Source organism: Eretmochelys imbricata, chromosome 3 (genome assembly GCF_965152235.1).
Source record: "Eretmochelys imbricata isolate rEreImb1 chromosome 3, rEreImb1.hap1, whole genome shotgun sequence".
In the NCBI taxonomy this organism is placed as follows: Eukaryota; Metazoa; Chordata; order Testudines; family Cheloniidae; genus Eretmochelys; species Eretmochelys imbricata.
In genome coordinates this window covers 206,724,976-207,013,333 of record NC_135574.1, presented here as the reverse complement: position 1 = coordinate 207,013,333, position 288,358 = coordinate 206,724,976, and the positions used below count along the sequence as shown (strand labels likewise).

At 42.7% G+C, this 288,358-nt stretch overlaps 3 protein-coding genes across 8 annotated transcripts; 1 reads left to right on the top strand and 2 right to left on the bottom strand.

The window, feature by feature from the left end:
- Nucleotides 1-76,094: 76,094 nt before the first annotated feature.
- Nucleotides 76,095-77,897, top strand: NKX2-4 (NK2 homeobox 4). Its single transcript, XM_077812073.1, has 3 exons — nucleotides 76,095-76,479; nucleotides 77,242-77,690; nucleotides 77,757-77,897. Exons 1-3 carry the CDS (start codon nucleotides 76,095-76,097, stop codon nucleotides 77,895-77,897), a joined length of 975 nt encoding a protein of 324 aa, XP_077668199.1.
- A 7,260-nt stretch (nucleotides 77,898-85,157) lies between these two features.
- On the bottom strand, nucleotides 85,158-171,004 carry XRN2 (5'-3' exoribonuclease 2). The gene is made up of 30 exons (XM_077814162.1): nucleotides 170,848-171,004; nucleotides 158,771-158,898; nucleotides 158,577-158,688; nucleotides 155,228-155,339; nucleotides 154,088-154,146; nucleotides 153,919-154,008; nucleotides 152,688-152,760; nucleotides 152,521-152,571; nucleotides 151,988-152,145; nucleotides 151,487-151,561; nucleotides 151,257-151,390; nucleotides 151,071-151,128; nucleotides 150,866-150,973; nucleotides 147,169-147,213; nucleotides 145,581-145,718; nucleotides 140,489-140,607; nucleotides 136,930-137,065; nucleotides 131,552-131,659; nucleotides 131,381-131,470; nucleotides 130,832-130,904; nucleotides 120,165-120,248; nucleotides 117,793-117,890; nucleotides 117,625-117,704; nucleotides 116,339-116,395; nucleotides 108,726-108,794; nucleotides 108,509-108,643; nucleotides 106,832-106,965; nucleotides 96,536-96,605; nucleotides 89,830-89,974; nucleotides 85,158-85,740 (listed from the first exon to the last, which is right to left on the bottom strand). The coding sequence occupies exons 1-30, from the start codon at nucleotides 170,920-170,922 to the stop codon at nucleotides 85,678-85,680; spliced, it is 2,877 nt and encodes a 958-aa protein (XP_077670288.1). The 5' UTR covers nucleotides 170,923-171,004; the 3' UTR covers nucleotides 85,158-85,677.
- A 16,991-nt stretch (nucleotides 171,005-187,995) lies between these two features.
- KIZ (kizuna centrosomal protein) lies at nucleotides 187,996-287,270 on the bottom strand. Of its 6 annotated transcripts, none has more exons than XM_077814157.1 (16): nucleotides 287,115-287,270; nucleotides 269,890-269,952; nucleotides 265,176-265,335; nucleotides 257,841-257,927; nucleotides 246,087-246,714; nucleotides 240,697-240,988; nucleotides 240,281-240,374; nucleotides 232,573-232,601; nucleotides 232,104-232,238; nucleotides 228,313-228,477; nucleotides 224,312-224,462; nucleotides 216,582-216,747; nucleotides 215,460-215,525; nucleotides 200,931-201,030; nucleotides 191,966-192,006; nucleotides 187,996-188,302 (listed from the first exon to the last, which is right to left on the bottom strand). In XM_077814157.1, the coding sequence occupies exons 1-16, from the start codon at nucleotides 287,216-287,218 to the stop codon at nucleotides 188,199-188,201; spliced, it is 2,385 nt and encodes a 794-aa protein (XP_077670283.1). In that variant the 5' UTR covers nucleotides 287,219-287,270; the 3' UTR covers nucleotides 187,996-188,198. The 6 variants fall into 6 exon arrangements, with proteins under 6 accessions (XP_077670283.1, XP_077670282.1, XP_077670284.1 ...); XM_077814156.1 differs by lacking the exon at nucleotides 287,115-287,270 and adding an exon at nucleotides 271,406-271,569; XM_077814158.1 differs by lacking the exons at nucleotides 215,460-215,525; nucleotides 287,115-287,270 and adding an exon at nucleotides 271,406-271,569.
- Nucleotides 287,271-288,358: the final 1,088 nt, after the last annotated feature.

Below are 288,358 nucleotides of genomic sequence, written 5' to 3'. Positions count from 1 at the left end.
AACATGGGACTTTGCTGCTGTATAATCCCTGGGGTGGGCAGGCGGGGGAATGGGACAAGTCCACTCTTGGCCTGGAAGCCTCCCAAGGAAGGACAGCTAAGGGTCAATAAGGCAGCAAGAACTGTAGAGTCCATGAGGCACCTAGCTTCTTTCTGTGAGGCCTTTAAGCCACTGGCAGGAGAACTGTGAATCTTTCACCATTGTGAATTCTTATTCCATTTCACTACATCCCTGAGATGGCAGGGTTGCTTCAAGGGCTGTGTTCAAATATCTAGAGGAGCCTCTTCAAATTAACACACACAATGGCTCCAACCCCAAGAATTCCGGGCAAAATTGACAACCTTCCCTGGACACCTTTAACTGACAATACTCCCTGCTCACAAGCACCAAAGCTGTGTATAATGCAAGGAAAAACTTTATCAGGGGACAAGGGGACACAGCAGTGACTTGGGAAAGCACAGCAACGGTAAAGTAACACCATATGGATAGGAAAAATACATTAAACACCCACCCCCATATTACCCTTGGCCTTAGTTCTTAACCTCAGTTCCCCATCCCCTGGGGTGAACGTCTGATAAACAAATGCCCCTTTGACATGTCATTAATGCCTATTATTAATTATTATTATTTATTTGTACTATTGCAGCACCTAGGAGCCGCAGTCCTAGACCAGGACCACAGTGCTAGGCGCTGTACAAACGCAGCTTCATATCCCAAAGAGTTTATAATCGGTATACACGTGACTTTCCCCCTCCCCATGCTGTGTTTGGTATCGGTGGGTAGAGTAGTCCAGGAGTTGGGAAGTGCAGGAGAGCTGGCCTGTCTCCAGCGCCCCCCATTGTCCCCCCCCCCCCCGCCCAGATAAGTCCTGTCTGTTCTTGATGCCCCATCACCTACAGTGATGTCAGCTGGACTGGTGCTGGGTAGCAGGGTCTTCTCCTGCCTCAGCCCTGCATCCCCCCTCCAGCCATGGCGTTAGCTCTGCATCATCTTGCATCGTGGAGTCTCCAGGGGCACATGGCTCAGTGGCATAAAGGACCTTTGATTAGAGCCCACGCCACCGGCGCCCACCGCGGGGCTGGAGCTGGAGCTGCGGGGGGTGCTGAAGCCCCGATCCCCGGCGCCCACCGTGGGGCTGGAGCTGGAGCTGCGGCGGGGGGAGGGGGAGGAATGAAGCCCTGATTGGGGGGGGGGGTTACCCCTCGCCATGTGAAACCTTAAGCAGAGGTTCTCAGTTGGGGTCTGCAAGCGCTTTGGGGGGGGGGGGGGTCACTGGGCGACGATGCTGATACCTAGAGCCTGAGCCCCAGCGCCCCTCCTGGGGCTGCAACCCCGATCCCCGGCACCCTCCGCGGGGCTGGAGCTGGAGTCGCAGGGGGGCTGAAGCCCCAATTCCCAGCGCCCGCCACGGGGCTGAAGCCGGAGCTATGGGGGGGGGGGGGTTAAAACCCCGATTCCCAGCGCCCGCCGTAGGGCTGAAACCGGAGCCGCGGAGCTAAATCTTGCCTTCCCAGTGCTCTCCATGGGGCAGAAGCCCCCTGAGCCCATGGGCGGAGTTGGGGGGCACCAGGAATGCTGCCAACCCAAATTGCAGTGCACATGAAGGGGTATCCCGGGGGCAGCCCCCCCCACGCTGCTCTCTCTGCCTTCTCGCCAGTTCAGAGGGGGAAGCTGGAGCCGGGCAGTGCGGGGCAGCCATGGTGACCCCTCCTCTCCCCCTGGCTGCTCCTCAGCCCCCAGCTACCCCCTCCCTGCACCCTGAGCTACCCCCCTGCCCCCACTCGGCCCCAGCTACCCCCTCCCTGCACCCTGAGCTACCCCCCGCCCCCACTCGGCCCCCAGCCACCCCCATCCCTGCACCCTGAGCTACGCCCCGCCCCCACTCGGCCCCCAGCTACGCCCCTCCCTGCACCCTGAGCTACGCCCCGCCCCCACTCGGCCCCCAGCTACGCCCCTCCCTGCACCCTGAGCTACCCCCCTGCCCCCACTCGGCCCCCAGCTACGCCCCTCCCTGCACCCTGAGCTACCCCCCGCCCCCACTCGGCCCCCAGCCACCCCCATCCCTGCACCCTGAGCTACACCCCGCCCCCACTCGGGCCCCAGCTACGCCCCTCCCTGCACCCTGAGCTACCCCCCGCCCCCACACGGCCCCAGCTACCCCCTCCCTGCACCCTGAGCTACGCCCCGCCCCCACTCGGCCCCCAGCTACGCCCCTCCCTGCACCCTGAGCTACCCCCCTGCCCCCACTCGGCCCCCAGCTACGCCCCTCCCTGCACCCTGAGCTACCCCCCGCCCCCACTCGGCCCCCAGCCACCCCCATCCCTGCACCCTGAGCTACACCCCGCCCCCACTCGGGCCCCAGCTACGCCCCTCCCTGCACCCTGAGCTACCCCCCGCCCCCACACGGCCCCAGCTACCCCCTCCCTGCACCCTGAGCTACGCCCCGCCCCCACTCGGCCCCAGCTACCCCCTCCCTGCACCCTGAGCTACCCCCCTGCCCCCACTCGGCCCCCAGCCACGCCCATCCCTGCACCCTGAGCTACGCCCCGCCCCCACTCGGCCCCCAGCCACCCCCATCCCTGCACCCTGAGCTACACCCCGCCCCCACTCGGCCCCCAGCTACGCCCCTCCCTGCACCCTGAGCTACCCCCCGCCCCCACTCGGCCCCAGCTACCCCCTCCCTGCACCCTGAGCTACGCCCCGCCCCCACTCGGCCCCAGCTACCCCCTCCCTGCACCCTGAGCTACCCCCCTGCCCCCACTCGGCCCCCAGCCACGACCATCCCTGCACCCTGAGCTACCCCCCGCCCCCACTCGGCCCCCAGCCACCCCCATCCCTGCACCCTGAGCTACGCCCCGCCCCCACTCGGCCCCCAGCCACCCCCATCCCTGCACCCTGAGCTACGCCCCGCCCCCACTCGGCCCCAGCTACCCCCTCCCTGCACTCTGAGCTACGCCCCGCCCCCACTCGGCCTCCAGCCACCCCCCTCCCTGCACCCTGAGCTACGCCCCGCCCCCACTCGGCCCCAGCTACCCCCTCCCTGCACCCTGAGCTACCCCCCTGCCCCCACTCGGCCCCCAGCCACGCCCATCCCTGCACCCTGAGCTACCCCCCGCCCCCACTCGGCCCCCAGCCACCCCCATCCCTGCACCCTGAGCTACGCCCCGCCCCCACTCGGCCCCAGCTACCCCCTCCCTGCACCCTGAGCTACCCCCCTGCCCCCACTCGGCCCCAGCTACCCCCATCCCTGCACCCTGAGCTACCCCCCTGCCCCCACTCGGCCCCAGCTACCCCCCTCCCTGCACCCTGAGCTACCCCCCTGCCCCCACTCGGCCCCAGCTACCCCCATCCCTGCACCCTGAGCTACCCCCCTGCCCCCACTCGGCCCCAGCTACCCCCATCCCTGCACCCTGAGCTACCCCCCTGCCCCCACTCGGCCCCAGCTACCCCCTCCCTGCACCCTGAGCTACCCCCCCCCAAACGCGGCCCCCAACTACCCCCCTCCCTGCACCCTGAGCTACCCCCCGACCGCACTCGGCCCCCCAGCTACCCCCTCCCTGCACCCTGAGCTACCCCCCTCCCCCACTCGGCCCCAGCTACCCCCATCCCTGCACCCTGAGCTACCCCCCGCCCCCACTCGGCCCCCAGCAACCCCCTCCCTGCACCCTGAGCTACCCCCCGCCCCCACTCGGCCCCAGCTACCCCCTCCCTACACCCTGAGCTACCCCCCGCCCGCACGCAGCCCCAGCTACCCCCTCCCTGCACCCTGAGCTACCCCCCCCGCCTGCACGCGGCCCCCAGCTACCCGTCCCTGCACCCTGAGCTACCCCCCTCCCCCACTCGGCCCCAGCTACCCCCATCCCTGCACCCTGAGCTACCCCCCGCCCCCACTCGGCCCCCAGCAACCCCCTCCCTGCACCCTGAGCTACCCCCCGCCCCCACTCGGCCCCAGCTACCCCCTCCCTACACCCTGAGCTACCCCCCGCCCGCACGCAGCCCCAGCTACCCCCTCCCTGCACCCTGAGCTACCCCCCCCCGCCTGCACGCGGCCCCCAGCTACCCGTCCCTGCACCCTGAGCTACCCCCCGCCCGCACGCGGCCCCAGCTACCCCCTCCCTGCACCCTGAGCTACCCCCCCCGCCTGCACGCGGCCCCCAGCTACCCGTCCCTGCACCCTGAGCTACCCCCCGCCCCCACTCGGCCCCCAGCTACCCCTCCCTGCACCCTGAGCTACCCCCCTGCCCCCACTCGGCCCCCAGCTACCCCCTCCCTGCACCCTGAGCTACCCCCCTGCCCCCACTCGGCCCCCAGCTACCCCCTCCCTGCACCCTGAGCTACCCCCCTGCCCTCACTCGGCCCCCAGCTACCCCCATCCCTGCACCCTGAGCTACACCCCGCCCGCACTCGGCCCCCAGCCACCCCCATCCCTGCACCCTGAGCTACTCCCCGCCCCCACTCGGCCCCAGCTACCCCCTCCCTGCACCCTGAGCTACCCCCCTGCCCCCACTCGGCCCCCAGCTACTCCTCTCCACACCCTGAGCTACCCCCCGCCCGCACTCAGCCCCCAGCTACCCCTCTCCACACCCTGAGCTACCCCCCGCCCCCACTCGGCCCCCAGCTACTCCTCTCCACACCCTGAGCTACCCCCCGCCCGCACTCAGCCCCCAGCTACCCCTCTCCACACCCTGAGCTACCCCCCGCCCCCACTCGGCCCTCAGCCACCCCCATCCCTGCACCCTGAGCTACCCCCCGCCCCCACTCGGCCCCAGCTACCCCCTCCCTGCACCCTGAGCTACTCCCCGCTCCCACTCAGCCCCCAGCCACCCCCATCCCTGCACCCTGAGCTACCCCCCGCCCCCACTCGGCCCCAGCTACCCCCTCCCTGCACCCTGAGCTACCCCCCGCCCCCACTCGGCCCCCAGCTATCTCTCCCTGCACCCTGAGCTACCCCCCGCCCGCACGCGGCCCCAGCTACCCCCTCCCTGCACCCTGAGCTACCCCCCGCCCCCACTCGGCCCCAGCTACCCCCTCCCTACACCCTGAGCTACCCCCCGCCCGCACGCGGCCCCAGCTACCCCCTCCCTGCACCCTGAGCTACCCCCCGCCCCCACTCGGCCCCCAGCTACCCCCTCCCTGCACCCTGAGCTACCCCGCGCCCGCACGCGGCCCCAGCTACCCCCTCCCTGCACCCTGAGCTACCCCCCGCCCCCACTCGGCCCCAGCTACCCCCTCCCTACACCCTGAGCTACCCCCCGCCCGCACGCAGCCCCAGCTACCCCCTCCCTGCACCCTGAGCTACCCCCCCCGCCTGCACGCGGCCCCCAGCTACCCGTCCCTGCACCCTGAGCTACCCCCCTGCCCCCACTCGGCCCCCAGCTACCCCCTCCCTGCACCCTGAGCTACCCCCCTGCCCCCACTCGGCCCCCAGCTACCCCCTCCCTGCACCCTGAGCTACCCCCCTGCCCTCACTCGGCCCCCAGCTACCCCCATCCCTGCACCCTGAGCTACACCCCGCCCGCACTCGGCCCCCAGCCACCCCCATCCCTGCACCCTGAGCTACTCCCCGCCCCCACTCGGCCCCAGCTACCCCCTCCCTGCACCCTGAGCTACCCCCCGCCCCCACTCGGCCCCCAGCTACTCCTCTCCACACCCTGAGCTACCCCCCGCCCGCACTCAGCCCCCAGCTACCCCTCTCCACACCCTGAGCTACCCCCCGCCCCCACTCGGCCCTCAGCCACCCCCATCCCTGCACCCTGAGCTACCCCCCGCCCCCACTCGGCCCCAGCTACCCCCTCCCTGCACCCTGAGCTACTCCCCGCTCCCACTCAGCCCCCAGCCACCCCCATCCCTGCACCCTGAGCTACCCCCCGCCCCCACTCGGCCCCAGCTACCCCCTCCCTGCACCCTGAGCTACCCCCCGCCCCCACTCGGCCCCCAGCTATCTCTCCCTGCACCCTGAGCTACCCCCCGCCCGCACGCGGCCCCAGCTACCCCCTCCCTGCACCCTGAGCTACCCCCCGCCCCCACTCGGCCCCAGCTACCCCCTCCCTACACCCTGAGCTACCCCCCGCCCGCACGCGGCCCCAGCTACCCCCTCCCTGCACCCTGAGCTACCCCCCGCCCCCACTCGGCCCCCAGCTACCCCCTCCCTGCACCCTGAGCTACCCCGCGCCCGCACGCGGCCCCAGCTACCCCCTCCCTGCACCCTGAGCTACCCCCCGCCCCCACTCGGCCCCAGCTACCCCCTCCCTACACCCTGAGCTACCCCCCGCCCGCACGCAGCCCCAGCTACCCCCTCCCTGCACCCTGAGCTACCCCCCCCGCCTGCACGCGGCCCCCAGCTACCCGTCCCTGCACCCTGAGCTACCCCCCGCCCGCGCGCGGCCCCAGCTACCCCCTCCCTGCACCCTGAGCTACCCCCCCGCCTGCACGCGGCCCCCAGCTACCCGTCCCTGCACCCTGAGCTACCCCCCTGCCCCCACTCGGCCCCCAGCTACCCCCCTCCCTGCACCCTGAGCTACCCCCCGCCCCCACTCGGCCCCCAGCAACCTCCTCCCTGCACCCTGACCTACCCCCCCCGCCTGCACGCAGCCCCAGCTACCCCCTCCCTGCACCCTGACCTACCCCCCGCCACCACTCGGCTCCCAGCTACCCCCTTCCCTGCACCCTGAGCTGTTTTCAAATTTTTTGAGCTGAACCCTCCCCCACACCTTTGAGTTATAGTTTTTGGTTGTGCCTCCCTCCTGTCACAACCAAGATGGGCTGGGTGGCCTCCTGAGGTGAGTCGGGGTGTGAAGGTGGCACTCCTTCCCTGGACCCACCATGTGGAGCTGACTTGAGCCCTGCTGGCTCCTGCCCCCCAAAATAGAAGTCATACTAGGCCTCTGCCCCAGGTTGCCTCCCCCCAAGACCCGTGAGGCCCCCCCCTTTCCCTGCTGGGCTCTGGAGCTTTTATAGCATGTGGGGGTGGGGGCTGCTGCATAGTTCTGATTGATTGCTGTTGAATATGAGCAATTTTACAAGGTATCCCATATTCAGCATAGGGAAATATGGTCACCTTAATTCCACCTCAGTGCCTCATGAGAGTTGTAGTTTGCGTGCATCCTGCTCTAATTTTTTTCCATCAGTCAGGCTTCCTGTTCAGACTACATGTCCCATGATGCACCCTGGTCTTCCCTCTTGAAGAGAGCAGGCAATGCATTATGGGAGTCCCTAGCCATGATGCATCATGGGACATGAAGTCCAGGTGAGGCGCCTGGCCCATAGTGGAGAATGGAAGCATGAGCCAGTGAACTACAATTCAGATGAGGCGCTGTGGCAGCACATTCTAACTGAAATATTTCCTTTTTCAGGTGTTCGATTTTTTGGATGAAAAATCAAACATTTCAGTGGAAAGAAAATTTAATCAAAATCACACTTTTCTGTCAAAAATAATATTAATGGACAATTCTCCACTGGTCCCAGTTTTAAATATAAATGAGGCTAAAACATCAAGCAGCTTTGCACTAGGTTGGGTTGAGTTAAGATGCCCTGATCCTGCAAACAATTATGCACATGTGTACCTTTATTTATAGGAATCATCCCATTGAAGTACATGTGACGAACTCAAAATTAAATTTGAAAAGCTCAAATCGGTGTTCATTAGAAAATGGCCTGACACTGCCTAGACACCTGCCGTAGTTCATGGGGGTTTGAGCGGAAGCAGAGAGACAGATATCTTTAAAATAAAAATTGCAAGTAAACTAGCCAAAATAAACGGTGTAAAATTAAACTTCAAACACAGTAGCTCAGGGTGTTCTAATCAATACGGTTTTGAGGCTGATAATAATTGAAAGAAAGACCAATCTGTATTCTCTGCCTTTTTACCCAATACTTTATTCTTTTAGCTACGTGGAATACAATACAAACACACGAACGAGTAACGATTCATCTGTAACTTTCAGCCAAAAAACCAAAACAAAAACCCAACAACAAAGAATTCATACATCATAAACATGCCAAATAAATCAATGTGGCCATATAAAGAATGTGGAATAAGGAGGAAATCAGTGATGTAGGCAATTCAAAGGACACTTTGACACAGGTTTCAGAGTGGCAGCCGTGTTAGTCTGTATTCGCAAAAAGAAAAGGAGTACTTGTGGCACCTTAGAGACTAACCAATTTGTTTGAGCATAAGCTTTCGTGAGCTACAGCTTCACTTCTGAATGCATCCGATGAAGTGGGCTGTAGCTCAGGAAAGCTTATGCTCAAACAAATTGGTTAGTCTCTAAGGTGCCACAAGTCCTCCTTTTCTTTTTGACTCCAATGTCTTTTTCATTTCTAGTTTAATGTGAATCTAACATATACCAAGAATTCACCAGTAATTGTAATGGGAATATTCACATATTTTCTGGGAAGGTCAAAAAATAACTCCAGTCATCCCCATCTTAACTTCAACACACATTTTCAACACCGATTGTGCCTTGGTTTTGATGGCCAAGCAGGGGCACAAGTAGGGAATAAAGTACATCCCACATGCACTGCCTTGCTGAATCTCCAAGGGAGGTGATAGGGGTAAGGTCAGGGCTGTACACTCCATACTTCCTACAGTGTAGGTTGGTGAGGAGGGGTGGAGACCAGGCTTGGCTCCGCCTCCACACTGCACCAACCATCACAGCTGAGCCAGAGAAGGTTAGGGGGTAGTAATCTGCAGTAGGTAGGGCCTTAGTACATTAGTGCTCCCCTCATCCCGCACCAGAAGCGAGAAGGGGACAGAAAAGGATCTTTGCCTCTCAGAGGTGTAATTCTTTTCTTAGGCAAGTCCTGGGGCAACCCAGCTGTGTGCCATGCCTCACTCTGGACTAGAGGTCCCAGGCTGTCAAGCCCTTAGTGAAAAATAAATCGCCTCCCAAAGATGTCAGATGCAATTGACTCTTTGCCCCCATGAAATCCCCATAAGTGGAAAAAAGGTCCATGGGAAAAGTCCTGTGGGCATCCTTGCTGGGAAGTCCTGACTGACCTTTAAGTTGCCTTATTCCCTATTTGGAGTAGTTCATGAAGCTTCACATCGTGGCAGTAAGGGCTGAACTCGGCCCTCACACGCACAGCTGGAACAGCCATTGACTGTAGTGGGAGCAGCCCACATCCGAGAGTACAATTTGGCACTTAAACCATCTCTAAAGAATGCCCTACAAAAGCAGCCGTAGTTGCCCTCTTTCCCCGAACTCTACAAAGAGCACGGAATGGACAGAGCCCTATGCCCAGGTAGACTTCTGTGGAGCTCCGTGCAGTGCAAGGGTCTGTTTGCATCATTCTCGTTTCACTTAATTCTCAACATTACAATTCACCAGGCACCATTTTATGCTGTAAACAAGGCCTAATTTAAAGCATTATGACTATAGCAAACCTTATTTTCATATCTCTCATCTATTTTGAACAGATTTTCCAGCCAATTGACCAGTTTCTATTTATTACTCCGGTGTAAGATACCAAAGTTAATAATATTCACTATCCAAACCTACTGAAGCCCATCACCACCCTCTTAACCTCCAGTCCTAGGGGGATTTCAAAACTTGGCCTGCATAGAAGTCTCTCATTGCTGAGTTGAGAAGCTGGTGATTGTGATGGTGGTCCATACACGTAGGGTCTGATCCAAAGCCTGGTAAAGTCAATGAAGAACATCCCCCACTGACTTCAGTGGACTTAGATCAGGCCCTAACTTTGCAAATAATAACATGAAGCCATTTCCTCAACTGGTGATTAGAGATAATTGCACTGCAAGAACAATAAATAATTTGTCCATTTCTAGATAAGTGCCAGGATCCAAAGCACTCTACAAATTTTAATTAAGCCTCAGAAAACCATGGTCAAATAGATAAGTGCCAAATGTTCCATAGATGAGAAAAGTACTGGTTCATGATTGGCTAAAAACAGTCATGTGACCAATCAGCAGGCATCTATTTCTGTCTTTTGAGAACTCAATTTTACTGAGGTCTGGAATAATGTTACCCAATTAGTTCCCACATGCAGAAGAATCCACCCCATTGGTGTTTCTCTTTGTGAAAACTCGTATTTGCTTCTGATGAATCTACTCAGCTACTATAATCAAATCCCTGCTTCCTGACTAGCTCATCAGAGGTTAGTTTTTATCAGAGCTTAGTTAATAGTCTAGAGCTACAGTCTGGTCTTCCGGTCAGACGGCTAGTTTGAAAAAAATGCCATTACAGGTACAATAACGAAATTAATAGGCATCCTCGAGAGAGTTCCAGATAGCCCCCCAATCATGCCATTCAGCGTGTAGGTAGCAATACATATAACAATGCCTTGTTTTAATAAACCTCCAGAGTTATTGTCCCATGAGAGGAAAAATTCATGGTCATGCATTCATAGATTCCAAGGCCAGAAAGGATCTTTGTTCTAATCTAGTCTGACCTCCTATATAACATAGGCCATAGAACTTCCCCCCAGAATTCCTAGAGCAGGTCTCTTAGAAGAACATCTAATCTTGATTTCAAAGTTGTGGAGAATCCACCACGACCCTGGGTAAAATGTTCCAATGGTTCATTACTCGCGCTGTTTAAAATGTACTCCTACTTTCTAGTCTGAATTTGTCTAGTTTTAACTTTCAGCTACTGAATCATGTTATATCTTTCCCTGCTAGACTGAAGAGCCCATGAGCAAATATTTATTCTCCATCCAGGTACTTCTAGACTGTAATCCAGCCACCCCTTAACGTTCTCGTTGTAAAGCTCAATAGAGTTAGGTTTCAGATTAGCAGCCGTGTTAGTCTGTATTCGCAAAAAGAAAAGGAGGACTTGTGGCACCTTAGAGACTAACCAATTTATTTGAGCATAAGCTTTCGTGAGCTACAGCTCACTTCATCAGATGGATTCAGAATGCATCCGATGAAGTGAGCTGTAGCTCACGAAAGCTTATGCTCAGATAAATTGGTTAGTCTCTAAGGTGCCACTAGTACTCCTTTTCTTTTTTCAATAGAGTTAGTTACTTGAGTCTCTCACTATAAATCATGTTTTCTAATCCTTTAATCTTTCTCATGGCTCTTCCCCAAACCCGCTCCAGTTTATCAACATCCTTCTTGAATTATCAACACCAGAAATGGACACAGGATTCCAGCAGCGGACGCACCCAGTGCTAAATAAAAAAGTGAAATAACTTCTCTTCTTCTACTCGAGATCTCCCTGTTTATGCAGCCCAGGATCGCATTAGCCGTATAGGCCACAGTGTCACACTGAGAGTACAGGTTCAGCTGATTATTCACCGCAACCCCCAAATCTTTTTTAGAGTCCCTCCTTCCCAGGACAGAATCCCCCATCCTGTAAGTGTGGCCTATATTCTTTGTCCCTAGATGTATAAATTTACATTTAGCCATGTTAAAACGCATATTGTTTGCATGTGCCCAGTTTACCAAGCAGTCCAGATTGCTCTGCATCAATGACTTGTCCTCTACATTATTTACTACTCCTCAATTATTGTGTCAACTGCAAACTGCAGACAGTATCAGTGAGGAACCAAGTCCTGCCAGACCCCCCTAGAAACACACTCGCTCAAGGTAGGTTTGGCTTGAGTCACTATTAGCCACTCAGATCATTTATGCCATCCCAGGCCACTTGGCACACATAGCAGCAGATCTTCTGATCCCGCCTGCCCCACTCCTAAGCATCAATACAGCGGGTACCCTTGCAGCACTGGGTTCCCCACCATGCAGAGGGGGTAAACTATCTTTGCAGCCTACCCAAAATTTGCTCACTCCATCCCTTTGAATGGCAGAACTACTGGCCCCACTGCAATAGGGCATTACTTGTGGTGGGGATTTACCCCTATGAAGATACTGCCTAATTTTTTTCCCATTCACTCTCTCCCGAAATCTAGGTCAAAGTAGATGCGGGAGGACCCAGATCCTCAGTCAATATAAAGCGGTGTCCCTTCATTGACTTCAGTGGAGGTGTACCAATTTATACCAGCTCAGGATCTGGCCCAATGTCTGTAAAGTACTAGAAATAACTCTTTGGCTCAAGGATTGAGTGGATGTGAACTGAAATTCAGAGTCTCTAAGAAGGCCATGAAAATTTTTTTGTAACTTGCAGAATTCATGGCTAGACACATACCTTATTTTTTTCCAGCTGTTTAATTCTTATTTTGACCTGTGCAAATACTTGACAAGTTTTTATGTTTCTCTCGTGATAAAATAAAAGCAGCGACAAATAAATCTGACTTTCTAATACTAAGAAAATGAGAAATGCATTTGCATGTTTCGCTTTTTTCCTTCACACGGATTTCTTTTCTAGTTGAGGTTAAGGACACTCCATCATAATGGAAGAGGTTTTTATTTGAAATGTCGTGTAACCTGTTTTACACTGGGGCTCCATTAAATGAATCCTCACATGGCAATGCAACTCATCTACCAGATGACAGCCAATAAGCCAAAGGACAAACTATTGTCAACCAACTGCCTGCATTCTGCTCTCAGTAACATGGCTATAAATCTGTGGTGCCATGGAGTTACTCCGTTGTGTTATACAGCACCTGGCATCTAGTAGTCAGGGATGCTGGTTCATAAGTCCGAGATGCTTCAGTAATAATACTAATTAATTAATTCCCATGTGGCAGCAATGAGGACACAGGTAGACTGGGATTTCTGGACAGGCAGAAAGTAGGAGATCACATGTGTTTATAATGCCTAGCACCAATGGAACGCTGATGATCTCTGATGGGAGCATTTAGATATAATAATGAATCACCATCATAAATAATAATACAATTTATTTCCCTAGATTTACACAATAGTAAAAACACACACACAAAAAACTTGCAGTAATTGTTATGTAACAATTAATTAGCCTTACAGCCATAAATGACAGAGAGACAAGGTGGGAAAGGTAATACCGGTTACTGGACCAACTTCCATTGGTGAATGGTAACCACCCAGCAGCAAAAAAAAAAAAAAAAAAAGCACACACAAATAACGAATGAGCCTAGCCAGCCAATGAATCAAAGCAGCAAAACAACCCCTGTAATCTCCCCAAGAATGCATCATCAGCTTCCCCCTTTCCCCCTCCTGACTCTAGCAAACAAATGTTTTTTTTGCAGAATTTCCAGGATGCCAGGTTTTGACTGTTTCAAACCAAGGTCAGGGGAGTTCTGACAATTACATCAGTAAGAGAAAAACAGGGACAGCTACCAGAACTTCCAAAGGCACTAACTATGACTTAGATGAGGTGTTAGGTGGTGTGACATATATTGTCCTTGATCCATACACACCAATGTCAGCGTTGACTTGAGTTTGTTTCCTGGTCCTGATGGTATTTAAACATATTTTTTAAATTAATTTACTTTGGTGTTTTACAGAGAAAATATTTCTGGATGATTTTAGCCATTTCCAGTCTTTTTTTTTTTTAATCTGTGCCGATTACGTGGTGTTTTTTGCAGTCATAAAAGTCGGGCGTACAAAAAGCATTTTCAAAAATATGGACACTTGTCAAGTGACATTTGTGCTCCTGTGCAGGGCCAGACTGACAGCCCTGAAGACGAAAGCCCTCCAGTTGACAACAGAACAGCTGCAACGCTAGCAGTCAGAACTGTAGGATGGTCTTTTGGGTATGCTGGTGACCTAGGACCCAGGATGTCTGTGTTCAGATCCTGGCTCTGCCACAGACTCCACTTAACCTGTGTCTTAGTTCTCCTTTGTCTATTGTGATTGGAAACGCTTTTGGGTTTACACTACGGTGCAGCGAGAATGCTGCAGTGTAAACGCTTCCTGCGTTACCAGAAGTGGTTTTTCCAATGGTGCGGTTAATCCACCTCTCCACAAGGCAGGGGCAAGGTCAACAGAGGAATCCTTCCGCCAACCTCGCCCAGGTCTATCCCGGGGGGTTACGTCAACCTCACTACATCACACAGGCCATTTTTCACATCCCTGAATGACATAGCCGGATCAATGTACGGTTGAGGTGCAGATCAGGCCTAACACAATGGGGCCCCAATCTCAGCTGAGCTATTCGGCATGACTGTGATACAAAGCACAATAATGCCACCTACCCACATCAACAGGTGGAAAACTTGATGGGCCCAGCAGCAATTGGGACAACTCCAGTAGAAAGGCAGAAGAGAGCACTTGCTGGGGGATTGAGAGTTGGCTCCTCCCCCTCCAGAGGCTCTATCCACCCATTGGCTAGCCTGGGGAGCAGGAAAGTTGATTTGTTCCTCACACCCACCCACCCCCCTTCATTAATTTGAGCCTTAGCTTGAGCCATGCAAAGCCTCCTTTTACTCTGTTTCAGCCCCTCATCCCTGGAATGATAGTTTGGAGCCACGTCATTTTGACATTTTTCAAAATAAAACATTTCTACTTTTCCATTCAAAATGACTCTTCATTTCTGAAATTACCTTTCGTTTAATTTTGTTTCATTTTAAAAAGGAAAGGGGAAAAAATCTCACAACCTAAACAAAATGTTTCATTTGACCTGAAACTATCTTTTTTTTGACTTTTCAATTTGCCAAAAAAATTGAAGATATTTCATTTTGAAGTCAACCCAAAAAGTTTCTTTTTAATTATTTATTGGCATTGACAGCAAACCAAAAATATCCATTATTCACACAGCGCTACCAATAAGTGCTATTAACAGCTACCTTTGTTCTTTATTTAGCTTTTTTGCTATACTTCAATAAAAGAGTGTCCATCCAACGTTCTGCTGTTATTGATTATATTTCAAAAGCTAGACCATATGTTACCCCCAAGATCAAATAAAATAACCCAGTAACCCACAAAGACATCGCTGGGTGAGGACACAACGGTGTGGGTTCAGAGAGACCCTTGGTTGGGACATACACAAAAGGAGATCCAAGGAAATTTTGGATGTAGACACAGAAATAAAAAAGACATTGGGGAGACAGAGACAGGGAGGACAGAAGGGAACATACAGGGTGAGAAGATCTTGGAAGCAAAAGAGAGAGATGGGGGATCTCAGAGGGGTGTAATTCAGGAGGGGAAAAGAGAGAGAAGGTTGAGATACCCCATGAAGATGTCAGCGGGCAGAGAAGACACCATTGGCAATGGAGCAGGGCTCCCCTCTCATGGAGCTCAGTGCAGGATCAAGCCAAGAGCTGGTTGAACATTTTCAACTCAATTTAAGTTACTCGTAGCTTGCAATTTCCCCACATGTACTGTGTATAGATAACACAAGTATAACTAGACCAAGTGAAGATCAGATACTGCATGAAAAAATGGAGCTAAATTCTCAGATTCACCATGAAGTCTCTGAAAATAAGAATAAAGTAGACAGGGCATGGATGTGCCTTCAGCTAGGCATGCCAAAGAAGATCAGCATGTGTTCCTCTACACTATGTGAAATTTGCAGTTCCTGGCAGCTGTATGCGAGGATACACACTCCAGCAACAAAGGGCAGTTGAGTCAAAGTAGGTATTATACTTCCAATAATTCAATATCATTGCATGCAACTATTCAAAACAAGTGTGACTCTACTGAATCCAGAGAGACAAGGTGGGTGAGGTGATATCTTTTATTGGACCAGCTTGATGAGAGAGACAAGCTTTCAAGCTTACACAGAGCTCTTCCTCGGGTCTAGGAAACTTTACACCACATGTACTGAATCCACTGAGTTATGATCAGGTATTGCATGCAAAATGAGAACTATTAGGGCTCAGCCTTATTCCTACATGCCAAACGTATCTCAAAGGTTATACAGACTCACACAGTGTGAATCTAGAGCCTGATCCAAAGCTCACTGAAATCAATGGAAAGACTCCCATTGACTTGAATGGACGTTGGGGCAGGGTCATGGATGGGGATTAATTCAGGAAGTTAGAACTTTGATTACCAAACTGATGAACATCTACAAAGTGACAGGTTTCAGAGTGCTAGCCGTGTTAGTCTGTATCAGCAAAAACAACGAGGAGTCCTTGTGGCACCTTAAAGACTAACACATTTATTTGGGCATAAGCTTTCATGGGCTAGAACCCACTTCATCAGATGCATGGAGTGGAAAATACCGGAGCAGGTATAAATACATGAAAAGATGTGAATTGCCTTACCAAGTGTGAGGTCAGTCTAATGAGACAATTCAATTGACAGCAGGATACCAAGGGAAGAAAAATAACTTTTGAAGTGGTAATGAGAGCGACCTATTTCAGACTGTTGACAAGAAGGTGTGAGTAACAGTAGGGGGAAGTTAGTATTGGGGAAATTAGGTTTGGTTGGCTCTCAGACATTAACTGATACATGTGCTACTTGGTGCAGATAGGTAGTGTGGCTGGAGCTGAGGGGCAATTTTTGAAATGGTAGCCAGACATATCCTGTTTTCATTGGAATATGTGGGGGTGGAGGCAAGATGGGAATTGAAATGATGTGATTTAAAGATCTGATATCTCTTGATTCCTCATGGCCGGGACAAACAACTACACAGGGTAGTCGATGTGTTCACTCTTTTATTTCACTTGCTAGAATGTTGGCTCATATAGTGGCTTTGCTTGTACTCTGAACATAGTTTGTTTTGATGAGAAGGCCTCTGCTCTTTTACCCAATAAGGGAGACTGAATACCCAAGCATGTAATCCTTCCCCAATTCAATTAGAGTAAGCCCTTCTTCACTCAAGCCATCTATCACAATTAATTCTGGGACATGGCAAGCAAGCAGGCAAACAGAGAAGGAGGAAAACAAAGAGAAAAAGTACAACCAGAAACAATTAGATGAGCTCCTATCTCCTCCTGGTTCCTTCATTTATCCCCCTTCCTCTCCTCTGGGGTACCCATTTTGGTAACAACTCTCCCAGAGCTTGAGAAGTCCAATTTTCTCTCCAATGTCCATCTTTCTTTAGCAACAATCCCAAACAACGATGTATAAACAATTGTAAGAGAGGTCAGTTCATAAAAAGTTCCAGGGATTAGCTGTAAATACAAGCTTTCAATTAAAGCACAAGGCAAGCACTTGCGAGAGTACTGTAAGTCCTTAGCTACAAGCCAGTGTTGTGAAAATCACTCTGCTACAAACCTGGCTGTTTTTTCCAAGATGAAAATTAGGGGGAAAAAAGAGTCCCAGAGATTGGGAAGAAAGTTGACAGAAAGATGAAACTTTAGGTAATGATCGCTGATAATTGTTCCATGTAGTGGTTTTTCATTGGAAAATGCCAGTTTGTCAAAATCATACTTTGCATGGGAAAGGGTCAGTTTTGACAAATTTTTCATCAGGAAAATTTTTTGAAATTTAAAGTTCTGAAATTGTCAAAATATGTCATTTTCAAAACAAGTGCCTGGTGAGTGGTAACTGACAGCCACATTGACAAACACCAGGTGGAACATCTTGCATTCAGTTCAGTAAGTTCACTCATGGTGGTTACTTACATTCACATTGTTTTACCTCTGATTAATATCTAATAAACTCTACAATATCACCATCTGAATCACCATCCCAGTATTTCTAGAATCAGTTTGATCTTGTCTTTGCTAATAGAAACACAGAGTACAGTGTACATATAATATATTTAATATTTTTTCCAGTTCACATTCAACTTCTCCCTGGGGAGAGGTAGGAAGAAATTAATAATTACATATTACAGATGTTAGTCAAGTCACTTAATGCACTTCTTGAAGGCTCTCAAATACTATTTTGATGAGGGTGGAATAAAATAGAAAATTGGCCTTTTTTCACCTCATGTTTTGTGTAGTGACAAATTATCGGAATATTTCACTAATCCTCCCCTAGCTAAGGACTTTTCTATTATACAAGTTTCTCATTCACTAGGGCTTTCAGCTGACATACCTGTTGTTTCAGAGTCTTCCACTATGCAAACCTAAACTGAGCTAGCATTTTAAACAAATTTACTTTTAACTCTCTGCTGAGGCTGCAAAAGACAAATAATCTTCCTGAAACTGGTAGAGCTGAAGATTAAATTGCTCTGAGCAATTAAGCATATCCCAAGGTTCAGCTGGCAAGACATATTGTCCATTAATTACAGTAGTTCAGTGAGATTCTATGGCAACTAGCATTCGTACGTTTACATCCCTCCTCTGAATGAGTATTTGCATACTTCACTAGTATGCTAGTATCAGGCTATAACATTATTACATACCACAATCAAACCATGCTAACACATGAAGAGATTAGGGTTGCATATTTCACTCTTCCTCCACTAGTGGAACCCTTAACTGTGCTTTCCATTAGCTGTACCTCCATGCAAGCTGTTGGCAATTTTTGAAGTGCAAGGTGGGAAGAAGACCAAAAAAAAAAAAAAGTGTAAATCCTCCCAGTTGACAGGATTTCCGCTTTAACAATAGATTTACATCATCAGTCTCGAGAAAGAGATTTCAGTTCCTCCAGCCTGGAATGCCAGAGATAAATATTAGAACTTGCTGGTGCACTATGTTTAAAGAAATATGGCTCTTGTGAAGCAGCAAAAAAAAACTGAGTTTTTACACTGTGATAGCTTTATTTGAGGGGGGTAGGGGAGGAGAGATGGGGGAGCTATTAAGTCAGGAACCTTGGTACTAGTCTGAATGCACCAAGACATGTGTATCCAAACATAATGTAACTGAAGCAAGGGTCATTAATGTAAAGTAAAGATTAGAAAGATGCCATCCTACTAGTTAAACTAGATGTTTGACAGACTGGTTGAAAGTTTCTTTTATTGAGATGCAGAGTATTCAACCATTCCAACGTAAATATTACGTCAGTACTGACCTGTTAAACTAAAATATTTCCAGGTTCATTGAATATGATTATTTTTAAATGCATATTTCATGAAAAGTAGTATTCAGTGCATGTATTGTACCTATAGGATTCAAATTATACCAGGGTGGAACTGAGCAATACTCTATTATTCTGACAGCCAGCTGATTACGGATCTTTTCACCCAAAAAGTGATCTGAGAAAAGACCTAATGTTCAGGGGTTTAATGTCTGAACCATTTATTAATCATTATTATTAATCAATAATAATGTAGTGCTTAGAGTCCCTAACAAGCTATGGGGTTCCCACTATGCTAGGCACCGTATAGACATAGTAAGGATGGTCTCTGCTCTGAAAAGTTTACAATCTAAAAAGATAAAACAGAGGTAGGATTACTACTCTATATTTTACAGATAGAGACAATAAGGGCCAGATCCTCAAAGGCATTTAGGTACCTAACTACTATTGAAATCAAGGAGAATTAGGTGCTTAGCTACCTCTAAGGCTCTTGATAAAACTGGAGTACTATTAGCTCTCGAGTGATTTACCCTGTGTTCACACTGCAAAGTGGGCAGGTTCCAGTTCAAGTTAAAATGTTACCTATGCTCTAAAACACATGCCCAGCCGCAGAAGTCAACCTGAGCTTAGAGCACATCCATACCCAAGTCAGAGGGTTTTCTGCATAGCTAGTGGGGAAAGGGGTTGGGCTGTAAATTGGGTAGGAGCTTGGGGGGTATCTGTGCAGTCAAGACATATCCTCAGTCTGACGCATCCTATCCAAACTGATTTGGGTGCTCCCCATGAGCGATATTGGGTATGTCTACACTGCAGCTGGGAGGTATGATTATTGATTACCAGCATGGGTAAACTGACTTGCCCTGGCTCTGCTTGAGCTAGCATGCTAAAAAGAGCAGTGTGGATGTTGCAGCATAGGTGGTAGCTAAGGCCCACCCAAGCTTGGACCCCCTGGGCTGGGTGGGCATGGCCTTGGGTGACATGTCACACTACTACTTTTTAACACACCAGCTCAAGCAGAAGCTCATAGGAGCTGGGTCTGGGGACAGACTCTGTCTTGATGATGCTAGTATCCAATTGCAATGAAAATGTATTCAATACAATAGAATATCCAAGGTAACACTTTATAATGTTTGCAATTAATTCTGCAAAATGCTAAACCAAAATAAGGCTCGTCACATCAAACCACTAAGAGCAGTCCAAACAACTACAATTATAGCTTTTTGCACATTAATACTTGGAAGTTAACAAAGAGCTGCCCAATCCAAGGTTTATTAAATCAGTGGAAAGACCTTTGACCTCAGTGGGCTTTGAATCAGGCCCTTAAAAAGAAAATTTGTGAGAACAATATTAATCCATATCGTAAGAATATATTGTAAATCCTTTTCAGTATGTATGAGTTTTCTATCTTTGTACCGATTGATACATTTCTCTCTCCAGATGAATATGTCACGATTTATATCTTACCTGGTCCACATACATTATATATATGTTCTCAAGGAGTGTTGTACCTAATAGGTTTAGATCATCCTTCTAATTTATCTCAGGTATAGCACATCTGTTTTAAGTTAGCCAAAGGGCTAATTTTACACAATTCTTACCAATGATTTGCAGAGTTTATGATTTTGAAGGTCAAAAGAAAAATTCCCTTGTGCTCTAGGGATGCTTTTTGAAATGATTCTGAATGGACAGGAAAATGTGCAGGCCTCCTTTGATGGTCCCTTTCATAGTTAGGTGCAACTGGATGAAAATCTATCACAAAAGAGACTTCAATGTTATCATTAACGGTGACTTTGTACAGCAGAGGGTTTCTGCATATTACAGAAGACCATTTAATTTATGAATCTCTAAAGTGAAACCACTTAAAATTCCACATTATCTACCAAACAGTGTCTGAAAAATTCCAAGCTTTTTATATTTTGGTCCTCTTTTAGGGAGGAAGCGTTTTAGAATAGAGAGAAAAGAAAACTAAGGTGACAGAATCCACACATAACAATGAACCTAATTATGATTATGGTATTGGAAAAAAATTCCAAGAAAGGTGTTCTGAGCCCATTCTTTCTTGACTTCAGTAAGTGGTTTTGTGTACTGCATTACCAAAGTAAAATAACTACATTAGAAACCAGAATAAAATCATAAGAACCTGGGGAAGTAATGACCTAATGAGAAAAGAATATGAAATGGTTTATAAATCTAATCTAAAATAACAGAGAAATTAATATTATTAGCATTGCCTTTTATAGCCCAGTAAGTTTCATTTGTATTTTTTCATCCCCTATAAATCAAGTGGCTTTGTATTACCCCATGATCCAAAGTTCACTGAAGTCATGGGAAAATGTCTATTGATTTCATTGGGCTTTGGATTAGCCTCTAAGAACAATGAAATGATGCTTTTTTCTTTGGAACCATTGAAAATGAAGCTGAAGTATGTACAGTGTACACATGGTGAACTGCTGCCTTTCTAGATTGTCCACAGTACATGAAAATATAGAAAGCTCAGCAACGTACTCTGGGCTACCAGCTTTAACAGTATATAGTCAAATGTTACCATTAGAAAACAGAATTTATCTTGACTTTTCATTTATGGTCTAGGTTTATTATTTAAAAACCTGTTATAATACTGTAATACCTTCTCTCCCTCCTCTGTAAACGTAAATCATAGGCATGGCTTTGAATAGGTTGTAAAAGTATTTTCCTGTAATCAGTCAGTTCTCTTTGATTGAGAATAAAGTTCTAATGCTTCCTTTTCACATGATACTCATGCTTTGTATCTAAGTTAAGGGATTTAAAGACTAGTGGATAAAGGGTTTTATTCTCTTTCTTCTTGCTTCTACTTTTAAATATTACTAGGGTTAGATCTCTAATTGCGAAAATCAGCATCATTCCACTAAAGCCCATTGGGCTATAGATGTACTACTCCAGCTGAGGATAAGATGTTAGAATGTGCTCCTGTTCTTACCAACTCTTCACAGATCACCAGATGTAGAGGGGCTCCTGTATAATTCATGACTGTTTCCTCAGGTAAATAATGTACGCTGCATTTATTGTGTGTCTTCAAATGTTGTGCTTCTTCAAAAGTCCAGTAAAAAGAGAAAAAAATAAAAAACCCAAATGTATGTTAGCCTGTCTTTCTCCCCCAACCATCCTTATTTTGTTTGCCATATTTTACAATAGCAAGAAGTCACGTCATGGTAACATCATGCATTTTAGAAGTGCATCTTTTGAGCAGGCAAAGGCATTCAGACTTTGTTCTCCATCCTCTTGATGCACTTGAGTGATGACATTTTACCATTATAAAAGCATAGCATGCTTTCTTCTGTTCCTCAAGTAAAATGATGAGCTTGCTTTTCACATACCTACAAATTGCACTGAATCTGTGATGCCCTCTTATCCCTAAATCTCCTTCACGCTAAGAGATAGATTGTGACTCAGATTACATGCCCACACACCGGAGTAAGAACCCCTTCACACGCCTGCCGCACTGAAGTGAGGAAAGATGTCCATTCGCTAAAATGGGTGCAAGAGAGAATAATATAATATTGCACTCCTTTTCAGGAAAGATGAGCTCAAACCATATTTTCTAAGTACTGTTATTAGATAAAGCCACACAACACTATCAAATGCCTTTTCTGCATCTAACAATAAGGCAATTGTATATGTGTTTGATAACTGAGTTCAGTGGACCATATGAAAGCATTTCTTTGTATTATTGGGAGGGTGCATGCCCTGTATAAATTCCACTCCATCTTGTATTGTTGTCAGTAGGGTTAATATGATGTGATTTAAACCTGTTGCTGGAATTTAGGCTATTTAGTTTATATTCAATATTTAAAAGAGATATAGCAGCAGATCCTAGGCTGGTATAAACTAACAAAGTTCCATTGACTCCAGTAGGGATACACCAATTTACACTTGCTGAGCATATGGCCCATATAGTGTAAAAATCTCATTTTTGCCTTTTTTTGCAAACTTGAAGTAATGAGACCTCTCTTCACGTAACAAGATGTCGCTCCTTTTTTGGGACACTGCCGTAATGAATTTGCAAGAATAAATTATCCATAAAAAAGATTGCTGGGTAACCATCCATCTTGCATGGGCTTAAGTTATATATAGCCTATTCTGTTTTTGCTTTGCTTAGAAATTGCTTCTTTCTTATGTGATCCTTGCTGTATCGTACAGCTGGTCAGAAAGCATCCTTTCTGTTCCTTGGGACATTCTGACTTTGAAAAAAAATGTTCTAAATTGGAGCAAAAAATTCAAAATTTCCCACAAAACAAAAATTCCAAAAAGTTTACATGCAGGGCCATCAAATGTTTCATTGCAATAATGTCAACACATTTCATTTTACTAAAGTAAAACCATTTCATTTCAGTAAGTTAAAAGTTTCATTTTGACTTTATGATTATGATTAATTTACCTTATCAAATCAAAACATTGCATCATCAACTTGATATGCTTCATTGTTGAAATTAAATGAGAAAGTCAAAACAATTCAATCTGGTTTTTTACTCATTGAAAATTTTGTCAAGGTTGACATGTTCCCATGAAGCGTTTAGATTTCAATGAAACTGGTTGCTGTTGTTGTTTTTTCCAAATAAAAGTATGCTACAGAATTTTTTTTTACCAGCTCTAATTTGGAGGTAGGCTATTGAAGGGGAGCTGCTTCAATAAAGCCTTCAAATCTTACCTTGGCCCAAGACATTTTCAGCTATAATGTGTGCAGAGACGGAAAGCATTGTTTAAATAGATCAATTCCATCTTGCTGAGCTATTGAAGAAAGAAAGAGTGTTAGCTTGCTCTGTTACTTCTACTTAGTAGTCTAGCACCTGTCCCCAATCCGGCAAGATATTGATCACGTATGGAACTCTGTATCCCAAGCAGAATCCCATTGGTGCAGGGGTCTGGACAGATGAATAAGCTTACATAATCAGGTCTTTAGCTTTCCTCTCTCACATTAATAATATTTTTGCTTTACCCGGTAAAACATGAATTCACTTGGCCTGGATATGCATAAATTTTACTTATGTTTGCTGTGAATTGGGGATTGTAGATTAGCTTCATTATTTTGGTTACATAGCATAGATTGTGTCTAGCCTAAGGCAGAGACAGTGCAGAGCTCCACTTCCCCAGTGGTTTATTAGTATCAGTACCAGGAGCCAAAGTGAGTGTCCTAGCCCAATTTCAGAGCATCCCTGGGTTCTTGGAGATGATTTGGTGCTTCCTCATTTGCATTCAGGGGGTATGATGTCATCAGACCTAGCTCCCACTTCCCTAGTTAGAATCATAGAATATCAGAGTTGGAAGGGACCTCAGGAGGTCATCTAGTCCAACCCCCTGCTCAAAGCAGGACCAGTCCCCAATTTTTGCCCCAGATCCCTAAATGGCCCCCTCAAGGATTGAACTCACAACCCTGGGTTTAGCAGGCCAATGCTCAAACCACTAAGCTATCCCTCCCCCCAAAAGACACCGAATTTGCTGACTTCTTAAAATCACAGAGGAAGTTGTAGGGTTGTGTTGCGACTTCTTACTGTGGCTCCTGAATAGACTGTGATGGCTGAAAGCGAACAGGAATCTCTCTTCCTTCACTTTGTTAGTCCACACTGGAACTTCCCCCAAATTAGTGGTAGGAAGTTCTACTGCGTTTCATTTTTTATCCATCTGAGAAGCTAAAATTGTATCTCCCAGATGCTGTCTTCTTCAGAGTTCTAATTTTATGCTCAAATTGTCAGTTACTGGTATAGAAAATCATACCAGAAGCATGTATGTTTGTTGACCACAGAGAATTAATTTTGGGGGACGTGCAAAATAATTTTTCGGTAATTTGATCATTTCAAAGATTGAGGTGCAGTAAGATTTTTATTTTATTTTTGCACAAATGTTATCCAAAACACGTGATTGGACTGAAATAGAATAAATGTTCCCACATTTTTAATTTGCGTTGTTGCTGGAGCAATACGTTAGCTAAATGTTCAATTTCTACTTATTGAGTTTCATTTCAAAAGCCAAGAGATAGTCCTCTTACTTTAAAGTGACAGGTTTCAGAGTAGCAGCCGTGCTAGTCTGTATTCGCAAAAAGAAAAGGAGGACTTGTGGCACCTTAGAGACTAACCAATTTGAGCATAAGCTTTCGTGAGCATCCGATGAAGCAAATAAATTTGTTAGTCTCTAAGGTGCCACAAGTACTCCTTTTCTTTTAAACTGGTTATTCTAATTCATTGTCTTATAAAATCATTGAATACAAAATGGCATTCAGTTTATTTTGTGTATTCTTTTTCAATGTAGGTTTCCTTTTTTTAGTTGCAGAGTTCCGTATAATCTTTTTGATGCCGTTTGAATCATTATGTATATATTTGTTTTGGCATGGTTTTGTGTACTGCATTACCAAAGTAAAATAACTACATTAGAAAGCAGAATAAAATCATAAGAACCACGGTTTTGTATAGGCTGAGATGTATCCCATTCCATCTGCTGCCTGTTGTTTGAGGCGTCAGAGAATAAAAGTTCCCCATAGCACCAGAGTTCATGTGAAAGAATAATTGTACATTACCAAGTGGCATTCTGAAGACATGAAAATAAACACCACGTGTGTATAAATGGCACAGCCACATGATAAACTTAGTGATCATACCCCCTTGAAGGCCTTATCTCCCTTTGCTCACTAATACTTTTCCCTGGGATTTAATCTAACAGCCTTCAAACCGCACCTCCTCATCCCCCTAAATGTGGAATTTTTTTTATCTCAAACTCACACTCACAAATTAGACTTGTCTGATACCAAGGAGAGGTAAAATTCATTCCTGGAGCAATCATAGCTAAGGCTGCATGTCTGTCAGGGATTCCGTGACCTCCGTGACTTCTGCAATGGCTGGTGCCAGCTCAGGGGCTGCCCGATCCAGGCAGCCCCTGGGCCAGCAGCAGCAGTTTGGGTGTGGGAGGGGGCTCGGGGCTAGGGCTAGGGCAAGGGTTGGGGTGCAGAAAGGCGCTTAGCTGGGGGGGTCTCCGGCTCCCTCTGGCATGTCCCCGCAGCTCTTAGGGGCGCTTACCAGGGGCTCTGCGCACTGCCCGTGCCCGCAGGCACTGCCTCCACAGCTCCCATTGGCTGCAGTTCCTGGCCAATGGGAGCTGCGCCTGTGGAGCCAGGGCTCGTGGCGGGAGCAGCACGTGGAGATCCCCTGGCTGCCCCTTCCCCTAGGAGCTGCGGGGACATGCCAGTCACAGCTGGGTAGGGAGCCTGCCAGCGCCACCAATCACCCCCCCCCCCCGCACCAGTGGGGGTCCCAGGTCATGTGCTGCTGTCTGTTCCCTCCCCCCCGCACCAGCAAGAGTCCGAGGCTGCACGCTGCCACCCACCACCCCAGCACCAGCGGTGTTCCTGGGCCACACCCCAGCACTTGCAGAGCCCCCCGGACTGCCCCCCCCCCAGAGTACCCCCGGCCCTCTGGCCCAAGTTTTAGTTACAGGTATACAGTAAAAGTCATGGACAGGTCACAGGCCATAAATTTTTGTTTGCTGCCCATGACCTGTCCATGACTTTTACTAAAAATACCTGGCTAAAATGTAGCCTTAGTCATAGCTTTTCTAGACATAAAAATGTTACAGCTTTAAAGTCTAATATTTTGTGTTCACACAGAGCTAGAAATGGGAATTTTGACCCTGATTCTGCTAAGTACTTAAGCATGTGTGTAAATTAAAGAATGTGAATAATCTCACTGAAGTCAAGGGGACTATTAACATACTTTAAGGTACACACATACTTGAACGCCTAGCTGAATCAGGGCTAAGGCACCAGGTTTCACAATGAGATGAATATAAATATAATTCAAATTAAAAACATTAAACAAACGTCTCTAAAATATGCCTAACATAGACTGTGTTACACACATGGCAAATACAAAATACATGTTGGTGTGGTGTGGCATAAAGGTTTCACCACCATTAATTTAGGATGACTTATTATTTATTGTTATTACAGTAAAGCCTGGGGGTCCCAACCCGGATAAAGGACCTACTCTGCTAGATTTTGTATGCAGCCCTGAAGAGTTCACTAGCTAAGATCCTAATCCAGTATTCACCGAAATCAGCAGAAAGATTCCCAAGGACTTCAACGGACATTGAAACAGGTCCTAATTAAACAACGTGATACAACCAGTGAACGATAAGTATGTAGATATAGATTAGTTCTATAGACAGCACTGTATTTTTAGAGTCATTGGCACCTAGCGATGTAACAAGTTATTCTCCCAAGTCAGAAGGGTAAACTCAACAATAGAACACAACAACAGGATATAAAATCAAGTGGCGCAAACAACAGCTGCAGCACAGGGTACTTCCAGTGACACTTACTATATAACCACATCGATGAGTTAGGGTTGAAAGGGACAAGAACAGAGTTACACTGGACTCTATGGTTAGATCTGTGATGATTCCACCTTTGGGACAGCTGGGGGCACTGCCCCACACAGGAAAAAGGGAAAATAAAATCAGAGTAAAATAGATGTACCTTCAGCCCAATCTCATTTGCCATTCAGTGTTCATTTCTTACAGCCAGATAGCTCTTCCATTGGGAGGATCCATCTACCCTAAATGGGCACATCCCAGTACAGGATTCTAAAACCTGGCATTCACGGTCCAGAACGGGAGGCAGGAGGGAGGGGGTTCAAAATGAAGCTACTTGAAGCCAATGTGAGTGAGGGTGGGTAGCACCTCACAGGAGCAGCCTCCCAAATATGCATAGATACAGCTAAGTTGTGCCCCATCCCAAATTCTGACCGAGAGTGACCGAGAGTGAATTTAACAGCACAGTCAGGTGGACTGAAATAGATCCTCGATTGATCATGTCCAAGAAGTTATTCATGATACACATGACTCTTTTGAGGCTGGGGGAGAAGTCTTAGCAGTGGGGAACTCAATATCCATAGAGTCATCTTCTTTGTCCAATCTTTTTCATGCCATTTTCCACATATTGCTATTTTTAGCATTGGGTCAGTCCCAGTTTCCACAGTAGGTGAATGGGGCTGGCCTGGCCGATTTTAGCACAGTGCCCTTTTGAACTGATCCTTTCTGCATATTGATAATGTTTGGGGATGGTAAATAATGAATAGCTAAGAGTTATATAGCACCTTTCCAACCTGGCCACCGAACCCCACTCCACTATTATCATTCCACTGTTTCCTACTTGCTGTGACAGGTCTTCTGTAAAACTCAGAAGACCTGTTGGATGTAGTCATCTTCCAGTATCTTTAGCATTATCTGGTTCTCTGTTCTATCATCATTAGCAACAGTCTGGTCATCTCTTCCCTCAAGCATCTTCTAAGGTGGACTTATAGGTCAACTCCCCCAGACAGCAAATATGAGGTAGCCTGGTGAATTTGTTTCTTCCTCAAACAGTGTCCTCAGTGAGCAGCCCAGTGAATTCATTTTCCTAATCCATTTTATCATTATCATTGCGCAATGATTTACTCCCCTATCCTGCACCAGCAGGACCCGCTACCACAGCTGTTTGGAAACAGAGATTTCCGTTCTGCAGGAAATGCCTACTTTCAAATTCGGGTGTGTGTTCTGAATCAGAACGAAAAGCTGAAATTTCAAAACTTCTTGTGAAATGAACATTCCAAATCACCGCCACGATCCTCATTTTTTTTCGTTTTGCTAAGGTAAAATGTGTCATTTTGATTTTATCATTTCAATTCCTTTCAGTTTTACTTTTACATCATATGAATATAGAGAATATTTAATATGCTATAAATGACTAAATTCATCAAAACGATAAAGTCAAAACAATGGTTTTACCTCACTGGAATGAAACAGTGACATCATCAAACCAAAATGAGAGACAGTTTGCGTCAACTTTTTCCCATAAAAAGTTTCAGCAAAATCGGTACGGTCCTGTGAAATGTTTTGATTTCAACAAAATTGCAGGTTTTGACAGAAAGCTGTTCCAGTGAACAAGAAATTGGCCCAGCGTTAGCTGCTAATAATGCCTTTTACACGTTCTGGTGCTTCAAAAGAAAAATGACATTCTGGATCTTGGTTTGTGAGTTTCTTACAAGCTCTGTCCCTCCAGTATACTGACAGCAGAGCACTGGAAATACAAATATAAGTTTTAGCTCCTTCAACACTTCATACAGAATGTTTAACTATAGATTACAGTGCACATGTCAGAAACCAGCCTCTAACTGAAGGGGGTTAAGCAGAGGGCTGGGGCAGGTAACCCCATAACTGCCTACTCCTGTTTCTGAAACCTTTCTCCAAGGCACCTGGCACAAGCCACTTTTGGAGACAGAATACTGAACTAGATGAGCCCACTGATCTGATCCAGCCTGACAGTTCCTATGTTCCTGTGAATATCATTCATTCTTTGCTGTGTTGTGTAAATACTTCTGCCTTATTTCCATACGCTGGGGGCAGGGAACAATATTTTAAAACTGTAGTGATTAAAATAGATAATATCAGAAACTGACTCCCAGAGATGGCTAATAACAGTGCTTCTATATCCTGGGAAATTTCCCCAAATCTTGGAATTTTTAACAGCATGTGGCCTGCAGTTTCCCAATTTGCCCTGCAATTTCCCAAGGTGAAACATTTTACTCAAAAATTCCCAGATTTTGGGAAATTTCCCAGGATATAGAAGCACTGGCTAGTGCCAAAAATTTCTCAAACTGGTAAAAAATTCCCAGAGTCTGGAAATTTTTCACCAGATTTGGGAAATTTTTAGCACTAGGTTGGGAAAAGTTGGCATCACAATATAGAAGCACGGGCTAATAGGTGAATGGGAGAAGCTGTTTCATTTATTGAGCGGCATTTCAGGCACAATGGTTTACATATTGGATAATCCAGCATATCACCTGTGCAACAAAAGGAGTTCAACAATGCCATTGATAATCTTTGAGCAGAATGGATCTTAATTGCCACAGAGGCATTTTGCCTTCGTATCTCTGGATCTGCACTTCTTGATTTCATTCTTTGAGCCTCTGAAAATTGCAGCTGCTTCCTGATTAAGTGCTTAATTGTGGTCAGTGCTTTTCAAAGTCTTTCAGCACTTAGTTTAAGTTCCACTTCAGACACACCGCTATCAATGTCTTTTATCAACTCGCACAATTTCCCTGCATCAAATGTTTTCTGAAGGATACTTGGTGGGCCTTGATCACATCACTGTTTCATAGAGACTTGAGTGGAGAGGCACATGACCAAAGTGCTGGACAGTGCTTGATGGGCAGGTTTCCAGTGATACATTTTTCTATTAGACGACACAGAAATTCCTTTAAGGCCTTCCTCACCCTCCTTCTTAAGTGGCAGAGTTACACTTCACCTTGTAAATAATTGATAGGCAGCTCCCTAACGAGGCTGAAATTCCAGCGTGCCAATCCATACAATTTAAATGTCCATTAACTGGTTTTCTGCACTCTTGGGAAACACAATACAATAGAAATTATCTCCTCACTGGCCTTTCCCATCCATTTAACATGGGGAAGCCCCTGTTTTCCACTTAACACCTGCTGTAATTTATGATGCTTTTCATCATGAGACTTGTCCTAATGCACTGTTTTCTCTGAAGCCGAGAGGAAGACAGGTCTTATGGTTAAAGCACTGGAGTGGGACTCAGTAGCCCTGAGAACTTCTTGGGTCTGCCTAGACTTCCTGTGTGATCTTGGTCAAGTTACTTAACCCTGTCTTTGTCCCTAAACTCCCAATCTGTTAAATTGAGCTATTAACACTCCATTTCTGTTCTCCCCACCACTTCGTTCAGATTAGATAGTCTTTGGGGAGTGGGGACTGTCTTTTCCTATGAGTATGTACAGAACCTAGCACAATGGCACACTGATCTTCACTGGGAGCATGTATCTGCTACTGTAATATAACTAATCATAAGGGCCTGTTACTATAAGGGTTTCTGAGAGGGGATAAGCTAACTTCAGTGGGCATTGAGGACACTCTTATTAGATCAGGCCTGTAGTGGAACACAGAGCCTTTCCCTTTTCCCGACCTTCTAAATGCTCCCAGATCTTTAGTAGGATATTGAAATAGCAAAGATCTTTAGATATTGTACCTGCTAGAGGCCTCTCTCCAACAAAGAGCACACGTGCATGTTGTTAAGAGCTGATGTAAAGCCATACACAAAGGAAGCCAGTTGCTATGCTCAATGAGTTTTATTGGTCCTACAAAACCCCAGAAACTATGCTATGTGCTTTTGAGCACCATCTGCTGGCACCTTCTCTATTCTCTATTTACGTAGACGTAGACATCTGTCATAACAAGGAGATCCTTCAAAGCTCCTAAAGTTTCTTCCGCTAAGTAGGGGGGGAAGGGAAGGGGGGGAATTATGAAATGCAAGCCTCTGAGCTGCCCCGCAATTAATGTTTCTACACTGAGTGGATTCAAAAGAGTTCCTAAAATAAAAATCAAGTATGTGTGTTTTAGTGGGGAGTGAAGCATGGCTTACGGTAACAATTTCAAAAGAGCCTAAGGCTGACATTTTTCAAGGTCTTTTAAGAGTTGCTTCCTGCAGCGTTACAAGGCCCAACTGACTAAGGAGCCACAGTCTCAATGTCAAGAGTGACTTGGGCACTTGGGTTGAGTTTCACAGGGGGGAGGAGGGGGGGCTTAGGCTCAGTACCCTGCACCCAATGGAATTCACACCCCTGAATTAGGCACTCAGGCTCCCTGCCCAATACATGGGAAGACTAAGAATTGGATTCACAAAAGACAGCAACCTGAAGGGGGAGCCACCTAAACTAGCTACTAGGAAATGCCAAGGAGATGGGTGTTGGCTTAAACTCCACCCTTCAGGGGGACTATGGTGCCTAATTCCAGGCTGGAGGGAGGTGCCTAACTCTGCTCAGGATTCCCAGCCAGGGTTCCTCTCCTGGAGTTGGCTGCTTAAGCCAGGTCAGCCATTTTTCAAGAAATATTGAGGAGATTCTTCCCACCCCCGTTATAACTTTCTGTGGCTAGAGAATTCACCCAGGAGGTGGAAACACAGGTTTGCATCTCGCCCCACTCACCTGATGTGGAGCAGGGATTCAAACCCAGGTCTCCCATTATTATGACCACTGGACTACAGGGTACTCTGGAGAAAGGAGGTGGGTCTCTCTCAGTCTTTCCTGTTGCAGGTGTTCCACTCTGTAGAAAATAAATAGTCATCGGAGCAAGAACTTGCGTCTTCTGCACCCCAGACGAGTGCTCCAAGCACTGGTTATAGAGTTAATCTCTCTTGTTCCTCCTGCCTAACCCAAGCAGACATAGGTCCCATTCTGGAAGGCACTTCAGCATGGGGCTAAATGTAAGCACACAAATAGTCCTTTTGATTTCAATAGGATTACTCGTATACTTAAAGTTAGGCCCATGCTTAAGTACCTTGCTGAGTCAGTGCCTTAGTCAAGGAGACCTTTAGCAGGGGTCTATTGTCACTGGTGGATTAAATGTACATGCTGTTGATCCAGAGCAACACGGTTGCCTGTCCTACTTATAATTCCAGTTACCAGGGCCACCAGAGAAATCCCTGTTGACCCCATTTCATCCCAAAGACCTTCACGATTATTTTTTTCTGGGTTTATTGTCAAATGCCTGATTGTGCTTGTAACTATAAAGCTGAACATAAAGCACATAGCCTAGAAGCGGGGATGAGGAGGAACAATGCTACCAGGTTCTTAAGAATTTGCTAAATTCAATGCTAAAAGATAAAGTTTTATAGCTAAGACTTCTTAAGATTTTCTACCTATATAGAAGTACATATAGATGCTTTCTAAAGAAGAATCAAGTTTGTTATTTGCAGATGCTGTGGCTGGCTCTGACCTATGTTCCAAACAGAAATATCTTTGTCAACAAGTACAAAACGGCCTGCATAGACGAAGCCTAACGGAAAGGGACTCTTCTGATTGGTAGAAGCTGCAGCATGCTAACATGTTTTTTTCCCCCCTGCAGATATATTGAACAAGAAAACTGGGCATGGATTAACCCCCTGGCCACTGGCTTCTCTATGCCTGCAGCTGGGCTGCCAGTCATGTTCTGTTGATGTTCCATTGAATTCCATCGAATTCCATCATGGCAGGCCTCGTGCAAAGGCGGCCCTGAGGGTGAACTTTGCCTGATATGCCTGGAACAATGGCTAATGCAACCTTTGGGCATTGTGGGCTAGATTGCGATTTGAGCTGCACATCCTCACAGGGGAAGAAGAACCTCCTTCTCACCCCTACACAGGGCATAGGTTCACAGTAAATAGATTCGGTGTAGCCACTTCCTCCGTCCATGGAGCCGGTGGGTGAGGAGAAGGCAGGAAGTGGGTGGAGTCTTGGCTGCAGACACCCCTATCAGCTGTCCTGTGCAGCTGCACTAGGGCTGGAACTGTTGTAATCTACCGTTGCCCAAAAATGACCACCTTCCCCTCACTTCTCCACTGCCCTGGAAACAAAGGGGAAGCCAGGCGGGAGCCGATCCTCAGTGGTCTGCCCGAGTCACCTTGCCTCCTGGGGTGTGACAGAGCAACTTCTGCAGCCCTGTGCCCAATCGAGCCCATAACATGTTACCAGGAATTTCAGCCACAGACGGATGGCTTTAAAAAGGAAAAATAATAATAATGAGGGCAGTCATTTGCCTCTGTCTAGATAAAAACCCGTGTATTCCTGAGAATGACATGTTACCTACCAAGAATTTGCACTTAGCACCATGCAAATACCATTTTTCTCCTACAATAGACTGAAGCTGTCCTTTATCTAATTTATTTCATGCAGTAACTGTAAAAGAGGACAACATACAACCAGCTCCACAAGTATAGCTGTCCAGATAGCAAAGAATGATTAATATCAGCCTTTTCCAGAAATGAGAGCTAGACATTAATGACTGGCTGATCACTCATTTGACATAGACCCCCATTATTCCAGTCTTTTGACCCTGACCTTATGGCAGTCTTTTTACATGGCAAATACATATCACGGCTGCATAATGAATGACACCTGGATTCAGAATAGCACCATTCAATCAAATACTGAGTCTTGATTCACTAGCCAAGAGGTATGCGTGATTATTTGTTAGCACAGCAGACACTGAAGAAGGATTCATAATTGTATTCAGGTCTCTTAAAAGATAATAGGAACATTTTGCTGAAGGGCAAGAATGTCTGATGTTTGAATCTCCACAAGTTGACAAAAAATAGGACACATGAAAATGTTATGGTTTGAAATATTTTCCTGTAGCTTTCAGTTAATACCTTTGTTTCATTAAAGCTTTCATTGATCCCTGTGCTACATTTTGAAAACAGTATTTCATGTTATGACATTGTCTAGTTGTTGAGGGTGGACTTGTGTGCATAATATCAATAGAGAGGTCGTTGGGCAGGGTCTGTCAAGATTTCTGCTACAAAACACTGATTTTCTGGGAATTACAACTATATGACAATTCCCATTGGTTGAAAAAACAACATCTATGATCTTAAAAGAGAGAGAACTGTTTGGCAAAGTTTAAAAATAATTAGGTTTGGGCAAGCAGTGTTGTAAGAACACCAAAATAATGTTTTAGGTCCCCCTCCCACAAACACACATAAATAATCCTGTTGGATTCAAAGTGACAAATGGCTCTCTTTGTTACACTAATGTAAGTGAAAAATGGCTTTTTTACCAATCAAATTGTGCACGCTATATAAAGACCTCTGGTCTGTTTTAATATCAAGTAGCTTTATTTAAAAAAATATTGTACCATTTTTGATCAGTTCATAACAATTTTGAATAGTCAGTAACACGAATCGTGCATAATGCTGGCTGAACTTACAGATCACATTTTTTTTAAATACACACTTGAATGCATAGAATTGTGCCCATAACTGGATGCCTCCATATGTGTGCATAATGTTACGACTGTTGGTGCAAGCTGGTTATAAATACATGCAAATGGTCATTTTGGGGCCAATGGGAGTCTTTCCATAGACTTCAGTGGGCTTTGGATCAGGTCCTGAACTCTCTAAAACACCATTAATAGGTGCAAATATAATAGCCACTATCTTACCTGAGAGAACCAGGTTGAAAGTGGGCCCTCCAGAGCTCAAAGTATGAGCTCGCTCTGAAGAGTCATGGCTCTCCAACTGCGGTGGGACAGACATATCTTCTGTGGATCCAGCACAGTGGAGACCTGTAACACATGCTCACCAGTGGGATACACAAATACCTGTTTTGTGCATAAAATGCTGCATTCTGTTTTGTGCATGAAAACTGGCAAAAAAAGTTGGAAATGGGACTCTTAATGTCACAAACTTGATGAACCGAAACTCTTCTCTTTGCTCCCTAATTACATGGTAGTACGGTTTAAGACCCTGATCTAGACTGGTACTGGTTATCCGCACACCCCATTGGCTTCACACAACATTCTGGGAACTTACCGCTTCCCTAAGTTATGTGCAAAACTATCTTGTTAGTGTTCATGGTACTGAAAGCAAGATCACATGTACCTGATTTAGTTCAGTTACACAGTTCTGAAAAGTTTTTCATAAATTAGATGTCTGGGATCAGTTAAATAGACCTCAGTTACACATTTGACCATGGAGTCTTGAAGAGGATCAACAGGAATGAATGCTACTTGAGTGAAATCATCACTTTCTGGTAGGAGTTCAGTGTCTTGCATGAATGGCTTTGCGGATACAAAGGCACTTTGCTACATATGTGAAACAAGCGCCGGTCCACATTCTCTCTTTGTAAAGGCTAGGATCTTTCTAGCTACAAGAGAGCTCGGTTCAGAAAAAGTACATTTGGCTTCTGACAGCACCTCAGCAAACTCTGCAGAGTGAAAATACTTTTGCGGGTTCCACTGTTTCCTTGAGTTTCACTATAAAAATAGCAGACCTGGCTTTGCTGAGTGCCTACAAATCATGCAACATAACTCAGATGGAAAGATCCGATGGCTTAGTCTGTGTGTAAACAGACATGAACACCTCATTATTGAATAGCTAAATGTTGCAAAAATCCTTTGTGGTCTAATGAAACATCCACTCATCATAGAGTTTAAGGCCAGACGGGACCACTAGATCATCTACTCTGACCTCCTGTAACCACCACCCACCATCCACACACTAAACCCAACCATTGAAATTAGACCAAAGTATTATAGCCTACAGGAGACTAGACTATTATGTGCCACAGGCAAAGAATAGGAGGGATCGAGATACACCAAAGCTCAAGGCCTCTGCACTGGCAGGGAACTGATTAATGGAGATATTCCTAGGTGATCTCACCACGCAACCTGTTCCTCATACCACAGAAAAAGGCAAAAACAAAACACACACAAAATGCAGGGTCACTGCCAATCTGCGCAGGGGAAAAGTTCCTTACTAATACCAGATATGACAATCAGTTAGACTGTGAACATGTGAGCAAGGCCTCCGCCATGCACATGAGAGAGAAAATTCTCAGTACCAGCTCAGAGCACCTGCCCAGTGTCCAGCCTCCAGCTGTGGCCATCTCTGCAAAGGAAGGAGGAAAAAACAAAAGAGAACACTTGGAGGGAGGAAATCCTTTCCTGACGCACTGCAGGAAGGGATTGTACTGTCTACCAGATCTGGAATTCTTTTCCCTCCGTTGCAAGACAAATGGTTAGATTTTCAAAAAAGCACCTAACTGAAAGAGCTGGATACTCAAAAGTACTCAGCAACCAGCAGCTTCTTCTGATCCCATTTGCCCATGCCACAAAACCGAAAAACAAAAACCAACCCCCTCACCACCTCTATTGAAACGTGTTCAGCATTGCATTACAATCCACAAGCTTCAGTCTAGGTTTCCAAAAGAGCTCAGCTCCCACATAGGCAATGAAATTAAGTGGCCCAGGGCAACAGCTGCACGCAGAGCACTTTTGACCATCTGGCCCTAAAGCATGTTGACTGCAATGCTGACCCTGAGTTTCAACGGAGCTTTTTCCTTTTAGTTGCAACCTCTCCTTTTGCTGGGCATATGCCCATTCCATCTGAAGCAAAGCAGCCATACCCAACAGTTGTCTGATGTGAAATCTCAATGTTGTCGGTCATTTTCGCTTGCTGTGTAGTGCCATCTGAAAGAAGGCTATCTACACCATTTCCTGAAAGATGTACTAGTCCCTCCAATATGACACATATGCAATTTCCCCTCCATGGGGTGGGGCACGCAGCCCCAAAAGTGGGTATCACTGGGTAGAGATTGGCCCTAGCCAGGACACATGGAGGGATACATTGATTCAGCATATCTCAGCAGGACTCGTACTTCAATCTGCTCTCCCTCTGGTGGAAGTCAGGAGGGACAAACACCCCCTTGCCCTCTGCCAATGGTGCATCCCCAATGCACATTAGATTCTGCAGGGAGAAAGCACTCCAACATGCTACTGCAATTTACAAGTTATGTAAAAGGTTTTGCAATTCTGGTATGGCCTGATCTTACTGGGAAACTGCACTTTGAGACTGGCAGGAGTCTCATGTCACACCTCATTTGTGTAGAATCCATGTCACCGCTCATTACTCCTGTTAAACAAACCTTACTGGGTCAAATGCACCTGCGGTTGCAAGTGTGTAGCTGAGGGTAGAATCTAGTCCTTTGCTTTTAGCAATATCCTTGTAAATCAAACAGCTGAAACAAATGAAAATCATGAGTGCTAAGAGGAGGGTCATGTGAGATTTCCCTAGAAGTTTCTGGCTACAGGGAATTTTTAGAGTCATGATCTAAGTTCCTGAAAACAGCAGATAAGGTTAGAAGTGATGACACAGCCTAGTATTCACACGATAGATTTGCTAACTGTTAATATGATAATATTTTCATTTCATTGTGCAGCAAAGATAATTACTTTCAGGGTTTAAGAACTGAATGTGTTGATCCAAAATGTAATCTCTATATTTTAGCATTTGAGCATTACGTTAGAAATATAAATGTCAATGGACTAAGTTATCATAAGAAGAAAGAAGATGTGCTATTTAAATTAAAGGAGATAAGAAGAAGGAAAGAAACCAATAAGGGGCTTGTAACTTTTTTTATCATGGTTAGGTTTGAGAAGCGTTTCAGATGCTGAGATCCTCATTTATTTCCTCGAACAATTCTTTTGTTATCTAAAGGCTTGTCTACACAGTTGGGTAATGCGCTGTACATCATGTGCATCAGTAAGGTCCAATTAATGCACAACACATTAGTTAGCGCATTTTAGACATCACACCCCTATAGAGCACGTTACCCTACCGTGTAGACAAGCCCTTAGACTTAGAGAAACCAGTCAAGAAAGGAGGACATAGCTGTAGTCTTCTTAAAAATGTATTCAGTTTAAAAAGCACTGTGTTATTCATTATTATATTTATTACTGCTGCTGTTATTGTGGTAATGCCGAGGAACCCCAGTCATGGACCACGACCCCACTGCGTCACGCGCTGTACAAAGAACAAAGACAATCACCATAGTAACTACAGCTCTGATTCTGCAATAAGCCATGTGCGAGCAGACCCCTGCATCCATTCTGAGCCCTACTGATGTCAACAGGGTTCTACACGAGCACCCAGTCCACCACCACAGATGTGATTGCAGGGTCAAGGCACAAGCCTTTTCGGTAAGTCTGTTCTTCTGCAATGACAGGCAGCCAGGTTAGTTATTACCAAAAGAAATATAAAACATCTCGATTCTAAATCCAAACCCCCACACACTATGCACAGAAAAGAGAGGGGGGCACACGACTCTATCAGCTCTACCTACTGTGCACTCAAGGAAAGCCACAGAAGAGAGGTCAAAAAACACAGCGAGAAAGCAATCAGATAAAGGATATTGATGGTAGAGAAAATCCTTGCCTCTCATTGGTGATGTAAATTGCAGTACTGTCAACCCAGAGCAAAAGAGAGAGCAGAAATTAAAAAGCAATAAAAGTACAATGTAATGAGGGTATGCAGAGTGCCACACGAAGGGTCAGCTGGTACCTTTATGCGTGCCGTGGACGTGAATTTCAGTGCTGATGATGGGAGCATCAAACGACGAAGCAGTGACAAGACAAAGCAGGGACACAGTTGCTCTTGCTCAAAGACCTTTTTCCTCCTACTGCTAAACACAAAGTTTTTTTCTACCTTGATACAGAAATTGTCTTCAAGGCATCAAGTGATTCCTTAACTAGGAGACAAGTTGATCAGTTCCCCTGAGGCACACTTTGGTCCTTGCTCTGTTCCTGGAGCATCTCAGCTACACGCATCTCAGGACGGCTCGAAAGGTTCCAACTCAGTCCTCAGCTTGACACTGATGAAATTGTCTGATCCAGCGTCTCTGCTGATAGAAACGGGTGAAACGCCACAGCAGCAGAGAATTTGGTCCTATCTATTTGAATCCTAGACTGGTGCATTTATAAAGTATTACTGCAAAAGGCTTCCCATGAAACATGCTGTCCAGCATTATTAAAATGACATTTTTGGACGATATTTCAGATGAAAACATTTACTCACCTGCACTTAATTGTTTTGAATTCATAGAGGGTAAATTTAATTTTCTTAATATGAAATAGCTTTCAATTTGTCAGCTCAGTTAAATACATTTATATTGAGCTTTGCATTTGTCCGTGATTCCTTTTTCAGCTGAGTTACCTCTCTACAGTCAAAACAGTGCTTCACACTGGACCTATAACTTTCAAGTTTATGAACAGGCCATAAACTTCTGACACATGAGGAGGTCAGAACACCATCTGAGAAGACAGATGGGACTTTGGACTAGACTACATCACAGGAAACAGCCCCCAGTAAGGGGACGTATGTAGCAGCACCCCAATGAAGACCGTGGGACTCTGGGAGCCCCAGCTCCTTCCCTACTGCTCCCTGGCTCCCAAGGAGACAGTAATTTACGGCCGACTTATACTGACACTAAATTGCTACATTCTGTTCCCGCCCCCACACTAGCCAATGAGCGTAGGAGTGAAGCCCCCTCTCTGCCCATCTGTTCTGGCATGCACAAGCACCCTACTTACTGCAGTATGACTGAACCCAGGACCCAGAGCAATAGGATGGGACATTAGCTTGGAAAAGAGGGCTTCATTTCCCAGCTCTGCCTCTGGGTTTCTTGTATGATTTTGGACCAGATTTTTGAAGGAATTTAGGCACTTACGGATGCAGATAGGTGCCTAGTGGAATTTTCAGAAGTGCCTAGGGCTCAGGTCCTCAAAAGATATTGAAGCACCTCACTCCCATTGATTCCAATGGGAACTAGAACCTGAAGACCTCTGAGGATCTAGGTCTTCATTCCTAATGGGAGTTAGGCACCTAGGAACTTTTGAAAATGACTGGGTGCCTAGATGTATCTTTAGGCACTTACATACCTTTAAAAATATGACCCTTAGTCTTTCTGGGCTAGATCCACAAAGGCATTTAAGCACCTTGCTGCCACTTTTGGCACCTACATCTAAAATGTAGATCCTTAAAACCAGTGCTTAATTTGTAATGAAAGAGGTGCCGGGGCTCAAACAATTAGTTACTGTGGCTCAAGTAATTTTTTTTACATTCATAACTGATGCAGCAAGCTCAGAGGTGCTGGGTAAAGTCCTCTTGATGCCTAAATTTCTGTTTATAGGCATATGCAAAGCCACCCAAGTCCCCATAACCAGCACCTAGCTCATGCCTAACCCCTGTCAGGTTCCTCCAACTAGACATTCCCTAACTTATCATGCCTTAAGGACCCATGGTAGGTTTTCCTAGAACAAGGGTTCTCAAACTTCATTGCTCCGCAACCCCCCTCTGACAACAAAAATTACTACATGACCCCAAGAGGGAGGACCAAAACCTGAGCCTGCCCAAGCCCCACTGCTCTGGGGGCCACAGCTGAAGCCCAAGGGCTTCAGGCCCAGGCAAGGGGCCTGTAACCTGAGCCCCACCACCCAGGGCTGAAGCCCTCTGGCTTTGGCCCCGGGCCCCAACAAGTCTAATGCCCTGACAATCCCATTAAAAAGGAGTCATGACCCACTTTGGGGTCCCGACCCACAGGTTGAGAACCACTGTCCTAGAACATTCCCATAGTATCAAGCCCCACACAGAACACAGCCAGAGGTGAAGATCATGCCACTGAATACCCAATATCCGAGTGATGGGAACCCTCTTGTAGGATATGAGAGACCCATGTGCAAATCCTCAATCTACTTGCTGTGGAGCAGGGACTGGAACATCTGTAAAATGCGGATAATCGCACTTCCCTGCCTCACAGGATGTTGTGAAGTTACAGTGGGAGATGGTTGGGCATTATGGTAACGGGGCCCTATATGTTCCTTAGATAACTAAATAGGTAGCTTGTAGAAGGAACAGTTTTTATTCCTCTGCATAGAGGCAGAGTCCAGCTTGTATTCTAGCCCTTGGAGATTAGGTTTACTACATGTTTGTTCTGTTCAAAACTTAGTAATAACTGTTGAAAATAATATATTCTAATTTTGTATTTACATATCATTAAAACTAATTCTGGGCCTCTCCCAAATCAAAGACAGCCACACCAGATTCTGCAGTGATATTGTAATTATGGCTGATACCAAACTCCATTTCACCTTTTACATCAATCAGTCAGAGATGAAGTGAGGTCACTGCCGCTGAAGGTGTAACGAATACAGCTAGGCTCCAAAGCAAGATCCCCAGTTTGTCTCAGGCATTTACATCTCACCTTATAGCATATGCTCACTGGTATGTCTATGAATAACTCCAAAGATGAAATGATCATTTCATATCCATTGCTTGCTTTAATCTAATTCTGCTTTTGCCTCACAGGATGGGTACCAACCCATCTGGGGAAGAGTCTCCCTTTACTCTTAGGTCCAGTTCTTCTGTTTGTTTGTCTGCTTGTGCACTTCTACCGTCTTCCCAGTTAATGACCATCACATTAGTTTTACTATTATTTATTTATATTACCTTAGCACCTGGGAGCCCTATCATGGCCCAGAATCCCATTGTGCTTGGCCCTGTATAAACACAGAACGAGAAGATGCTCCTTGCCCCAAGATACTATATCACATTGTCTATCCTTTGAGGAGGCTAGCAGGAGACTGCAGTAATGCCAACCCCAAATGTTCCAAAATCAGAGAATCCTAGAACTGGAAGGGACCTCGAGAGGTCGTCTAGTCCAGTCCCCTGCATCCGTGGCAGGACTAATTATCTAGCTCATTCCTGACAGGTGTTTGTCCAACCTGCTCTTAAAAATCCCCAATGATGGAGATTCAGCAACCTCCCTAGGCAATTTATTCCAGTGCTTAACCACCCTGACAGTTAGGAAGTTTTTCCTAATGTCCAACCTAAACCTCCCTTGCTTCAATTTAAGCCCATTGCTTCTTGTCCTATCCCCAGAGGTTAAGAAGAACAATTTTTCTCCCTCCTCCTTGTAACAACCTTTTATGTACTTGAAAACTGTCATCATGTCCCCTCTCAGTCTTCTCTTCTCCAGACTAAACAAACCCTTTCTTTTTTCCCAATCTTCCCTCATAGGTCATGTTTTCTAAACCTTTAATCATTTTTGTTGCTCTTCTCTAGACTTTCTCCAATTTGTCCACATCCTTCCTGAAATGTGGTGCCCAGAACTGGACAATACACTCCAGCTGAGGTCTAATCAGCACGGAGTAGAGTGGAAGAATTACTTCTCGTGTCTTGCTTACAATACTCCTGCTAATACACCCCAGATTCTTTTCTCTGTCTGTTGTGATCGGGTGGTTATTTCGTTCAAGGGAATATTGACATTTTAATTTCCTTTTCCCTATGATCATATTGGTGTGCTTTTCCCCTCTGTGCTAAAATTCTCTTCCTTATTAGTGAATTGTGTGTCAAAAGAGTTCTTTTCTTCTGCCTGAGCCTATTCAAAGCAAGATATGCAATTTCACATGTATAACTGGAGGGCAAAAGTTGGTGAAGAGCATCTATAAATGGATTAGTAAATGGTGTATTGTCCTGTATGAAAGCACTCCCTATCCTGGATTTATTGCTAAAAGCATCCAATCTGAACTAGAATCCAAGACTCTGCATATAATAGTCAAAAATGTGCCATGGCCAAGGATTGATTAAATGTTATGTTTTACCATGGAACAAGCTATTACCTTAAATTTCTCAACAAAGTTCACATCTATAGCTGACTGATTTTTTTCCCCCAGAGAGAACAACATAATATCCTTTATTGGACCAACTTCCGTTGGTGAGAGAGGTATATTTTCGAGCTACACAAAGCTTTTCTTCACTCCCACTAACTTTCCTTGAGCTTCTGTAGTTGTATGAAATTTTATTATGTTGATGACCTCAACAGCTATTCAAAGCTTTTGTGCCTTAGTATCACTGATGAAAGGGAAACCAAAAAACCTCCCCCTTTCTGTTAGTTTTTTTCAATAAAATGTCAACTCTATTATATGGCTGTCACCTCTATTACTGTAATGCCGGCTCTGGAATAGGTTTCATTTGTAACCATTTTTTAACACGTTTGAAAAACCTTGCTTATGACAAATTAACCCATGGGAGCGAGTGGTCTGTCTGCTGAAGAAAGTGTCTGCTTAGCCTCTTTTGTGTTATTATTTTATTTGACTGGTGACCCAAAATGTCCTAGCATCTCACACATACAGAAGGAAGACACTACTACTAAGAGCTCTCTGAGGCAAGAGATGTATTTATCATTTCTATTATGTTAGTGCTTCGAGCCCCCTCTTGAAGAGATCAGGGCCCCATGATGCTAAATTCAGTACACATCTAGATGGAAAAGATGGTCCTTGCCCCAAAGACTTTACAATCTAAGGCCTTGAACCTGCAAATACTTCTGAACATCAGTAACTTGAAGCACATGGCTATTCCTACTGAAGCCAAGGGAACTACTGATGTGTTTAAAGTTAATCATGATCTAAGTTTATGAAAAGAGGCAATAGGTGTATTTAAAAAAAAAAGGGCAATATGAAGACCAGTTAACAAGTCCCCTCTCAGAAATCTTCTATCTTTAAATCGAAATATACACTAACAAAGCTCTTTCCCATCTGATTGGGATACCAAGTATGGAAGATGACTAATTGCATCCTCTAATCCACAATTTGGTGGTATATGTCAGTGCTGGAGAAAGATTTATAAAGACAAAGGGGAGTGCATATTTAAAAACAGAAGGAAAAATCCTTCCAGGATGGGAGTTGTTTAGATACTTGATTTCCCTTGGATTCACAAGCTCTAAACACCACCCATTCAACAATGTCACTAAAAAACCTTTTCCCTCAAACCTCTCTTCCAAGGTGTTGCCCTTTGACAAAAGCATCTTTCAAAGTACAAATCTAGCAAGACAAACCAGCTCACAGGTAAGACCTTTCTGAATGAACAGAATGAGAATTCCTCAAGAAAATATTTTCCTTACTATCCTTTGCATAGTGACAGCTAATTAACTGCTTGCCAGGTTTTACAGCTTCACAGTCAAAAATGACAATTATAAAATGTCATAATTAATTAGAAGTTTAATGCTAGAACAAGCACAGTAAAGGTCCTATAAATATTCAAGCAACAGAAGCATGTCTACCCACCAATAGACCTCATTCTGCAGGGCAAAAAACCCCAAAATACTCATAGATGTCAGTAGGGATTTAGGCCCAGATCCTCAAAGGTATTTATACCTCTAAATACCATTGAGGTTACGGGTCTACGTGTGTCTAGGCTGCAGAGAGAGGCCCCAAAACATTGAATATCATCCATATGTTAGGTAAGATAAGGGCTCAGAAGCCCTTATTTCTCATGTTAATTTTAAAGCTGAACGTTATGGCCAACAGGTCAGCTCCCCAGCTGGTAGAAATTGGTGCAGCTCCACTGAATGGCGAAATGTCGAGTTACATGCACTGGGGATCTGGCCCACTCAGTTCAATGAAGCTTCACTGATTTATTCCTGCTGGGAATACGACCCTCAATTTCCCTCTGAACAGCGGCTTGGCCTCTCTTCAATTTGTACCCATAAAATACTAAACTGTGTGGGTGCCAATCAGCATTCTTGTTCCTCTAACTAGGTGATTCGTAGTCTATGAAGCAGCTGCAAATATTCAGCTCTGCACCCATAATTCAAACATAGGGCCAGGGTCTCAGCTGGTGGAAAATTGCAGAGCTTCACTGAGGTGAATGGACCTATGCCAATTTATACCACATGAGGATTTACCCCATAGCATGCAAGTTAACAGGAGCAAATTTCATGATGGCAAATTGCCCCACGGGACTGTGGAAGACAGGAATTTTTAGACCCTGATCCAGCAAAAACACTTAACTCTGAAAATACAGATTTTCCCCCTGAAGTCAATGCTTAAAGTTTAGCCCTTGCTTAAGTTCTTTGCTGGATAAGGGCCTAGAGAAGCCCTTTTTTTGGCTCCCAGCAGCCTTAGAATCAAGGAAACGGCAAAATCATTTAGAGCAACCTTCCCCTTCCCAGCTCCCCTTCTTCAGCTGTGTCAAGAATGTGTTCAGCATAGCTGAGAACCCAGCCCTGTGTATCTGATCTACAACAGGCTCCTAGAGGTAAAAGACGCTATCTCATTGATCCCTGAATTGTTTGGCCCCATTGTGTCTTTGTTGAGGTTTTTTCTGTTTTCTTCTCCTAGCTCAAGGTAGCGATTTTTTTCCCCCAACGCTGAGATAACTTTGCAGAAAGCACTTCCATGGTGATGACCGAGCTGAGAAACCTTGTGACACTTCTGTGTCAGATTCATCCTCACATGCACATTGGAGCAGAAAGAACTCCGTTCATTAGCATGATGATCAAATCCAGGAGAGAGAGAAAAAAAAGCCTTGAATATGGGGAAAAATAAATACCAGAGAAGTAAAGGTGCTCAATTTTTTTTAAAGAATGAAACTTATCTTATGAAGTCTTAACACCAGCCAGAAGAGGCCTGGACCTCTTAGCCATCTGATTGTTGTTTTGATGAAACTTCAGAAATCCCCACATATTTTAACCTGCATAAGTGTCACTGGAACAAATAATTGCATTTTTTTAAAATGACCTTCATGTTTGTTTCAAGGCTTTGCATCCTGTGAATTGTTGCATGCTATTGACTCACATTCTGAACAGCTTCCTCAGTGAAAACAAAAACAAAAAACCCACAACAAATAAACTTCTTGGCTTGGCTTGTTAGAACTACCCTTTGGCACTCAATAGCATTCCTCAGTGCTCTTGGGGCTTTTCACGGGTTTCAGTTACATTTTAGGGTGACATTTCTAATAACTATTTCACGTTTCAGAGTAGCAGCCATGTTAGTCTGTATTCACAAAAAGAAAAGGAGTACTTGTGGCACCTTAGAAACTAACAAATTTATTTGAGCATAAGCTTTCGTGAGCTACAGCTCAGTTCATTGGATGCATTCAGTTTTTTTCCACAGTATGCATCCGATGAAGTGAGCTGTACCTCACAAAAGCTTATGCTCAAATACATTTGTTAGTCTCTAAGGTGCCACAAGTCCTCCTTTTCTTTTTTTAATAAATATTTGTCGACCTTGGCAAAATGTGAAGCTCTCTGGTCCAGATCTTAAAAGATAGATACTTAGGAACCTAACTAGCATGACCATATGTCCCATTTTGGCCAGGCCAGTCCCCTTTTTAAGCTCTGTCCTGGACATCCCGACTTTTTGTCAAAAAAAAAAACCCAGGCATTTGTCCTGATCAGTTGGCAAGACCAAACGAACAAATGGCCAATTTACCAAAAGAAAGGGGAGGAATTGGGGTGGGGGGCGGCAATGCAAAGTGCTGCACACTGAGGCTCGGGGAGGGGGTCAGCCCCAGCCAACATGGGACTTGGGCACTCAGCCCCAGTCCCAGCCTTGGGCAGCATGGAGCTCAGGGGGGGTCAGCGCCATCACTGGGCAGTGTGGGAGGGCAGTTCTGGTGAGCCCCAGGCCATCCTGTCTTTACTTTATGAAATATGGTCACCTTACACCAGGGGTTCCCAAACTTGGTTCATGGCTTGTTCAGGGTAAGCCCCTGGTGGGTCGCAAGATGCTTTGTTTACCTGAACGTCCACAGGTATGGCCACTCGCAGCCCCTAGTGGCCTCGGTTCACCTTTCCTGGCCAACGGGAGCTGCGGGAAGTGGTGCAGACTGGGTCAAGCCACAAACCAAGTTTGGGAACCCCTGCTCTACACCTACCTCCAAGTTCAACTGGAGTTAGACACTGCCCCACACTGGCCTGTTAGGAGTTAAGAGAACTCTAGGGAGGCTGCACAAAAAGCAGCCAATAGGAAAGCAGCTGTGAGGAGCAGCCAATCAGGGCCAGGCAAGCCCATATAAGAAGAGCAGCAGGGAGAGGAAGCCCAGTACTGACTGGAGCTTGAGGAGGGAAGGTCAGGCTCCTGGCCAGGAAGAAGGGAACTAGCACCCTGGACAGAGAAGTGCTGCTCGCAGTGACTGAGGGTGCAGCAGAAAGCTAAAGATGGCTCCTGGTTGGCTGCAGGGATTTGCAGGCTGAGGTACTGAGGCAAGGGCAAAGAGGTTGCTGGGGGCCATGGGGCCCAGGGAAATGAACTGAGGAGTCAGAGGGGATGTAGCAAGTGGCAGCCATCTACAGGGTCCCTGGGCTGGGACCCGGAGTAGTGGGTGTGCCTGGGTCCCACCCCCCTCACCACTGAGGAAGTGGCCAGACAGTTGGCTGCAGTTGCCACTGAGGGAAGTGGGTGGATAGCGGACTGCAGTTCTCCCAGAAGAAGGGAGAACAGAACCAGATACGGCCAGAGGGCTGTGTCATGAAGAGGAAGCCGTGGTCATGGGAGTGATGGGGGTCCTGGAGCAGTAGTGATGACGGTGAGACACCACCAGAGCTAATCCCTGGGACAGCCAGAAGGAGGCACTGCAGTGATGAGTGAATCCTGTCACAGACACCTAAAATACCTCAGAGGATCTGGGCCACTGCGTCTAGAGTTGAGTGTAATTTGTCTGCAAGCCTCTCTGGTTGATATACTACTATGCAAGGTGCCATGCAAGCGTGTCTCTCATCCCTGCGTTACTTCTGAGCCTGAACCTGCTTAGCCTAATGAGTCATCCTAGAGCCAGAGAGAGTGATGAGTCAGAGGCAATTACCTGCTAGTCTTGTTATAGGCCCTACACCATTCAACCAGGGTTCAGCCAATCCACAGGTCAGGACCCACCCAGGGGATCCCAAGGCAGGTAAATAGGCTCCTAAGGACAGCAGTCTCTTCAGGCTGCTTAATGTCACAACCTGGCTGGGAGCATGGACGTGGGCTTGATGTTCTGATCACATTGGTGCTTCTGCCCCAGCTGGCCCCATGCTCCTGCTCCAGCCTCAGCCAGGCACCTGGTGCTCTTGCCACAGATTAAGCCTAGTATTGATTTATTTTATACCAGTTTCCCACCCAGTGTAACTCACTGAAATCAATGAAATTACTTCTGACCAGTGCGAATGTAACTGAGGTTGGAACCTGGTCCCTATTATTCCTTATTTGCATTGCTCATGCAATGCCAGTCTTTTCTCTTGAGCAGAGATTTCCCAGATGTCAGATTATATGATACATTCATTATCTAGTTTAAAATCCATGAGAATCTAGATTAACAGTGGGATACCACCTTTTATTTTACTTGAGACCTAAACCACATTTGATCCCAGGTCTAGAATCTGAGATTAATGGTTTATGCATGAAGTAATTGCACCATCCAGACTTCAAAGCACTTATGCTATTAATGAGAATGAGACGGTAGGATTTTTCAAAAGGGCCTAGGTGCCTCAATGGGGGAGTTAAGACCCAGGGGGCTTTTGACAGTGACTAGGCACCTATCTGCATCATTAGGCACCTAAATGTTTTTTGTAAATCTGGCCTTACGTGACTTGGGAACAACTCCCATTGATTTTCCATGGGATTAATGGTCCTAAATTACTTATCGGCTTTTGAAAATCCCATTTGTATTTCTTAGAGATGTTCTGAAAGATTGTTTAAATACATATGTCTAGAAATTGTCAAACTATTGAATTAACTTATAGATTTTTGCTAACAGTTATTGATTACTGTGTCACACTCCTTTTCCTCAACTGAGCAGGCACCTAGACATGAGAGAGAATTCATAAGTGTGAATATGTATCTAAGGGGCCAGATTCTGAGTTAGTGCAAATCAGCGTCGCGCCATTGACTTGGCTGAGTTAGGCCAACACTGAACTCCTTTGAAAATACCACCCTACCTACACAAAACCCACATAGGCAAATGAGTCAGTCTTCCTAATGCAGGGGAAATCCAACAAGTTCCAGGCACTGATATCTGAGTTGTCATGGAACCAAGCTACCACCATCCATTTTTACCTGCAGCTCTTAAGTCTACTGGTCTCATACACAGTGATTACTCCACGGGAAAGACTACACATGAGAGCATCAGAGATTCATCTCAGGGACTTTGACCCCTCCTTAACAAAAGATGCAGAAAAATGAAGCGATACCATTCAGCATGAGCCAGCCTCTCTGCTGGTGCAAACAGGAGGTCCATGCAATGAAAGGCTCTTTCTACAGTTAGGATCCCAAAGTCCTGTATGCAGGTGCTAGCTTTAGGATGGGGAGCTCACCTGTTACTCCATTGTCACGCTGTCCTGCAGTGGCTCCAGAGCATGTGTACCAACTTCAGGGCAGACTGTTAAGAAACAGGACACAACCCCCAAATTGTCTGTGAGTTCTGTACTTAGATCCTGGTGTCCTGCAGCAACATCAGATGTTCTTCCATCTCAGTCTTGCCAAGAACGCATTGCATGCAAGTAGCCTTCCCAGCCTTCTTACCGAAAAAGGGGACATCACATGTCTTCCACATTGGGCTGCTTTAACTTTAATGGTGCTCATTTCACCTCCTCACTGATGATGCTTCTTCTGGTGATGGTCTCTTCCCTCACTGGAGCCTGTCCAGGTCAATGGCATATCTCCTAAGCCATAAGGTCTCCTTACTGATGTAAATAGGTACTTTTGCTGCATAAAGAAACTGCATCACATTTGCATCCTATGAAAAATGTTGGCAAGGGGGCCTTATGTTAGTGCTGTACATGTGTATTTCTCCTTACTGCATTATTTAGAAACAAAATAACTACTAGCTACATGGTGAGCACATCCCATAGACTTGCGGGGGCTGACTGAGATGTCAAAGGGCATGTTTGGAGTGGAGCTTGAAGGTGTAATTTCCTGCTGTCGGAGACAGACCCGTGCTAGCTCTGATCAAGCTAGTGCACTAAAAATAGAAGGGTAGTGGCTGCAGTGGGAGGGCTGGGAGGGACCAGCCGCCCCATGTACAATCTCATCCAAACCCCTAGATACCGTCTCAGGGTGGTTAGCCCCTCCCACAGCTGGCGACCCTTCTATTTTTAGCAGACAGGCTCAGTTATAGCTAGCCAGGGTATGTCTACTTGGTCTGGAATTTACACCTTGCAGCTCCACTGAGCACACACCCATAAACTCTTTTGACATGTCCAAGGCCATCAGCGGGTCAGCCAGAACAATACGTGGGTCTACATTCCAGTGCCATAATCACAACCCATCCTTCTGTCTCAGTGTCTATCCAGCCCTCGGCAAATCACTCATACCTTGCCAGCATCTGATTGTATTAGTCAAAACAAGCAATGTCACCTCTCGTGAAAACATTCCACTAACGCCACTCAGGCCCTGGTCTGTATTTCCATTCCAAAGCCCCTACTACTCAATTCTCCCACTCGCTTCCAATTCCCTTTTCAGCATCTCTTCCTTCCTCCCTCTGTTGGCACCTCATTCCTTTTGGCCTCTGAGCTCAAGATCCAAGTAACGATGGTTACTTTTAATTTTATATAGAATATTATACTCAGTTTAAAGCCAAAGGCAAGGATTCTTCAATGAATCTACTTTATGACATCCTCTTAGATATTGTATCTAAACCTGAACCAAAGCATCCCCTTGACCATACATGGACATTGGTACAATAAAGGAAATCGGTAGCGATCATTAACTCGGAATTCTTTTCTGCGGTTTTTGTTTTTCCCAAAGAACGAACACATGATTGTTTCAGTCCTATCGGAGTTGTACATGTGAACAGGTCTAGATTTCCCTGTGTCTCTGATAGACCTCAGAGGGAAAATTTTCATCCACAACACTTTCCAAGAAAAAACAGATACCAAAACGTCTGTTTCACCAAATTGTTTGCATTGTGGGGAGGGAGAAATCAGAAAAAGTTGAACCATTTCATTTTGACCTTTCCTAAATGAAACGTTTTGATTTTTCATTTCAAAATTGTCTTACATTTTTTAAAAAGCCCCAAACTGAAATAAAATATTTAGTTTTCGGTTGAACAAGAACATTAGTTCAACAAGACATTAATTTTTTGTAACCTTTCTATTTGCCAAAACTTTCAGAAAATTTCATTCAACCCCAGATCAGTTTTTGTCAGACTTGACAGTGAACTGAAAGATTGGTTATTCACACAACTCTGCTCTCCGGTGACTGGGTGAGTAGTTTCCTAGCCTATGACAGCAAGGTCTGGAGCTTTGTGGGTATATACCTTATGGGAGCTTTCTGTCGTCTGTACAACTCATTGTGTGGTATGATTGAGTGAATCTGATATGACTGGAGTATGAAAGTATCTTTCCCCACTCCCTTTCTTCCCTCTGCTTTATGGCCATCTATGCTACAATGCATTTTTGTCTGCATTCCTTTCCCTGGGCCGGCAGGAGTGTCCCATGACCTCTGGAAGGAGGGTCCCAATTAATGGGGTCTTTTCCCTCCACTCCAGCCTGATGTTCTCCTTCCCTGAGACTTTTATGCTCCTCAACAGCACAGAGTCTGCCAGACTGGGAGTGAGACCTCTCTACTGTGTCCCTGAAAGTCTCATCTATGTACCTCTCCTCTCACGAGCACCCACCTCTCCGTCTCCACCTTAGCTCCTCCCGTTCAGCCCCTCTGGTGTCCAGAGCCCGTGCTGGGTCTCTGGAGGACATGAGTTGCTTGCACCAAATGTACACATACGCCACCTGCCCCCAAGGCAGATAATCCTACATGCTGCATTCAGTGCAATAAACTGGACAGTCCCCACGCTGCTGCTGGACTTCTGCCTGCATTCTTGCAAGGTTTTTTGTGAGGAGGGTTGTTGGCTTAAGTTTAGAGGATGTTTGTTAGGTGTATCTGCCTCTCATGTGCCCTCTCTAAACTCCCCCGCAAAACTCCCCCCGGTCGCTAGCTCCTCCGGTCGCTTAGAAGCTGCCTTTTTAATCCCCTGTTCTCCCTGAGTTAGCTCTGCCCCCTTGTCAAGGGCTTTTAAAGGGGTCAGGGACCGAAGCATGGCAGGCTAGAGCCTCGTTAGGAAGCTCTCAGCCTGGCCTAGTGAACTGCTAGGCTCAGCACACAGCCCCCTGAAACAGACCACAGGATCATCTTTAATCCAGCAAGCACAGGGCAAGCAAGCAATGAACAACCTAGCAGACTCACCCCAAGGGTCATGTAATCGCTCCTCCGCTACCTGGAGAACTCCCTCACAAAACTCCTCCGGTGGCTGCTCCTTTTCACTGGCTTGTGGGTGGAATGTTTAAACTTCTGGCTACAGCCCTGTTTGTTAAAGACAGAGTGGGTAGAAGGGTCGGAGTTGGCTGTCTGCATCAGGCATGCCATCACCTGCTTTGGAGTTTGACAATTCAGAAGCACAGGACCTGGAATGATTATGGATCAGTGCTGTGACAGTTAAATCACAAGTTGGGTTACAGGTGGCATATGATATACTGACTCAGACAAGAGCAGGAAGAACTGCTCCTTAAGCGTCTACCTAGAATGTGTAGAAAGAAAAATTGTGTTATCATGGGAGATTTCAATCTGGGGGGCATGTTTGAGGATCCTCATGTTGCCACTAGTAAAACATCCTTGGAAGATTATAGATAATTTTCTAACACAAAAAAGTATTACACCTACAAAAGGTCCCCCCCGCTGGTATTAGCTCATCTTAAGTGATCACTCTCCTTACAGTGTGTATGGCAACACCCATTGTTTCATGTTCTCTGTGTATATAAATCTCCCCACTGTATTTTTCACTGAATGCATCCAATGCGTGAGCTGTAGCTGACGAAAGCTTATGCTCAAATAAATCTGTTAGTCTCTAAGGTGCCACAAGTCCTCCTGTTCTTTTTGCGAATACAGACTAACGCGGCTGCTACTCTGAAACCCAACTCAGAGTAATTCTACATTTAGACCTCTTTCTGAAAAGATGAATTGATCACTGAACTCAGTTTTAGTGGCTGCCATGGTACAAGTGATTGGGATCTAATTACTTTCATTATGTGCAAACAGAATGCAGTTCAGATCAGAATGTGTGTTTGTGCACACACAGAGACCAATTTTCAATAATTGTTTTCAGCTATGAACAAAATTACTTGGTTGGGTAGAAAATTTTAAACAAAAAACATCAATGATAATTGGAAGTTCTTTAAGAAAACTTTTAGCTGCCCAGAAAAACCCCTCACAATTCCATAATCATGAAAGAAGACTTCTTCATTTAAAAATACCATCCTGACCAAGAATGGAAATGAAAGCTGCAATTAAAAAAAAGTAAAAGAACTATATAGAACAAATGGAAGAAGGGTAACTTAATAGCAATGACCATAAATTAGGAGTGAAGAGCTATAGACAATTGATAAGATTAGCTGAAGGTCTCAATGAAAAATCTCCAGCCAGTAAGGTTAAGAACAGCGTAATGGAGTCGGCACCCATCTCTTGCGAGTGCCCCCTTTTGTTGGCCGATGTACATGCAATCACAGTTCTTTTCAGGGGCTGCACCCACCTCTCACAGGCGGCCCCCTTTGGTTGCTTCGGTGTGAGCTTGCTTTTCATTTTAGTTCTTATCTCAGGGTGGCACCCACCTCTCACGAGCACCCGATGGTTCTCTTGGTGGGTCTTCAGTGACTCAGCCCTCCGGCCAAGCTACATAAGCAGTCTCCCCTTCCAGGGTATACAGTCCTGAATTCTTATCACTGCCCTGATATGGGGCTGTAGCTTTTAGGCTTCCTAGAGGCACTGTCTTCTTCAACCACCCAGCCAGGGCCCATCTCAGTACCCACAACTAGTGTCCTTTTCAGCAGCCCTCCCTGGGCTCAGTCTACAACCAGACCAGCAGGACCCATCTTGGTACCCTCATCTGGTCTGGCCAGGTTCTGTGCTTGGTCCCCCCCAGCCTCAGCCTTCCCATGCTGACCTTTTCATGGTCCTGCTGCTATTCTATCCAGCCAGCCAGGCACCTGGTCTTTGGTAGCCTTCATTGGGCTCTGTTCAGCCTGATGAGTTCTGTGCAGTGAGCTGTCCATGGTCCTGCTGTTCATCTAGCCAGCCAAGCACCCAGTCCTCCCTCATCAAGCTCCACACAGCAACTGAAGGCCCTGCTCTGCTGCCTGCCTTTTATCTAGCCCTTTATTGGCCACTCCAGCAGTCCCTCTGATTGGCTGCTCCTCTGCAGCCACTCTAGGTTGCCTGGAGGACTCCTCACTGCTCTACTCTGGGGCAGAGTGATGCAGGGGCACAAGGGCTCCAGCAGGGCACCTCCGGACCTAGTCCACCCTGTCATAGACAGTAAAAAGGAATCCTTACAATGGGATAGGTCAGTTAGGTCAACTAGATATGGATGGTATAATCTTCAATAAAGATGCAGAAAACAAGTAAAAGGCAGAAGTGCTTAACAGATATTTCTGTTGTGTATTTACAAAGACACTGAATGAGGTAGTCTACCTTGGGATGTACTTTTTATTCCATCAGTAACCAGAGAGGATGTTAAAACAGCAACTATTAAACATTTTTAAATCATCAGGCCCAGGTAACTTTCACCCAGAGGTGGCTAAGTTGCTCTCTAAATCATTGGTGCGGCCTTTTTAGCAAACCTTGAAACAGTGGGGAAGTTCCATATTACTGAGAAACAATCCAAAGTTCTGCCAATATTTGAAAACTGCGAACAGAATGGCCTCAGTCTGACATCAGTTCCAGGCAAACCCATAGAAAGGCTGATGGGGATGCAATTAATAAAGAAATAAAAGATGATAGCATAATTAATGCCAATTAACATGGCTTTATGGGAAATAAGTCTTATCAAACAAACTTGATGTCATACGATGAGATTATAATTTGTTTAATAAAGGTAACAGTGTTGATATAATGTACTCAGACTTCTGTAAAGCATGGCATTCTGACTACAAAACTAGTACTATCTAAAATCCATGTAACCTATAGTACATGGATTAAAAATTGATCTCACCAAGTAATTGTAAATGGGGAGTCATCAGCCCATGGCTTGTTTCTAGAGGGGTTCCAGAGAGAGTTGTTCTTGGCCCAGTACTAAATGTCTTTATTGATGATGTGGAAGGAAACAAAGTCATTGCTGGTAATGCTTTGAGATTGGTCAAAAATTGATCAAATGGTAAATAATTACAAGGACAGGTCAATTATACAGAGCTTGGTAAGGTGGGCTCATTTGAACATGTATTTTCATGAAGCCATATGCTAGATCTCTACTTCTAGAGATAAAGAGTATAGGTTATGCTTGTAAGATGGGGGACTGCATCCTGGAAAGTGCTCTGAAAAGGACTTAGGTGAAATAGTGGATAACCAAGTGACCACGCGCTCCCAGGGCCTTGAAGTGGTTAAGAGGGCTAATGTGAGCCTGGGATGTATAACCAAGAGCAAGCAGGAATAAGGCAGTAATATTGCCTCTGTATACAGCAGTTGCTGGAATACTGGCTCTGGTGTTCACGCCTCCCAGAAGATGTAAAAATTTACTTTAGTGGGTTTTGTACCAGGCCTTAAAAAAGCAGCAGATAGACCCCCCCCAGAGAAACTACCAGAAGAAAGCTAATGCCACTTTATTAAGGCAAGAAAAGGGTAATTCTATTTGTGAATTTAAGAATGCTTTCCTGTTGGTCCAGAAAGGCCTTTCTTTGGGTGGTATATGGTTTCCTAGAGCAAATGTGCAATCAATAAATACCTGCCTGCTGCTAAGTACTTGATTTCTCCTTTTGATATGGGCTTGCAGTACACACTGACTCAGACATTAAATATCTGTGACCCAAAAGAGGAATGTCTTTATGACAACATTTTGTCTTTCATGAACAGGGTCATTAAGTAACACTTGTAACTACTAAATCTGGGTTGTGTGTGAAAATGATTTCAGTGAACACAGAAAACCCCAGGTTTCTTTTCAATCTACTGATGTCTTTTGAAAGCAGTTCCTAAGCCTCCATTTCAAAGCCTCTTTCAATCTCTGCAAATTGTTGGTAACAGCTAAATCGAGGCAAACAGCTCATAACACTGTAACTCAACAATAAGCACTATCACTTTTCAGATCACTGCCACAGGAAGAAATCATCATATATACTGGAATATTTAAAAAAGAATTCAGCTTTTATCCATATGTCAATTGCATCTTGCAAGGTCAGTAGCTTTACTGTAATAGACAAAGGCAAAAATAGCAAGAACAACCATAATCCACCACTGTGATCAGAAGGCCAAGCTGATGGGTGAAATAAATGTCCTCCCAAACATATCTTTAATTCAAAGTGATCTTTCACATGACATGTGCAATACTTAAAGATGCAATGATAATTCAGAGAATTCAAATCTAGTAGTTGACTTGCTGTTTGGTTGTTTAGTGTTCCTATTCTTTGGAATCACATTTCACAATTCAGTCTTTATGAACTTCAAAAGAAACAATCTATTTGTGTGCATTTAATGTCATAAAACCTTATGAATTCTGATTACGAGAATGATTCAGATTTTGTGAAACTTCTGCCACACTAGTCAAATGATTTTTATTAGAGGAGGTCAAAATTTTCAGACAAAACATTTTTCCCTCAGAAAATGTTGATTTGACTAAAAATTCAGCTATTTCATGGGAATGTATTGATTTTGTCTAAATGGTTGATGAAAAATCAAAAATACTCATTCTGATAAAATGAAGCCTTTCAATCTTAATATATAATACAAATGACAGTCAAAATGAAGCCTTTCAATCTTATCCTAACACATTGTGTTGACCTTATCAAAACTCAAAAAAGGCCAAAATGGAATATTTTTACAATATTTCCTTGATTTTTCATCTCAATTCTGGATTAAACAAAATTTCAAGATCTTGGATTTCCCCCCTGGACAGAATTTCCATTTTTTGGCCAGCTCTAATTTTTATTCAGTTGTTTGGATTTATATTAATACCTACAAAAAGGTGTGTAGTAGGATCCTCGGTGGGTTGGGTGGCCTAATGGTTAGCGTCCACTCAGTCATGGGGTAGTGGTAAAGGAACCCAGGCTGCCCACTCCACCAGGCTCTGACCCAGGGCCCCTAGGAGGGTCAGCAATGTTGACCCCTGGAGGGAGAAGGGGTCGGACCCCGTGAGTTACCCTCCGTGGGTCACTCCCTCCACTTCTGGTCCCAGAAAAAGGAAACCAAACCATCAGCCACAGCTGGGCTCAGCATACAGTCATAGAATCATAGAATATCAGGGTTGGAAGGGACCCCTGGAGGTCATCTAGTCCAACCCCCTGCTCGAAGCAGGACCAATCCCCAACTAAATCATCCCAGCCAGGGCTTCGTCAAGCCTGACCTTAAAAACTTCTAAGGAAGGAGATTCTACCATCTCCCTAGGCAACGCATTCCAGTGTTTCACCACCCTCCTAGTGAAAAAGTTTTTTCCTAATATCCAACCTAAACCTCCCCCACTGCAACTTGAGACCATTACTCCCTGTCCTGTCCTCTTCTACCACTGAGAACAGTCTAGAGCCATCCTCTTTGGAACCCCCTTTCAGGCAGTTGAAAGCAGCTATCAAATCCCCCCTCATTCTTCTCTTCTGCAGGCTAAACAATCCCAGCTCCCTCAGCCTCTCCTCATAAGTCATGTGTTCCAGACCCCTAATCATTTTTGTTGCCCTTCGCTGGACTCTCTCCAATTTATCCACATCCTTCTTGTAGTGTGGGGCCCAAAACTGGACACAGTACTCCAGATGAGGCCTCCCAATGTCGAATAGAGGGGGACGATCACGTCCCTCGATCTGCTCGCTATGCCCCTACTTATACATCCCAAAATGCCATTGGCCTTCTTGGCAACAAGGGCACACTGCTGACTCATATCCAGCTTCTCGTCCACTGTCACCCCTAGGTCCTTTTCCGCAGAACTGCTGCCTAGCCATTCGGTCCCTAGTCTGTAGCGGTGCATTGGATTCTTTCGTCCTAAGTGCAGGACCCTGCACTTATCCTTATTGAACCTCATCAGATTTCTTTTGGCCCAATCCTCCAATTTGTCTAGGTCCTTCTGTATCCTATCCCTCCCCTCCAGCGTATCTACCACTCCTCCCAGTTTAGTATCATCCGCAAATTTGCTGAGAGTGCAATCCACACCATCCTCCAGATCATTTATGAAGATATTGAACAAAACCGGCCCCAGGACCGACCCTTGGGGCACTCCACTTGATACCGGCTGCCAACTAGACATGGAGCCATTGATCACTACCCGTTGAGCCCGACAATCTAGCCAGCTTTCTACCCACCTTATAGAGCATTCATCCAGCCCGTACTTCCTTAACTTGCTGACAAGAATACTGTGGGAGACTGTGTCAAAAGCTTTGCTAAAGTCAAGAAACAATACATCCACTGCTTTCCCTTCATCCACAAAACCAGTAATCTCATCATAAAAGGCAATTAGATTAGTCAGGCATGACCTTCCCTTGGTGAATCCATGCTGGCTGTTCCTGATCACTTTCCTCTCATTCAAGTGCATCAGGATTGATTCTTTGAGGACCTGCTCCAGTCCTGGTACTTCTGGGAGGCACCCTTCACCTCTTTTGGCAGGAGCCTGCAGGGGAGGTCTGTCCTCTCCAGCCTTCTCCCTTCTGAGCTGGGTTGCTCCCTTTTCAACCTTGTCTCCAGCTGGAGCATGCTCCGCAGGGATGGAGGGGCAGGGCTAGCTGGACCCAGTACTGCCCTTTAACCCCTTCCATCCCAGTGTGGGGTTTGTATCACACAGTGCCTATCTAAAACTCCAATTAACTTGAACACAAATGAAAAAAGAAAAGGAGTACTTGTGGCAGCTTAGAGACTACCAATTTATTTGAGCATGAGCTTTCGTGAGCTACAGCTCACTTCATCGGATGCATACCGTGGAAAATACAGAAGATGTTCTTATACATACAAACCATGAAAAAATGGGTGTTTACCACTGCAAAAGGTTTTCTCTCCCCCCACCCCACTCTCCTGCTGGTAATAGTTTATCTAAAGTGATCACTCTCCTTACAATGTGTATGATACATACAAACCATGAAAAAATGGGTGTTTATCATGCACATTGTAAGGAGAGTGATCACTTTAGATAAGCTATTACCAGCAGGAGAGTGGGGTGGGGGGAGAGAAAACCTTTTGCAGTGGTAAACACCCATTTTTTCATGGTTTGTATGTATAAGAACATCTTCTGTATTTTCCACGGTATGCATCCGATAAAGTTAGCTGTAGCTCACGAAAGCTTATGCTCAAATAAATTGGTTAGTCTCTAAGCTGCCACAAGTCCTCCTTTTCTTTTTGTGAATACAGACTAACACGGCTGTTACTCTGAAACAAATGAAAAATGCACTTAGTCAAGCAAAAAACAGCAGCTAACCCACTTCTATAAAACTAAGGGCTTGTCTCCACGGTAAGTTTGTGTGAATCTACAGTGCACCCGCTTGCCACACAGTAACGTCCCGTGTGGCCGCCTGTAACAGGGTCCCCGCAGGGGCCACCTGGCTCCTGCCCCCGCTGGGCTGAGAAAGTCACACCAAGAGAGACCTTGGTGCAGTGCTCATCTGGTGCTTTTATTTACCGGTTGTGTTCCCACCACCTTTCCACCATACATAGTCCCCTTCTTACAGTCCACCAGCAGGGGAGATGGGGCAAGCTCGCTCTCTTCACTTCCCCTCACTGCCTTTCCTCTAGTGCAGCTTTCCTCTTTTCAGCTTCTTCCCCCTGGCTTCCTTCCCTTGGGGCTCTTATCCAGCCCCAGCTTGTTCCAGCTTCCCCAATCAGGGCCAGATGACCCACGCAGCTCCAATTCACCTCCCTTAATTAGAGCTGGAGTGACAGAGGGTTGGCTAAGCAGTTTTTTGCTTAGCACCCTGTCACACCACCGCTATGGCACAGTGACAGTCCCAGAATGCAGCTTGGTGCCACGCACTTGGAAGCAGTAATATGCTAAGCTGTGCCCTGTGTTGTCCCCGTGGGACATTCGTGCATGGCAAACTGGTGCACTGTAGTTTCAGCCTCCAGCTTGCAGTACTGTAAGTTGCCATGTAGACGAGTCACACACTTAGCAGAGCACCTCTCCCCCACAAACCTCTTCCCTCCCTGGCACCCAGGATCAACATTATCAAAGCTGCATCCATCTTTAGGCATCTAAATTCAAGCAGCCTGCTTTATAAAGATGCTTAGCACATGCCAGTCCTGTTAACTGTTATGGCCTTTTTATTTAGATGCCTAAACATGGTTGCAGGAGCCTAATGTTATGCCCCCAAGATCAAAAATGTGAGCCTAAGCACTTAGGCTTTGCAGCATGCCTGGAAGATTCAGCAAATGGCCAAGCAAGGAAAGGAATTCCAAAGCTCAGAGTCTTTCCCAGGTCTACTCTACTGCCAGCCACCCCTTTTTTTAAATTGGGGAGGACACCAGCTCTAGGATCCCGGCTGGGATGTCACCCAAGGAGTTAGGCACCCATCTCCCATTGAAAGTGAAAGCATTTGGGCAGCTACCTCTGGCAGGATCCTTTTCCAAGTAAGCAAAAAGACACCTTAACTACCACCCAGATAAGCAGCCAGTGCAGATCCCAGAGCACTGGGGTTATGTGCCCCGGCCTAGATATACTACTTTATAAGGGGGTTGCTGAATTCTGGAGCAACTTAAGTTTTCCATGCTGCCTTGAGTGACCCTGCAACCCCATGTGCAAGGTGCCAATGCCACTCACTCCAATTTGGCCCAGCGGCCCTTCTGTCATGATGGAAGGGTAGCTGGGCCAAATTTGAGCAGCATTCTGACCCCATGAGACTGCTTGGCACCCCACCACCACCTTGGCAGTCCTTCCAGTGCCCATGGGCACCGGCCACCCTCAGAACCCTGGGAGAAGTGAAGCTGGAACCCCCAGTACCCAGGCAGTGGGCAGACTGGCTCTGCTTCCTGGGGATGCAGAGGGAGGATGGGGTCTGAGGCTCCCAGCACTGCCTGGCCCCTGCTGGGGATACTGCCCTTCAGCCTGACACCTCTCCAGGTAAGAGCTTGGGGCTGGGTAGGGGGCAGCAGGCAGACAGTGTATGTGGAGCTGGGGCCAAGGGGAAAAAGAGTGCAGGGCTGGGTGCAGAGTCAGCAGAGTGGGAGCACAAAAGGGAAAATGTGTGGGACTGGGGGCAGTGCAGGGGAGGCCTGTGTCTGGGCTCCCTCAGGAAAATTCAGGTTGCCCCCCTGCTTCAGAGCAGGGCGTGTCTCTGTGTTTGCACCATGCTGAGCATAACAGAGCTCTGATCTTGGGCGAGGGCTCTGGGCAGTACTGTAATCCAAACAAATATTTAATGCTGCCACGTGGCAGCAACGGGATCCCTGATTCCAGCAGTGTTCTTCCACAGATGAGCTTGACCCAGGTTGTTCAGAACTCGGTGGTCGGGGAGTGAACGTGCATGGGCCCTCTGAAGACATCAGACAGTTCTTAGGCCTTGATGCTTCCCAGCACAATACGCTGCCAAAATAAACGATCTGCCCTGGCCTGCTTCCCAGCATGTGGCAAGGCCGTGTGAAGGGCTTGTTACCCTGTAAGTAGGAGCAGCTTTCCTAAGAGGACAGACGGCACTGGGCCATTGCCTCGTCTCCTCTGGTGTAAAGCAGCACAACCCCACAGCCAGCCATGCAGTCGTGCTGATCGACACCAGTCCCATTGTGGTTTTATATAGTCGTTACCTCAAGTAGTTTTCAATGCCACACTCGTTCAAAGGCTTTGCAAATGCTTCTTTTCAATCAACCATTGAGGGCTTTTGCCTACGGAATATGCAACTCTCTCCTTTCCATTCAAATGCTATCACCTGGCTATATTGACCATATCATGTAGGCCCAGCCCAGCAGTCTATGGACGCAATTCTCATTGAAAGCTGCCATACCAAAGCACTTGCCATCCATGGCCTAAGGTCTTGCCTTCTTCTGAGGATGTCACTACTGGGGGCTATTATTGTTTTTAAATTATTATGTGTAGGGTTTGCAGCATGCCTAAATGCCATTCACTTTGACTCCCTCAGGGAACTGATGGACAGGATCCCTTGGGAGAATAACATGAGGGGGAAAGGAGTCCAGGAGAGCTGGCTGTATTTTAAAGAATCCTTATTGAGGTTAAAGGGACAAACCATCCCGATGTGTAGAAAGAATAGTAAATATGGCAGGCAACCAGTTTGGCTTAACAGTGAAATCCTTGCTGATCTTAAAACACAAAAAAGAAGCTTACAGGAAGTCGAAGATTGGACAAATGACCAGGGAAGAGTATAAAAATATTGCTCGGGCATGCAGGAGTGAAATCAGGAAGGCCAAGCAATGGTAAGAGTAACAAGAAGGGTTTCTTCAGGTATGTTAGCAACAAGAAGGAAGTCAAGGAAAGTGTGGGCCCCTTACTGAATGGGGGAGACAACCTAGTGACTGATGATGTGGAAAAAGCTAATGTACTCAATGCTTTTTTTGCCTCTGTCTTCACAAACAAGGTCAGCTCCCAGACTGCTGCACTGGGCAGCACAGCATGGGGAGGAGGTGACCAGCCCTCTGTGGAGAAAGAAGTGGTTCCGGACTATTTAGAAAAGCTGGATGAGCACAAGTCCATGGGGCCGGATGCGCTGCATCTGAGAGTGCTAAAGGAGTTGGCGGCTGTGATTGCAGAGCCATTGGCCATTATCTTTGAAAACTCATGGCGAGCCGGGGAAGTCCCGGACGACTGGAAAAAGGTTAATGTAGTGCCCATCTTTACAAAGGGAAGGAGGAGGATCCTGGGAACTACAGGCCAGTCAGCCTCACCTCAGTCCCTGGAAAAATCATGGAGCAGGTCCTCAAGGAATCAATTCTGAAGCACTTAAAGGAGAGGAAAGTGATCAGGAACAGTCAGCATGGATTCACCAAGGGCAAGTCATGCCTGACTAATCTAATTGCCTTCTATAAAGAGATAACTGGCTCTGTGGATGAGGGGAAAGCGGTGGACGTGTTGTTCCTTGACTTTAGCAAAGCTTTTGACACGGTCTCCCACAGCATTCTTGCCAGCAAGTTCAAGTAGAATGGGCTGGATGAATGGACGATAAGGTGGATAGAAAGCTGGCTAGATTGTCGGGCTCAACAGGTAGTGACTGATGGCTCCATGTCTAGCTGGCAGCCGGTATCCAGTGGAGTGCCCCAAGGGTCGGTCCTGGGGCTGGTTTTGTTCAATATCTTCATTAATGATCTGGAGGATGGTGTGGATTGCACCCTCAGCAAGTTTGCAGATGACACTAAACTGGGAGGAGAGGTAGATATGTTGGAGGGCCCTAGACAAATTAGAGGATTAGGCCAAAAGAAATCTGATGAGGTTCAACAAGGACAAGTGCAGAGTCCTGCACTTAGGACGGAAGAATCCCATGTACTGCTACAGACTAGGGATCGAATGGCTAGGCAGCAGTTCTGCAGAAAAGGACCTAGGGGTGACAGTGGACGAGAAGCTGGATATGAGTCAACAGTGTGCCCTTGTTGCCAAGAAGGCCAATGGCATTTTGGGATGTATAAGTGGGGGCATTGCCAGCAGATTGAGGGACGTGATCATTCCCCTCTATTTGACATTGGTGAGGCCTCATCTGGAGTACTGTGTCCAGTCATGGGCCCCACACTACAAGAAGGATGTGAAAAAAATTGGAAGGCATCCAGTGGAGGGCAACAAAAATGATTAGGGGACTGGAACACATGACTTATGAGGAGAGGCTGAGGGACCTGGGATTGTTTAATCTGCGGAAAAGAAGAATGAGGGGGATTTGATAGCTGCTTTCAAGTACCTGAAAGGGGGTTCCAAAGAGGATGGATCTAGACTGTTCTCAGTGGTAGAAGAGAACAGGACAGGGAGTAATGGTCTCAAGTTGCAGTGGGGGAGGTTTAGGTTGGATATTAGGAAAAAACTTTTTCACTAGGAGGGTGGTGAAACACTGGAATGCGTTGCCTAGGGAGATGGTAGAATCTCCTTCCTTAGAAGTTTTTAAGGTCAGGCTTGACGAAGCCCTGGCTGGGATGATTTAGTTGGGGATTGGTCCTGCTTTGAGAAGGGGGTTGGACTAGATGACCTTCAGGGGTCCCTTCCAACCCTGATATTCTATGATAGTACCATAGTACTTAGGAACTGCAGTCATGGGCCGGGACTTCACTGTGCTAGGTGCTGTACATAAACAGAACAAAAAACAGTCCCTGCCCTCAGGGGATTACAGTCAAAATTTAAGAGACAATGGATAGACAGAAGAGGGAGTACGAGCACAGCCTTCAGAGACGACATCACAGCTGGTGGGGCTACAGAGACCACTGAGGCAATGGCCTGATTTTCATCTAGGTGATGAGCACCGATGTCAGTGGGAACCATGAGCACTCAGATGAGGCCATGCACTTTTAATGACTTGAAAAAGGGGGTGGGGGAGGGATAGCTCAGTGGTTTGAGCATTGGCCTGCTAAACCCAGGGTTGTGAGTTCAATCCTTGAGGGGGCCATTTAGGGATGGGGCAAAAATTGGGGATTGGTCCTGCTTCGAGCAGGGGGTTGGACTAGATGACCTCCTGAGGTCCCTTCCAGCCCTGAGATTCTATGAATCTAATGAAACCAAAGCTGGATTGTGATTCCTGGGGATACAGCATCCCAAGATCACTGAAGTAAAAGAGTCTTTCCATTGACTTTGATGGGCTTTGGATCAGGCCCATAGTCTGACTAGCTTAGATTTTCATTGCATATGTTAACATCTGAGGGCGTGTTTCTGTTTTGTGGTTTCCATGTTGCTAAATAGCTTTACTTCTCCTGTGCAATTGATGGTGCCTAAAAAGCACAAATTGCCAGCAAAGCATCACCCGTGAAAAGCCGACTGGCTAGGGTGGGGTGGAGATAAGAAAGTGGCCTAAAATATCTGTGTGCCCTCTGAAGGCTCTGTCGCCAGCTAGTGACAAGTACAACACTGGTTTAAATCCAGAGCACGGAGAAAATACCTTAGCAACTTTATACAGTTTAATCCCCCCCATCATAAATATAAAGGGAAGGGTAAACATCTTTAAATCCCTCCTGGCCAGAGGAAAAACCCTTGCACCTGTAAAGGGTTAAGAAGCTAGGATAACCTCGCTGGCACCTGAACAAAATGACCAATGAGGAGACAAGATACTTTCAAAGCTGGGCGGGGGGGACAAAGGTTCTCTGTGTGTTGCTTTTGCCGGGACCAGAGCAGGAATGCAGGTCAGAACTCCTGTAAAGGGTTAATAAGCAATCTAGTTAGATATGCATTAGATTCTGTTTTGTTTAAATGGCTGATAAAAATAAGCTGTGCTGCATGGAATATATATTCCTGTTTTTGTGTCTCTTTGTAACTTAAGGTTTTGCCTAGAGGGATTCTTTATGTTTGGAATCTAATTACCCTTCAAAGTATTTTCCATCCTGATTTTACAGAGGTGATTCTTTTACCTTTTCTTTAATTAAATTTCTTCTTTTAAGAACCTGATTGCTTTTTCATTGTTCTTAAGATCAAAGGGTTTGGGTCTGTGTTCACCTATGCAAATTGGTGAGGATTTTTATCAAGCCTTCCCCAGGAAAGGGAGTGTAAGGCCTGGAGGGAAAGACATTTCCAAGTGGGCTCTTTCCCTGTTATTTTTGTTAGACGCTTGATGGTGGCAGCAATAAGGTCCAGGGACAAAAGGTAAAATAGTTTGTACCTTGGGGAAGTTTTAACCTAAGCTGGTAAAAATAAGCTTAGGGGGTTTTTCATGCAGGTCCCCACATCTGTACCTTAGAGTTCAGAGTGGAGAAGGAACCTTGGCACCCCGTAAAAATGTGATGAAATGAGACACCCTCCGACTGCAATGAGAGTTTCCTCAGGCCTCTTATGTATCCTACAAGCAACGTGAGAGACTAAATCTAGAACCGTCAGTCTGCAAGGCTGATAGCTTTAGAGGGTATGAACATGGGTAGTTCTTTACCAAGAGCTCAGCCATGTGACCCTTACTCACAACCGGTACCTGACTACACGTGCAGTTCTATTAGATACCATTCACGTTACAGCTGGCAGAACTGGACACCAAGTCTTTTGGGAGAATATTGGACCATATCTTTGCTCTGCCAGTCCCTGCTGTGCATCCATATCACCTTCCAGGTGCCTGAGCTCTGGCAGATGTTTATAGCCAATGGGAAAGGAATTGTATCGTGCCCTTTCCACGTGCTTTGCCACCTGTTGGTGATGGCGGTTTTAAAAATAGACTATCAGAAGGGGAAAAGGGATCTTTCAGGGGAAGTTAACATTCAGGATTCTTTAGGGGGCAAGATGGATGCAAGCACAGGTTCTTAAATTTAAGTTTTTGAAACATTACAGTCAAATTAAGTGCTCCAGTTGCAATTTGTTTCTGCTAAAGTTCAACGCTCACTAGTACCCCAATCCTGCTAAAATTTAAGCCCACCGTTAACTTGAAGCATGTGAGCCTTCCCATTGAAGCCAGCAGGATCATTTGGGGTATTTAAAGTTATATATTTGCTTAACTGCTTTGCTGCATTGGGGCTTAGACGAGCAGAAATACTTATTTTTAGATTTTAAAAATACAAAAATAATTGTGTCATCATGGTCAAGATGACACAATCGCTGAGACTGAGGAGGATTCTGAGTTGACAGAATTGTTAATTTGACACTTCCCCTTTCATCCTAAAGGACTAACTGGTCTTTAAAGTGAACTGGAAACTTTTATATTCTGAAATATCTTTGGTAATAACATACTGTAGAAATCATACTGTAGAAGCCGATCAAGCCCTCACCTCTGCAGCACCTCCTGCTTGTCATCCAGGAATTAGCACTTTCCAGCCTCAGAGCACCTCCTGCTGGCTGGTGTCTCATCTGCCTCAGGCCCCCGTGTCCCTCCTGGACCGTGGTGCCCCTTTCCTTGGGGTGCCTGCCCACAGCAGTACCCCCACACTCTGGGTCTCCCCCTCCCAGGAGAACCTCCAACTCTCTAAGCCCACCTCGCCTCAGTGGCTACTGCCAGTCATCTAGCCCCCTTTCTCTGGGGCAGACTGCAGTCTGTAATGGCCACTCATCATTGGCAAGGGGGTTGGACTTGCTGCCTTTGCCTATCCCAGGGCTGCGCCTCTGCAGCCCCAATACCTCCTTAGGCCTTTACCGAGGCCTCAGCCTGTGAAGTTGCCAGGCTGGAGCTCCCTATCTCCTTTTGCCCTTTCCCAGCTCTGCTCAGCTTCAAGTACCCTTGCTCCTTCAGACAGCTAGGTCCTTCCCACTCCCAGGCTGGAGTGAGACTCCATTTGCCTCCTGGCCCGGCAGCTCTTTTATAGGGCCCAGCCTGGCCCTGATTGGCTGCCTCCCAGCCTCTGCTTATTGGCTCTGCCCCAGCCCTCTCCAAGGGCTGGCCTTTTAACCCTTTCAGAGCCGGAGCTGGGTGACTGCCCTGCTACACACTGGTTTAAATTTTATTTTATGGTAGGTTTCAGAGTAACAGCCGTGTTAGTCTGTATTCGCAAAAAGAAAAGGAGTACTTGTGGCACCTTAGAGACTAACCAATTTATTTGAGCATGAGCTTTCGTGAGCTACAGCTCACTTCATCGGATGCCACGAGCTCACGAAAGCTCATGCTCAAATAAATTGGTTAGTCTCTAAGATGCCACAAGTACTCCTTTTCTTTTTATTTTATGGTAGTTATCTTTGTAGTTCTATTATTAAAATGACCTGCTCTTCAAGACTGTATGTAGCATGTCACTCATGTAAATACATCAATACAATTTTGGTCTGTTTTGTTTTTTAAAAAAGGAACCTGCAACTTAAATCCACTCTGGTTTTGCTTTAGTAAAGCTTGAAAGCTCAGGCCCTCTGGAATTAATGTTCCAAGATGTATTTTCATACATAATATCTAGTTCCTCAAACTTTTGCAGAGTCTGTTGCAAACAATGAGCATCTTTCTGTCGACTTCAAAGGGTTTTGGATCAAGCCCTTACAGTCTGCACTGGTACAAGCTTAGTATTAAATATTGTCAAAGATTTTCTTTGGTTGGTTTTGATTTTGATTTTTTTGTTTTTAGCGGATAATAAAAGGTTCCAAAGACGCTCCCATATCATATTGTTAACCTAGCCCTTCAGCTCTGATTCAGCAATTCAGGGCAATCCAAACTCTTCATCCAAACATGGTTGATGGCTTTTCCCTGTCTTCATGAAAACAGCTGCACCCCAAGTCAGTGTGGGCTAGCAGCTAGGGCACTAGCCTGGCTGTCGGAAAGCTAGGTTCTAATCCCAGCTTTGCCGCCGACCTCTGCGTGGTCCCCGAGGTAAGTCTCCCTTTCCGCTTTTGTGTCTTTAGATTGTAGGCTCTTGGAGGCAGGGCATCCACTCATGCTGTGTGTTTATGCAGTGCCTAGTACAAAGGGGCCCTGAGCTTAGCAGAATGCTGTGGATGCTAATATAATACGTACAATAAAGAAATGCTACATGAACCCTATTACGGACATCCCGATATTATCTGAGAGTAGATTATTATCATTGTAAGCTCTTTGGGGCAGGGGTTGTCTTTTTTGTACAACACTTAGCACAATAGTTCCAGGTCTGTGACTCAGGCTACTAGGTGCGATGGTGACGATGATTAACAATATATTGTTCATGCTGTTACTCTAAATAAACGCAAAATCACCAGTCAGAATCTATCACTGAGATCTACAGGTGAACTATTGTATCCATCGATAAGATATAGCTTGATCCTGAAATCCTTACTCTCAATCCAGTGGGCCTTTGGCCTGAGTAAGAACTGCAACTCTGGTCCAAGGCATAAGAACATGAGAACAGCCATATTGGATCAGACCAAAGGTCCATCTAGCCCAGTGTCCTGTCTGCTGACAGTGGACAGTAGCAGGTGCCCCAGAGGGAATGAACAGAACAGGTCATCATCACGTGATCCATCCCCTGTCGCCCATTCCCAGCTTCTGGCAAACAGAGGCTAGGGACACCATCCCAGCTAATAGCCATTGAAGGATCTATCCTCCATGAACATATCTAGTTCTTTTTAGCACTACAATGCTAATACAACTTGCAATGAACAAGATCTTATTTATTTATTTATTTGGTGCATGCAATCTGACCAAGCCAACCCACAGCATTCTTATCAACTATGTTCAAGGCACGAAGACCTCTAGGGTAATTTTGCAGTCCTCCACAATTTGTGTCATGGTTTATGGCTGCCCACATTGACATAAATGGACTGTCTTTAAAACACCACTGAAATTCCACTGCAGCACAAATTCCATGTGTAACTGTGCCTCAGTGGGTCACAACTGAGGATGCCAAATTCAGGACAAACTGCTGAGAAATATGGCAGATACACCCCAAGACTGGTGGCTAATCCCCCATAGGATATATGAAACCAGCAACAAAAGTAAACTTCTGTTTCACCACACTGGCTAACAAAAAGTCATAAAAGCAGTTTCCTCTGGCATTCCGGTCCTTGTATTACCACCGAAAACACCGGATTTAAAGGTGAGTGGTTCTTTACAACCAGTCTCATCAACTGAAAGGTTCTTCTGATCCCAAAGGACCAGCCACACACCCAGGTCAATATATAACTTAGATCTTACCCAAAAATCACGCTGATGCCAGTCCTTTAGTATCTAAAATCTAAAAGTTTATTGAAAGAAAGAAAGAAAGAAAGAAAGAAAGAAAGAAAGAAAGAAAGAAAGAAAGAAAGAAAGATGAGAGTTAAAATTGGTTAAAGGACTCAAATACACACAGTAATTGTGAAGTTCTTGGTCCAGGCTTATAGCAGTGATGGACTAAACTTCTGGCTTAAGTCAAGTCTCTGGCTGTTTCCAAATCATTGGAAGGCCCTCAGTCCATTGGTTAGAATGCTCCCATTAGTATAAATTCATAGTCCAGAGGCTTCGGCAGGATAGAGGCAAAATGGACGGGTTTCCAGGGCCATTATGTCCTCTGCCATGTGGCGGGAACCCATTGTTCCAAACAAAAACCTCAGCCCAGCTAGTGAAGAATCACAGGTGAGGAGATGGTATTTGGAGTTACATGGGCAAGTCACATGTTCATGCCCAATTTCACTCAGTCATTGCAGGAAGCCATTACCTGCACCCCAAACAGCACGTTTACAGGACAGTCCACTCAGTGCAGAGGGGCTTCTCAATTTGAATAGTCCCTCCAAGGTGTGCTGGCTAACTACTTTGTGGGTGTACCCCGGGAGCAAACATTTGAAATCCAGGTATAGAGCCAATATTCATAACTTCAAATACAAAAGTGATACATGCATACAGTTGGCATAATCACACTCAGTGAATCATAAACTTTTCAGAGACATCTTACATGCCACATTGTGTACAAGATTTGTTGCAACAAGGAGCCACATGGTCATATTTTAATCAGATACGGTCACACCATGTCCTGTAGGAAACCAGTTCAGAAGGCTCCATTGCCTTAAGGGTACATCAAACCCGCGTTGACATTGAGTGGGGTCCAAGACAAGTTAATTATTTGTCACTTTCTCTGCAGACCATAAAGCTCATCATGTGGCCTCTACCATCAATCCCTCACCCGGTAAACTCATCCACAAGGGGCATGAGGGCAGACGACCATGCGTGTCCCCCGGACATACCCATAGGGTCTGGAGAAACGGACTATCCAACTAGCTCCCCAGCTGGCTAGGAGAGGGTTCACCGACCCCTGAACCTTTGATTCTACCCACGTTCACACGGGGATGGGCTGCCCCTGGGGCACATGGCAGGGGCAGGATATTAAGGACAAAATTCAAGGGTTACCACGAATCTTGGTCAACCTGTCAAACCGGTTCCGGGCGATGATCTTCTAGTCATAGGTCCGGCACTTAAGGTCCTCCAGCTGACCAAGGCCTTCTGCCTGCATAGCACAGCTGGGCATGAGTCCAAAAGCCCAATAATGTAGCTGTGGTGAATTGTTTTTAAATCATTTTATAAGCTAACAGCATTCGAGAATGACTCTGTTTTACCCCACAGAGGTTCAAAGAAGCCCGGCCCCTCCTGCGGGGAGTGTGACCGGTTAGGCAGGGGGTGTGTGGGAGTAAGAAGGGAGGAGGGTGGTTGTGGAAATACGGGCACACGCTGCCCTAGGGCCCTGATCCTGCAACGCGTCTGACTCGCTTCATCGGCCAGCGCCGGCGCTGTCGGCTGCCTGCTGCACACGCGGGTGTGCGTGGCTCTGAGCAGGGCAGACAAGGGGACTCCCCAGGAGAGCATCTGCCCGGATCCTGCACAAGGAACTTTACTCAAGGGAGTAGCCCCGTTCAGATCAATGAGAGGATCCACCTAAGGCGGGGCGTGCGTTTGCAGCTCAGCCCTGCCGCGTGCTCGCTGGCTTCTCCTGGCTGTGCTGGGGGGGGGCAGAGGGGGGGCAGAGGGGTGTGACCATACGGGGCGGGGGGTTTCTTAGTAGGTTTAAGGGACAACCTGCTGAGGCGGGTTTGGGGGAGGGCCGCTGAAGACGGGTAAGGCGCTGGCAGCTCTCCCCAGCTCTAGTCATGCCCTTGATGTGAAACGCCCCCCACAACCGCCTCCCGGGCTGGGAATCCAGGGCAGGTGCCCTGCGCAGGGACCGAGCCCTGCTGCCTTCGGGTGACATTTTTCTCTTTTTTTCAGGAACTTGGAAGCACCCTTGAACCTGGCCCCGGCTCCATTGAACTCCTTGGGGCCCGATCCCTCTGCTTCCCCTCCGCAGGACTGACCCCAGAGCTCACCCTGCTGCTTCTGCCCTAAAATGGGGCATTTTAAGGCCTTTGGTGCCATCAGGTCCCATTGGACTATGACAGTCTGTCTCCGACCACCGGCCATCACCTGACCCGCCCAGAGGGCTAGGAGAGGGAATGTTCCCCCCCCCCCGAACCTTTGATTCTACCCGCGTCCACACGGGTGATGGGCTGCCATTGGGACACGTGGCACCAGCAGGTTATTAAGGGAAACATCCCCGAGCTCTGCTTCAAACTTGAAACTGGTTTTATCTCCAGATTTCAGTGGCACTCATCTCTTCACTCCCTGCCCCCCCACCCCCCTTCCCCAGTTGTTCAGGCTATTAGTATCACTCAGCCCAAGGGAAATTGTGTTGCCAGATTGCTTGGGTGTGTCCTGGCTGGGAAGCCCACCGTGTGGACTTCAGGTTCCTCTGTTGCAAAGTCAAACTGGCTGTCAGATCGGTTCCCTTTCCTGCTTTCGAGCAGCAGTTAGGAGGCCCCGGTTTCCTAGTTAGCTGGAATCCCTCCTGGGATGGTGCAGCTCATTAGAAAAGGAGGAAACCGGGGAGCGTTTTTGAGTGGGAAAGTAAACACCGATCTGTAGAGGGGAAAGACATTTAGAACAGCAGGGGACTGGGAACGCACTGGAGGCAAGACATCAGGTGTGGGGAACAACCAGCTCCAGCTGGTGGGCCCGATCCTGCAGATGTTGCTCAATGGGAATTGTACCTGGAGGATCCAGCCCATTCCCAGTGTCTCTGTCCCTTGCATTTTTTTATGCCGTTGCTGATTTGTACCTAAGTGGCATTAAATGCCAAATTGGGCCCGACTGGATGTCCCACATCCACAGCCCACACGCACCGATTTCTCTGCGGCTTCTCTCTGCGGCTCCCCTCAAAGAAAGGTTTCCTCGGCTTTCTGTGAACCCAGCTCCTGCTTCCCTTTCGCACACGAAGTCCCCACTTGGAGACGGTGGGAGTTTGGGGTGGGGGCAGGACTGCAGGATCGGGCCCTGCGAGCTTTGCCAAGGCAGTGATTTGTTTGCAAGAGGAGAGCCGACCAGGATCCGCCCAGGGGAAAGGAGCGGCGGGCTCACCAAATGGGACAGGAGAGGAACCCGGACGAACCCTGCTCTAGCCGGGGGATAAGGGCTCCCATAGGTAGGACGTAGGTCTGGGGAAGGCGGCCTGCCTGCAGCCAGCAACCCTACTGCAGATTGCTCCTGCAAAATACGGCACGTGCATGGACACCCTGGGAAACGTCTTGTGCCCCCTTAATGACCAGAGGAGGCAGGCGAAAAGCTCCTGGGGGGATGAATGCATTACACCTGGGGCTCCTTGCTCTCTCGCGCCTGAACACCGCCGCCTGCAACCACGCTGAGCACAGCCTGGCGGGGCGATCCGGACGAAATGTGACCTTGTGTCGCCCGCAACCGCTTCTGCACTGAGCCGGTGCAGTGTGTGAGCTCGGTGCCCGCTCCTCGCAGAGCAGAGCGGGCCGCAAACTGGGCCTGAAGGGGGCGTGAAGGGGGGGGGGGGAAACGGTGTCAAATAATCGATCTGCTTCAAAAACCCCGGTGCAGGTCGGTAGCGCTGATATGTGCCTTATAGAAAGCGTATACATGGAATAGAGACCACACACCCCCCCAGAGTCTCTGTTAAATGCATACTTGTTCTATAAATTATACACTACACAGACCTGTGCGCAATAAACAGAGTCTTGCATCCACTTTCTAGACATCACATAGCAATATTCTCTGTGCATATACAGGTAAATACCATTTGATCATTCTCATGTAAACACCATTTGATAGTTACCATATACACAGAAACCAGACCCTTCGTCGAGACAGACCCAGCACAGAGCCTTGCTGTGGGATGCATGTCCTGGGCGGGATTTGTCTAGTCCGCACCGAAATGACAGAAAGTCTCTGCTGGCCTGAGAGGGTTGTAAAAGCTGCCCGAGCTAGGGCTGCAATTTAGGCAATTCGTTAAGAGCCGTTTGGGGATTGCTTTAGCCGCAGTCCGCCCTGATCCCTAGCGTTTTTGGAGGCTTGCCTGGCTCTCCTAGGTGCATCGAGCAGCCTTCCCACCGGGAGAATTATGTAATTAACCAAGTTTCCGAGAGTCTGGAGCCGCAAAAAAGACCAGGAGGACTTGTGGCACCTTAGAGACTAGCCCATTTGTTTGGGCATAAGCTTCCGTGGGCTACAGCCCGGTGAAGTGAATTCCAGGGCCTTGGGTGACAGGGCTTTTCCGGCACAGTCCTTGACAAGCTTCATTGAGAGGGTGACTCTCTGCAGCGCTGAGCGGACCCCAAGCAAGAACCGCTTGTTGCTGAGTCGGTGGGATCCTGATCCAGGGGCGAACAGTCTGGGCTAGGGGGTTGTTTTATTTCCTAGCCGTGGGTTAGACTTCCTGCAGGTGGCGTTAGGACGAGGGGCAACCCCACGCCCGTCAAGCCAGGCAAGTGGGCTGAGCCGACAGCTCCCGTCCGAAAGTTCATTTCGTCCGCAACGCAAAACTTTTCCGGCGACCTGTCCCTGTTCGCGTTAAATGGGGGGGGAGGAGGGAAGGGCATTGCTTCGCCTGCAGAAAGCCAACCCCCGACCCACCCCCCGGAGTTTTCAACTCCCAGAGATGAAAGTCACTCGCTCCTCAAAGAATCAGCCCGGGGTGGCACCGAATTAGCCCGCACCGCACGTTTGTCCCGCAGCAGCTGCGGACTGAAAGCGGGGGCGTCCTTGTCCGTTTCCACAGGGGCTAATCAGTGTTCGGGTTCTGGAAAGTGACCCCGGGTCACTGTTTCCACCACCCGCCAGGCAGATTTCGTTATAACACACGCTGGGAGGGTTACGGCCTGGGGATCTCAAGTTGGGACCCGAGGAAGTATCAGAGGCCGGGGGATATGAGGGAAAGCCCTATCTTCAGACGGGATACTGCGGGTAGGAGGCTACCCTTGTTGGCCTCTCTTTTCTTGAGTAAAACCAAAGCGTACGTGAAGGTAACACAGACGCGGAAGAAACACTAAAAAATAGCTGAGCCCGGAGAGAAACGAACAATGTTGGTCTTTATACAGCGCCTGGCGATCTATCCCCCTGGGACCTGCGGGCACCCTGGGTAAAGCGTTGTAATCTTTCAAGTGTTTACGGTCAAGTCGGTTCGAGGGATTTTCTCTTTTGAAGACCAATACGCACCCAGACAGACATCTGGTTCAAGCCAGAGGGAAATCCCGCTGGGTGAACCTTTGGAGAGCTGCTGGTTTAATATCACTCCTGAGAGCTTGGATTTGGATGGGCAGAGGAGTATCTGATACCTTCTTGTTCCTACACTTACATCGCGGCTTGTCCCTTGGAGTGAGGGCTCTGGTCTCTATTTTCCTCCGCAGTCTTGTTCCGACGCGGCATTGTTACTCATCTCTCAGAGCACTCCTCCCAGAAAAACAATCTTGGCTTCAAATCTAATCTCTGCGGTTTTTCTGAGAGTTATTTCTAAGCCAGGAGCGTTTGGGGCTTGTTGTGGTGGTGGCTGGCCATATTCTTGCTCTTAAGTCCTAACTCTGTAGATTTGGCTTGAGTTCCCAAATCCGATGCTTATTATCCATCGCTTGGAGGCTTCTCAGTGACTTTTGGGGTGTTTCTTTTCTTACGGCTTCAACAAAACTAAAATGCTTTAGTCACCTTGGTGAGAGACGCTGGTCGGGAAAGCCGGGGGAGATCTGGTTTAGTCAGAGAGAGGAGGGGGTGGGGTTTACACGCCTCGGAGAAGGCCGGCTCTCCGTTATAACGCCTAGCGGCGTAGAAGTGAAACTGAGCCTTTCCCACAACGCGCCCTGGCACCCGCAGATCGTGGGCTCCGAGAAAGGAGGAAACCGGGGGGCCCTAGGCAGAAATGCGCCTCCCCCTCCCCAGTAAAAGCAGAATACTTACAGGAGAGGGTCTCGGGGTAGGGTTTAGTCTCGCTGGCCTCTGGATTTTGATACTTTGAGCTAATTGGGAAGTGCCCCGCCGCTGCCACCAAACGATGCGTAAGAGCCCCAAGGACGCATAAATTAGGTGTCTCTACAGTGGCAGAGGACGGTCCTTGTAACCTCGTCTCCTAAGCTCCTTTTGGTGCTTGTGGAAGGGAGACCGGGGGGGTGGGACCAACCAACGGGCTCTTTCCCGGGGCGGGGGAAGGCAGCGGGCTGGGGGTTCCCCCTCGCCCTCGGCCCGCCCCGCCGCAGCCCAGCGCTGCGCGGGGACCTGTCCGGGCGCGCAGGGGCTGGAGCGGGGCGCAAGGTGAGGGGCGCAGTGGGGAGCGAACTGGATTTCCGCCCCTGGGCACTGCCGGTTGTTGGCTCCTTGGGGCTGTCGCTCCGCCCCCCAGTGTCTGTCGTAAACCTGGCGCCGGACTAAAATAAACCCAAGATAAGAGAGCTCAGGGCTCGCCTCCCTCCTCCTGCCTCCTGCGCGGCGAGCGCTCGGCTCCCCGGCGCGCTCCGGAGCCCCCCTCTCTTGGCGCAGCCAGCCGGCCGGAGGGGAGCCGGCAGCCGCCCGGGGCTGAGCCCCCGCCAGCTCCCCCGCTGCCCGGCGGCCGAGCCATGTCGCTGAGCCCCAAGCACACGACGCCCTTCTCCGTCACCGACATCCTGAGCCCCATGGAGGAGAGCTACAAGAAGTTCGGGGCGCTGGAGGGCGCCGGGCACCTGGGCTCCCCGCTGGGGGCTTATCGCCAGGCGCAGGGCGCGCAGGCGGCCCCGGCCATGCAGCAACACGCCATGGGCGGCCACAACGGGGCGGCGGCCGGCGCCTACCACATGCCGCACGGCGTCTCCCAGTTCCCCCACAGCGCCGTGGGGGGCTACTGCAACGGGGGGCTCAGCAACATGGGCGAGCTGCCCGCCTACCCCGACAGCATGCGGAACAGCGCGGCGGCAGCCGCCAGCGGCTGGTACGGGGCCAACCCGGACCCCAGGTACTCCACAAGTAAGTGGGGCGCAGGCGGGGAGCCGGGGACACTGGGCTGGGGGGGGGGCTCTGCCGGGAGGCAGGAAAGGCAGAAGGTTGGAGGCTCTGGGTACTCCACAGCCCCCGGGCTGAGACTTTCTTGTCTTGGGGAAGCCACAGGTCCTTACCCCAGATCACGCGAGGTAGGCATTGACCAGAGAAGCGGGACATAAATAGATAGATGGAGTGTGTGGAGATAGATAGATATGGAGATGGATGGGTGGAGTGTGTGTGGGGATAGATAGATAGATAGATAGATAGATAGATAGATAGATAGATAGATAGATAGATGTGTCTAGGGGTGGATAGATGGACGGATGGAGTGTGTGGAGACAGATGTTTTATGGGGATGGATAGATGGATGGATGAAGTGAGTGTGGGGATAGACAGATAGATAGATGTGTATGGGGATGGATAGATGGGGTGTAAGAGGCTAGCATTTAGATCATTAGAGGGGTCTGGGGCTAGACAGACAGGGGTCTGTGGGACAGACAGACAGCGCCCTATGGGGATTAGATACAGCTGTTTCCCTTGCCCTGATGCACCCCACGCCCTTGCGATCCAGCCGAGGTTTCAGACCCGGTGGCTGGGGGGCAGGTCCTCCCGCCAGCCCTGCCCCAGGCCCAGCTGGCCCTGCGCCCGCATGTGGTTGCCCTGTCCGTCCTGCTCCCTGCCAAGCGCAGAGCCAGGGCTCGCGGCTCCCGTCGGGCCGGCCTAGCTCTCAGCCTCCCCTCTGCTCAGTCTCTAGGTTCATGGGCCCCTCGGCCGGGATGAACATGGCCGGCATGGGCACCCTGAGCGGGATCGCCGAGGCGGCCAAGACCATGGCCCCTCTCCACGCGGCGCCCCGGCGGAAGAGGAGGGTGCTGTTCTCCCAGGCTCAGGTCTACGAGCTGGAGAGGCGGTTTAAGCAGCAGAAGTACCTGTCGGCGCCGGAGCGGGAGCACCTGGCCAGCCTGATCCACCTCACCCCGACGCAGGTCAAGATCTGGTTCCAGAACCACCGCTACAAGATGAAGCGGCAGGCGAAGGATAAGGCCACGCCGCAGCTCCAGCAGGAGACCAGCCTGTGCCAGCAGCCGCCCTCCCCGCGGCGGGTACCCGTGCCGGTGCTGGTGAAGGACGGGAAACCCTGCCAGGGCAACCCCAGCAGCACCCCGGCGGCGCCCAACCAGCCGGCGCCCCAGGGCGCCTCCAGCGGGGGGCTCCCGGCGTCCAGCAGCGCCGCGCACCAGCAGGTCAGCTCGCTGAGCCAGGCCCCGGAGCTGGAGGAGATGTCGCCCAGCCCCCCCTCCCTCCACAGCCAGGTCGGCGGCATGGCCCAGATGGACACAGCCAACCTCGATTACAGCAGCAGCCTGGTCAACCCCAACCTGCTCTACAGCAGGACGTGGTAACGCGCGGGGGGGGCTGCCTGGGACTGCCTGGGGAGCGGGCTGCAAACACCCCCCCCCCAGCCACCCACCCCAACAGTGATCGCGCCTGCGGCTTTCTTCCCCGTGAGTCCGTCCCTGGAGGGAAATATCTGCGCGCCTTCCTCCTCTCTCGTTGTCGTGGTTGATTTTATTTTATATGATTCGTGAATTAGGATGATGATGATTGTCTGGGATTGCAACGAAGTGCATCGCTCAGAGTGGCCAAAGCTGCCGCGGACGGGGCGCGCCGGTGTGGACTTCTGCGGGGGTAGCTGAAAAGGCGGATGGAAAGTCTTGCACATTTGGGGGGGTGGGAGGAGGGGGAGCGGGAGGGGGAGGGGAAGGGGAGAAAGAACAAATCAAAGGGGCAAGGAAGCAAACAAGCAAAAAACTCTCCTTGCTTCAGGATATCTGAGGCCACTGCCGGGTACAGGTGAGGGCTTCCCTGATGACCGCCTGACTTCGGAGTCTGGGCTGTCGCTCTTGTTTAATGTGCGATTAGCCAAATTAAAAGGCGACGCAGCAGAGTGACAAGACTTCGTGTTTACCGCCATCAAGTCTCGAATTTTTATTTATTTATTTTTCTTTTTTTAGGCTAGTTAAAAACACAAAACCCCCAGTTGGTTGGTGTCTCTATCTTATAAACCAATTGAACGCGAACAATAAAGCTTTTGAAGTGCAACTTATCTGGCAGAATTAATTTTATCAGGGTGCCCCTTAAGTGCAATTTCATTATTATTTGATTGCAAGTAAATTGAATTGTAACTCAAGGTCGATGAGGCACATAGCAGTGCTAGCTGAGAACAGTTACTGCCATTTATGTGACAGGGAAAGTAACAATCAGATGGAGGAAAAAAGACTTGTATCATACCAGCTGAGGATATTTTTACAGAAGAGCTTTTGAACTTAGATGCTCAGATTTAAAAAAAAAACAAACAAAAAAAGCATTGTTGTTGTTATTATTAATTATGATTATTTAGTAAGTACGTGGATGTATGTTGACAAACCAACCACCCCTCTCACTGCCTGTAAAATGTGACCCGTCCCACCCATGAAAGATTGCCGGTTAAGTTAAACCAGACCGGATCAAATAAAGAAACCCAGAAAAAGTCCCCCAAAGTGTATTCCCTGCTCTTGGTATCCCAGTATAATGTCACCCGAAGCTAAATATTGTTGGTAGAAAGCCTTTAATCATTGCCAGCCGCGCCCCTACAGCTACGACCGAGGGGGAAATGAAGGAAGGTCCAGAACCTGCCACGGACAGCGGCCGACCCCCGAAAGGGACACCCGAGAGGCAGAAAGCCACGTACTAGGCTGAGTCTTTAAAAAATTAAAAATCAAGGAAATTAACAAGGAAAATAAATTACAGCAACGTGTTTTCTTCCTCCCGCCTCTTCCCGAATACAAAAAAAAAAATACAGAGAAACTCAATAAACCGTTGACTTTTTCAGCAATTTTTCATAATATAAGAAATCGCGGTCGCTCACAAAAAAATTCTGCTTCCGTTTTCATTGTACAAAAGAGGGTTTTTGCCTCTTCATAAAGCAATTTTTGTTCCAAGCTGATCTTTACCTGTCACTTCAGAGAACCATAAATATTTTCTTCTCTCGAAGAAGTGAGGGTGATTCGGTTCCATTATATGACGTAGGTCTATTTAGGGGGTTTTATTTGATCTTTTATTTATTTAGACACTAGTATGTTTTGGGTGTTCGATACGGAAACTCAAGGTACAGAATGATTTAATTAAATAAATCGCGACTGGAGTTAAATGCACTCAAAGCAATTTGTGTTATTTAATTAATGCAAATAAATGGAATATCAGTAACCAGGTGTGCTTCATAAATTATCAGAACAAATAAGTGGAATCTATGCTCCACTAAAGACATATAACCTCAACATGAGAGATTTTGGAGTTTATGATGTTTTTACTGAATGTTTTGGGTCTATTTTTAATCGAACTATTTCTATACCTCCTTGGATGTTTGGGGGGGGGGGGCGGAGGGGAGTGGGTGGTTTGGCTTACATATTTTTGATCTAATATTTTAACTGAATTTTTTATCATCTGCTTTTTTTCCTTCAATATTTTTGGTCTACATTTATAGCCAAGAGATTTTATAATCTGCTTCGCGCTCCCTTCCCTTTTAAATAATTTGGGTATAACATCCTCCATGAGTGTTCGGCCAAAGGGATACTTTTAAATATTTAGGAAAAGTTATTTTGTGATTTGATCGCGAGTATTTCAAAAAGAAGTAATTTTCGGATTCCTCCGGAGGTACGCAAACAATCAAACTGTCTGAGGAATAAATGGCCGGTACTATCGACCCGTAGAATGGTCTCTGGGGGGGAAATATACATATAACTGGAAGGATTTGCAAATAACATAAAGGTGTCTGCTTGTGAACGCAGTGAAAGGATATGGAAAATTCTTGTTATTTTGGTCAATGTACGAATTCGTTTCCGAGACTGAAAATTGGTTTAAGAGTTTATCGTTTAATATAGGAGGGTACTATTTCAATTTAAGATACTCATGATTTATTTGAGAAGGAAGATACATGTTTAAACAACATCTGGGGAAACAGATTCGATAGATACAGATCTATATAATCAGTAACATTTTGCAAGCCTGAGTTTTTCCTCTTGGAACAAAAAAGCTTTGTTGACATCAAGCAATGCTGTAGAGAAAGGGAGCAGATTGAAACCTTTAGGAGAATGTGACCTTCTTCAACATTTCCCGGTTAAAATAGAGATGTCAGGACTTTATTATAATGGAGAAAAGAGACGACAGAAAGAAACAATCCGTTGTCACCGTGCTATAGGGCTGACTACGCATAATGTTTCGCTTGCAGCTTCCAGTGAAATGAGAAGGAAATATAAAGCGATTACCTTTTCTCGACATGTAACAGAGGGGAAATAGGTTTATGTAAAAAAAAAAATCAATTCTGGGTCGGGGTGTGTGTGTGTTCATACATCCAAACACACACCGAGCATATTCGGATTCGGTGATGAGACAGATGGAGCAGACTACTTGTCCATCATCCCTGAAATGTAGATGATTGAATCCGATTCCTGAGTGTGTGTGTGTTTCGGGGGGCGGGGGGGGGGCTTTCTAGCAGAGACAAAGGTGGGCGAGGTAATATGTTTATTGGCCCAACTTCTGCTGGCGAAAGGGAGAAGCTTTCGAGCTCCCACCCAGGGCTCTTCTGCAGAGCCCGGAGAAGTTGGCCCGGCGATTGACCTCCCCCACCTTGTACCATACGGGGAACGCGTGAGCCGGACTCAAAGTTAGCAGCCTCCACGCTGCAGCCTTCCCCCGCCCTTGAGCTGCATTTTCTGGTCAGTCGCCATCGGGGTTCCTTTGGCAACTGGGGCTTCCCAGGCCTGTAGTCCGAATGCCAAGGCGCGGACGAGGTGCAGCTCATTAACTGGAGAGGAGGAGAAGGCTCTTCACCGAGAGCCAAGCGGGAAAGGGTCTCAGAGGAACAAAGCCCCCTCCCTCCCCCGCCCCGGAAGTTTAGGGTGGCCCAGTGGCGACTGAAAGGCTTCCTTGGGCTACCCCCGCCGGTCCGGCCGGCTCCGAGCTCTGGGAAGAGCCTTGAAGTCGACGCGGCTAAGGCGGCCAGCGGGCAGGTAGGAGTGAAACAAACCAAAAAAACCATCCCACCCCCCTTCTTCGTCCCAGAGCGTGCCCTGCGCGTTTGGGGCCAGGGCAGAGCTACAGACCTGGCTCTTTGCTTTGAGTCTCTCCTCGCGCCGGATTAGGGTGTTTTAACCTTTTTTTTTTTTTTTTTTTTTGGGCGAGGCAATCCCCAGCCACGCCGGGCAGAAATTCAGCTTGCTTTGGTAGCACGCGAAGCCCCAGGTGGAGCGGACTAGAGGGGAGTTGGGAGTGAAAAGCCAAGCGCTGGATTTGGAGATCTGGACGTTCCGCTCCATTGCTAATTACTGCCCCCGTCTCTGTTTTCCTTTCAGAAAGAGAGACGCAGCCGGCTCTTACGCCCCGTGCTTGCTACCGCTCCTGTAAGGAAGTCACGGGGAGATTTGGGTCCATCCTGGCTCTGGCCTTACCCCCCACGCGGTATAGCCTAGCGCGCGTGGGTGCCCCGAGGCAACACGTAGGTTAGTTGGTACGTGCTGTGCCCAGCCAGGCGAGGGGGACCCGGGCTGCTGCCAGGCCTGGCCAAGGGGTTACAAACGATCGCGAGCAGCCGGCTGCAGAGAAAAGGAAAGTCCCCCCTCCCCCCACTCTCGGCCTCCAGGGACTGGTCCTGCCTAGTGTCCCCACTTTAAAGGACTTTTTTTTTAGCCACAGACGCGCCAGACCCTGGCATCAGGTGGAATCCAGAGGCCTGTGAGCTCAGTGGCAGGGCTCCCACTGGCTGCCATGGGGGCCTGCATGCGGGCTGGGCGAGGAGAGGATGCGATTTCGAGCCCGCCGCAGGCACCGGGAGTTTTCATCCGGCAAGGGCGATCGGCGCTGGCTCACCGAGGGGGGGTTCCCAGCGAGAATTTCCTCCAGGCTGCGCTCGCAGAGAGGTTCCCCCAGAACAGGTCGTTTGCGGAAATAATTAAATGGCAGCAAACGCTGTTTTTAGAGGAGCGAGGCAGGAACTGGGCGCCCTGCAGTGGAGTCTTTCCCCGCCCGGTGTGAACGGTCAAGCTCCGTCTAAATCACAACGCCGGTTTACACCAGCCCGATCCTGCCCCGCTGGCAGTGCCGTTGCGCTTTCCCGGTTGATTTCAGGGGCTCTGGGGTCATTGTGTTTTATGAAGGCGGCTTTGCACAGGGCTGCTCCCCCCGCGCGTTTCTTGTGAGGACCCGACAGAGAAATCGGTAGATAAGGGTCACCTGCCTGTCAACCCACCAGTGCCCCAAGCCCCTGCAGCCGCTGGCCCCCTTGGCCGACCGACAGCCCGGTTGAGAACCATTCCCTCCAGCAAGGCAAAGATGGGCTGGGAAAGGCCAAGCCCTGGGGCACGGACCTGCTCCCTTTGTTTCAGTGAATCCATGGAAGGGGGGTGAGAAAGGGGCCTGAGGAGCATTGAGGGAGGGAAGTTGACCGGCAGCCCTCGGCCACACTGGACCCTGCACCAGCGTCCCCACTACAGATCCAGGGGCTGTTCGAAGGAGGGAGCAAGAGCAGCCCTTTGTTCCTCCAAAGCCCAGCTCCCCTCCCTCCTGAGTCCCCTCCGCCTCTCATTTCCCCTCCCTGCTGCTGGCTCCCTCAAGATCCACCCCAGGGGCTCCATCAATGTCTTTCTCCCCACCCCCGAGGCTGGGAGCAGAAAGTTTAGAAACTAGACCAACTCAACGAAATGCAGGGAGAAAGGTGCGGTTTTAATGATGCCAGGACTGGCCCAGGGTTATGAGCGATTATAAGCAACCGCTTGCAGAGAAAAGGAAAGTCTTTCCCACCGCCTCCCAAGGACTTTTTTGTTTTTTAAGCCACAGACACACCAGACCCTGGTTGGAGTCTGTGTAAACATGTTCCTATCTGTTCTCAACATCCCCTCAGGAGCAAGTAATCCTGAAAGATTCCAGCCCTGAAATGGTGCTAAAACCAGTTCTCCAAACCCCTCTTCCTCCACCAAAGTTGGTACGGCTAACACGTTAGCCTATTTCTTTAAGCATCACGAGGATGCCAGAGCAGAATGGGCGATGTGGATTCTAGGACCTCGTGCACTATACAGCTAGTATATGGAATCTCACCCAGTAATTCCTGCAATGGAGGGAATTATTCTTCCCTAAGTCAAGCTGATTTTGGCAGGAATAAATCTGAGTTACATCCCTCCCCTGAAATCCTTATTAAAGAATGCACTCTTCCTTTGCCAAACCCAGACATGCAATTGCACACAGGCTAACTGCCCGCACAATAACTGCACTCACAATTTTGATGCTTGCAGACAACTGGCCATTTGCACTCACCCCACACACTAACCCTATGTGTTCATGCAATTGTAAGGACATGCCAAATAAATGACTTTCTGAAAGTCACACCAATACTCCAACTGCACTATCAAATTATATATTTGAATAATTATGCTTGGCAGGAAATAAAGACACTTTTCTGAAGGGGTTAGAGAGAAGCTGCAATGCACAGAACAAACAACAGAAAGTAAGTATACACACAACTGCAATAATTTGCTACAAACACCAGAAATTCCTGACCTACACTAGGTGTGAAAAATGCAAAGCCCAGGTAGAAAGGTGCATTCAGTTTCCATTTGCAGGATGTTTATTCTAGGGCATTTGATTTTAGCTGTCAGTCACATTTGAAAAGGATAAACAAAGGACACATTTTGTTTAGATTTGATGTTAAAAACACCCATACACAGGGGGAGTGCTTTGAGAATGCCTGTATGTATGAAAATTCAGTTTCACTGCTGCTCCTGTTCCGTTCAACACACCATTTTAACGTAATGCACTATAGGCCACTGCAATCTGATGGCATACATCCGTTTCTAACAGTAGGACTACTTTTCGAATCACAATGAAGTATTCTGCTCCATCCCCAATCACTTGCAAATGAATCGAGGTTCATGATTTCTTCCTCTCAAGGTTACGTGGGTCTGGTCTTTTTTCCTGATATTTGAGTATTAACATTTGTGCCCTTGAAGGAGGACGCCGCTTAACTGTCTATATCAGATGGTCCAGGAGAGACAATTTCTTATAACCTTGTGTAAGAGTTAAAAAATACTTACATAGCAAAAGGCTACAGTTACGCACACATACATGTGCATATTAAAGAAAAATATAAAATGAGATACTTAGAGATATTGCATCCATTTTTCAATAGTTTACTTAACCTGATGCATGGTGTATATTAGGAGCAGAGAACTGTTTACTTTTTTAAGGGCAAACTAAAAGGTTTAGAGTCTTTTAAAAATACAGATGTTTATAAAGGAGGATTTTCCAAGCTATTAATTAATACCAAACAAAGAAAGATGTGCATATGCATTTAGATAAAAACTACACAAATATTCCAGAAGAGAGAGTCATAAGCCACTTAATACTAGTGCACATTTTCAAAAGCCACTTCATAGGGCAGTCAAGTAAAAACAGAATATTTCAATATTCAATACACTGAATACAAACCCCTTTGAAAATTACTAAGAAATACACCCATATACTAGCCAGCTAATGGTTGGTTAACCTTTGTATGAAAACGTGATTTTCTGTAAAATATCTGTTAATTTCATATTCTACCAGGTAAAAGGCATAAAAGAGCAAGAACACACCAGACAAAAGTTGAAACATTTTTACTTACAAGTCCAGAAATCAAACTCAAGAGACAAATACATCAATGAAGTGTTATTAAAAAGAATACGGACAAAAGCGTGTCTTTAAACATTGTGTTTTTTAGATTACCTGCTGTGCCTAATTTCAGAGCTAATAAAACCCTATTTCTAGGCATTCTTTAAAAATCAGTATCTATTTTTGGGCTCTTATGTTGTGAACTAAAGGATGTTTTGATTTGCAATTGACAGGCATATGCAATTTATGCTTAGCTAGTAAGAAAGGCAGAACAGTACTCCTACTTCATGAAATGTCTCTCTCAAGCACATAAGTGCTTTACGTCTTCTCCAGTATAGTTTCAAAGCAACATAAAAACCCTCCCCCCCTCCCAAAAAAATCTTATCAGTAAGAAATATACACAGTTAAAACACATATTGCAGTTTAAAAACTACTAGTACATTTCTTAAAGATGCCTTATTTCCACAGCTATTGTAAAAACAGGTTTTGATGACAGAAGACTTCAAGAGTCTAATTCCAGTTGTATCTTCCAGAGGGAGGTGGCAAAGGGTAGGGCCTCCCGGGGCCATATCCCTGCAAACAAACAAAAGCAAGGGTTTATTTTCTGGATTACTGTCACAATAAACAAGTTAGCCTAGCTTCAGACTCCATGCAAAACTGAAACAATACAGCCTTTACACAGAAAGATACCAAAGAAAGAGCTAAACATCTCTTAATAGTGTTTACAAATGCTCTCCTGGATACACACACTTCAGCTTCTACACAAGGAGTGAGTTCTGTTCAACACCAACCTCACACTTCCATGTGTGTTGGAAAAGATTTAATAATCCTAAACGAGAAAGCAAAAAGTCAAAAGGCAGCACTGAGGGTGATTTGAGCTGCAGAAGTAACTGCTAACCTTTTGCTTTCAGTAATAGTGGAATTTAAAAGGTGCAAAATGAAAACAAGGACAGGATTTGAAAAGCAAACTTTGTAAATCCATGAAGTAAACGAGGCTCTGCCATTATGTATATATAGACACTCACGTGTGCGCACACATTTTACACTAATAGTGGAAAGTAGAATACCTTCAGTATGCACAGTAAGGGTATGCTTTGACACCTAGGATACTTCTATCCTAGTTAGGCTTCATCTTAACCTATCCATTATGATTAACTTATACAGTGTTTTGTCTTTATTTCGATTTCATTTACATAAAAGTACAAGTCTGTATATTTTAGCTGTAGACAACTGATCTTCTGCCAAAGCAAAAACCAGATACATGAGACTTTTCTTGTTAGATGCATTTCTGTTGTGCTGGCTTCTTGCAGGCATCAGTTCTGTTTTAAAGAGCATTTTAAATACTAGGTGACATGATAGCAATGCATGTCAACTGACTGAGTACTGAGAGTACAAAAGACTTCAAGTAAAGTGGTTACCGCTTTAGATATAAATTTGTATTTAATTTAGTTGCCACACCCAATATATCAGATTCATGGTGATAAGCTTATCTGAGGGGAATTTAGAGAAGTCAACTTGAATCTCCCTCCAAACTGAAAATGTGGTGCCTACCATTGTTACCAATAATCCCAAACTTTACCATAGGAGGTCAAAGGAAAGTTGCAGAGGGAGGATGAGTATCCAATTTTCCAGCCTGATTTCAATGCTCTCCCCTCCCCCAAGCCCTGAGAATACCTCATTCCTTTTTTATTTATCATCACAACTGCTCATATTGTGGACTGGTGCAATTATGCATATATTCTTTGCTTTCAAGCTTCTTGGAGAAGATGCATTTTAAGTAATTCTATTAGAGATTTCCAGAACTGACCCTGTCAATACACATCTTTTCGCAAAGTTCAGCCATTATACTTAAAAAGTGTGGTGTAGATGAAGAAGGTTCTGGTATGGTTTAACAAACCAGTGTAGACAGAATCACACTATGTTAAAAGATGTGACAGCCCAGTCAGTGCCCCAGGCTAGAACCCACACAATCTGATCTCCTCTACACAGGCCAAATAGTGTTAAAACATGGCTTGTCTACAGCAGAGTTTCACAGCCATTCCTGAGCATTTTAAACTTTGCTAACAGGCCTATACCTGATAAGCCCACTTCTTTCCTACCATACTCCAAACCAGAGAAGCAGCTTGAGCTAAAGACATTACCAGACTGATCTTTAAAGCTTTGTGACAAGGTCCTTAGTTCAAGGAAAGATCCCACTGTTGCTAATACAGGTTCAGCTGAACTAGTGTAGAGTTAGATCACCTGCTGGCTGCAGGTGTTTCAGCATCATGTAATCCTGCAAAACTAAGAGACATGAGGATGGAAACGGTGTTGGCCTCCCTGGGGCTCCTATCACTGATTCAGCTGAATCAGCCTTGGCTAGAGTGGGAATTTTATCAAGAATTTCCCTAGGGCAGAGATGGCCAAAGCAGCTTCGTTGTTGTCACACACTTTGGTTGATGCCACATTTGAAATGTTCATTACAAAAATTACATCTTCTTGAAATGGGGCTATTTAAACATGCTTACCAGAGGCTCCCACAAATGTATATTATGCTGGTATGTGTCTGTGTGTGTGTATATATGTTATGAGTTGCTTTAAAGAATAGCCACAGTACAAGTCATCAACTCATTTATAGATCATTCAAGTAAAAATGACCCACTGTAATAGAGAAGGGAAACATGATGCGGCGAAAAAGCCATAGCAGGAAATTCACACTAGCAAGCACTAAATGACAACTGTCCAATGATCTTAATAGGTTTATTAGAGAGACAAGGTGGGTAAGATAATATCTTTTATTGGACCAACTTCTGTTGGTGAGAGAGACAAACTTCTGAGCCTCAGAGCTCTTCTTCAGGTCTGGGGAAGCTACTTAGAGAGTCATGGCTAAATACAGGATCAAACAGATGTTTAGCATAAGTGGTTAGCACATACTAGTTGATCCAATAAAAGATATTACCTCACCCACCTTGTCTCTCTAATAACCTGGGATTGACACCACTCCAACAATATTGCATATTGAATAGACTTGTAGGTTAACAAAATGGAATTTTCAGAATTAAGTGCATAATTTTATCATTAGACACTGAAATGTAAGTTTGTATCCAAGCAATTATCCCAGCAAAGCAGATATGGATATTGACTCATCGTTGTATTACTCGTTTTACACTGGCATAACACTGAATCCAATGAAGTTACTTCAATTTTACTGTGGTGTAAGGCAGATTTAATGCAACTGATTCATCAGTATCAGGTTCCCAATTAAATGGGTTTTATTTTATATTTATAAAATGGGAAGAACAAGAAGATTGGGTAGTTATCCAGCATGTGGGGTACAGGCCAGAACTTATCCTTCTGATAATAACCATATCCTACAGCTGGGAGCAGGGGAGTATGAGAAACTACTTTAAAAATTAACAAAAATAAGGAGAAAAGTATCTTCAAGTTTCATAGCTTTCAGCCACATTGCGGGGGGGGACGGGGACGGACACAACTGTGCATCCTGGTGCGTTACCCATTTATTGGGAAAATGGAGAACGTGTGCATGTGTGGGGAGAAGGGGTTCAATATGCTGTCGTTTTTGGTTGTTTATTAAATTTATGTTGTACTTTTTAAATGATGGCAAGACCACCTCAGGTTTGAATATGAACTCTCTAATGTTTGCTAACTTAAATCTAAATAAGTAACTTTAGTGTGTGTGCATGACTGTGCGTGTGTAGGGGAGAGAGGCTTGGCAGAATTCAATTTGCTTTTTTATAATTTCAACAGATAACACTGACGATATTTAAGCTTTTTTCCCCCTCTTTATCAATTTAAATGTTCACAGTTGAATGAAATTATGGGGCACTCATACAACTTAATGACAGAGTTTATATTCAAAAAATTAAAGTTTTATAACTTAATATAAATCAGGGGTTCTCAAACTGGGGGTCGGGACCCCTCAGAGGGTCGCAAGGTTATTACATGGGGGATCACGAGCTGTCAGCCTCCACCCCAAACCCCACTTTGCCCCCAGCATTTATAATGGGGTTAAATATATAAAAATGTGTTTTTAATTTATAAGGGGGGGGGGGTCGCACTCAGAGGCTTGCTATGTGAAAGGGGTCACCAGTACAAAAGTTTGAGAACCAGTGATATAAATTGTCGTCACTACGTGTCAAAAATATACAAAGTAAATATCCTTTAAATCCAACTCCAGAAAGCTCTCCAGCAGCATTTTTTATTTTGCCTCGCTGTAAGTTTTGATCATCACTGATGGAAATATTTTATTCATCTGTTTGTGTGTCTACAGTGAAATGAACCGTTACCGACAGTTACCAATGAAAACTGAATCCTTCCAAGACTAGCTAGCTACACACATGCGTACACGTGTGCACTTTTGGCTATTAGGGTCTAGTAGCCCAATAGTTTCCAGTCTAAGTCAAATCAGTATCTTTCAGCAAAAAGAAAAAAATTCTAACTATAGATATTCTAAATTTAGGGGTTTGATATGTCCTTCAATTCACCTATGAGGATGTGTTAAAGACAAACCCCTAAAACAGAACCACGTTAAGATTCAAAACAAAACAGAAGATTCTACTTGGCAGAAACATTTGCTGTGAGTATTTTCCCTTTTCCCATAACACAGATACTGCACAAGTGACCCAGAAGAAAACAACGTACAATCACACAGTGCTTTATTACCTGTCTTCCTCTATCCATTCGATCATCAGGTCTGTGGGGGTAATTCATTGGTCCACCTAGTCCTTGGTACTGATTTTGCTGGAATGCTGCACCCTGGGATTGTAGCATGCGGTTCCAAGATAGAAGAGGGGCAGCCCCAGAATTTCTGTGTAAAGAACATGTGTATTATAGCATGTTATTAATGTATATATAACGCCATATTACAAAACCCAACTTCTTATAGACGTATAATAAATGGTTCGATTTGCTTAAGCACAGATCTATTGTGTTAATTGCATAGCCATATTACAATCTACGGGAGCTACAAGTGCCTCTAAATGATTTGGCCCACACTCTGTAAGGAAGAAGCCCTGCACAATTTTAACTATCAGACCATGTTTACACACTGCTTCACTCTCAAACATACTAAGGTGAAGAAACAGATGCTTTTGAAAGAATGAAAATTTAATTTTGCAGAGTCAGGGATTTTTTGAACTCCCTAGAAGGATTTTGCTCATCCTGTATTTTAGAGACAGGTTTGCCAGTCTGTTTGAAGTGACTGCCAATGTAGATTTGAAACAAAACGTCACTGCGTTAGCTAAATGTAACACACTATCCAAAGAGTAAACATGTGCAACACAGGAGAATGAAGCTTTATTTTCTAAATGTCCAGACTTTGTGGGAGTCCATTCTTTCTAGTTAATTGCAGGTTGTAAATGAATTCTTACTGCCGAGTATTTTGAATCTAGGGTAGGGGCCTTGGCTGTTTTTTCCCATCCATTATTCTGCTCAATATGTCAGAAGGTCTGATCGGGAAGAAACCTTTTCAAGTTCTATTGATGCAGTTTTCAATTGACCATGGTGACCTAGCAACATAAGCACTAATTGGCATGGACTGACTGACATTTGCTGTACAGTTTATATGGGAACACAAATTCAACATCTATTTTAACCTAGTTTCTCATCCTAGATTACTAGCAGCAAGAAATATTTTATTGCCTTTAAGTAGCTAGTCTAAAATTACAAATATAAAACAGGCAGATCCAATCCTTGTTTTATTACAAATATTAATAAAAATAATATAGCCATGTACTGCTTAGGACATGATCTCTCCAATGCTAGAGAATTAAAAATCATATTTTCTGCAGAGAACACACCACAGTGTGTTGAGGGGAAAGAGAATTAATTAGAAAATTAGATATTATTCACCACAATTCATACACAAATCCTGTAAATTTAAATCTGTTTTGGTTACTGTTCAACATGTGTACATTGATATTCTATTATGATCTCTGAGCAAAGGAGGAAAGTAATTAGCCTAAAATATCAAAATATTGGACAACTGATGTATGGGGTAACCGTTTAATTTTAAAATTGATTGTAATGACACTAACTTCAGTATTACTTCCCTTGTCTTTGAAAAACCCGGGGCTGGATCCATTTGATTAAAGATACTAAAAGTCATCCCTGCCAGAACTCTACCAAAGTCAATGAAGTGACACCGAGGCTGAATTTGGCCTACTCTATTCAAGCAAGCACTCAGGGTTTTAAATAAGGTGATCACATTCTCCTTCTTGAAGTTTATACAAGCATATTACACATAGCCACCTGTAAGACAGCTGAAAGATCAGTGTAGGGCTTACTGAGGGAAGGACTGGTGGGGGTAGGGAACGTTTTAATGTGGTTTAATGTGAACTTCACTGATAGGAATGGGGACATAAGTCTATATTAAGCCAATGCACTGATCATGGCAAGCTGTTTCTGAGAACCCAAAACACAAAAAGGTAAATATAACAAGATGGGGGAAAGTACATATTTAAAGAGGGGCTTTCATGTTTAAATTCCTATTCCCATTCATTTTAGGTTTACATTGTAAAAACTGCATTATGTTTACTTTGTCTGGCCAGATTTTAAGAACAGTTATGATGTCCAAAGCCTAGGCAATGAGAACTCTTACTGTCCACAGAGAAAAAAGGACAAGATTCCTAGTATGAAGTATGACTCTTTCATGCTGAATGCATAGTTGGCACTTACAAGCAATATGCAAAACGATATTTACTGAAACAGAACTAAATGTTGTACAGAAGCAAAACCTTAATTACTGCTGAATTATACACCCCTTTTACCTATTTTTTGTCTCAAACAACAGACAATGCATTCATAAAACGTTATCTGAAACATTTACTAGTCAGGCCAATACTGTAATTATTTAAAATCAATGGCAGGATGAATTAAGCACTCCAGATTACCTAACACTCGTGCGGAAATATTCCTTTTGCTTAAATACATGTTCAGCAATATTTTTATTTCAAGGAAATAATATCCTCCTCTTAAGGCAAAACACTGGATTCAAAATATGTCTTGATATTTTGTCAGATAAATTATAGTGGCGACAGCAGAAAATTCCATCAAAGCACTATGAACATTAAGTAGCATGAGCTTTGGTTTTCATTAACTAACAATCCCTTGATTTCAGTAAGTTTGTCAACATTTCCATTATAAAGTCACTACGCCACAAAAGTCTATGTAAGCATAGGCTTCTGTAAGGTCTCTCCTAATAAAATTGTCAAAACAGATTCCATTTAAATGAATTTTTAAATTCTATACAAATGCCAAGGGACTGTGGTTAAAATGCATTTGTGCTTTTGTAACTCAAGGTGATCTTAAATAAGGAGTTAAAATTATTCAGGCAGTCAGTGCATAACATGAATTTGGAGTATTTAACTCCCCCCAAAACCATCCCAAGCAGTGATTAAATAGTCAATATGTTGATTTTTAATAAGACAATATGCATGTGCAGCAACAATTATTCATAAAGGATTTTGGCAATTCACAGTTATTGCACACAGGGCAAAATTTACACAATATATTTTTGTATTAGGCAAAACATACATTAACTTCAGCAGTGTAATTTTGTAAGTCTGCAGATTAGGAGTGTTTACTAAGATGGATCGACAATGTACTATGAGTGTTCCTTAGATTTAAAAGCTTGTTAGACACTTCTGTTGTTTTCAAGCCACTGTAAAAATGAAACAGCTATGTAGTATGATTGGAAGATTTTAGCTAAACCTGTTAAGTTACTGAATATTTATATAGCATCTAACATGTTCAAAATGCTGTGCAAGTACTATGTAGTATTAGAAGTAACCAAACCAGCATCCAGACTTCTATTCTGTTCTTCACTCACTAGGTTATGTACCTTATTTATATGCCAAAACCGTATTAATGCAAGATTACAGTTGACATTTTAATCTGACAAATCAGGAAATTAAAAGTTACAGTTCCCACAGGAATAAATTCTGTGCTATTGTGCATATGTATTACTATAGGATCTAGGCTCTGTCTTAATATACAGCTTGACCCCTTAATATACATGCAGTTATACAAAGTCACAGACAGAAGGGCAGTGCCCTTTGTGCTGTATTTGAATTAGGACAAAACATGATATATTACCCAGTATTGTATGATTGTGTAATGAAACCGTAACATGCATGGTAAGTGACAGTTATGGTTGCTTTAGGAAGGTGTTTCATAGTAAGAAAATGTTAATATGTTTCAGACCTGATTTTCATTGGAGATTTCATCCAAGCACAGACTAAAACGATCCTAGCTTAGTTTAGATTTTCCAGTTATGCCATTAATACCCATAGTGAAATGATGGTGTTCTCTTCCCTGAAATGCGAGGGTCCAACCCAGATCTCTCAAGGTTTCTAGTGTTATGATCAACATCGCTCACAAACAATATTAAAAATATATAAGGCTTCTAAATTAAGTCCAGCCACTGCCATTGGAAAAAACAAGCCTAGAACACAAAGCATTCTCACACAGCAGTACTGGAACAATTTTTATAGTGGGGGCACTGAGACCCATTGAACCAAAACTGTCATCTCTGTATATAATGGAAACCACTTCAAGCCAGTGGGTGCAGCAGCACGCCCAGCATCTCTAGTTCCAGCACCTATGTTTTCACATGCTTATTCAGTATTAATTAGGCCTTAAATGCTTTAGATTTTAGATGGACTGTATCAGAACTTCTCAGATCAGTAAGACTCTTTGCAAGTACGCAGCAGCTGCTCTGTTCAACAGTAACTTCCTGCGGTTTTAATAATTTATTTCCCCTACATATACTTTGAGACTCTCACACCACTGGTTCTAAAAACGTAAACACTCCTGTACAGACAACATGCTCATTTTGATTCTGAGAGAAGCATTTCATAAGCACCAAGTTTCCCTCCAGCAAGCCAAAAATCTGACCACCTTCAATCCAGCCTTCCAGACATCTTTGAACCGGCTTCACTGAGCCCTCAAGATTCATTGTCAGGGATGGGACCACATCCACATTCCCTGCTGGCTGTTGTAAGTGGAGGAGGTTCCATTCTCCCAGTCCTGCCTCCTTTAGGTGAAGAGTTTCTTCCTGATTGTGTTGCTCCCGCCCTCTGTTATGATTTCAATGCCCACTTGCTTCCCAGTTTGCCCCAACCCAGGCAGAACAAGAGGAGGAACCATCAGCAGCAGCGGACAGTGGCAAAACAGCACATGGACAGCAGCCTCACAATGCCACAAAAACTTGGTGGCCACTTCCCTCCTGCTGGGTAATTATCAACAAGTTGAAAACCACTACTCTATAGGGCATTAGAACCAATAAAATAGTCCCAGGTCTAAAGTAGTATCATGTCTATTACAACCAACTCTCCCCCAATCTCAAGTCCTTTAGAGGCACTGGCAGAGAGTCTGTTCAACTATGCAAATATTCACGCCCATCACCTTTTAGATGCATGCTTAAATCAGTAAGGCAAGTAATTTAATGTCCGTGCTCAGTGCATTTAAACATTTTAAACTTTTTTTTGTCTTCCTAATCAAGTATCTTCATGAACATAGTGAGTGTATTTGTCCCCACTGGGGAGCTAAGTCAAGCAAGCTAGTGGTTTTATAAACCAAAGAGGTATGAACACAAAAAGTACCAGAAAAAAAAAAATCTTGAATTGTGAAAAGCCACCTTATTTTCATTTCAAAGCTGGAAGGATTTTCTGCAAACTTTCCAAAGAGATTCCCTTCTTGGCTAAGCCATGACATGAACAACTTCAGTCCCATAAAGTAATTGGAGGAATACTGAAAATGGAAGTTTAAGAAATGAATGGTGATCTCCACATTGTAACATTACTAACACACTGCACAACGTCCACATATCCCACCTCCTACAATACTGAAAGCACATTGGGTAAGGTTAAGGACCCAGTGATGCCACCATATACTAGACTAGACAATATATAGCTGTACAGCCAGATGTCTGGACCCTAAGTACAAGCATCTTTCCAATGTTAAAAAGGAAACTAAGTCCTGTGCCCCCATGCCAAGACCTCCCCCACTATTAAAACTATACTACACACGCCCGCACGTCAGGATTGGTTGAAGAGGTGGAAGTATGAAGTTGGAAATCCAGAAGCCCAAACAGAAATTTTAGTTCAATTATACTGAATCAGTGAAATTAGCCGACCAATAGAATGAAATTCCTAGCACTGTAAAAAACCATTACAAGTTACCAAAACACACAGTACTGTTTCATTAAAAAAAGAAAACAATAGCTACTTGTGAAGCTACTTTTAGTTAAGATCAGGTATTTCAGTTTATTACATTGTTGAATATAACCCTGAAAATAAAGTTTATAAGGCAAGATTCCACATTAAAGATGGCAAATTAAAGTGAAACTGAACTGATTTTGAGAGAGATAAAAATGTTGCCATGGAAAGTATGCGTATTTGTTAACAGCCAAACAACTTTTCCCCAGTCTGATTCTTTTCAGCATTAACAGCTGTAAGTAAACGTAGCATATGTAAAAGTTAGTGTCCATTTTAAATCTGTATTCTAAAATTGCACTATATATATATTAATATAATTATTCATAGCATTCAGATATCCTGGAGTTTGTAAAGTCCTTCCGACTTAAGGGCATACAACTTATCAATGAAGGAACACATGTAAAACATCCCTTATTATCAAACCATGTCACATTCTTTCTATTCCATGGTACTTATTGGACTGCAGATTCTATAATCCTCCTCTGAGTCCCTTCTGCATTTAATTCAGTTCAGTCTTAAGTAGTTAAAGAAACTGTTTTCAGTGGCAACTAATAACTACTGACCTACAGTGACACTACCCTACAATAGGCTTGTCAGGCCTGAAAAAGTTGTACCAAAGAAGCTGATTAGGACTTCAAGAGGTTTGTAGCAAGAATCAATGGCTAGTCTGTACTAATGCTGTGGTTCCAGCACAGAAATGATAAAAGTGGAACACAATTAGTTATGCCTCATTAAGCTCCACAACCCTCCTAAAAAGAAATTTGTTTAGCCTGTACAAAAATCTAATGCAGTTTTAAGCTCTCTGTGTTGAATTTCATGGTATCTCAAAAGCTTCAATAAGATAAAGGCCAAAGATCCAAGAATGGTAACCAAAGCATCAACAGTAAAGTTAATTTTGAAGTTTCTGGTTTTTAATAGAACGTGGTTTTCTCTTTCTTTCTTAGCCAGAAACTCAATCTTTTAAAAAGAGAAATACTGAATTTCACACCCCAGAATAAAAATACATCATGGATTTAAGATCTTGTAACAATTTGTTTTTAAGAGTTAATAAATTTAAATAGAAAATTAAAAGCCTAGTTTTTAAGACTAACAAATAACATTTTGTAGACTATGAGGGAGCTAAATATTTAAAAGCTTTTTACAAAATTTACCTTTCATATCTCTGTGGCGGCTGTTGAAACAGAGGTGTGGGACCACGCCATGATTCTTGGGGCCGTAGATCTGTATAATGAAACAAAAAAGTCAAATATGCAAAAACCAGTCCCATACATCACTTATTGTCAAGTAGGTGTTAAAAACAAATTTTAAAAGTTTCAGAGTACTAACAAACCCCCCAAATTGGACTTGCTGCCAAATACTTTTGAGCCAAATTTTTACTCTACACTGGTGTAATTGTAAAATAATTCCACTGACTTCAGTGGAATAACTGTGACTTGAAACCGGTGAAAGAGCAAAATGTCTCCATTCGTATCTTATTGATATACACAATGGAAAGCTAAATTTCAGGTAATCAAGAGGAAAAAAATTACAATTACTGGGACCAATACACTGGTTAATGTTTTAAACCTCTGAAGGAATACATTTTGTGGAATTTTTACAACGAAAGAAATTACGACTCCTACCACAACTTTTGAAAAGCCTCTTTCAGACAACGTTTAGCATTACCACCAAATACATCCACCAATAAGCCAGTATGTGTGAACTTTGTAATTGGGGGGGGGGGGAGAGAAACACATTGATAATGAATTGCCATATTTTTATAAGCATCAACCAATAATTCTGTCCTCTTTATTAGGCTGAATTATTCACCATACAATCGGAAAGCTGATAGGGTGTAGACATGATTTAAGAATACTATATTTTCAACTTTGCTGGCCACCAGAATATAATGATTTACTCTGGGTCCTTTTGAACAGTTATTATACAGACGGGAAAAAATTGGCAAAATCTGGCTCAGGACACATGGCATTGTAGCAGTAAGAAACGGTAATGAAAGGGACCACCCACTTTTCAATTGTTTTCTTGTAGTCAAGCGCTAGCTCTGTATAAAGATGTACCAGCAACAACTTTGCTTTAATAAGACATGCAATTAAATGGCTGCTGTTCTTCTAAATAAATTGACCAGTAAACAGGATGAAAGAAACATTTAATCAATAGCTCCCTGGTCAGTTCAAAACACTTAAATTGTGTCTCAGTCAAAAGCTTCAGTTTCAGTGACATCTTTGATTATCTTCAATGGTGTTTAAGTGTGACCTAATTATAACAGCTGGTTCCAGAAGTTGTCTAATGGATATACTGTGATAGGATAGTAATAGCCTGTTAAATTGTCAATATTCAAGGACACCAAAGCTTAGCAATAATTTGATAGAACTCTACATTTACTTTTTCAATTGAGCTTTTAAGAAAAGCATGGAGAGAAGGAAATCTGAGCCTCTCTTCTAGGAACTCAGACTGGATTGCTTGTGCATTTTAATGGTCTGATCTGAACAGAAACCTTTTATGGTAGCACTTGAGAGAACTCTGTATAGTGCAGGCAGGTCCTACTGAAGATAACAGCTTTGCTGGTGGAAATAAATTCTGATCTCCAACATTTCTGCTCTTCCTGCCTTGGGCCTCCTTTGATCAGAATGGGTCATGCTCACATCGGCCAGATTACAAAGTTACTTATAGTGTGGACAATATATCCGTTAGAGACTAGACTGGGATTCCCCAAACTCATTTCACTTGTAACTAATTGCTAATTTGAAGATAATGCATTATATATAAAAATAATGTTTTAGGGTTGCCAGAGAGTGGCTGGGGAATTTATGGGATCAAATTAGGATAAGGAAAAATTAGACGAATCAGAAGATTTAAACAGTGAGGTCTATTAGAGAGGATAGGATACTTTACGAGAAGTAGATTCATCATTCAGATTAGGACAGTACCAAAGCACTTGACTATGTACTGTAGACAGGGAATAGTACTGACTATACTGGCCATTTTTCAATCTTCCATGACCCATAGTTTCAAACCGCTCATTTTAAACAAACTCCATTTGAAAAGAGACGCAAAATGAAAGATCTGCATTTCAGGATTAAACATTTAACCCAAAAGGTATGCCCATAATTCTTTTAATTAGGCTGTCCACCTGGTGTCTCATACACAGTCCTGGTAAATGGCCCCACTTTTATATTTATAGAGGTCAAAAAAACTGTCCCCATTCCTGGGCTTGGACTCTACCATGGTGATCCAGCCATATAAAACCTCTAGGCTAGATTCCTTAATTCTCAGTACCTAAGCAATACGGTCATCGGGTTCCTAAACTGACAGCTGTTCCACATGCTCAGAAACATCACCCCAACACTCTGGTCTCTTTCTCTGGCTTCCTCTTGAATGCCTGGTCAAATTCATGGTTTTGGGTCTTGATTTAAGGGCTCCCCATGAAATCCTCCCCCAAGTTACTTCAGAGACCACCTCACAGTGTGCTAACAGATACATGCCACTGAAACAGAACTAAGAGTTTCACAAGTCAGATTTGTGTTCAGGAGACAGAGCTTTCAGCAACTGACCCACAAACCTGGAACTCACTGCTGGAGGAGGTTGGGATGATCATGAACTTTAGCACTTCCAGAGTGAAGTGCAAAACTCCCTTTGATGTAGCTGTCCCACAGACACCCCGCAAAAAGAACCATGTAGTGAACAAAAATTAAGTCCAATCCCTGCTGACTATAGGGAAGAGGGTTTTTTTTTTATGTGTATGCTTTATAATATTGGAAGCCACTCAGATACAGCTGTAATGGGTCCTGTAAAAGAACTGACAGACAGGCTGACCAGATTCTTGTGTCACTGCTGATGGACAGCCGCAGCAGTATGGGAGACCTGGGGGTGGGGAAAAAGGAGGAGGCGAGTCAAACTGCCCTTTCCTGTCTAGTACACAGAAGATGGAGTGGGGTAGAGGGGAAGGCGAAGGGAGGGAAACTTCACACTTCCAGCAGCATGGAGATGCGGTGCTCCCTCTTTTCTTTGCAGCCAGAAAGTAGGGGAGCACTCCAAGCAGCCAGGAGGCCAAGCAGATGAAAGAAGCTGTCCTTGTTCCTGGCAGTTCAGGGCTACACATTTAATCCAACACTCACTTATAAAAACCCCATGTCTTCTGCTCCTCAATAAAGTCCAAGGAAAGCCCTCCAGTGAGAGGAGGTTAGTCCCCACGAGGTGTAGGATGTATCTTTCATTTTGACCCCCAAATCACGAGCGCCTGGTGTATGTGTGTTTCAAGCTCTTTAACCTTCCCCTCCAACTGAAAAGTTAGGACATAGCCCCCTTCAGGAAGTAACTCTGATCAAATCTCCTTGTATAGCACCGAGGAACACACAGATTAAGTATTCAGAAGCAGGAATATCTTAATAATGAAGTAGAGTTTAAAACAAACTTATTACCATTCGTTTGCATGGTTCTGACAGAAGATCACTTTAAGAAGGAAAAAAAGCCTGAAAGTGAATTGCACTTCAAAAAGGTACAAGCAGGAGAGGAAAAAATGACAGTTAATATTTTCTTTGGTCTTTACAAATTAGGCATTTCCTAGAGCTATAAGGCCATATAAACTGCCTTCCCCAGCAACTCCTCAAGTAACAATTTATCTAATCAGTGTAGCAATCAAAGACAAGATTTCATGTTTACTGATTGCATTAATCAAAATCACTTTTCAAATGCAGCTAATTGACAAGTTTACTGACTGAGATGAAAGTCATAAATCACATACTCTGGATTGTAGAAACCAAATATGCCATTTGCACAGTACCACCAGACTGCACTTGACTCCCCCAAGTTATCAGCACACAGACAATTATTCATCAACTGAAAATTGGTACATCAAAGTCAAATCAGAGAACAACGGTAAGAAACACCCACAGCAGGCTCTTGAAAAAGAGGTGGTGGTTTGATTGACCACATTGCCCTTCTAGAGTCCCATTTTACCTCATCATATATAAAATACAAATCTCCTAAAATAAAATTCTGCTTCTTCAATCCACAGTTTTAACTGCATTCTCTCTACTTTTTCCAATACATTTTAAACACAAAAATTGTGAGAGTTTTCCAGGAGCTCTTTAGTCAGATTACTATCTTGACATACAACTATTCCCACCCATCAAGGCCTATCTTCTGATCTCATCTGTGGTTGTTTTATAGTTATACAGAAAGAAGCTGCTCAGATCGGATTTTGATATAATTTACGTGTGTCTCATTTAGAAAATCTTTTCCATTTGGCAGTGTAGGACTTCCTAGCTGAAGACTTCTGACTTTCCAACATCATCTCCAAGAACTCCTGACAGAAGACGAGTTTGTCCTCAGGCTTATTTGAGGCTCCACTGGTAGAGCCTTTGGATTTCGGTGAGGCATGTGTCCTTGAGTTGAAAGAGAAGGTACAAGAAAGCTGCCACAGCTAGATCCAGAAGCCCATAGTACCCAAAAACCCTGTTTAGCCAGAATTAGGGCTATCAGTAGGATTATAGCTCAATCCTTTCTTTATTGCCTTGGGAACCATTTGTATTGGAGGAAACACATATAGAATTTTTGCTCCAGTTCAGTAAGATAGCTACTGTCTACTGAAGGAAGACTCAAATGCGAGCTAAATTGCTCTCAGCTTGAATATGTGTGTGTGACCAGAGCTCCACAGAAAACCATCAACTGTGGGTTGTCAGCAGGCACAGATGTGGGCTGCACTCTTAGAGGCATCCTCCATCAGTAGGACCATAGGAAAAAAGTGATCTGAAGAGAGATTTCTTCTGAAATCAGGTTAGTCTGTATGGTATCTTGAGGTACCATCACTGGATTGCAGAGGTCTTCATTCTCTACCTGGCAAATGGGAGCTGAGTTAAGATACATGATGCCATTAATTCCAGCAGCCTCAGGAACACAAACTAGGTATTGACTGGACACCACCAAGCATTTCCTGAGATCCTTCTTGAGGAAGGTCAACTTTTGCTAATGTTGACACTACCATACTCCAACTAGGGGTCATCTTTTTGAGCAGAACTGAAAACGGATTTCTCTTGGTTTATCCTTACTCCCTGTAAGTCTTTGGCAAACCAGATTGTATACTCTACAGCATCTGCTCCCTCACTAACCAATCACTGAAGTATTGGAAGAGATGGATACTAAGCCTCAAGTGAACTGCCACAAAATTTAGGGTAGTTAGTAAATAACTTGAGTGCAGCAGAAAGGCCAAACTAGATTTTCATGGCCTGAGCTAAAGCTTCCTCCTGGAAGGCCTCAGTATCATCAACAGAAGAGAAGGGAATAGGCAACACAGAAACTGGTGAAGAGTAAGGAAGCTTCTCAATCTTCTGTCCCTCCTCTTCCTCCAATTCAGATTTTATCTTCTTAAATGGAGATAGTATCAAGAGCAGGCCATCTCTCAAGTCTGTGTAGGATGCTTAGGAAATGGCGAACACAACGGCAACATTTTTACCCTCTTGCTTTTTGAAAGATGCCTTTAAGATGACTGAAGATGGCAACTCATGCCACATGCTAAAGGAAAGCTGAACTGCCCATAAGATTGTTAACTTGACATCCCTTTTCCCTACATGGGTGGGAAAGTCCAGGGGCATAAGAACCAATCCTCATGTAACAAAAGAGTAGGGAAAACAGCACTAGAGAAATAATAATGACAGAAATGGAAAATCTAACATTAGGAACAGACTGGATTTTAGATTTGCAGGACCCCACCAAAAGAAGGGGAGACTTCAACAGCACCAAAAAAAAGCTGAACTATTATCCCTGGAGATAGATGCTCAAATGAGAATACGAAATGAAATGCTCCTGTCTTGGCAAGTGTTGGATATGAGAACCAATCAAATCCAAGGACCCATTCAAGGAACAATCTGCTCTTTTACTGAATCTTCCAATTGGTAGAATGGGGCTCCTTTGGAAAAACGTAGGAGAAACCCCAAGATCGCGCCTGAGGCAAACTGATGGACTGGAATTCCACGCTGGTCAGTGGATTCAAGCCTACTCAATTTGAAGGAATGATGGCATTGGGACATATTTGTATCTGGAGTGTCTTCTATACAATGAGATGCACTCAGATGCTATGGTGATGCAAGCCACATAAGTACCTAAATGAAAAGGTCAGCTCCATGTGTCTAAGGCTCAGAGGATTGCTTTGAAAGTTCTCCTTCAAAGTGCCAAGACATTATCTTTAAAAATGCAGAAATCAGTACCAGACACTCATGGTACTCCAAATGGGTTATTCAATCCCAACATTTGTTTCCTTTTCTCCCTTCAGATGAACACAAAGATTTGAAGTCTAAGTATTTCCTAAGACCAAGGCAAAAGACAGTTATGCCTTCCATTCTGATTATCACACTCTTCTCTCCACACCATTACATGTTCTCTTCTATTTTTGATTACTATAAACACTTTTTAAAAAAATCAAAGTTAGTAGTTAGGGCTGGTGTCCCTAGTCTCTATTTGCCAGAGGCTGGGAATGGACAACAGGGGATGAATCGTTTGATGATTACCTGTTCTGTTCATTCCCTCTGAAGCACCTGGCATTGGCCACTGTTGGAAGACAAGACTCTGGGCTAGATGGACCTTTGGTCTGACCCAGTATGGCTGTTCTTATTCTTAGTAGCCACAGCCACTCCACATTGGTTAGAGCAGCTGGGAAAGCTGCATGTGCAATCTGATACCTCATAAATTTAAAGTTTTGATCCTGCACTCCTTAAGTAAACCTAATTTACTTTGGGACTGGACAATAAGTTTAATTTAAAATGGCTACCATTATTTTATCTCTACTGTTCACTTCCACTGCCTGTGGCTTGTTATTACTGAAATATAATGAAATTTGACACTCCCATTCTGTAATTAATTTTCTCTTTCTCTCATGCATACGTGCAAGCTGGCTAAAAGTACCGCAAATTTATAACATTTTCCCATTAGCTTTTTGCTCTCTCTAGTCTGCTTGTCCCAACTCTTCAAAACTAGCTTGGTCACTCATCTTTTTTCCAAAATCGGTTTTCCCCAGAATTCAATAGAGAAATGAAAGTCATCATTTTAGTACCTTTTCAGGCAGTTCACCTAATTTTCCTCCTGCCTCTCTGTGGCTCAGTTCTCTCCATATATCTGCCACCATCATTCCTCACTGTATACAGATTGAGCATGTAGCAGTGTCTGATCATGGGAGAAAGGAAGGTGGAAAGCTTAAGAATTTCAATGTATGAATGATTAATCATTTTAGGGTAAAAAAAGCCTACTTTAAAGAGCCTCTTGCCATCTGAAGCATGGTAACTGGGCCTGAACACAGGAAAAAGTCTTACTCCCCGTGCTCAGTCTCTTCTCTTGCTGTTCTGCTCTGTTGTTCAGGATACAAAATCCTCATCTGACATGTTTTCTGCTGGTGCTTCAGAGATCAGGATTCTGGCAAAGCCTGTACTTTCATGGTTGTTCATGAGAGGTTATCCAGTCAAGTCTAAACACACTACATGTTCTCAGAACCCACCAAGTTTTTCCCCCCACTCCTGTTTCTAACATTGGGATGTGTGCTCACGGTCAAAAAAGCAATCCTGCTTGATGAAGTACAAATGCAGTTTTACAGAAAAGATCTTAGAACATTTTACTACACTATCACCATACAGAATAGCATCAAAGCTGTGCAACAAAGAGAGCAACCACACAAGAACAATCATCTGGAAGTGAAACCCCTAAGTGACTTAGGCCTTTAAAACAGATGAATATTGAGCAATTGTGGGCACACCAAACATATTGGCATGTCAGGTTAATGAAGAGTTTGTAGGAGGAGACTAAACTCATTTCAAATCATGACTATTAATATTAACCAGGTGTAAGGTGACAGTCAGTGAAATTTATCTATTATGCCACGTAGCTCAGGCATTTTTCCAATCATACAGTGAATACCCAATGATTAAAGTACAGAGGACTTTTAAAGATTACCTTTTAGAAGTTTTTCAATATTTTCTAGGATTGTAAGTATCCATATTCCCTTTAATATGATTTTGACTACAGCAGAACCCCATTTACCTGAGCCTCCATTTTCCGTCTCTCCATATTAACTGAACCCCCAGTGTGCACACACAGGAATACGGAAAATTGACGCTTTAGTCCCGGCCCCCACCACCCATGGCTGAAGCAGATAACTTAGCTTTGCAGGGGCCACTGTGGTGTGGGGCCCCAGGAAATTGCAATTAAAAGATTAAGAAACACTGTTGTAGACAGTCCCTATAATGTTCAGGGTTAGAGTGTAAAAATTATCAGTACCTGTACAACTTGTTAAAAATTCATATTGGTTTTCTTGTTAATAAATGAACAAAACTTTATTTGCAAGAACTAAGGGTTCGTATATTGTGTTTAGTAGGTAAGTAGATGAGAAAGGAGGTATGTTTTAATGCTTTTCCAAGATGGGTCAGCTACTTTAAAAGCAACTCCGCATCTTAAAATAATGGAGAGAAAACTCTTTGCCCATTCTCCTGATTAGCTGAATTTTTTATTATCCAGTCTGGCCCCGGTCCCAATTAGATCGGATAAACAGGGTTCCACTCTATTTAGTGCTACTTTGAGTAGAGTTTTCCAATCTAGACAGTTCAATCAACGTCAGTGTAACTCTTATGTTAAACATCTTTGATGCAAAATGTCAGTGTTGACATTCAAACGGCTACCTCAAAAAGTGCTGATGTTCATGTAGTGCTAAAGAGAGGCACAAAGGAAAAACAGGTTTTTTACTTCCCCTTTGAGTACAAGGAAATGGTCAAGTTTCCTGTGCAGGACAGAACAGTTTAAATATTGAGATTTGCAACATCTCAACTTAGTTTACATCAACACAAGCAGTTCAAGCCATTTCTTTCACACTTATTTTAAAAGTGAAATGGGCTCAAAATTCAGAACCCCTTGAATAATGAGGGACTTAAATAACTGACAAATCTTTGAACAAAGGAATAAAGTTTCAAATTCCCACAATACAACAGTTTAAACCCTTTCTTTCTGCCTCCTACAGAAAAAAGTTCTCAAAGCACTAACACACAATACAAAGGTAACAATTTAAGTAGATTAAAAAAGTGAAGTCTGTTCAATATTCTAGCTCTTGGCAAAAAAAGCAAGCAACTAATTTTGTAAAGGCTGTATATGATGGTAGTTGCCTTGAGACATGTCTTATGGTTTTTTGGATTGAAGCCATGCTTTACAGTGATAAGCTAAATTGAGTGCTTTGAGTTCAACAAAGAAAGGGTTAAGGAGTGACTGAATCAGAGTCTGTAAGTGCCTACATGGGGAACAAATATTTGATAATGGTCTCTTCAATCTATCAGACAAAGGTACAATGAGATACAATGGTTGGAAATTGAAGCTAGACAAATTCAGACTGGAAATAAGGCATGAATTTTTTACCAGTTAATGTAAATAACCATTGGAACAATTTACAAAGCGTTGTGGTGGATTCTCTATCACTGGCAATAAAATCAATTTTGAACATTCTTCTAAAATATATGCTCTAGTTCAAAGAGAAATTGTTTTGGGGAAGTTCTGTGTCCTGTGTTATGTAGGAAGTCCGACTACATGATCACAGTGGTCCCTTTTGGCCTTGGAATCTATGGTAACTCTACATGCACAAATGCACTTATTTCAATACTAGAGTACCGTATTAATATTGCAGAGGCTGGCCAGCGGACCCCCACAGTGACACAGGCATCTGTGCTGCTGCCTCCAGTCCCTCCCAGCTGAATCTCTTGGAGACTCAATTTTAGGTAATGCTGCTGCTAGATTTTAGTAGTTGCACTTCTATATTCCGACAAAGCATGTTCATTCATAGATTGAGAAAAGACTTCTTTTAAATTAAATTGATCACTTTTCTGTTTTATATTGGCAGGCAACTAGTTTGCTATTTTGTTGTTTTCTGCCAACATAATAGAAACACCATGACGTGAATTTTTAAAAATGCTTTCCTCAGCAGTGATTTAACAGGCTGGCTCCTAATGTAAGAATACAACCGAGCTAACATCTAACGTCAGCACCTGTAACACTGGGGGTTGGGGAGGGAAGAGGGGCGGGGAGAGAATGACAAGGAACTGCAAAAAAGCATCCGTCGTCACCCTAGTCACAGACTGGGCACTGGTCCATGCTGTAATGCAGTTACAGCAGTAGTCACTTCTTGTTTTATATAATGGTTCCCTTCTCCAAAGCAGGACAGTGGGGAATCTATATCAGAACCCATGAAGAAGCAGAAACATAATTCATTTTACTCAAGTCTTGTAACTCCTAACCATTCGAAGTGCCTTTCCTATAGTCAGCAACCTATCAAGAAAAAGAACCCACGAACATGCTCTTAAACCAAATATCCCTTTAACTTTATTGTGAAGAATACTATGTAGTTGTAGCAAAATAAAAGTCAGACAGTTCAATTTTAAAATTCATTAAATTTGATAATGCAGGGGAAAAACAAAAACAAAAAAACTTACTTGACAACAATTTAGGAATCTGTGGTTGGCCACCTAGAAGCGGTCTGTAGGGGTTTCCCTGATAAGCCCCAAGTGGTGCTGCATTACTGTAGACTCCACTTCCTGACTGTCCTCTTTCCCTTGACATTGCATGGCTGTAACGTAAAAGAAATGGAAAGTTATTTTCTCAATGTCATCTTACTAGAACAGCTGCTACCAAGCCAATGAAATACCACAGCTTCTCCAGTGTAGTGATGGAGATGCTCATGAACAGTGCAGCAATTCACCACCTGTAAGGGTCCCATGCACATCATGAACGAAGCTCACATTTTATGAGCTGGTTGGTTAAAGTGAAAATTCTCTTATACCACAGCTTACCAAAGAAAAGTAGGGTGGGTTTGGTTTTTTTTTTTGTTTTTTTTTGGGGGGTGGGGGGGGACAGGACCTGTGTGTGTGCGCACAGTGTAAAGTTTAGGTAACTATCATACATATTCTGTAGAAAAATGAAAATGCGGATACATTTAAGAGCGGTTTCATTGTTTTGTGTAGAAGTAACTTCACATGAAGGTTCTGAAGTTGGTTTGTTCTGGAATTTTCTTGTATTTTTAATTAACGTTTTAATAAGACATGTTCTCAACATAGCGACCATTTTGTGACGGCAAAGCATGGCAAGAGAGAAGTTGATTCATGTGCACTTGCAGTGAAACAATTCTATTTACCAGGGTGTGAATGGAAGGAAGAGTGTGGCTTGCAACTTGTCATTCCTCATCTTTCTTCCAGGCCATAGTTCAATGGACAGAGGCTCTCACTTTCCTAGCTTTCTACAAGCGCAGTCTCTCTCCCTTCCCCGAGCCTCTTATCTATCTCTAGTGCCTTTGTCTTCCTCCTTGAGAAAGAGGTTGAAGCCAGCTGTCCAAATGATTGGGACAGTCTGAGCTGGCTGTTTGGTAATGTTAATCACCTTTAAAACATTTTCTGTACTTCTAAACTGATAATACTCCACAGTGGCTTGTTAGATCGACTTATTCTCCCCAACGAGCAGATTCAAAATTACGCATGCCTGCCTGTGCACCTCAGCTTAGAAAAATACAAACCTAACCATTAGTTTCCGACGTATAATTTCAGATCATTCCCTTTGCTTGCAGCATTACTATACGGGAGTCCTAAATCTCAGAAAAATCATTTGGAATTTTGGAGCTGCATTACCAGTTAAACTTGGTGAACTGACTTCCATCTTTGTTCAAAGTACTACCAAAAATCAAATGGATTATGGCAGACCACATGAACTTTGAACAAATGTAATTTAAGAAAACAAAAACATGGAAGACATCCCAGTTCTAGTTACACAATCTTAACTATTACTTCCGTGTAATATTCTCCTTGTAATCTCCAGTACTTCAAAGGGGTACTGAAGAAACACAGCAGGAAAGCCAATTAGAAATACTTTACAGAAAAATATCAAACAGAAGAATGTAAGCTTACTATAAAATTCAAGTATTTGAGAACATTTTGAAAATGTAACTCATCAGTACCGATTTTCAACATATAATTGTTTAAGTGTCCTACATATAAATACCAACTTTAACCATAGATCATTGTATATTCCTTTATTATTAAAAAGGGAAGATAAAAGGCATCTCAGCAAAGCAGTTAAGGACTGCTACTTTAACTGCTACTTTCACTCTCACAGCTACTCACCCTAACGTTCTGAATGCCGACTGGTCCAAATGAACTGGCCTTCTGTCTCGATTAAAACCAAGCTGGGGCCTCCAAGGCCTGCCATTATTGTTGGTTTTTTCCCAGTCACCCGGCTTCAGAACTGGTGCAGGTTTTCTGAATATTAAAATTAGAGAACAATAGTTTACTTCTCTACACATCATTATAAAAATGAAGGAAAAAGATGACGATTACTTACTTTGCTCCAGGTAACACTACAGCTTTGAATACAAAGTCTTCTTGAAATTGTGGATCTTTGAAATTGATACTAAGAGAAAAAAATATTTGAGATAGTTATGCTGGATATACATTTGGCCTGATAAGTAAGATCAAACTATCCTAATGAAATAGTAGTTTGTTGCATTATTTACAGAACACTTAGCTGAATTATTTTTTTCTAATAGCCAAGTTATTAGTTTGCTGTTTATCCATCTATCCCAAAACTTCCGGCAAAAAGTGCAGGCAAGGGCATACGGGATATACTGGCTCAGACAGCCCCCAATATACTCCAGAGGGATCACAGAACCATAGAATATCAGGGTTGGAAGGGACTTCAGGAGGTCATCTAGTCCAACCCCCTTCTCAAAGCAGGACCAATCCACAACTAAATCATCCCAGCCAAGGCTTTGTCAAGCCTGACCTTAAAAATATCTAAGGAAGGAGATCCCACCACCTTCCTAGGTAACGCATTCCAGTGTTTCACCACCCTCCTAGTGAAAAAGTTTTTCCTAATATCCAACCTAAACCTCCTCCACTGCAACTTGAGACCATTACTCCTCGTTCTGTCATCTGCTACCACAGAGAACAGTCTAGATCCATCCTCTTTGGAACCCCCTTTCAGGTACTTGAAAGCAGCTATCAAATCCCCGTCATTCTTCTTTTCCGCAGACTAAACAATCCCAGTTCCCTCAGCCTCTCCTCATAAGTCATGTGTTCCAGTCCCCTAATCATTTTTGTTGCCCTCTGCTGGACGTTTTCCAACTTTTCCACATCCTTCTTGTAGCGTGGGGACCAAAACTGGACACAGTACTCCAGATGAGGCCTCACCAATGTCGAATAGAGGGGAACGATCACGTCCCTCAATCTGCTGGCAATGCCCCCACTTACATATCCCAAAATGCCACTGGCCTTCTTGGCAACAAGGGCACACTGTTGACTAATATCCAGCTTCTCGTCCACTGTAACCCCTAGGTCCCTTTCTGCAGAACTGCCTAGCCATTCGGTCCCTAGAATGTAGCGGTGCATGGGATTCTTCCGTCCTAAGTGCAGGACTCTGCGCTTGTCCTTGTTGAACCTCATCAGATTTCTTTTGGCCCAATCCTCTAATTTGTCTAGGGCCCTCTGTATCCTATCCTTATCCTCCAGCGTATCTACCTCTCCTCCCAGTTTAGGGTCATCTGCAAACTTGTTGAGGGTGCAATCCACGACATCCTCCAGATCATTAATGAAGATATTGAACAAAACCGGCCCCAGGACCGACCCTTGGGGCACTCCACTGGATACTGGCTGCCAACTAGACATGGAACCATTGATCACTACCCGTTGAGCCCGACAATCTAGCCAGCTTTCTATCCATCTTATCGTTCATTCATCCAGCCCATTCTACTTTAACTTGCTGGAAGAATACTGTGGGAGACAGTGTCAAAAGCTTTGCTAAAGGAACAACACGTCCACCGCTGTCCCCTCATCCACAGAGCCAGTTATCTCGTCATAGAAGGCAATTAGATTAGTCAGGCATGACTTGCCCTTGGTGAATCCATGCTGACTGTTCCTGATCACTTTCCTCTCCTTTAAGTGCTTCAGAATTGATTTCTTGAGGACCTGCTCCAGGATTTTTCCAGGGACTGAGGTGAGGCTGACTGGCCTGTAGTTCCCAGGATCCTCCTCCTTCCCTTTTTTAAAGATGGGCACTACATTAGCCTTTTTCCAGTCATCTGGGACATCCCCCGATCGCCATGGGTTTTCAAAGATAATGGCCAATGGCTCTGCAATAACATCCGCCAACTCCTTTAGCACTCTCGGATGCAGCGCAGCCGGCCCCATGGACTTGTGCTCATCCAGCTTTTCTAAATAGTCCCGAACCACTTCTTTCTCCACAGAGGGCTGGTCACCTCCTCCCCATGCTGTGCTGCCCAGTGCAGTAGTCTGGGAGCTGACCTTGTTCGTTAAGACAGAGGCAAAAAAAGCATTGAGTACATTAGCTTTTTCCACATCAGTCACTAGGTTGCCTCCCTCATTCAGTAAAGGGCCCACACTTTCCTTGACTTTCTTCTTGTTCCTAACATACCTGAAGAAACCCTTCTTGTTACTCTTATCGCTTGCAAGCTGCACCTCCAGGTGTGATTTGGCCTTCCTGATTTCACTCCTGCATGCCCGAGCAATATTTTTATACTTTTCCCTGGTCATTTGTCCAATTTTCCACTTCTTGTAAGCTTCTTTTTTGTGTTTAAGATCAGCAAGGATTTCACTGTTAAGCCAAGCTGGTTGCTTGCCATATTTACTATTCTTTCTACACATCAGGATGATTTGTCCCTGTAACCTCAATAAGGATTCTTTAAAATAGAGTCAGCTCTCCTGGACTCCTTTCCCCCTCATGTTATTCTCCCAGGGGATCCTGCCCATCAGTTCCCTGAGGTTGTCAAAGTCTGCTTTACTGAAGTCCAGGGTCCGTATTCCGCTGCTCTCCTTTCTTCCCTGTGTCAGGATCCTGAACTCGACCATCTCATGGTCACTGCCTCCCAGGTTCCCATCCACTTTTGCTTCCCCTATTAATTCTTCCCAGTTTGTGAGCAGCAGGTCAAGAAGAGCTCTGCCCCTAGTTGGTTCCTCCAGCACTTGCACCAGGAAATTGTCCCCTACACTTTCCAAAAACTTCCTGGATTGTCTGTGCACCGCTGTATTGCTCTCCCAGCAGATATCAGGGTGATTGAAGTCTCCCATAAGAACCAGAGCCTGCAATCTAGTAACTTCCGTTAGTTGCCGGAAGAAAGCCTTGTCCACCTCATCCCCCTGATCCGGTGGTCTATAGCAGACTCCCACCACGACATCACCCTTGTTGCTCACGCTTCTAAACTTAATCCAGAGACACTCAGGTTTTTCTGCAGTTTCATACCGGAGCTCTGAGCAGTCATACTGCTCTCTTACATACAATGCAACTCCCCCACCTTTTCTGCCCTGCCTGTCCTTCCTGAACAGTTTATATCCATCCATGACAGTACTCCAGTCATGTGAGTTATCCCACCAAGTCTCTGTTCTTCCAATCACATCATAATTCCTTGACTGTGTCAGGACTTCCAGTTCTCCCTGCTTGTTTCCCAGGCTTCTTGCATTTGTGTATAGGCATCTGAGATAACTTGCTGTTTGTCCTGCTTTCTTAGTATTAGGCAGGAGCCCTCCCCTTTCGCGTTCTCCTGCTGGTGCTTCCTCCTGGTATCCCATGTCCCCACTTACCTCAGGGCTTTGGTCTCCTTCCCCCGGTGAACCTAGTTTAAAGCCCTCCTCACTAGGTTAGCCAGCCTGCTTCCGAAGATGCTCTTCCCTCTCTTCGTTAGGTGGAGCTCATCTCTGCCTAGCACTCCTCCTCCTTCTTGGAACACCATTACATGGTCAAAGAATCCAAAGCCTTCTCTCCGACACACACCTGCGTAGCCATTCGTTGATTTCCACGATTCGACGGTCTCTACCCAGGCCTTTTCCTTCTACAGGGAGGATGGACGAGAACACCACTTGCTCCTCAAACTCCTTTATCCTTCTTCCCAGAGTCACGTAGTCCGCAGTGACCTGCCAAGAATGATCTTGAGCAGTATCATTGGGGCCCACATGGAGAAGCAGGAAGGGGTAGCGATCCGAGGGCTTGATGAGTCTCGGCAGTCTCTCCGTCACATTGTGAATCCTAGCTCCTGGCAAGCAGCAGACTTCTCGGTTTTCCTGGTCGTGGTGGCAGATAGATGACTCAGTCCCCCTGAGGAGAGAGTCCATCTCTCCCTGCACTAGAAGCCAGCCCAGGAACGGATGTGGAGTTGTTACTCCCATATGCAATAGGGGAAGGCCATCTGGCAAGCCCTTAAACATGGTAGGCCCAAATGAAGGCTCTATCTAAGAAGATCATTCATTTTAGAGTGAAAGCAATCCTGTGGCGCAGCATCGTATTCGCAGGTGCCCGAGGAAAAGAAGGGGACTGAAGATCCCACACACGGTATTTCACATTCTAGCAGAAGTTGGCAATGCACAGGAGAAGGTGGTAATGCTTGCTTGGTGGGCAGACAGAGGTAAAGAGACTTAGATTATAAGCTCCGTGGATCAGGGACAGTCTTTGTTCTGTGCTAATACAGCACCTAACAAAGGGGTGTTAGTCCCTTACTAGGGCTCCTAGGTGTTATGTGAATACAAATAATAAACAAGGAAAGCAAGAAAAAAAAAGTAAAAGAGTAAATAAAGGAAAGTCTTTTTATTAATCAGTATTTAATGTTCTTGTATCTGCATATTTTCCCTCTGGAAAGGGGAGGGGGAGGGCAAGGGCCAACTGTGCACTCGAGGAAGAATCTTCTGGCCAGTTAGCGAAAGGGTTGGTGGGACTCTCTTCCATGGAAGAGTACCGTTTTCCCTTGCATTTGATGAAGGAAGCCCCATTTCCCAACTGAGCTGCCTGTCGTTCCAATACATGGATATGTAAGTTGGCTTCAGTGGCATTCTGTAGACGTAGTACTCAAGGTGACAGGAGCACACTATTCTGGCTACCCTGGGCCAGTGGAACAGCCCCTGGAACTGGGGAGAGTGGGGTGGAAAGGTATACCCCTTCCCTCAAAGTGCGCTGGGCACAGGTGTGCTAGAGCTGAGGATAAGGCACTCTGGCTTGGCCTTAACCAAGAAAGGTCTGGTGCCAACTGATGCAAGTCATTCTGAATCACTCTGAAGAGCTGTTGCATGAGAAGTGACCAGAGCCTAGATTCCCATCTCTTCTAGCCCTTGGTGACACACAAAATACCTGCTGAGAAGCTTAGACTCACCCAGGCATCAGAGGCAATGTATGTGTGGGTCCAGCATAGACATTGTTGAATCACATTGAGAGCATCATTTGAAACCTGTTATCTCACTAGCTACCCTATGACAATGCAGAGTACCCACTGCACTGAGAGGAATAATGAAAAAGGAGAACTAAGAGGGAAACCATGCAATAAAGCTACTCTAACAATAACAAATGTTTGTTTTCAACAAGGAAAACATGTCAGAAGGAAAAACAGCTGGAGGCTAGAGGGAGTCTGACTACATGCTCCAGTGGCTGGAAAGAATTGCAGGGTGCTGCCATGGGTCTTGATACAAACCAGGGTCAAAGCCTTTGGTATCTCATAGGAGCACCGCAACAAGGCTTTACAGCAGAAAAAATGTGATTATTACAATCTGGCAGGGGGGCCCACAGGCAGGTGTAGTACCTGAAACTACTTTTAACTTGTCACTAGAAAGTAACCAAACTCCCATTTGACCATGTTGTCCTTTTAATAATATCCTGAACAGGCGCATCCTGAATATTTCAGTCTTGAACAGCCTGCAAGCAGATAGACCTATCTAGCTGAGCCATGCTATACCCCATTAGAGACTAGGGAGTACACAGACCATGACTGATTTTCACTGTCTCAAGTATTTGATAGATCTCCAGAAGTGAAAGGTTACAGGCGCAGCATTAGACACCCACTATTGCAATGTACCAACTTAAAGTAAATCAGAATGACCTACAACATACTGGCTCTAATTCAATTTACTGCCAAGTGCATGAGTAATTCAATCTTTTGTAACTAAAGATTTACCTTTGGAAGATTTGTATGGTTCTGGGAGGACAACAGTATACTTCATGATGAATAAAGAACATCATGGTTAAGGCAAAGTCAACATTTATTCCTAAACATGCTGCAACAAAAAATAGGCCAAATCAAAAGAAATGTGGCTACAGGTGAAGATTTCACAATGAGCGGGATACTTGTTTTTTCTGTCACTTGGTCTTCTCTGAGAAGACATTTGTCAATCTGTGCCAACATTACTGGTCGGGCCCCGCCCACATAGATGCAGCCCTATGCATTCAAAGTAGGCCCATAAACACTACCAGATGCCACCAGCCTCAAAGAGAAAGCGGGAATGACAGAACACATTCAACAGAATACAGGAGGACTGCCATGCATTAGAAGGTGGATTCTCTGTGAAGACTCCAATTTACAGATGAAAAGTGGTCCCATTCTCATAGGAGAATCCATCGGTCAGTCTATGGCTCTATTACATGGACAGAGAAAGCAACAGCACAAAAGGCACAAAAGACTAAGAAAAGGAGACAGACTCCCTTTAATCAAATGAAGGCATTAAGTCAGAACAGCAGAAAAGATACAGGAAAGAGAATGAGCTTCCAGACATGATTGTATTTATTTTTATTTTTAAAGGGGAAATGGCCTTCAGGATCCTGTGACCAAAGGAGTTTTCAGAAGATGCCTGTACTGTGGTATAACAGCCCTTCAAAGGCTTGTCAGGGCAGCAAGTGGGTCTGGGAGTGCCTTATTCCAGCATTTTCTGCCAAGAATACAGTTATAGGACTGGGAATGTGTGTGTTTAGGGAGAGGAAGTGCTCTAGGGAGGGCAGTAATCCAAGACTGCTGCCTCTATTTAGGACCTGAGACCAGTGTACCCAGGACAGGGTGGGTGGTAAATCCCCTCAGCACTTTGGAATTGCTAGGATATGATTGCTGGGAAGGGAGCAGAATATCATGTAGTCAAGGAGGCAGGATGGCTGGAGCCCTTTCCTCAGGACAGGGAAATGAATTTTGCCTTCTTGGAGGGTCTTCTCTTCTTATAAAAAAGCAATAAAACTTTGCCACCAGACCCCATGGGGAGAATAAAGATGTGGACAAAGAAACCCAAGTGGAGAAAGTCTGTTATACCATAACTCCATAGATGTAATCCTTTTGTTTGCTTAAGCCCTCAACAATATCTAAAGTGAATGAGTGGAAGGAAATCAATCCCAGACAGAGGACATCATTTTAGACCACATCAGACTGACACTGGGTTTGACTCACTGAGAAATGTTAACTTCATATGACCTTTGCATACACATGGTGCTAAAGAAAGGGTCAAGCAGCAGGTAGCTTTCTAAAAAGCTACCTTATTAAGGTAAAACTTAAGAGCCCTTATTAAGGTAAAATTTAAAACGGAGGAAGAAAAATTCCCTGGTAAGGTAAAGAGGAGAACAAACCCTTAGAACTGCGCCTCAGTTTAACCCTAAGGACAACCTTATTGGGGAAAGCTGTAGGAAGGGTTTCTTACAGATAAGGGACAGACCAAAGAACGGAGACTCCAACCTATTACACTGCAGTTTAACTTTAAAAAGGGATACTGTCAATTTGACTTTATTGATCTTTACCCTTACAAAAATAAATTCCGTTTGATAGAGCACCAAATAAGCAGTATGTCATGAGTATTTCCCGCAATATTTTTAAAATGCAAATGAAGATTTTAACTTGACACGTTAGATTTTTACTTGTCTATACTGTCTGAAGGACAACTCAGGTTCAGAAACCTACCACGACAAAGTTCATGCTTCATGTCAGAACACAAGATAAAGTTAACAATATTGTGTAGCTTTGGTTAACCTTCATTTTTTTTTCACTTGCATAAGAGATTAGATTCTGAAGCAATCTATGACAAGGAGCTGATTCTGTAGCAAGTTCAACAGCTACAGAACCCCAGATTACACTGGACCCCGGATTGATACATTTCAATAAGCAGAAAAACAAAACACCTCACAACCACCAGTACATTCACACAACATTAACTCACCTGATGGAAGAATTCGGTGTCAGATCACGCAACAATGGAACAGGAGACTCTACTGTCCTAATGAAAGGGAAAAAATTACCAACTTCATTTTCCTTAATTTGAGACTGTTACCATAATTCACATGTTCCTGTCTGAACAAAGCAGTCTGTAACCCACACAAACTGAAGTTTTGAAGAATTGTCTTGCTTTACAATTAAAACAATGGCTAGCTGTTCTTACATCTTTTTAACAGCAGTTTCCAAAAGATGCAAGAGTTTCCTTTCTAATTAAAGTATAATTCACTGGGTGCACAGTTCTATCATACTTCTCCCCGATTAGATAGCTAAACTGTGCCCCTTTAATCCAAGCAGTCAACAACTTGAAACAGAAGGTAACTGCCTTTGTTATTAATCAGAAGTATTCTCCTTCTCTGAAGATAACAGAAATAAAAGCCCCACTCCCTGGTTCATGCTGCTACCAGTAACCGATTTAAGAATACTACATAGCTTACTGGATCAACCTTTAGGTCATCAGCAAGTGCTATGTACTCTCTGGTTGGGCATGGTGATCACCATCTACTTGTTAGTTCCTTTTGACCAAAAACTGCAACTTCAGTAAACCAAGGCATAGGCAAGTGTGTATTACCACCCTCAGAAAACATGAATTCAACAATAGTATGAAGACAAATGATATAAATGATATTTATGGGCATGATATAGATGGCCATGATCCAATAAAGCACACAGTGCTGAAACCTCAACATCAGACTGGAACAAGATTCCCCTGATCTGCTGAAAGATGATCAGAGACCCAGACATGAGATTATTGAAGACAGTAGGCCCACTTATGAATTCCCCCCACCCTCATTAGCTCTTCACCTGTTAAAGTTTATCACATAGTACGTGGTGCACAGTATTCTCTTAATATCAAATACATAAGAACAGTCTCTCTCGGAAGGCAAATACTGAAACTAGGATGACCACTGTTGATTTCATAAGTAATGAAGACACTTTCTCAAGCATGTTAAGCCCACTACCTTCCAGTGCTCTTAAGCCAAACCCTTCCGAAACAGAGCAATGCAATGGGACCGGAAAACCATAAACACTAGCTGAAGTTTTATGTGGATAATAGCAAGCAACCTTCTTTGAACTCTAATGGAAACAGTACTTAATTCCAAAGCCAAGTATTTACAGACATCAGATTTTTCTGGGTTTTTGTTGGGGAGTGGGGGAGTTTTGTTTTAGTTTAGACAAGCTAAAGAAAGTATCCTTCAGTGGCAAACAACTCAGACCGAAAGCTATACTCACTGATCTGGAAGAACTGCATTTTCATTCAGAGTAAGTTTTCCCTGGATTCCATGGCACAATTCAGGAGGTATATCCACTGGCTACAGAAAAAATGTTTTTTCAGCTGAAGCAGGCAACCAGACTGCTCCCTCCCATAAATACAATAATCTTAGAACAAATGTAACATACCTCTGTGCTACTGGATTTGTACAGTTCTAATACAAAGTCACAAAGCAAGTGATGTTTCCCAACAAACATAACATCACCACCAAGACTATTTCTTCGGTCTAGAATAGGAGAAAGGAGAAATTGTGTGATAATTCAGTATGAAGGAGATTTAAAGCAGCAAAATATGCCAAGATAGCACCATTGTGTTGACAGGTGTCTGCTGTAGTTCACTAATTTTCTACTGAAAGTTTCGTTTCTGTTAAGGAGAGACTGTAATGCACACTCCATTGATATAAGTCCAAATTCTTCTCTATGGCTTGCACTTTTGAGGGGGATATGGGTCTCTTTTCAAGGAAATATTTCTCATCTGCTAATTATTTGCAATGGTGACCACACTTGTACAAACAATCCTCTGTCCATCAGGAAGGAGATATCCAGTCACAATTCGGAGCTCATGATTAGCTCTGACTATCTGCTTTGTGTAGGCAGTCTCCTTGGTTAATGGCTTCCAAAGCTGCAAAATATAGATAGGTCCCTACAGGATAAGGGCAGACTAGTGTGTAGTATGCCCTAACTATCCACCCAATAGGCCGAAATGCAGACCAATATGAAAGCAGGGAGGGGTCCTAAAAAGGGATCTTTACCCTGACTAGCCCATAAAAGTAATTTCTTCACCATGACTAGGATCTGAACGCAGGTTTCTAGGTTCTTCTCCCCTGGCATCCAGAAGGCTCCCAGGAGGAAATGCTGGAAGGTCTGAAAATGGAATTGTGTCTATGTAGGATCAAACAGATGTGTTGAGGCTTCCCTGGGCCTCTGATGACTGACCCAAGTTTCAGGATTTTTTCCAAGGACGGAAACACCTTTTCCCCTCTGTGGTATTGTTTGCACCCAGGTGCTTTTATCTCTGTTCAAAAAGAGTGCCAGAGAGGGAAGAGGCTTGGAGTGAGATGCACTACCAAATCCATCTTCAGGTGCAGAACCAGGCGGGCATGAAAAGTTTACTTATGACTAATTCTTTTGAAAATGTAAGAATGGCAGCTGCTGTGTTCAGGACAGAGCAGTCTTTCACTACTATCTGGATGATAGTGAGATGCATGGAAAGGATTCTGAATTAGTTTTCTTCATGGACCCTTTGCTTAATAGGAGAGATTTTGAGTCAATGCCATGAGACACTGGATAGGTTCGTGCATCTAGTGAGACCACCTGTAAATTCTAAAATGGGGGTAAGGACTGGGAAAGGGACGAGGAAGAACCTTCCCATTCTTTGGCCGATTCATCCATCCCCTGGAGGGAAGGGGGGAGATAAACACAGGTTATAACAGCCACCTATGGCAGAGGAGTCCCATGATAGGATGGAAGAGGGACAGAAGAGAAAGCAAGCTGAGAGGAGGCTGTATGGAGGAGATTTTTAGACTGGGGAAGATAAAGCTCCCACTTACCCCCCTTTGGAGCATCGGGAGGGAAACTGCATAAGCTTGGCTGAGTCAGAATAAGGCCCTTGGATTTAGTCTCTCTAGGAGGTTAGGGCGCGAAAAGGTAATCTTGACATCCTCCTCCAAACTACTTTCCCCCTCCTCCTGTACTCGGGCATGGTGGCCAACAGAGATGTCCCACCTTATGGAGGGTATGCTTCCTGAACTGCTGTGAGAGCACCTGCATCAGCCCCATTCCCAGTCATATTGAAGCCACGAGGGAAGCTTGTAGCAATGTGGACCTAATGAACTCTGTTCATAAATAGGACCACAACAAGAAGCTGAAGGGTGGCACTGACACCGGGGCAGAGTCTATAGTTGCTGACTGGCTTTTTTCCTCCTCCCAGCTTCTTATCCTGGCTTTCCACCCTGAAGACAGAGACAGGCTGAAAAAGCCACCTTGAGCTGGCACTTCACCTGGAAGAATCCACCTTCAGGGAGCTTAGAAGCTGGTCATGAAAATTCCTGTATCCTGATTGGACACAAACTGCCCAGTGGACAGAGGACAGATGTATTCCCATTTGGTTTTACCAGTCTCACCACAGAGAATAATTGAGTCCATTCTTTTGATTAAAATGTGTTCATCTAGCAATTACTCATTCATGCAGGGCGTACCAGCTGAATCATTTCATACAATAACTTGAAAATTAGATTGTGTTAAAATTCTGCTATGGATCCGCTTAATTTAAATAAGTGCAAGTGAAGTCTGATAATTCTGTTTTTACAGCAAAGATCACTCCATTTACAAGCCACTGAATTATTTGTGGAGCAAAGGTTGCAGTTTGACATACGGAAATCAATAGCAGCCATCTATTATACCCTGTTCATTTGAGTTTTAATACTGCATGAACGATAAGTACACTAACAATGAAAGCCTTAACGATCACAGTCATCATAATGAAATATCATAATTCTTACTTTCATCGGGAGTGAGGTCAGGGTAAACCTCTTCCAGAGCAGCTCTCAGACGGCGCTCATCAACGAATGGCAGCAGAGCAACACCTAATTAAAACAAGCTATTAGTTAAAGATGCAAAACTTTCACAGTCATTGAGCTAAGCAACCAAGTTACCCTGCTTATCTAACAGCGAAAGATTAAATGGGTTTTTTTCTCCCTTTCAGTGTAAAAATTCAAAGCAATAGTCAAAAGGATTCAGTCAACATTGTAAAAAAATCTAATTCATTTGTTCCAGAATTTTCCAAATACTTTAGAAAAAAAGGGTTTAAAAAAAAACCCCACCACCACAAAAGCAGCTTTGACAAATACGGCAATTTTCTACAGTACCTTACTGAATTAAGTTTGTATCATTGTAGGCCAAGGACTGCACGTGATTCAATGGGGGAGCCCCTCCACAAATTAAGAATAGTAGCGGGGGTGGGGTGATTAGGCAAATTCACTCAGGTTGTAACACCTCCAGACAGGTACCACCCTCCTAGGGAGACTTGCCGATACAAGTTTAAAATGGATTCTCCAAAGGACAAAGACAACAGACAAAGATAAATAGCCTGAATTTAAAATGACTCAGGGACTTCCTTCTGATCCAGCAAATGGACAGGACCTTCTATCCAAAGGGAAGGTCCCAATCCTCAGGGAAGGGTTGGAAAGACTGACACTGATCAGAGCACTTGTGGAAATGGGGGTGGGAGGGGTGATCTCTGATAAGCTTATTAACATGAGTGCAGGTTCTTTTATTGTTTTAATGTTTTCTCTGTAATGCTTTCACCTTCAGAGTAAATGTGCTTGCTTAGGAAAAGCTGTGTGGTAACTTAAAACGATGGCTAATCACACTGATTAAAGCCTCTGAGGAGAAGGCAAAGCAGGACTGCTTTGGCAGTCTGATTTTCTATAGAAATCCCTGTAGGAAGGAGACTGGAAGCCTGGAAAAACCCCAATGAGAAGGCAGAGATGCAAGTCTCTGCCCAAGAGAGGTGATGGCTCAGTAGCCTAAAAGCAGATGCCCATGGTGGACTGCAGAGGGGCAATACAGGTGCAGTGTCCCTGAATTGTGAGAGCGGCAATCCTAGGGTCATTTTTATATTGCATCTATTTTTACTTGTTATCATTATATGCAATATACAAGAATAGCTTGATTTTTCAGATTTCATGCTGTGTTTGCAATGTTGACATTTAATTTTATTTTAATAAAGTAGTATACAGAAGTCAGAAAATATATATGGAATCCCAATTTTAGTCACTTCTGATTATAACCATGCTCCGCGAAAGACAGAAATGAAATGCTATATACTTAATACAGGAATCTTAACTTTTTAAAGTAATTATTTCATTTAAAAACTTTAATCTTTAGTATTTACTTTGCTAAACTGAATTAATTTTTTTAAATCTGGACAATTTTGGAAATAAAGACTTAAAACTCTGATTCATAGTAACACATGGCATTGCACGGTTACAGGTACCCATTACCACAGAAGCATCCTTTACACAGTTCAGTTCAAGGTTAACACATCATGCCCCTCCAAAGCAAGCAAGTCCACTTCTCTGAATGGATCAGAACCAGGGGGAGGGTGCATGTGTGCAAAGAGTAACAACTAGGAGAACAAACTGCAAGAGACTAATTGTTAAGGGGATTTATACACCTATAGTTAGTAGAATGACTGAACGAAGATCCACTGTTTTGCACCGCACTGTGAAAAGCGGCTAGAATGAGCCGAGCAGGAGCAAACTCCAAGCTGCTTGACTCATACCCTGAAAGCAAATTCTCAGCCAGACCAGGATTGGTAGCACAATATACATATGCTCCAAGTCAGTGAGGATTATTTAAAAGACAAGCAACCTGCCCTTCTGTACTAACTGAAGTTTCCAAGAACTGCCTAGTGTACACCATGTTGCAGTGGTCTAGCCCTGAGGCTATGGTAGTACAGCCTTGAAGCAAGAAAAGCATGGAAATAAAGGATAAATCCAGTGAGGTCTGAAACCAGGAGGAAAAGCAGCAACCTTGTGACCAGGCACAGCAGAAGAGGCTTAAATAAAATCACCAACACATATGAATCCAGGAATAAAGAGCAAATTGGTAAGACTCGGATTGCATTACATAAACCTCCACTGCAGACAGCCACCGCTTCTGGTATATACTCAAAATGATTTCTCTCTGCCAGAAAGTATCAATTCTACCTTATCTAAATTGATCTAGCCACTGGAAGACAGCGTAAAGGAGATCATTCAGGTTCAGTGAAACAGGTGATACAGCGAAGTATCATTAGAAACATTAAAGACCATCCATATTATCCATTATATGTATTCCAAGAGAAAATGGAGGCCCAAGTCAAGATTAAGATCCCATTTTGCTGAGCAATGTACTTAGTGGCTCCTATGGTTATTTCCTGTACCACCCCTTTGCACTCCATCGAACTAAGTTGAGAGCAGCCTTTTATGTGATCTAGAATTGGCTTTTCTGAGAAGCAATTAGAGGTGGCAAGAAATTTCTTTTCGAAATTTTGCCTCAATGTGACATTTGATCAATTTATATTTGAGTAGCTGAAGTCACTCTATTAGTTTTGTTAGACTTGGTTGCCTTTGATCTCCGCCAACACTGTACACTCAAGTGCTTCCCAACCAGAAGGCTGTGGTCGCCTAAAAGTACATCGATTTTCTCATGACTTGGTATTTTTATCGTTACCAATTCTACTGTATGGTTCTCCACAGATATTCCTACTTCATTAGATTCTAAAGACCTACAAGTTATAGAAACTTTAGGTTGTAGATGTGAGGGAATCAGTCTGGAGCAATCTAATCTGACATTGATTATCATGCACATTGTAGGGAGAGTGGTCACTTTGGATAAGCTATTACCAGCAGGAGAGTGAGTTTGTGTGTGTGGTTTTTGGAGGGGGGTGAGGGAGTGAGAGAACCTGGATTTGTGCAGGAAATGGCCCACCTTGATCATCATACACATTGTGAAGAGAGTGGTCACTTTGGATGGGCTATTACCAGCAGGAGAGTGAGTTTGTGGGGGGGCGGGGGGGGGGGGGCGGCAGAGGGTGAGAAAACCTGGATTTGTGCTGGAAATGGCCCAACTTGATGATCACTTTAGATAAGCTATTACCAGCAGGACAGTGGGGTGGGAGGAGGTATTGTTTCATGGTCTCTGTGTGTATATAATGTCTTCTGCAGTTTCCACGGTATGCATCCGATGAAGTGAGCTGTAGCTCACGAAAGCTCATGCTCAAATAAATTGGTTAGTCTCCAAGGTGCCACAAGTACTCCTTTTCTTTTTGCGAATACAGACTAACACGGCTGTTACTCTGAAACTAATCTGACACTGTTTTCCTTCCTGAATGACATCTTTAGTTTGCTTTATTATTTAAATATATATTTCTCATACGCCTCGTACAACCATTATGTTCAAGTCTAATCAAACAAAAAATTACTCAAATCTCATAACAAAACACATCCAAAAAGACAGGAGCAGGCCATGAAACAAATAAAAGCAGGTATTTCCAAGTTAAAAACCCACTGAAATGCAGCCACTTCTGAGGCGAAACAATGGTAATCCCTTATTGCAAGACAAATTTAAAATATTTCAATTAATCTTTGAAGATAAAAGCAATCCAGCAAAACTGAAGGATGAATATTCACTTTTTAAAATATAGGTACCTCTTTAAGAGGAATATCGAAAAGCATAAGTTAAAAATACAGGATTTCTAGATGCTTTTTTGATCAAGAAGATCAATCTATTCCTAGTCTTAAAAATACTTCCTGCATACAATTCCCTCTTAAATATGAGAATGCCAGATGCTAATCCAGAACAAGCAATTTATAATACAACTCTGCTTTTTAAAAAGTTACAAAGCAAGGATTACAGAACATTGAAAACTCTGGCAAGCTACATGAAATATCATCTTCCATTGTTTTAGGTTGTCAACTTAACCCAGAATCAATAGCTTCAAGTAAAAAGATGGAGGAGCTAAGGGAGACAGAGAGGTACAACTATGAGACTTTCCAGGACACCGTAGAATGGTCCCACCACCCGGGTTTAACAGCCTTTGGGCTGTTGAAGAGGATGAAAACCTCAGGGAAGGAGAACATCCAACTGGAGCAGAGGGAAACAATCCCAAAGTTGGGATCCTCCTTCTAGATGATGTTGTGGTATCCTCTTGCACTGAGGATACCTATCCACGGGAGGGAACTCCAGTTATTAGGAAGAGACAGGTATTAGTAATGGGCGATTTGATCATTAGAAACATAGATAGCTGGGTATGCGATGACCAGGAGAACTGAATTGTGACTTTCCTGCCTGGTGCAAAGGTTGCAGATCTCTCGAGACATCTAGATAGGCTTATGTGTAGCGCTGGGGAGGAGCCAGTGGTCATGGTACATGTAGGTACCCATGACATAGGGAAGGATAGGAGAGAGGTCCTGCAGGCCAAATTTAGGTGCTAGGTAAGAGACTGAAGGTCAGGACCTCCATGGTAGCATTCTCTGAAATGCTTCCAGTTCCATGCGCAGGGCCAGTTAGAGAGGCAGAACTGCAGGGTCTCAATGCATGGATGAGACAATGGTGTAGGGGAGGAGGGGTTTAGATTTATTAGGAACTGGGGATGCTTTTGGGAAAGGGGGAGCCTATACAGGAAGGATGGGCTCCACCTAAACCAAAATGGAACCAGATTGCTGGTGCTTAACATTAAAAAGGTCGTAGAGCAGTTTTTAAACTAAGGGCTGGGGGAAAAGCCCACAGCTGCGGAGGTGCAGGTGGTCTGGACATCCCTTAGGAAAGGATCTATAAATGGAGATTCCCTATGTTCTAATAAGGAGTAGAGGATGGATGATAATAAAATACAGGTAGGATCTGATGAGAAACAGTCAAAAGAAAAAAGGTCCCATTCAATTACATCATGTAATTGCAGACAGCTAAAAAGTGACAAGTTTTTAAAGTGCTTATATACCAACGCTAGAAGTCTAAATAATAAGATGGGTGAACTAGAGTGCTTCATATTAAATGAGGATATTGACATAACTGGTATCACTGAAATTTGGTGGAATGAGGATAATCCATGGGACACAGTAATACCAGGGTACAAATATATATTGGAAGGACAGAACAGGTTGTGATCGTGGGGGAGTGGCACTATATGTGAAAGAAAACAGAATCAAATGAAGAAAAAAAAATCTTAAATGAACCGAACTGTACCACAGAATCTCTATGAATAGTAATTCCATGCTTGAATAATAATATAGCAGTAGGGATACATTACAGACCACCTGACCAGGATGGTGATATTGACTGTGAAATGCTCAGGGAGATTAGAGGCTATTAAAATAAAAAACTCAACAACAATGGGGGATTTCAACTACCCCCATACTGACTGGATACATATCACCTCAGGAAGGGATGCAGAGATAAAGTTTCTTGACACCTTAAATGACTGCTTCTTGGAGCAGCTAGTCCTGGAACCCACAAGAGGAGAGGCAATTCTTGATTTAGTCCTAAGTGGAGCACAGGATCAGGACCAAGAGGTGAATACAGCTGGACCGCTTGGCAATAGTGATGATAATATCATTAAATTTAGCATCCCTGTGGCAAGGAAAACACCCCAGCAACCCAACATTGTAGCATTTAATTTCAGAAAGGGGAACTACACAAAAATGAGGTTACTTAAACAGAAATTAAAAGGTTCAGCACCAAAAGTAAAATCCCTGCAAGCTGCATGGAAACTTCTTAAAGACACCATAATAGAGGCTCAACTTAGATGTATACCCCAAATTAAAAAACATAGTAAGAGAACTAAAAAAGAGCCAACGTGGCTAAACAACAAAGTAAAAGAAGCAGTGAGAGGCAAAAAGGCATCCTTTAAAAAGTGGAAGTTAAATTCTAATTAGGGAAATAGAAAGGAGCATAAACTCTGGCAAATGAAGTGTACAAATATAATTAGGACGGCCAAAAAAGAATTTGAAGAACAGCTAGCCAAAGACTCAAAAAGTAATAGCAACAAAAATTAAGTACACTAGAAGCAGGAACCCTGCTAAACAACCAGTGGGGCCACTGGACGATCGAGATGCTAAAGGAGCACTCAAGGATGATAAGGCCATTATGGAGGAACTAAATGAATTACTTGCATTGGTCTTCACAGTTGAGGAGGTGAGGGAGACTCCCAAACCTGAGCCATTCTTTCTAGGTGACAAATCTAAGGAACTGTCCCAGATTGAACTGTCATTAGAGGTGGTTTTGGAACAAATTGATAAACTAAACAGTAATAAGTCACCAGGACCAGAACCCAAGAGTTCTGAAGGAACTCAAATGTGAAATTGCAGGACTACTGTCGTCTGTAACTTATCATTTAAATCAGCTTCTGTACCAAATAACTGGAGGATAGCTAATGTGATGCCAATTTTTAAAAAGGGCTCCAGAGGTAAGCCTGACTTCAGTACCAGGCAAACTGGTTGAAATTACAGTAAAGAACAAAACTGTCAGACACATAGGTGAACATAATTTGTTGGGGAATAGTCAACATGGTTTTTGTAAAGCCTCACCAATCTTCTAGAATTCTTTGAGGGGATCAACAAGCATGTGGATAAGGGGGACACAGTAGGTATAGCGTATTTAGATTTTCAGAAAGCCTTTGACAAGGTCCCTCACCAAAGGCTCTTAAGTCATGGGATAAGAGGGAAGGTTCTCTCACAGATTGGTAACTGTTTAAAAGATAGGAAACAAAGGGTAGGAATAAATGCTCAGTTTTCAGAATGGAGAGAGGTAAATAGTGGTGTCCCTCAGGGGTCTGTACTGGGACCAGTCCTATTTAACATATTCATAAATGATCTGGAAAAAGGGGTAAACAGTGAGGTGGCAAAATTTGCAGATGATGCAAAACTACTCAAGATAGTTAAGTCCAAAACTGACTGCAAAGAGCTACAAAAGGATCTCTCAAAACTGGGTGACTGGGCAACAAAGTGGCAGATGAAATTCAGTGTTGACAAATGCAAAGTAATGCACAATGGAAAACATAATCCCAACTATACAAATAAAATGATGGGGTCTAAATTAGCTGTGACCACTCAAGAAAAATCTTGGAGTCATTGTGGAGAGTTCTCTGAAAACATCCGCTCAATGTGCAGCGGCAGTCAAAAAAGCGAACAGGATGTTGGGAATCATTAAGAAAGGGATAGATAATAAGACAGAAAATATCATACTGCCTCTATATAAATCCATGTGTACGCCCACATCTTGAATACTGCATACAGATGTGGTCGCCCCATCTCAAAAAAAGATATAATGGACTTGGAAAAGGTTCAGAAAAGGGCAACAAAAATGATTGGAGTATGGAATGGCTGCCGTATGAGGAGAGATTAATAAGACTGGGACTTTTCAGCTTGGAAAAGAGACGACTAAGGGGGGATCTGATAGTGGTCTATAAAATCATGACTGGTGTGGAGAAAGTAAATAAGGAAGTGTTGTTTACTCCTTCACATAACATAAGAACTAGGGGCCACCAAATGAAAACAGGCAGCAGGTTTAAAACAAACAAAAGGAAGTATTTTTTCCACACGACGCACAGTCAACCTGTGGAACTCTTTGCTAGAGGATGCTGTGAAAGCCAAGACTATAACAGGATTCAAAAAAGAATTAGGTAAGTTCATGGAGGACAGGTCCATCAATGGCTATTAGCCAGGATGGGCAGAGATGATGTCCCTAGCTTCTGTTTGCCAGAAGCTGGGAGTGGGTGACAGGGAATGCATCACTTGATGATTACCTGCTCTGTTCATTCCCTCTGAGGCACCTGGCATTGGCCACTGTAGGAAGACAGGATACTGGGGTAGATGGACCTTTGGTCTTAAGAAGTAACTAGAGCTACAGCACACGGAAGGGGAGACATTGGGAGAAAAGGGTTCCTTCTTAATACTGCTGCACGTTACCTCCTAAGAAAAGCAGTTAACAGGGATCCCTATAATTTATCAACATTATGTCATATACTTTGATTTAATATTACCAAAATATTTGACATCTCATTCTTCTAGCTATGGATATTTTACAGTGTCAGTCAATCTACATAATAAAGTTAAAGTTACTTTTCCAAAACAGAATCAAAGTTACCAGAAAGAGTTCAAGCCTATCTAAACACCACCAAAAATCACAAGAAGTGATGTATGAAACTAGTGATTTCAAAGATATTTGAAACTCTCTGCTTAGATCCAACTTCTCCAAAAATCAAATCCTCAACTGCAACAGCACTGCCAATCCTACACGATGAATTAACAAGATCATGTTCAATCAGGAGAAGTCAATTTAAACAGAGGATTTAACACTCTTCAAGATTGACACTAACTTGCCAATAGTCCTTGAAAATCCCTTTGATTGACAAGCCTCTAAAATACTTGTCTTGTAGTAAATTTCCATCCTTAGATTTTTTTTTATTTTAATTTTTTTTTTTTTTTTTTGTGGTGAAGATTTGCAGGACCATGCCTAAAAAATGTGTAGTCAAAGATGCAATAAATAGAGTCAACCAAAAAACAAAACATGGCCTGAAGATATTTTTGGCACAATTCCATAGTAAGAAATAACTAGATGCTTACATGTAGCATTTAACTTAGCTGCCCTATTAAGATGTTTCTAATATTAATAAGGATCAATTTTCTTACTTTATTTTTGCATTATCTGTTGGTATTAGTATTATCTCTTCTCTCTTTTCATAGACTCTTCTGAGCCTCCCACTTTCATCAGGTTCCTTCCCCTCCAATAAGCAGCTTGTTTTGGCCTCTGTTATAAGAGAATGCACACTTGACTCCCACAACTCATCTTCGAGCTGTTGTCCAAACAGCCTCTGTCTTCACCCCTTCGTCTGCAAACTCCTTGAAATCATCTACAACCACTCTCTCACTTTTCTTTCTAGAGGCTCACAAATAGAGCTTCAATTCCTATCCACTCCTGTGAAACTCACTAAAATCAGTAAGAGCCTCTTTCTGAGCAAATCCTAGACCCTGTATATCATCCTCATCCTACTTGATCTATCAGGTGCCTACAAGGATATCCCCCTTCTTGAAATCGTGTCTGCATTTGGCTTTCATGACTGTCCTCTCCTTGTTCTCCGCTCACCTCTCTAACAACGCTTTCAGTGTTTCATTGGGAAGGTTCTTTTTATCTCCCTTCAATTTTTGGTAACTATCCAACAGACTATCTTCCATGCCTTCTCTTCTTTTTCTCTCTGTGCTCCCTCAGTGGCAATCTTATTCATTTGCATGACTTTGACTATCAACTTTGTGCAGATAACTCTCAAACCTACCTCTCCACTCTCCATTCAAACGCATGTCCCTGCCTGTCTTTTTGACCTCCCCTCATGGTTGCCCAAGTCTTCACCCAAAACTGTGCTCTTGGTGTCCTGCCCCATCCCTTGATGATCTCTGTCACCATGGACAACGTGATCTTCCCAGTCGCTCAGACCTGTAATCTGGGCATCGTCTTTGAATAAGTCCAGTCTAGCTCTAGATCCACCACATTCAAGCAGGATTTAGAACATTGCTACTACCTGACCAAGTCACCCTGAATTTCCATCACAAACACCATTCCAATCTCTGTTGCAAATCTGAGCACCTCTCTCCATTAGACAGCAACCAGATCTCACCTCCTGCAGCCCTTATCATGCCCACATAAGCTTGGAGGGGGCTACAGATGGGAAGGTGGTGAGTCAGAGAAAGTGCATGAACCCGCTGGAGGTGAAACGGGAGAGGACAGTGGACATCTAGATCTGGGAGTACACACTCCAGAGCTTGGGGAAAAGTCTCTGCACACCTATTTGCACCACGGGGACTTGTATTTTTTCCTCACTATTGTCTAACGTCAGCAATATGCATAGGAATCATTTCTAGCCATACTAGGGATCACCATTTCTTATAGAACAAAATTATTAGCAGCATCCAGAATTAGTAGACCAACTAAACCAACTGAGTTATTCTATACGAATTAGATTAACTAGGAAAGAAAAGGATGTTTTGTTATTTCTGTTTTTGGACACTTGGGAGGACACTACAATGACAGAGAGCACGCAATTGACTAGAGGTATCATGGGAGGGCAATGTTGTATTAAACTGGCAAAACACCTAAATTTAAATATTGACAGAATAATACAACTAATACTTTAAAGAAAAAAAGAGTACATTAAGTACTAAATATTATTTCTTCATTCTTAGTTGGTATGTACCTGAAACGTTTCTCTATTGCCTACAGCATTGTTCACAAGGAACTAATGAACTACTGATTGAACAGAATACGATCCATTAATTAAATGCAAAGGAGACAAAAGACATAATTATATAGTAAGGCTGATAAAGAATAGAAAAATGATTAATCTATTTCTGGCCAAAATTAACTGGTTCAGAATGACTGCTAAAATTACTATTAATCATTGCTAATCCTGGATCAGTTACTGAATCATAATTTGCTCTTCACATGAATTTATTTTTTTAAAAATCTGCTGTAAAATGCTCTTTCCTTCCTTAAATAATGCATTCAAATATGACAGTAAACCTCATTAATCATTATCTAATTAAAATCCTTTCCTATTTTGTTCACCTTTTTCAGACATCCCCCAAAATGAAGATTAAGGTTTCAAGTTCAAATAGAGAAAGATCTTAAATTTCACCTTGCCAAGCAAATTTCTTCCCATTCAAATCAATAGCAAAATCTTCAGGGTAGAAGTCAATTATACTTGATTCCTGCATTTGAGAAAAATCAAAAGACCATTAGAAACAAGTCTGCATATAGCTGGATGAACCTTCTCTGTTTCTTATCCTGCTTAACACAAAACTGTTTAATATGGCTAATGAAAAGGAATACACTGTAATATAAAATACCATCCAAGCAAGAAGGCTGCAGGAGAACCCCACAAACCCAAAAGAGATTCAAGGATTGGCAAAAGACGACAAGCAGGATAGGATTTTGGGGGAATTCAGGAGAATGGAGCTAGGCCTCCACTTCTGGAATAATTCGCAGGGTTTCTTGGAAGTAGAGGAGATTTTGGATTTGCTCTAAGGAAATGAGGTCAGGAAAAGTCATTTAATACATTCAAACATTTGAAACAAAAAGATTCACGTTTCACAAAGCTGTATGACCAGACAAGTAAAATTGTTACTTTCCCCGGTCAGTATTATTCCTTTAAAACAAACCAGTAGCAGAAAGAGAGGATTCTTACTGGATCCGTCATGAGCTTCCGCCATGTTGGTGGTAGAAAGTTACCACTAGCAGCAGGAAATACTCCCATGAGTTGTTCAAGTGGTCTGAACTGCCAAAACAAAGACAGGAAAAATGTGAGTGACTTCCAATAACCTATTAAAAGACAGAATAATAAATTAATGTCTCTTACCGGTTTTGTACCCTTTTCAAAGTCTGAGGGCAGGTCTGCAATACCTTCAAAGTCAGAGGCAAATGGCGCATAATGGAAAGGATAGTACCACTTCCAGGAAGCACAACCCTAGTTTTGCAAGATAAGAGACTAATAAATGATACAGCTCAGAAGAGCTAAATAGTCACATATACTATTAGTGGCTATCGAAAGATGACTAAACTTAACCCAGTGTGAGCACCAGTGTTATAGCCATGTCATGGATAAAGTTAAGACCTGTCAAGGGTATTTTTCGTAAAAGTCAGGGACAGGTTGCGGCAATAAACAAAAATTCACGGAAGCCCGTGACCTGTCCCTGACTTTTACTAAAAATACCGGGGTGGGGAAAACAGACAAAACAGAGCATTGCCAGAAGCTTGCAGCTGCCCCAACCCTGCTGCTGCTCCTGTGGGAGGGGCTGACCGCTGCTGCTCCAGCCCCAGGGTTGCTGATCCAACCTCAGCCACTGTTCCAACCTTGAGGCTGCTACTCCTGCCCCAGAAGTCACAGAGGTTCTGGAAAGTCACTGAATCCGTGACCTGCATGACAAATTCACATCCTTAGCCACAGAACTGGGAAAGTTACCTCCCAGGTTCACTGAGGAAAGAGTTGCTAGTTCTAAATCTCTTTTGAAATTGGGCTACTCCACCAGAGTTCAGGTCAAGGCTGAACAGATGTGTCCCAAGAATTCAGCAGAAGGCTATGTGGTTAAACTCAATGGGCAGTGAAGGAGACTGCAGGGACTTCCTGAAGAACTTTTGAGACAAAGTCTTAAGTCAACACATCCTTTTGTGCCTGTTACCAGAGATAGAACTGCTTCATCCAAACACACAACCAGAAGAGGTTCTCTGAACAGTATTTCAACAGCCACTCTTGCCAAAGTAGCGACCTTACTCATGAAAGTATGACTTCTCCTACATTACTGGCATACTCCCCCTCTCCTCAAAATGCATAGAAGCACATATGTAGTTCTAGTCCTAGTTCTTAATCCTTGGCTGTGTGTACTTTGTCTGAAGTTTGTGTGTTAGAATGAGCAGAGGTCACTTAACCAGAAGTAGTTACTATTGCATGTAGTTTCTGCATATTCCCTAGAGCGATGTGCGTCTGGAACAACAGAGTTTCAGAACCTTCTAAATAGCCATGTCACAAGCCTTCCTTGCAACACTGAATGTTTGGTAGCCACAGCTGTAGGAGGGGCATGCAGCCCCAACTGCCACAGTATCTAAGAGGATAAGGCAGGAGGGAAGTATGAATGTGTGTAGGCAACTATCTTAGAACTAGTTACAAGTAACCTCTTCTCAATCACATGTGAGGTGGCTTCTACATGTCCAATACCTTCCCCAAGATGGCAGGCTGAGGTGTTCTAGATAAATAGTGATTGCTAAGCTGCCCTCTTATGGTATCCGCTTGAGAGGTCATAAAACAAAATAGTGTTTGTAAAGGTGTGAACGGAACTCCATGTTGCATCCTGCAAATATCAAGTATGGAAACATTACTTAGGCAGACAGATGCTGTCTTGGTATTAGTTAAATGAGCCATAAGAGAGACAGGTATTCAGACATTATGTAATAAGTAGCAGATTTCACTACATAATGTCTTTAAGTGGATAAAATTACGTGGAAACGGTATTACCTCAACACTGATCTTCTGTATATCTGGGTATCTGAGTGACTTCAAAGTCTTGGTCCCATTTAAGCAAAAAGTTTAAAATTCCATATAACCTTTCAGTATGAAGTCATGTCTCCCCAGGATGCACGTGATATTTTGGGAAGGAGCAAAAAGCATAATTGACAACTTTGGAGAGGAAATTAGTAGGTGGTCATTGGACAACTTTTGTCAATCAAAGCTCACAACTCACTCTCCTCTCAAGTGTAAATGTGATGAAGAATGTTCTCTTAAGGCAAAAGATGGAACAAAGAACCATCAAGTAAGTTTCCTACTTAAAACTTTGATCAGAGCATTCTACAGCATTCTACTTTGCTTGTACGTATGCCTGTGCTTCTTTAGGTATAAAACTCAGAATAAGATTGCAGTCAACCTGAACGATAGTCACAACGAACGGTTTGGAACAGTCAAATTTTGACATTTCTTGATCGTTTCAGCACACAGAATCCTACTTTTGAACAGGTCTTAGCAAGTTGGATATAGAAGAGATTAATTCAGTGAAGCTGTCCATTAAAAAGCTTGAAGATGCAAGCAAAAAAAGTCTTTGCTCCCTTTTTAAATCTAATCTTTGTAAGTTTCTGAAAAAGATACTTTTGTCAGCTGTTGATAATCAAAGGAAGACTCACAGAGTGAAATCTGCAGACTCGCAGAGTGAAATCCTATGGAAAGTGATAAATCTTAAAGAACGGAAGTGGTCTCTCAAATTCCTGAAGAAGGTGGTAAGCATTACAGAGTTAGCTGCAGAAAAAAGCCATTCTGACCGCTTGGCTAGCTGCTGAATCTTAAAACTGTTCCGTCTTTCTAGCAAGCACAGGTTCTCTTTCCTACTGCTTCTTCAGACACAGGACACATGCAGAGGTACTAGGTCGCATGCCACCATCCTAATGGGTTTAAACGCAACTAACTTCAGCTTCATGGTCTTCCATAGGTCGAGTGAGACCATATCTGATTTGATGGAATTTTAACAGGAAAGAAGGACAAGAGCACGTTAAGTGAATGAGACTTGATCTGCTGGGTTGGTTACTCTGTTCACTTTTCAGAATGGCTTGCCTTCATGAATTTGCAAATTATGTTGTGGAAACAGTGGTACTACTTTTGACTTCCTTTACAGTGGAGGCGAATGGACACAGGAAGTTTTTGTATTGCTGTCAGTTAGATTGTTTTACACCTCCATTTTTTCTAGTCTTCTGCTTTTTTTCTTCCTCTGATGCAGTTTATGGGTAAGCCAGTGAATTTCATGACATTTAAACTATTGTCTCCCTGAGCATCATTTCTTCAAGTGTAAAGTGATCCTTTTCAAATCCCAAAGGAGGGCTCTTTGCCTGAGACTATTCTCATAACACAAGAACTAGGGGTCACCAAATGACATTAATAGGCAGCAGGTTTGAAACAAACAAACGGAAGTATTTTTTCACACAATGCACAGTCAATCTGTGGAACTCCTTGCCAGAGGATTTTGTGAAGGCCAAGACTATAACAGAGTTAAAAAAAACACTAGATAAGTTAATGGAGGATAGGTCCATCAGTGGCTATTAGCTAGGATGGGCAGGGATGGTGCCCCTAGCCTGTTTGCTAGAAGCTGGGAATAGGGGACATCACTTGATAATTACCTGTTCTGTTCATTTCCTCATGGGCACTTGGTATTGGCCACTGTCGGAAGACAGGATACTGAGCTAGATGGATCTTTGGTCTGAGCCAGTACGGCTGTTCTTATGAAAGACAAATTCATCTACACAGTTTAAGTTTCTAGAAGCTACGCTTTAAAACTAAACCAGATAGAGTTAACAATTAGCCTACTCTAGTCCACTTCAGATTTAAAAAAAAAAGACCGTAGTTATTAAAATGAGCAATGTGTGTTTGCACAAGAAATAGCATCTTTATGGGAATAGGAATTTCTGGCCAACAACTTGCAAACACGTTTTCTACCGTTCATATTTAGCTGTCATGCAATCTCAAAATTTAAAGAATGGCAAACACCCTGCCTTGTTACCTAAATGAAAGTGAAAATGGCACACCAGATGCCAGGCTTTTTCATGATTCACTGAAACCTAAAACACTGTTCAATCTATCCTCCATCTCTAAATGTAGTATTTCATTTCAAAATACAAATTAAAATCAGTGACCTAGCAGACTGATCTAAATCGCAAGAAAAACTAGTAATAAATTTTGTATTTAGTTAATATAACCCCACTTACATATCATATTTTCATACTGAAATAGCACCAACAAAAACTAAACAGACAACACACCCTACAAACAAAAACACACCGCTGCATACTATCTTTGCTACTTGATATTATTTAAACTATCTATTCCCACTTCATACAAACTTCAGCTTATTCTGTTCTCAGAGCACGAAACTAGTTATTAACCATCATTGCTACAATCCCCAATATGTCTAACTAATCTCTTGCCAATCTGACATCTCAATTATCAAAAGATTTAAATCAGATATAGATTACTTCAATTATAATGCACTTCATGAAACATCACTACAGTCCACAGAGAAGACTGACAATTCTGTACCTCTCAAATTCTTACAAGCATTTTGCATTCTTTCCCCTTTGTTCACTCATTTGCAATTAGTTTTACCAGCCCCTACATTGCTATATTCCTCAATTCAAAGAAAAAGCTTGGTAGCTTCAAATATTTACAGTGCCGGACATTTCATAGAATATCAGGTTTGGAAGGGACCTCAGACAGCTTTTATTCCCTTAGAAACAATCCTCTGCTGTTCAGCTACCGTTAGTAAGAAAATATTAAAATGACTTATTGATGTGATTAAGCATGAATTTTCTATAATATTTTATGAATCCTACATGTGCCTCAGTTCCCTATGTATTTGCATGGCTTGCCAGTGGGGAAAAAGGATTAAGTTTGCCCTTAGCACAGGCTAAATAGACATAGGCATGTGTGTTATCTGGCTGCGAGAGCCTGAATGGGTCATTAAAAAGGACTGGCCAAGGCAAACCCCTTATCACCAGAAAACTGGAGAAGACAGTGGAAAACCCAATCATCAGGACACTGACATACCAAAGGACCCAAGGGGAGATGGATTTCCCTGCCTCTCAATAGGGAAGCTGAGCAAAGACCCCAGCTCAAGAATAAAAGGACTGGAAGGTGTGATGGACAAGAGCAGGCTTCTGGAGGAAGCTGGGGGGCCCTTGCATCTGGGAACTGACTAAGAACATCCGATAGAGCCTGAAAATGGACTTTCATTACAGGTTGGCTCAGGCTCTGGGTTAACCAGAATGGACTATGCTTTAACCATCATTTCTCTGTGCTAACCTAAGGACTTCCTATGCTGTGTCCAGTTGCCTAATAAAGCCTGCTATTTTGAAAAGCTGTTAAGAGTGTCACTGTAAATAACAGGTAGAGGCGCATTAATCCCTGAAGAGAATACACGTCTCTACCCGAGTTTCCCTCAGCAGGACTCACTGAACAGAGCTCAGCGTGAAGAAGGGCTGCAGCCCAGAGATTCAGTCTCAAGAGGCGGTGAGGCCTACCCCGAAGGAAGAGCGAGACCCCTTGAGAGTCTGGCTCACTGAAGCGGTTCCTCCAAGGTTCTTTCCAAAGCTGGGGGCGTAGCACCAATCCTATGGATCCGTGAGAGCTTACAACCATGATCTACTGAAAGACAGATGGGCTGCAGACAGGGAAGAAAATTAAATTTAATAGAATAAAAATTTAAGTACCTGATAATAGTATCTGAGAACCCAGCAAAGCCCTTCAACATAAGACTGTACAACTTTACGACGGAATTTCTCATCAGACACATCAACATCAAATTTGTTCTTATAGTAGCGCTGTTTCCAACCAGATTCCCATAACCTACACAAGAAGCACAATGAGATTTTAGTTTATAATCGTTTTCATATTACATATTTAAATGTCTCAGATTTTGCAACGAAAGCTAAGGCAAATGCTGTATTAGCATGAGGGTAATGGTATGACGAGCATCTCATCTCAAGAGATGCACCAATTTAAAGTCACTTACAACCCAAATTACCATTTGATTTCTGACAATATCTTCTACTAATTTAAACCTGGGCTTGGAGAGGGTGGGCAGGGACGGACGGAGACCCAAGAGCCAGAGGAGTAAACACACTGGCCAGGGACTGAGATGAAAGTTATGATTGGGGAAGCCAAACTTGAAAGTTCACGAGTAACACCCCGAGGAGCAGTTTAGTCCTTATTCTGTGCTGCCTGGACAGCATTGTGATTTCTACAAAAGATGCTGTCCCTGAACCCTGCTTGAGTGGATAAGGATAGTTTTCAAAAAATAAAAAAATTGAAATCATTTTTATTTTTAAAAACAAACAAACCTATTTAAAATGTGAAGCTATGACAACCTATGTTAAGACCTAAACTTACTATAATCTATTAAAAGCACTTAAACAAAGATATGCTGCATCAGAGAGCTCTCCTCAAGTTTTAAGGACTTGAGAAAGGAGTTCCCTTTTTCAATTAGATACAGAGTCAAGGGACAACCATCTAACTCAGGGGTGGGCAAACTTTTTGGCTAGAGGGCCACACTGGGGTTGCAAAACTGTATGGAGGGCCATGTAGGGAAGGTTATGCCTTCCCAAACAGACTGCCTCCACCCCCTCCCACTTCCTGCCCTCATCAGAACCTCTGACCCCCCCAACCCCCCTCCACTCCTTGTCCCTAACTGCCCCATCCTGAAAGCCCCCACCCCTAACCACCCCCTGGTACTGCAGCCCCTATCCAACGCCCCCCGTTCCCAGTCCCCTGACTGCCCCAACCCCTATCCACACCCCCATCACCTGACAGGTCCCCTGGAAGCTCAAGTGTATCCAAACCCCCGTTCCCCATCCCCTGACCGCTATCTACACCCCCGCCCCCTGACAGGGGCCCAAGGACGCCATGCTTATCCAACCCGCCCCTGTTCCCCATCCCCTGACCGCCCCCACCCAGAAGCTCCACCCCATCCAACCGCACCCGTTCCCTGACTGCCCCCCAGAACCGCCCGCCCCTTATCCAACCCCCTTAGCATGCTGCTCAGAACAGCATGTCTGGCAACCGCGCCATCTGGCCAGAGCCAGACATGCTGCCGTGCTGCTCGGCAGGAGCTTGCAGCCCCTCCACCCAGAGCGCTGCCCACGCAGCGGCATAGCTGCAGGGGAGGAGGGAAAGCAGGGGAGGAGCCGGGGGCAGGACTCCCCGGCCAGGAGCTCAGGGCCAGGCAGGACGGTCCCACGGGCCGGATGTGGCCCCGGGCCATAGTATGCCCACCTCTGATCTAACTTCTGAGGTCAACTGAAGCTCATGTACTGCATTATCTATCTATACCAGTGGTCCCCTTGCAACCCACTCAACAGACAGCAGCAGCCTATGGGACATTCTCAGGACCATACAGGTAGTATACATATTGTGTGGATGCAGCCCACATAACTCAGAGCTGCATATGCAGCCGACAATGGTAAACAGGTTCAGAACCATTGATCTAGACTATTTTCAGTTTTTACAATGGAAGAAGTGCTGATATTTTTCCAAATGTAAGTGCTTCCAGTTTGTTGTGCAGCAAAGCTTTTGCCTTAATTACTTTTGGTTTTGTATTTTCATTTGGACAAGTTCAAAGTTGAAAAAACAACTGGTAGCTGATAAAAAGCAGGCAAGCTTGTTTCCCTCTTCCAAGCTATGAATAAAAATTAGGTGAGAAGACAAGATCTGCTAATTCTAAAAACCTGAAGGACGTGGGGGCAATTTTCAAAGGTATTTAGGCATCTAAATATGTAGACAGGTACTATTGAAAAAACAGCTAGGAGCCTACTTTGCACTGGATTTCAATGAGAATTAAGCATATAAGCTTCTTAGGAACTTTTGAAAAACCTAATAGGCACCTATCTGCATCTTTAGACACCTAAGTATCTTTGAAAGTCTGGCCCACAGTCTGTTCACTAACTATCGTTAATACTTCATTTACTAAATCAGTTTTAAATGCAAAACATGTTTTGATAAACCATCTTTGTTTCTTTATGTATCCAGTGTATTTAAAGATATTGTTTTAGTTAATCAAAACAATCCTAAAATGTTAAGATTTTTGCATTTTTAACTGAATTCTGATTTCCATCCAAATGTGGCTTGCACAAATCACAAGTAAAATGACAGCCTAGTACATAAGAAACGGATCACTCAACATTTTCTAAAATAATAAAAATGTAAAAATTAAGAATGTGAATAAATGTATGTTGAGCTTTGTAATTGCTTAAATAAATATGTATAGACAGTGCATCCTAGTTAGCAAAAAGTAACCACCAATTTAGTGTGATGGCTATATTTGGTGGATATATTAAAACATGTTTATTTGCAACAAATGACAATAAACCTGTCTTTAGGAAAAATTAATAAGTATAAATGCAAAAATATCAAATATTTAAATCAAGGTTTCCTGCTTGCCAATTTATACTTCAGTGTGAATGCACAGGAAAAGAAAAGAAAGAACAGTTTGGCATAAGATCAAAGGACATTGATCAAATATGGAATGCAGGATGCAGTGATGAATTTGTTACTCAAACTTTGCACCCTACTAAGATTTTAATGTGCTACACTTAAATAAACTTTTCTTCCTCTCTGTACCTAGGTCCCCGCCCCCTTCCCACCACCACCAATTGGTACATTTCTCATGAAGCTATTCCAAATAGGGAATGAAGTGACAGTGGATTTCTCTAGTCTTTCACCTTTTGAGATCTTGGTTCAAACCTTATTTGAGTTATGAGTGAGTTGGCTAAACTTGTTTTCACCTTATTCCTACCCCTTCATTTATTTAATCAGAGGGCATCTTGCTCATAGCTAACATACATACCCAGTATAAAATCAATATTAAAAGATGTATTTCAGTAATCAATATAAATAAAGCTGCACACCTAGTATAACTGAACTTTATGGGTTAAATAGCTCAAAAATTCACTTGCAAAACAGTGGCATTCAGCTCACATAATCAAAGCTAAACACTGAATGTCTAGCCAATTTAGCGCTTGGTCTCAAAGGGAGTAGTGGCTTGGAGGACAAAAACCTGTATGCATACTAATCTAGATACTTAGATTTAACAGCTATAGTTTACACATCTCACTGGAATTTACTGAATATTCTAACCCTCCACATTAATTACTCATGGATAAAAAGATCATAGGAAACCATCTGAAGGCACTGCTGCTCTAAGCTAAATGGCATTAATTAGGCTGCATCTACTTCAACAATTTGCTAACAAAGTGCTACAAAAAATGGCTTCACCTGATATTATCCTCTGGCTCAGGTTCACTGTCACTGTCTTCTGCTTTTCGCTTAATTCCTCCTGCTGGGGAAGGGGTGCCATCAGAAGTGAAACTAGTATTAGGAGATGTTGAAGGAGTCTAGGGATATAATCATATATAAACACAGGAAAGAAGGGTTTTATTACGCATTTCATATTCAAATTAATGGTTTTGTGTGAAGAATTAAGAACGTTTGTTATTTTTACTTAAAAAAACAAACTACATGCTACACAATCCTAAAATATTAGGAAGTCCACTAGCATAAAATAGAGCTTTATAATAGGAATCAAACACTGGAATGTAAAAACAAAAACCAACAACAAAACATGAATTTTTTGTGACAAAGCATAAAACGTTTGGTATAGCCCAGTCTAACAGTAGGAATAAAAAACAATTGGATACAAGGCTTATTTTATTACTTCTCAAAAAGAAAAGGAGTACTTGTGGCACCTTAGAGACTAACCAATTTATTTGAGCATAAGCTTTCGTGAGCTACAGCTCACTTGAGCTGTAGCTCACAAAAGCTTATGCTCAAATAAATTGGTTAATCTCTTGCATCTGATGAAGTGAGCTATAGCTCATGAAAGCTTATGCTCAAATAAATTGGTTAGTCTCTAAGGTGCCACAAGTACTCCTTTTCTTTTTGCGAATACAGACTAACATGGCTGCTACTCTGAAACCGTTTATTACTTCTGTTTATCATGGCAGAAAAACAGGTCACAATGTGCAGACTAGAATATAAAGATGACTTAGAATTCAGAACTGGCAGCCAAATTTAGAATATTTCTGAAAATTGCAAGTGACCCTCTATTCAAATGTAAGTATTTTAACATAGAAGAAAATTTTAGGAAGTAGAGTTTTAGGAAGTCTCTCTTATTTTTGCAGATCACAGTTAGAAGATATTTACGGTAAATAAAACTTAAACACTGAAGGTTGTGGCAAACCGACAAGAGCTAGGAAGTTAAAATTCTGATGAAAGCCTCAAACTATTTGCTTTAATACACAAAATTTCAGGATTAAAGCAAGTAGTAAATTAAAAAGGCAAACTTATTTACCCAGGCTTACTGGACAAAATATTTATTAGGAATGGAGAAATTTTTATTGAAATGTACATTTACTGTTTGGATGGACAAACAGAGCAAAAGGGGAATCCTTACTATACATTGCATACTAGTGACTGTTCTATAGTCAACTCTGGTTAAATGCTTCCACAACAACCACATCTAGTTTTCAATCACTCAACTTTCCTAAAGTTTGCCTGTAAGCAGGTATAGGAAATTTTTAAAGAAAGTATAAACAAATTAGCAGTTCAGTCTTTATTTTTATATATTAGGGGCAGCAGGGAAGATATTCCCCTGCATTATAGAAAATTGATTTTTGAACAGCACTATAGCTGAAACAGAATCTAGAAAGTTAAAACCCAGCCACTGTGAAACTAGCCATTGCAAAAACTGGTTGGAACTTGGCTAAGTTACAAGGCCCTAGGCAGGGGAGAACAATTTGCACATACACAATAGATATTTCTTTCCACCAGTGCTCAAAAGGGAAATACCTGTACATAACATAGAGCTGCCTGACTTAGCTGCATATTAAGCGTGGACACCTTCTACGGTCCACTGAACGAACCAGAGCTAAATAGCTTATGTATGTGCAAAGAGTCATTCCGTATGTAACACTGACAACCAACACTAAAAAATACAATTGGATGATTTCAGAGTAACAGCCGTGTTAGTCTGTATTCGCAAAAAGAAAAGGAGTACTTGTGGCACCTTAGAGACTAACGAATTTATTTGAGCATGAGCTTTCGTGAGCTACAGCTCACTTCATCAGATGCATACCGTGGAAACTGCAGCAGACTTTATATATACACAGAGAATATGAAACAATACCTCCTCCCACCCCACTGTCCTGCTGGTAATAGCTTATCTAAAGTAATCTTCAGGTTAGGCCATTTCCAGCACAAATCCAGGTTTTCTCACCCTCCACCCCCCCACACAAATTCACTCTCCTGCTGGTGATAGCCCATCCAAAGTGACAACTCTTTACACAATGTGCATGATAATGAAGTTAGGCCATTTCCTGCACAAATCCAGGTTCTCTCACTCCCTCACCCCCCTCCAAAAATTGGATGAGTATTTTTTGAATACTGTTTCAGAGTAGCAGTCGTGTTCGTCTGTATCCGCAAAAAGAACAGGAGGACTTGTGGCAGAGACTAATAAATTTATTAGAGCATAAGCTTTCGTGGGCTACAGCCCACTTCATCGGATGCATAGAATGGAACATATAGTAAGAAGATAGATAGATATATTACACACATACCGAGAACATGAAAAGGTGGAGTAAGAGGCTAATTAATTGAGTTATCACTGCAGTGGTCCTCAAACTTCTGTACTAGTGACCCCTTTCAGATAGCAAGCCTCTGAGTGCAACCCCCCTTATAAATTAAAAACACTTTTAAATATATTTAACACGATTATAAATGCTGGAGGCAAAGTGGGGTTTGGAGTGGAGGCTGACAGTTCACGACCCCCCATGCAATAACCTCGCGACCCCCTGAGGGGTCCTGACCCCCACTTTGAGCACCCCTGCTCTATTGCACTAAGATTAGATATCAAATGATGCACCTTTCAATTTATTTTCAAACTGCAATTTTTCCGACAACTTCACGGGTGTATTCACTCAGAGCACAAGGGAAAATAAACTAAAATACTCTCCACTGGAGAGCATCCCCCTCTAAACCAAATAATCCTACAAAAAGGACAGTCTACAGAATTGTTCCCAGAGACAGTAACTACCTATTTTTCAGCCAGCCTGAATGTTATCTCCATCTGTTGGAGACAAGAAAAGAACTAAGCACATTCAGCTGTGACAGACATTTCACAGGGGTGGGACTGTAAGAGGTTTTTTGTTTCCTGCCTGCACTGTAGTGGAAGTTGGATGTTATACCCATTCCTGGGTTAGAATAGAGACTGCATGGACCAGCACAGTGTGGGTTTTTTTTTTTTTTGGCAATCACAAAAGCATACAGAAAATGAAAGCTAACGTAAACAGCTCTGGCATCAGCCAGCATCATACGAAATATGAGCGTAGTATAAGAACCTACACAGAATAGATTATACATTGACCCAAATGCAATGTACTCCAATGAACAATATTTTCATTTAAAATTAGAAAAAAAACTACTATTATGTAAAACTGGGCTTTCACTGGTCTTGGAAGATAGCTTTTTTTTTTTTTTTTTTTTTTTTAAAAAAATCTCAAAATTTCTAACCTGGAGTGGATTTTAACTCCGTACCGGCGTGCTCCTCAGGTTCAGTGGCCAGAACATCTCCTTGGAGTTACAGAGATCCTGTTTGAGCTCAGGTGCCTTGCAACATTCTTGAACTCCCTCAATGCACATGCGTAGCATAATCCATGAGGCACATGAACCTTCCAATGCTTGGGAAATACCTAGCTGGAGAAGCACACTCTTTCTAATAGCATTGTAATTTGATTTCCCCAGAACGCAAATGAGTGGCATGTATTCAGTTGGGACTAACCCTCGAGCACTGGAGACCAGGGTGCAATGATCTGAGCCCTGGTTTGATCGCTATCTGTCCTCTAAATATGCAGCCAGAATAGGTCCGCTTTAAGACACAGATATCAAAACAGGGCTCAGATCATTGCACCAGAGTCTCAAATACTTGAGGGTTACCCCAAAAGAGTGCAGGGAACCCACCAGCCCTTTGGGGGGTGGGAAATCAAGTTTAAATGTTATTTGAAAAAGAATCTGCTTCTCCAGGTAGGTAAGGCTGAGGCTCATCTACCTACTTCACAAGCGTAATGGATCACAGGGCTGTCTCTCATGAATCCCTTGTTCAAATAGCCCCAAATCTGGATCACAAACCATTCCTGCCCTACAACCCATTCCATTTATCCCCCTGCCCTAGATGCAATCCCAAGCTCCTCTCACTCAGATTCACCCCCACCTCCTCTATTGCTAGAAAGCATTCATCTGTTCAACACACACAACCCTGACAGATTTTAGCAATATGCCTTTCAACCTTTTTCAAATTCCTGCCCAAGGTAGGACTCAGAATGACACTAAGTGGGATGAGTCAGGTTCAAAAGGACTACTGCTTACCACCTTCAGCTATCCAGCTGGGGTGAAACGTTGAAAACTAAAAATCCTGTTAACCCCTGTCTGCACATGCTCACAGTAATCCATCAGGCTCCTGAATACGCATGTGAGGCTTAGCATGGAACTGTATTAGAGATCACCCTCAAGCATTTGAGACCCTAGTGCAATGACCTGAGCTCTGGCTTGATCGCTATCTATGGGGGGCAGTGGGGAGTTGCCAGAAAGTGTCAACTTTAAGAAGAGCTGTTTTCCAGGGGCTCAGGAATCTCTTGGCCTAAGGGCCAAAATTTGGACCACTGACATACCCTGTGTCTCTATGAGATGCAACAAATCTCCTGGCAATCTGATTAACTATACAGATTTTAAAGCACTTAAAGTGCCTGTTCTAGAACCTCAAAAACAACCGAAAAACCCCTTTTGTGAACATATTCCACCAACCCCATATTGCTAATTAGAGATTGTAACACCCTGCGGAGCGGGTATTCATCCGGTCACACAGCGTGACAGAAGTAAAAATGAAAAGTTTAGAAAAATGAATAATCTTTTTAAAAAATATTAACCCCAATTCAGTTGCTTAGTTTGATTTTATTTTTCCTACATTTCTTCAGAGGGCAAGTTCTTAAATCCCATGCTCACAACAGCCTCAACTCCATAATCTTGTGTAAGGATTCAAGTTTGCTTAAAAGTGCTTATTTTTGATTGGAAGGGCATTCTTTGCCTTATATTTACCTTTTCAAAAATATTTAATCAAGGATATTTGAAATATTAAAATGAACAAAACCTGTCTTAAGTAGCCTTGGAAAACAGATTAAAAACTTGACTAGTTAAGTTGTTCTTCAAGAAAGAAAGTGAAAATGGAGTGATTAAGAGCTTAGAAGTAAATTGTAACACTAGTATATTCATTACTTTTTTCCTTCTTACATTTGTAACAAAAATCTAAACATCAACTCACCAAGTGCTGTTTGTCTTGCATTCTCATTTCATAGGCTGTCTGCCTGGGGTTACTGATTGCCTGAGGACTAGATCTATTTCCTCTCCCCAAAGCTTGAGGGGAAAACTGGCCACCAGGAATAAAAGAAGGCTGATCCCTCTACAAAAGCAAGCAAATATACACATGGTGATATAAATCTAATATTGGAGATTACAAGAATAAAAATTAGCACGTATAGCTGATATTCCTTTAGAGTTCTTAGATTATCAGTTGATAGAATATAAAATGAGCACAGTTGGATCACAATTATTTATTCAGTTCATCTTAGAACAAGTATGTTTAAGCAAGATCTTGTATATGTAAAATATACCCTTGGATAAGATGGCACTTACAATTTCAGGCCTTCCTATTTTCAAGGGTTTTATTAAATGCGCTCTCAGAAAGTTACATTTTTGTACTGAAGTTCCAGAAACAGAAGAAAATATGATTTTTTCTTTTTAACTGAAGAAACTCCATCTAGCTATTAGAGTGTGAAAAATAGCATTTACATTTCCAGGAAGATAAATCATTTTCTTGCACTCTGATAGCAATACTTAGACTTGATATGCACATAACACTCAATGAAAAGGGGCTCTATAAAGTTTGAAAAACTTTGGTTAAATGAAGTGACGATGATCCTCTGACACTCCTCCACTGTATATCTAGAGTCCTTGTGCCTCAAGGAAATACAAAGAGACATCAAGCTCTGGGAAACGGCTGGGGGCATCTGACATATTAAAAGCACTGGACAGAGATACTGTCTTGAAGCCAAGGTCCCAGTGTACTAAGGCCCTTCTGGGTTTCTTGGATCATTAGGTCACATTGTAAAGAAGCTACACCTATTTGAATGAGCTAGCAAGTAACATGTTTATTATACAAACCCTAGATTCAAATGAACATGCCAGAATCTATTCTAAAAAGTTAGGAAGGACATTTAGTACAAAAAACACAAATTAAATGCAATTTTAAGGGTTTAACATACACAAGTACATGTTAAGGCTGTCTCAACAATCAACATTTTGCCATTGTGAATAAGTGGTATTTTGTATTACTGTGAATAAATCTGCACATATATTTTAGTCACAATATGAGCAAGTTACACTTGCAGAAGAGACCTTGTTGTGGAATTCTGACTTGCCTGTTTAAAGGTTCAAGCTTGATTTAGCATTAAGTGTTTAATTTTCTGTAGTCAGTTTACTAAACTCTTAATCAGGCTCTCAATTAAGAGGCACATCTTCTGTTCTCTCTGCTGATTGCTGACAGTGTAACCCAATGGCACAATCCCTCTGAGCAACTGGTACTGTAAAGTATGAGATACTGTAGTCACATTGTGCAGATATTGTTATCCTTGAGCACCTTAATCTTTTCCCCCATTTTAAATAGGTTTAGATTTAATTATGTGATTTTTCCATTCAATACTGCAAGTTTTTTATAACACACTTTGCATAGTTTTTGCCTTACTCTGAACTGTCTTAATCATTACTGCAATTTTATCTAATTTACTGAAATGAGACTAAACTTGTTTGTCACAATATAAAAATGCCTGTAAAAATGATCTCTTTAAATTTACCTTCATTCTTTTTCTTTTTTCTTTTTGTCGTCTTCTGAAGTTCTCCTAAAACACGAGTAAAGACAATTGAAGTAACCCAGTCTTAAAGGTCTTTCCTGAGACCCTCCATTAATCACCACACAAAGAAAGATTAAGTAGTAAGTCTGAGTGGGCGTCATGGCTACAGACCTCTGAGGCTTGCAGAACTGAACTCTTCCGTGGCCCCATCTAGGATTACTGGTCTATGGCTTTTCTAAGCCACACTAGCATCCTAAGGAAAACACCCTGCAAAACTGAAGGGCTTTCAATATGGCTCACAATACCCAGAAAATTACATTGGGACAACAAGACCTTTAAAGCACACATGTGAAGATGCTGAAACAGAGTTTTGCCCATCTGTCCACCTGGGTGAAGATACTACAGAAGTCCAGATGCTACAGGTAACTCAGCATAGATACACGTTTCTTGTCACAGTTGCTAGTGGCTCAAAAAATTCCTGACCTTTTTTATTTTAAGATCCTGGATCTTGCTCCAAAGCCTGTTCTTCTACAAGTGTCAGGTTTGCTACTGTAGTTTAGCATATCATATTGAGAGAATTGTAGATTATGGTTATGACATACAGTACATCCTGCCAACATTGAAACAATGTTTTTCTGACGGGATACTCAGCGCAGTTCTGTTACCTTGATTGAGGGGTTTTATTACTCTCCTTTTTTTGAATAAACTAGTTAGGATTGTTTGCTTAGTACTTTCTAGCAATACAGGTATAACCCAGGTGCTAGGAAAATGCTGCAGTGTAGTGAGTTGTTGACCATTTTAAGTCGAATTTCTTTGAAACAGCTGAAGGATCTCTTCTGAAAAAAAGCAGCACTGTAATATTTACTGATTACAACACAAACATAATATATTTCTCTAGAACTTAACTAAATTTAATACAACGCACAAAGCTGCCACCAACACATTTAGCAGGGAATTTGTCAAAAATCTACTTGCTGGAAGAAAATATAACTGAAAATCCATAAAAGTAAAGAAGCTTTAAACAAGTCAGACAGCCAAAAGGACTGAACAAGTGCAATTATTTTGGTATTCTAAAAGCATTAATAGTTAATGCTTTTAGAATATGAAAATAGTCATTGGTACATTAAATTCTGAAGAACCTTCCGTGTAGCTAACAGGTTTGACACAAAGCACAAAAATGAATACATGGTTACTTTTAGCCAGCTTTTACACAGAAGTAAGTGCTCCGAGTCAAGGACTGTCTTTACAGTAGTGTTATGTACTGTGCCAGCCTCATTCCCTGCACTAAAATAATTAATTATGGAGGGCTTGAAAAATCCACTCACCTACTGGCCATTGGCAAGAAAAAAGCTTGTTTTTTAAAACAAGACTTTTCAAATCATTATGGTTGAAAAGAACTAAATATGAACTGAAAAATACACAAAATCTTATCTTTTAGATCATTCCAGTGCCTGTTAGAGTTCAGAACTTTCCCATGTTGCTGCAAAGTGAAAACTACGCAGGGTTGTCTATTTTCAAAGGTGCTATTCACTACAGCAGTGAAACTAACAAAAAATCAGGTAAGTTTCACTACAGTGTTGCTTGAAACAAAGAAAGGCCATGGAGTTATTCACTCTAAAGGATGACCCAAAGGGGAGACTGGCGAGGCAGGAAAGGGAATTGTGTGTGTGAAGAGACTAGCCTTATTTCATTATCAGCGTTTCCTATATCATTGTACAATACAATGAACATCTTCAAAGTAGTAACTGTGACACTGGCAAACCAGATGCCAGCTCATGCCAAGTGCTCCTGGGCCACACTCAACGCTGACAGATGCACAGCTAGTAACCAGTCTGGTTTGCCTGTGTTAGTGTTATTAAAACTGATCGAGTTATAAGAAAGTGTTTAATGTTTAGACTTTATGAAATGCTTGGCTAATACTGCATCCTTATGTAGGATGCTTATAATATGTCCCATATTTTAAGGTAATATTTAAGTGTTTTCTCTGCAACTATAAAAATGTTTACTAAAACTATAAAACCCTAGTCAGGAGAGAAGCATTACCAAGTGTGAAATATTAAATTTACCACAAGAGGTGTCATCACCTCCCCCACAAAAGGTGGCTTATAGACACCAGACAAGCAATTGTGGAACATCAGCGGACAAAATACTTGGCTGACTGCTTCCCCAACACTCATGAAGAGGGTACATGCCCAGGCTCTTGTGACACCACAATTTGAACGTGGGGGGACGGGCATAAACATTCTAGCCAAGAAGGAATTGTCATCACTATACTGCTTGGAATTCAGACAGGGCAAAAATTTCTAACCATAAGCTAGGGATCCCCAAGCTGGTTGGCTTGGGTCAGCCTAAAGGACATATAAAGCTAGCATATTATAGCAGCTATTACCTTTTGGAACCTAAGACTCTCATTTATGTATGTTGATCTGCTTTATTCTTGTCAATAACTCGTTTCTTTTTCTTAGTAAATAAATCTTTAGTTAGTATTATAGGATTGGCTACAAGCATCGTCTTTGGTTTGAGATCTGAGGTACAACTGACCTGGGGTAATTGACTGGTCCTTTGGGACCTGGAGTAACCTGAATATGGTCGTGACGCTTGGTGTAAGGGACCGTCTATCACAAAGGTAAGCTTACCCGGCTGGTAAGACAGATTGGAGTACCAAGGAGGTTATCTGTGACTTCATATTACTGTGCTTTAGGAGTTCACACTTGTTACTTGGCTAGTGAAATCTAGTTCTACAACATATAACCAACCAGTTTGGGGACACTCACGCTCACGAGCCTCTCCAGACAGCTTGACAGCAACGTTTCAAGGAAAACTGTTTCTAAATTCTACTAAACACTGCAAAAAAACAGAGGTTCCCAAACTGGGGGCACCACAAGGCTACTGGGGGGCGCACACACCTGACAGGGCTGCACTCCAGGGCCAAAAATGGGCTCTGTCCAGCAGAGGAAGCATATGGGGTTCTGCAAGGACAGTCTCAGCTACCAGGACCAAGTACCATGCCCATCTCGCTCCCCTACTGCCACAGCTACCAACTGACAGTTTCACTCCTCTGCTGAGGAGGTTGGTGGGGACTTTGAGCAGGGAGCCATAGACTGCACCCAGGGAGGTACTAATCCCCTCCCCAGGGCCAGACAGATTGGCCCCAGCCCTTCACTATGGCCCCAGGGGCACGAAGCCTGCACCAGGGAAGTGGATGGAATTGTACTAAACAGACAGAGTCAGGAAGGCCAGTATACATGGGGTACAGCCTCCTGCTCCCCTCCTGACCCCAGGGCCAGCCCTTCAGTGCACCCCTCTTGCACTCCACTTATACAGGAGGACAAGATCAGGAGCTGGCTCCCAGCAACTGAGACAGGTGCGACTACAGCAAGACGCAGGCGGCTTCCTTGACGGCTACATGGTGAATACCCCTGCGCCTCCCATGGGGTACTAGGCACCCTGCTTCCTCCCTCCCCTGTGAGAACTGGGTACAGGGCACTCTTGGGAGCTGGGCACCTTGTTCTCCAACCCCCTTGGGTGCTGAGTACTCCCCCCACACCCCCAATATCGTGAGTACTCGTTACCCCTTTTCCAGCCCCAAAGATATGGCAGGCACACATGGGACATGAATCTGAAGGAGGGCGCAGCAAGAAGTTGAGGAACCTGTGATATAAGCCATCTAAGATGATCGTGGAGTTCAGAAATGCTTTACCTCATCATCTTTCCTCTTTTTAAAAATGCTATCTTCAACTTCTCCAACAGCCAACATGATCATCTGTACCCTTTGTAGGTTGACATAACCACTCTCTGTGAGGTACCCCTGCAAAAGAAGAAAGTTAATGCATGTGGTGTAGGGGGTTCCTCCCAAAATTTTGGATTTTTGTTTTCTAATAGCTACACAAAAAGTTTAAATGTACCCCAGTTTTGTGCACCACATTTTTATATATGCCAACCAGACGATCAATTGCTCCCTCCCTGTGAACAAAGCATAAAAAGAGTTAAGTTCTAGTCTCTCTGCCACTCTCGTTTACAGCGATGCTAGATATATCCACAGAAACAAATGTCAATAAATCTATTCTTGTATATCCAGTGGCTTTACATACCTGATCTCCAAAGATGGCAAATGAGGAAGAAAGTCATTTCCCACGAAGAAACACATGAAGACCCAGTCATCTACACTTCTCTCAATATCAAAAGTGAAAGGCAAACTGGCCATCGTTAGCTCTTTTTCCAAATACTGCAACAAAAAAAAAAAACAGACATTGGGAAGCTGGTCGGATGCTACTACAAATAGACTTTACATAAAGCAGCTTTACAAAACAATTTTGCATACCTCTCGCAGCACACTTAATCGGATAAAAATAAACTCTTGTTCAGAACCAGGAGGACAATCTGCAAACTGATCATGCTGCAGTACAAAAGAATATGGGAAAGCATTACTCACATGCTGGTCCACCTTAAAACTTTTTGGCTGAATATTAAAGGTTTAATCCAAAAGGAATTAAGTATAGAGATACAAGTCCAATTCCTGAAGCCTTTATACTATTTTTTCTTTGACAAATTGCCTACCAACTTTAATAGTAGTTTTACCAAACTAATTAGTAATGAAAGAGTGAGTAGTTTTCAAATTAGCACTGTATTGTAAAAAAGAGAGTCAGGTCATTCCATTCATATTACTGCTGTTGTACTTCAACCCCCCCCCCCCAAACAAAAAAAACAAAACACAAAAACACAACACAACAAAACAAAAAATCACCCACCATCTGTGGACACTAAACCTTACTACAATTGAACTAACAATCAAAGAACTACCACAAACTGTTAAAACTCTTACCTCTCCTTGTTTCTCTCTTGGCAAGCCTTGACAATCCTTAACCTCATGGCCAAACTGACTACAAAGACCACAAGGTTTGGGTTTATTTGGTTTAAACTCTTCTCTGATTATAGTGAAGTTTGGTTCATGTGTAGCTAGTCCAAGCATGATCAGATCAGCTATCAACCACAGCAAGAAAGAAAAGTAATGAAAAATAGACATTAAGGCTTGCATATGAGTTAAAGAATCAAGTGTATTCCATTTTAAACAACTGCGAGCAGGGCATGTGGGGGTGCATTCAGTACAATCTGAAATACTGTCCTGTAAAAATCAGTGTTGTTTGATACTACAGGTATAAATTAATTCTTCAGCTACGGATAATACTGGATCTTGCTCCCAAAAGTAAAGTAGAGCTTCCAAAAATACATTAACCAATCCATGGGATACTTCAAATGCATGCATCACCCTAAGCATCTAGCTTATTCACCATCTGGAAACTGCCAGTGTTAAAAGCTTAATCAACAAACTTATTGCTACAAAGGAGGAGGACTTACCATCAGCCCCACACAAACAATGATGAGTGTTTGGGTCATGGTTTGGTTGAGCTAAACAAAAGAAAAACAAGTGTGTTCAAATCAAGCTATTACATGCAATTTCATCGATTCTTCTGAACACGTCTTACAAGTATACAACAGAAGTGTGCACATTTTAGTTGACTTACCTCTCTGTCTTCTAATGTAATCCATGATTTTGTGTTCCCCTTCACCAGGAGCACTTGCATCAGATAAAATAACCTGTAAAACGTTTAGAGCTATGTAAACATTTTTTTTTTAAACTGTGCTGTTGACATTAAGAAGCGAGTAAACATTTAAGATTTGTGTCTTGACCATATGAATGCCAAACACTTGAAATGTTTAGTAATTGCATCTAAATTACCTTTACTTCAATATGAATTATACACTCATTGCACCCAATTTAAGAGTCACTTGTTATTTACACTCTCTGAATTACTTTATTCAAACAGATTTTCTACCAATTCTCTTAAAATAATACGTTAACTTCATCATAGAGTACTGACTAAAGTTAGTAGGACTGACAGTTAGCTAATATATCCAAAGTTTTCGAAGCAAGTTTAAAAGTCAGTTAAAACATGCATGAGACCCCCACAGACCTCCTTTAGAACTCTGGAATCCCAGACTCTCAGATACCACTGTGATGTGGATCATACAAGTACCCAGACAAACCAACAGTGAAGTTCACAAACTCAGTTGCTTATGAAGGGAACTGCCCCCCAAATTAGAACACATTTTAACAGCCCATCTAGGGTAAAAGAAATGGTGAGCAGTCTCTGAAGAGGCTGAATATTCTCCCTCCCAACACAGGGTAAATGCAATGTTATCAGTCAGCAGGAAGACTTGATGGGAAAAACAGGAAAGCCAAAAAGACAAGATGATAGAAGTGATAGGAATCATTTTGGTTGCCTAGTATTGTGTTGTCCTCCAATCACTTGTAATAAATGAGATCAAGAACTCAGGCCTGAGACCTACAAGAGGTAGAACGCAAGTTAAAAATCCAATACAGAAAAAGAAAAAAAAAAATTTTGTAAGAATGTGGGGGAAAACATAAGAGTAGAGTCTTAACTCACACAGTCTTTAGAGACAATGTACCTTGGCTTCCAATACCAAATCCTATTATTGTGCTCCTTAAACCCCATTTTTATATAAAATCATAACAAATGGCTCTACTGGACGGTGTTATTAGGATGAAATGTATCTTTTAGATGAAAAACCTTGATGTGCAAGTTACCCCCATCTCCAAGAACACCATAGTGCCAGAAGACACGGCTAATCTACTGTTTAAATGTACACTGTTCAATCATACTATAGTTCAGACTAAAACAAACCACTAAACTAAAACAATTTTTTTTTGAAGTAGGAAAGTGTGAAACTTACTGTCAAATTTTTCCACCCTGGGTCATTGTTTAAACGATCAGCAATGTAATAGCGAAGGCATTTAGCAAGATTGTCCATAAACTCGGTTCCCTAAAAGGCGACAGAAGAAAATAAATTAACCCATCATTTAGGTGTTAGCAGTAGCTGGTTGAAGTACAAGGCTACTTACTGGTGTAATACAATTGCTGTCAAATCTCTCTTTCACTTCTTCTGGAGGAAGAAAGCCACCTACAGAAAGAAGTTTAACAAAAACACGTCAAAATAAATAAGAAATGAACGCCACTTTTGCAGGATTATCTGGAAACAAATTGCTTATCTGAAACAGTGAACAAAAAACACGAGCCCTTCTAATAAAAACTATTTTTTGATCCCTCCAACCCAAGAGCAAGCTGTTGTTACCACTGCATTATCTTCAATCAAAATAAGCAGAGAATTAACAAGGAACAAGACTTCATGATAGTCATGAAGTACTTCAGACAAGGTCGTTGAGAAGAAAAAAATGAGTAAGCTCAAAAGCTTGTCTCTTTTGAGAACAAAAGGTGGGCAAATAAAAGAAATCACCTCACTCATCTCTCTCTCTACTACTCTGGGACCAACACTGCTATACTGTCACTGCAAACATGAAATAGTTCATGCAGGAGGCTGCAAAGATAACTTCTTCTCCCTGCTACAAGATGCTGGACAGAATTTGCCAGGAAGAGACTTCCTCTAACTAAAGCTGTTCTTGGCTTCCAAGAACTTTCCTCCTATACCTTCTCCACTTAGGGTGGCCAGATGTCCCGATTTTAGAGGGACAGTCCCAATATTTGGGAATTTTTCTTATATAGGCACCAATTACCCCGCACCCCCATCCCGATTTTCCTCACTTTCTATCTGGTCACCCTATCTGCCCATGTCTCCTTTCCCTACCTGCACCGTTGTGCCTTATACCACTGCCTCTCATTTAATGCCACAAGCATCTTCGTTCTTCCTCCACAGCACTTTTGATTAGCTCTCCATTACAACAACCACCCCTCCTCTCCCAACCTAACCTTAAAAAAATTAAAACGAATCAAGAGGTGCATGGGAGAAAGGAGGAGCATTTTTCTTTTGCACAATTTACTTTAGACTGTAAGCTCATTGGAGTAAGGATGTATTTTCATAAGTTACTATACTATGCATGCTTGTGGCAGTCACCGAGCCCTATATTTTTCTGTAGTATCTAGCCTCTGCCATAGTAAAAAAAGGTCTATTTCAAAACAAGATGCCACTCTCACACTTAAAGCCATCAGCTACTGAGTAGCATCAGATATGATGCAAACATCCGTACCTTTTGCCAAAATTTCTTGTCTTATTCTTTGCTTCTCTTCTGCACCTTCCATTCCTTCCTTTGATGCTCTGAATCGCCTGGATCTCTGCTGATTCATTTTTGCACGGGGAGCCTAAAACATGTGTTATAGTATTTTACTCAACATTGTATTTGATGTTTTTTTCCTTATCTGCTCAGTTGTTTTCTGTGACTTGTTAACACCCAACACAGCCTTATGGGGTTATTTAGACAATACATCAGGGTGGAGACAATCAGTTAAAAAGTTTTGCATCTTCCAACTGGCTCCTCCCTTCTTTTACATGTTCCCTCCTCCCCCAAATGAGTTCCCATAGCTGTAAGACCACAGGAAGCTAGTACTAGTATCACTGTGTGTTCTTTTGCTGAGCCAATTTCTGGGCAAGTGGTCTGTGATTTTCAAAAGGGAATGGGGGAAAGAATGTTGATACTTGGTCTTCGACATCACTGGCTGATAAAAGTCAGGTGAAAAATAAATATGCTCTCCAGGAAGTTTCTGAAGTGTCACAATGGTCTGCCAGGTCCACCGCAATTGCAGTGACCCCAAACTAGTAGTAGTGACTCAGGATTTCCTGGCTCTCTCATGTGGTCTAAGATAAAGTTATGGACTTTATTTTCAAAGTCCTAGTATCTCCAGTCTTAGAATATTAAAGCAGACTAAGGGCTTGTCTTCACTACCCCGCTACATCGGCGTAGCATGTCTGGTGAAGACACACTTTCGATGGGAGAGCACTTTGCCATTGCATCAACGTAATTACTCCACCTCAAAACAAGGCAGAAGTGGTGCAGACTTACATGGTAGTGTAGACAAGCCCTTAGGCTTCTGACCACTCAGACTTCAACCATCCTTTTAGTCACCCATCTATATCAATAGCCTCGTTTAGGTATCAGCCCTAGAAACCTTAAAAACATCCATCTCAGAACATGAAGCATCCGGGAAACCAGTAAAGCCAACATCCTCCCATAACTCTTAAGTAGTCACCAGCTCCTAAACAGTACTTAATCAGGGAACTCTGCTCCCAATTTTCTCTTGACATCCAGAGTTCCACTCCCATTCTTTTGGGGACTGCCCTTCCTTTTCTCCTTTTGGACTAGGAGGCTGTATTAGCAGAATGTCGCAGATCCACCCAAAATACCCCTCTCTCCTGTTCTGAAGCCATATTTTGTATCTTTCAACTTCCTCATCCCTTTCCAGGGATTCTTCTCATAAGTTACCAAAAAGAAAGTCTATCTTTTGTTACAGACAGGAGCAGTAGGCTAGATGATACGGGCTTATATTGCTATCAAATTTTTATAGCCATTACTTTCTCAATCCCAAGAAAAGTAGTATTGGGAGGTGCATAGCTCAAATTTCTAAAGATGATTTTGCATAATATCCACTGAAGAATTACATTCCTACAATCTAGATGTTTCATTTTTCAAGGTATTTGTGGAATGACTAAGCACAATCGAGGATGGATAGTTATGTACTGATTGTTCTATTACTAGCAAAAATAAGTTTTTGCATGTTAACTTTACGATAAATTTCCTCCCTTCTCCTTCAAGATTGGTTTGAGTTCTTGATCGGATGCCTTACGGAGACATGGAAAATGTGCGCAAGCATAAGGGAAATTCCTGAAGTTCAGGCTCTGAACTCCCAGTATAAGGTTCTCTCTTGTTATAGTTACAATTTCAGACCTAGAGATGATCCCAAAACAATGGATTCCCTTGACTCAAGAAGCAGACACCCATTTCCTCCATCCTTGCCTCAGCTTCCGTGCAACTTCCAGCTGCTTGGCAGGGTGCCTGCCCATCAGTTTCCTCTTTAGCTTTAGCCTATTCATGCCTATATTTCTAGTTTTATCAGGACTCAGTCTCCACATTCTCTCATGTCTTACCCTCTACTGTTGGATATTCCTCATTAGATCTTTGCCATCTCCCTGTGTCTTTAGGGGATGGGAACGAGAAGGGAGAATGAGCGCCGGCGCAGATCTGAATCTACACTAGAGTTACCCAAGAACTGCCTGTGGGTCTGCTAAAGCTTCTGATGATTATTCACAGTAATGGGAAAAGTTGCAGCTCACACTGATCACAGGAGTCCTGCCCAGAAAGGAACAGCAGTCTGCTACAATGCATCCCTTTATTTTCCTTATCTATCCCCAATTACTAGCTCAATAATGCACAGTAGTTAGCCACTACATCATTGCCAAAGTTGATTTTATAAACAGCATTTGCTAGTGAGGTAGGATGCAACTTGAGACATGACTGAAGGTAGAAAGGCCTTTTATAATGCTGCCAGGTGCCTGTCTCAGTGAGAAAACTCAGCAGTGGGTGCTAGTAGCATCCAAGTCTCAGCCACTCACCATGTGTAAGCTTTAAAATTTCCCTGGCAACATAAATGAAACTTACAAGTGCTGTATAACTGAGAAACATTATTTAGTATGAACTCTCTCTTACCACAATGTAACACCACAGGTAATAGGTTTACTGATGACATTTTTTTGCATCATAATACCATAAACTGTAACACAGGACACAGTATCCTAAAATCTCTAGCAGAGAACATTTTATTTAAGTTTGTTTTTGTTTGTTTTTAAGGACACAGCAACGTAATTGAGTGCATATATAAAGATCTACAAATGGGGCGGGAGGGGGAAATCTTTCAAATAGATACACACAGGCAGAATCTTGAGAAAAACTGATCTGGAGCCTTTGAAACAAATTTTAGTATAACTGATAGGGTTACATAATCAGAAATAGAATACTTAGAATAATGCTTTTTTGTTGGGTTGTTCCTTCAACCAAAACACCTGTATTAACTTGTTTCCCAAGGTACTGTATACAAGTCAGCCAAGGCAAGCTGGGGAAGAAGTCAAGCAACAAACGTAGCTGAGTTCTTGAAATCTTTCAAAATACAATTAAATTAGTTGCTAAATGTTGTGTGTCCATTTGTATGCTTTTCTGATCTTTCACAGCCTGCTTGCTGCACAAACTACCACTGATTTGCCACAAGTACTCCTTTTCTTTTTACTGATTTCATAGATTCATAGGATTTAAGGCCAGAAGGGACCATTAGACTGGCCCTTATTTACAATGGACTTGTGTTCTGAGGAAGCAAAGCAAAAGCTATCCCACATAACCCTTCACCCCAATATAATACACTAGACAAGAAAGCTTACTTTGCTAACAGTTCTTCGACATATGCCAAGGTGAAGTGTTAGTCAAATATTGGGTGTAGTAATTAAAACAATACACATTAAATGAAAAGCTAAACTAGTGCCTAATGAAGTTTATGAAAGCAGACAGCATCAACTTTAGCATTATATGGAAACAAGACAAACATTTCAGTACTTACTACTCCATCTATTGCCATGTAGAGAAGTCGTCTTGGCCTGACAATGTTGAAAAGTCTGTCAATGTACTCAAAAATGGCAACCATCATTTCATCTTCATTTTTGGGAGCTGGTCTATAATTTACAAGACATCCTGTTAATGTTTCAGATAATATATAATACAAACTATTTATGAAGTGACAAAAGTGTCACTTACTTGTCCTCAGGATGTGTACATGGATGGATAATACCATTCATATCCAAATACAGGTTATCAAACTCCACCTCATTAGGATTAGGCTTGCTGGTATCAACTGGAATTTTGATGCCATTGCATTCTTTAGGCTGTGAACACAGTAATAACAAGCCTTTCAGTATTTGCCATATTTGCAACAATTTTGTTATCAGAGAGGCATTAAATACGTCAGACCCAAATGAGATTTAAAAAGAAAAAAGGTGAAGGAGCAAAGAGTTGAATATCAGCCCACAAAATGATTACACATAGACCATGTCTACACTACAAAACAGGCTTTGTTTAAAACTGGGCAAACATTATACGTTGTTATATGGCCACACAGACAAGAAATAAAACACTCCCACTACAATTAGGTAACATAACCAAGTTTAAGCCAGGGTTAAAACATTGTCCTTTAACATGTTTATATTTTTCCCCTCTGTTCACAAAAGCAAGAATAATGGTGCAAAAGAGAATGTTGTAGGGCCAGCAGGACCTTACATGGCTTCTGTAAATTTGATTGACAAAGGGACCTGTCTATAGTTATAATCAGTAGGAGGTTTTACAATAGCAGTCCTACTTCAGTCTTTGAACTTTATGCAAGAGATGGACTGGCACGTTTAGATAAACCAGGGCCATTATTTATTTCTCCAATATTAAATACTTAGCTTTACAGCACAGATAAAACAAAAAGACACCACTACTTTTTGGTTCTCCCTCTCTTTTTAGAGGAGTCAAAATCATGGTGAACAGATGACCAATCTTTAACTTATTAGATTTTGGGGCACAGCAGAAGCACTCATACCCATTATGCTAAGCATCACTAGTAACAGTGATAGGGATAGGAAAGAAGCACCTGCTTTCCCTTTACCTTTGGGAAACATTAGTTAAGAACGGCCATACGGGGTCAGACCAAAGGTCCATCTAGCCCAGTATCCTGTCTTCTGACCGTGGCCAATTGCAGGTGCTTCAGAGGGAATGAACAGAACAGGCAATCATCAAGTGATCCATCCTCTGTCATCCACTACCAGCTTCTGGCAAACAGAGGCTAGGGACACTCAGAGCAGGTGTTGCATCCTTGCCCATCCTGGCTAATAACCATTGAGGGATCTATCCTCTATGAACTTATCTAGCTCTTTTTTTTTTAAACACTGTTATAGTCTTGGCCTTCACAAGATCCCCTGGCAAAGAGTTCCACATGTTGACTGTGCACTGTATGAAGTACTTCCTTTTGTTTGTTTTAACCTGCTGCCTAATAATATCACTGGATAACCCCTAGGTCTGGTGTTATGTGAAGGGATAAATAACACTTCTTTATTTACTGTCTCCACACTAGTCAAGATTTTATAGACCTGTATTGTATCCCACACTTATTCGTGTCTTGTCCAAGCTGAGAAGTCCCGGTCTTCTTAATTATTCCTCATATGGAAGCTGTTCCATACCCCTACCCATCTGTGTTGCCCTTCTCTGTATCTTTTCCAATTCTAATAGTTTTTTTTTTAAGATGGGATGACCAAGCTGCATGCAGTACTTAAGATGTGGATGTACCATGCATTTATATACAAGCATGATATTTTCTGTCTTATCTTTCTCTTTCCTAACGCTCCTAACATTGTTAGCTTTTTATGACTGCTGCTGCACATTGCATGGATCTTTTCAGAGAACTATCCACGATGACTCCAAGATCTCTTTCTTGAGCGGTAACAGCTAATTTAGACCCCATCATTTTGTATGTATAGCTGGGATTATATTTTTCAATGTGCATTACTTTGCATTTATCAACACTGATTTTCACCTGCCGTCCAGGTTTGAGAGATCCCTTTGTAACTCTTTGCAGATTGCTTTGGAGTTAACTATCTTCACTACTTTTGTTTATAGTTCAAGGTGTGAAAAGAGTTTAAGATTGGCCTCGAAAGACTAGCTTCCTCCTGCTCCCTGTACACAGACAGATAAGATCCTGCCAACGCTCTTGCCCACCAGTAGTCAGCTTTCCCTTTTGTGGGGAGGGAGGGAGGGAATACATCTCATTCTGCCCACTGACTACCAGATGTTTTGGGATGCTCAGACACCACCCATTACCTTCCAGTTTGAGGAATTTGTCTCCAAAGCAGATTGATGACCATAATTTCATGACCAATAACCAGACAAAAATCTATTACTCAATTTTCCCTTAGCCAAATCAGTAGTTTCCAACTTTCATGCCCCACGCTCTTCTTTCCACTCTGGCACATTGTAAAATGTCATTACCTAATGAACAGACCCAAAACAAACAGTTGAACAGATTGCATTAAACACCAAATAGATTACAGGCTGCAAACCCTGAATTTTCAAACTTCTGGAGACGGTCATTCCGCTGTCTCACAATCACACATGCTTTGGTCCTGCCTCTTTAATAAAAGGACTGCTACTGCTCTCCTTATAAATAGTAAAGACACCTAATGCTCTTCATTATTAAAATTCGCAAATCATTTTTGAAGAGCTCTAGCATCTCCGTGGTATACTACAGTGTCTTGAAACTTAGCAGGAAGATACTCCTGAGGGCCTGATCTCTGAAGCACCCAAAATTAGTGGAGACTGTTGCAAGTTCTAACCTTCATTTTCCCGTGCAACTATCCCTGCACCTCACAAAGGTGTTCCAAAGACAAACTGATTGCTCTTTGTGAGACTCCGGTATTATGGCAGCAAGCACCACAGAAAATCCCTTGAGGAAATTAATAATTCTGTATTCAGTGTAGAGAGAACTAAATAATGCAGTAAGGCAGGCATGGGGCCACACACTGAATGATAAATACTGAAAAGCTGCCTTAATCCCTCAGCACCATCCATCCTGTGCACGGAATGAGACAGAGATTCTATTGAGAGAAAAAAAGATGTATGGGATCACGTAATTAGAGACTCAATGCACAGGCACAAGGGGGCCAAATAACAGTTCCATAATCAAGTACAATTTGTCATTAGTTATTTAGATTGTGGTAGCGTCCGACAGATTAAGTGCTTGCCACCCAGAAGACGACAGTCTGTACACCAAGAGCGCACAGCCCCACAAACACCTGTATGCTATGCTCAGCCTAGAAGTACTAGACCACCCAATCAACTTTTCTATTAAGATCTGCCTCCTCAGCCTTGATAAGGACAATGCAATGTCATCCTACTTTAAAAAAAACAAACAAACAAACCACAAACCCATACACGTATCCGAGCAGCTCTTATACAAAAGAGGCATTCAATCACAGAGTCCAAGCTGGAATCAGCCTCTATCCTACTCAATCAAACAACTCATTCGCTCCTGGGCAGCTGACATGGACCATTTCTCTCAGTCCTGGTAAATGATGTAAGCCATTTCCACTCTGCAAAAGCTGTTAATAATCACATTTTAAGTGATCACTGCACAGCTGTGTCTTAAGGCTTGATCCAAAGCCCATCACTGAGACGCTTTCCCTAGGAATACATACTTTCTAGAACTTCCTTTACCAAAATACCCCCACACAACACATCTAGCAACTTCAACTATCTTTAACTATTACTGCTGGGAGAGGGAAGTGTAGAGAAGGAGTGTGTACAAGAAAGAAGGCTGTGGGGGCAGTGATAACCTGGTGTATAACAGCTATGTTAATAGTAAGGTGTTTGCACGTGGGTGGGAGAGTGGAGTGTATGTTTTGTCACATGACTTCATTTTCTAGCTTTTTGTAGCTGTGCATCAGGTACGTTACAGACATAGCAACCAGGAACGCTTCAAAATGAAGTTTGTGTAGTAACATATTGAAGATCAGGCTAAAGATTTTGCTTAAACACTGATTCTCAAGAACAAAGTTAACTCAACAGGACAAGTTTCAGTACTGGAAACTTTTCAGTTCATGCGTCTGAATGTTTCTGTTTTAACTCAATAACGCTGCTGGTCACTCAACTGGTGTGTATATATTAAGATTCCCATAGCACCATCTTAAGCAAGTAAAATTATAGTTTGACTGTAATAATGGAGCATTAAACCCTAACATTTTATCCTTGAAGTGAGTTTAGGGCATCACCTTCGTTTACCTGCTGAGAAAAACACTTTCAGCAAAAAAAAAAAAGTTGCAGTAAGAAAGGGATTTAAAGTCTTCTCAGTTATAAGACACGGTACACACTGCATCTCAAGGTAGAAGTTGAGAATATTCTTAAACAGCCTGATACAATCCCTAGGGCTGTCAAGTGATTGAAAATGTAGAAAACATCAAAAATATTTAAATAAATGGTATTCTATTATTGTTTAACAGTGCGATTAATCGCAATTAATTTTTTTAATATATTGATTTGAATTACAACATAGAATACAAAGTGTACAGTGCTCACTTTATATTTATTTTTATTACAAATATTTGTGCTGTAAAAAACAAAGGAAATAGCATTTTTCAATTCACCTCATAAAAGTATCATAATACAATCTCTTTATCATGAACACTGAACTTACAAATGTAGATTTTCTTTTGTTACATAAATGCACTCAAAAACAAAACGTAGAACTTTAGAGCCTACAAGTCCACTCAGTCCTACTACTTATTCAGCCAATCGCTAAGACAAACAAGTTTGTTTACATTTATGGGAGATAATGCTGCCGGCTTCTTATTTACAATGTCACCTGAAAGTGAGAACAGACATTCGCATAGCACTTTTGTAGCTAGCACTGCAAGATATTTACATGCCAGATATGCTAAACATTCGTATGCCCCTTCATGCTTTGGCTACCATTCCAGCGGACATGCTTCCATGCCGATGACACTCATTAAAAAAAAAAAAAATACGTTCATTAAATTTGTGACTGAACTCTTTGTGGGAGAATAGTATGTCTCCTGCTCTGTTTTACCCTCATTCTGCCATGTATTTCATATTATAGCAGTCTCGGATGATGACCCAGCACATGTTGTTCGTTTTAAGAACACTGACTGCAGATTTGACAAAACACAAAGAAGGTGCCAATGTGAGATTTCTAAAGCTACAGCACTCAACCCAAGGTTTAAGAATCTGAAGTGCCTTCCCAAATCTGAGCGGGACGAGGTGTGGAGCACGTTTTCAGAAATCTTAATAGATCAACGCTCCGATGCGAAAACTGCAGAACCCGAACCATCAAAAAAGAAAGTCAACCTTCTGCTGGTGACATCTGACTCAGATGACGAAAGTGAACATGCATCGGTCTGCATTGCTTTGGATCGTTATTGAGCAGAACACGTCATCAGCATGGATGCATGTCCTCTGGAATGGTGGTTGAAGATGAAAGGACATATGAATCTTTAGTGCATTTGGCACGTAAATATCTTGAAACATCAGCTACAACAGTGCCATGCGAATGTCTGCTCTCACTTTCAGGTGACATTATAAACAAGAAGCAGGCAGCATTATCTCCTGCAAAAAACCAAAAACTTTTTTATCCGAGTGACTGGCTGAACAAGAAGTAGAACTGAGTGTACTTGTAGGCTCTAAAGTTTTACATTGTTTTATTTTTGAATGAAGTTATTTTTTGTATGTAATTTTACATTTGTAAGTTCAAATTTCATGATAGACTGCATTACTTGTATGAGGTAAATTGAAAAATACTATTTATTTTGGTTTTTACAGCACAAATATTTGTGATAAAAATAAATATAAAATGAGCACTGTACACTTTGTATTCTGTGTTTTAATTTAAATCAATACAGTTGAAAATGTAGAAAACATCCAAAAATTGTTAATAAATTTCAATTGGTATTCTATTGTTTAAAAGTGTGATTAATCGCGATTGTTTTTTTTTTTGAGCTAATGCATGAGTGAACTGCGATTAATCAACAGCCCTAATAATTACAAATATAGTTCAAACTTCACTTTATTATGCTCAGATTATGAACACAGGAATAAAAGAGGGCAGTTGTTAGTGGATTTTCGAACTCATGTGGCATCATTCAGTAGTCTGAAAGAACCTTTATCAAATCTTTTCTGAGTTACTGTTATACACTATCATCACTGACTACATCCTTAAAATGAAATCATCCGTTTCCCAGATCTTGACGTTTTTGGATAAGACTTTACATTCCTTGTATTACCAGATTCAAATAGAGAACTGAAAGCAGAAAATACCACAGATCATGCACCAGGTCCAGAAGAACTATTACTCCAGTTTTAAAAGCCATAAAATAATGTCTTGCTTCACATCTCTTACAGATAGTCCATATTCATGAAAACAAGGAATCCTGCCAGTATTTTCTCTTGAAGCACGAATCAACGTTTAAAAATACTGAAGATAAAATAAATCAGATGGTAAGATTTATGATCAGGATAATTTCAGCCTTTTTTAAAGCTAATTTTCTCTCTCTGATTCTCCCTTCTATTATGCATCCAGACCAGTCAAGGTACATCTCAGACTATCTGACTAATCATGAAATAAGAACATTATGTAATATGGAGAATTAAGCAAAAATTTGTATCAGATGCATTGATACATGCATCTGATACAAATGTATGAGTGGGTCTATTAGCAAAAGTTTTTTTCTACGCTAACTTTGAATAATTTAATATTATAAAGCTTTTCGAGTCAACTGAGAGTGTCACTTTAAAAAAACAAAACAGTATTCATTCTGATTATATAATGGGACAAGACAGCCATCTTCTCTTTACTTCTATTTGTTCTTTCAATCAAACACCTCACTATAGCTAACTGATTCAGGTATAAAAGGCTTACAACTATATGACATAGAACATAAAATTGCCCTCTAGTGATATTTCGCTTCACCCTCAAGATTATATTTTGCTTATATTCAGGCTCTTTTTAAAGATTTTGTAAAGTAGCTTGGTTTAACTTTACCCTTATATGCTCATATAACCAATACGCCGCCATCAAATTTTCAATGAAAAATAGTCTTGTAATGGATTGAAGTATCTGGGAACGATGTCTCTTGTGATATAACTAAATTGTTCAAACAACTGAAAATAGATCTCCGGATATGACACTCTAGCTGTCACTTTATTAGGTCATGTGAATTTGATTAATATTCTCCCCAGGATTTTGTAGCATCTTCAATCTTTCTCTTATTCCTGCTTGATTTAAGATTAACCAATTTATTTCTCTTTGTAAAATAAAAGAGCAAGGATCGACCTGTTAATATTTCAAAAAGAGACAAGCTTCCATGAGATCCAACTCAACTTTTGAATTTATGGCCAGATTTCGATACCAACAATCACAAATATACTTTATTCCATGTAGCGTCCCATGGAAAACAGGATTCACTCCTGGAGTAAGTCACTATTCAATGTAAGAACATCAGGATCAGACAAATTAAATTTGCCATAAACTGTTTCCACAAGAGGTTTAAAATTCAAAATGATCTGGTCAAACTGGAGAAACGGTCTGAAGTAAATTGGATTAAATTCAATAAGGACAACTGTAAAGTACTCCACTTAGGAAGGAAAAATCAGTTGCACACACACAAAATGGAAAATAGCTGTCTAGGAAGGAGTACTGCAGAAAGGGATCGGGGGGTCATAGTAGTTCACAAGCTAAATGAGAGTCAGTGTAACAGTTGCAAAAAAAACCAAAAAACAAAAAAAAACATTCTGGGATGTATTAGCAGGAATGTTGTAAGCAAAACACAAGAAGTAATTCTTCCGCTCTACTACACGCTAATTAGACCTCAACTGGAGTACTGTGTCCAGCTCTGGGCAACACATTTCAGGAAATGTGGACAAACGAGAAAATCCAGAGTGGAGCAACAAAAATGATTAAAAGTCTAGAAAACATGACCAATGAGGAAAGATTGAAAAAAACTGGGTTTATTTAGTCTGGAGAAGAGAAGGGGGGGAGGAAGGACACAAATGACATGATAACAGTTTTCAAGTACATAAAAGGTGGTTACAAGGAGGAAGGAGAAAACTTGTTATCCTTACCGTCTGACGACAGGCCAAGAAGCAATGGCCTTAAATTGCAGGAAGGGAGGTTTAGGCTGGAAATTAGGAAAAACTTCCTAACTGTCATGATGGTTAAGCACTGAACTAAACTGCCTAGGGAGTTTGTGGAATCTCCATCACTGGAGATTTTTTTTTAAGAGCAGGTTAGACAAACACCTGTCAGGGATGGTCTAGATAATAATCACTCTGGACATTAGTGCAGAGGACTGGACTAGATAACCTCTTAAGGTCCCTTCTAGTCCCACGATTCTATCTAATCTCATTAAGTGTGGTCCCAAACATTAGTCACTCTCACCATTATACTTTAAACGCTTCAGAGAGCTGTCCAATTTTATTCCAGGATGTGAAAATTTTAGTTACAAAAGATGGGAAAGTGATCACAATCTTAGTAAGGTGAAGATTTTATGTATTGTTTTTTACCCTTACACAGATGTCTGATCAAATAAAAACAGCTTTTCAATGGTTTATACACAAACAAAGGCTGCTCTCATCAGTAAGATAAAAACCATACAGAATTAGGAAATACAAAATGAAGGATTAAATTTAAGGATTAAAAAGATAGCAAAATCAAGTACTTTCACATTAGGAAATACCAGAATGAACATTGCCCACGCAACCTTAATTTAGCTGCCTTGTGTGTATGCATTATGATACAGCCTTTCATTAGATGCAGAAGTGACTACCTGTGAAAAATCTGGGGGTAAGGACCTCTGATAGAGGCAGGGATGGAACCCCAGTCTCTAGGGCAGTTGTCAACTGCCCTAACCACAAGGCCATCCCCTTTCTTCCTACACTCCCCTGCCTCATTCATCACAAACCTTCAACTTCTGCAATAAAAAAAGGCAGGGACCCTATAGAAAACAGACTTCCTCACTACACCGATTCATTCCCATAGCATATCCATCCTACCCGAATGAACTTGGGTCGTGTTTGGTTTAAAAGAGAGCTCATGTAAGACTACCATAATGCATATGCACAAGGGGGCCAAATTAAGGTTGCACAGGAAACATTCACTTTGGCATTTCCTAATTTGAGTGCTTGACTTTGCAGCCTTTTACTACTTTTTAATCCTTAAATCCCTAATTTTTTTTATGGTTTAGTATATTTATGAGAGCAACCTTAACATTAAGTCAAGGTTTTTGCTTGTGAATTGCCTTAGTTTAATAAAATTCTCTATGTAAGTGCTACTTAACTAGTAAAGTACTTACAAATGTCATCTTCAATGTGAACTTTATTGTCATTGTTATCTTTGTGAAGCTCATTCAAAAAAAGAGAAGAGAAACCATTTTGAAAACTACCAATCTGCAATCTGTGTGTTTGTCCTTTTTCCCTTAACATATATGGAGAGCATGAAAGTGTTTGGCTTCTATTCCAACCCAAGAAAGGTGAAAGAAAAGTGAAAGAGTTGCTTGATTTTTCACACTGAAGCAAAAAAAGCTGCAGTTTTTAGACCTTCATCTAGAATAGGATGGGCAAACTTTTTGGCCTGAGGGCCACATCTGGGTATGGAAATTGTATGGCGGGTCATAAATGCTCACAAAATTGGGGGTTGGGGTGTGGGAGGGAGTTAGGGTTTCAGCAGGGGGGTGCGGGTTCTGTGGTGGGGCTGGGGGTGAGAGGTTGGGGGTGCAAGAGGGTGCTCCGGCCTGGGACCAAGGGGTTCGGAGGGTGGGAGGGGGATCAGGGATAGGGCAGGGGCACAGGAGGGGTCAGGGGTGCAGGCTCCGGACAGCGCTTACCTCTAGCAGCTCCTGGAAGCAGCGGCATGCCCTCCCTCTGGCTCATACGCAGAGGCAAGGCCAGGTGGCTCTGCACGCTGCGCTGTCCACAGGCACTGCCCCTACAGCTCCCATTGGCCGCAGCTGCTGGCCAATGGGAACCGCAGGGGCAGTGTGTGGCGCCCCCTGGCTACCCCTACATAGCTGGGACAATCCACTGCTTCCAGGAGCCCCAGCATTCATGGAGCGGGACAACCTCCTAACCCCACTCCCTGGCTGGATCTCAAGGGCTGGAGCAGTCTGAAGGGCTGGATGCAGTCCCCGGGCCATAGTTTGCCCACTCCTAATCTAGAAACTAGTACGTAAGCTCAAGCAACTGCTGTAAGGGAAAGTTAATCCTCACCCACCTCATCGTTGACAGAAAAAAAACCCAAAACTGTTAGACAGTATTCCTTACCAAGCTATTGAATCATCCATTTAAATATCAGAAGAATGGAATGGATATGTGAGAGATCATGAAACACTTGACAATGTTCCAAGAAGTCAGAGCACAATTATACCTCTCAATCCCAAAAATATTATGAAGAAATTGAAGGAAATTCAGAGCGAACGTACAAGCATGATTAAGTGGTTTGAGGACTATATAGGAGAAAAAATAAAGTGAACAAAATGTGTTCAATCATTCTTCCCCCAAAATTTCCCATTACATCATTTTCCACCTCTAAAGTATGTAGTCTATAACTGTTACTTTTATATCATAGCATACACAAGTTTACTTGTAATTGGTTATGATGAAGCACTGACATTTTTGTATCAGTATTGTAAAACTACATTTAAGTTTGTTGCTTTAAAACCTAAAACTCTGCAGCTGAGAAGTGGTCTTAGTTGCTAAAAAAACTCTTGTGATCTCTCCACATCTCTGCAGTTTGCTAACAATTATAAATCTGATAGAATATTTTCTATTAGTTACTTATTGTACAGGCCTAACAGCCCAAAAGAAATTAGCACTGTAAACAGAACACCATCTCCACAGCATCAGGCCATTCAGCTTTTCAACAGTATTTTTTCCTTTACTTTTTCCACATTTTGCCAAAGTTTAATAGCAGCAACAGTGACCTCCGGGTCAGACATTTCACGGCAATTAATGACCAGACGTGCTAAAGACCTTCAGATTCACTTTCGGCTATCAATTCATCCAGTCAGTCATTAAGCAATAATGATTTCCTGGTAGCTAAAGTTAAATTGTCATTAATGATAGTGCCAATAAAAGACGATGGCATAAATAGAACTAAAAGCGAGTATAACAAATATAAGAAGTGCTAGCTTCTGTGCCACGCAAAACGACCACGGGGGGAAGTCGAAAAGTCAGCAAGTAAAGACTTACGATCCCAGGAGGGCACGGGAGGGAGAAACACAAAAACCATTACTTGATACTAACTGTAGCTTAGGAGCAAACGAGTTTAGTTCTCTTGAGTTTTGCAGAAAATACAATAAGAAATGCTACATAAAAGGTCCAGTTTTCAGAACATTTGGAAACAGCAGCAGTCACGTGATAAGAAAACTTTTAGTTTCCATTCAAAGAACTAACAGGCAGATGCTGGAGGATGTCATGGCACCACTATTCAGCTTCTTCCCTATTATTTATTACTTACACAGTGCCACAGGATTAGTTAGCACAACATATGACACACCAGCATTTGCTAGATATAAATCAATCTACCAAAACGTATCAAAAGACAACTGACCGTGCACCTTAACATAGCAAGTAAGGTCACGAATCGGCAGAGTACTAATGAGCTTTTCAGTCCTTTGGGTTTGTTCACAAGTGGGGAGAGGTGGTGTCTTTGTTACATGCTTGTACAGTGCCTAGCACAATGGGGGGTGGGGGGAAGAGACATCCACAACACACACACAGTGCAATGCAGTCAGGGGAAACCCAGCTCTCCACGCAGGAAGATTTTGTGGCTGCCGCGGCTGGAGAGCTACTAGCTGTATCCCCACGCGCAGCCTGGGCTCAGGAGACTCACGCAGGGAGAGCTGAAGATCAACCAGAGCTCCGGGCCCAGCGGCAAGGGGGCTCCCAGCTCAGCCAAGGGGTCGGGATGGCTACAGAGTCAGCCCCGTGTGCAGCTCCCGGAGTCCACGCGGACCCAGCGGGAGCTGGGACTGGGGCGGGGGGGGGTGTTTGCGGTTCACGGGGGGCCGGGCCCCGGAACGCAGGGGGGAGGCTGCTGGGGGCCGGGGGGAGGGAGCAGGTGGTGGCTGGGGCCGAGCCCTGGGCTGGAGACGAGGGGGCGGCGGCTGGGAGCCGATCCCCGGGGGGGCGGGCGGCTGGGGGACGGAGGCCGAGCCCCGGGACGGGAGGTGCGGGGGGGGGGGGGGCTGCTGGGGAGGAGCCCCGGGACGGAGGGGATGGGGCGGCGCCGGCCTCACCTTCTCCTCCACGCTGTGGACGATGATGGAGGGGTACTTGCGGCTGAGCCAGCGGAAGAAGGCCGGGACTCCCATGGCCCCGCGTGGGGATACAGCCGCGGCCGCGTAGCTGAATTGGAATCCAGGCGGCGGCGGCGGCAGCAACCGGACTTCCGGGGCAAGGGGCAGCGCGAGGCATGATAGGGAAAAAAGTGCTGGGGGGCGGTGGCGAACGGGTTAAGTCACGTGATTTCGGGCGGCCATATTCGGGCATGCGCAGTGCGGGCTCTCTTCCTCCCCCCCCACCACCTCAGAGGGGCTAGAGGCGGGGCCAGCCCTGGTCCTTCCCACGCACGGCTCCCGTGGCCACACGCAGGCCTGAGCCTGCAGGAGGCGCCAAGGGCCGCCAGCCTACGTCGGCTGTTGTGGGCCCGCCCGCCCCCTTTAGCCCGTTCGCAACGGCCTGACAGGACGGGCCGCCGCGCTGCTCCTGCGCGTGCTCGCAGGGACTGAGCATGCTCGGTGGCATCTGCCGAAGCCGCTGCCCTCAGGTGGGCATGAGAGAGCTGCTGCCGGCGACGGGGGGTTGGGCAGGGCGGGGCTGGCTGGGCAGGAGGCTCTACCCGCCAGGGCCACCGCGAGGGGCAGAGGGGATACAAGTGCCCCCTGCTGCCCCCAGGTCGCTACCCCGGCCCAGCAAGGCAGCCAGTCGTGACAGGGCAGCAAAATAAGAAGCACCCCCCCGGCGGCCCATCGGGGCAGCTGCAATATGGGACATGACACCGTTGCTGTGGCAGAAGGGCTCCAGCAGGATCGACCCCAGGGCTGCTTGAGGACACGCCCCCGTAGCAGGAATGTCACACACACTCACCTTGCTCAGCCTAAGTTTGTGGTGCAGACCAGGCCCTAAGTCTGCTAAAAGTGTCCCCCCCCCGCCTTTCCAGGGGACTTAAAACCCCAATAAACACAAAAGCAACCCCCCCCCTTCACCTTTCCCCACGCTACGGCAGACCAAGACAACAAAGGCTCCCACCCCTCTTGCACGCACGCCAACCTGAGGCATGCCTTGGCAACCAGCCAAGATGGTCGTCCTAGGCCTACCTTCCCTCAGGAAGGGGTGGCTAGACAGCACTCTTCTTCAGCTCCTCACCCCACAACCCACGACACGGCCCTCTTTGCTTTTAGCTCCTCTCTTGAAGCCTGGCACCTAGTCCTGGGTGTCATGGGGCTGGGCTGATTGGGCCCCCAGCAGGCCATTAACCCTTTTCTGACTCGCATGGAGTTTGTACATCTCAGCGCAGGCCGCAAGTGGAATCGGCTGTGTTGCAGAAGTACTCGCCACCTTTTCTGAGGCTATGTCTACACTATGCAGCTTTAACGACCCAGGTGTGTTGCTACAGCCGGGCTGCAAGAAGGTGCACAGTGTAGCCACTGTTTGCCAGCTCTCCTGCTGACAAGAAACTTCCACCCCCAAATGAGTAGCGTTCCTGCCAACAAAGCGCTGTTCACACGGGCGGTTGTTGTCGACAAAACTTTTGTCTTCTGGGGGGCGGGCGGATGTTTCTTAACACCTCTGAAAGACAGAAGTTTTGTTGTTCAGTTGCCAGTATAGACATAAGGTACAATACAAGGTAGAGTGGCCCATTAGCACCCCTACAGTGATAGGACAAAAGGGAGGATTAGTGAGTCACTGTTCCATCTTGCTTTTAGCTGAGATGCTCAGAATACCTTTCCCAGACCTGAAGAAGAGCTCTGTGTGACTCAAAAGCTTGTTTCTCTCAACAACAGAAGTTGATCTGATAAAAGATACCACCACACCCACCTTGTCTGTTTTACAATCTATCCATAACCATTTGATCAACTTTCAGGAAGAATTGCTTTATTGGTTATGGTGAATTTTAATTTTTGTGGAAGTGCCCAGATCTTGGGATCTATGATTGGAATTATGATTTCCTATTAGTAATAATTATAAGTATGGGCATCATTTTATAAATTTAACTAAAGAAATAAATTGTGTAAAATCAATCAGAAGGATTTTCAGAACAAGCTTGTTTAGAGGATGTGAATTTACAAAGAAGAAAGAAGACTTCTTGAAACCTGAAAAGAACATTATTTTTTAAGGTCAGGATTGTTGCTTACTCTGCATACTGGTGGAGGGGAGTAAAGGAGCGTAAGGTACTGCTTTTTTTTCTCCATGCAGAACACCTTCATTGTAAGTAGCAGCGCATGACCCACATCTACACAATGCAGCAGAAGGCAAAAAATGCCTAGTCACTGCCAAGCTGCCCTGGGGGGAAATTCCTTCCTGGAACCCAACAGGACCCACTGGTATAGATCAATAGCAGATTACTTACCCTCTGAAGCAACCACAATACTTTCACCCTCTTCTATTCCTAAATCCCTACACCACCACCCCAAGCAAACACAAAATAAAAAACCTTACCCCAGGCAGAATTTTTACCCTGAAAAAGAAGTTCAGAGACTCCATGAAGTCCATTAGGACTCTTGATTTATGTTGAAGACAATCAGACAGTGTGCTGATGGGCAGCAGTATAAAACCAATAGACAGCAAAGTGGGAACCAAGAACCCAATTCTGACTCCTGGGGCATTGCATCGCACTGCCCCTTCCTTAGTGCACCTTGGTAATTTGCAATCTTGCCTTAAGTATAATTTCCAAATGCATTATTCAATTAACTACAAACTATGTAAAAAAAATTCTCCTCTGGCTCTAGCTATATGACACATTTCATCCAGAAAACAGCTGTATAAAGAAAATTAAGCAAGGTGTTGCTACCAAGACTTTTTAAGATTTTTTCCCCCCTGTTCCACAGAAAGGATATGGGTGCACACAGTAAGGAAACAGGTCTGAAATGTAAAAGGAGAGGGTATTTTTCCCCTTCAGAACGGATTTATGGAAATGTTGCCTCTTGTGGTGATTCACAAAGCAAGCAACAGCAGCAGTCTTTAAGAAAAGTCATAATGATTATAGAGCGTTGAAAGTACATAACTGAGCTGGTGCAACTTCCACAGAAGCACAAACTGGAAAATTGGAAGGCACAATTTGTGACAAATACAAGGAGCAGCAATAAAAAACATATCTTGTCACATCATTTGTACATTACATAAGCAAATAAAACTAAAATCAGCCATTTAAGGATGTTGAAACTGAATTAAATCTTCAGATATTAAGTAGAATTAACGTGATCAAGATTTTGTACTCTACCATAACTTTGTGACAATATACCGACTTCATGATGTAAGCAGTGTCAGGATGAGCTCCACCCTGACATCTGGTGGTGAGGTGTGGCAAGTCGTGGAAAAGAACTTCAGGGGCCAATCTCATTTGCATAGGCACACCCACCCCGCCTAGAATGAGGCCATAGCTGCCCAAATGGTCACTTTGGCTGCTGTGGGATCCCCAGTGTCTCTGTTATTGGGGCAGGAAGAATAAATTGTTATTACCCGGATTATGGGAACTGTGCTTGGAACTGTACTTGGCCTTTTGTTATGATGGAGGGACTCACCATCAACTAAGTGGCACTCGCTAGGCAAGGGTCATGGGTTCCAAAACTCTGTGACTTGAGAGAGGCTGGGGACAAGTATTAATATTTGGTGGCATGGGCCCCTGGGTGAGGGCCTTACATGCTAATTGCACTTCCTCCTCTCTCCACTGTGGAATATCAGAGCTAATTTTGATTTCATTAGAAGTCTAGTTACAGGCTGCTAAGCTCACTTTGGGCTAACAGTGCACCAGCACTGAGGTTCCCCTACTACAAGCTGAATTCACCAAAGAGCTGAACTAAGTGCTGAAATCACTGAGCGTTGTGTTAAGTAGTGGGGGAGCCTGAAGATATATTTTGGAGCAGTTTGCCGGACAGCTGGAGTGCCTTGTGGACAGACTGGTGGAGCAGTTCGTAGGACGGCGGGAGCTGCTGGTGGGACGTGGAGCAGTTTGGAGGGTCTGGGAGCAGTCCTGTACCAGGAAGTGGAAGGCAAATGTAAACATGTAGCCTTTGCCAGCCGAGGATTGTCTGATAGTGAAACTCACTATCCCACACACAAGCTGGAATTTTTGGCCTTGAAATGGGCCATCACTGAGAAATTTCAAGACTACTTGTATGGTGCTCAGTTCCAGGTGTGGACAGACAACAATCCACTGACTTATGTGTTAACAAGTGCTAAGCTGGATGCTACAGGGCAGAGATGGGTGGCCGCCTTGGCTAGCTATGAGTTCAGCATTCAGTACCGATCAGGGAGAAACAATGTAGATGCAAATGCATTGTCCAGGCGTCAGCAGGCTCCAGAAGTTGCTCTGATACCCACAGATGGAGTGAGAGCTATTTGCAGTGTGAGTCGCCGAGAGCTAGAGGCCCGTGAGAGCCTTCAGGGATGTGTTGCAGAAGCTTTGGGCCTGCCCCCTGAATGCATGCCTTCTGCTTCAGTGAACTATATTGCATTGGACCAATCTCCTTTGCCCATGCTCAATGCAGCTGACTGGCAAGAAGCCCAGCAACAAGATATTGACATTCGTGATACACTACTTGCCAAAAGGGAGGGGCGAAGCCCAGCTGCGGTTGTCCCACCTAACCTGGAGGGTAAACTACTATTGAGAGAATGGACCAAACTAAAACTGATTCAGGGAGTGCTACACCGGATGACCACTGACCCTTTACAAAAACAACGAGCACAACTAGTACTGCCAAAAAAGTACAGAGCCCTGGCCATGAGGGCCCTGCATGATGACTTTGGGCATTTAGGGATGGAGAGGACCCTGGAACTTATTCGTAGTAGGTTCTATTGGCCCCGAATGGCTGAAGATGTTCGCAGGAAATGTGAGACTTGCGCTCGATGTGTTCAAAGGAAAACTCTGCCCACGAGGGCTGCATATCTCAAGAACATCACCAGCAACAAACCTTTGGAACTGGTATGCATTGATTTCTTGTCTGTAGAGGTAGACAAGAGGAATGTTGTGAACATTCTAGTAGTGACTGACCATTTTACACGGTATGCACAGGCATATCCCACACATGATCAGAGGGTCACCACCGTCGCTCGAGTATTGTGGGACAAATATTTCTCAGTCTATGGATTCCCGGCTCGGATACACTCTGATCAGGGTGGGATTTTGAGAGTCACCTTCTGAAGGAGCTGCTGAAGATAGCAGGAATTAATAAGTCTAGGACAACGCCTTATCACCCCCAAGGTGATCCTCAGCCAGAGAGGTTCAACCGAACCCTATTAGATATGTTGGGAACTTTGCAACCAGAGCAGAAGGTAACCTGGAGCCAGCATGTCACATTTCTGGTGCATGCCTACAATGCCACAAAGAATGATGCTAGAGAAGTCACCCCATATCTCTTGATATTTGGGCGAGAACCAAGATTACCCATAGACTTGTGCTTTGGTGTATCAGAGGATGGAGATAGCTATGAAACTCATCAGCAATATGTATCCCGACTAAGAGAAAAGCTGCGGGATGCTTATCGCTTAGCTACCGCTGCGGCTCGGAAGAACGCAGACCGCAACAAACATCGATATGATGCTAGAGTGCGTTCGCAGGAGCTCCAGCCGGGGGACAGAGTCCTGCTGCGAAATTTGGGTATTGCTGGCAAACACAAGATAGCTGACAGATGGAAGGCAATACCTTACCTGGTGATGGAAAAGCTGGGAGATCTGCCGGTCTACAAGATCAAACCTGAAGACGGTCCAGGGCAAATAAGGATGGTGCATAGAAACCTTTTGCTCCCTGTGGGGGAATTGGTAAGCACCCCTTATGAGATGGGCCACGACAGGGCAGCCGGGCAGAACAGGGGTGCTAGACCAAAGCCGCCATCCACCACAGACAGCGGGCCCCTTGCAGCTAACTTACCCCTATTCTGCACATCTGAGAGTGAGTCTGAGGAGGAAGACACAACCCTGGTGTATCCTGGGATGGAGACAAGATTTCAGTCTCGATCAGCTGAACCAAACGAGAGTTTTCCCTCTTCCGCCCTAAACCCCATGGCGCAATTATTTAGGCCCCTTTCTGACATCCCGGTGCTGCTGATGAGACCCCCCTGTGATGACACACAGGTTATTGGACAATGGAGACACACAGGTAGAGGATGTCCTGGGCACCTTGGACCCTCCAGCGTTAGAGCTGGGAGTGCAGGGGCCTACGCCAGTAGCCGAGGGACCCTCCAGGGAAGTCTCTCCATCCGTCACGCAGGAGGATGTTCCCCCTACCTCGGCAACAGAGATTCTCAATAGACGAGACAGGGTGATAAGACCAGTGAAACGGTTAACTTATGATGGACCTGGGGTGACTAGTGAGGAGCCAATACATTTAGCACACAGGCTTGTGGAAGCTAAAGTGGGCTTCCTGAGGCCCTTTGGAGGAAACCAATGAGTTGGTGTAAAGGGAGTGTGATTTGTCGGGACGACAAATTCTCGGCTGGGGGGGAGGATGTAAGCAGTGTCAGGATGAGCTCCACCCTGACATCTGGTGGTGAGGTGTGGCAAGTCGTGGAAAAGAACTTCAGGGGCCGATCTCATTTGCATAGGCACACCTACCCCGCCTAGAATGAGGCCATAGCTGCCCAAATGGTCACTTTGGCTGCTGTGGGATCCCCAGTGTCTCTGTTATTGGGGCAGGAAGAATAAATTGTTATTACCCGGATTATGGGAACTGTGCTTGGAACTGTACTTGGCCTTTTGTTATGCTGGAGGGACTCACCATCAACTAAGTGGCACTCACTATGCAAGGGTCATGGGTTCCAAAACTGTAAATTGAGAGAGGCTGGGGATAAGTATTAATACTTGGTGGCATGGGCCCCTTGGTGAGGGCCTTATATGCTAATTGCACTTCCTCCTCTCTCCACTGTGGAATATCAGAGCTAATTTTGATTTCATTAGGAGTCTAGTTACAGGCTGCTGAGCTCACTTTGGGCTAACAGTGCACCAGCACTGAGGCTCCCCTACTACAAGCTGAATTCACCAAAGAGCTGAACTGACTAAGAGCTGAAATCACTGAGCGTTGTGTTAAGTAGTGGGGGAGCCTGAAGATATATTTTGGAGCAGTTTGCCGGACGGCTGGAGTGCCTTGTGGACAGGCTGGTGGAGCAGTTTGTGGGACGGCGGGAGCTGCTTGTGGGCTGCGGAGCGGAGCCGAGCGAAGGAGTTCGTGGGGTGGCTGGCGGAGCGGAGGCCTATGGAGCTGTGGGGTGGTCAGCTTCAGATCATGTAAGGTGCCTCTTACCCCCGTCCCATCTCCACCCAGGTTGGGAGGTAAAGCTCCACAGATAAACTTTCGAACTCTGGGGCTGCCCTGATCAGGGACAGAGATTTTTGGGTCATTGGACTTTTGGGACTTTGGGTGATTTGGGGTTGCTGGATTCAAGAACCAAAGGGAAAGGGGCATGCCCCAATTTGCTTGGGGTGGGTATTTTTTTGCTCATGGGTTGTGTTATGAATCCTGTTGGTGGTGTTTCCCCAACATAATGCCACATTGTTTCTCTCTGTTATTAAAAGGCTTTTTGCTACACTCAGACTATGTGCTTGCGAGAAGGGAAGTATTGCCTCTTGGAGGTGCCCAGCGGGGGTGGTATATATTTGTCCCAGGTCACTGGGTGGGGGCTTGAGCTGGTTTTGCATTGTGTTATTGGAATGGATCCCCTAGATATTGAACCCGGCCCTTGTTGGTGCCAACTCTGATGGGCAGAAGGGTTACAATTAGGGCAATGACAGTGGTGAGGATGTAAGAAAGAGTTCTGGGGAAACGTTAATAAAAATAATCTCAGTACTGGGCACTGAGTCATCTACACTGATTGGAGGGAGAGCGGGAAGGAAAGAACTGTAGGTATTTACAGTAAAACAAATTAACCCAGTCTTGTACTTCTCATTATTCATAGCTTCAGTCAGCTATGATATTAAACCATGCATGATTATATCTCTGTTTTAAAATCTGTGACTTGAATAGGTTTCTCAGTAACCTCAGATTGGTACAACATCTGTTGTGTGAGGTAAAAATAGGCCTCTGTTCCTTCAAAAATGTACCCTGACTGAAGCATGTTATTGGAGCGCTACTACTCCTAGAAATTAGTGTACTTATCACATAGAACAAATTAGCTTAATCCTATCCTCTCTCCCCCCGCTTCCTTTTTCCTCTCTAGGTGGTCTAATTGGTTTCCACCTGGGCCAGATCTCTCAGTTGGTGTAAACTGGTGTAGCGCTCTTGACTTCAGTAGCACCATATTGAATTACACCAGCTGAGGAACAAAATGAAACATATGCTGCCACTAACAGGCCTTTTGAATGACAATTTTTTCCCTCAATAAAATATAGAAGGATAGTTTGTGAACAAAAGCAACAAGATGAACGTACTTATCTAGCTAAGGTATTTATATGGTTGCCATTACCCTAATATCTGAGTATATCTTAATCTTTAATATATTTTTTTCTCACGACCCCCCTGTGAAGTAGGGAAGTAATGTTACTCCATTTTACAGATGGGAACTGAGGCCAAGCCAATGCTACAAGCTTACATCAGTATAACTATGTCACCTGGGGGAGGGTGGAGAGTGCATGAAAAATCCACACCCCCGCCCAAGCGACACAGTTACACTGACCTAGCCCCCGGTGTAGACAGCGCTATGTTGATGGGAGGGGTTCTCCTGTTGCCTTAGCTACCTCCTCTCATGGAGGTGGATTAACTACACCGCCGGGAGCGTAGGAGTAGCTGCGTTGCAGCAGCGTTTTAAGTGTAGACTTGCCCTGAGACACAGTGAGGCTAAGGCCAAGATCCTTAGAGATCTTCAGGAGACTAATTCCCATTGAAAGACCGTTGAGGATCTGGGCTTGAGTGACTTGCCCCAGGTCACGTCGGAAGTCTGTAGCAGAGCAAACATTTGAACCAAAGACTTTAGTCCTCTAACTACTGGCTCATACTTCCTCGCTATATTGGTTTTACACTGTCCTTAAGCTGTAGTTATTAATTTTTATGCACCATAGCAAATCTATTAAAAAGGTGCCAGCAAGCAATGCGACCCAAAGATTTTGCTGCTAAATAATTTCCAGGGAACATCAGACCGAAACTCATCTGGCGACAGTCTCATTAGCATTCTGCAGTGGAGATCTGACACAACGTGGTTTGGCGGAGTTTTGTAGTTTTTAGCACTTTCAGAATCACCTTGAAATCACTGATTCCGGGATGTAACTCCATTTTAAATCTCTCTGAATGAGGCAGTGCATTCACTTCCACACTTAGGTGTTTTCCATTCTCTCAGTCCAGGTCAGTCATTGACAAAAAGACTAATATTTGATGACAGATGGCTCTGTGAGATCCTGATAAGGCAATATCTCACTTTTGGAATTCAAGTGAGAGCCGAGTTCCTCTAGAGAATTATTTATGATACTATTATTGTGCCCAAACTCATTAGATGTAAAACATTCTGCCAGTCATCTTTAGTCTACACTTTCACAGCTGTCATACTGGCAGCCCAAAGATTATGACAGATGATGCTGATGGACAGTAGGATTGCAATCTTTACAGCCATAACAGATTTAAAGCTGTATGCCACTCATCTAAGGGAAAGTACTATACAAAAAAGTATAATAGATTGCTGCAGCTTATACACGACTAAATGACATTGCTAAATTATTTTTGGAGAAATTACTATGCCACTACAGAAACATCTTGTCCAGACATTTAATCACTGTCTAGGTTTTAATGGTTTAAGACCAAATTTTAAAGGCACCCACAACAGGTGTGTTTGCAAAAAAGGATGTATACCCAGCCTGCTCACAAAAAGCTGCATTAGAGCATCAGACTTTCAGTGCAATTACTGGATTTGTGTGTATAACTCCTTTGCCTGTGCAATTACCGGATTTTTGTGCTGGTTTGCATGGGTAAAATTAGCCCATGGACACTTTTGTAGGACAGTGCCTACCTGTGTTTGGAAAATTTGGTCAAAAGGTTACTTCTATCCATTTAGGAAAGAGTTGCCTATATACAGTCTGTCGTCCAGAAGTTGACTACCCTAGCGGAGGACTCAGTATTTGTATGGGGCACAGTGGTTCTGCTGGGATGGTGTCAGAAAAGGCTTCCACACCCACAAAGGTGTGGAGTGGCTGGATCCTCTCTCCTGCAGAGCACACCCCAGCCTGCTTGGAGGCAGGAAGCGAGGGCTGTGAGAGAAAGGAGGTCCAGTGTGCCCAGTGGTGATGGGCCTCACAACCAGCCCAGGAGCTGGCTCTTGTGTTGATGGCCCCTGCCACTCCCATCCCAAGAAGGGGTACAGTTGTGGCATGGGGCAGAGACCAGGGAGACCTGTGACCCAAGAACCTATTGATGCCAGTTGGGATCAGGGCTATAGAGGTCCAGGGGTCTGGTATTTGCATTCTAGTTCACCAAACGGTGTCATGTAAAGGTTCTACTGAACCCAGGCTGGAAGGGGAAAACACGGGTGTTGTTTTTACTGGTAATATAACAGCTGGGTGACATGGTATGGAGATTCAGGGCCTGAGGGCAGGTCTACACTTAAAATGGGGTATCGGCGCAGCTGCTCTGATGCAGCTGCGTCGCTGTAGCACTGAAGTGAAGACGCTCCGATGCAGAGATGTACTTCCGTGAGAGGCGGGAGCAACTCTCCTGCTGACATAGTGCTGCCTAGGGGGGAAAGATAAGGTCAGCAGCCCCCAGTGTAATTTAGACAGCTCTGGGGGGCTTGTCTATAGTACAAAGCCTGTCTATGGGCCAAAGCACTGCCTGCATTCTGCAAAGCACTGCCTGCAGCCTCTGCAGTGCTAGAAGCTCTGGCCCCAGCATGCACGCCCCCTACACCAGAACTGTAAGCAGAGCTGACCCATACCTACTGATTCAGGGGGGCACGGCGGGGCAGAGTGAGGGCAGTGGCTTCAGTAGGATGACCATATTTCCCAAAAGGGGAAACCGGACACCACCTGGGGCTAGCCCAAGGATCATCAGCTGGCAAGAGCAAACAGGACAAATGCCTACTTTGGCCAAAAAAAGCCAGGAGAGGGCTTAAAAAAGGGACTGTCACGGCCCAAACGGGACATGTGGTCACCCTAGGCTTCAGCAGATGTTACTGAGCATGCTCAGTACAAGCCAACCCGCAAATTTGGGCAGGCATGTGAGCCTGTATCCCCTCCCTGATGCGTCCGTGGAAGGCTGTCTTCCCCAGTGCCCATCCTGGGGAAATTCTGCCCTCACTGGATTTAGAGTCCTTTTCTGTTACTCGGGGCCTTTTGCTCAGTGTAAAGGGGTCAGAGCCACAGTGATGATCTCATCATTCACCTCCTATTGTGAGATCCTCCGCCACCTCCACTCTGCCTCATCTGCAATTAGCATAAACCTCTTTGCACCTTCTTCCCCACACTGCCCCTTCATCCTGCCCGACATTTCAAATGTATTACATTATGCTCCCGGACTAGTAGCCAATCTCATTTCGTGGGCAAGGTACTGATCGAAAGGTGAGGAAGGTGTCCTTTGATCTATAAAAATCGACACACTCATCATTTCAATGGTGTCACCCACTTATGTGTGGCGGGGGGGACTCACTCCCCACTCCCTCTCCTGGCTCCCTCCTCCAGGTCCTCTGGTTGGTGGAGATTTTGACAACATAGCAGCGTCAGAAATGGGTCGAGTTGAGTTTCATTCAAAAGGCCTTTTTCCCCCACAGACACTGTGGCACCAAGCATGACAAACCCAGAATAATGATGTAGATCTATACAGTCAAGAAAAAGGTTTTTTAAAAAAATCAACATTTTTTAAAATTTTACTTTAGCATAGTGATGTATTGCTTACCTCAAAAAGACATTGATCTTAGCTAACACTAGGGAAGTTGTCGTTGCTGTGTAGGACTGATACATTTATTCATCAAATTCATCATCAGTGTTTTCTCTATCTTGGGTCACTGTTAGATGCGTTGTCACATTGATCCTCATCTACGCTGCACCTGCACATCTCCATACCGGGCAGGCTGCTGGCCAAACATCTGTGAGCTGGTGAGCATCTGGTCTTTGCACACGACCATTTGATTAGCTGGAGGTTGATTAAGAAGTGCATGGTGTTTCACACAACTGGTGTGATCAGTCCATCCTCCAAGACCCATCCATGCCTGATAGGATAGGATGTGCTCCGTCATCCCAAAGCCAATCCACTGTTCGACAATTTGCCCCCTTGATAGCCGGTATAAATGCACCCCTTGACAGTGGCTGGTTTTCTCCATTTGTCTGCTTCTTGGAAAACATCCACTGATGTAGCTCTGCAAGCGTCATAATGTTGGTCTTCAAATGGTAAACTCAGCATATGAACACCGCCAGTGCATTTATGATCTCATCAGTGATGGTCTGAGCCATTGTGAGCGCCTTCAGAGTGCGGAGAGAGTCTTCAGAGACTGCATCAAGTGCCTGCCAGTAAGAGACTTTAGTCTTTCCAGTAGCGTCACATCCTTGAAAACGCATGGAACCCTGGCAGTGCGGTGTATTTTAATGTCTCGGGTGATAGGGACACATCTCAGAGGAACAGACAGTGATTCTGTTCCTCAGCAGCAGGAACAAAAACCATCTGGTGGAAGCCTTGGGTAGCAGCTCACAGCAAGCTCTAGAACGTCTGTGTCTTGGGCCAAATCTAGAGCTTAGTAGTACCTCTCCCTGTGACACTGATGGCATGCAAGATAATTTTAGTGTCAGCCTCCTCATGGGAACGATGAAGAAATTCCACTGAACAGTGTAAGGCAGCAGCTTCATTGTGCTATGCAATTCTTTACACGCTGGAGCATTTTTCCTGTAAGGTGTGCAGTGAAGTCATTCTGTGCGCAAGTATGAGACAGCATCTTCTTCACTGCAGCACTGGAGATGTTCATGGATTCAACTCTTTTGTACTGGACAGGTGCAATACCATGGAGTTTCTTCTTTCTAGTAATATTTTTGAATTGATTCCACTGCATAGGTATGAAACTCGAGGTGGACTTCGTCAAAGGTCCATTATTTTTTCAGTAGCCTCAAAATGAAGTGTTCAGCCAAATCTCGGCAGGTGTTAACTGTTCCTGGTTTGTCAAGAGCGTGTGCTTTGGCCATTTCCCCACCCACTTCATATACCTTCTTGTCTTCTTAGACAAGCTCTTCAGCTGGTGAGGGAAGGAGCAGGCTTGCCAAGCTGGAGACTGCTGGAGTGACTCCTGGAGCCACAGGAGAAACTCCCATCCAGGAGATCTTCACCCTGACCCTACGGGGAGTGCAGTGAACTCCCAAAGACAGAAGCAGGCCCCCAAGGGGTAAGGACCCTGTGCAAGAAGTAAGGAACTAGGGCCTGTGCAGAAGCCTCCCAGAGCAAGTGACTGGGCATGGTCAGGTTTTCCCACCCTCTGGGAGACAAACCTCAGGAGACTCCTTTACATTACTACAGTCGGTATTCTCATCTGGGTCCTGAGCCAAAGCGCACTGCAGCCAATGGGCTGATATGTAGCGCTCAGCTCAGGAAATACTAATAAAGTGTTGTCTGTTCCCTACCCTGAGGAGCAGCGAGAGTGAGAATTACAGGACCTCTGGATGTAGGCTTCTTGCTGGAAGATGGTAGCAAGCTTTGAGACATACAGGATCATCCTTAATATCCAGATGGGGCAGAGCAGGGGTTTCCTTTTGTATAATCACCACCCGCTGTGTTAGGATCTTTCATCCCCGAAACTTCTGATCATTCAGAAACTTTTGCATAGTTCTCAAGCTGTTTGATTCACTATTTTCCCACAGTCCATGGGCTGTTTTTAAAATAATTCTCTGGGTCTCCATCACCACCCTTTCCCTTGTTTTTCCCCCTGCGTGCTGCAGACAAGCGCATAGATTTTCCAGTCTCATGTCCACGATAGATGGCTTAAGTGGCAGAGCTTTGAATCTGCTATCCAGCCTGGCATTTTAGGGTTGCTGGTTTAAAGCCTCCAACAGTTCTTTAATGAGAGCCCTCCAGCTGCTGGAAAACAGAGGCAACTTCTGCAGGGACTGGGCCAGACTCAACCAATCTGGTGCAAGGAGGTGGAAACTACATATCCTTGTCCTTATTGATCCCCAGCCTAAGCCGCGGTGCGGGGAATTCACCAGGGAAGGCAACTTTAAGTGCTGGAGATTCCAAAGAACCACCAGTTGTGGAGGCTGGTGAGAGGATTGAGTCCTGAGTACACCTCCTCCCCAACCAGCACTGCTCACTGCATTGCCAGTTCACACTTGGATTTCTAGTACATTCTTTATTTATCTCCTTCTCAGACAGCTCAAGCAGCTCACAACACTTATCAGTGGCCTGGTATAAAGAGGGTTCAAATAAGAACATAAGAACGGCCATACTGGGTCAGACCAAAGGTCCATCTTGCACAGTATCTTGTCTTCTGACAGTGGCCAATGCCAGGTGCCCCAGAAGGAATGAACAGAACAGGTCATCAAGTGATCCACCCTCTATTTATAAATTGATTATAGACTAGGGAAGAGTTTGTATTGAGATATTGCATCCTTGCCAGCTGCAGGCCTTCAGTCATCATGCATCAGGCCCTAAAAACATCATGAGATAAAAAAAGGTCATGGTTTATAAGCCAAATAATACACGTAGGGTTCTTTTTTGCCTTCTAGTTTCCGAGCCTTTCGGCTGCATTCATGTCCCCTTTTCCAGATTTTCTCTGCCACCCTGGGGACCAGAAACTTTTTGTTTTTTTTAAATGGAAGAGGAGATTCTTCTGATATTATTGTTTGTATTAGCGTAATCATGGACAAAGACCCCGTGTGCTAGGTGCTGTACAAACCTAGAAGAACAAGGACAGTCCCTGCCCTAAAGAGATTACACGCTAAGTAGCTGTGAATCTTGATTTCAGGAGCTGGGGCTTTAAAAAAAAAACCCCACCAAATATTGCAAGACTTGTGATAAAATGCCACACGCTGGCAAACTGACATTGCACTAACCTCACTGCACCGCTGCCAGTTCAGACTCACACCCTAAGAATTTGGCTGGAGTAGGATTTAAAGATGTGATGTGAGCACATTGTAACACTCTTGAAAAGCCTAGGATAGGGGAGGTACACTGTGGCAGATCCTAAACTGGTGTAAACCAACCTAGCTCCAGCAATGGAACCATGATTATTTACACCAGTTGAAGATTGGCCCCAGGGCTATTAATACATGCTAAACTGGTCAAATCAAACTCAAACCCTGGGTGTGAGCGTGGAGGGAGTGACTCAACCCGTTTAGTGCATTTTAAAGGCAGTGTCCTTTGTTTACGTTAGACTTTTCAAACATGTTAGTTACCAGGTGTTAGCCAACATGTGCTAACATCACACTTAAAATCATAACTCTATATAAGGTCTGAGTTTCTTTTCAAAAGTCAACCTGCTTTTTTAAAAACATCGTAAATATTTTTCACTCTTTGCCCAAGACCTTTTATGGCAGATTTCCGACCAAAGCTGTTTTGTACTATTCAAGTCAAAGCACTAGGAATTTTTTCTTTGATTGTTTTTGAGTGGACTGACCCTAAACAACAACTGGGCTACTGGAAGCTAGTAAGTTCAAATATGCAGAACTGCTTTTCAGCAGAGTTTAACTGGAGGCGTGCTTCTTCTTTCTGAACCTATCATATTTATGGACAGATTCTTTAATTTGAGTTTGAGTTTTTTTCTTAGAAAAATCTCATGTTTAATTAACAGTTTCAGATAAAAGGAATTCAAGAAGAAAATTAAAAATGCATGAAGCTTCTGGAGTCATCCAATTACTGGGATGGCCACATAACCATGGCAGCCTGAATTTTACAAAGCAAGTGGAAACAGAAATTCAAAGGTTTGCCACAATGAAATGCCATTCTATTTAGAAATCTGCTATTTTAGAAATGTACATATGCATTTCTTCTTCTTGAACTGTCCCAGAATAAGGTAAAGATCAAACAGACAGACTGCCCTGCAAAGCATACGCACATCCGTTGAGAATGCTTTTTAAGCACAATTTGCTCTTTACTCTTTTAATGTTAAAATATGTAAAATCATCAGAAAAAAATGTTCTTTTTGCATTCAGGACTGCAACAAGAATTTGCAAAAGCAAATTCTAGGTAATATAGTCCCAGAAACATGCTGTATGGATTGTAACTTTCCTGAATAAGAGAGACTTGATTCAGTCACTAGGATACTGTTTTCTTGGCAAATACAGAACAAGGATCAAATCCTCCCCCTCCCCCAGTGATGGGCAGATCGCACCCAGCTCTCCATCTTTGATGGAAATTGCACCATCTCCCAACTCTCTCTCTCTGGCTGAGGTCAGCTTTTGGAAGAAACCAAGGAGAGGTAGGCCATGACAGCCCCCATCCACTAACCACAGGGTCCCATTCTCCACCATTGGGTGATTTTACTGCTGTATTGAACATGTTTCTTACCGAGATCATACGTTCCCTCCTACCTCACCACGCTGCCCCCAGTCTTCAAACTAATCTTTATCTCCACCCTTCCCTCCCCCTCCTCTTGCCTGTCCCTGTCCCAGCGCACCACTCTACCCTTCCGCTCCACCCTCTCTCTTTCCTACCTATTCATCCTCTGCCACCTCCTTTCCTTTCCTCTCCCCTCCCCTCCATCTGACCTCTCCAGCAATCTCTTCTTGCCTTTTTTTAAAAAGTAGCTTATAAACAGGTTTTAAAAATCCATGACCGGGACAGAATCCGCTACATTTTGTAATTAGTGTGAGTTACCTCACATTCATTTTTATTTTACCGTGCCCATTGTCCTCCCACCCTCCTAATGTGTGTCAAACTCTCTTGTGAATATTCTTTTTAACAAGGGGCTCATATCTTACTCTATGTATTTGCACAGTGCCTTGCATTGTGGGCCAGCAGGGAAGTCATAGATGTGGGCTGGGAGAGATGCTGATGGCAAACTGGCTCTGACCCACAGTTAGAGGAAGAGATGTGACAGAACACAGACTGATTCAACTCCCAACCCCCACAAAAAAATGTTACCTCAAAAAAAGTCCAAAACATCTGGAATAATAATAGGGACTAGAACTGAGTCTGATGATAATAGCACATAGATAGTTAAACAGATACCATCACCTTCCTTCCATCCGTGGGGAACAGCCAACCACTGACACACACATTCTCATCAGCTGATTTTTGTTTAAAAAGTATGGACAACTTTAAAGAGATCTGTCTGAATTCAAAATATTTCTTAAAATGTGTTTAATAAAAACACATGTATGCAAGCAAAGAGAGACATGGAACATTATTTGTTCAACATTTATATGGCCAAACAAACAAGATATTAGATACAATGCAGAAATACGGACCCAAACACACAGAATAAAACTGCAGTTTCTGCAAGAGAATACAGCTTACATTTTCCCGCCTAAGCACGTGTTAAATACGTTAGTCATAGAAGTCATCAAATTCATCGGCATATGTATCATGGGTTTGTGGACGCAAAGCGGCTTCAATTTCTGAGTTGCTGTCATCAGACTCACCCCAGAAAGCTAGGAGAAAAAAATTAAAGCAAATAATAAATCAAAATGTTTTTATGCAACCATGTATTCACATACGCTATAGAAAGCTTTCACGCAGCAGATCAGAATTAGGACAGACAACAGCTTTTCAGAAATGCTATGTAACTCATAAGAACATAAGAGCTGTCATCCTGGATCAGACTATAGTCCATCTTGCCCAGTATCCGGTCTGTGACATTGGCCTGTACCAGCGCATGAGGGAGAGTGCACAGAACAGGGCAATTTTGGAGTGATCCACTCCCAGCTTCTAGGTCTAGGGTCACCCCGAGCAGGGGATGCCACTGATGGACTTATCTTCCATGAACTTATCTAGTTCTCGTTTGAACTCGGTTATTGCCATGGGATGTTGTGATGCCAAAAGTATAGGTTCCACAGTCAGTTGCATGTTGTGTGACCAAGTCCTTCCTCTTGTTTGTATTAAACCTGCTGCCTATTAATTTCATTGGCTGACCCCTGGTTTTTGTATTGTGTGAAAGAGTAAATAACACTTTCCTATTCACTTTCTCCACACCATTCATGATTTTATCTTGACCTCTATCGTATTCCCCCCCCCTTAGCTGTCTCTTTTCTAAGTTGACCAACCCTAATCATTTTAGTTTCTCCTCATATGGAAGCTGTTTCAGAACCTTGATCATCTTTGTTGTTCTTCTCAGAACCTTTTCTAGTTCCACTGTATCCTTTCTGAGATGGGGCAACCAGAACTGCAAGCAGTATTCAAGATGTGGGCGTACCATGGATTTATATAGTGTCATTCAGATATTTTCTGTTGTATTTTTTATCCCTTTCCTAACAGTTCCTAACATACCATTAGACTCTTTGACCACTGCTGGGTATAGAGCGGAAATTTTCAGAGAACTATCCATGGTGACTCCAAGATCTCCTTCTTGGGTGGTAACAGCTAATTTAGAACCCATCACTGTATTAGGCTCATTATATAGGTACAGTTGGTATTATACTCTTAGGTATGAATTTCTAACACACTGTGTAGCTTACAAGGCTTGTTATTTGTTAATTGGATTGTTGTGCACAAATACTGCACGCTGATTTAGAAAGTCCCACTTCATTGTTGCGCAAGGTAGTTTGATAAAATATTTCCACTCAAAGCAATTTACTTGACATCTGCAGTCTGACTGAATAGGAGCTTTGTCTGTTACACTCCACTTTCTCTATCTACTCGACCCTGAAGTGAAGTCACCATCACACTGACATCACAGAGCTGGCATGGAAATGGCAGTGATGTCACAAATAAAGTACCACCATTTTCCTGCAGGATCAAATAGGAATATACCAGAGAAACAATTTAAACACAGATGATTTTGGGAATTAGCAAGTGTAGCAAGAAATTTACATAAAATAATAGCGAGAGGAGCATTTTAATTCTGAAGTGAATTCACTCATTTCAGTGCTAAAGAGAAAAACATGAGCATTACTGCAAGTTTAAAAATGTGGGGGGAAAAATACAGGAAAAAGGGAAATGCTGGAGAAATGCTGACAAAGATTTGGTTCAAGCTGGGGACTTGTCAACTCTTTGTTTAATAATTTTAACTCATTATCTTTCATTCTAACGAATGCCATGTAATAACCTTTCCCCCCTAACATTTGTCTGTGCCGGCATCTTATCAGAGGGTTGCTCATGAATGCAGGTCTGGCTGCTGCTGTGAATATTTTTAATAGGAAAAGAGCATGGAAGCATTTTGTTTTTAAAACGATAAACAGGAAAGTGACATGGACTTTACAAAAAGCTAGGAGGAGAAGATGGGGCAAATTCTGGCCCTACTGACTTTAGCAATGTCTTAATATAGCGTTAAAAGCTCCTGTCTACTTCTGCAAGCATAGGAGACAGCCTACAGCAGGAGAAACCAGCTGGGGGAGGAGAAACATGGACATGAGGCTGCTACCTCCATGGCACATTCCTCCTCCTCTTCCCAGTTGCACAGAAGCCCCTCTGCAGGAGCCCCATGGGGGTTCATCCATGCTCCACCAGGTTCTTCCCCTTCCAGCCTTGTGTGTAAAGTGGCACAAGTTAGCACAGCCAGTGTGTGCAGTAACTATTTCAGCTTGACCCTCTCTCTTATGCAATCCTCCACTCCAGATGGGCTTCTGGTGGCGGCTGCTTGATCTCAGCAGCCATATTGCCCGGGGCAAAGGGAGCAGGGAAAAGAAAATGGCCTCCACATACTTTTATTTTAACTCATTCATTCTATTAAAAAGGCCTCAGAGCTCTTAGAGCTTTGGGCAATAATCAAAAATACAAACCATCTACTGCCCACAATTCCTGCAGGCTATTCCCTTCCTCATAGACCCGACTCCAGCGGGTTAGGGGTCTGACACTTCACCTCTTCAACTGTGGGTGCCACAATGGGGGCAAATCACCCAGCTTCCCTAGCCTAAACTCCACAAACTGGCACTCGCGGCCTTTCCGCTCCATTGCAGGGGAGTCACCAGCCTAGCACGGTGATGGGAGTCTTCAGCACTCTTCAAATCAGGATTTGTCAACAGCATCCCCATCACAGCACAGATTGCCCATTCCAAAATATGTTCTCTGTGGTTAGGGACTAGAGGGCAAGTAAAGGTGGACTCCAGATGCAAAACACTCAGGTCCCGAAACTCCTTTCATTTACAGCAGGGCAAATTGGGGTAACTCAACCGAAGGCAGTGGAATTATGTTGGTGCACAACTGACATTAGAGGAGAATAAGGCATTCATTGTGCAACGCGTCTATAAAAAGGAAGCTCACTTGCACATGCAAAGATGCACCATTGCGCACATACATTTGTGCACACAGCTACGGAAATAGCTCAATACATTGCTGGCAATTCTACATCGGATTTACGTGTTCAGTTGTGAGCTGGCACATGGAAACTGATTGTTTTATTTTGTTGCTGAAATGCAACCCTCGAGAGCAGTACAAAGTCTGGGATCTTCCTGATCCTCAATCTGGTTCCAGGGCAGGGACTTGGGCATGTTCAGTGGAGTCTTAGACTGCATCCAAAACAGCCCTGCTGCCAGAAGCTGGGAGCAGTCCAGGTCTGTTCAGGGTAAAAGATCTGTGATTGACGTACACCCCGATACAGGAGGTTTAATACTCCTTTAAAATTTGTTAGCATTAACTTTTTGTTAGCATTAACTTTTATAACTCAGGACATTCTTGTTATCCATATAAATGTCCAATCCTTACTGAATCTTGCCAAGTTTTTGGCCTCAGCCACATCCTGTGGCAAAGAGTTTCACAGCTTAATTATGCATTATATTAGAAATTATTTCTTTTTACTGGTTTTGAAGTTGCCACCTTTCAATTTCATTGAATCTCCTCTGGTTGCATCTGAAGAAGTGGTTTTTTACCCACAAAAGCTTATGCCCAAATAAATCTGTTAGTCTTTAAGGTGCCACCAGACTCCTCCTCGTTTTTTTGGATACAGACTAACACAGCTACCCCCTGATACTCTGGTTCCTATGTTATGAGACAGGGTAGACAGAAGCTCCTGATCCACCTTCTCAATATTATTGATCAATTTATATAGTTTTATCATGTCCCCCCTTATCCATGGTGCAGATTCATTACTTTGGCTTGCATATACAATATACATTACATTGAGAAAGACGTTTCTAAATAGCATAATATTTGTTTCTCACCTTTGGATTTTATAGTGGTTATTCTCCTTTTGCTTGTGTTCCTGCAAAACAAAGTGATATTTACATATTCAGAAGATGGTAAAACAGCATTAAAAGTTTAGGAATCAAGTCAAATCTTCTATCCAAGTTAAGATAGTAAATTTTTTAAGTTCTATAACTGCATCTCTATTTTTTTGGATTAAAAAAACAAAAATAAAGGGTTCAAGGCATTTTAGAACACAGGATGGTAAAGTTTCATGCACAGCAATGACATTCAGGGCTAGATCATCAACTGGAGTAAACCAGAATAGCTCCATTGAAATCAACACTGATTTACCCAGCTGAGGATTTGGCCCTGAATGTCCTTGCTGTGCACGGAACCTTTACACTTTTAAAAATACATGACGGTAAAGAAAAAAAAACAATCAAACAAAAACAATCCCCACCAAATTTCCTTATTTCCAAAACTGTTCTTAGAACTTAGCTACTGGGTTCCCATAGCATCACCCATGTCCCTATGTAAATGAGCAGCCTTTCAGCCGCCTTTGATCTACCTTGATGCATATGCAGTTGCAATTCTGTTCTGTTAAATGACTGATCTTGTGTCTAGAGCATCACAAACCCTTTTCACTTTCTCAAACAAGCTGGAATCATTTTGATCTTTTGTGTGCAGCATGTGTATTGTGTTGGTGCTGTGAAATAATCATGTAGGGGGCAATGATGTAGGAGAATTAACGGTTATATTAACAATCCTGTGATAAACACTAAAAAATAGCTTTTCAGTTGGTTTTCATAAGGAAGGTTGAATAGGAGATATTTGTGATATGGCTGTTCAAACTGTTGAAATATAAACAGATGTCAATTTGAAACCCTCGCGACAGTTAAAACAGGACTTATTCTTATATCAATTAAGTTGAGATTTTATACACCTGTTGTATTCCATTAAAAAAGAAAGAGAGAGAGAGAAATCCTAAAGAGAATGATTTAAAGCCAAGGGTTTAAAAGAAATATTCTAATAACTATCACAGGAAAGTCAGTGAAAGATCCTAAATGTCAAAACATTTGTACAAATAATCTCTGAATATTCCTTTACATTTTTTTTTTTTTTTTTTTTTTTTTTACTATTTTACACATTTCTCTGTTTAATTACAGAGGCTGACACTGCAAATTCTCACTCAAGCAAATAATCCCACTAGTGAGTAAGGGCTCAAGGACATGGGCTACATTTACTACAATCTACTAACGAACAACTGAAAAGATAAACTTAACTGACAAGCAAGAGAGCAGTTTAATTACACTCCAGCGATAACGTATTTTACCCTTTTAAGTAAAAGAAATATGTTGTGTTGTGTAATAGGTTATTTTATATTTCTGTTGAACTTGGGCAAAAATCCTAGGTCTACAATACGCTAACTGTCCTCACTAAAAATGTCTCAGTTAAAGTTCAACCAAAATATTAAACTGAAGAGTTTACATTCATATATATGTTGTATATTACAAATGTTAAAAACCTGTTTCATTACCAAACAGTCAATACATCTTGTTGAAGCAAATTATTTTAATTTATTAATCTTACAGTATTAATCTTACATTTTACACCATTCAAACGAAATCCATTAGAGACCCTTAGTCATGAATTTAAAAAACTCTTGCACACACAAAGCAAACAGTACCACATTTTGCCCTCAAGGTGAGGTTCATTAGACATTCAACTTTACAACCTCAGCTCCAGTTCAACAAAGCACTTACGCTGATGGCCATCCCTATTCATCTGGCAATGAACTTAAGAGATGTGCCTAACTTTAAGCACATGCTCAAGTCCCTTTAACTTTAAGTGGTCTGCACACATTGCTGAAAAGGGGCTGAATCTGGGGCTGAGGGCTCAGTCCTGCAAGGTGCTGAGCACCCTCAACTCAACATTTAGTTTAGCAGTTGACAGTCCGCGGCATATCTCAAGGAGGCACTCGACACCTTACAGATTCAGGCTCCAGATATGGATTTCAGGAGATGCTGTTCTGGTTGCAGCATCGTTTTTTCCCTGGGATAGAATCAGTTGCCAGCTGTTGTTGAGTGAAGTGGCTCCTGTGACCGACTGTGCGAGAACCATTTAATCTTTCATGTATTTCAGCAAAGCAAAATCATCAGTTGATAGCTGCTGTTTACAGTCAGTCTGCTTCTTCATCTTCCATTACCAATAAGTGAGGGTTGATTATTATTCCACCAGGGTAGAGAGTTCAGGATGCCTCTGTGCCTGGCTTCTTTTGTCTGGCCCAGCCCCAAATACATACAAGACAGAACCGATCACCTGGACCCACATCCTTGAGTATGCCGGAGGATCACACTGCACAGCTCGGTAGCGTGGATGGAAAATTGGCCTTTACTTTCCCCAAATTTTGGGCTAGCTGGGTTTCAGTGGTCCCCTTCCAGAACTTAAAGCAGCATGAAACCAACACTATGTTATGCTTTCTGTCAACGGCCTCAAGGGGATGATATGGTAGCCAGGGATGATCAGGGCTATAGGGAAGCCACGATCACAGGACCTTGGCCCCCTTCTATGGTAGCAGAAGAGAGAGGAGTAGTGTCTGAGTCACTCACGTGGCTCTAAACACCAAAGGATCTCTCCCCACTGGGATGATTCTCCCATGGCTGATTGCACTGACTTTAGGACCAGAAACCACCAGCAACATGGCACAGAGCAGCAGCAGCATATCAGGATCTTGGCCTTGATGTGGTAGAACAGAGGATGGACATCAAGGGACATGGCTACTGAAATAGGCATCAGAAGAGCGTTGGTAGAATTCTGGGACAAATCTGGAAAGTCTTTTATGAAAAGACTGGCATGTACAAAAGGCTGGGGTATCATTAGGAAATGGGAGACCAGAGGAATGGACAGTGGAGAACGACCAACTATTCTGAATTCAGAGTTGCAAAAAGAAAACCTGTGGTAAGTCTAATTTCCTAAGCAGCCTCCTGAAATTAAATGTTGGCCGGTGCAGAGAAAAGATACAAGAGCTCTCTGTATTCCAGAAGGTTTATATTCGGAATCAGCAAATACAATTATGACAGTCGTCATCCAAACCTGCTTGGGAAGAATTGCAATAAGGGTCTATAAAGGAGATAAGTTGAGGCAAATTTATAGACTCTCATATCTCTCTACATGCTTCAATTTCTCTAAAATGCATCCCAGCATGGAACTAGTGATGTCAAGGTTCTATCAAAAAGCAGTTTAACTTCCAAATGCAAATCCAAATGCATCTATTTTTCTCTAGACCAAATCTCCCATTTTGATGCCTATTTAATCTGTTAAGACAAGGGTCTATATGGAAGATGCTCTGGAAACAAAAAGGAAGTTTAAAGTTCCTAAAGAAGAATATTTTTCCCCATAAAGAAAATTTCAATAGAGGTGGTCTAGATTCCCTTTGGTACATTCTACCAGAGCGAATCAAGTCAAAGAAGTTTCAGTGAAAAACAGAAAACTTTCTTTTATTTCTGTGCTGGATACATCTCTGGCAGAGAACTTGTTGAACCCTTATACCGTATGTTAAGTGAAAACAAAAATATGTTCCATCAGAAAAAACAAACAAAACTGAAAAGGACCTAGTTATAACAACATTGATATTCCATAAAAATATGCCTGGAAATAGATTGGCTAATCTTGTAAAATAGCTTGAAGCCTGTGCGAATCTATCTTGCAAAAACATTGTTGAGACACAATATCGTGCGGTAGACAAATAGAATTGTTTCTTTTTCACAAGACAGTTCTTAGTAACCCTCAGAGTGTGAGATAGCAGGTATAGAATTTCTTCCCAACAATGACTTGAGATGAAGTCGTGGTCCTTCTCCAAAATTACTCATTTTTCAAAAATGTCTAAAAAAGCTTATCATTGATAAAATGTAAGCCTGACTACTTAATTCCAGTCTCTATGCGGTGACAAAATATCTCCATTCCTGGGCGGTCATTTTTTTTTTTCCTGTGAATTAGAATAAAAACTAGCTTCAACCTGAGCTATTATTTCCTCCTGAAAAATAACTCGTTCAAGATAGGTGCAGCTGATGAAGATATTTTTCTGTACTTTTAATAAGCATGAAAAAGAACAGTTGGTTTACTTCTAATGGATCATTTCTGAAGAAAAACAGACAAATGTACTTGAGGAAGATAAATGGAAACTTAAACAGAGAATTATGACATGAATCTTGCTTCTATAAACTAGATCCAATAGTAATTTAATTAATAATAGAACTCAGGACTACATTAAAACTAAGGCTTCCAAGTGCAATCACATCTGAATTATGATATAAAGATCTAAGATGAGACAACATATGTTTAAGACCAGACTCTCTAGTCATCAAGCTGGCAGTGGATTGCAGAACATTTTACCCTCACTCACTACACCTGGAAGAACTGATGCACAAAGGATGAAATTCACCCAGGTGCAGTGATTCCATACAAGGCCTGCCGGACCATTTAAACCCCATGGTGGAGCTGTGTAAGGGGAGCATGTGATGTGGATGCAGAGAAGGCCTCCATGTTCCATGTATAGTAAAGGGAATCTCTCTGCCAGTCCACAACAGGCCTGAATCATAGGAGAAGAGGGGGTGTAGGGATCATGAGCCATCAGATCTGCATTAGGGCATATCTTAAATCCTCGACACAAAAGACTCAGCGGGGCAGTGGTGGCTATTGCACACCATAGGCTGGAACAGTGGCTGCTGAAGAGTTGTGAGTTTAGGGTGTGTGGGAATTTTTTCCTTTCTACTACCACTTAGTTCCATGCACAATGCTCATGTAAGTCTAGCTATGTGCTGGGAGGGATGAATATTCACCCAGCGCATCCTGTTTCCTTTGCCAACAGCAAAATCACAAAATATACAATTGAGAATGAAAAAAGTCCCAGCAACTGTATAGAACTGATATCTACTTGCTTTTTATAGAAGTTTCATAAAAGGTCCTGACTAGTCGACATAAGAAGCTAATGATACATATAGTTAAGATTTAGAAATAATGCATTACAGTAAGTTTTGCATGTGTCATGCTTACACTACAATGTCAGAAATACAGGCCTGAAATCAATTATTTATAAAATGTTTACTTCTTTGCAAAGAGCTCGAAAGATTAAAAGCATTATAAAATTATGTTACAATAAATCACTAATCAAAGATCTTAGTTAGGCATTCATTCTCTTATGTATCTCTGTGAATAAGTGTAAATATGATAAATGATTTAGAATAAATATACTGAAGACTGGTTACTTTCAAGGTTTTGGATCATTATTTAAGTCCATGTAAACTTTCTAGAAAATATATACACTTAATCTCATACCTGAACTCTGTAGCATCTCCTTAGAACTTCAGACAAAAATAATTTTCTTACAAATCAATTAAAAAATTGACAAGAACTTAAGAAAACAGGAATTAAGGGCCTCAAAATAGTACACATTAACAACTTGAAAAAGCAGGATGAAATTTGGAAGCTGTTTTAATTTAGCAAAGTCTGAGTGCCCCCTGATGGTCAAACTGACTATCTACAATACAATATGCTGTGGCATTTAAGATTGCATGTTAGTTACTCCCTCATTATTAAATACTTCTTTATAAAATAATTAAGAGGATGAATTGCAATTGGCAGATTATTCACTAAGAATAAACACAAAATTAATAAAAATGCATCTTTGGCTTAAGAAATAGTTTGTACAGAATATAACAGACTACTTCTAGAATACAATTTAATCACAATTAAAAATACTTCAGAGAGTGTTTATATGTTGATAAATTAAAAATCTTATTTCTTAGTCTACAATTTATCTTTAATCTTCAGATCATTCTGAAATGTGACAAAGCAAATAAGCCTAAGAAAAATAAACTGCCCGCATCAAAATACAGAATTATCCAGAATGCTAGTGACCTCCACTGGCTGATTCTGTTGCTACAAGACTACAAAATGCCACACACATCGTGTTCTGCCCTCTGCTTTAGAGAGATTCAGTCATGACCTTTTCTCCCAAGTAATTATATTACTTAACACATTCTTTTCTTTCGGCAAAATATTATACTCTTCAAACTAAAGTTACGTCTCAGGCAGTTTAAACATTCTCGGTAGAGTAAATGAATCCAGGGAAAATAGTTTTATAGCTAAGGCAAAACAGGACAATATTTGTGGGAGAAGAGGAAGCTATGGCATGCACCTCTGAACAAAAGGGAACAAGTGGTCTTTACTCAGAGAGCAGCTTCCTATTAAGACTCACTCCTTCGTACATTATGCCTTTCATCCCCACTCAACCACAAAATGATTTTGCTGTAGGAAATACAATAGCAGAAAAAGATTTACATTGAAAGAATCTTTAATAATAAACTGTTGCAGATCTGCCTACTTCCCCATGATTTATAATACAATAAATATCGGATTCTATTAAGTCTCATGCACTGAAGACATTGCACTGAAAAACTGAATATAAAAGAACTCAATTCTTCCCATCTCCAGTACCATAATAGTGAAATGAGCATGTATAAATGTGCTAAGAGTATCTCTTTGCATCTTTTATAGCTTGTGTGTATTAATCTGTAAAGCTTATTAAGAAAGTCATTGCTATGCAAAGCAGCACCCAATCTCTTTCTCTTGCTTTTCAACAGAGTGCAGTGTTTAGCCAATAGGACTGGTCCTCTGCCCCTCATTCTGCATTCATAACATGCAACATTTGCACAATGTATCTCTCAAAGGCTGCTGAATAGAAAGCCTTAATACTCATGTAAACAACTGCAAACCAATTACTTAATGAATCAGGCCCACACATAATGAGGTGCCAAACAAAGAGCTATAAATGCATTTTTGCGCCCAAGCCTCTGCTTTAAAGTAAAATCCCTCAGCTGTAGTTTGGGCTTAACTGGCACATCATAATTATTGTCTCTAGGACATCAGAGGAAGCCATTTTTTTTTTATTTAGGTCCAGCAGGGTCTTTTTCGAGGTCACTCATCAGCTCAGTGACAAGATAGAGCAAAGGAGAATGTTTAAAAAGTACCACAGCAGTACTATACTGTTATGTTTATTCTCAAGTGCTGGTTTCGAGACCTCTTGTAAAAGCCATAAAGCACAAGAAGTGACTGCAAGAAGTGGGATCCTTAAATGTCAGCATCTAAGAAATGTCACTGCATCCCGACCACAAATAAGCAACCACCTGAGCTCCCTATTTCCCATTCTTTCATACTTCTTTGGTACTTTACGCTTCCAAATATCTTTGTAAGACAGATGTCAAGTGTCCAGTAGCAAATGTTACTAATAGACTTTATGTTGAAAAGGCAATATTATTTCTAAGTTATTCAGGAAAATAACTTTATGATACTACTTTAAGAAAAAAACTTTAGGAAAAAAATCTTGAAAAATATCTTAATCCAGGAATTTAGTTTTAAGTGTTTACTTCTAAGAGACCAAAGGCATGAAATTATAAGGCAAAGTAAATGGTTTCCAAAATCTGCTGAGTGTGCATGTGAATTTGAAAAGGTAAAATTAAGACTAAAGAATTTTACATGAATAGCATTTAAATAAATGTTGAAAGTTGCCAACATACATTATAAACCAGCACTGTAACATGCTAAACAAAGTAAAATTAATGCCTGAAAATATTTTTGCATAGTTCATTAAATTGTACATATTTTCTTAAAAGACCCAAGACCTGCATTTTAATAATCACATTAAGGGCCTGATCCTTCTCTCACTGAAGTCAACGAGAGCAGAGGGCTAACCCAAAATGTATAAACATGGGGCTTTTAAAAAAAATTACAAAAACAAACTCATTTGCACTTCATAATATTAGGTTTTATTTACTTAGCGTATCAGTCTCCCAAACAGAAATTAAGTTAAGTTTAATCATCTTAAAATGGAAGGTTTTATTTTAAACAAAAGCAAACACCTACTTTGTCAATATTTTTCATAAGTCTTAATTATTTCACATGAATTAACTTTATTGCATTGGAATAAGAGAAAATATTGTGATTTTTAAAATGAAATATAAATCAGCACAAAATAAGAAATTAAGATTTCTTCTAAAATTATCTTGGAACTGTTTCCTATGACAATTAATGTCCCCAATAAAATCATTATGAATATTACAAAGTACAAAAGGATGTAAACATGCTGTAAATATAGATAAAATTAAATAATTCATCAAAATACTTAAAAGTATTTTATCGGCAGTCATAAATGTCAGTTTTCTGACAAGGAGCCACATACTAACAGAACCCACTTACTGTGATGTTTTAATAAGCATCCAGATTACAATCTAAAGCCAAGCTAAAATTTCAGGAGATAGTTGATAGTTGTATTATATTCCATTTTATACTGTTTCTTGACCACTAATTTGACTGCCATTGTTTGATTAGTATTTCATGCTGATGACAAATTCAAGGAACATCTAAGATCACACAGCTCAAAGAATCAAAAGGAACTGCTGCAGTTTAACAAATCTAAAAAGATAAATTGCACCTTTAAGAAAAAGGCAAGGTCATTAATTAAACATACTCATTTTGAAAGGAAAAGAAAAGTAACAAATACTCTGGCATCGAATACTTTTTTAAAAATACGTATTGAGCTACAGTTAGTTTACTTCTCAGCTACATCTACAAGAAGAAACATGCCACTTTATTTCTTCAAGACTTTATGTTTTATGTCTGCCCTTTTCCTGACAACTTCTATTGTCTGGTCTCTAAGTAGCCCTACTGAGAGCAGCTGTACACGCTAATTTGTGGTTCACTGAGATGTCAATTGAGTCTTAAAATGAGAAAACAACAGCTGCAAAACAATACCTGACTTTGGTGCAAATATTTTCTAAGGTGTACTAAAGTTTAGGTTGTTATACTGAATAAACACAAATACGAACCTTAACCCTCGTTCAAGTCACAGACAAAATAATACATATTCAGAGTTTTATTCATTTTCTACTGGCACTTCTTACTCTGTTAAAGCCATTCAGAAATGAAATGGTCTAATGACTTTACCTTGACAAAGGACTTCTTCCTTCACAAGATGAAAAACTAGCTTCAGAACTGATTTTGTTGATTTTCTTGGTCTTGAAACTATTGCTATCGATATTCAAACCTGTGGTAAGTATAAACACCAAATGTAAACATTTAGCAAACACTTAATTAAAAGGTAGTCCACACAGTAACTTTTGACTTACAGAAATCAATGGAAACAGATATTATTTAAGCAACCGAGAACAAGAAGGTGTCTTGGACTCTGAAATCAACACTGTATATTGTAAAATAACTGTTCACTATGTGTTTTTTTCTTGTGATATTTTGGAAGAAAGTACAATCGAAGAGTATCAAAGAGATACCATTTTAAGAATCTGTTTTAAAAATGTACAGTGATACTGGAACAGAATGCACTAGCAAAATGTGTCCCTGACATTTTTAATAAACTGGCCAATTCAATCTCCATTGCTTGGACAGGGGCACTCCCATGGGGTAGGTTTACTTTATTTGTAAAACAAAATAAAAAAATCCTCATCCCTGACCCCATTACCACATGGGACTCTCTTTAAAACCTGTCCATGTCATTTCATTATCAGTCCTAACCTCTGTCAATCTGCAGAACGAGGAGTTGACTCGTACTTTAGTTCTGTTTCATTTGTTTTTACACTTGAGGTTTTATTCTCATGACCTGGCAGAACTGACAACAGTACAACACACAATCTCCTTCAGACAGGTGGAAAGTTATTTGTAGAAATAACTGCACACAATTAGTGCATTTTTGCACATTTTAACTAATTTTAGAAAAACAGCCTTTGGGGTACTGAGATTCTGTTCCAATAGCTGTATTTGCATCATGTGTCAATTTAAGCAAAATCTCACTGTTATGTATATTTTTTCTCAATTGTTCTCTTTTCCTTTTTCCTGAAGTCTTGTTTACTTAGGTCACTTATTTGCCTTCCTCTTTCATTAGGATTATTTTCAGAGGGCTACAATTCTTTCTGTTGCGGTAGGTCATTCCTGCTCCCTCTCAAATTCTATAAAATACTTAATGTTGTGACTTAAATAGACAACAAAATTTGTATTTTAAGGTTCTTTTACCGGTTTGCTTTTTTCTACATGCCTCTTACTTCCCCTCTATGCTTCAATGAGTACAAATTGTATACCAATTTAGTTCCAACTCATCAATATAATCAGGCCTTTTCTTAAATATTTCTGAACTACAGGGCTTGATTCTCAAATTACAGTACACTCACTTTAAGGCTTCTTTGTATTGTAAAGGCGATTGAGGGTAAATGAGATTTGGGACCTAAACATTATTTATGTGAGACACAACTGAAAACCAAAATATGAATAACTGTAACTCTTACCAACTTCATTCTATCCCTGAAAGAGTAAAATATAATTTCTAAGTCTCTGACAGTTTTCCCCCCACAAGTGGATATGCATTTCATAATCAGACACAGTTTCTATAACCTGAATCACGCATACAAGTCTGTTAACAGATTTACAATACACAAACCCTCCTCACAGTGTGTCCTGCACTTCCAACAAAGAGGCCAGAAAAAGAAAAAAAATCGTATTCACGGGGGAAGATGAGAGGAGGTAAAGTCTAGGAGTTCTAGTGGCAGCAGTATGCCACTTCACGGCGAGAAGTCTGACCACTTTCAAAAGAGCTGGTGACACGAAAAGAAACTTTGCTATGAGGGAAAGAGTGAGGAACACATGCAGAGAAGCACATGTACCCATGGGAGATCAAAAGAGGAGCTCCTGGATAAGAGAGTGAAAGCAGTTGAGCTGCAGGCAGTAGCAATGGAATCAAGACAGGCACACATCAAGAAAAGAGATTTTATTTTTGAAAGCTTTATAATGTTAAGTTGTTTATTTGTAGGTTTCTTTGAGCAGTGAAGTACTACAACAATTTTAATCCAATTTGGATGAGTTAGGTCTTAATGGAATCACTTTATTTCTAAAGACCACAAGGGACAAAACACAGATTGAAGATTGTGGCTTTTAAAAAAAAAATGTAAAAATATGATCTTAAGAACTTTTAGGGTCAGCAAATCTTGCACATGCAGCAAACATTGTAGGCATGGCCTCTTTTATGGGAACAAATGGGGTGTATTTTCAGCAGAGATCCAACAGGAAAACAAAATGTGGTGCTCTGCCCACAAAATAAGCTACACCCTATCAAATTAAATGCCCTTAAGAGTAGGTTATGCAGATGTGCAAACTCTGATTGGGCATGTCCTCTGAGCTCCTCTGAGTATGGCGTGAATATGCCCATGGGCTCTGCTAGCCTCCTGGAGTTGGTGGCGGGAAATACGTGGTGGTATCTCCCAAATGCTACCCCAACTGTGGCACCAAAATAAGACCACTCGCAGTAAATGGTGCAGATCTGTGATGCCCTTCTCTCCTTTCTTACGCAAATAGTTAATGCCCCTGGGCATCTGAACTAACAACTCACTGAGAGGACTGGGGCAGTTCACACCTCCCCAAGTTATTGCTGCATGCTCTCTGCAGACTCAGAGAGATCTTGGCTGCTGTTACGCTATGTTCAGGTTTTTGAAGTTTTCTTTGCAACCATGACCGTTAGAGACTTCCTTTGGTTTTGTTTTATACATGAAAGCTGAGATTCAGCAGAATAAGGCAGCAACTTGAGAGGATGTCATTACATCATACCGCTAGTTAGCGGCCAAATCGGAGTCCTGATTTTCAGATTTATATGAGCGCATATGGAAGGCAGGGCTGAAAATTAGAACCATGTGCATCCATGGAACACAGATTTTTTTTGGGGGGGAAAAAGACTTCTGTTTGCTCAGTTAACTATTCTCACTAGCAAGGCAACTAACTGCAGGTCAGAGTGTCACTTTTCCAGAACTTTTAACTCCTACTGAAGTTCTAATACAAAGTAGTCTCGGCAGTTCATCATCTAATAGCAGTAGCCAGGGATATTAATATCAGCTTTAACCACATATTGAGCAAGCACTGCAGGATATAAATAGGATGGATGGGCTCAAATCTTCACATTTTCCCATGAAGACCTTTACTTCTAGATTAGCATCATTGTGTCACCACCACAGGTCAGAGAGCACTACGCATTAGGGTAAATATGCTTTTTGGACATTCTTAGAAGATTTGGTAAGAGTGCTGGGGAAGGATGGAGTGCTAGACCGAGACTATCCCTCATTTCAGGCTGGAAAGCCCGACACCTATCCAGGTTCAAAGGAACTTTTTAAATGCCATGGGGCAAATGTGGGAGAGGAGCAGTGGACTTTTGTGACTTTGCCATCTTCTGGTTCTCCTCCCTCTTTCATCACTCCTTCAGTGTCTCATTTGGTGGGTCCTCATCTCCTCCTTCCCTCTTTTGGTGGGAGTCCCATATGGCTCCATCCTAGGCTCCCTCCTTTAAAGCTTTTGCATCCCATCTTTGGAGGATATCTGCAACTATGGCTTCAACCACATTCTTTGCCCTGATGACTCAAATCTACTTCTCTGCTCCAAACCTGTCTCCATCTGCTCAAACTCATTTCAGCCAGTCTTTAACATCTCATCATAATGTCTAGCCATCAACTGAAACTTTATACAGTCAAAAATGAGCCCTTGTTCTTTTCCCACCCATCTCCTCCCCTCTCCTTGTTACATCAGGGTTGTCAGATGGGCTTCACCTTGGACTTGCATATCTCTTTTTATCCACCCATACAAGCCATATCTATTTGCTGCTCCATCTTCCTATACAACCTTTCAAAATTCCAGCCTTGTTTTTTTGCCCATGCTGTTAAAACTCAAGTCCTTGAACATCTCGCATCTTGAGTATTGCCTTCTGCACTGCTCTAGCATCAACACCTGCACTCTTACCACCCTCACCAGACCCTTCAGACATTCTTTGCATCGCTTCATTGGCTTCCTCTTCTCCACCACATCAAACACAAACTACTTGTCCTCCACCCTTAAGGCCCTTCATAGCTTAGCTTTGTCCTACTTTTCAACTGTAATACAATATTGTGCCATGAATCCTCACTCTTGCCCTACCGATACCAGCTTTCATTGCCCACGTTTTCCTCAAACATTTTTGTACTTTCTTGCATCCCACCCGTTACGAATGTGAGAAGTCCCTTTAAAATCTAAATACACTACATTATCTTTCTTCTAATCCTTCCTTAAAACTCATCTCTGCTGTGATGCCTACAAAACATTTTGGGGGTGGGGGGAAGGGGACTAGGCAGTTGGTGTGCTGTGACTGACGTTTACTATATAAAAGTGATCACTTTGCTCATACCTCATCTTAACTCGTACTTGTTTGGGGAATCCACCTGTCTCTTGTCATATGCCAATATTTTAGACTGTTATGGGAAATGTCTCTTATTACAAGTATACAAGTGCTTAGTACAATGTGGCCTTGATCCCTAGCTGACAAGGTTTATGGCAGTGCAAGTAAGTAGTAATAATTATATGCATTTGTAGTGTTTCGTCATTGTGACAAAACATCGGTAACCAATGCAATGTAAAGGCACAAAATGTAAGATTTAGTGGCTATGTGGTCTGTTGAGAGAGCAGATCTTTAAGAACAGCCAAAAAGAGACTTAATTTTTGTTCCTTATAGAACTGTGGCTTAGTTCAACATTGTCCCTTGGAAAATAATCCAGTGTTGGCAATCACACTTCCCCAGTAAAACAGATCATCATATCTAAGGCTACATGTAAACTACTGCTAAGCATGTAGCGGTTACTATATTTTCCAGCATAATCATTGTCCTAATAGGTTTCTTATTCACTGTATTATAAAACAGCTTGTGTACAGTAAAGCAAGCTTTGGGATAGTATGAAACTCTACATAAAACCAAATTCTGTGCTATTCTTTTGGTCTAAACGCTAATTCTAGTACGCTAATGATATCATGCTACAGAAATCCCTCACCTAAATTAACCTTATTAAATGCAAAAAGCTGTCCTAACGTAACACTAGGCTGAACAGCATTCAAAAGTCAACAAAAACAAAATTTTTAAAAGAGCACTCAACCATATGTACGACAATGGTGCCTTTAATTATGTAATGGCATGCTTTTTCCTTAAACCATTAAATACAATATGTGTTTAGAGAGAGACTTAAATGTGTGAGCAGCTTAGGTAACATGCAACTACCAATTTAAAAGTACCATTAAGCACACACACACACACACACACACAGGGGGCAGAGTTAAGGTTGCACATTCACTTTTGCTTCTCCTGCCTTTTCAGTGCTTAATTGTACAACTTTAATACTTAATTACCATATGGCCAAAGATAACTTTTCACAAAAGAAAAATCCATGAAAGGGGAAAATAGGGAGGAAAACAGAGCATCTCCACAAGGAATTCTTACCAAATTGTTCTGTAAAGTGGGGGGGTGGAGAAGTGGGATATATGTTCTGTCCCCAACAGAATTCAAAGACTACTGATGCTTGGGGATTCCATGGAGGCCAGGGATCACTCCTCCATAGGCTCTGTGCTTCATGGGATCCCTGGAGCCCCCAGTCTGTCAGTGCCACACCAATGAAGCCACACTACCAGGACCTCCTCAACTGATAGCTTCCCCAAGACCCACTTTAAAGTGGAGGAGGGCTATGGAAGGTTAGGGCTATCCTATCCTTTCTGGTGTAACTATGGAGGCCCAGCTGGGGAACAAAGTACATATCCTCCAGCTGTACCTGTTCACTGCTTGCCACCTCCCCTTGTGCAGATTCCTGGTCCCACACAGAGCAGGGTGGTGGGAGACTCTGCTGCAGAAGTGGCTGACACCAATCCCTCCTTATACATGGGAAATGGAGATCCCCCAGGCAGACACCAGAACAACATGATTAGAACCACAGGGAAAGAATAAACTGCCATAGCTTTTCAAAACCACCCACATACCCCCACCATCACCACCACTCCCCACAATAATCCCAAACACATGTAGCCCCTCACCGCAGCACACACCCCTCATTCACCGCCTGCACAAATCAACACAATCTCTCAGCAAAACACACACACTCCCCAACCCTCACTCATACTTACCATAAAACTGTAAACTAGACCAGCAAAGCCAGGGTGTGTATGGGGGTCATCACTACTGTGCAATAATATTAACTAGAACTATACACACACACAGGCAAATTGGGGGTGGACGGGCACAGTGGGAGAAATCAGTGGTATTTCAGCAAGCTGTGTCCACACACCAATCTCCACCCCCTTGGGGTACCCAGTGAAAGGTCACTCACTTCCGAACATGATTATCTTTCTCCTTTCTTGAATGCTTTGATCAATATCAGTTCGTAATCTTGATATCTAAATAGTCACCTTTAAAGTTAATCATCCCTTCAAATGAACACTATCAGAAACCATTAACAAACCTTACAGCTTTAGTTACCTTGTTAATTATTATAGATCATATATAATGAGCTATAATAATGTATATACTATTATAACTATTATTTATATTACAGTAGCACTTGGGGGATTGATTGGGCTTCCACTTTGCTAGGTGCTACACAAACACAAAATAAAAAACAGTTCCAGTCGTGCAACTTACGATCTAAATAACCTCCACCAACACAACTGATTGTGATGGTTACATTTTTGGTAGTCTCAAAAGCGTAGTCAAGGATTAAATTGCCACAAACTATTATCTACCCTAACCCTGGTAGAAGTGTGCTCCCCATTGCGACCAGCTGCTGTCTGTGCTGTTTTTTGGGGAGCACTTTTGAGTGTTGTCAATCCAGTACCCTTTTACAACCACTAAATTCCCCTAATATAAAGGCAGAGATAGAGAGATACAGAAGAGAGGCGCAAACACAGGGTGAGAATACTTCCGAAACTCTGATGGGAAATAGGTCCACAAATAAGAATCTTATGTGATACCTTCAAAGAAGCAAAGTTAGAGGAAAATAATTTCCCCTTTAAAAAAAAAAAAAAAAACAACCACCATAATCACAGGATTCACTCTCTGGAGAATATAGAGCTGAAGAAAACCTCAGCATTAAAACACTGATAAAACACTTCAACAGTGTCCAAAAGCAGGCCAATACCCAACAAAGAAACCTGAAAGTATCTGTTTGGGTTTTTTATTTTAATGAAGAGAGATATAAGATACCTCTAATCATAACAAGAAGCATAAACTGACAAAGCTTAAAGGACATGCTCTCACAAAAGCAAAAACTTACAAAGATTGGCCAATTCAAAAAATCCCAAGAGGAAAAAAAAAAAAAAAGACACTTGGGAGAAGACTTACAAGATCTAACAGACATTTCTGCCTAGATGTCAAAACTAAGCTCAGACTTTCAGTGTTTCTCAAACATACGTAGGAAGAACCGCATGCCTTGTACCAAAACATCCCTGAGGCTAGCAGCCCAAATTTCTCTAGATAGCATGTGTGACCGGACCTTCCCACTGCAGGACTGTCAGAGCACAACAGTAAAAAAATGCAACTTGCAGTCATTTACACATGAACCTCCCCATAACAGTGATTCCTAATGAAATGATATCAAATGAAACAAAAAGTTGGGAAGACTTATTAAAGCCTTTATTAGTCCACTCCAATTGGAGCCCCCAGAACCTTTTAACTTCACGTTCAAAGAAGGACCTCACCAGGAAGGATGTGCAGGCATAGGAAAAAAGTTGGCAGTATGATTGGCTCATTAAAGGCAACGTGAAAAGCAAAAACAAAATTGGATTTGTGCCCTTTTATCTTCTTTAGGATGTATGAGGAAGGCCTAAAAAGTAGGTTTTGTTTTTTTTTAAGATTTTTTTTCTGCCTATTCTTACATTAGACATTCAGGTTGTTTTTACTCTTCTTCTTCAGGAAGACAGTAAAGATACCTGGAGAACAGAAGGATTATGACATTCAAGATGCCAACAAGTAAAACCTGATGACTGGAATAAGGAAGTCATTTGTATTCAAACTCTTTGTATATCTTTGTTAATATCTATTTAACTCAAAGACACAATCAACCCGTTGGGAGAGAAGCTATCTTCATTAAAGACTGGCCCTTCAATTAGGCGCCGAGTTGGCTCACGAGGCACAAACAAGACTTCCAAGCAGTCCTCCAACAAAATCAAGCACGACAGATTTAATATTCTTTATATTTCAAGCCTTGTAAATGCTTCATAAAGCAGCCCCCGCCCCCAAAAATACAAAGCTCATATTTGACACTCTAAGGTGAAAATCTTTAGGAAAGAAACTAGAATGAAGGATGAATCCATAACATCCACCAATTTATTCTTGTACAATCTTATATAACATGAATCAGTCACTACAGGTATGTCTACACTGCAATAAAAAACCTGCAGCACTGAGTCTTGGAGCCTGGCCACCTTGGGCTGCGTGGCTAAAAACTGCAGTGTAGACATTCCTGCTTGGGCTGGAGCCCAGGCTCTGACACCTGCCCCCATCACAGAGTTTTAGAGCCTGGGCTCCAACCTGAGCCAGAGCAACTACACTGCAATTTTTAGCCTCATGAGCCTGAGTCATCTGACCTGAGCCAGCTGCAGCCATGATGCAGGTCTTCTTAGATATCTCCTATTAGACCTGAAAGTTTACTCATTCTTGGCCAGACTGTGATTCGCTTGCTCATGCTATATAGTACCTTATACCATAAGTAGTCCCTCTGAAGTCCAAGTGGAGTAAGGAGCTATTTAGTAGAAGGGTATTATAACATGGCCCTCTGTGAGCTTAAGTCAAGGCTCTCAGGAAAATGACCTTCCATGTAAAAACCTTCAATTTTCTCCTTTTGAGAAGGGTTTAAAAAGTCCACTTCTACTATCATGGAGGGGTATGTGAATTGCTCACATCTTCTCCACAATGCAGGGTTTGCCACCCAGAGAGGCACTCTCTTTGGAGAGTTTGATTTCATGCAGCATCACTTCCTGACATATGCACACAGTTTTTCCAGGAGGAAAAGTAGGGTGAAGTGTGAGTCATCCATCATAACTAGGGCCCATCAGAGGCAGACAGCTTGAAACTTCCTTCTGAAATGAAGGTTCCAGCAGACTACTGAGAATGGCTGACTGGCTAACTGCTGTGGAGCCCTTCGAAAACCATTTGCTTTACTTGTGCCTTGAGAAAGGGGACTTAGTCCGTTTTGGCTTCTGCTGCTGCTCTTGAGCCAGAGGACCTGAGAAAAAAGTTGGAGGTAATGGGCAGCTCTGAATGCAGACATCTTCTTAGCAGGTGCCTTTTCCTTTCCTCATGGGAAAAGGATGAGGACATTCCGAGCCCAGAGAATACTGAGTGGTTTAGTTTATGTCCTTCTGAAAAGCAACCTTGACCTAATATCTCAAAGTTAAGTCCAAAGCAGACTGCAAACAGTTACAAAAGGATCTCACAAAACTGGGTGACTAGACAACAAAATGGCAGATGAAATTCAATGTTGATAAATGAAAGTAATGCATATTGGTAAACAATCCCAACTCTACATACAAAAGGTTGGGGTCTTAATTAACTGTTACCACTCAAGAAAGAGATCTTGGAGTCCTCGTGGATAGTTCTCTGAAAAAATTCGCTCAATGTGCAGAAGCAGTCAAAGAAGTTAACCATGCTAGGAATCATTAGGAAAGGAATAGATAATAACACAGTAAATATCATAATGCCACTACATAAATCCATGATAGACCCAAACCTTGAATACTGTATGAAATTCTGGTCACCCTCATCTCAAAAAAGATATATTAGAATTGGAAAAGGTACAGAGAAGGGCAACACAAATGATTAAGCATATGGAGATTAAAAAGACTGGGACTTTTTAGCTTGGAAAAGAGATGACTAAGGGGGGATATGATAGAGGTCTAAAAAAAATCATGAATGATGTGGACAAAGGGAATACGGAAATGTTCTTTACCCCTTCACATTACACAATAACCAGGGGACATCGAATGAAATTCTTAGGCAAGAAGTTTAAAACAAACAAAAGGAAGTACTACTTTACATGATGCATAGTCAACGTGTGGAACTTGTTGCCAGGGGATGCTATGAAGGCCAATGAGTTCAAAATGAGTTCAAAAAAGGATTAGCTAAGGTCCTGAAGGATAGGTCTATCAATGGCTATTAGCCAAGATGGTTAGGGACGGAACCCCATGCTCTGGGTGTCCCTAAGCCTCTGACTGCCAGATACTGCGACTGGACGATGCGGGATGGATCACTTGATGATTGCCCTGTTCTGTTCATTCCCTCTGAAGCATCTGGCATTGGCCACTGTTGCAAAAGGATACTGGGCTAGATGGATCATTGGTCTGACCTACTATGGGTATTCTTATGTTCTAAAGGGAACGGAAGGCCCTCAAGGTTTTTCTGAATCTCTATTGCAAACATGAATACTTCTAAAAAAAAAAAAGAAAAGGAGTACCTGTGGCACCTTAGAGACATATTTGTTAGTCTCTAAGGTACCACAAGTACTCTTTTTCTTTTTGCGGATACAGACTAACACGGCTGCTACTCTGAAACCTATGAATACTTCTGGGCAGCTAATCCTGAGGAAGCAGCCAGCTCTCATGAGTAGTATAGGAAGGGGTGACAATTGTATCAGGGCCCCCAAAACATCTGTAATATCTGTTATTTAACCCATCAGCCCTAAAGCTCAGTGTATACTAGGGGGGAAATGGAAGGGGGTGGGGCCCCAGCAAACATGGTGTACCAGGCCCAAAATTTTTCTTGATGGGTCTGGAAGCAGCTCTGACAAATATTGGTCACACCAAAGTATGATTTTACCTATTGCCAAGACAGATCAACATCCTTCCTAGCTTGATCTGCCGTTTGATCACACAGGCTTGGTAGTAGCTGCAGAATAGTAAACCTGATAATCAAACAAATCCCATAATCAAACTCAAGGTTTTGGCACACTGCTGTGAGTTCAACTGGTCTTCCCATTGATACCAGCTACCTCAATCATAAATGTGTGTGTGGAATGGAAGACACAGCTGGAAGTGTCCTCAGATAAAGTATTTTTTTCCCTAATCAACAGGACAAGGGAAGGAGATGCAAGGTGCCTTTCAAAAGTTCTCCAGTAAAGTCATGAAGAATAGGATGGGAGGTCACAGCAATCCCATTCAAAGCGGGCTCCTCATCCAGGTACTAATCAGTCTTGGCACTTGAGGGTACCTGGACAGTAACTAAGTGAAGTCCATTTGTCTTAGTTAGCTTCTTTAAAAGTTGGTGGGGAAAAAAACCCCACGAGAGCAGAGTCACTTTTTTGCTGCTCTTTTGCTGTGGAGATAAAAACGGCTTCATCCATGTCCAAAGAGCACTCATTAACCTCAGAAACATAACCCTCCCCCCACTCTAATGATTCAGTTCATCCAAGCATCAACACCAGCTGCAGAAAGACTCTCAGTCTCATGGTCCGAAGGGTCTTGGCATCAAGAATGACACCGCCTGAGTTGCTGAATCAACTTCTGTGCCCTGGCCAGCAATCTCTGATGGTGCTCTCATGGTATTGCGATGATACTATTATTTCTGAGATACTAAAACTATGGAACCTAAAAGACTTAACAGTTCACTCAACAAGCTATCATCAAGATTCCTTAACTTTGTCTCCAATTGCTACACCTTGCTGGAGAGAAGTATCCTGCAGTTCCAGTTTGGAGCTGGCAGGAGTTAAGAGCTTCTATAGTGATGCATCGGAAGGTGTCTGGCTCCCACATGGTACCTTCTGTATTTGGCACTTTCATGGAAGTGATGCCTCATGAACTGAGTCAAAGCTCAGCACCATCACCCTACCGTGGCAATGTGCTGATGGTATCAATGCATTTACACACTTAGGAGATCTCAGATTCAATGTGGATATTTGAAGTGGATCTGCTGGTCCTATTGGGAAGTTAGGTCCAATTATTCAGCAGAACAGAACAACTGAGGCCTCTGTTTAGAAGATGAATCCTATGAAGCACTTTCAGGTTACCACTAGGGGAGGCTTAAGGTGCTCCATGTGAAAAAGGATTATCTCTGGGTAACAACTAGTACCCGTAAACATCACGCTTGACTCCAAGACAGAGGATACAGCAGTCACACATCTTCCTGAAGCCACAGATACTCCTTCCCAGGTGGCAAGGGTGAAGAGAACATTCTGGAACAAAAGTAGAACAAGAGGAATAAAACAGAACTGCCCGGGAGCTTTGTCAGGTACCCATGAAGTTTCAACACAGACTTCATAAAAAACATGCTGAAGCCCCTCCAACTCAACATTCGCAGTAAAGGCAAAAAACCCCATCAAGAGCTACAATGATTCCCCAAAGCCTCAAGTGCTTCTAAGGTCTCAAAACAACACCTTGTTGCAATGAATCCCCATTGGAAAAGGGTGCATTGAGTGTTCAAGACTGAGCTTAGATGCATTAAACTCAATATAAGTAGTACAGAAAAACTGTAACAAAGTATCAGAGACATGAACCATTTAAAAAAAAGTTAATCTGAGCTCAAAAATTTTTCTCATAAAAACAGACTGAAAATTCTAGTCCAGGCATCAAGTGGGCTAGGTGTTGCCACAAAGACCGGAGTGTACAAGGACAAGCAGACAGACAAAACGTACAGGTACTTTATTAAAAAACTAACGGAAGGGTCAGGAAATCAACAAAGGCCAACTGAAACCTGCGGCAGATCATGGGCTGAAGATGTATCGCATCTGAAAGAAGTAACCTAGCTTTCAAATGGCATATCTCATGCTCTTAGAAAATGACAGAACACTAGTTGACAAAATCACCCCGGAACTGGCGTGGAAAGCAAGGTGTCAATCAGCATGAACTGATTGTAAAGCACAGGTGTCAATTTATTAAAATGATTTTTCCATTATTTTAGTAATTGAATATTGATTACTTAAAGCTTTTCAGTAGTTTCACAAAAGAGAGAAATAGTAATATTTGTTTTTGTTTAAGTTTCACACAATGAACATTTAATTAGAATAACGTAAGGGGTGGGGAGTTCTCTGCTTGCACAAAGAGGCACGTCCGCTTTTGCCTGCTCTTGCGGCACAGCAATCTAGTGTTTGACATACCCAGTGCCCCCTGGAGTGCTGGATGCTAGCAATTTGACTCCCCACTTGGGTCAATTGTATGCAAGACTGGACCCCAATCAAGAGAGTCTTTTAAATAGGATGGTATTAGAAGGCACCTTTAAGTTAGAGGAATCTATTGTACAACATCTCTTTCAGACCTCACAATGAATGTACCTTAAAATGAAAAGAAATCGAAAAGTAAACTGAAAGGCTCTTTAACTACTAAGATGCAAATTCAGGATTCTGTGCTCTCCTCAAGGAGTTATTAGTGATGTAATTACATAGAGAAGATGAGCATTCTTTACACTGGTCTATGTGTTAGTAATATCATCCACTCTTTGCAGGAGAAACAGTGAACTCAGAACTTGTATCCTAGTAGGTTTAACTACCCACCCACCCACGTTTTCAAAGTGCATTTGTCATTTTGAGGCTACACATTAATTCTGTTAAAGTTTTTAGGTTCCTAAACTGTATTTTGTTTTTTCCTCTCTAAAATTCAGTTCAGTTATTCTGTTAAAAAACAAACCCATGTTTGGATACAGGAAAGGAAAAACACCACACAAAGCCAGTAAACTTAGGTATTTTTCCCCTCTCCAAAGTGGAAAAAGGTCAAAGTTATGTCTTTAATTTGTTTGTTTAATAAAGGGAAACCACTCTTAGGGTGAAACCCTGGAATACAAGGAGTAAGTCTTTATATTTGAGCTATAAAACAGGGTTCACAAAAGAAATGTTAAAAAATCTCCTCAGAAGCATTATTCTCCTGTTTTTATATTTTTAAAAAAAAACCAAGCCAGAAAACCAACAAATATTGTATGTGCACATGTATGCCTCATCACCTCCATATGATTGTATACACCTGCATAAATACAGAGCCACACACTTGAATTTATAATGAAGTAGACCACACTTTACAAAATAAGGTAATACATTTAGACAGATTACAAATCCAGAGTTCTGTCCTGGATACTAGAGTATGCTATTGATACCTTAACACTAAAAAGGTAATGATATTTTTCAAATTCCATCTAAACAAGCATCATACATCTGCTATAGGGAGATCTTAGCACGTCTTGATAAACCTTATTGATAAAATGTTTAAATTACCAGACAGCCTTTATAACAGAGGCACAAGCAGAGTTTCCTGTCTAGCATAGTTTTTTCTGCTCTTATTCTAATGATACCCACGTTCAATTACTACAGAAAAGAAAAGAATCAAATCAGAAACATCTGTAGTTTGCCATATAATTACTGGATCTTCCCCATGGAGACTGACCTTTGTAACACCGATACTAAGACCTCAAAGGCTAAATGACAGAGGATATTCACATGGTTTAAATGTATAACATGATTACAAGGAATTAAATAGGCACTGTTATTTTTCCATCTTGGTTTATGTTAACATAAGCGTGTACTCTATGATCTTACGTTTAATCTCTGTGCTCAGTATGTACTAACAGAATTTACTCACTATTAGTGGATGCACAAACCACTGAAATGCAATGTTTTGATTATATAATAAAGTTGAATACTGTATTTGAGGCTATTATGCAGCCATTACTTTTACCTGTAATAGGGATCTTTTCTGCCAAGCTTTCTTCCTTGCTCTCATCTTCACACCAGCTTGTGACTTCTGTGTGTGAACACACAATAATGAAAACACATTTCAAAGCCACAATGATCAGACTGGTTTGTTCTTTTAAGCCCTATTCCCTTTAATTTTTCACATTTGTTATCTCTTATTTATTGATCTAAATTGTCCATTACAGTTCTTAAAAGAGGAGCCTACTGTGAACTTTAGTCAAATATGATGCTACTGTGTCTCTGTGTAGCTTCCAGAGAAAGCAGCGAGCTAACCAAATGTCTTAAATAATGTATGTCCTGATGAGATTTTTTTAAAAACCAACAACAATATCCAAAATCTATAAACACTACAGTCTTGCCCAATAGTCCAAGAGCAATAGTACACATCACACTGGAAAATTAAATAGTTTAAATCTCCTCCAAGGGTCAAACTGGCATGAATTTAGGAGATCTAAATCAGTTTGTTTATGTTTGCTGTGTAAAGAGGACTGCATCCTAATTGCCTGTCGCTTTTAGTTTTTCATGTAAGGAATGCTCTGAAAGCATACCAAGGAAGTTACCATATTTTAGTCATTGCAAGAGACTACATTATATTACTTTTCTTTAGCTAAAGATATTAACTAGACTTTTATAAACATATTCAGTTCATAACTTCGAAAATGCAATGCAGCTTTTCTTGGCATGGATAGGAAAATGGAAGGGGGAAAAAAAATAAAAAGCTATTCCCCAGTCTGGGTTTATAAGTAAACAATACTTACCTAATTTTGATATGGCTAAATCTGTTTTATAAATGGTAGCCGGAGCTCAACACAGGGCTTACATTTCTAATTTACATTTAAAAAAGAAAAATAGAAATCTAATCATTATAGAATGTTCATTTAAAATAAGTGAACAGAAATAATAATTACTCCGAGTGGACATTTGAGAATGTTGTATTACCCCAAGGTAAAGACAAAAAAGAAATTTGTTAATTCATCAGAACTGCAGTAATATACACAGTTTTCTACAGACTTTGGTATTATATTTTATAAATATACCTTGATACACTGAGAATGACAATAACTTTGAATGCATTTGTTTTTGTGGATCTTTTAACGTTAGTTACCTTGTTCCCTTGTACCAATGCTGTCAAGCCATTGAGCGTGTTTTGTGTGCTTTATTTCACCATTGTCATTCAGAATTGATGGCAAACGGTAAGGTGATTCATTACTATGAATAGATGACCTATCACCACGCACTTCCGGAAGGATCTCTCTCAATAACAGAGTAACCTACAGCATTTAAAATAAATAAAGTAAATAAATACATAAAAATAACTGTAGCACGCGATTATCCGTGGCCTCAGAACTACATTATTTTTCAACATAAATGTAATCTTAATCTTTACTTAACGATCTAATCTGTTACCAAGATATTTATTGTTAGATATTAAATTATCTCTAAGTTAAATTGTTGTTACTGTATTTCATAGTTTAATTTAATTCCTAACACAAACTTACAAAGACTTTTTTTTTTTTTTTTAAACACATTTTTACATTTTCCAGAAATCATCAGTGTTCTCTCATTGATGAGTTACCCACCAAGGAAAGAAAATACAGTGTGCAACCACCTATGCTAGGCCAGAAACATTGTTACAATATTTTTAAATTTCTTCAGACTAACTGGGCTTCGAAGCATTTTTCCTCATCCATTTTGGCCAGGCAGGCCATGCCTGGAGTTCACCTAAATTTGTTTAAACCACAAGTAAAATAAGTTTAGGTAAAACTATACCTAACCCAACGTGCTTGGGGCTGAAGGACCTGAGCCAAAGCTCACGGAAGTCAATGGGAGTCTTTCTACTTATTTAAATGGCCTTTGGATCAGGCTCTAAACGTACGGTATTATTGATTGTCCCCAGACAGTTTATTCGGTCTTGTGTACACATATGCATTTCAGCAGCATCATTCATACCTCTATAGTTAAGGATGTATTAGCTTTCTTTTTTGCTTTTTCTATCTTTAATTAAAACCTACATTTTCCCAGAAGGCTATAATTGCTATAAAGCATAGCTCCAAGCTAAAAGCAGCTAGCAAAGTTCTAGAAACAAGTTTAGCACTTTCTCAAAAAAATAAGTTATTTCTGAGCATTTAAAGCTTTTTAAAATAGAAATGACATATTTTTAATTTTTGGTTGTAGAACTCAAAAATGGATTTTATCCAAAACTTAAAATCAAGTACACAACACAATATTATATTTTATATATATACATATACATATATATATATATATATATATATATATATATATACACATATACATACACACACACACCCCCAAGCAAATGACAGTTTAAAAGAAGTATTTTCAAATGAACCTTTTATCAATATACAGCATTGTTTCCATTTTTTTTTACTTCCACCAACTGTTAAGGATTTTTATTATATAGTGTGCAAATTAGGGGTCTGATTCTGCAAATCTTACTAGATTCAAGCTCTAATTATCTAATGGTTCAATAAATGAGGCAGCCTCCAAGGATCTGGACTGATGTCTCACGGAAATAATCCTAGATTTTGTGACTTTCTTTATATGTTTACCTGTGAGAATGGAATGGCTCCAACTGGAATCATTCAGGTCCCATAGGTAAATATTACTCATTTGCTTTTTTTCTTAATCCGCTATTTACCCAAGAGACCACAATGGCTCTTTCTGAGTTGTAAGCAAATAACTTTCAGTGAAGGTTTTGTTTTGTTTTTCAAATTGACCTCATGCACAGGATTTCAATACATGAAAATAACAAAAGCACATCAACAAAAATCAGGGAAATTCTAAGCAATTGCTTTTTGTTAATGTTAAAAATAAATTAGGTTATATAGCCAGGGTCACAAAATATTTATTATTATTGAAAAGACAGACTTATTTCCAATTGAGAGTCCATCACAATGCAAATCTAATGTAGTATATCAGAAGCAATTCAACGGACATAACAAAGGTTCTACTACTAATATATTTTATGCTGTTACTGATGGACATGTGCACCATCACAAATTCTAGGCCAGAAAGGGACCACGGTGATCAGCTAATCTGACCTGTATAACACAGGCCATAGAACTTCCTCAAAATAATTCCTAGATCTTAATATTTAGAAAAACATCCAATCTTGATTTTAAAATGGTCAGTGATGGAGAATCCACCATGACCCTTGGTAAATTATTCCAATGGTTAATTACTCTCACTGTTTAAAAATAAATACATTAAAAAAAAAAAGTGTGCCTTATATCTGGTCTGAATTTGTCTACTTCAACTTCCAGCCATTGGACCAAGTTGTATCTTTCTCTGCTAGATTGAAGAGCCCATTATTAAATATTTATTCCCCATGTAAATATGTATAGACTAATCAAGTCACCTCTTAACCTTCTTGGTTAAGCTTAGTAATATTGAGCTCTTTATCCCTTCTCACCCTGCCTCCCTCCCCCCACCGCCAATCTTTTTCAGAGTCATTGCTTTCAGGGATAGAGTCTCCCATCACAGAAGTATGGTAGGTTCTTTGTGCCTAGATATATACATTTAGCCATAGGAAAACGTATATTGTTTGCTTGTGCCCAGTTTATCAAATAATCCAGATCAATCTGTATCAGCGACAGGTCCTCTTTTTATTTACCACTCCCCCAATTTTTGCGTCATCTGAAAGTTTTAATAAGTGATGATTTTATGTTTTGTTCCAGGACACTAAAAAATATTAAATACTGCAGGGCCAAGAACCAATCCCTGTGGGACTCTATTAGAAACACTCATTGAATGATGATTCCCCATTTACAATCACATTTTGAGACCTCTGAGCCACAATTTAATGTGTGCCATGTTAATTTTAGATCTTTCTAGTTTTTTAAAGTCAAAATGTCCTGAGTACCAAATCAAAAGTATATTACAACACCTTAATCTTCATCAACCACACTTGTAATCTCATTAAAAAAAACAGATATCAAATTTGACAAAATTTATTTGCCATAAACTCATGTTGGTTGGGCATTAATTATATTAACCTCCTTTAATTCGTTATTAATTGAGTCCTGTATCAGCCACTCCATTATCTTGCCCTGGTTAGATGTCAGACTAACAGGCCTATAAATTAACTACATCATCCTGTTAACCCTTTTTAAATATTGGCACAACACTAGCTTTCCTCTGGAAACTTCCACATTCGTCCAAGACTTATTGAAAATCAACATTAATGTTTCAGTGAGCTCCTTAGTCAGCTCTTTTAAAACTCCTGGATGCAAGTTATCTGGACTTGCTGATTTAAAAACATTTGCTTTAGCAGCAGCTGCTGCTTAACATACTCCTGAGATAGTAGACAAATGGAAAGAGTGTTATCATATGATAGAACTATGTCATCTATTTTTTCCTCAAATGCATAACAAATATGTATTGAACACATCAGCCTTTTCTGCATTACTATTAATCATTCTACCCTTTCCATTTAGTAATGGATGAATACCATTCTTAGATTCTCTTTGTTCCCAATATATATTTCTAAAAATTCCTTCTTATTGTCCTTAACTCAACTGGGCATAGATTTCTCATGCCCTTTTACTTCTCTTATCAATTTCCTATAATTGCTAACTACTTATTTATATTCAATTCCCCCTTTCTTCCATATGTTAATATTATATAATTATTTTTTGTAGCTGCCTTCATTTCCCCTTTAAACCAGGTTGGGTTTTTGTTTTTGTTTTTTTTTACACTAATATGGCCTTCTTCCTTCACTGTGACTTTTTGTGCCTCTAGTGAAGTATTGTTAAACCATTCCCAATTATCATTCACAAGTAATAAATGGAAACTAAGTATTACATTTAGGATTCCAGATAAAATGGGGTGGCTTCACATCAGACATCCCACAATGAAATCCCAGAAAGTACAAGGGGTGATGTCTGGACCAGCAGGAACCAAACTCTCTCACCCTTATTAGGGTCTCCAGCATGTCTGGAGAGAGGCCTTCTTAACCAAAGTCTGGTAGGATCTACATCAGGCTAAAAAGATGGCCCATGTTCTAAAATAAGCTGCATTGGTCCTATATTTACTGGAGTGTAACTGAGCATGAAGAACTCGATCAGAAATACTTTCTGAAAGTTCCTTTCATAAGTCAAACCCTGAAGTTTCAAGGTCAAGATGCCCTCCCCACCAAAAGAAAAAGACAGGGAGAGTCCCATCCGAGGAAACACCCTACAACTAGCCCTAAAGCCACAAAAGGAGCATCAGGTATTCTCAAAGTATATGGCAATGAAAGAGGAAACATCCATGGGAGGGGATGGGAAGAGGGGGGAAGAGAAAGAAATGGATGGTAAGACATGGGGGGCAAGGGGAGAGTGAGAAGAGAGAAAGGAAGCAATCCAGGCAACACTACAGTCAGGAAGGAAGAGGGAGACTCCACAGCTTTTTGAGTGGAGACCACCACATGGAGGGACTGGACAAAGGTAACCTAGGGTTGGGGAAAGAGAAGAGAATATGCCAAAACAGAAGGTCACGTCATCTGCCTTCTGAAGATGCTAGAAGGGAAATTAGATTGACTGGTCACAGCCAAACACTTCTGAGACCATCAGGCTTGTTGAATGAGGAACTGGCTGATTGTGTGATGGAGGTTTACAGAGACTGATGGGAATCTCCTTAGGTTCAGGATGCTTATTTAAAGCATTCCCAACTCTGCCCATGGGGTTCCTCCACAAGTGGATTTATGTGCACGTTTGGAACGCTGACAGGGCTTTGCATGCTCTTGGATGTTTTAGCAATGCTGTGACAAAATATCACAGTGTAATACATGGAGCCAGCAATGTATGGTTTGGTGGAATCGTCATCTGTCAGTACAGTAAATCTTCAAAAATGGCCTGAAAACTGTATTAATCTTAAAGTGCTAATAATTAAGAACCCTAAGTGCACATAATGGACAAAATAATTAAATCACAACTCCACCTGGCCTCTTTTTGTCCATTTGGGGGTTCTGAGTGCAAATATTTGACTTTTTTCAACACGCAGGTATTTGTACTTCAAAATGCAGATGCATGTGTAGAGGCAGAATAAACATTTAGCATAAAATGTGTTCTATTCTAAAGAATTTAATAGCAGGTAGTTTAAACATTTCCAGGAATCCAACGAGCTTTAATGTATGTGTTTTATTTAATGAGCTGTGTGCCTTTGTATTTTATCCTTATTTATATAGGCTACTTCATGGAAGCCTATTGTCCTGAGCAATTTCCTTGTAAATAAGAGGTTTCCAAGGTAAATCTATCCTGAAGATAAATTCCCTTGAGAATGTATCCTGATTAGTAGATCTAATACAAAAATAAATGCATGCACACATGGGTACCAGTGTAACACAACAGCAAACAGATTATAGTGCATATGCTGAGCAATAAAGTGCTTATGTTACTGAACTCCAGATATAAATCCTGTTTTCTTTACTATCTTTATTCAAATTCTCACCTGATTGTCATCATACATTCAATGTTCTAGCCTCATTGCAATCTCTTCCCCATTGCTATAACCAAAGATAAAATGTATAAGGGTAGCTCCACAAATATTGTAAATATATTTACTATCAGTTCAAAGATACATCCCTTGACTGGGTCTCTTGCTCAGGAAAAGTGCATTGGCTTTCAGACTTGCAAACTATTTACCCATATTTCTTTTAAAAGTACAATTACTTTGACTACAATTTAAAATAAAGATCCAATGTACCAAAATATTATACATTGTTGTTTGGGCCATGATTTTACTGAAACATTAAAAAAAATATAAAATCAGTTACCTCTGGAAACTGCTTAAATGAGGGGGGGGGAAACAAGATTTGTAAATTATTTGTTCAGTTTATTTTTTGAGCTATGAACGATCTATAAAAAAAAGTAGATTAAAAAATCTAAATCTGATTAACCGTTCATAATATATCTGCTCTCTGTGATGTGCAAAGGGCTGATTTTTGATTATGGATTCATGCAAAGAAGTCTTGTTACAAACTCATAATTTAAAGGTAGAGAAGAGCGATACCCTGGATGACAATAATGATCCATCTCCTCTTGAGGAAACAGTACGGTTTAGCAGATAGGGCACAGGTCTAGGAGTCAGGAGACCTGGGTTCTGTTCCTTGATCTGACACTAGCCTGCTGTGGATGCTTAGGCAAGTCACTTTGTGTTCATTTCCCCATCTGTAAAGTGGGGATAATGATTCTCACCTTCTTCTGTAACGAGCTTTCTAATCAACAATCCAAAGCATTGCATAACAGCTATGTATAAATTTTAAAAAGTCACCACAACATACAGACAAATGCCTCTGTGTCCTTGCCAGCAAGTACAGAAATCCTAAGTCACAGATGGAACCATCAGTGCTCTGCTGCACAGAGTGAAAACCACAAAGGGTCTGAAAGTAACTACACTTTCCCTGCAGAGGGTGTGCAAGAGCCCCAACTATTACTATGGTTCTTGGGCTCAGTGACAGCCCAGCTGCCGCACAGCTAGTTCAATCCAAGCTGCCAGGCTGGGGCGGGGGGGGACGGGGGGGGATTCTATTCTTCTATCCCCTTACGGCCTCTGTGCAAAGCCCATTTACTCGAGATTTGTGGTAGGATTGGTGGGGGCGGTATCTGGTCCATCAAACTGCCAGCTCTTTTTACAGGGAGCTGGTTTATAACCATATATATTAAAGTTTTAAAAGTGTACACAATGGCCTTGTTTGTAAAATTGTCCATATAAATTTAGTATACCAAACATTACAATACTATTTTAAGAAACAAAAAAGGCTATCACTCATGATGAAAAGCTATTAATCTAGAGAGACTGATGGACAGAGAACAATGAGATACAATGGGCTTGTGATTATTTTTTTTCCTGGTTTCACTATAGCACATCTATCTAATTTAAAATATGGATTTTGTGAGGCCGGGGAATACTGATGCCTTACTGAAAATCTTGAAGAAATTCTTTAAAATGCTTTATTCCATGAAGAAAATAAATGGAGACCCCTCTTTCTTCTCCCCAACCACCCTTCAACTATCTCAGAGTCTGATTAAGAATGGCAATTTTTTTCTGACATTCTCGGGGTTTTTTTAATAAAAGAAAAATGTCAGATAGGGTTAGTGACTTATGTTTGTTTGTTTTTTCCTCCAGTATGATTTACTATGTAGATATTGCCACTGATTTACACATTATATATTTTTCTTCTGGTGAGATTACAAACAAATGCATACACATTTATGAATAGATAGTACATGGAACAAGATAAAGGTCCTGAGAACACAACAGTAAGTGGTTATATAATTTGGCATTTCTTGATTCTTGCAACTTTAAAGTATTTATTTTTTGGTATGGAATTTCCTGGTGTTGCTTTTTCAAATGAAAAAAGAATAAGACAAAAACATGATAGCTGATAAAGCTGCAGCTGCCTTGGGGCTTGTCTAAATAATTTTTACACTACCTGAACCATAATGGTTTAGAAACTGGTACGGGTAAAGTGGTACAACTGCCCACTGCTATACTGGTATAATGGTGCTTATACAAATATCGCTTATTCCTATAAACGTATGCATATTTCTAAATAGCTGCTATCAGTGCACAAGCGAGAAAGGGAAAGAACAAAGAGTGAGAGATTAAACTTTCACAGTAGTGATCACTGATCACAAGAATCATAGTAGGGGACCTTTGTGACAGCTGAAGTCTATTTGTAAGTCTAAACAGGCTTTGAAAAAAAGATTTTTTTTATATCTATTTTTCTCCAAAACCTCAGGCTGTAGCCACAGACACACATTCGCGTGCACACACACGAACAGTTTGATTACCAGTAAGCAAAACCGCTGGATGATCGTAAGCGCTAACCTGGCCGCCTTGTGCATTTTTTTCTGAAATCAGTAAAGTTCCAAACATCTCTTTTACTTCTTTCTTCAACAAAACATGGTGTTTTTTCAAGAATAAAATGTGTTTGCACAAACGTTCCCATAACATGGCAAAATCCAATGGCAGGTCACACCTGGAAAACAGACACATGCAGTAAATACGACAGACACGGTGTGCCAATAAAATGTAAAATCAGCCCACACTATTCATATCTTTTTGTTTAGTGCCATATAACCAATGAGATATTAACTACTTTTTAAAAACTCAATTTGTAATATCCTCGCTGAAAGGGGAAAACAACATTTCTGTGTCTACAGACTTTGTCCCTTTACACTTGATGAATCCTTGCCATCCCCGTCCTACAAATGTAGATGAAATGAATAACTCCTTTTATTCTGATTACCTCTTCCTTCGTGCACTCACATTAGTGCTCACATAATCAATGTTGTTGCCATAGTCTGGGTACATTTAATAATACACTACATAGAATTATCAGAGATGATTAAAAATACAGTATAGTTGTCAATGTGCATGACAGTGTGATGCTTTATTCAGGATTTATTGAGTTTGTTCACTAACGTAAGGCTGCAGGGCCTAGGACCTGAGTTCGCAGAGCATGGGATAGCTGACTTTCTCACAGTCCCTCTGGGAGGCCATGCAGAGCCATAGCTAGGGTGGACTGTGGAGAATAGGCGCTGCAGGAAGTACAGCCCAAGGGACCCAGAGTGACAGTATCTTGCAGCCCTCTGATTGGCCAGCAACCCTATTTAACTCTGGAAGGTGCCCCAAGAAGTTTGCTGGTCAACACCAGAGATTTTGGGCCTGGTGCAACTCCAGACCTCATCTGGTCTCCTGATCAGTGGTCTCTGATCCCAGCCTGACCCTGACTCTAGCTTAGTACTACCTCTGATCCCCAGTCTCTAACCCCAGCCTGACTCTGATCATGACTGCTAGGCCACACCATGTATGCCCTAGTCTCTTACATCTTACTTGGCAATTTGCAAAATTCAGTGTTCCATAATAGATCTTCCAGTCATTACTATAAATTAGCAACATTCTATTGCACTGATACACACTTTACAAATATTCCTAGTCACATGATATACTGGATTAAAGGTAGTGCTGCGAGCCAGGAGGTCTTGAGTTCCGTTTCCCTTCTGCAACTATCTGGCCCTAATAATACTTTGCTTAATCTACTAAACAGCCTGATAACACTTTTTTCTCCAGCAGCTTTTTCAAAATCCACACTTATGGGGATTTTTCAGCAAAAGTGGCTTTTCAATTTTTCACAACAATCCAGATACTGAAAAATATTCCCTACTACATCTGGTAAAAAAATTATTTTAAAAAAATTGCTCCAATTCCGAAGAAGTTTCACAAATTCAAGAAGAAGCAAGTTTCATTTAATGCTATAGGTGTATTTTCCTGAGAAACAGCTTAGGAAATACTGCAATAATACATCAGTGCTCAGAGACGTATCTGTCTCCAAAGGACAACTAAATCCTGTGAAATGAATGGTACTTCACTGCTAATAAGTGCCCTGATCCTGCAAACACAAGCATTCCTGTAACTTTACTCATGTTATATATTAGGGCATAAACATTAAGGAGTAAGGCATGGGGAGGGAGTTCTGTTTTCATTACTGTGCCAGCAAATGATCTCTCTAATGAAACCTTCCCTTGCCTTGTGGCACGTGCATGAAAAGGAAACATTCTAGACTTCTACAATAGTATATACAAAATAATTAACCATTAAGGGTTCACACTTACAATAAAAATCAGGGAATGCAAAAGCTAAAGATTTCCTTCAGCAATGTTAACTCAAGCACATGGCAGATAGAGTTGATTTTATACTAGAGATTTAAAAACCTAAAAACAAATTGTAATAATATGTTAAGCAATTTAATTAGTATTTTTTATTTCTGTTCTTGCTTCAGGCCAGTAAAAGCATCATGACAGCATTAAATTTCTCTTGGGAAGTTACATTTTTCTATTTGAACTGTCCAACCTTTAAGGTCCATTCTTATAAAGTTCCATTTTAATTTCAATTTAGTTATCCCAGCCTCTGGATTAAGGGAATCAGGGATAGGCCTTAAATCCCAACCTACAACTGGGGAGGAGAGTACAAAGACTGGCCAGTCAGGGAAGCCAGTGGAGAACCATGAATTTCAAATTTCCGTGGCTGGAATACGAAGCCTCAGTATCTGTGAAACATGATCACACATTCAAATAAACTCTACTGGGGAGGGGGAGTGAAGGGGCATGAATGAGAGGAAAAAAATGAATAAGGGACTTGAAGCTGGTCAAAAGTATAAATTGTGAAGATGCTAAACAGACCAACTGCTATTCCCCTCATCCCTTTTTTTCAAGTGCATACATCCTGCGCAGCACACAGGGGCAGTGAGTATACCTGAGAGTACACACTTCTAAATGTGCATGCTCAGTTCCAAGTTTTAATATATGATCATAACTTTGTTTAATTTCAAACATTTTTTTTTCAAATCCAGCAAAGATAGCCTTCAATGATGAAGAGTATCTCCAATTTAAGTTTCAAATTTCAGTCAATTTTAATTGATTCTAGTCTAATAAAGAAGTGCTTTGTTGTTTTTTTAAGTGAAAATAGTATTATTTCCTCTATTTAACTCAAAAATGACTGATTGAATTAGTTTGGAAACTGTGAGGAAAATTCTCCTTGGAACCAAGAGCAAACATCCAAAAAAGGTGTTTCTATTAAGAACTAGCATAAACATATGAAAACAGAAGTTTATAGGGAAACAGTTTTGCAACATTTAATTCTAACTTTCACTACAAAGTGAATGTTTATAATAATGCACAATGTTTTCTGGGACACAAATAAATGCCTCTATGCTGGCCATACGTTTCACAACCTGGGCTCTCAACAGAATTACCAGTTTATCTGTAAGTATTGTATATGTATGTATCTTCCTTTTTAGAAAGATACTTTGTATAGTATTTCAGAAACAGAATATAAACCACACACTGAGCACTCTGTTAGAAGCAGCTGCGTTTCCCTCTTCTCCTTCCCAGAAAGATGCATCTTTGTAAGAATCCTTATTTACTCCTCAAATTTATATCCCACATTCTTGTGGTTCTCCATTGCAACCACTCGCCTTTCAAAAATAAAGGACAACTATATGAGATCCCTTTCAAGTTTAATATTATTCCTCAATCAGCAAAAGGAGTCACTGTTGAGAAATTCAATCAATTTGCAGGCCGGGGTGCAGTACACTGGGAATCCAGTGCAAGTCTTCTCCCTGACAGTGCAGAGTCTATGATGACTAGGCAAACCAAAGAGCACTTTTTTGCTGTTGAAAGTCAGTCCACCTACCTTTCTAGGTTAGGGAAGTGTATATTTTAATGGTACATTTTGAAGTTGACCAGTGGATTTTAGCCACATATCTCTCGTTAATGCAAATGGAAGGCAGAGCTAAATCTATATAATGTCTTATTTAAAATGAGAAAAAACTTTACACTTAACATGTAAAAGCAAATAGGTGCACAACCATTTAGTGAGAAGAGCTCAACTGAAATTATTTTAAAAACTGACTAGTAAATAAAAAAAAAAAGGCTTAATCTGCTAATTTAGAATGCTTGAATCACATGGCTGATATTGAAGTGTGTGTAGATCACCTCTTGGAATTCTGAAATTTTTATAGCGGCAAAGAGTCCTGTGGCACCTTATAGACTAACAGACATATTGGAGCATGAGCTTTCGTGGGTGAATACCCACTTCGTCGGATTTATGCTCCAATACGTCTGTTAGTCTAGAAGGTGCCACAGGACTCTTTGCCACTTTTACAGATCCAGGCTAACATGGCTACCGCTCTGACACTTGAAATTTTAATGTCACTCATAGGGTTTGACCTATATTCTGCTTTCTTTTCGTGACACATTCAGAAACAAATTCAGACAAAGAGTAAGAACATTAATTGTATGATTGCATTAGTTTTGTGACTATGATACCTGGCTTGTTTTTCATCTGTAGATCTACCTCTGTCATTAAGTGTTTTCCCAGGTAAGAGGCATCCATTCAATGTGTTCTGCAACAATCCCTGAAGCTGATGAAGGACAACTGCTTCACATGCCTCAAGGTCTTCCTCTTTCAAATTGCCAGTTTGATTACAAAAGCTATAAAATAAAACAAGTGCTGCATGAAATGTTTATTTAAGCCCAGACAGACAGCTAAAATAGGTTTGGATATAGAATCTGCAATAATTCTCATGGTTTATGGAATAATAATCAGTAATATAATCTAGACATAAAAATGCAGCCATGACAATGTCTCTTGACAAAGACATAAAATAAGAGCAATGTAGTTAGAAAAAGATTTTTTTTTAAAAAACCCAGGGATCAAATCCAACTTTTTAACTCCTTAATGCCTTTGTCTGTGGATATTACACCTGAAAAATAATTATTCCCATGACAAGAAACACCACATGAATATTCCAGAGGAGCTAAACCAACCTATCAACCAATCTTTAAAAAGGTAAAGTTTTATATTGTTGATTATATCAAGATTAGTTCTTGCAATAACTTTTGTCACCTGACAGCCTTGTGAATCCTGGATGCAATAAAATATATCTACCAGCTATTTTTTGGAGCTAAAAGTCTGGATGCAACAATTAAGATTGAAACAACACAAAGTTCAATGCCATCCGTTGGAGTGGGACCATGCAAACACTTACATGTGTGCTTAACTTTGTGCACATGAGTAGTGCAACTGAAGTCAATGGGCCTATTCACGTGCATAAAGTTAAGAATGTGCATAAGTGTTCGCAGGACTGGGGCCTCGACATCAACAGTAGTTAAACTGATAAATTAAACAGTAATAAGTCACCAGGACCAGACGGTATTCACTCAACAGTTCTGAAGGAACTAAAATATGAAATTGAAGAACGACTAATTGCGCTACGTAACCTATCGCTTAAATTCTCAACCAGGGGTACACATCCCCCAGGGGCACACAGAGGTCTTCCAGGAGGTACATCAAGACATTTAGATTTTTGCCTAGTTTTACAATAGGCTACATAAAAAGCACTAGCGAAGTCAGTACAAACTAAAACTGCATATAGACAATGACCTGTTTATACCGTTCTATATACTATATGCTGAAATGTAAGTACAATATTTATATTCCAGTTGATTTATTTTATAATTATTTGGTAAAAATGAGAAAGTCAGCCATTTTTCAGTAACAGCATGCTGTGACACTTGTATTTTTATGTCTGATTTTGTAAGCAAGTTGTTTTTAAAGTGAGGTGAAACTTGGGATATGCAAGACAGATCAGACTCCTGAAAGGGGTACAGTACTCTGGAAAGGTTGAGAACCATGGGCTTAAATCAGCCTCTGTACCAGCTGACTGGCGGATTGCTAAAGTAACACTAATTTTAAATAAGGCTCCAGAGGCAATCCTGGCAATTACAGGCTGGTAAACCTAACTTCAGTACCAGACAAATTGGTTGAAACTATAGTAAAGAACAGAATTATCAGACATATAGATGAACACAATATGTTGAGGAAGAGTCAATATGGCTTTTGCAAAGGGAAATCATCTCTCACCAATTTATTAGAATTCTTTGGGGGGGGTCAACAAGCGTGTGGACAAAGGTGATCCAGTGGATATAGTATACTTCAGAAAACCTTTGACAAGGTCTCTCACCAAAGACTCTTAAGCAAAGTAAGCAGTCATGGGATAAGAGGGAAGGTCTTCTCATGGATCAGTTACTGGTTACAGGATAAGAAACAAAGGGTAGGAATAAATGGTCAATTTTTACAGTGGAGAGAGGTAAACAGCAGGGTCCCTCAGGGATCTGTACTGGGACCAGTGCTGTTCAACATATTCATAAATGATCTAGAAAAAGGGATAAACAGTTAGATGGCAAAGTTTTCAGGCAATTCAAAATTATTCAAGATAGTTAAGTCCAAAGCTGACAGCGAAGGGATCTCACAAAACTGGGTGACTGGGCAACAAAATGGCAGAAGAAATTCAGTGTTGGTAAATGGAAAGTAATGCACATTGGAAAACATAATCCCAACTATATATACAAAATGATGGGGTCTAAATTAGCTGTAACCACTCAAGAAAGATCTTGGAGTCATTGTGGATAGTTCTCTGAAAAGATCCGCTCAATGTGTAGTGGCCGTCAAAAAAGCGAACAATGTTAGGAACCACTAGGAAAGAGATGGACAATGAGACAGAAAATATTAGAACGCCACTATATAAATCCACGGTACACCCACATGTTGAACTGCATCAGTTCTGACTGCCCCATCTCAAAAAAAGATATATTAGAATTGGAAAAAGTAGAGAGAAGGGCAACAAAACTGATTAGGGGGATGGAAGAGCTTCCATATGAGGAGACATTAAAAACCCTGGGACTGGTCAGCTTGGAAGAGAGATGACTGGGGGGTGTGGAGGATTTGATCGAGGTCTATAAAATCATGAATGATATGGAGAAAATGAATAAATAAGTTTTATTTACCACTTCACAGAACATGAGAACCAGGCGTTATCCAATGAAATTAACAAGGCAGCAGGTTTAAAACAAACAAAAGGAAGTATTTCTTCACACAACGCACAGTCAGCCTGCTCCCACGGGATGTTGTGATGGCTGAAAGTATAACTAAGTTCAAAAAAGAATTAGATAAATTCATGGAGGATAGGTCCATCAATGGCTATTAGCCAAGATGATCAGGGATGCAACCCCATGTTCTGAGTGTCCCTAAACCTCTGACTGCCAGAAGCAGGGACTGGATGACCAGGGATGCATCACTCAATAAATTGCCCTATTCTGTTCATTCCCTTTGAAGCACCTGGCACTGGCCACTGTCAGAAGACAGGCCAAGCTAGATTGATCATTGGTCTGAGTCAGTATGGTCACTCTTATGTTCTTAAATATAGTTATAAGTATAGGGATTACTGGAATTGCCACAGTGAAGGTAAATACCATGTTGACGCAGAAAACAATTTCTAATTATATCCATTGTACAGACAAATAATTCTGACTTGTTTTGGAAACCTTCCTTATATCTCCCTAAAATAAACAGATCTTTTTTATTGCAGCATTTAATTAAAGATGCCAATCTTTAATAAATACAATAAAGACCTTTCACTCCCAGTGCCTGCATTTGTAGACATAGTGAGATGCCAAACGATGTGTTTCATAGCGGCAGACAGGCACAGAACAATATCACACCACTATTTACATACATTCTTCGTTACAGTTTTCCGCTGCCAACCCGGAAAGAAGAATATGGTATCATCACTTTTTACACTAATCCCAGCACTAATGGCCACTTCCAAGGGCTAGAGTAACCTTCTGAACATTTAGGCTGAGTAGAGCCCTTATTTATTAAAATAATTTGGTGAGACGGGGTTCCTAATGTCATATTTCAGCTTTTTGCTGACAAGAGAAGTGTGTTTTTTTGTTAACTACTGTAGATGTCAGTTTGGAGGAGGTCTTTCCCTCTCTGCCCCTTTTCACCAACAGAATGAAGACCACAGACCACCAGATTATATCTCAAAGGTCACTGAACAGCTGCCAGAGGTAACAACTTCCAGTCACCAGAGCCAAATTCAAAGCTAGTAGCCAACAAACAATTTAAAGCAAAATTTTATTTATAGATGTTACAGCTAGGGACACTAAAGCAAAAGGCCAATATAAATGGGATAGGACTGGGGAATAGGAAATACTATACATTTCTAATGTCTACTTTTTAATGTTGATGTAGATCAAATGAAAGTTGCATCAACCTTATTAACTTCTTCATTTTTGCCAGACTTATGGTTCCACTTTGGTATAAAGTTAGGCACTCAGGTGCTGCTTTCGCCACCAAATCTTCTATGAACTGGAGTAAATGGGAGAATCCTTCAAATGACAGACAATCCCTGAAGACAGATAACAAACAATGTTTTAAAGCTTTTAAAACTGCATTCTACTGAGCACAAGTCAAACAATATGTATACATTTAGATAGACTTTGCCTCTGAGCAAATTCTAAAATATTTTGATTTGTATCCTTATTTTAATCTTTCACTCACACTAAGAGGTTTACAAAAAGGTTAAAAGTCTTGACAAAAAGGACAGAACTCAGGCAGACTCCCAAAATAAGGTAAATGAATACCGTAAGAGGAAAAACAGAAATGAAACAGAAAACTATATAAACCGCTTTTTAGAAAAGTGCTAAATCTACATTTATATTGCGAATGAAACTGAGAATTACCTTTCAGCAAAAACAATATTGCTGTAGCTCTGCAGAAAAAGAAAAAAAAAATCTTGAACTCCTACAATTCTTTTACATTTCTGCCAGTGGTCTTGGTACACTTTGGAGGCCATGTTTCAATAGCACCAAAGTGTGTTTTATTTTTAATAAGGGTGAACACGTGTCCCTGTTTTCAGGGGCTGTCTTTGGGTTCCTGCCAGCTTCACAGAAATCAGCACTTCGCTCTAGTTTTTGGAAGACTCTGTAGACTTGGCCACATAAGGAATAAGAAGCCATAATTATAATCCAGAATCATAATCTATAATCCATAATCCTTTAATACCTATATAGCACTTCTCATCCACAGATGACAGAGAGCCTCAAAAGGACTTCAATGGCTACCAGGGTCAGTGAAATTGGCAACGAGATGGCTGGGCAAATTTGCGCTTCCTGATATATGTTGTCATCCTGCCCTCCCCTCTATCCACAAGAAACCTCAGGCCAACAATCCTCCACATGTAAAGGCAGATCAATAAGCAGAGAAACAAAAAGGAAAAGACAAAAATATAAGAACAAACTCTGCATGTATGAGCAGGAAAAATATAAAACGAGGGTTTATGGGTGAGGGAAAATGTAGAAAGGGGTAGGAGAGGGTTAAATACTGTTTTCTCCCATTAACTATAAAATGTCCTAGCCCTTTGAGAAAGAGTGGCAGAGATGGAGGAAGAGTTAGTATCTCTTTCAAAACACACACTACTGGGATGTTTGGAAAAATAAAGTATCAGAAAAGGAGTTTTACAGCGATGGGATGTGATTTTCAATTTACCACTAACTTCAGTGGGATCAGAGCTAGGCCATCGCCAAGTGCTTTGGGAAATCCTACTCGCGGGGTTTAAAAAAATATTCACCTCTTACTGACTTTTGGGAAGTTTTCTTAACTTGTTTCAGCTCACATCTCCAAAATGGCTTGTCCTACAGACTCCAAATTTGTTTTATTGCCCTTGATGTGGAGAGATACCTTTTGGCGTTTGTTTATTTCAAATGGGGGAGTAGATGAATGTGGGTCAGAACTAGCAAAGATACATAGTATAAAGTGCTTGTGAGGGCGGATAATATATCCCACTCACCAACACAATAACTTTGATAAATTAATCCTTCCTTTCCCCCAAACCAAAACCACATGCTAATCCTTAACCAGGGGCTTTTTCCATATCAAATTTCACCTTTCACAACTTTCTTGAATCATGATCAAAAACACACCAGAATTTTTTTATAGGGCTGAAGTGTTTTTTTTCCCACACCCTTTTACTCAAAAATGGCTGAAAGGAATGGATTCAGCTTATCCTTTTACATACACACACACACAGATGCACACCCTCTTTGAAAAGAGGAGCAGCATAAAAAATTTCAGCCCCAAAAGTGAATATTTCAGAAAGTTATGAGTGCCTCTGCAAAAGGGTTAAAATAGAAAATGCACTGCAACTTTTAAAAAAGCCTGCTAAGTTTTTTTTTAAAGAATGCGTTTGTGCCCTCCTTTGCTTCTTTACAATGTTTAAGAAAAGGCCAAGATTAAAGAGATATTTTCTCTTCTTGTGTGTGTTTTTGGTTGGTTGTTTTTTACTCTAGGAATATCAGGAATGTAAACTCTGGTCTTCCCTGATTTAACTGGAGGAACCCATAGATCACGATCCATAACTGAGTCGCCAGAATGTGTCAAAGGGTCACATGGGAGGCCTCACGCTCACCCTGCAGTGGTGACTCACCGGTCCAAAGGGCTGGCTGAGCTCGGCTCTCCACTCCAGATGTTGCGACATGGTGCACGGGGTTGTAGCACCACTCAGGTTTGGTTCAACTGCATTGCTGTCATGATGATGGGAGTCCAGCCGGGCCAAATTTGAGTGAATGCTGCTGTGACCTCATGCACCAGGTCGCAATGCCCGGAGCAGAGCGCCAAGCTCAAACAGCCCCGCAGCACGGGACTCATTGCTCTGGTACGCACAGTGTACTTATTAGGTTAACGTGTATATTATAGATCATGGTAAAAAATATTTAGTGAGCCAGGTGTTTTTTGCACGAAAGCTATTCACTGGGTTGCAGCAGGCCACCAACATCTACCAATGGGTCCTGAGTCCAAAAAGGTTGAGAGCCACTGCGCCAGAAGGCTCAGAACATGTATTTTGTGACCTCTTGTCCTTTATCTGAAGATGTGAGAGTGCTGAATGTAAAGGCTTCTCTTCTCCCGAACGTTATTTTGATGTTGAAGTTACATAGGTGTTCACAAAGTATTTAACTCTCTTTCACTCTTTGCTCATCTTTCACTCTCTTGACTTGTGGTGTAAATACTTCACTTGTTATTCAACCAGTGTGCCAGTTAGACAGAACCTGAACCTCTAACAATAGAAAAAATACATACATTACATATACATATACGATCATCTGATCATTTTTATATACAGAAATACACACACACACATTCTTTTTAAAATCCTTCATAAAGAAAAAAAGAGCACAAGCCCTCTATTTCCCTTGCAGGTTGCCTTTAGCTGTAGTGGGTTCTACTGGCATCTGCTATAACGAAACTGCCTGTGAAGTTGAGACCCAGACACCAAAAAATTTCTTGGCTTTCTTTAAACTCTGCTCATCTTACCTGGTTGCCAAATGAACTTTATACGTATGAGTCTATAGTATCTCTGTGTTAATTTTTTTTAAAGGTTTCAAAAATTAATCTGTTTTTCATAAAAGTGGTTACAAAAGTGTTATTTGTACTTTCTACTAGATCAGGGGTTCTCAATCATCTTTTTCTTTCTGAGGCTCCCCCAACATGCTATAAAAACTCCATGGCCCACCTGTGCCATAACTACTGGCTTTTTTTGTGTATAAAAGCCCGAGCTGGCATTAGGGGTAGCAAGTGGGGCAATTGCATGGTGACCCTGCAAACCTATATTGCTCACGCTTCAGCTTCAACCCCATGTGGCGGGGCTCAGGGCCCCAGGCTTCAGTCCCATGTGGGGGGGGTGTCATCTTTCTGCCCTGGGCTCCAGCAACTAACGCTGACCCTGCTTGGCAGACCCCCTGAAACCTGATCACGGCCCTCCAGGGGGCCCTGGACCCCTGGTTGAGAACCACTGTACTAGACTATTTTCTCCCAAAAGAAAGTAATACAACAGTTTCAGTTTTTAAACATCCCTTGCACAGACCATATGATACTCATATATATTAAAACCAGAGACAGGCTTGAACTGAAACTTCAGATCTGAGTGCTGCTGGAACAATGGGACAGAGGGTTTTTAAAATCCAGATCTCAACTTTGCAGCTTGGGCCAATCTATAGTGAAAACATGTTCCTGTAAATCCTAATGGAAATTCTTTAAGTGATATATATTCAAACTCCATAGCAATATACATACATTCCCTTCCTATGTATGAGACACATTTTGCAACTATATGCAACAAACGTGTAGTAATAATCTACAATAGCATTTAAACTATTCAAAATCAATTAGATCCTGAGATAATTTCTTAAAATTACTGACACATTGAACAATTTAATTCCTTTACCTCCACTAACAGAATAAATTTAGTGACCACCTACAGGTCCAAAAACATAACTGGGACCTACCAGGGATTTGATGAAGCTACACCTCTATAATGATGCAAATTAAGATTTAAACATTGTAACAATGGAGCATTGCTAATCCTTTTACAGAGGTGTAAATAGCCATTCAGATTTTGATTTCAGATGGCCTGCTTTGTTAAGGAGTTTCAACAGAAGAACTCCACGAAGCAACAACACAGCTGGGCTACAAACTCTAAGAAATCTGGTTGCCAAATCAAGATTTTTATAAAATATAACAGTTTATTACAGTTTGTTCATTTTGCAATGATGGTTATACTCCCTCATATATAAAGCGGCAATATGTTCTCACTAAACTTTGCTAAGCTTTGCTTCAGTTCTGAAAAATACTAAAGCCCTGTCTTCCACTACAAAGACAAATTAAATTTAAACAGCTGTGCATGCAGTTTTTAGACTTGTAATACATACAACAATACTAGAGATCACATATGTAGTTAAACAGTACTTTTTCTTTTACTAAAATCTTACAAAACCTATATGTTAGTGGCTAGCTCATTTCTTACTGTTTTACTCCCTCTGGGTGGTCTTTCCAGGGTGCCACTTGAAGGGAATACAATAACAAAAAGAAGGGGAAGGAAGGGACACCAACATAAAGAGAAACAAAATGTATGACAATCTGCAGCAGGCTATGGATCAGAGGTCAGCAAACAAGGGGTCCTTCTCTTTTACAGGTTGCTTCCTGGAAACAGTCTGATTAAGCTGACAGCTTGAATTATGTGTTACATTTTGTAATGCACAATCCATCTGTGCTAAGTCCTCTTCAATGCAGCTGAAGCAGCACTGGCAAAAGCTGTCTCTCCTCCCACCCCCAACACAGGCCTTAAAATAGTCATCATCTTTCTATGCATTAATTCTCTGGGGTTTTGGGTTTGGTTTTTTAGCCTTTTAAATAGAGGACTGGATAGCTCTGAGGAATGAACAAAAAAAAAAAAAAGATATGGAGCTTTTCACTTCTAGTTCACTGGTTCAAATCTGTAACAAATCAGTAGAGAACAGCAGTTGTTATAGGATAGCTGTTCAGTACTTTATGTGAAATGAATTACAGGTCTAGTACCACTCACAGTAAACAAGGTGACATCACAAAAACTATAACCAAAATTAGCAAAATCTAGAACACTTGTTGGCAGGCTCAGCAGAGAGGCCAAGAAATGAACAGGTGCAAAGAACAAACTACTCATCTCTCCTATTTGGTTCCCACAATATAGGTTGAATTTAGAGTGGAATATTTTAAACATACGTGTACTGTCACTCTCTGGCAGATAAAAAGAGAAACTCATTTGCCAATCCATCACTGCTCACATGAATGAAGCTCACTTTCTATATTTTATTAATTTTAATAACTTGAACATCAAAATTGTCGCATTCAGCTGTTTAAGAAAGTACTGAATATAAGTCTGCTTCCTTAAACTACATTACAAGCTTTTAAAAAAAACCTGTTATCATAGCAACATCACTCATGTATTTTCACAGGTAACAGCTTGTCAGTATATCCAAGATAAAAATCGTACTTTAAGCAGTTTGTAACTGCGCTTTAATAACTCACTGTAAGGTAAAATGTGACATTAAAAAGGCTTTTTTGGGGGGAAAAAAGGCTTTTTACAAAATATATTTGCAAAACAAACAAAAATTAAAAACTTAACTGAAGAGGCTCCACTGTTCTCCACTAAGTTGGATGCAGATAATGTCACCTGAAAACCAGTCACTTGCTGATGTGCACTAAAGATTTTTGTTTTGTTTTTAATTCAGCGAAATAGTGACCTCAAAATAGTTTGTCTCTGTAATTTCCTTTCCACACACCCCTTACTACTTTTAACCAATAAACCTAAAGTAGACTCATGAACCCAGAGGAAAGGTGATAAATGGTAGAAGTAGCACTGAGGTCACAATAACATGCTTAAGAATTAAAGAAGATACCAAGAGGCTGAGGGCCCAAACTATAACCATTTCAGTTTGATACCCAACCATTAAAATTTTGCTTAATTACAACATAATTTCTTCAAATATAACCTGTGCACTAGTTTTTTGGGTATTTTTAATAACTATATGGGAAGTTTGACTAGTTTACAACAAAATATTTGGGGGCGGGAGTAGAAGAATAGTAATAAATGTCACACCTTCAGACCACATTTCAAAAAGGGGTTATATTTTTACCGAGGTTATTTGTATCACAAACTCATTTATTAATCACTTTAAAACTTTGTGAAAAATCTCTTTGCATTTGAGAGTTACTATGCAAAATATCAAAACATTCAAGTCTGAATTTGAGTGACTAATAGGAGCAGTAGGATCTAAATGCTTCCTGTTTGCAAAATTAACTATGAAGAAACTACTTGTCTCTCCATAGGATCTTTCCCAGATACAAATATTTTGCATTCTATTTGTATTTTAACTTTTCAAAAACAAAAGCAAAATAAAATCTATATAATTCCTGGAGAAATGGATCAACTGTGATCAAATTTTTATGACCTTGAAAAACTAAGACTTGACAGTTTTAGAGGCCATTACCCACTTTCAGCTTTGAGTCAAATTCCAGAGATAACGAGAACAAAGAACAAATGCTATCCAGGCTTAAGAAGAACCCACAATATTTTCCATCTGTTTATATCAGCAGCTGGAAGTCACTAAAATCTATAGGGACAGGACAAAAGGTTACATTCCCACTGCTCAGCGATGACTTTTCTGGCACAATCAACCACTCTATACAACTTTCTTATGAAGTGCTATGATTAACAGGTGTTAAACAAAAGGAAAACTCTATAAAAGCTATTTAGATGTAAATTAGATGTTTCTGTAGTAAGCAATAGTCTAACACATGGTTTGAAAAACTGAAATGATAATGTTGCAGAAATGTATTTTAATGGATATCTGTGTTTTTCTGCTTAACTGTCATCTAGTAAAATATGAACCATTCCTGAAATCATTCTCTAATAAGACTATATGTGCATGTGCATATATTAAAAAAAGCAGAGATATGTTAAACATGTTAAAAAGACAAATGAACAAACAGATAAATAACCACCGGGGAGATTGGTTTAAAAGCCTCATTCATTCTTGCTGGATAACAAATGCTATTTTTCTTGGCTACATAGTTTTTATTTTTGTACTAACTCACATGCCTCGAATCACCACCTAAATATGTTTAACCACATCAGTCCTAAACATTTTGCATGGGAACTGTTCAAGGATGAAGGAGGGGAAAAAAAGCGGACAGGTAGCATCACCTGGAAGACAAGTGGAGATAATGTCAGTTTGGCAATAGAAACTGAAAGGAATACATGTATTTAGGAGGTTTCAGAGTATTTAGGAGGGTGGCTTTTCCTGATAACGGCCACTGGGAGGCTGTTGGGATCCAGAACAGTAAGGAGGCTAGGCAGTAAGGGAAGCAGCACTGAGTAAGAGGAGGAAGAGTATTGGGAAGCTGGCAAGGCAGGTAAATGGCAGGCAGCCATTGGAGAAGAGTGGGTACAATCAAGCAGGCAACAGGGAGAACGTTTGCAGCTAGGAACTAGGAGGAGCAAAAAGAAGGAAAGTCAGCAAGTGGAAAAGCAAGGAAAAGAAGAGAATATGTGGGCAGGAAACCTTGCAATGAGCGGGAGCAAGGGAGACTAGCAGCAGTGAAAGGCACAGATGAAGTAGGAGGTGGGGATGAGCTGGGAGGAGAGTGCTGAAGAGCCTTGCCTACAGGAATGCAGCTGAAGAGACAAGCAGAATTGAAGAGCTGCACAACAAACTGGTGAGGCGCTCACAAACACAAAACTTTGTGAGATCAAAGGTTCACAGTGCAAAAGGAATGATATTCTTATTGCTTTACACCAAAGTGCTCCATCAGGTTGAAGTGAGTCAACCATAAGATATGATACAACAGACAACAGATTCAGGAGACCTGGATTCACCTCCTGGCTCTGGCACAGGTTTCCTGTCTGACCTTAGGCAAGTCCCTTAATATACCTTGTGCCCCAGTTCCCACCTCTGTAGAATGGTGATCATGTTTCCCTACGTCACATGGGTGAGTTGTGAGGATAAAAGCCATTAATGATTGAAAGACACTCGGATACTGCAATGATAGGGGCCATAAAAAACATCTAAATAGACTTACACAGAGAACAAACAATGCACTTCTAAGATGCAGTTGCACACCTCGCAGGTGTTGCTTTAAGTTGTTAAGTTGAATGCCCAGGGAGTTTAACCACCTGAAAAATTCAAATTACCATGAAATGTACTGTTTAGTGAGTTATTTCCATTATCAAACTGAACTGATATACTAAAATAAGGAAAACAGTGAGACATCTGCATTTAATTGAAATCATAGAAACAGGCATCTCAAATTGTGTGATGAGTTCCAAAGTCAATTCATCACAAAAAAGAGACCCTCATTAAAATGTCTGCTTGTAGCAGCTAAGAAATTTGCATATTCATATACATATTTTACAGTAATACAGATTGTCAACAGGACAATCTCCAGAAAAAAATCCTAACTAAATAATCACAGTGAGAAAATATTTAATGGCTTACTGTCTTGTTGCTGAATTCGCCGAAGAGTCTTCATCTGTCGTAGAGCGGCTTACTGTTTGCAAAGAAAAATGTTCTTTGGTGGATCCGGTTTCTTTTTCTTGTTCCAAGTTCATGGATTTTAAGGCTGTCTTGCAATCCACATCTCCTAGGCTCTGCTGTAGTTCAACTGTGTTTATTATCTGATCCTCTTCACTCACAGAAACTGTAAGGTCACTGCTGCTGTCTAAACTTTCATCTTCTAGCTCCAGTGTGTTTGCAGAGGGCCACAGAGTATCTGTGTGTTGGGCTCGACCTGCAATAAAAATATGACAAATATTGCCAACATAGTAACAGGAGCATGACAAAAAATATACATTGCACTGCGTTGCAATGAGACCCAGCCAACTACATTTAATATATGTATTAATTCATACAGTCTAAAACCTCTGCTCCTTCTGCACATTTTTCCAGGGTTCTCCAGATATCCCAGGTTTCCATTCCTTTATTCATTTCATTGACATTCTTGCCTAATGGGGATGGATGCAGCTTTCTCTGGAATCTGTCAATGTGGCATTGGAGTCATTCTCAGAGTTTTTGACGATCACCACAAACCTCTCTCTCAACAGATGCAGCGCTTGTTCTACAATGCTCAAAGCTCCTCCTGACTTGGAAATGAGGAACTAAGTTTGAGTCTTGTACTTGGATTCCTCCCCCTTAAGTAAAAAGAACAGGAGGACTTGTGGCACCTTAGAGACGAACAAATTTATCTGAGCATAAGCTTTCGTGAGCTACAGCTCACTTCATCGGATGCATTCAGCTCACGAAAGCTTATGCTCAGATAAATTTGTTCGTCTCTAAAGTGCCACAAGTCCTCCTTTTCTTTTTGCAAATACAGACTAACACGGCTGCTACTCTGAAACCTCCCCTTAAGTAATATGTCAAACTATTATTATAAGAGGGACTCACATGCCACGTTACAGCACCCAGAAATTTCCCCGTGACATACTCCTAACCCTACAGGTACTCTCCCTACATGCTGACCCTGCTGTCCTTTTTGGAGAAACTCCCTTGTGATCTGTGTTCAACCTACAGAGACACTCTCTGAAGCTGCTATGCTTTTTTTTTTCTTTAGGGACTGCCCCAATAGGAATGCTCCTAATAGGCTGGCCCCGCTTCTTAACCAACCAAAGGAATATTCCACGGCCTGCTGGGCAGAAAAGATTTCCCAAAGTCCTTGGACTGTTTCCTTCTGCTCAGTCTCATGTGTAACGAGTTCATGCAATTGCATGAGTGGCCACATATTTCAACATTTTGCCAAGAAGCTGTCAGTCAGTTAGTGCTGCATAAATCCATAAAAACGGTTATTTCCTTAGTATCTTTCAACTCTCTAACTTGTCCACCTTCTACCTAACCTCCTTCTTCATATTTGTGTATTAGTCTATGCTTTCCTCACAAGGGGTGTTCAGTGGATCCCCTATGCCTCCTCTGGGCTGCAAGTGAAGGGGATCCTCCACAATTTAAAACAGCAACAAGGATTAAGACAGCCTCCTCCAGCAAATCTCTTCCGACATAATGGGGAAGAATGGCCTGAAAAATGGTCTTGGGAAGGCAGAAGTGTGTTTGAAGAGGAGGCAGCTGTTGTCTGGAGCTTCTAATCTGTGCAGGAGCAGAGCTATATGCCTGTTGGCTTGGAAGTTGTGCATGGCAGCTGATTCCCCTTGCTGCTCAGCAGAAGGAGGTTGCACTAATCTTCTACGATACAAATAAAAATAAGCACTACTAACATTTTCATTTTCTGGTGCATTTTTAGAATGTCATGAAAATGTATCAAACAATTCGGTAATCAAGTAACATTGCCATGAAACTCCCAAGTTCCCACAAGATTCACTGCAGTATCAGTTATTTCTAAAATTAACCCAAGAGTGTTCACAGGGTCTTGCTTGTGCTGCAAAACAGAACATTTCCTCCCTTCCCTACACTGAGCTTCATTTTTATTTGAAATTATGGCAGATTTCAGAAAAATAGTTTTTGATACAAATAACGACAAGATCTTATATTCTATTTTCTGTTTCCAGCATTCAGGATATGAATAAATGTAAGAGATAAGCTATTACTTTTATTTATTTTATGTTGCTTTTATACATATTATGCTGCCATTTCTGAACAACAGAAAAGTACTCAAAGGAAAAACAGCTTCAAGTCACAATGTACTGCATAAACACCTGAAGCTTAAAGCATAGCTTGTGTCCAGTTGTGGTACACACAGCAGAGCCAAAACTTCCCTGTAATTTGCAGCATGAAAGATCAAACTTTTATGAGAACTAGAACAAAAAATTCAGACCTGGATTACTTTAACCTTAGAACTCTATAATGTAGGTTTGACATCATAAAGACATAGAAGCTCTCCCCCTACCCTCATGGGGAATTTGAGGTGGTCACCAATCGTTCTGATTTTGAATCAAACTTATGGTTTCCCTTAAGATAGAAGTATTACATTCCGAAATTAAAAGTATTTTTCCAAACGTGACACTGACCACCTTAACATTTCTTTGGGGAGCAAAAGGGGAGAGAACAGACATTCTGCCAAATCTGCTTTGCAGAGCCTTAAGACTAATATAAGCCAGGTTGGTGTTGTCTTGTTCCACCTCAAATAATGACAGTCTTTCATTAACTGGAGAAGTGGCAAATATGTCAAAGTGACAGTAGAGACAATGAAAAGCAAACAGAGTCCTGAAAGCAAGAGAAATGGAAAAACCACAAAAAAGGCAACAACAGGATGCCAAAGAAGAGAACAAGAAGTATACAGGGTAATATGAGGAGACTGCCAGCTTTTGTCCAAAAAATTGTGATCATTACATTGAGAGGCAGTAGCCCCCGCCCCCATTAAGGTTGCCAGTAATTTTCATTATAAAGTTCCATTTTAGCAATCCTTATATGACTTAGAAAATTGGGTTAACCTGAAAATTGACATATTTACTGGAAAGGCAGAGGAGAATATTTCTGCAAGCTGTTAAGAGCAGTTTGATCAATTTTCTTGAGTTACTCATCTCTACCACTTGAGCTAAAAATAATAACTCCATTAGCAGATAATGATGGGTTGTTATCATTTGTGCACCAAGCCATTAGAGGGGGCTAAGACACAGTTTCCCAGTAGGTAGTTTGCCAGATTGTAGCACAAAACTGGGAATCATGGTTCCTGGGTTCTGTTCTTGGCTTTGGGAGCAGGGGGAAGTATGGTTCTTCCACTAGGCCAAAGGATATTTGATTGTGGGAAACAGTGTTTGTGAATCATATGCCTATGAAACATGGTTCTCAGCAGGGCATGGGACATTCAGAGAATAATGAGTAAGCATGTAATGAATTCATCTACATGTACAAATAGTCATTCCCAAATCTTATACAAAATCTTGTCTACACGCAAAAGCTGTACTGCTTTAATTATACCGATACAGTTAAAGTGGACCAATCCCCCTAGTGTGGACGTAGTTATATGGTATAAAGGTGTTGTATAGCAGTACATCTTATGCCCCTTCCAGTATGGTAGAACTATATTGGTATGCAGGGTTTGTGCCAGTATAACTACATTAGTAAAAGAAGAAAATCACATGTATAACTGCCATATTGGTGTGCAGACCAAGCCTTGGTCAAATCTGGATGGATTTTCACAGTGATAGCAAATAGCACCTCTCTTCCCTCAGGACAATTCCCTGGCAAATTTCAAGTTTCTCCTCTAAAGACCTAAGGCACTAGATATATATTTTTTAATCATCTGAAAATATTGTATCATTGGCAAACCTACCTATTTTTCAGTAGCTTTATTCTCAGAAATAGATTAACTATTCTGCACAAACTTTCTGAACAAAATCAACCTGAGGCAGAGACCAAGCATGTTTCCCAAGTAAGTAAAACAAACAACATTAGAGTGGTTAATAGAAAGATCTGATACTACAGTACCTTAGTAAAAATTCTAGATATGGCAATAAAAACACCTTGCTGCCCTGGTGAAAGGCAGTAAAAGAAGGATTATCAATGAGGTCTTGGATCTCAAAGACTTTCCTTGTCCTACTAGCTAAAGTTATGATCAGTAGAAAGACCACCTTCAAAGGAAGATATGGGAGAGAAAAATCACTTGGTGGTTCAACGAAAGCACCCAAAGGCCAAGTGAGACCCAAATTCCATAGTCACGTCCCTGGTTAGTCTGTGGGTACCAGTATATCAATAGGCCTGACTTCCAACACCTGCCCCCGCACCAAAAAAGAGAGAGAGCTGGGATTGGAAAAAATAAAAATATCAGTTCTTTGGAGAGACCTAGCAGACCTGGATATTCCAGATGATGTGCCCATGCCAGGGCTGTCAGGTTAAACTGCGATTTGTCCTACCAAATCTTTTACAGGACCTTGGACATATCCACCAATGCAAAAGAAAGGCATGTGTCAGCAAACTGGATCCCCATCTATTCTAAAGCAAAACCTTACTTGTTTGGTATTGAGGCTGGTCACAGAGAAATGCCTATTTGAATTACCTAATTTGGCCAGGATCAAGCTCCTCACAGAGTTCTTAATGGTCCTGTGTGTGGTTCGTACTACTGTGAATCACGTCTTTGGTCATAACAATCAGATGCACCACTAATGGGGACACTGTTTCAAATGCACCATTCTCAGAGACAAACCACCCTAACAGGGGAAACAGAGATCACTTGCTACCCCAAAACCAAGACAAAGTCCAAGGAAACACGCTTCTGTGCTGGGATTCAAAGAAAGGGTACAAAGAAGGAGTCCTCTTAACTCCTCCACAGCTAAGCAGCTTGGCGTGAAACAGCTGCAGAACTGTTCTGTTGCCAGGGCCAGTAGTAGCAGTTGGGACCTCTGCATGCTACCTGTGTGGAAAGTTTAGGCCTTTGGAGCTGCAAAGTGGCAGATTCATTGGCTGAGCTTCAGCATTTCCCCAGCACTGTAGCTCACAGACACACAGCAGAGGAAGACTCCACAGTAGCATCTAGCAGTGCCAACCAAAATCAGGGCCCCACTGTAGTAAGCAGTAAGAGTCAGAGACAGTCCCTGCACCAAACAAACAGACAAGACACAAAGGGAGGAAGGGAAAACCGAGGGGAAGTGACTAGCCGAAGTCACACAGCCAGTCAGTGGTACAGCCAGGAACAGAATCCATGCCTCTTGACAACCAGGGGAGTGCCCTGTTCACTAGGCCATGCTGCCTGCTCTACAGCACACAACAGCTGCAGACTCCTCTTGCACTGCCCTCCACAGCCTGTTAAACCGAGCCTTAGCCGTTCCTTTCCATTTGTGGAGGCACTCAGACCCTGTGGTGATGAGTGTATTCTGAAAACCTGGATCAATGGGGGAAGACAGCACTTTGCCCACAGCAAGGCCATCACACAAATACCATCATCATACCTGGGAAATGGTCTCCTGGCTGTTCATTTCCAGAAACAAGTTGTTCAGGAGCAGACACCAATGGGATTGGCTGTTGAGATCTTTCTTCATTTGCTACAAAATGCTCCTCTGTCACTATTGCTTCTACTGAGCTGCTATAACTGTCACTCTTTAAATCAGTGATTCTGTTCTCTGGACTTAATCTTTCACATAACAGGGAGTTGAGTTGAGCAGATTTTTTGCTTTCTACTAAATTACTATTGCCATCATATGTATTGCTTTCTATTTCTAAGCAATGAGTTTGTCCATTCTCAGATGATACACTGGATGTGACTGGCATTTTCTCACCCATCTGGAGATATGTCTTCCCATCTATTTTGTCAGACTTATTTAAGCACCGTATATCACAATTAGTTTGTACTACATAGCTGTCTGTCATATTACTGCTCTGTGCTGCCTGTCTGCATGAATGTGGGTCAGAAACTGAAAAGCTCTTTGTGGGCTGGGAAGATTTCTGCTGTGTACTGAAATCTTCAATGCTTGAGATGGCTGACATTTGGCGGCCCATAAAGATTGTTGCTGGATGATACAATCCTCTTGACGCGGCTGTCCTGGTGTTAATTCCTGCCTGTCTTGCAACCAGCAGCATCTGAAAAACAGAGGTTGAGATGGCTTAAGAATGAATTTCATGTAGTAAATGGAGTTTCTTAAAGGTTTTGTGTTGGTCTTTGAAGAGCAAATGTTCTATACAATTTAAATATTTTTCTAGCATATTATGCTAGTCCACAAATGAAACATTTTCTTTGTCCATTTATTTTATAAAACGGAAATAAGACTGAATGGCCCAATTCCTGCAAGATATTGAGTGCCCTTGTCCCAGGTACTAAGCACCCTCCACTTCCAGGGAAGCCAAAAGGAGATTAAGTCTGTCAGCACTTCACAGGAGGCAAACACCACCTTGCAGGATCCAGACCAAAGGTAGCTGCACCAAGAGAGAAATATTGGAAAACAAATATAAAGCCCGTATTTAGAAAAAATGGACGATGCTAATGTTGCCATTAGGTTTGTTAACTGCTGAACTACAAGAACAAGAAAACAGCTTTAACTGCTATTAAGAGTCTTCACAGCATTTCACTTAATGTACAGTATTTTGCATGGAATGGCAATAACATTCTGTCAAATGGCATATTAAACAAAGCTTATGTCAATTATAGTAGTTTAACATTCTGGGCAATCATTTATTCTCTATAGTTTTACACACAGAAAGCCCATAAATTGGAAGCCCAACTGCCCAATTTCACTTTTTGTAAAAGAGTGTTTATGAAAGGTTCTGGAGCGATAGCCTAGAAACTGAAGTCTGCTATCCAGAAAGCAAGTACTCCATATACAGCTGTGATAAAAAATTCTCCATATTCTCTTTCCAACGCGCTTGAATCTTCATCTGGAGGATCTACCTTCAGTTTGGTGGTTGCAGGAGACAAGTTAGTCATGTACTCTCCATAACAGCAAAATCACAGCAATGAAAGGTAAAGTGCAAACTATTTTTTGAAGTGGCAAAGAGTCCTGTGGCACCTTATAGACTAACAGACGTATTGGAGCATAAGCTTTCCTGCGTGAATACCCACTTCGTCGGATGCATCAGTGATCTACAACCCATCCTGGACAATGGTCCCTCACATTCACAGGCCTTGAGCGGCAGGCCAGTCCTCACCCACAGACAACCCGCCAATCTGAAGCATATTCTCACCAGCAACTACACATGACACCATAGTAACTCTTAACTCAGGAACCAATCCATGTAACAAACCTTGATGCCAACTCTGCCCACATATCTACACCAGCGACACCATCGCAGGACCTAACCAGATCAGCCACACCATCACCGGTTCATTCACCTGCACGTCCACCGATGTAATATACGCCATCATGTGCCAGCAATGCCCCTCTGCTATGTACATCGGCCAAACTGGACAGTCCCCACGTAAAAGGATAAATGGACACAAATCAGATATTAGGAATGGCAACATACAAAAACCCGGAGGAGAACACTTCAGCCTCCCTGGACACACACTAGCAGATTTAAGGGTAGCCATCCTGCAGCAAAAAAACTTCAGGACCAGACTTCAAAGAAGAACTGCTGAGCTTCAGCTCATTTGCAAATTTGACACCATCAGCTCAGGATTAAACAAGGACTGTTAATGGCTAGTCAACTACAAAAGCAGTTTCTCCTCCCTTGGTGTTCACACCTCAACTGCTAGAAGAGGGCCTCATCCTCCCTGATTGAACTAATCTCCTTATCCCTCGCCTGATTCGTGCTTGCATATTTATACCTGCCTCTGGAAATTTCCACTACATGCATCCGACGAAGTGGGTATTCACCCACGAAAGCTCCAATACGTCTGTTAGTCTATAAGGTGCCACAGGACTCTTTGCCGCTTTTACAGATCCAGACTAACACGGCTACCCCTCTGATATTTTTGAAGTGTTTCTTTCACAAAGAAATGGCTACTTTTTTTATATACAGTTGCTTTTATACAAACGATAAAATACACTGAAATGTATCCGTGATTCACAAAAGCTGCATGTTTTAAGGCATAAACCAAATGCTAACTACCTGGGCTAAGAAGAGGTTTCTCCCAAGCATAAATTATATAATTGGGTGTTATGGCAGCTTTACATCATTTTCTAAAGCACATTACCACTGTGGGAGACATACTAAACTAGATGGCCACTGGTCTGGTCCAGTAAAGAAATTCCTATGTTAGTAGGATAGAGCTGTTGTTTTGAGATCTATACCCTGAATTAAAGTTCTGCCAAGCCAAAATAGGTAAAGGACTGAAAAAAATCATTGTAAACCAATATGGGACTTTATTGATAATATTTTTATGAACAGTGTGTGTGACTCAGTTAACACACAAGGGGCTAATTCCTACTCGGGCGACAGGGGAAGTGAGGCATAGCTGAATCTCAGGTTAAGATGTTATTAGACAAATGGGTCTGTCTGGGTTTGAACCAGATCACTAATAAGAACTGGCTGGAATTAACACATATGAATAGAATACCCAATGACCATTAATCCTAATGATCAGAAGCCAAGAGCACGTTATTTCCTCCAACTCTGTGCCAGGAAGCAGAGTGGAAAAGTCCTGAGTAGGAAAACAAACGGACGAGGTGTGAAGAGGCTGTGTTTTAAAGTGTGCTGCTGCAGACACACAAAAAACTCAGGCTTGGTCTACACTTAAAACTATACAGGCATAGCTCTGTCAGTCAGATGTGAAAAAAAGCCACATGCCCTAGTGACATAGCTATGCCGACAAAACTCCCAATGTAGACATGCTATATCAACAGAAGAGAGCTTCTACTGGCATTGCTAACGTCATTTGAGAAAGTGGTATTTCTACAACAGCAGAAAAGCTTCTGTCGGTGTTCACTGTACCTAAACTAGGAGACTATGTCAGCAGAGCTGTGCTGGAATAGGCTTTGTAGTGTAGACAGCCTCAAACACAGGGACACAAAGCCAGAGAAAGAAGATGGGCTCCAGGAAGGCATGGACTGTTTAGGAGAGTTGATTCTGCCTATATGGACTCTGCCTGAAGCTTGTATTTTTGTGCTTACCTAAGGGCTCTCAGATGCTGTATTCCTGTTGACTAATAAATGCTATCTTGTTTTGAAACGGCTGCCTAGTGTCACTGCAGACACTTTCTGAAGGCATTGCTTCCTGAAGGGGTAAAAGTCTTCAAAAGAGGTCTGAACTCATTAGGACTGGCTGTGAAGAGCACACAATGAGAAGCAAGGGTTGTTGGAGCCTGAAGGCTCCGTCTCAGAGTTGCAGAGCTTGCCCTTGTTAAAGGCTACACTTATGGCTTGGCAAGAAATAGGGAGACTGTATAAAGGCCAAGGCAACGTATCCCTATAGAACCGCGACACCCATAACTAGGTTATGGTCGGAAAAAAATACAAAATGAACTCAAAGGACTAATGTAAACTAACTTTGTCTAAACTAAAAAAACTCTTAACAGGGGTTGTCATATCTCCTGATAAGTTTATAAAATTGGTTTAGCAACAAACCAAGGTACTCAGATAAAAGAAAATGTACAAATATGAACCACTGAAAACTATTTTAATTGGTTAATTTTAATGGGACACAGTTGCCACCTTCTGAGCATTGCTTTACAGGAAAGCACTTGGTAATTCATGATGGATTTAGCAAACTCAGGATCGAGAGGGAGTAAGTTTACAAGTGTGCCAGAGCATTAATCAGTGTCATCAACCACCACTGCCGCCGCCACCACCACATCATCCAGATATTTACCATCACACCATTGGGCCACCCTTCTCTGATCCTGAAAGATCTTTTGACCAGACTGAGAAGAATGTAGATACCACCTCCACTCCTATAGCCAAACCCTACACAACACCCTTCTGTGACATTTATTGTATTCTCTCTCACACCTATCCTTCTTTGGGCTTCTAACCAACTTTTTAAATTAGCTGAGCTCCATATCATCACTATGATCAGCACAACAGGCTAAAGCAGTGTAAGCAACCTTACCCCAATATGAAGAAGGACCAAACCCAAACTGGGTACTTGAGCTGGGTACAGATGTTAAAGCATACCTGCTGAAGACACATCAACAAAGCAAGCATTAGGGAGACAGAAGTCTTTTTTCTTTCATTGCTGCCCTTTTCTCTCTCTTGTATGTTTGTCTCAATAGCAGGAACAACAACAGTTGTGCCAAAAATCCACCTCTGAATCAATTCTTTCTTCTCATAGACTTCTGGTAGCCGCAGGAGACACTTCCCCTCTGAAGGACTTGGCTGAACTTAAATGAAAAATTTTCCAAAACGAATGACCATTTACTTTCTAAATTTCACGTACTTTAAAGTTTGTTTTGGTTTTCTTAATAAATGAAACAGATTTCTGTGGAATGGTTACTAGAAGAAGTAGGAGGCCAGTGTCAGTATAAACAGACCTTGAACCAAAATTAGCTGAATAGTAAGAGAAGGACTCTAACAACATCTTAACACTTTTGAGCGTGACAACAAAACAGAGTCCCGTAGACTGCGTCATTGTTGCATCCTCCATCCTTTTTCATTGAGTGGTCTTATCCGTCACACAGGTTCAGCTACCACCTCTCTGTGGAAGGGTCTTAAATTTACCTAGTCTGGCGATGTGACAAAACTTCACAGTACAGCTTTTTTTTTTTTTTAAAACACACAAACAAAAGAAAATCCAATAACTCTATAAACTAAGGTATTCGCAGAAAGATTCAGAGTATGTTATTCAGATTAAGCTTACAATTTATTTCATCACTACTACTTTGGGTTCCTCTATATTATCCTTTGGGTCTGATTTTCTGCTCTCAAATTTATCCAGCAAACGTTTTATGGATTTAGTGGCTCCTGGATTTAGTGTTCCAAAACAGAATTTATCAGAATTTATCAGCTCTGCATGTTATAGCTAAAGTTGCCTTGCTAGCAAACTCCTTTTTGATCATAAGGATTTCTCTTCATCTGCTTTGAATTTTAGAATTTGAAAGATAAGGATTGGTTCCTGTGTAGTTTTTCACCCAGCAGCAAAATAAAATGAAGGGAAAAGGAGGTACATTTTGTGGGGGGAAGTGCGAAGAGATTTAGCTAAAATTATAAAAAAAAAAATTATAGAATCTCACACAACTCTCATTGGCAGCTACGACACATTTGAAGTCAAATCCCCACAGGAAAATGGCAAATTAATTTATCCATTACACCCTCTCAATTGCCATCTTTTCTATTTGTTTTACCCAGGTATTTCCTCTCATTCTCCACAACACACACACACACACACAATATTGCCCTTCTTAAAGCACTTTTCTTTCACAAGAATAAAATGTTTACTTTCCTAATGCATCAAAATTCAGCTATTTTGCAATGAGGACACAGTCTCACCTGTAGCGTTCGGTTGACATTGTACTAGATGAGACACCTGAGATACAGCCCAGGCCAAACGTCTCATCACTAGATCACTACAGGTCAGCGTTAATTCCCAGTGAGCCATTCCAGGGGAGGTGGCAGCATGAAGCTTCATTGGTCAGCATTAAGTCCTATTATTCAGCATGAATGCCCAGCAGTCCAGAGTCTTGTTGTGCCTAGTTTGATTCCTTGATGTCCTCTGATATTTGGCACTACAGCAACCTAGATCAGGGATCTGGAGAACCTTGAGTTTTACTCAGCATAGAGTTTCTCTGATTTGAAGGTTGGAAGCTTCCATATTCTGTACTCCATTTGTTAAGGAGTCTATGCTGGGGCTATGCTGTTAAGGAGTCTATGCTGAGTTCCTACTCTCTGTACGTCTACAAGCTCTGCCATGACTAGGTATTGACTCCTCAGCACAACAACAAAAAACAGGCCAAATGTAGGTCTGTGCGGTAGGCTGCACTGATAAACCAATTCTCTTAACAGATGTGAGGTAGCACTGCCATAGAAGTTCTTCTGTTTTCCACAAATTAGGATGCTTCACTGCTGAGAAGTTTTTGCAAAGTTTCATGATTACAATGCCATTGTCCTAAAAGACATGGAGTTTCTGGGTAAAGAGTTTCCAAAGCATCAAAAGACCAGGGCTTTCGTGACTCAAAAAAACCCACAATGCCCTGAAGGTTGCAGAAGCCAGATTTCATGGCACACACAGCTCAGAAACCCAGAGCTGAGAGCGATTCCTCTAGGAAAAGACCCCCGCTCCATCCCAAGCTACACAACTCTGCCAATAGATAGCTGCCATGGCACTAGAGGAGGAAGGAATTGTGCTCAGAAAGTCACAGAATTCTCATTTTTCAAGGAGAAGGATGAGGTTACTGAGGAACAAACTGATCCAGGGATGGAATTCCTGAAACATGGAAACTCAGAGTGGTTTAAAGACCTGATGCACAGAGGTAGAAAGGCTTGCAGAAGATCTGAGTCTCAATAGAAGGTAATTTTTTCATCACTGAGCTCCCTAAGTGCTAGGCACTGCCATCATGGTGTTTTCAATGTAACTGGGTATCTCTGGAACATTGGTGCCAATCCACATCATCCATCTCAGTCTTCAGTGCCAGTGATCGTTGATATCTCGGCTATTTGGTATATTCCTATTAATTCTGAGAAACTGTCCAAGATTGAGGTGTCAATAGGGGTGGTTTTGGAACAAACTGAAAATTAAACAGTAATAAGTCACCAGGACCAGATGATATTCACTCAAGAGTTCTGAAGGAATTCAAATATGAAACTTGCAGAATTACTAACCGTGATATGTAACCTATCGCTTAAATCAGCCTCAGTACCAGATGACTGGAGGGTAGCTAATGTAATGCCATTTTTTCCAAAAAGGCTCCAGAGGCAATCCTGGCACTTACAGGCCAGTAAGCCTAACTTCAGTACCAGGCAAACTGGTTGAAACTATAGTAAAGAACAGAACTGACACATAGATTAACACGATATACTGGGGAAGAGTGAATGCAGCTTTTGTAAAAGGAAATAAACAGATTAAATACAAACTAAAAAGTCTTATGTCCTGAGTAGATGCCAGGGAACTTATCCTATAAAGGATACTAGGCATCTACCTCAAGTAGGATGGGAAATGAAAGCCAGAACTGCAGTAGCTGGAAACTGTTGTACAACTCCAGGAGGGAGATCTTTCATTGGCTGCCAGTGTCAGACAGGAACAGACTACAGTATTTCAAGACCTCTAAAATACCTGTAGCTGGAGCATTTTCAGAGAGGGTTGAGGAAGGGTTGACTCAGAGAACCAAAGGCTTATAGAATGTAGGGAGTTCTCACTTGATTCATACTGGAGGCACAAAACCCACAAGGGAGAATCCTGTGAAAATCTTTAAAGGAATGTAATTTCTCCCCCCAATACCATCCTTCAGTCTCTCTTACTTTGGCTACCAAGGTGCTGTTTTGAGAAGGCCCAACTAAATTAGCATATAGAGTAGACTGCACTTAATTTATGTTGCATCCTCTTCTCCTGGCATCCCCAAAGAAAGAAAACCCAAAACACAGTACATAAAAATTGGGGTTTAATCTTATAGATAGAAGGGCTGTTAGTTTATTATTTAGTTGTTATTTTATTTTATTTGTGGGCTGTTAGTTTTATTTTATTAACAAAAAAATTTGCTAAAATCGAAACAAAAACCCTTCTTGAATTCCCTAACAATTAGATGTTTCACAACATATGATGAGAGAAGCGGACATATGTTAGACTGGAACAGCTAGATAAATGCAATAGGTAAGTTACCTACAACATAATGTGACATGGGCTATCTATGGGATGTTTGAAAAAAGAATGCTAAGGGCCAGACTCCACCACCACATCTAGAAACAGTAGGTCCATGATGGGAAGCTTCTCATAGCCACTCTACCCCACAGAAACACCTGCCTTTGACCTCCTCCCTATCACATTAAACACCTTTTATAGAAAGAAAAAAAATGGGAAAATAAACACACCTATACAAATACATTGCTAAACAGACACTCAATTTAGTTACAACAATTCGAAAATATAAACCTACAGCACGATATCAGCTTGTTTCTTCTGACTCATCAGACAACCATGCAAGAGCTTCTCAGGGCAAAGTGCTGCTAAAAAAATCCAACTCTGTGTCTGTTTACAGTTAAGCCCCCCAGATGCCTTCAGTCCAGTCCTGTCAGGCTTTTGAAGTCCAAGTACTGCATGTCACCATTCACATTTGGAATTACATTAACATCCAGTTCAGTTTAAGATGGCCAACCGCATTAAGTTTATTCAATAACCAAACCTATTCCTTCCAAATACTGACTGACTAATATTCATATATATTTGGGGACAGGAAAAAACATTAGACAATATTCTCTTGACGTTTCTACTTCCAAATGTGTTCTCTCAGTAAGTTCCATACACAAAGGATATACATCCTCTTCGCCTTCATGTCTTGCATTAGTATCCTTAATGATGCTCAGACATCACTTTTAAGCAAGCCAAGCATTTCAGAACCTGTTAATTGGGTGACTTCTCCTAGCTGTGTTTCTCAGACTAAACAATAAAATATGATGCTTATTTTCCCCCAACACTACAGTTTATTCAGATAAAAATAAATCATGTAGGAGCCACATATATCATTTAGGTAAAGGCAGACAGAATTAAAATCTGATATACGGTCATTACTTGCGACAACCTGCTGTATAATTTTAATAAGGTCTTGAAAAAGATGTGGCACTTTCTCCTTGGTTTTCGTACAGAAATACTGTAATTCTACTTAGGCTATGATCCTGCAGTACTCAGCCAGGCAAAACTCTCACTGAAGTCAGAAAGAAGGAATGCGGGCCAGGCCCATCACTCTGTTGGAGTGCTGGTCCAAAAGGCAACAGTTGTAAGGAAAGCCATACTATGCAACAAATCAATGAACACAATTTGTACACTATATTTGTATTAGCTTATGCTTTGGGGATTATTCACGTTACCCTCCCACAAAAGACAGAAACTGGACTTTCTGCAGGAAAAGTGTAGGCAAGGGCTGTGGAAGACGTGAAACCCAAGTCCTTATCTACCTATCAGTGTGCAGTGCAGCTCCCTGAGGTCATTGCTTTGGCCTACAAGTTGAAGTTTCTGCTGCCTGCCTCCAAAACGTATGTGGGCAGTAGGGCCGTAGACTCCAAATAGTGGCAGAGTCCATAGCCCTTCCCATCCACAATGCCACCCTGTGTGCCAATCATCCACCTCACAGGGAAACCTTCTGTGCCGCCACTCTGCTAGTGGCATTGTCACTGCTTCACTGCAGGACTTTAGAGTGATGCTGATGGCACTGCACAAACCCCAAGCACCAGAATGACTTTCACCTTCTTTACATATCTGAATGAAAGAAATCTAAAGTCAACTTAAGAATGGGAAGGAAAAAGGCATGATTAGGCTCAAAAATAGTGCCAAATTAAAAACAACAATTACAACATTCTTGAAAACGAAATGAGATGTAAACAAGTGGGGACATTCTTCAGATTATTTCTTGCAGAAAGAGCCATTAAACTCAGAATTACAACCACCCACCAAAAGGATATTTTGTTTTAAGTTGCACTAATGTGTTCATGTTACCCACCCTCTACTCAGATAAGCTAAAATCTCTCTCTAAACATCATACCCACAGAACAATTTAAAGACGCCATCTTTGTATTTCACAGCAAATAAACCTTCACCCCCCCACCCACCACCAATTTTAACTATCATTTTAATGCAATGTAAACTGACAATTTTGGGTTCATATTAAGCTTCCTAACATTACCCAAAATGTTTCTCTATTTTGAATGGGAAAAAGAGTTTTTTGGAACCATAGCAACACTAGTATTCTGGTATTTATGTAACAAGTACAATAAAGAGAAAAAATTCTATAGATTAAAATGTCTATCTTCTATGAAAATTATTTTCAAACCAAATATTATTTAACAAATAGAAAAATTCAGCATTTCAGAACTCTATGACTTCCTGTACATCTAAACTGAATATATATAATTCATGCATTCTTAAAGGCCTGCTTATATAAGTCAAGGTTGCCGGATCCATTGCTTTGTATATTATAGGTTAAAGAATGCTCTAAATTCAAGGTTTTTAACTTTTTAATCTATGGGGGAAAAACTTCCCATAAACTCAGATTAATGCCTGCTAATGCACTGAAGAAAGAAAAACGAAAACCTTCCTCCTACTATAAAAACAAAATAGTGTGGCCTCTGTTTCTTTTCTGATAAGAGTCTTAAATACCAAACAGTTAACTGCATAATAACATTTACTGGCAGCCAGGCAACCTGCTTAGCAGATATATAAAGCAGGTAAAAGGAGAAAAAGTTAATTTCTTGGCTGAATGATTCCATCGGTAGCTATAGGGCAAACTAGAAAGTCTTTTAGTAAAGTAGCAGTTGATTCTTCTATCAATCTGCAGCACACATACTCTTCCAAGGAATGCATTAAATATGAAAATCATATCCCGTTATCATCTGTTTCCAGCTTTCAGCCCAGTAAGCTTTTCTTAATGAATGCTGTAGCCTAAGGGACAAGCATGCTGTTGGCTTTTCTGAATAATGGAGTGATTCTACCATTTTTGCTTATTACAATATCGACTAGCTGAGGGGGTTTCACACATAGTCACAAGTGACTACTCTTGCCAGCATGCTCCAAGTTATTACAAGATGTTTTTAGACATTTCATCTAAAAGAGCTTTACTGCTTTTAGTGAAGAAAACAGCTATGGTCTTGAACTGTATCATTTATACGGCGATAGGAGGAGGGATTAGAAGCCTGCATTACTGCAGATATATAGCAGAATATATTTAAGTATTCCTTGTCAGTCTTTTTGTCTGTTGCTTAGATATGCAATTTTTTTTGCTTCTTTCGAGAAAAGCTCAAAATGTACAAAATTATGAATGTCATATAAATAAATTACTGTATTTTGTGTAATTTCATTAAGAATATTTTTCAGAGTTTAAAATTCTTTTCACAATCTTTGGTATTAAAATATAAAAATAGCAGCTGACCAGAAAAAACAAACAAACACCGGTCTTTTTCTTCAGTTTATTATGGTTCTCTTTTTACCATGATAAAAATATTAGTGCAATTTTTTCAATTTATCTGCTTGATTTTGTTGTGAAAGCACTGTTTCACAATAGAAATGATATGGCAAAAATTCCACACTTAAAAGGCATTTTGCAACAACCACCATTTACTGAATGGTACACCTTAGAGGAGAACACCGAAGTGTTCAAGTAACAAAATATATATAGTTTTCCACTTCTTTTCCATTACCTGCTCATTGCTATCTTCGTCACCTTTTATTGGCATGCTATTCTTCTGAAGTGACAGCATACTTTTAATTTCTCCTTCGTATTGTACCTACATATAAATAGACCCATCATATAAATGATTTATGTATTATAAAAATGTAGTCATACATACACACACAGATCAACAAATACTTATATGGCACAATTTGTACAGTAATCAAGGAAATCAAGGGCATAAAAGTAATTAACTGGAATGTAAGACAATTTGTTATTCACAAAGATATAATCTTATCTGAGAAAAACAAAGATGTTTAACAGCTCATAAGAAAACATCCAAAGACACCATTCCTTTCAAAATATGTTTTAGTTTCCAGGAAAAACATATGTTGTATATGGCTTGTGCATCCTCCTGTGGGTTTTCATGTGTTCGCTTGTTTCATGATTCTAAAGAGTAACAACAACTTGTGGACTCAGACATTTATTCATGTTTTTTATAATTCCAGATTATTTTGGCTATTTCTACATAATAACTTTGCTGCTTTGCAGTGAAACGCTGAGCTTTAAATTTTGTATTGTTTTATGTAAGTCAGTTTACAATTTGCTGAGCTATTCTAATGAGAAAATATACTGCAGATGTTACAAAGAGCAACACAGCATGAAAAAAACAACTTGCTCTCATGTTACTAACAAAGAACTACATAAAAATATCTTCTCCTCCACTACATTGTTTAATTGACCAAAAGTAATGCAGTCATAGAAGGACTATTGCTTAGAAGCTAAGCATATACAGCACCTATAATTAGTACTGCATGTTAGTAATTGTAAACCTTAAGAACAGATTACACTGGTCCTGAGTGGGTGCACTTCACTATGTACTTTGAATTGGGTAGTATACAGGGAGAAATACATCTGATAACTAATCATCTTGGACAGCTCTGTACTTTAATTCTCAATCTGCATATATAAAAAGTGTTGTTATTTTCCACATACATTTTTTCATAAAATTTGCAATAATACAAGGAAAAAAAGTCTATATTCAACCAAGCATTTTACACCTGGTACTCCAAACTAATTAATGTTTAACTACTCAGTTTTCCCAAAAGCTTACATAAATTATTTCAGTTAAGCTTCCAACAGTTATTGAACAAACTGCAGAAGCACACGGAAACAAGTTAAGCTTTTTTTGTAAAGAAAAGTAGTTGGTAACAATAGCCATTTAATACGCTGAACGTGGAGTTAAGCTAATTCACTCCTGCGGGCATTCTCTCGCCACCCAAAAAAAGAAAAGGTGCTGAAAATTAATAACTTAATTTTTTCCTGCACGTCTATAGGCCAGTTTGAATGATTACTATCTTCATAATTCTCTATTAATCCATTTAATCCTGAAAATTGCCACAAATAGGAAATCAGACAGTGGAATCATTCCACCAGTATTGCACAAGGGCTCTGAGAGCTGTGCTTTCTCCAACGAGCTGAGTAAAAATGGCACCAACCCAGTTAAAAAAAAAAAAAAAAAATGAAATGATGGTATAAGAACTTCTAAAGGGGAGTACTGAAGACATTACATACAGAACAGTATATAGAGTAATTGGGGCCCACATCAGTTCATTTACAACATTTACTGGGCCCACTTTAAATCATAATGTGCATCACATTTTGTTTATAAGGACACACTGAATAATGCACCAATCTGAAGGATATCTATAACCTTAGGCCAATCTTTCCTGTCCCAATCACAGGTGCATACAGTCTGTAGGAAGAGCTGTTAACAGTTCTACTCTAAAGGAGAGGTATGGTGCAAGTCAGCCCATGCAAGGAGTTACAAACCAAGCATGCTCCACCAGACTCCATCTACAGCAATGCATAGTTGGGATCTGGGGCATGGCTAACAGATCTCCAGCTGTGTGGGGAAAGGACGTTCTACAGCTGCAGCTCACAGATTTAAAAAAAAGTTAACAGATATAAGCCAGAGGTAGCTATGAAAAAAAGTTATTAGGATGGGTATGCAGGCATAGGATGTTAGAAGCACGCATGACTTATTAAAGTGGAAATCAATTGCCACCCATGAACACATCCTAAATTTCCTCCACAGATGCTCTCTGCTTCTGAAGAATTTTATACAGGTGGGTCAGCCACTAGAACCTGAAAATTATTCATTCTATAAACTGAAGTCACTGCCTCCAGGAAAAGGACCTTCCGAATCAGAGATTTAAGTGCAAAGGTACTAGAATTCAAAAGGAATTTTCATCAGCATGAACAGTTCTAATCAAACCATTTCAAAAATGACATATCCGAAATAGAGGGTGTTCCAAAAGAGGGAACAAGAATGATTAGAAGGATGGAAAACTTCCAAATGAAAAGAGAATACAAAGCTTTACCTTAAGATGAATAGGCCAGAACGTGACAAACGGATAAAAAGGAAGGAATAGTAGAGAGAAGGCAGATCAGGCATTGCTAGTCACTCTTTTTTAGAATACAAAAACTAGGGGGCATCAAAGGAAATGAATGGCAGCACATTTTTAAAAGTGATTAAAAAGAAATACATTTTTACACAGTGTAAAATTACCGAGTGGAACTTTCTGCCACAACATATCACTGAGGCTAAGAGCTTAGAAGGATTCAAAAAAGGATTGGACACCCAAATAGATAACAAGACTATCTAGTTATAGTACTACACATTTGCCAACCTCAAACCCTACAGAGGTTTCACCTTACTCTGAAGCAGCTGATACTGGCCACAGTCAGAGACAGAATACTGGACTGGATGGACCACTAGTCTGAACCAACATGGAAATTCCTGTGTTCTTACTTAGGGCCACATTAATATACTGTATCACGGGGGGGTTCATTTTATTTATATTTTCTGTTTGTTTTTAAAATAGCAAGCCCCTTATTAAACAGTGGTCTGTGGTGGCCTGCATGCAAACCTGTCTACCATCACCATATTCAAGAAAGGCTGAAACAGCTGCCAAATCAACTCCGTGGGCAGAGGTCTAATGCCATCTCTTGCCAGGTGAAGCAGGCGGGCAAATCAAGCACTAGTGTAGGGTACATAAAATAATCCAGATAGGCCTTTTGTACCCACTCACAGACATTTTTCTTTTACTATGACCTTCTGGCACAATCCTTCTGAATGGTCAAGTCTACTTGACACACCTGTTCAAAATCATTTTGATTTCCATGGACAAATTTAAGAAAACAAAGACCTGGGTAGGCAAATGCACTGTGGGACTCATATGGTACCTCCTGATGAGGTATTTGGGGTGTGTATGAAGGGAAGAGAGCCAGAAATGACAAAAAATGTTAAATTTTCTAACATTTTCACTGTGCATCATTTCTTCCTTTACTTTTCTCCCTTTGTTGCCTTCTCTCCTATTCTCATGTACAATTTCACACCTTTTCCTTCCTTTCTATTTTTCTTCTGTTTATGTTCACACCTCATCCTCTCTCTGTTTCAGGAATGCTTACCTATTTCCCTCTTCCCAACACAAATGGATTTCTCAACTATCCTTTTTCCTCTCATTATCAGTCTTAGTCCCCTCACATCTCTCGGCCTCTTCAGCTTCCTTCCTAATGACTTCCACAGGAGCTGCTGACTCTACACTTCTTCTGAAAAATTGGGCCACTTAGGTTTCAAAAACTGGACATAGAGCCTACTGTACACACCCTTTCATTTTTTAAAAAAAAAAACCCTTGGCCTTCGTGACCAATATCATCTAGAGCAGTGGTTCCCAAACTGGGGTTCATGAACCCCTGGGGGTTCATGAAATGTTACAGGGGGTTCTTGGGAAAAAATTCCCTAATAGCGGACAGAGCTGTCCCTAGGAACCCTGGGCAGCACAGGGCCGGCAGCACGGGGCCAGCAGCCCGGAGCCCCTGGACTTCCAAGAGCTAAGCAGATCAAAGCAAGCATATCTATCACACGGAGGAGATTTAAACTTCAAGACTTCTTATAAGAAATGGAAAGGGAGGTGGATATTTTTTGCTGTTTTTAAAATTAAATAGGCAGCTAGTGTTGTTTTAAAAATTATTATGAAGAAAAAGTTTAAGCTTTGTTGTTACATGCGTTGTTTGCCTGGACTGCTCAAGACCTGAATGCTTCTGTAGGAGGAAGGAACTCTTTGAGTTGGCTTCTTAAATACCTTCATGCTGTTTCACATCTGATACTCCTTGATGAAACACAGGGGCCTTGTCTTATAACAGGCTTATTCAAAGTGATACAAGCTACGAAAGTGAGATATTGGAAGATTGTTGCTGTTTTCATAGTGTAATAAAAATACTATAATGATAAATAATAGTAAATAGTGTGTAATAAGCATGTCATAAAAACAAATTTTATATTTCCAAGATCATGCTTTTATAATTTATATTCAGGTAAAGAAGAAAATCCCTGGAAATATTCATTTTTAGGAGGGAGTTTGCGAGACGTGACATTTTAGTGAAAGGGGTTCACAGGTTGTTAAAGTTTGGTAACCACTGATCTAGAGATATATCTGGATCAGAGACTGTACCTTCCTGAACAGCAAAGAAACCGCTACATTTGAAAATTTTACTCTTCTGCTTGGTGTCAGAAAGCTACATTTTGAAAAGGTAGAACTAATTTCAATTTATCAGGATGAGATTAAAACGTAATCACTATGTCAATATTATGTGACTAAGGCTGGTCAAAAATTTCCCCTTTAAACTGTTTTTCCCCAAGAGAAAATTGGATATTTGATGACATAAAACTTTTCATAAAAAGTGTCCACTTTCCACAAAAAACATTTTCTTCAATAAACAAACAAAAAAAACTTCTTTTTTTTTGACCAAAAGTCAAAAATTTTCATAAAAACTGACCAGACTGGTAATTATGATGATGATCTATTATTACGGCCTCAGCAGATCATAGAATCATAGGACTGGAAGGGACCTCTAGAGATCATCTAGTCCAGTCCTCTGCACTCATGGCAGGACTAGATATTATTTAGACCATCCCTGACTAGATATTTAGACCATCTCTAACCTGCTTTTTAAAATCTCCAATCATGGAGATTCCACAACCTCCCTATGCAATTTATTCTCTCTCAGAATACTCATGAAGTGAGTATTAAACATTATTTTTATTCCTACAAGCATAAAGTTTCTTCATTACCATAAAAACTTTAGGGTCAGAGGAGTTGTATGTCTATTACCTTCCATAATAAGTTACTGATGACCAAAATGACAGAGCTTGGTGCACAGCTACTACATCATGTGAGCCAGCAACAAGTAACGCAGATAGTAATGATATCTGCCTTTCTAAAATTAATTGCAACATCCCACTCCCATAGCGTCAAATAAAATAGATCTTTCTAGTGATAGACCGAGACCAGGAAGCAATACAGTAAGAAGAGAAGGGCCGTGGTTGTACCATGTCACTGGCCAGTGGAAGGAGTAAGAAAAGACTATTTTGTTTTGCACATTACATACTAAATGCCTTTATTTTGTAAAAAATGAAAAAAGCAGAACAGATTTAAGCGCTAGTTTCATAATCTCCTTCATACTAAGACAATGTCTCACTTTATAAAACTGGCATACTTTGGTTACATTACATTCAGTGAGATCAGCAATGAGTTGTTTTGCATAATCAGGGCTGCAAACATAGCTGGTAAGGGGTCTGAATGGGGAGAGAGGCTGGGAGCTATCAGATTTCTTTTTGGTTCTGCATGAAACAGCCACCACAGATGAGCCTAGAAGTATGAATTCTACAATTGTCTGGTTCCACTTAATCTGGTCATTTGATGCTCAGATGTTCCTATTAGTTCACTTTCTATCTATACTCAAAGTACATGAGGTAAAGCATCCCACAGGGCTAGTTCCCTTAATTTATCACCCCAATAGCAAAGTTTAAAGTTCTCATCAACTTTGGAAAAGTGTGATTTCATCTGAATCACATTTCCCTGTTGCTGTGCCTGCCATCAAAATGTTAGAGAATTGGCTTTTAATGAAAAAATTATGGCATTATAACCAACAAGAATGAAGCATGCAAATAAATTGCAGAGCTAATCTGAGGTCACCATTAATCTTGATCACTTTAGATAAGCTATTACCAGCAGGAGAGTGGGGTGGGGGGAGAAAACCTTTTGAAGTGATAAACACCCATTTTTTCATGGTCTGTGTGTATAAAAACATCCTCACTCCATTTTCCACTTTAATTATGCATCCGATAAAGTGAGCTGTAGCTCACGGAAGCTTATGCTCAAATAAATTGGTTAGTCTCTAAGGTGCCACAAGTCCTCCTTTTCTTTTTGCGAATACAGACTAACACGGCTGCTACTCTGAAACCAACCATTAATCTTGCCACTAAACAATGAACTGGTGATATATCAGCAGCAGTAAAGAAAGGCAGGAGAAGGCTGAACTATGTCTAACATAACAGCCTCATCAGTCAATTAAGGCCAGATCTACACTACAGACCTGTACCGATATAACTACATCACTCAGGGGCATGAAAAATCCACACTCCTGAGCAATGTAGTTATATCAACCTAGCCCCCCATGTAGACAGTGCTATGTCAACGGGAGCTTCTCCCATCAACACAGCTACCGCCTCTCAGGGAGGTGGATTCACTACAAGGGCAGGAGAAGCTTGTCTGTCAGTGTAGTAGCATCTTCACTAAAGCGCTATGGTGGCACAGCTGCACCAATGCAGAGTTGTACGTGAAGACAAGCCCTTAAAACTCTTCCAATGGCATCAGCAGAGGCAATATAGAAAAGTAAGAGGAAAAGTGATGAGCAAAGCAGGACACCACCAATTATACTAGGATGGTCTTCCAGCTGGTTTCATGACGTGTTTTTTATTTTGCTATGTCAAATGCAATGATGTTTTGTTACAAAAGTTGAAAACCATCTAGTGAAAGAATAAAAATCTTGGAAAGAAATCATTAGGAAAACTTTGCATAACCTTCCCAAAGTTCCAATTTAACTGATCATGGAACAGCAGCATCTACTTGGCTAATAGTTGGCATAACAACAGTGAACTACAATATTATTGCAAACACATGGCGCAATCCTGCAAGGTGCTGAGCATCCTCAATTCCTCCTTGCTTCCAAGGGATTTGAGAGCACTTGGCATCTCACAAGAGACGCTCAGCACTTCACAAAACTAAACCCACAAACTATAATAAAGCCTTACAGACTACCCATTTGTCTACAAGGTCACATTAGCTCATTTCAGGTTTCCCTACTCCCAAAGGGACAAATATTAAGCATTGCAAAAATACATTACGAGGATTCACTGATATCTGAAATGTTGATGTGCATAACACGTTGCCAAAGTCAATCTAGTTTCCTCTGTATTATTACAACTGTTGTATTATGGTATTTAAACAAGTATTACCTTCAATTTCTGAAGTGCCTCTGAACTTGTAAAAGTCCTAAGATGAGCTTCAATACGATCAAAGTCCTTTAAAAATTCTTGGTTTCGCAACACAGCATTTTTTTGCCGTTCACGTATTTCTTTTAAGTATTTTTTTAGTTTTATGAAGTTTACTTTCGCCCTATGGGGGGGGGAAACAAGACTTTTTATGATGTACAGTGAAATCAGACGTAACAATTTGACAGTTTATTTATGGGAGAGAGATTTTTTAAAAAAATGCTAGTACAGTATTCAGTATTACTCTTTTTCTCCTAAAAGCCTAAGTATAGATCTGAGCAATTTATTCAGGGCTACATTATAAATGGCAAGATGCTACACCTAAGTAACTTAGATTTAAATTTTATTTTAAAATAGCATTCAAAAGGACACAAAAATAAGTGGACAAACAAACTTTCCCAAAAAATCCACTATATTTTCAGACTTCATACATTATATTTCTAATTCCAACCAATTTATATTAGTTCACATTAAAAATTAGTTGGGTTTGTAAGGAACGGTGTTTGTTGAATGATTGTCATATAGACAGGAACGTTAAGTCTTCCAAACTGCCAGTGTTTTCAGAGAAATGCCAACTCATCTAAAGCAATATCAGATAAAAAAAGAGAAACAGACAGACAGTTAGTGGAAATGAATAACTCAGTATATTGATTTCCCCAGCCTTTTCACACGTTTATTTTCCAGTATATGAGCCCTATTCAGACAAAATGCACACAACATCATGGGAAAGCTATCTGCTCTCTCTGGAGAGAAGGATGGATTTCTTAGTGCCAGACAGACTTTTTAAAAACAAGAAGTCCTAGGCTGACTGTCCATAAGCCATGGGAGATCCCATCCCTGTATTAGTGAATCAGGGTACATACTGAACATATTCTGTACTCATCCATCATCGTTCTCATGAGCTTGGCGATATAATAGACAGTCATGCTGGGTTTCTTTCCCAGAACTTTCTATTTCTATTCCTCAAACTTATTTTAAGAAATTCAATAATATTTTCAGAACATTCCTTTGGGGTACAGGTAAGAAACCTAGACTGACTCTGAACAAATTATAGCTCCCCCTATCTCTGGGAGAATTTTGTTTTCCCAACTTGGAAAACTAGATCTCCTTTTTGTTAAGCCAGACATCTTTGTGGCTGTTAGATATGACCACACAACCCCCACCTTGGGTTCAGAATGAATGAGTATATACAATCTCCCAGTTAACATCATTGTGGGATCAAATTATTATAGATTTGATGGCTCCAGAGCTCCCACAATCACAGCTGTGAGGCTAGCTTGGTCAAACCTGACTAGAAAATTCTGCTTCCATCCCTAGCCTTAAAATCAGTGGCAAAACCTTCATGTGGAGGGACTGGATGGACAAAACCCAAAATTGTTATTATTTTGGAAGAAACGTCTTAGATTTATTCAGCCAGCAGTAACCTTTTACTATTTTTGGCCCAAAAATCTCTGCCAAAGATTGATAATTTGAGCTGCTTAGAATAGAGATTTGGATACACAACTATCTCTGTCCACTGAATACACTATTATCTAATGTTTAAAAAGCAACTAGAGACCCGAGTCTACAGCTTATTCACCAAAAGAAATTTTTTTGAATATACTGGTCCTCACATAGGTTAATGGTAATGGGCCTCATAAATGCTGACCACTGTTGGAAATGTAACTCCCTTGGATTCTATATTAGCACATATATTTTGGGAGTGTCCCGTATCAAGAATTTCTAGTCTGAGGTCAGTCTAAGAACCAATTTCATATTTGATGCTAAATTAGAGTCCTCCCCCTTAAGTTTCATTCTTGGAAATATTCCTGATACCTGAAGTTTACCTGGTAACAAGGCAGCCTGGTTCCAATGTGCAGCTTTTGTTTCTAAAAAATTATTCCTGCAAAAATGGAAAAGTCTATCCCCACAAATATTAATGCAGGGCTCAGTGAGATCACTGACCTCACAGCTAACAAATGACTATCATTCTGCAGCAAAAGAAAGCCCAAAAAATTCAAAGCAATTTGAGCTGGTTTTTAAGAGGTCTATGATTAAAGTAGACCCTAAAGATAGATATGTTGCTTCCCCTCCCTTTATCCAAACCCTATTTATTTACTTTGTGTATTCTCATGAGTCTGGTATTTTGGTATATGTGTTGTATTTGGAAAAACTGATTAAAATTATATATATTTTATAAAGGACAGTTATGCCTGGGTAGACTCTTATGGCTTCAACTTTGGAAAGGCAAAGAGAAGATCAAATTAGCATTACATGTTTGCCCGACAAGGAAGTACCCCACTGGAACAAAACCACCAGGGATGCTCGTGGAGCGTCAGTGGGCCAGCAACTGCAGAAGGCAATTTTAGCCAAATAGAACGGTGTTTTTTTAAGAGATCAAAACTGTGTATCTGTAATATTATTTATTTCAGAATGCACAGTGATGGTTTATTCTTCCTTCTTGGTGATTCAATTTCACTGTATATACAGAGCATTTCTACAGCATCAATCCCTCATACAGTATCTTTTAGAACTGATTTGATACATTTTACCATTCAAAACTCTTTTACTTACACATGAATTTTTTCTCTACCTTAATTATTTTATTACTAGAGAAAGCTGCATGAAAACTGGAGGATATTTTCTATATTTTTCACTTGCCACATTCTAGACAGTTTTTCAGGTTGTAATTTGTAAAGTTAGTCTTAGAGGATGTATCTTTTGAATCAGAGGAATATATATGTTATTAGATCTCTCATGAAGTTTTCCAAAGATACAATTCTACATACGTTTGTTTTCAGAAGAGATTGAGAGATTGAAGAAGAAAGATTCTTCATTTGTATTATATGAAGCATCACAGCAAGGACTGGTTTCAGAGTAACAGCCGTGTTAGTCTGTATTCGCAAAAAGAAAAGGAGTCCTTGTGGCACCTTAGAGACTAACCAATTTATTTGAGCATGAGCTTTCGTGAGCTACAGCTCACTTCATCAGATGCATACCGTGGAAACTGCAGCAGACTTTATATATACACAGAGAATATGAAACAATACCTCCTACCAGCAGGACAGTGGGGTGGGAGGAGGTATTGTTTCATATTCTCTGTGTATATATAAAGTCTGCTGCAGTTTCCACGGTATGCATCTGATGAAGTGAGCTGTAGCTCACGAAAGCTCATGCTCAAATAAATTGGTTAGTATCTAAGGTGCCACAAGGACTCCTTTTCTTTTTACAGCAAGGACTGTCTTTCTATATGTTTGTACAGAGCCTACCCACCACTGTGGGGTCCTAATTCTGACCAGAGCTTCTTGGCAAATACCATAATACAAATCATAAATAACACTTGCCAGCAGTCTCAATTTGGCTAGAAGAGAGGCAGGTTTTTGCTTCCTGTCCAGGCTCCCCTTTCCTACCCATGACTGCTGGAAGTAGGGAAAAGAAAAGTTTTGTGAATACCACAAGGCTGTTTTTCCCCACAGCTGTCACTGATGCTTTGACTCCTCCACTCCCAGCTCTGTGCTTTTCTTATCACAGCCATGCTCATTCCCACTTGTGACTATGCAAGTTGTAGAAGAGGCAGTCATCTCTGTTTCATCAAAATAAAATTCTATCCTCACCATTAATATATTTCCTGGGTGGCTGTGGTATTTTGGTTTTTTTTAATTTTGGTTATTTAAAAGTCAAGTACAAGAAGCTATCAGCAGAGACTGGCACCACCTTGTCCAAAGTCCCAGTCGAAGCAGCATGGCTCAGTCCAGGACCTGGGCAACAATGGCTTAAATCCCATCAACAAGAGAAAAAAGGCAGAATCAACGAACATAATAGAACTGAGTCAAAAAGCCTTTGGCCCCCAGTGCTTCCATCTCTGGTTACCTCCCTTGTACCCAAGAAGGTTATAAATCTCTCAGTCTGATAGAGTTGCTACTCCCTTGAAGTCTCAAGCTATTCTACCCTTTCCCTTCCTCTTCCTCCCTCTTAATACTTGGGCTTGCCCTCATTAGCTAAAGCAGCTGAGAGTATGTCTCTCCATAACTGAGATTTCTCACAACTGAGCAGGGGCAGGGCTGGTCTTGCAGTCTGTTTTGTGGGGGATTTATAGACCCCATCATACCAGCACACACCTTTTATTTTCTAGTAGTGGCAGTATATACTGTGGAAAGAATATTCTCCTGTTGATGTCCATGGGTTAATTTATATTTACTTTAATGGGATTCATTCACACGCATCATGGAAAGAATTTGAATTCTGGAAAGCTGAACGTTGGGTCTATTTGCTCAGGGACAGTTTCTATTTGTTTTTATGAGACACGTAAAATATCATCCTTTTTTTAAGTTATCATAAAAGACTACACTTTATGGCCAGGGTGGTAAACTTCCATGACAATTGTCTGAATCTTCCTCATATGAATTAGATCACCAAGGTTTTGCAGAAAGAAAGTCTAACAAAGTCATACACAAAGTTTCAGTAATAATACAGAGTAAGGAGAATATGGTCACATTTCATTAGACACTCAAGACATTTTTCATCAACTGTTTCTGCTACTGTAACAAACAGACATTTAATAAGCTCCTATATTATATTGAACATGTGAATATTAAATTCTTTTTTAAACTGACAAACTTTACAATGCTATTTCAAAAGCATTTAGTGATCTCTACATTGTCCTAATGAAAATAAAATGCATAAGTAGTATCAGACTTACATGTATGTATCAGATTTGCTGTACTCAAACAGTTTTCTTTCCAATTCCAGCCTCTTTGTTTCACTAAACAAAAAAGAAAGGAAATACAGAATGATCAAGCCATTGTTCAAATGTACAACTTAAGCTGCGAAAGAGTAAAGAAAACACAGTATAAATTCTTTGGGGACAGGGACCAGCATTTTTATTACATGTTTATACAGTGCTTAATACAGTGGCCCATGATGCAGCTGGACCTTAAATTGTCAGCAAATCAGCTTTCCCTTGAGAATAAAGAGTGAATACTGGGCAAAGCTCTCCAGGCACATTAACAGTTAAATAGATAAGCTTCTTTGTTTCTAGCTCATAGCAGCGGAAAATTTACTCACATTACATTTTATTTCTTCATAAGAAACAAATCAACTAATCATAGGACACTGTTGGGCCTTCCAGCTACATTACCCTCCTGAAGTCAGAGCCCTACAGGAGGGCTTCCAAAACTGGTGACCGGACAAATACATTAAGCAAATAAACTTTTTTAACAGTAATAGATTTGTAAAGTTTTAACTAGTAAGTCAATGCAGTTACATTTTTGCTGGTGGATGAAAAGGTTTCTCCAGATATGTGCATGGAATGGTTATAATTGAACAAAAGCACGCAGTTAAAGTAGTTGTTGGAGAAGGTGAACACCAATCCACCTGACAATGCTGTAAATGTGTTATTTTTGAAACAACTATATATAATTTAAGAATCCAAAAATACTTCAGAAAATTCAAACACATTAAAATTTATAATCTCCAATATGCCCCTTCAAAAATATTCAAACCAGAACAAGCTATTCTACCCTATGTTATTAGATCAGAACAGAACGGAATTAGCAAATTACAAAGGTATCACTAAAAGGAAAAGTCTTTGGCGGTCTTAAATATGATGTCACTGATGTACCAAAATAAGTGTGATTATGAAGAACCACTGGTGGGAGCAGAAGCCTGCAGAAAGTGGCTGACAAACATGACATGAAGGCCTTCTATGAAGAATTCTGAGCTACATGCAGCCCAAAATCCAGTGGTACAGCCCCAGTCCTCACAACAGATGGTAACTGGCTGCTCACAGACAAAGGTGCTGTTCTCTCTCATTGGGCAGAGCACTTTGATAGTGGACTGATAGTTCAGGAGACTATGTCCGATGAAGCCATTGACTCACTCCCACAGGATCCTGTCCTGCAGGAGCGGTCCAGGAACCCTTCTTTAGATGAGATTACTAAGGCCATCAAGCAACTATCCACAGGCAAGTCTGCAGGCCCTGACAGCATTCCACCCAAAGTGTACAAATGTAGACATGCCCTCATGCTCAGGAAATTCACCAGCCTTTTCAAGACTATCTGGGGACAGGGTACCATGCCCCAGGAGTGCAAGGATGCTTGTATAGTCCAGCTATACAAAAGGAAGGGAAGCATATCTATCTGTGACCACCATTGCAGAATCTCACTACTGTCTATAGCAGGGAAAATCCTTGCATGGGTTGTGCTCAACGGGCTTACCTCTCACCCAGTGGACTCGGTGTATCCAGAGTCACAGTGCAGTTTTCATGCTGGCCATGGCACCATGGACAAGTTGTTTGCAACCCAACAAATACTAGATAAGGCCAGAACAAGGATCCATACATAGTGTTTGTTGACCTGACCAAGGCCTTTGATACGGTGAATCATGGGGGAACTCCTTCATAAATACGGCTGCCCGAAGAGGATTGTTGTCATCCTCTCATTCACGATGGCATGATGGCCAGGGTAATGGAGTGTGGTCATTCATCAGAAGCCTTCCCTGCTACCAGTGGCACCAAACCAGGATGCGTAACGGCTCCAGTCTTCTTTGCCACTGTCTTTTCAGCCATGCTCTTGTTCGCAATCCAGGACTTCGACAGAGGTGTTCACTTCTGGTTTAGATTGGATGGGGATCTATTCAATCTACATTGACACAAGGGCCGCACTAAGGTAATTGAACAGCTACTTAAAGAGCTCTTGTTTGTTGATGACTGTCCCCTCATTGCACACACACTCAAGGACATTTAGCTTATTGTGCACCCCTTTGCCTATGCCTCAAAATGCTTCAGCTTCACAATTAGCCTGAAAAACACAGAGGTCCTGTACCAGCCAGCACCAGACCACCAGCATCACAAGCACCATGATCCCATCATCACAACTGACAACACACCCCTCAACTCGGTCAGGCAATTCTGCTCCCTGGGTAGCGTACTTTCCAGCAACCATGCTGGATGATGAGATCACTCAGTGCCTGGCAGAGGCCAGGTTGGCATTTGGGAGGTTCACCCACAGGAACTAGGGGGAACGTGGAGCCTACCTCAGAACCAAAATAAAAATCTACCATGCTGTTCTACTCATCTCACTCTTCTGTGAAACATGGATGCTCTACCAACATCACATCAAAGCTGAAGAGCTTCCATCCCCACTGTCAAAGATCCATATGCAACAGCAAGTGGCAGGACAGGATCCACAATACTGAAGTCCTTGAGAGATGCTAAATCCATTGCACTAAAAGCATGGTCATCAGGACTCAACTTCGGAAACATGGTCCACATGGAGGTTTCCCGTATACTGAAAGTGGTGCTCTATACAAATAAGTGTGATTCAAATACAGAACACAGCAATGCCTCTGTGCAACAACTGGGCTTCGAGGAAAATAAACAAATACTTTGAATGATATGAAAGAAACTCTGTCGCTGGTTTATGGACGACCTTAATCAAGAAAAAATAGCATAAGGGGAAAAAAAGAAAAGGAAAAAAAAAGAGGCCGAAGGGTGAAGATGACGACCTGGTCACACAGCTAACTTGTGATTGGCGGGAGTGGAGTTCATTCCAGGAGCAACCTCGCCACCAGAAGCAAGATTCCCCCAGATCAGGATACACCAACTCAAAGCAGCTCCTGACCCTGCCATACTAGATGCAAAACCTGCAGATATATCTCCACTGCTACAATGATCAATATCTCCCACAACACACCTTTCAATATCCATGGTTTCTACCTACGCCTATCATAACACGTGGTGTACATCATCCAGTGCAAACGCCTCAGTAACAACTACGTGGGTGAAACCAGACAATCACTATGCTTCCAAATGAACTCTCACAGAAAAATGATAAAAGATAAACACACCATGTCACCCATGGGTGAACACTTTTCACAAAGCAATCACTCCATATCTGATCTATCAGGCCACCATCCTCAAACAAAATCTGCACAGCACCTTCAAAAGACAAGCCTGGGAGCTTAAAGTCAAAATTCTGCTAGATACTTAGCTCCGGTCTACACTACAGAATTACTTCGGTATAACTACGTTGCTCAGGAGTGTGAATAATCCACACTCCTAAGCAATGTAGTTATACCAACTTAAGCACTGGTGTAGACAGAGCTATGTCAGCGGAAGAGCTTTTCCAGCCAGCATAGCTACCACCTCTGGCAGGGGTGGATTAACTAAGCCGATGGGAGAAGCTCCCTCCCATTGACTTAAAGCGTCTTCATTAAAGCACTACGGCTGTACCGATGCAGTAGTTCAAGTGTAGGCCTGCCCTAAAAATCATGGTGTCAAAGACACGGGATTTATCGCTCATTACAATCTGTAACCCACTAACCCTCCTTTGCCGTAGAACTGCAGGGGTGTTAGCTGCCCACTTCACCTGGAAAGGTCTCTTGTGACATGAATTCACTCCTTATGCTTAACAATTTGTTCCACCTTGTATTTTGCTGTAACACCCTGAGTACCTTTCCCAGACCTGAAAAAAAGAGCTCTGTGTAATCTCAAAAGCTTGTCTCTTTCACCAACAGAAGTTGGCCCAATAAAACGTATTACCTCACCCACCTGGTCTCTCGAATATCCTGGGACCAACTTGGCTACAACTACACTGCATGAGTAAAAAGTCTAATATAGTAGATGTAGAGGTTTGCAGTGGATTTATATTACTAATCCTGCATCTAACAAAGAAAGTACTCCAAATTATCTTATGCAACCTCAAAATCTTTTCTGGCTTTGAATATCAAGTCTACAAATTGTTGCAAATAATTGCACTCCTGATTTCTGCTGTCGTGTTCAAGATTGACAAGTTCAGCCTTGGGCTGTCTCAATATATCAAAGATGTTTGCTGTACAAGCTTGATGATTAGCAAAAGTTCTCAGGTTTCCACACTGATCTTAGGAAACCAAGAAGATTGGAGTCCATATTAACGTAAACTTAGCCTTGTCCTTCTGGGTCTTCTTGTACACCAAGCATCGGAGACAGCTGCAGGAACAAGGAACCACAAGTAAACCACAGGAACAAGGCATCCATCTTACAAGTTTGCCTCCACCAATGTCTGAAGATGACTGGTCTTAAGGTTTGATCCACATATGTACTTAGGTTCCCTAAACCCCAGATTTAGGTCCCTAAGTCTCAGGTTTTGGCACCTAAGTCCCAGTCTTCACTGAGATCCACAAAATTCTTACTGAGCCCTGTAGGCACCTAAATACACTCAGCACCTAAGTTTCTGCCTCTGAGCATGCACACTGCTGCCTCCTTCTAGGAGTGGGGATGCCTATCTCCAGCCTAAACCCCAGAGCAAATCACAAAGCAGGAAAAGATAGGTGAACAACAGTGTTCAACTAAGCAAGACACATGCAGGGCCCAATTCAGTAGGCATGCTTAGAGGCTGCTTAGCGGATCAGGTCCCATTCACAATCCAGGGGAAGAGGAGCCCATGCTATAGCATTTAGTCCAGTAGTCAGAGCACTCATCTGGGATATGGAAGATCCAGGTTTGACTCCCAACTTCTCAACCAGAAGGAGAAGAAGGAAGATCACTGTGCAAACCCTACGTCTCAGGTGCACTTTCTAACGACTGAGCTATGGGATGAGTGTGAACACGACTCTGTAGTCGGTTGTTAGGGTATCCACCTGGGAGGTGTAAAACCCCAAGTCTAGTCCCTCTCCTCCAATCACTCTTTCATTATTCAACTACAGTACAACAGCTTCAAGAGAAGAGATGGACAGAGCCCCACACCCAAGTATCTCATAGCTTGGTGGTTAGAACACTCACCACCAAAGGGAGCAACCCCTGTTCAAATCCTTTTTCCCCCCTCCGGCAGAGAGGGGGGGAAATTGAACCTAGGTCTCTCACATCCCAGGCAAATGTTCTAACCACAAGGCTAAAAGCTATACAGTGCGAATGTCCTCCTCCAGCTGCTGTGTGTGAACACACTGGGGCAGACCAATGGCCCATCTGGCCCAATATCCTGTCTTTTGACAGTGACCAGTGCCAGATGCTTCAGAGGGAAGGAACAGAACAGGGAAATTATTAAATAATCCATCCCCTTTCATCCAATCCCAGTTTTTGGCAGTCAGAGATTATGGGACACTTCGAGCACGGGGTTGCATCCCTGAGCACCTTGGCTAATAGCCATTGATGGACTCATCCTCCATGAATTTACCTAATTCTTTTTTTAACCCAGTTATACTTTTGGCCTTCACAACATCCCCTGGCAACAAAAAGGTGCTAGGTCCTGCCCATCAAGAAGACCCATTGAAATCAAATGAACCATTGTGGAACATCAAAGGGCAAAGTCTTTAGTTGCATTCATCCTCCACCCATGAAGAGGAGAGGTGTGCATGAAGTCGTCCCATTGGCTTGAATTCTGGGAGGAAGAGAATAAAAATCCCTAACAAGAAGAAACTGTATTTCTATACTGCTTGGACTTTGGGAGGGCAAGATTTCTAAGCATAAGCAAGGGATTCCCCAGGTGTTTAGCCCAGGTTAGCCCTAAAGGGCATATAGAGCTTGACTGTGCATTGTATGAACATGCTGTCATGCTGTCTGCAGTGCCTCAATACCCAGAGTACCAACCTCAGGACAGACTGTTAAGAAGCCAAGCACAAGTCCCAAACTGGTTGTGAATTCTATACTTAGATTTCATCAGCTAATCACCAAGTGTAAACTCCTGAGGCACTATACCAGCCTTAGCAAGGAGTTACAGACAGTCTCTTTAGGCACTCCAATCTACCTTCCCACCCAGATAAGCCTGCTTTTGTGATCCCTTACACTAAAAATCACAATATTCAGGTTACTCCCAGTCACTTATCCCAGGTCAATTGCACCTCAGATCCCACATCAAAAACAACACTTGTGGCCAATACTACAGACGCTCCCCAACTAACGCAAAAGTTCCGAATGCCTTGCGTAACTCAAATTTTGCATAAGTCAGAAACGTATCTCCGACCATTATGCAAAAAAACCCACACCACTCCTATTTCTAGCTTACAGAACTTTTTCCGTAAGTGCAGATTTTAAGTCGGGTTTGCGTAACCCAGGGAGTGTCTGTATAATAAACTCTCTCAAGATTTATTAAGAAAGAAAAAGAAATAGGACAGTTATTTACAAGGTTAAAGCAGGTAAACATACAGCAACAAATGAGTTACAGTCTAAGGTTCCAAAAGTTGGTAGAAGCTGCTGTAACATACAAGCTCTATATGCCCTTTAGGGCTAACCCGGGCTAAACACCTGGGGAATCCCTTGCTTATGCTTAGAAATCTTGCCCTCCCAAAGTCCAAGCAGTATAGAAATACAGTTTCTTCTTGTTAGGGATTTTTATTCTCTTCCTCCCAGAGTTCAAGCCAATGGGATGACTTCATGCACACCTCTCCTCTTCATGGGTGGAGGATGAATGCAATTAAAGTCTTTGCCCTTTGATGTTCCACAATGGTTCATTTGATTTCAATGGGTCTTCTTGATGGACAGGACCTAGCACCTACTGTAGGAACCCAGCATTTTACATTAATTAATGCCTCTTTCCTGTTTGATGACTTACACAACTACAGAGGGTTACAATGCAAACACTTACTACCACCTTATAACAAGGGGCACTGACGTTATAAATGAGATTAACAAATGCAACATCATACAAGTGATTCATTAAGTCTAAACACCAAACGCAAACACCTATATTAACAATACTAACACACAGGTGAGCCAGACTGGTTTCCAGCTAGGCATTTCTCAGCGTTCAGTTGAGACCTAGGGCCTTGTGTGATGCTGGCAGGCCAGATGCCAGCACAGGCCAGGTACCAGCACATGCCACGTACTTCCTTTTGTTTGTTTTAAACCTGCAGCCTATTAATTTCCTTGGGTGACCCCTGATTCTTGTGTTATGTGAAGGGGTAATTAATGCTTTCTTATTCACTTTCTCCACACCATATATGATTTTACAGACCTCTATCTTATCCCCCTCCCCCTTAGTCCTCATTCTTCTAAAATGAGCAGTCCCCATCTTTTTAATCTCTCCTCCAATTGAAGCTGTTCCATACCCCTAATCATTTTTGCTGCCCTCTTCTGTACTTTTTCCAATTCTAACATATCTGTTTGAGACAGGACAACTAGAACTGCATGCAATATTCAAGGTGTGGCCAGCCAGTGGATTTCTGTAGGGGCATTATGATATTTTCTGTCTTATCTCTCCCCTTCCTAACAGTTGCTAACACTGTTAGTTTTTTTGACTGCCACAGCACATTGATTGGCTCCTGATTCAGTCACGAACATCTGATCCCAGCCTGATGGTTTAAGCTACAATACCATTTCCCACTCTCTGATACAACAGATAAAATGTCAACAGGAAATATATTGCTTAGTTTGGTTTTTGAGGATGTTCATTTTCCTTGGTCCCACTTGGGCTCCCCACCATCCCTATAACTGGCTTGTATGTCAGGTGTTTTGATTTAACAAGGGTTTTACTGAAAGTGGGATCTTCTTGGAGTTCTATCAAACAAAAATGCTTAAAGTGTTAGGGATCAGACAGTCAATGTCTGGAGTATCGTCATCTGGGAAATTCTAAATGGTTAGTGTAAAGGCCTAGAGTAGCCTGAAATGTAACTTTGCCTAATAAACTATGTGCAAAGCGGATTCCCTTCATATCAGTTGGAGATAGTCGCTTTAGCCCTTGCCTAGTTTGTTTGTTTTTTTTAAATGCAGATGGTATCAAACAAAATACTTACTATGTCTTTTTCTAAGCCACGCCACACTGTGGATACCTTTATTTTCACGTAAAAGACCAAGTCAGTCAGCCTGAGGCTTCCCTTTGGCTCGCACAGTTTTGCAGCATGTAACACTGGCTCTTCACAATAATGTAAAACATTTTGTTTAATAGGCAAGACTAGCACTCCTGAGCATTCTACCAGTGAGTCTAAGGGAATCATTTTCAAGCACACAGAATCTTCAGGTTCTAGAGAGGAAGAATGATCAAGTGGTTAGGGTGCAAATCTGAGACTTAGGAGACCCAGACTCAACTCCCCGTTCTGCCACAAACTTCCTGTGTGATCTTGGACAAATCACTTAAGGCTTGTCTAGACAAACACTTAGTTCACGGCAAGCTAGGGGGTAAATCTACCCCACCCTAGCTTGCCACACAGTAAGTGTCCATGTGGATGCTGCTGTCACAAACTAAAAAGTTCCCAGATGCACTTTGACATACCCCATTTTGAAATGGGAGCAAATCAAAGAACACTAGGGAGCTTTTAGCATGCAGCAACAGGGTTCACATGGACACAGTGTGTGGCAGGCTAGTCTGAGGTAGATTTACACCCCTGCTTGCTGCAAAAAAGTTTGCAAATAGACAAGCCCTTAAGCTCTCTGCCTCAAGTCCCCATCCATAGAACAGGGATAACAGTACTTCCCCTATCTCATACAGTGTTGCAAGGACAAGTACCTAGAAAATTGTGAGGTGCTCACATACAACAGTAATGAGTGCCACAGACGTATAACAGATCAATTTGTTTTACAATTGCCTATTCTGCCATCCTGATATAGACTAATCAGTGTTTCACAACCAAAGTAGCACCCAAGCTTACTAGTGTAGGGCTGCTTGGGGGAGCCAGTTCAGGGAGCATTAAAGTGGATGACACAAGGTTGCACTGAGCTCCAGCTGAAAAACTAATATTTCCTGATGCCTTAAATTTGCAATCTCCTCATACTCCTCTAAAATAAGGCACAAAAACCTTATATAAGGCAAGAGATTGATTAAATTTCAAGATGAAACGTATGGTTTCTTCAGAACTATGAAAGTTAACACTCTCAGAGAGCGCAGCTGAGACTTGAGAGAGGCAATGAATTGCTGGGACAGTGTGACTATTTTACTTCTCAATTCCAGGAAAGTTGTTATTGTCAAAATCTCCTTTAGCAAACTGTTCTTCTGACTGCATGGGTGAACTGTGACAGCTATATCAAAGCCTGTTCTCCAAAATTGTGTATGCATGGTGCATGCAAATATCTGTTAAAATGTAAAGATAATTAGTAGGTCTATAGTTTTGAAATCTTGTTGTAGAGGACAATTAAATATTTTCCCATATGCTTAGTACAGCACTTAGCTATACAAGTTATTTACTTGATTTTCACACCTCTTATATAAGAAGATTCCGATTCTCACCAACAGTCATGCACAATTATTTAAGTATTGAGTAATCACAACATGCTCAGATCTGTACGTAATACAGAAGACAGTCCATCCTCCAATGAGCTCACTGTCTTAGACACCAAGGGCTTGAATCTCCACTGCCTTGCACCTAGTGTAGCAATTAACACCTGTGCCCAGTGGTTTACCCAAATGGTAACATTTTATATCAAGTAATCACAGGTTGACATTACTATACAAGGTGCGTGGCCTAGGAGAATGAAGACCATACAATACAGTCCAAAATGTAATCTCATACATTCAACAATAACGTACACTCTCGTACACCTGGGAAGGAGGGGAGAAGGGGGAGGAATCTTCATGCAATTGGTGGATTTTTATTGTATGTACAAGCCTTAGTGGCTTATTCTTGAAATGTCTCACAAAAAGAGTGAGATTTGAGGACGGATTTAAAGGAGGAGAAGAGAAGTCACTTGGAACTCCTTTCTTCTTCAGCAAAAATAAGATGGGAGGGGAAAAATATAACCAAGTAGCAGATCCCTTTTATGCGCATATCTTCTTAATATTGTCCCAATATTATGTTTGAACATAACCAATCACTTAAGGGAAGAATGTAGGCCACTACAGGATGATGCAAAGCTGCCAGGAGATTTAGTGCAATATTAATATTCCTTGAACTTATAGATACAGGGTAAAATTTTCAAAAGGGCCTTAGGTTCTTAAATTACTGGGGTGCTTTTGAAATTTTTAGCCTTAATCTAGTGAGAAAAATCCTCAGATTCTACACATTTTTTTAAAGTGCCACTTAATCACTACAAAATGTTGAAATGGCCAGCGTTCACATCGGACCTACAATAAAGGTAACGTTACAGAAGCCTTTGCAGCACTGGTATTAATATAATTGACAATACTAGTGCAAACACAAAAGTAAACAAACATGCGAATTTAATTTCCTTTAGAAATGGGGAGAAAGGGAGGGAAGGAGTATGTTCCAACTGGAGAAGGCCCACTGGATATTACTCTTTTTAGACATCTTGTTAAAACAAAACTAGATAGAGCTGTTCAGACATATCCTGAGTCTGGCCAAGATATACTTGGCTCAGGACCTGGAGTGGAGACAGAAGTGACATTATGCCACCTCTCTGTTCCTGATCCTGGGGAGGAGGTCACTTAAAGTTGCTTTAAATTACAGCAGCTGGTGACAGCATCTTAAGGCTGGGTGGTTTCAATGGCACAGGATCACCAGCACAACATTTTCCAGCCATATTCTCTGTAACAGGCATGGGGTCAGAGAGAGAATGTAAGAAGCAGATGGCATAGAGCCAGCTCTCCCAGATTTATGCCACCTGGCGTTTCCCCTATGCAAGAGGAATCACCACCTGGCTTTAAGCCAGCTTTCCATCCCTCTTTTCCCCTCCAGAGTGATGCTAAGAGGAAGGCACTAGGCCAAGTACTCAGTCCATGGCTTTTAATCTTTATATCAATATTGTACTAGAAACAATAGATGTGAAAAATGTAAAGTTGTTAACAGTATTTTTCTAAGGCCATGATATGCTAGCTACAAGTAAATACTGTCACTTAGTTTTTGCATTACCACCAAGATCTTGGACAGGTGGATTTTTTAAATCCAGAAACGCTTTCTAATTGAAGCAACTTATTATATCCAGTCTCACTATCCTGCTTTCATGAACATCTACACTGTGCTTAAAAATATACTCAATTGGACAGCCTTAAAAGGTTCTTCTACACTAGGAGTCAGATTTTTAAAGGCTCCCCATCCAAGCTTTGTAACCTGGTGCATGGGGTCGCAGCACCACTCAGGTTTGGCCCAGCCATTCCTCTGTCATGACGGATGGGCAGCTGGGCCAAACTTGAGTGAGGTATTTAGGCTCCTAAAGATGCAGATAGGTACTTTTGACAATCCCAGTAGAAACCTATCTGCATTTTTAGGCACTTGAATGCCTTTAAAAATCTGGCCCTAGTTCCTTTGGAAATACAGTTAGGCCCAGCCTCCCTACACACTGGGTCAGAATTAGGGTTGAGGTGCTGGGGCAGACAGTGCATATATTTAATCGTGGGTGTGACCTTCCCCTGGTATTATCTGGATTGGTAATCTGCTAGGTCACTCCAATCCTTGACTCTGGGAGCCAGCCTTACCTGGCTCTGCTTTGAGAACCCCCACTCCTGGGCTGTTCTTGCACAGCCTCTGGCATGTAAGCTGCTCTTTGGATTGTACAAATGAATGACATTAGCCAATATCTCCGGTCCCAGACACAACCCTAGAAACCTCCGTCTTGCAGTGTCAAGTTATGCCCACTGGATGCTGCAAATTTATATGAGTTTGTCAATTTAACAAAGAAATTGATATGTACCAGGTTTGTTATCCCAAGGGGAGTCTCTGACACTCTTCAAACCAAACACAGGGCTTCCGGTAGAATAAACAAACAGATTTATTAAGTGATTATAAGTCAAAGCATAACAAGTCTGATTTGGTCAAATGAAATAAAAGCAAAACACATTCTAAGCTAATCTTAACGCTTTCAGTGTCCTTACAAACTTAGATGCCTCTCACCACAGGCTGGCTGGTTGCCTGCCCTTCAGCCAGGCGCTCCCCTTTGATCAGCGCATCAGTCACTTAGTGGTGATGTCTGTAGATGGAGGTGGGAGAGAAAAGAAGAGCATGGCAAACGTCTCTCCCTTTTATTAAGTTCTTTCTTTCCTCTTGGCTTTGCCCCTCCTTCAGAGTCAGGTGAGCATTACCTCATCACAGTCCCAAACTGACCAAAGGAAGGGGGGTGACTCACTCGAGAGTCCAACAGATCCTTTGTTCCCATGAGGCTGGGCTGGGTTTATCCCATACATGAGGTGTGAACTGCCCCTCTGCTCTTAGAGAGCTTTTTCCTGGGCTTATTTTAAGCCATGAAGATACATTTTCAGCCTCATAACTATATACATGAAATTACAACCTATTACATTACTGTAACAACAACTACTATAACATCACTATAACAACGAGCGTTCTGAAAACACCCAACATGACAAACTTTGCAGTAGATATCACACAATCATTTGACAAGGATGAACATGGGGGTGCTGGGTGTTCCCCTGAGGTACAGAGCATCACAGTGGGTCATAAAAAAGACAAAAATGCAGTTGGTGGATTGCCTTACTAAAAAGGTCGGGAACCACAGCAGCAATACAAACTTCCCAACAGTGCTCCATCAGTGTGACTCTGTGCCCCCAAGGGACTTTTTTTGTTCAGCCTCCATGATCTCTTTTTTCAAACTACCTAAACCACTTGGTAATTAGTGTCAATTGTAGTGGTGTTTTCTGCAATGCAGACACTTGTCCAGTAGGTAACTGAGACTACCAATTCATTTCACACAGCTTGAGCTATTACTAAAGGCCAAACTTTTTAAAAGTGACTAATTATTTGGGGTGCCTCAACCAGAAATACCTTAAAGAATCCTGATTTTCAGCACTTTCTGAAAATCATGCCCTTTAAAGTGTGTTATGCTGTGACCCAAAAACCGAGGGCATATAAAATCACTAGTCTTTTTTTAATTTAGGCTGTAATTATAACAACTTCTGTTAGAGAAGCGTGCATATATATGGCCCTTTAAACATGTGTGTCCTCAAACTGTTGGTTTCCATTTTTGTTTGTTTAAAAGTAGTGTACCATTTTGAAAATAGGGCCAAGTCAAAATGCCATCTGCGTCACTTGAAAAGCTCAGAATATCAGCAACAGATCAGCAGCTGTTATAGATGTTATTCACAATACCAGCCTACACATCACAAAAGTGGTGTGTTAAAGAAGCTAAATAATTAACTTAAGAAGTTTAACAATCTGTATACGTACTTCACACTCGACTGCAAAATATAACTGCCTGACATAAAATAATAAAACAAAAGGAAGTGGCAGAAGTATCATCCTTTGAGGCATTTAAAGCGACTTAGGCCAAAATGTAGTTCTGTTTAAAAAACAAAGTTTTAAACACTCCTAATAATAGAAGTGGTTTAATGGCTTTTTTCCCCCCGCCAAATTTTTCAAATGAGGACATTTTAATTTAGATGCATTTAGATGCTCTCTTGCTGCGTGTGCAACAAACATGGTGCCACTGTGCCAGGGTTTACCAAATGCAGGAACATTACTTAGTGCAGTAGCCATCAGACTTTTTTTTAGGCTCTCACTAACTCAGAGATCTCTGCTTAGGTCCTGGCTCGAAAACTTGCTTGGTGTCTATGCAGTATCCAACTAACTTCTGTGAGGCTCCACGCTACCGAAGGGCAGAACAAGCTGCCGGGGCCAAAGACACCACCCTCCTAAACTCTCAGTCCCAATTCTGCATCCTCCACAAATAACCAGTTCTTGGTTACAAAAAGACATAACTTCAGGACAGTATTAAGATAACATTAAGTGGCTTTACAGCAGTGGCTTGGTTATGATCAATTTAGTCTCTGTGTTGTTTATTTCCTTTCCCTAGACTTCCTATTTATTTGGGCCAGCTTTGGGGTGGGGGTGGGGGAGTGTAGGAGAAGGGAAGTCCGATGGATAGGAGGAGCTAGAGGTCTACAATAGTGTGTGGGGCAGACTGACAAATAGAGACTGGAAGTGAGGAAGCAAACAGGGTGTGCTGGGAGGGACAGTCAGAGAGGGAAGCTGGGCAGGGGGGGTCAGACAGAAGAGCAAAGATGTGCAATTGATAGGGACAGAGGAACAGACAGACAAGGAACCTGGGAAAGGACAGACAGACAAGGGGAGCCCAGGAAAGCGGGACAGGCAGAGAAGGGGCTTGGGGAAGGACAGACAGACAGACAAGGGGGGGGGCGCGCCCAGGAAAGTAGGACGGGCAGAGAATGGGGCTGAGAAAGGACAGACCGACCGACCGACGGGGGCGGGGGAGGGGGGCAAGGAAAGCAGGACAGGCAGAGAGGGGCCCGGGGAAGGACAGACAGACAGATAAGGGGGAGAGCAGGAAAGCAGGACGGGCAGAGAGGGGCCTGGGGAAGGATAGAGGGGAGGGATAACTCAGTGGTTTGAGCATTGGCCTGCTAAACCCAGGGTTGTGAGTTCAATCCTTGAGGGGGCCATTTAGGGATATGCGGCAAAAATTGGGGATTGGTCCTGCTTTGAGCAGGGGGTTGGACTAGATGACCTCCTGAGGTCCCTTCCAACCCTGAGATTCTATGATCTATGACAGACAGAAAAGGGGGGCAGGAAAGCAGGAGGGGCAGAGAAAGGGGCCCGGGGAAGGACAGACAGATGGGGGGGGCAGGAAAGCGGGACGGGCAGAGAGGGGCCCGGGGAAGGACAGACAGACAAGGGGTGGGGGGGCAGGAAAGCAGGACAAGCAGAGAGGGGCCCGGGGAAAGGACAGACAGACAAGCGGGGGGGGGGGACAGGAAAGCAGGACGGGCAGAGAGGGGCCCGAGGAAGGACAGACAGACAAGCGGGGGGGTTGGGGGGGGGGACAGGAAAGCAGGACGGGCAGAGGGGCCCGGGGAAGGACAGACAGACAAGCGGGGGGGGGGGGGCGAGACAGGAAAGCAGGACGGGCAGAGGGGCCCGGGGAAGGACAGACAGACAAGCGAGGCGGGGGGGACAGGAAAGCAGGACGGGCAGAGGGGCCCGGGGAAGGACAGACAGACAAGCGGGGGGGGGGGGGGACAGGAAAGCAGGACGGGCAGAGGGGCCCGGGGAAGGACAGACAGACAAGGGGTGGGGGGGCAGGAAAGCAGGACAAGCAGAGAGGGGCCCGGGGAAGGACAGACAGACAAGCGGGGGGGTGGAGGGGGGACAGGAAAGCGGAGGGGCCCGGGGAAGGACAGACAGACAAGGGGCGGGCAGGAAAGCAGGACGGGCAGAGGGGCCCAGGGAAGGAGACAGACAGACAAGCGGGGGGGGGACAGGAAAGCAGGACGGGCAGAGGGGCCCGGGGAAGGACAGACAGACAAGGGGTGGGGGGGCAGGAAAGCAGGACAAGCAGAGAGGGGCCCGGGGAAGGACAGACAGACAAGGGGTGGGGGGGCAGGAACGCAGGACAAGCAGAGAGGGGCCCGGGGAAGGACAGACAGACAAGCGGGGGGGTAGAGGGGGGACAGGAAAGCAGGACGGGCAGAGGGGCCCGGGGAAGGACAGACAGACAAGGGGTGGGGGGGCAGGAAAGCAGGACAAGCAGAGAGGGGCCCGGGGAAGGACAGACAGACAAGGGGTGGGGGGGCAGGAACGCAGGACAAGCAGAGAGGGGCCCGGGGAAGGACAGACAGACAAGCGGGGCGGTAGAGGGGGGACAGGAAAGCAGGACGGGCAGAGGGGCCCGGGGAAGGACAGACAGACAAGGGGCGGGCAGGAAAGCAGGACAGGCAGAGGGGCCCGGGGAAGGACAGACAGACAAGGGGTGGGGGGGGCAGGAAAGCAGGACAAGCAGAGAGGGGCCCGGGAAAGGACAGACAGACAAGCGGGGGGGGTGGAGGGGGGACAGGAAAGCAGGACGGGCAGAGGGGCCCGGGGAAGGACAGACAGACAAGGGGCGGGCAGGAAAGCAGGATGGGCAGAGGGGCCCGGGGAAGGACAGACAGACAAGCCGGGGGGGGGGGGGAACAGGAAAGCAGGACGGGCAGAGAGGGGCCCAGGGAAGGACAGACAGACAAAGGGGGGGGCAGGAAAGCAGGACGGGCAGAGAGGGGCCCGAGGAAGGACAGACAGACAAGCGGGGGGGTTGAGGGGGGACAGGAAAGCAGGACGGGCAGAGAGGGGCCCGAGGAAGGACAGACAGACAAGCGGGGGGGAGGGGGCAGGAAAGCAGGACGGGCAGAGGGGCCCGGGGAAGGACAGACAGACAAGCGGGGGGGGGGGGGACAGGAAAGCAGGACGGGCAGAGGGGCTCGGGGAAGGACAGACAGACAAGGGGGGGACAGGAAAGCAGGACGGGCAGAGGGGCCCGGGGAAGGACAGACAGACAAGGGGCGGGAGGCAGGAAAGCAGGACGGGCAGAGGGGCTCGGGGAAGGACAGACAGACAAGGGGGGGACAGGAAAGCAGGACGGGTAGCGGGGCCCGGGGAAGTACAGACAGACAAGGGGCGGGGCAGGAAAGCAGGACGGGTAGCGGGGCCCGGGGAAGGACAGACAGACAAGGGGGGGACAGGAAAGCAGGACGGGCAGAGGGGCCCGGGGAAGGACAGACAGACAAGGGGCGGGAGGCAGGAAAGCAGGACGGGCAGAGGGGCCCGGGGAAGGACAGACAGACAAGGGGGGGACAGGAAAGCAGGACGGGCAGAGGGGCCCGGGGAAGGACAGACAGACAAGGGGGGGGGACAGGAAAGCAGGACGGGCAGAGGGGCCCGGGGAAGGACAGACAGACAAGGGGGGGGGACAGGAAAGCAGGACGGGCAGCGGGGCCCGGGGAAGGACAGACAGGCAAGGGGGAGGGGGGAGACAGGAAAGCAGGACAGGCAGAGGGACCCGGGGAAGGACAGACAGACAAGCGGGGGGGGGGGAATAGGAAAGCAGGACAGGCAGAGGGACCCGGGGAAGGACAGACAGACAAGGGGCGGGGGGCAGGAAAGCAGGACGGGCAGCGGGGCCCGGGGAAGGACAGACAGACAAGGGGCGGGGGGCAGGAAAGCAGGACGGGCAGAGGAGACGGCGAGACCGCGGACAGACGGAGAAAGACGGACAGACCCGACTGGGATGCCAGGGGGCAGACAGGAAAGTGAACACGGGACCGGTGGCCAAGGGAACTTCGGGGCACGGACGGGCTCGGCTCCCCCGGGGGCCCGGAGCAGGCGGGGCCGACCCCGGCTCCTCACCTGTCCCGGAGCCGCAGCTGGAGGCTGCCCAGGATCGCGCAGTAGCCGCCGGGCTGAGGGCGCCGGGATCCCCCCGCGGCGCCAGGCCCGGGCGCCCCGCACATGCCGCCCTGTTTACACCGGTGTCCTAAGCGACGGCTCCCAGCATGCAGCGCGGCCGAGCGGACCCCGGAAGAGCTGGGCAGGCAGAGGAGCCTCGCTCTCAGTCCCGAGGGCGGCCCAGGCCCCGCCCCCCGTTGGCGGCAGCCTGGGAGGGGGCGGGGTCTCGTTCTCTCTTCCTCCCCCCCAGCCCGTGGACCGCACCGCAGGCTGTGCAGCGCAGGCCCCGCCCCTCGCTTGTCCATAAGCCCCGCCCCCTGCGCTCCTTGCTGCTGGCCCCGGGGTGAGGGGGGGACAGGTCCCCCAGAAAGGCCATGGACAGGCCTTGAGATGGGGCCCTTAGTCACCTGGCCCCTGGGAGCTGGCCAGTGCCCTCCCTGGCCTCTGGCTTCTCACAGCTGCCCCCAGGGGCCCGAAGAGGAGAAGGCGATGACCCTCAACTATGCCCCCCACCCCAGCTTTGTTGCCCCTCGCTGTGTCCTTATGGCTCTTCCCAAAGGGCCCTGCTTGTTTTGTGGCATGAATCTGTGCCATAGGATTGGGCCCCAGAATCTCAGTTTCCCTCTAAAAAAAATATATATACGGTTTTAACCCTCTTGCTGAGGGGGGAAATAAGCTTGAAAACATGACCGGAGTATGACCGAGGTAGTAACGTTTGCCTGAGTCTGCAGACAGCTTGGTAGCAGAGCGCCAAGGAGGTGGCTTGCCCCAGTCACCCCAGTCCATGCCCTGTGGACTGTGATTCTTTGCTCACAGTTTTTGGCTTGTTTTTTGCATGATGCCATATAAGCCAGGCATTTTGCTGCAGCTGTTCATTCAATGTTTTGCCTCTAGCTCCTGCCTGCAGCTGCCTCTTGCTCCCCACAACTGTGAATCGATTGGATTGGATTACAATGCATGTGGCCTGTACCGTTCCATGAAACATACTGAACTTCCCTTACATTCCAGAGACACTGTTTATCATGTCCCCATGCCACAAAACAGGGTTATGTGTTTTCCTTTAACCTTTCCCATTTTTTCCTTATTTTTTGTACTTGTTTGCTGTTTAATAAATTGTATTTGCTTTGAACTGTATGAAATGATCAGTGAGTCAGGGAAGCATCTAGTGCAGAGAGAGCACCCCAGAGTGGGACACCCTAGCCCCT

Bases quoted from the DNA above. Each gene is read 5' to 3' on its own strand.
- NKX2-4 (XM_077812073.1), top strand. From the start codon at position 76,095: ATGTCGCTGAGCCCCAAGCACACGACGCCCTTCTCCGTCACCGACATC. The intron at 76,480-77,241 runs GTAAGTGGGGCG...CCCTCTGCTCAG, and splicing joins GGACCCCAGGTACTCCACAA to TCTCTAGGTTCATGGGCCCC. The intron at 77,691-77,756 runs GCCTCCAGCGGG...TCGCTGAGCCAG, and splicing joins ACCAGCCGGCGCCCCAGGGC to GCCCCGGAGCTGGAGGAGAT.
- XRN2 (XM_077814162.1), bottom strand. From the start codon at position 170,922: ATGGGAGTCCCGGCCTTCTTCCGCTGGCTCAGCCGCAAGTACCCCTCC. The intron at 145,719-147,168 runs GTAAATTTAAAG...TTGCTTTTGTAG, and splicing joins AAAAAAGAAAAAGAATGAAG to AGGGATCAGCCTTCTTTTAT. The intron at 106,966-108,508 runs GTGAGTAGCTGT...TTTACGTTACAG, and splicing joins TCGGCATTCAGAACGTTAGG to CCATGCAATGTCAAGGGAAA.
- KIZ (XM_077814156.1), bottom strand. From the start codon at position 271,530: ATGTATGGATCCTTGTTCTGGCCTTATCTAGTATTTGTTGGGTTGCAA. The intron at 257,928-265,175 runs GTAATACTTGTT...ATTTATATGTAG, and splicing joins AGGCACTTCAGAAATTGAAG to GTACAATACGAAGGAGAAAT. The intron at 224,463-228,312 runs GTATCATAGTCA...TCTGTTTTCCAG, and splicing joins ACAGATGAAAAACAAGCCAG to GTGTGACCTGCCATTGGATT.